Below are 240,276 nucleotides of genomic sequence, written 5' to 3'. Positions count from 1 at the left end.
CTGCGGAAGCTTTGTTTTTTTATTGGTTGATATGCTTTGTTTGTTAAATTTGTTGCCGTCCAATAAAATGCTACTGATGCACACGTCACAAATGTGGCATTTTTTCTCCCTCAACGTTTCTAATCGTTACCATAGTCGTCAATTTTCGTTGCCAACAGTTTATTCTTCCATTTCTCCACCAACGTTTCTAATCGTTATCGTAGTCGTCAATTTGTCGTGACCAACAGTTTATTCTTCCATTATTTACGATTAGGTTAAGTTCACTAGTGACAAACATGCCAAACAAGTATTTCTATATAGTAATAGAATGTAAGTTCTGGTATCGATACGATTTTTCTCGATTCCTTTTGATGGTTTCCTTCTTTTAATACTACCATACCTACTCTCCTTCTTAAATAGGATGATAAAAAAACATTCAACTACTTTTACATACAATTTTTCAAACATTATATGACTTTTTAAAAATAAGTTGTGTAAAAAACCTATGACAACTTTCCATCAAAGATCAAAGAACAAGGATGTGAACAACTACAGTTCTTCAACAATGACCAAATCTCATACAGTGTTAAAACATAAATAGATATAAAAAAAATAGCTAAATGAGCATAACGCCGGTATTTCGCAACGAATCTGTATTGGATTCATACGCTTCATGAAATTCCGTACAAGCAACCTTACATATAAGGTTCTAAAAAAACTGTAGAGAACTTCTGGATTAATTCAAATCTCTATCGTTCTCTGAAATTAATTTCATCAAAACTTTTTATTTCTCAACCCTGTGTACCACCATGTATGTGTATGATGGAGTTTCTTATTGACAACATTTTTATTGAATTTGGTAGTAGGCTTTTTCAACAAGAAGTCGGCATTCTTATAGAAAAGAGCTGGAGTCTCTTCTTATCGACCTCTTCTTCTTTCCATATGAACCGGAGTTGTATCAGACACTTGTCAAGAACAAAATGATCAAAGAAGCCAGATTATTTGATTTTACATTCAGATATATATTGATAATGTTTTGTCCATTTACAATCGAAACTTTTCTGACAAGGTTCCATTAATATATCCTCCATAACTAGAAATTAAAGAAACAACAGACACGACTTCCTCTGCCTCATATTTAGACCTGTACCTAGAATTAGAAATACAAGTTCGTCCCAGTAGCAAGCAACAGAGAACATATCAATTTTGAAATTATTAATGTTTTCCTTCTTGGTAGCAATATACCATATCGTTATATGTGTATGAACGTTTGCTTTTGTAATGTGATGACAGACTTTCCGATTTTGATTTGGAGTTCGGCATTTTCGTTATTTTACTTTTCATCATCTGAATGGCTGTATATACATACTTTACCAACATATTTGGTATACATTTCGGTATTAAAGAGCTTGTAGCTGCTACTCAAACGTTATAAAACGTCACCAATGTCGGAGCAGAAAGTTGACAAACCAGGGTTATGTTAAAGTACGTCCTTATTTCAAACAAATGTTCATCGGAAGATATCAAGACCTTCTTAATAAATACTTCGTATCAACTTCCCAAATAATACACGATGGTCTTGAAATTTAAATTCAGTACTACTTACGTTGTTTATCATCTTAATTACGTGTTATGATGTTCCTTTATTTGTCTTTATAAATCATTAACCTTTACTGCTTATTTCATTTTTCGTAATATTCTTTTGGTGTGGCTGTGTACTTACGCATTCCGCCAATGTGCTGATGTGCTGTGGTCATATATTTTTCTTTTGTATTCTTGTCTTTCGTTTTTGCTTATGTGTTTTGTCTATATGTCTTTTTGTAGACGAAACGCGCGTCTGGCGTATATACAAAATTTAGTCCTGGTATCTATGGTGAGTTTATTTGTTTTTCTTTGCTGACATATTCATTTGCCTTATAGTGATTAATATTATAACATAATGTTGACTGCTGTATTACATTATTTTTGACATTTTTATCTGACTGTTATGTCTGTTTGTTTTGTTCATACATCGTTGTCAATATATTGTAATTTTAAGCGTCTGTCATACAAGTGAAAGGTTTAGCTAGCTATACCAATTTCCTCATAAAGTAAATCATTTATGAAGTCAGGAATATGACAGTTGTTGTCCATTCGTTATATGTGTATGAACGTTTGCTTTTGTAATGTGATGACGGACTTCCCGATTTTAATTTGGAGTTCGGCATTTTCGTTATTTTACTTTTCATCATCTGAATGGCTCTATAAACAATAATTTGGTGTCTTTCTTTCTTTTTCACTCGTTTTTTCGTTTACAAAGACACTCATGGTCATCAGTATCTCGAAAAATCCAAGAATATTGTATTATTTTATAACATCAGTATTATTTTGTATTTGTAATAACAAAACAGTTTTAGTTTCTTGTACCAAGTCAGGAAAATGGCAGTTGTTGTCTTATTTTTCGTTTCTGTGTGTGTGTCGCATTATTATTGTTTTTTTTTTTTTTTTTTTTTTTTTGTACCTCAGTGTTTCTGTATTTTCCTCGGTTTTAGTTTGTTATTCGGATCTGTTTTCTCTCAATCGATTTAGGACTTTCGAACAGTGGTATACTACTGTTGCCTTTATTTATCGAGTCCACTTTAGGGGTCTTAGAACTGTAATCGAAAATTATATGCAGATTGAAGGCATATTTTAATGATTTTCCATATTTAAAGAATTTTCATTTTTGGCAGATCTTCGATTTTTTTTATAATTCCTGTCGATTAAGAGCTCATAATATAATATAGGCACATCTCTCTTGTTGTCTCTATATGTCATTTGGTTATTTTTGTCTTGCGATTGCTCTCTTTTTGAAGTATATCCCACGACTCCTTGTATTCACATTCTATAAATAAGCTTTATTCGGCAAATGTTTGAAGTTGTCGCAACTTCAACTCATCCTCTTCGTACTTTATTTTGCCTTTTTTACTTTTTTATTCGAGCGTCACTAAAGAGCCTTTTGTAGACCAAACGCGCGTTTGGCGTACACAATTTTAATCCTGGTATCTACGATGAGTTTTGTTAGGGTACATTTCTTTTTCGTTGAGTTTATTTAGGGTACATTTCTTTTTCGCTCAATTATTCCTTTCCTTCCAAATGAGCAGAATCAATACCCTTTCCTCACGAATTTCACACATTGCAATAAGCGTTTCTTTGTTTTAGATTTTTTAAAGTACTGTGCCATATCCAAAATTCTAATGTATTATGTTGAAATGTAATACAAAAAAACATATAGCAGATTTTTGTGTAAATCGCGTCAGCTCCAGTAAAACCTATTTCTAACGATATTGTGAAGTTATTAGGCAGATATTTATTTAATCGTTATATTAGGCTTCAATAACGCCTCTTAACTTTTATTAACCATATAAAGTAATGATCCTAAAGAAGGTAATATAACCCACAACCGAATTTTATGTTATCTGATAAATGTGTTTATGGCTACTATCTTATACTTATATTGTTATTTATTTCAGTAAATGTGACTTTCACCATACGCTTTTTTTTTTGTTCATAATAATTTTTCATATTTCGTTTCTTTCTATGTTAGGAAATGGAAACAAGATAGTTGCTAAACGACGCTATATGTCCAATGACACATATTATATGCTTATTCATGTACTGTCGTAACAAGATACACATGTACCCTGCTTTGTTCTAGTCTAACGGACTTCTGTAAATATAGACAACCCAAATATCGCCTGTACCGACCTAGACATTAGTTTGTGTTATTGTCAACTGAAATTATAGAGCTATCGAGATGTTTCTCCGCTATATATTCCTTTATTATGATCTCTTTTTCTCATCAAATGATGCGTGGTACTGCAGAAAATGCTCAATTATTTTGTTGTAAAACGAAACTTATATCTTACTAGGTATGGTTGCCGACCTATCTAACAATATATAAATACTGATACTTGTTTCATCCGCCTGCAGTAGACGGTCTCATATTTTGTCATATAGTAATATTTGAATAATCCAGCGAAATATGCTGAAAGATTTTGTCACACATTGCTATTGGATTCATCTTGCAACAGACGGTAACATAACATGCCGTATAATAAGATTGGATTCATCCAGCGAAAAATGCTTTAAGACTTTGTCGTAAATTTTCATTTGATTCATTCTACTGAAGATGCTGACATTATTTGCTATACACTTTTACTGATACTTCCGGTGGTAGTTAGCGGTATCTTTTGTCATTTTATGATATTGGATTCATCTTGCAGACGTTGCTGACATCATTTGCCACACCATGATATAGGCTACATACGTATATTGAAGTAGATGATGACATTATTTGCCGAAGAGAGATACTGGATGCATCATGCAGTAGATGCTGACATCTTTAGTACTATAGTGATATTGGATACACTTACCATACAGTAGATTGTTACATCGTTGGTCATACACTTTTACTGAAATAATCCAACAGTAGTAAAGGATTTCCTTTGTCATATAATGATACTGGTATCACCACAGCAGATGGGAATATAATTTGCCTAGCAGTGCTACTGAATTTATCCTGCTGTAGATGACGACATGTTATTACCACAAAGTGAGTAGATGGTGATTTCATTTGCAATAAAATTATATTGGAATCATACTTTAGTAGATGATGACAAATATAAACAATAGTAGTTTACCGCTGTTCAATAGTAGTCAATAGATTTAACTGGAAAAAAAACCCGTTCACAAACCACCAAAACCGTGGTAAACACATGAACTATAAGAGGAAACAACGACAAAACTGAAACACTGATCTGCTACAATCCAAACACCAACATACATAGAAACGGACTATTCAGGAACAACTGCCATGTTCCTTACTTGTTACAGGATATTTTTAAAAAATGTTGGGCTGAACCTGCTTTAATAACTAGCAAAACCTCTTGCTTACGTCACAATGTTACAAATACCGCTAAAATGACAACATTACGTGATAGGAACACAGTACAGAAAATTCCAAGAACACTCAGGACAGGGAAATTCGTAAATGAATAATATAATAGAACATTTTAAAATGTAAATCACAGAATGATAACGAACATCTAAGAGTAATTTACGACAGTACACAAGTACAGCACAATATTGGCAATGTAATAATATATGATTTATCCTGCAGAAGACGAAGACATGTATACCATATAGTGATATTGGATTCACATTTACATAAAAAAGTGATATATTTTGTCATATACTAGTAACTGATTCGTCTTGCGGTAAATGAAGCTACATTTGTCAATTTATTGGATTCATCATGCAGTAGATGTTGACACATTTATTGGATTCATCATGCAGTAGATGTTGACACATTTATTGGATTCATCATGCAGTAGATGTTGACACATTTATTGGATTCATCATGCAGTAGATGATGAAATATTTGGTCATAAAGTGATATTGGATTCATTCTGCAGTAGATTGTGACATCATTTGTCCTATAATAATATTGGATTCATCGTGCAGTGTACGATGACATATTTTGTCATAAAGTGATATTGGATTTATCCTGCAGTAGATTGTGACATCATTTGTCATTATACAATTTTTTACTTTTGATGAGGTGGATACAATGATCATGATTTGTCAACCCCAGTAATAAGATATTCACCGAGGCCACCGGTCGAGGGTTAATCTCATGTCTCTCGATTGGATAGATCATTGTATCAACGGAAATCAAAAGTCAACAATTGTTTTATGATACGACTTTTTATCCTTCACTAATTTTCAGTATTTGCTGAAGATACTTTTAAACTGCTCCCTGTTTTTGGACTAAATTTATCATTTGTTTTTTCAGTTACTAATTTTCATAAGTTGAACTATTTCATATGGTTTTAGCCAATGAGAACACATAAATTTTATAGTGATATAATAATAATTGGATTCATCCTGCAGTAGATTGTGACACCATTTGTCCTATACTAAAAGAGGGACGAAAGATACCAGAGGAACAGTCAAACTCACACATCGAAAACTAACCGACAACGCAATGGCTAAAAATGAAAAAGACAGACAGACAAACAATAGTACACTTGACACAACATAGAAAACAAAAGAATAAGCAACACGAACCCCATCAAAAACTATGGGTGATCTCAGTGCTCCGGAAGGGTAAGCATGCCAAACATGTGGCACCCGTCGTGTTGCTTATGTGATAACAAATCCGGTAAATAGTCTAATTCGGTAGGTCACATGCATGAAAGGGAAGGGGATTGTCGTTACGACGTATAGAACATGTCCGATATCAATTGTGAAACGGTTATTCCATAACGGTCAACCAACTCGTGATGGCGTCCGTAAAATTTAAGAAGGGATGATTTCAACTTCACCATTTGGAACTCTTGGTTTAATAGCTTCCTTATGAGCAGCAACCCTCTATCAAATAAATCATGATAGGAAATGCAAGTACGAGAATTTCATATCAATTGGGAGATATATATACCCCGTATGAAGGTGCTGCTTGAATATTGCTACTTAAAAATCGAAAGTTCCCAATTGGAAAGCTGAAATCATCTCTTTTGTCGTAAAGTTTTGTTTCCAACTGACCCTCATTGTCAATTTCTAGATGTAAGTCAAGATATGAGGCCGACTTAACTGTATCTGTAGTATCCTTTATACTTTGGATTATATATATAAATATTATAATATTGGATTCATATTACAGTATATGGTATATGGTATAAATATTATAATATTGGATTCATATTACAGTATATGGTGGCATATTTTGTCATAAAGTGATTATTGATTCATCCTATTGTAGATGGTGACATCATTTGTTATATAATATAATACTGGATTGATTCGTCCTGCAGTAGATGGTGACATCATTTGTTATATAATATAATACTGGATTCGTCCTGCACTGAGTAGATGGTGACATCATTTGTTATATAATATAAAACTGGATTCGTTCTGCAGTAGATGGTGACATCATTTGTTATATAATATGATTCTGTGTTATATAATATAATACTGGATTTGTCCTGCAGTAGATGGTGACATATTTCGTCATGTAAAGGTTTTTAATTAATCCTGTAGTAGATGGTGACATGTATTTATCCTATATTAATATTGGATTCAATAGATGGTGACACTTTTTGTTTACGAATAATTGATATTGGAAATTGCAGTAGATAGTGACAAATATAGCTACTAGAAGTATGCCGCTTTTCAGGAGTCATAAATCGAATTAACTGAAAAAAATCCGGGTCACAAACCAAAGCAGAGGCAAACACATCAACTATGATAGAATAAAAGGAACAACAGAAACACTAACTGGCTTCAAAAACAAACGTTAACATACATAGAAACGGACTAATAAATGATTACTGCTATATACCTTACCTGGTACTTAAAATTTTAGGAAAACAAACGGCGAGTTGAACCTGTTTTTATATCTAGCAAAACCTCCCGCTTATATAAAAATGTTAAAAATACCGCTAGAATGACAATATTACGTGATAGGAATACAGAGTATAACATTCAGGACAGAGAAATACATAAATGACTAATATATAATACATTTCAACATGTAAATCACAAAATAACAACGGACAACTAAAGGTAATTTGTCACCGTACACATGTATTGCACAACATTGGCTAAATAAAAATAAATGAGTTATACTGCAGAAGAAGGAGACATGTTTGCCATATAGTAATGTTGGATTCACCATTCACATAAATAGTGACATATTTTGTCATATAACTAAATTTGATTCGTTTTGCAGTAAGATATATTTGTCATAAAATTATTGGATTCATCATGCAGTAGATGTTGACATATTTTATCATAAAGTGATACTGGATTCATCCTGCAGTTTTTTCTAACTCAATCATTAATTCTATCACGATTCAACACTATTGTAATACTTAATTTGAAACGCATCCTATACTGAGATTAAGCCATATTCTTTGTACTTAAGAAGCTTTGATTTCAGCTTTAAAGCGTTAATAGTGTTGTAAGAAGAAACTACTTTACAAAAAAAAATTGAATAACATTTTTTAGTCTTGCGAAAAGATTTCTGCTGTCTGTGTGATAAAAAAAAAAGATCAAAAAGGATCAAAGATAGACAAAAAACAGTATTTCTATCGGATTTTGAAATAAAATGTTGGTTTGAATTTCTTGTTGTCACATTCAGTTAAAAAGAATTATTTTTTTTTTAAACTTGGAAGTAATAATTGATCTATTTTTCAGAACTACTCTCACATTGCAAATGTATCATCTATGGACTTAAAAGAACGTTTCCACAAACGTCTCTATAAGGTCTTTCACGGAAGACTCTCGTCATTTACACAGTTTATCCGTGGGGAATATTCTAAATGAATTACAGCTTTGAAGGAACCCATACACTCAACAATTCTCCTACAATATAGGTTTTTGAGTTCCGTATTAAAAATGTATCAAAAGTTAATGTTATCAACAAAACAAATGTTAAAAAATGACTTACTACAATCACTCACAGAGTTCTTGAGTATGCATGTGTCGCGTCCGTCAAACTTTCGAAGAGATGAAATCCACTTTACCTTTGTTAAAGTCATTTACACTGACTAAGGCTATTTGTTAATTCAAAATATTTGTCACCACAATGTTATATCATCATCTTCATGTATTATCATGTTATAGTAATATCGTTGTGCTAATATTTATACTTATATGAGTTATTCTTTACGCTAAATGTTTAGCTAATCTCCAATCAATTCCATCGTCATATAAAAAAGAAGATGTGGCATGATTCCCAATGAGAAAACTCTTCACAAGAGACCAAATGCCACAGACGTTAAAAGCTATAGGTCATCGTACGGCCTTCAACAATATCGCATAGTTATGCAGCTATAAAAGACCCCGAAATCACAAATGTGAAACATTTCAAACGGCCTAACTAATGAACAAAAAAATGTACAAAAAAGTAAACAAATATGAAACACAGCAACAAACGACAACACTAAATTAAAGACTCCTGACTTGGAACAGGCACATACATACAGAATGTAGCGGGGTCAAACATGTTAGCGGGACCCCCCTTCTTTTAACCAGAGACAATCGTGTAATAGTATAACGTAAAAACGAACTATACAAATCTGTTGAAAAAGGCTTATCTCATTAGATGGATACAAATAGAAATACATCTAACAAAATCACAGAGTGGACGTGGGTGGGTACTTATAAATCACAACAATAAAAAGACATTAAGTACAGATCTGAGAGTACTTGCAGTAACTGACAGCTATAGTTCAAAGCAAATAACAGCTACTTAAGCCTGCATCTAAGACTAAACCATGCCTTATATATAATTATCATATACTGAGTTACAACTCTAGATTCTACTGACGAGGAAAGGTAACATTAGGCCACCAAGAGCTGATAATTTAGTTCAGTCGAGGTGGTCGAGTGGTCTAGAGCGATGGGCAGAGTGAAGGCGGTGTTATCTCGATATCCCAATAGCATGAGTACGAATCCCGGCAGAGTTAACATTATTGTGCTGGTATTAAGAGTAGTGATTTGATGACATTTTTGCGATTTCTATTTCTATCTATCTATTGTAGTTTTTAATTTTATATGCAAAACGTAAAATAAAAAGGGTAAAAATTGTCATTAAGGAGCAATAACTTTTATCAAGAGTCGACCAAACTAATTTGTTGATTTTGTATTGTGGATCACTTTTGCCATTTTTACTATTTAAAGTTTCTCTTCATCAAGTGTAATTTTGCAAACACACACACACACAAAAAAATAAAAATTGTCATTAATGGACAATAACTTATATACAAGGAGTCACCTGAAGATTGCGGCAATGTCAAACTATTTGTAGATCATGTCTTGTTGATTTTTATTTGCTAACATTTCTCTGTACCTATAATTTTCAAGATATAAGGCAAAAATATAAAAAAGAATGGTAAAATTTGTCATTTAAAGGCATTAACTACTAAAAGACGATGTCTAACAGTTTTGAAAATAGGGCAATAACTCCTATAAGCCCTGACGGGTTTTATAAAAAGAAAAAGATAGTAGATGGTCTCATCATTCTGAATATTTCTGATTTTGCCAGATTTTCTATATCCATAGCGGTTTCATGATAAAAGATAAAACTTGCATTTTTGCCAAATGTTTTTTTTTTTTAGCAATGTCGGCCATGTTGGTTGGAAAGCAGAGTCATAATACACATATATAGTGATAAATGTAGCCAAGTTTTATTATCAGGTTGGATAAATATTACAAAATTGTAGGTTTACAAATCAAGCACGAATGGGAAATAACTGCATCAATATCATTTCTATTCCAATAAGATAAAGTAAACGATATCAACTAAACTCTGAAATAATCATGAAGTGCACGGGCATTGTTTATATTTTTGGAACGGGAAATTATAGGATAAGATACCTTCTTTTTAATTCTTATTACAAAGGTTTTTGAGATGAAAGCCAAAAGTTTCACTTGACACCTGTGTTTTATTTTTAGAAACTTTCGCCATGTTTTTGAAGTAATCAAATCCCCGAATACAATCTACAAGCTAGAAACCCTAAGGAACATCCGATTAAAGTTTTTAAGTATTTGGCCAAGTAGTTTCAGATTTAAAAAAAAATATTTAGACTGTCATAAACAAGTTAAAAAAAACGTTACAAGGGCAATAACTCCTTAAGGGGTCATGTTGACTGTTTTGGTCATGTTGACTTATTTGTAGATCTTACTTAGCTAACTTTCTCTCTATCTACTGTAGTATTAAAAATATAACCACAGTAAAATTTTATAAAATTGAAATTGAGAATGGAAATGGGGAATGTGTCAAAGAGACAACAACCCGACCAAATAAAAAACAACAGCAGAGGGTCACCAACAGGTCTTCAATGTAGCGAGAAATTCCCGCACCCGGAGGCGTCCTTCAGCTGGCCCCTAAACAAATATATACTAGTCCAGTGATAATGAACGCCATACTAATTTCCAAATTGTACACAAGAAACTAAAATTAAAATAATACAAGACTAACAAAGGCCAGAGGCTCCTGACTTGGGACAGGCGCAAAAATGCGGCGGGGTTAAACATGTTTGTGAGATCTCAACCCTCCCCCTATACCTTATAACCAATGTAGAAAAGTAAACGCATAACAATACGAACTATTTCCAACAGTAACCAAACAATGGGTTGTCGAAATTGTCTAAAAATTTCATAAATTTCATAACAGGTAGAATATTATGGCCCATTTATGACTTTAACTCTCTTGCACTCTTGTTCTAAATGCTGTTTTTGAGATATAAACAAAAAAATGTGTTTGTCATTGACTTATTTGTAGATCCTACGTAGCTTCAAACATTTTAGACTTTTACACTTTCTCTATATGTACTGCAATATTAAAGATAATTACAAAAATCAGCTGGATTTGACAACTCTAGCGCTTGACTTTAGATCTCCAGCGCTTAATCTACATCGCTAGATGCTCCAAGTTCAGCTATAACTTTATATATGACTGCAGCTGTTTGAAACTTTCATTTGTTATTTGTATGGCAAATGTTGCTTCATTTGTTCGACGTTGTTGCAACTTGTTTCCGATGAAACTTCTTTCTTATGTCTAAATAAAACAAAACATTAGAGGAATGGTACTCTACCAGTATTGCATGTGAAATCTACAGTAATTAGGGGTATTATTGCAAAGTGTGAGATTCAGGCTCTATGGAGTATCCGGAGACATGCATCTTATTTATGTTAGTGATAAAGAAAAAAATATGAAATCCATTTATTTCTATGCTAGGCACCGAGAAGCTTCGCCGCACAATAATTGTCCTTCGTGATGACATTAAAACATCTCAACCTCTGGCAAGACTGCATGTTCACGTTTTCGAATGTTTATTAGCATATGGCAATAATGATTATAGGCAACACTCTTTTCCACGAACACTCACCCCTTCCGCAAAATGCATAGCCAAACATGCCGGTGTACAGACGGTATTAGATCAGCATGGAACCTGAAAATACGTAATTAGATTAATCAAATGATAGTTACCGGTATCACAGGCGCTTGGGTACAGGATTTGGATATTTTCCCCTTGTTTGCACAGAAAATGAAGTTTTCTTTTTTACTTACCCACGTTGAAAACATCCGTAGTTTAATACGTTACGTTGATTTTTTATGTACGCATGGTTAGTAAAATCATGAAGGGACGTTTTCAGAGTGGCACTGCAAATTCATCAAAAACAAGACAAGCCAAGCTCAGTTGTGTTTAGTATGTGGTATAAAACAGAAAATTTAATATTCAGTCTGAGACTATGCAGTCTCAGATTCAGTGCAAACAATGAAATTGTGTTTATCCAAATCTTGTACCCAAGCGCCTGTAGTACTTATTACTTCGTAGTTGAACTAGTATATCCCAACGAAATACTACAGAGTCTATGGCTGATCCAGAATTTTTCATACTGAAGGGGGTTCACTGGCTGCAAAAGAGGGGACCGGGTACCTTGGTTCCCTTTTTATCCGCATCTGTTAGGGAACGACCATTTAACTTCAAAAGGGGTGGGTATGGTTTGTCCTTAAACAAATATTTTGATCCTCTATCTTAATAAAAAAAAAATGTTGTAGAGCAGATGACAACAAAAATATTCTGAATCCGGATTTCCCCAATAAAATTGAGAATGGAAATGGGGAATGTGTCAAAGAGACAACAACCCGACCAAATAAAAAACATTAACAGCAGAGGGCCACCAATACCTTTCAATGTTAAATTAAAAAAAGAAATTAGATTAAATTAAAAGTGAAAAAAAATATATATGACACACATAACCCGGCCCTCCCTGTAGTTAAATAGTTGCACCCTTAGTTGCCTTGACAACTATAGGGGCTTATCTCGGATTTTGAAAACCCCGGACCCAACGTCAAATTTTGAAACACGACTGTTCCGACATAAGTGGGTCCAAACCACCTCAGAACTTTGTCCTAGCTCGCCTGTTTAAACTTTATCAAAATCGTGTCAGATGCATGCAACATAAATACACCACTGATTAAGGATCAAGACTATTCTCGTGTGTGCCTCATATTTTTACTAACGTACTGTGTTTATATTTATTTATTCTTTAAACTTTGATTGACAGCGAAATATTTTTAAAACGCCTTGTGTAGATCAACTCCAGCAAACTTTACTTTTGTAAACAACATTTTTATATGCCAATAGCAACCACAAATATTTTTTTCAATATTATCTTTCTCATGTCCAATAAATCCACTAATTAAGACTCAATTTATCAGCGATAGAAAATTTTAATATTATATAGCGACCTGTGCTATTGATTTTTGTGCTATTTTTACGTTTGACCTTTGACGCGGGAGTTGAACAGAACAGCCCATTGTTGTAGATTTTAACGTCGTCGGTAAATGCACACAACGTGCAAGTGGATTTAAGATATTTTCAGTTTAATCATGAATTACGTTGGGGAAAGATGTTCGGATTTACCAACATGATTTTGTTTTGTGTTTTTATATTTTTAGTCGTTCACAATTCACAGTCTCTTGGTAAGTAGTGTTAAATATCTTATGGTATGAATACAATACTGAATACACATAATTCTGTTGGCTCTAGTGTATTTAATCGAACTTGTATGTTTATAAATACGTTTTGAATGGACCTTTTGTCGTCTGTTTGTCGTTTAGGTATTAATAATTCAGTCTTTTGATTAAATAATCTAATATATAAACTGCAAACTGATTAAACTAGATTAATAGATGAATTACACACTTTCTTCTTTGAAGTTGACATTTTCACGTGCAATACACTTTCATCTCACGCGGTGTAAGTTACAGTAGCAGAGCCGTCTGGCAAAGCTTACAAAGATAATTCAATAAAAGAATATATAAATTATTTCAACTTTATCTTTGTTTTCAGCATTTTCCTGCTGTGATACAGTGAAAGAGGAGGGATGCAAACGCGCATGCAAGCAGGTAAATGTTTTGATGCATTCAATATATCAAGAGGAACTTTTGTTTTCATAGTAACAGCTTCATGTACAAAACTTCAAGCTTGTTTTTTATTCGATAAACATATAAAATGAAGATTTTATAAATTTATATATTTATATGTGTGTGTGTTATTGCACTATGAATGGAGAAACCTTTAAAATTTTGTCACATATTTGGTGATGTTATCAGTTGTGTCAGAATTTAAGAAAGACTGAATTTAAACATGATTTCTACACTTTTATGCATTTTTTATTGCTGTTCATATGCATATGCTAGACCATTTAAAAATTAATTTAAATGGAGCATTTAACATTTATTGTTGTTTTAAGATTTGTCAAATATAAAGTGCCCTAATAAATCAATTAAAAATTTACATAAATCTTAAAAACAATGTAAAAAAATCAAAATATATTGTTTAAACAATGTAAAAAAATCAGAATAAATTGTTTAAACAATGTAAAAGAAATCAAGAATAAATTGTATATCTAATGATGTATGCATTGTTTCTTGGTTGAAGATTAGATATAGATTTTTATAAATATAATTTTCAATTTGAATTTATCCTTTTTTTTAAATTTTAAATTGAAAGTTACAACTACCACAATAAGTATTTTTTTTTTATCCTATCTCTGTTTTAATGTCAATAGACTGCACTTCTAACAATATATTGATATAAATAAAAGTAGAGGTCATTGTTCTCAGAATTAAAATGATTATTTTATTCAAGTAATCATACATTGTACTATGAAAGGTGTATGCATTAAAGACTCCAGGTTGGGTCCATACACAATTTTTGGTTTAGATAATTAATAAAGGAAATTTGAGATATGAGATGAGAAGGTTTGACCACTTTCTGTATTTTCTACTGTAAATTGCATACATCATGTGAATTATGCATTAAAAAAATTTCAAAAAGAATTTTCTTTCTTACAACATTTTTTTGTACAAGTTGATAAAAACTAAAGATTATGCCTGACACTAGTAAGGCAATAAGATAATAGCTTGGCATTTTCATAATCTTTTGCATATGCACCTAAGGCATAATGCATTTTGTAATAGACTTGATCAAATCTTTAATGTACAACAGCTTATCGAAGACAGTAAAATTGTATGTCATAATTCGCCGAAAGCTTAACATAATAAAAGTAAAAAATGGGAGATATAAAAGACCATTTGAGATTGTGAAATTGATTCATTGCCAAAAATTCTTATTGTTTTATTAAATATGAATATAGCTTTTTCCATTAGCATGAGTTTTGATTTAATAAGTTGTTTCCTTATCTGTTGATATGACAGAAAGATGAATTACAATTGGTTTTCATCCATGTGTTAATCAGTTCTACAATCTCATTCAAAAATATTTCTATTTTCTTCATGTTTATAGTAGCAATTTGAAGATCAAATGTGCATCTAATTTTGTTTTATGCTTGCATTTTGGATTGACTTCTGGTTAATATATAAAATAATAAATGAGTTATAATGACAAAACAATATATATTTATATATTAAGACAGCTCACAAACATAAACATGGGGTGGAGATAAACCTGTCTAAAATGATGAAATTTGTAGAAACAAAGAAACACATTCATACTCATTAGCCTGTTTTTTTAGAGTTTGTAGCCAGAGAAAATGCCATATAAAGAGTACATGTACCCTCATTTTTTAGAAAAAGTACCCTCATTGTTAGATAGACTCTTGAATTTTAAAAGTCTATAGGATGAACGGATCATATAAACTGGAGGGAAAATATGATACAAGCCCAAATAAAAAAATATATACGAGTCTAAATTGAAAACTAGGTTCAAACCTATGATTGCGTTGGATAAAAACAGTAATTTTTATACGTGTGCATGTAAAACAAATTTCGTTGTAGAAGGGTCTAAAAACAGCACAAACAACATTTTTCAAAAGACCAAAAAAGTGAAAAAGTATATTTAAACAAAACGCATTTGACAAATAGGTCGAACAACTGATGTTTTTTAATCCTGCTGACTGCCATTGGCGATTGCCAAATAAAATTGATCACAAGATGTAACAAAATGGATCTTAATATAAATTTAATACTAAACAGAAAAAAATTAAATTGTGGCCACGATTTTATGCCACAAACATACGATGTCAATATTTTTTTAGTACACCAGATCCGGATTTCGACAATAAATGTCTCTTAAATAATGGTAGGGATAGAAACTGTATTTGGAAGGCCATATAAAGAGTACCCTCATTTTTTAGAAAAAGTGCCCTCATTTTTAGATAGGCCCTTGAATTTTAAGAGTCAATAAACATGTAGGATGAACAGATCATTTAAACTGGAGGGAAAATATGATACAAGCCCAAACGAAAAAATATAAACGAGTCTAATTTGAAAACTACGTTCAAACCTATGATTGCGTTGGATAAATACCTCAATTGCATGTAAAACAAATTTCGTTGTAGAAGGGTCTAAAAATAGCACAAACAACATTTTCCAAAAGACCAAAAAAGTGAAAAAGTATATTTAAACAAAACGCATTTGACAAACAGGTCGAACAACTGATGTTCTTTAACCCTACTGACTGCCATTGGCGATTGCCAAATAAAATTGATCACAATATGTAACAAAATGGATCTTAATATAATTTTAAATAATAAACAGAAAAAAATTCAAATTGTGGCCACGATGTTATGCCACAAGCATACAGTGTCAATATTTTTTTAGTACACCAGATCCGGATTTCGACAATAAATGTCTCTTCAGTGATGTTAGGGATCGAAACGGTATTTGGAAGGCCATATGAAGAGTACCCTCATTTTTTAGAAAAAAGTAACCTCATTATATATATATATATATACATTAAGAAAAAGGAATTTTTTGGGCCAATAAAGCTATTGTGTAAATCAGAAGATTTGCAGATTGCAAGTGGTATTGTTCAGTGAAAATCTGATCTAAATATTTATTAGATAAATTGTTATGTCGAACTCTCTAAAAGAAAATGAAAATAAATCTCAATTTTCTCTACATTAAAAACACCCAAGTATCAAATTCAACTATTACATATTCAGATACCATAAAATTTCAATAAATTTTAAAATCTCATAAATAATTTGATTCAGTACAGATATGGTTTAAAGCAGTTCCTATCATTTACCTTTTCAGTGATTTAATTTAAATTTCTATTTTGTAAAATTGTTTTAAGCCATTTATTCGTACACTGCCTTTTTCAGCTTCGATGAATACTTAAGGCTATCTAAGTCAGCCCATCTTTACCTTTAGAGTCGAAAAGCCATCAAAAACTGATTTGTTGGGTTGAAAGTTGTGTTACTATTCTGTAATGAACACGCCCCTGAAATACCTCGATGATTGCTCGCTGTAAGTCATTTGCTTCATTTCCATATCTTTAGTTGTAGTAAGAGAACAACAATGGAAAAATCTTTCAACTGAGTTTTTCTTTGTGAGATTAAATTATTGTGTACAAACTAGGAGCATTTGTTACAGTGTTAGTTGTAAAAGTCTCTCAAGCTGTCAGATCATAGGAGCAAAGAATAGAAAAATCTGTAGTTAATCTTAATGCACTTAATTGTACAAATGAAGAACATTTTCTAATCAATATGAATTCATTTATTTCTTGCCCAAAACCTGTTTTTCAGTTTTAAATTTTGTAAAGAAACTTGACAAGTTACTCTGAACTAATTTAGTAAGATAATTGCATATGTCAGGCGCTTTGAATGCTATCACATATATATATATATACGTTGTAAAATCCCATAAAATTTTGCAATGTTAACTGTACCACTGTAATTATCTGAGGATGGTCAATTGTTTAGTTATGGTGAACTTCATGCAGCCAGAATTGTCTATATTCAGAGTTAAAAATCTGTTGTTTCTCATTTGCAAGGTTGCTTTATATTAAAATGTATATATTAGCTTTACAAATGTAATCTCAGTTCGGAAATTTTAAACATGGCAATATATAGAATTACTTGTCCTTATATGTACATGTGAAGTTTGTTATTTGTTTTCCATGGTTTTAAGATTGCCATGCCATTGAAATTAAAGGTCCTGAAATATTTTCTGCTGCATAACATGTACATGAAGTTACATACTGGAATAAAAGACTGATCTTTTCTTTGGTGATCTGTTTAGTAGGTAGATTATTTCTTTGAAATGTGTTTATCATACCTTTTTGGTCTTCACCTAAACAAGGACAATCTGATGCAGTTATAGATTGAATTTTGCTCTTATTCTAAAATTGAATAATGAGTCCTCTAAAAGTAAGATGAAAGTTCTTTTATAATTGGGACTTATATAACCTGAACATTTTAGTTTTGTTATTAACTGTTTTGTAGTTATTTTAGTTGGGCGTCTTTAAAAGATTAAATCTTGAATTAATTTTAGCCTGAGGAAATTTGCAAGTTCATTTCCATGTAAATTTATCAAGTACATAAATAGGAAAAGTTTTTTAAGGTAGCACAGTAAATATTATGTATGACATTTTGATGTAGGCATTTGACATTATTAATGAGGAACTTGACATCATAATGTTGAAAACATATAAATATTAACTTTTATCTGAATCTGATTTATTAATTGTACTTCTTGCGGACATATTTATTACTAAGAAATTATAGCAGAAAAATAAAATTCCTGATTGGTTTATCATCACACTATAGAAGACAACAGAACTTTTGGAAGCAGAATACAGTATGGATACATTTAAACATGATCAGGGAGTTTCTCAACTAGTCCATCACTAAAGCAGGGATGAGATCTTTGGATAACTTTTGAACTCAGCAGAAAAATCTTGGGGTTTACATCTGCACAAGCCTTTGAGATGGACTAGTGGAGAAACTCTACAGCAAAAAATGTCAATCTTTTCCTTACAGCCGATTCTACCTTTCCCTACACACTCAATGCAATCGGCTGTAAAATTTACCTAATTTTTCTTCCAGATAGTATTTTGCCAAACTTTCGGTATCATAAGGGTTACAGAATAAAATTGTGTGTGAGTTCTGAAAACAATTCATTTCGTTTAGATTAGTAAACCAAAGTATTAGTCAAGCCAAGCCACTGTTGTTCTACCACATGTTGATACCAGGTTCATGTAAATCTTTTTTTTTTTAATCTCCAGTCTTTGTATTGGTTCAAATTAAATGATTCAAGCTGAAAATACACATACACACTCTTGTACAGATGGTATTATAAGAATAATTATTGGTTTTCCCAGGAAAATATATTTCATTTCAGGATATCATTAATCATTTTTTCCCAATAGTTATTAAAAAATCCAATTGGGCTGAGAATGTTTTGACTTCTCATGACATTTCACTATTGACAGACCTAAAATAAAGCCTAGGATTAAATTGTCATAGTATTATAGAAAAATATGGCAAATTTATCATCCTATAATTGGTATTTTGTATTGATATAATGATGGGGGTACATAATCTTATTGCTGACAGGAATTTAGTCCATAGAATATATTGCATAAGTCAAAATCAATTCTGGGCAATTTATTGTGTTATCTGTTTGTTTGCAGAGCACTGTTTGAAATGACACTGGAAATTTCAAAATTTTTGCAATGTTTTTATAATTGTGAAAATCTTAAATTGTTGTCAATTCTTCAGAAATCTAAATGATTTTTATAATGCTCCTAAATCTAAATTCTTGTAATTTTGGCACTTTTTTTGTCTTTTTGTATTGATAGGAAATGGAATTTCTCAATTTTTTTTATTAATCTTCATAGAATTTATTTGTAAGACCTCTTTAGATGTTTATCAAATCATATGGGTTTTCCACTTTCAGTATCATGTGGAATCCTGCATAGTTTGAAATTGATTTTGACAAAATACTCTAGTGTTCTTTGTAAAGCAGTGTTAAATTCCATATGATGTATACATTTTCAAATTCCCTGCTCTTAATACTGTTGACAATTGTTGTGTTACACAGTCATAATTTCTGAAGTGATAAAATTTTCATGACTAAAGTGGCTCAGTTTTCATGAAGGTTTGCCTTTTAAAACTGTTGCTGAATTTGTCAGTTAAATGTTCATCAGTGTTTCCCTGTTAATACTGTCACCGAAAGGGACTTTTATTAAATTTTCATGATGAGGTTAACAGCTTTCCTGTTCATACTGATAACTTATAAGTGGTTAAATCTTCACGAGGGTTCCAATTTTGTAAACTTATACTGGTTAATTAAATTTTCATGAGGGATTTCCCTGTTAATACTGTCACTTAATAGGTCAATGCAACCTTCATAGGGGTTTCCCTGATATTAACTATCCCCTGAAATATAAGGGTTTCCAATGTTAATACTGTCACCTGATTGGTCGGTTAAATTTTCATGAGGATTTTTTCTGTTATTTATTGCCAATTGATAGATTGATTTCTCTCCAGTACTTAATACACAGAAGAAAATTATAGGTGGCAATGAAACAGCAATCCAACAATGAAGACCAGTGAAGAGCTTATGGATTTGAGTTTGTTTATTGTTATTTGTTAAGGGTGATGTTGAGTGTTCAATTATTTCATTGAAAATTTCCCCATTTTCCTCTTCTTTCAGACAATAGACATATTGTTTTGAATTTTATTATTACAGTTTTATTTATGGTGATCATACCACATCTTCTTTTTTATATCAACTCAGCTTACACAAAATGTAATTTGACCACAGTAGATTATTAGGAGTATATACTGTGTAGATTTACATTCTGATAGGTCACAGATGGTTGGGAGAATATAGACTTGATAGCACCTGGATTATACTTACTACATAACCCAGGTGTTGCTTTAATACTGTAAAAATGAGTTGTGTCAGTTTGAGTGTGTGCCATATGGCCTGCCAGAAATCTGATGTTTATGTTGAAATGAATGATTGTCAGTTCAGTTATTTAATACTTTATATACAGTGAAATGTAGTAGTTTGTGAGTGGAGTGACAAATACAGCAGTGTATCAGTGAAAGAGAGAAGTTGGAAAGGAATTTAGATAGAGAGAGTCAAATATGTTGTATTCATTATTAACAATGAATAACCTTATAATGCAACATATGTTAAAGAAGATTAGGAAATATTTCAAACAATACATTTTTGATGATAAGCAATTTTGTTGAGAAAAATAAGTCCCTACCACCTCATAAATAATGAGTATGGTATCAGGTGTGACTTTTGTGAAGTTAGTATTTCAATAAACTGACAGTGTGTTCTGATATTACATCCCCTGAGTATTCAATAATCTTAGACAGGACATCAAATTTCAACATTATTGCCATAATCATTTTAGATAATATCGTAAATTTCATAAGTTATACTTTCTATTTTTAATATGAGAAAAAAAACAGTAATGCAGAATTATTAGCATACAAAATTTATGTTAAATGATTATGGATTAAATTACGTTATTAATAAAATTTGCATTGAACCTAAATTTTGTGAGGTATGACTCCAGCTTCTTGAGATTGTTTTGTCGAGTTATCACATTACTTGATTTATGTTTTGAATTGGTTTATGGGGATCATGTGATCTTGCGTTTATGTCCCAGGTGTGAAAAATAGGTGTTTAGTAACAAAGGGGACTCACATGATATAACTTACTAATCTGGTCTCATATGGGAAAGAACTTAGAGGGACAGGATCTATGTAGCTCTTTTTATACTGTCTTCCTGAATCTGACTGTATACACATGGCCAAAAAATTGCTAAACTTTGTTTTATGTAATGCACATAAATCTGGAGTTGGGCTCTTAAATTATATCTGATACAATTTCAAGATGCACTCTTACCAAATTTATAGTTTTGCGGATACACTGCAATGCTCAGAGCTTCTATGAAATGTTGATACCAATTGTCTTTTCATAATGTAGCAACCAGTCTTTTTGTACCATTTTCATCATTTACTGGTTCTGTACCTTAATCTTAAAAATTTACAAAAATGCCTTTAGGATATATAAGATTTCTTAATATAAAATATCTAATTAATCTGTAGCATCAATCAATTGGCTTTTGGCTGATCGATCAACCTATGAAGATGGCTTTTTACTAAGAAAATAGAATTTCAGTCCCCTGCAGACTCTATAGAAATTAATAAGTTGGAGATAATGTGATCTTTTGATTACAATTTACCAATACAATTATTATCCTAGAAATAACTTTCATGATTTATATAATTGTTAAAAAAAACAGCAGCTGAATAGCAAACTAAAAGATTGCAGTGCAGTCATATTGTTTTTGTTAGATAATCTTAAATTTGGGAGATAGAATACATATCAAAATGTACTTCTACATGTGGTTCATTAGTTTGTATCATAATAAATCACAAAACACCACTTTTTGAAAGAATTTGACTTGAATATAATTTTCCATGTTTCCCCCCTCATTCTATAATTTAAAAAATTTCCATTAAATTATCTGGAGGCACTTGTGTTTTAAAATGCACAACAGATGTACATTTTATTTCTGTCTGCAGGGTCTTGAATAATCTTTAGCATTTTGAATTAATAGACTGCAGTTCAGTCATGTACTTTATAATTTTAAATGTGACTCTGCTTACTTTTTTTTTTACAGGAACTGTTAAGTAATAATAATTTTCTATGACTCAGTATTGTCAAAATGTGTATGCATATTATATGACCTGTGCAAGGGATTTGACATGTAGGGGTCATACTGTCTGTTTAATATTTTGTGTCATGTATGAACTTTCTCTCTGACTGTTCTTAAAATAAATATGTCAATAGAAACAAACCAAATCCATTGTACTAATATGTATCAAACAGATAGTGTTTTATTTGTGGACATCACAACTTAGACACTTAGAGATTTCAAGTCAGTTTTTCATAGCCAAATATAGATTCCATGATTTGTTTCAATGTATGAGTCTGCATAATTTTTTTTTCTTTCTAAGACTTACTAAAAAAATAGTGGAAGTTCCAAGGGGACATTCAGAACTAAGAGTTGAAGAAAAACTGACTTTATCATTTCTAAGGCACAATTCCAAAAATCACCACATACAAAACTTAGCAACATGAACCCCACCAAAACATAACAATTATTAACCAGGACAGCTCATATTATTGTATGTTTCTCATTACCACTTTGTGGATTTTGAATGGGGTAACATACCTTATCCCTAACCCGAATCTATAATTTCCACAAACTATGAGGATAACGGAGTAGAAAAAGTTGCAATTTCTAATTTAGTTTTGTTATCAAGTGTATCTGGGCTTGCCTGAATCATGGAGTTTGTAAAGACTAGCACAGGGGTGTTCCATTTAAGTAATTCACTGTGGCAGGGGGAAATGTCATTTTGTTAGACATTTATTTCTTACGGAAGTGTTATGAATAAAAGGTACCAAAGTGTTTGTATGGAGGATTTAACACTTGAATCCTCTTTTGATTTACATATTTGGACATATTAAAATAACATTTGCCCATGTCACCCTATGACATCCAAATTTTGGGATGTGTTTTATGTTGCTAGCTTGCAATTTTCATCCATTACTGGTATTTGTTTAATGAATAAATTATGCTTTGACAGTAATCTGATTTATGTTGAATTGACAATATCCCAAACAATGCCTATGAATGCCATGATTAAACTTACAAAAATGGCATGTAATCGCGCAAAACATTACAAATGATCATGGTAGTTATGTATTAGATATTTTCACTCAGATTAATTCAAAATGTCAGTATGAAGTCAGTTTTGCAAAGTAGGTTTAATACATGGAAGATCAAATGTGGTGTGATATGACAGGGGTGTTCAGGGGTTATAAAAACATGCTGACCTAAACTATTATTCATGAATTATCACCTCCTTTGATCTTTGGGAAAATGATTCACCTTCTTTCAGTTATTGTTTCTTTATCTTATGTTTTTCTTTGATTTTCCTGTCAGACCATTTGTCTGTTAAAATTTGTCTAAACCTCTCTTCAAAATATTGTAGTTAACAGAATAAAAATTTGATTTTTAGAGTATTTTGAAGATGTATTAAAATAAATTATACAAAATGACATGAAATATGAAATCTTTTTTGATTTTCTCATGGTTTGCATCCTGTGGAGTGAATACAGAAACTTTTATTTTTTCCCTGAGAAAAATTTCGAACCTTTTTTTTGATAAATACAGATGTGCTGTTCAGATATTAACAGAATGAATGAAATGTTTGAAATTGACAAAAATAAATATGAATGTATATACTATATATTGATTCAAGAAAAAAACCCATTCTGGTTAGGGAAAAGAAAGCTATATACACGGTTTACCATTACAGGTCATCTGAAGAAAAGTTCATTAACTCAATTTTTTTTCAAATATACCACATGTTCCACTTTGTCCAGAGTAATATGTGGGCTACAAGATAGTCTGATTCAGTGTGACTGTCCACATGAGCTCAATATATTAAAGTCTTTACACAATATACATAGAGACAATATTATTGACCATTTGTTATATTTTCTATTTCAGATGGTAATAACAGGCAATCAGATTGAACAGATAGAGCAGATTATTAAGACATCTAAACAGTGTAGATCAGATCAGGTATGGTACAGTATACATGAAGTACAAGTCTAAGCCTATATATACAGGCATGTTTTATCTACATTATTGAAACTTTATCAATTTGGCTATAACATTTTCAGTCTAAAAAAAAACCGCACACACTGAAAAATGAAAGATTCAAACTCTGGAATAGGTTTCCTGATGATGTCAAAAAACCAAAAGCTTATAGTTGACTGAAGAATAATGATTTGTTATGTTGATAAGAGTTATTCCCCTTTTATGAGGAACTATGGTATGATTTGTTGTAGTCCATCAGAAAGGCTAATCACTGTCCTCCATGACATAATTCAGACACTGAGCCAACTAGTCTTGTCTCATTGGCACTCATACCACATCTTCTTATATCTATTGGCTCTTCATACTAGTAAAGCAGATTAATTGGCTGAATAAAAATGTATAAAAAAATAACTTAGAATTTAGACTTGCAGAAATCAACACTAAATCAACGTCTTTTAAATCTGACTTTTTGTGATACAAAGTCAGTCAGATAAATCAAATACAGCTAGTTGTACAAAAAAGAAGTCCTTAAATTATGAACTGATAAGATATAGGTTTGAAGAAACTGTACATCTTACATGTTTAGGTTGACAGTTGTTTATCATTGAAGAGAAAGATTCTTTGCTATGTCAGAATAGCCACATATGGTGAAAGAATTTATAGAAGATTAAATCTGTAGTGGTTGTTTGAATATGATAATAAACAATACATGCACTTATTTCATATAGTTACCTCTAAGCTTGTAAAAAAAAAATCAGTAATTATTAAATCAATGATATTAGCATAAAATGTCAGAGAAAAATACAGGTCATATTTGTAATAACAATGTAAAGTTTCATTATGATTTAAACCAACTCTATTTCAAATTCATTCCTATTGACAAAGCCAAATGAGGCATTCTGCACTTAAAGGTACAACAAATTGAATTCAAGTGATTTGCAACCAAACTACCACAGCCTGGCTAATCAACAGATTATGTAAATGCACTGAGGTATTTGAAAGGGAGTTTCTTTTGTATGGGGTTCACTACCAGGGACTTAGAAGTAAAACAAGGTATTTGGTACTAACTTGGAGATGAATTGATAAAATAGTAAACATTTATGTAAATTTAAACTTACGGTGAAATCAATTTACATTTCCGTAAATGCTACAATTTCATTCATGATTGTATTTGAAAGTGATATAAATAAAAATATCCTCAGTGCTATAAAAATTTTGAGTCTTCATCATGTAGAACCACCTTCAATTATTTTAAGCTAGTTTTTGTAATTCCAAAAAATGAACTTCTGCAGCTGCTTATGAAGAAATGGCTTTTAATTTTCTAATATATATTATATACATGTATATATATATATATATATGAGCTGCTTTACCATTATTTTCATATAAGTAAAACACATTTGAAGATGTACCAAAAATCATTCATATGTTTACTGATTTCCTTCGAAATCGTCTTCTACTTTGATTTCATGAAGAACTGTTTATTATTGGTGGAAGAAGACTTAAAGTCTTCTGAAGGCCAATGGTGCCGACTTTACTATCATTGAAACCTCCTTATGCTGCATTCGTTTCTGTGTGTTACAATTTCATAACAACTTCTGATTCCTGACACCGATTTTTACACATGATAAAGCATCTGAATCATTTAATTTGTAAATTAGGATTGAAAAACAATCACTATCGTAAATATGTACCCTTTTATTTATGTAAATTATTAGATTTCATCTCATGTTATATGTTTACTTGTAACCAGATGTTTCTACTGTAGATATTTGTAGTACGCAAGCGTGAATTTGGTATCGGGACACCTCGCCCTGTTTACATGTTCGCCCTTAGTCTGTTCGTCCTGAGTTCTTTCGTTTTATAATACGTCCTTGCATTTATTAAAACATATTAATATTAAGGGTATCGTTAAAAAAATCTAAAACACGATTTAGTGAAAATCATCTGTTCTTTATTTTCTTCCCAAGGTAAGGTAATTGTGTTCAGCCAATCAAATTCTGTGTTTCTCATGATCAATTAATAAGCCAATCAAAAACGTTTTCTCTGAAGATTATTCTAACATGCTAGATTTTGAACTTGTGCTGTTTTCATCGTGAACATGGCATGCAAATTTTCATCTGCAAGCAGGTTCTTACACTGCAGCTTCAGGATAAAAGCATGGCTGATTGACAAAATTCAATGATGCAGCACTACCATAAAAATAATAAATAGTAACATATTTTATTTTTGTATTCAATTAAATCATTTAAAGGACAATGCACTATTCTTTTTTCACAAAGACCAACAAACAGGTTGGGACCCCCCCCCCCTTTTCCCCCCATTATCAGTGGTGTCCCTTAAATGAGGGCCTGTCCCTAAAACAAGAGATCATTTTACTGTTGAAAAAAAAAGAAACATTTTTTAAGGTTTTTAACTCAAAAGTGGGAAAATTTATTATATTTGGAACAACTTTTCTAAATAAAGGGGTCAAATTAATAAGGAAGATACAAGTTTAGAAATATCACAAAATTCTTTTGACATGTTTTGACCATTTAATACTTGATAGATGCATAGTTCTTGGGGAAAAGTTTCATCAAATAATATGAATATAAAGTTGCTCATTTTTTACAGTGGGTTGTAATGTTCTTCCAATGAGGGTTACCCCTCATTTGAAGTGTTGTTCCCAACCTGTTAAAGGTCCATCTTTGTGCATAATTCAAAATTGGAAATTCCAACAAGCATCTAATATTCTTACACAAGAAAATAAACCCTGGTCTGCTAGCTACATGTTCATCTTTTCTACTGATTTAATAACTACATTCATGCAAACAGACTTAAGAAAAAGGCATGTAAGTTCATCATACAAATGATGACACTTTTTCTAGACAATCCAGAAAAATTGTAACCTTTTAAATTGTTGTCTCGCACTAAAAACCCCCATGGGAACTTTGTCCTTTTTTCAAAAGTAGTATGTAACAAGTCTTACTATTTTTATGCCCAATTTATTGGTCTGTCCGTCCGTCCTGCTTCAGGTTAAAGTTTATGGTTGAGGTAGTTTTTGATGAAGTTGAAATTCAATCAACTTGAAACTTAGTACACATGTGTTCCTTATGATATGATCTTTCTGATTTTACTGCCAAATTAAAGATTTTACAGTCCACTAAACATAGAAAATGATTGTACGGATGGGAAATCCATGTACTTATGACACATTCTTGTTTGAAAAAAATACGTCATAACGATAATGGAACAAAGCAGGCTGGGTTAGTGGGGCTGCTTTTATGGTAATTCAAGTTGCCTTTTATTCACCTTCTTCCACCTCAGAGCTATCAGCTCTTTGATTAATATTTATGATCAAAACTATGGGTATCATGAGTGGAGCAGGAATTTCTTACTCTGCTGTTACTTTTAAAAATGCCTGTATTTCATAGGAGATTATGTCATGCAATGTCAAGTTTTCTTTGTTATGTTAGATGTTGATTATTGTTGTCTTCCCTATTTTTTTCTTACTTAAGACCCTCAAAATTAATATTTTTAGTGAACACATTACATTGTATTGTAATGGATCGTAATTCTATAGTCTTAATGCACATTTAGTGTGACAAAAATGCAATTTCATGACAGTCTGTCACTGTTCAAGTGTGTTCTAGGTATTATTTCCTCCTAAAAGTTATATGAAATTGTATACAGATGTAAGTTACATTACGAAATGAAGTAGTAATAACATAAAGTTATAATGAATACAATAAAACTATTATAATGTTATCTCATGTCAATTAAATGTTCAGCTGTTTCATGAGAGGATTTTGGCAAACTTATACATTTTAAAAATTGATAATTTTTTCCTGGATTTCTGATGCATTCACCATTTTTCATGTTATTTTTTCCCTTTTATCGAGTCAATCTGAGCTAAAACATGTTATCTATCCATGATAAGAAAAAGGACATGTCCGTCATTGTTAACTTGGTTCCCCGGTGAGTTGGTACACGAATGTATTCAGTACTCCAGTGACATGCATATATACTAGATATATAGCATTTAGATTCTTATAAAAAATGAAAAACACTCAAACAGGGCCTTTTATAGCTGATTATGCTAAATGGATTTTGCTCTTAGTTTGAAGCCTTACCTTTGCAATGAATATTGTGGCAAGGATTATTTATTTCTGTGTCCATTAAAGATCAGTTTATAAATACCTTGAGTTTCCATACTCCTGACTTTGACAAATTTTCCTTAGTATAAATTACTGCTGTCAGAACTAGATTCCATCAGGTTTATTAAGAGTAATCATTTTATTGTCTGTTAATATCCTGTCACGTAAATATTTTCATCAATTTCCATGGAAACAAAAAGCCTTACAAAATGATGGAACCATATTTACAGAGAAAAAAACCCCTGAATGAACGATTTTCTGTTTAAGTCGTCTTTAAATTTACATTAAAATATTGTTTCTAAAAATAGAATGAAGAAACATAATAATAATTTCCAGGGCCTAGGTAGATCAGAACTAGATAGATATCTGGAAGTCATTCTAAAGAAGTTTGATTTTTAGAATGGGGTACCTTGCAATATTTCATATAAAATTCAACAATTTGAGCCCTGTTAATATTCAAAGTTTTATGATAGTCAGGTATTGTACATGTAGGTAATTTGAACAGACTCATGTCTAACACATAAAAAAATTTAACTAAATGAGTCGATTATACAGATTATTTCTAGACTCTAATAAAATTGTCTCCCCTTGTGTTAACAAACATTTTGTGTAGGTAATTAATGTTACTTCAATTAATTAATTAATGCATTACAAATGAATTTCTTCCTAAAGTATTTTTGAATTGAATGCAGAATAACACTAATTGTTAATATTAAGCCTATACATGTAATTTATCAAATTTAGTTTTGTCAGGTACTACCTGCTGAAAGACATAGTATTTAATTAACCTTTGCGACTGTACCTCTGGCGAAGATTTATTCTGATATCTATGAGTCTTTTTAACAGTAAGATTATTTCATGACATAAGATTTCCGGCATGTCTTTTTAATTGGAATAGAATAATATTGATTTATAAACGAACTCACAATTGATAGCAAATTGATAAGACTTGTAAACTAACACGCCTTTAAAAAAACAGGGTAAGAGCTTTTGGGCTCCTGATGTTCATTTTAATCAAAACACACTACCCTAGGTTTTTCAAATATTTTATTGGGAATTAGGATCAAAACTGACAGACTTTTTGATCTTTGAATGACAAATTATATTTCTAAGTAGGTTGAAAATTTGATTTGACAAAATCTTAAGTAAAGACGAAATATTTTTGAAGATATTGAGGGTTCTTTTAAATGACAAAAGAGATTAAGGAAAGATTGATACTAAATTAATGATATTTTGGTATGAGATTTTAAGGAAATAAAGAGGTTTTTTGTATGTATTTATACATGTCTAAGCATTTTCATTATTTTGTAAATTCTTCAAGTTGGTCCATTACATATTGATTAAAAGTCCAGTTTCGATATTGAATAAATGTCAGTCAGACAGCAACCCAACAATTAAAGACCTCAAAAATAAGCATGTCAGAGGTCATCATAACATTGCCCTCAATCAAGGTGTAGCCATATTGTTGTTTATGTGCAAATAATAGTACAAGCTAAATAAGTAAATCATGGGATAAAAAAGGGGAAAAAATGACATTTCTTGTAACCTGAATGATTCCGTTGTAAACACTGTAGTTTTCAGGGTCTCAAGTAGTAAAAATATCAATTTATCATAATTTTAAACAAAATTTTTAAAATTAGTTTTTAGGTTATAGAAATTTACTGCCAACAAAACTTTTGTTGATAAATGAGTTTTTATCTTTTCACCTGATTTAAGCAAGAGAAAAGAAAAAGTGAGATTGATTCCGATAATACAGTAATAGAAAATAGAACATTAAAAAATAACATTCTTCAAGGAGATACACATTTTTTTGTTAATTTTCTTTTACAAATTAAAATAAGAAAACTAGAATATTTTTGACATGTGAAATAATCAAGGCTTAGATTGCATTTAACCCTGAAAACCTAGAGCACTATCAAGACTTCCTGTTCTGGGATAGATTACGAGGGGAGATACAAGCCTTGTTAGAGGGGAGTTTTTTGTGCCTATCTTGATAAATGAAGAAGTACATACATTTTCTTTGTTTTGATTAGATTTACATGTTATTTGTAGAAATTCTATGAGGGAATCAAAGGAGAGGTCTTTAAATGAACATTTTAAAAGATCAAAATCAGGTTTAAGCTAAATTTGCATGTTTAAAAAAGTACATTTCAAGTTATAAAACCTCATTTAGCTGTCCATAAAAATTCAGGATATTTTTTTATAACCACAGTATACACATATATATACTGTGGATTTATTATTATTCATTAAATATAAATTTTAGTGGATTTCCATGGATACGAAAAATTATACCCACTTAAAGAAATGAATCCCCAGTATATTGTTTATTTCAGTTCTTATATATTATATAATACAATTTGTATGCTTTATTTTCCAATGAGTGTTTCAATGATGGCTTTAAATAAGTTCCCAGTTATTGTTGCCCCAGATGATGAGAAATCAGACTTGTAGCTGAACAATTGAATTACTAGTATATATTAGTCATCTGCAATTTGACCAAAGCTTCAAATAATGGAAACATGTCTTCCTAAATCATGTACAGTTGATACCGATAGCATCTAATATGGCACCAAAGGCAGAAAATACAAGGCAAATTGTTATTGTTTAAAGGATACTTATAAATGAGGTTCCAGAAGGGTAAATGCAAGAAAATACAATTGATTATGCTGAGGTCTTGTATTGGGAAATTCCAAATCTCTGGTATTTAACTGGGGCATTGAAAGAACCATAACTAGAATAAGCCAGTTTAATAATGGTGATTGTAACATTAGATAATCTGAAAATAAACTTTTGATTAATGAAGTCACAATGTGTTAATGAATTTTAACAATAAAACTTGTCTGCCTTTTAATTTTTTACAATTTTCAAAATTGCATAAAGTTATTGGATTTGAATCATTTACACCTCATTTACAATATTTTGATATTTGCAGATTTGTTATTCTTGAGTTATAGGAAGTGCATTGTTTAGATAAGGCAGACTTTTTAATGGGGTCATGCATTCACATATGATAAAGTAGATGTTTGTCGTTACTTCTTATATTCATATTATGCAGTTATCAACTTTCCTTTGAATAATCTCACATAAACAACATACACACACAAATATATACACACTAACTAGATAAATCACACCTGTCAGTTTGGTATTCTCAAAGTACTTCAAAACATAACAAAAATTATTTTTAATTAAATCTGTATGTTAGTTGACAGGAAGATGAATTAGCTTAAGATATATGTACAGAGTGATTGTTTTGATGGCTTTTGTTTGAGGATCTGCTAGAAGAGTAATTCCTAGCTGATCTGTTAATGATTTCTTATTCAGTATAGGCTGTTGTGAGACATAGTAAAAAAATGTACTATAATTATTGTACATGTATCTTCATACTTTGTTCACATTTTTGTTCAACTTTACACAATCAAACTAAGTTCTGTCTTCATTATGCATGTTCATACACTAAAGCAAAAATTTCACCAAATTGTACAGCCAGTCATTGCAGTCGTTTGTCGTGACACAACATAAACAAAGACATGTAAACAAATAAATTGTCATTATAGCCATTAATCACTCAATGATTACAATTTGAAATGTTCAATTCCTTTTTTGCAAAAAAATTAAGTTTTTAAATTAAAAAAAATTCACGAAGTACTATAATTTTTACATAACTCATACTTTAACACTCAAGTTATCTGTTGGTGGCCAATCAATAAAGTATCATAAAGAATTCTTTAAAATTGCAAGTAAAAGGGAAAAGTTAACTTTTAATAAGTAATCCCGGACCCTTAATAAATTCATTATAACCTAGTGTAAAGGCCTTTTTATCTAATTTGTAAGAAGCTTATCACCCCACACAGTCAACCTAGGTTGAAACTATTCATTGAGACTTTATGCAATTTGACAACATGTCAGGTTTAATTTTTGAAATTGATTGTGGAAATGATCAAATATAGGCCATAGTTAAAAAATTGTTGCTACAAGGCCATATTAAAATAAATTAGAAAATAACAAAACAAAGCATCACTAATATCATCTAGTAGGATACAGCAATGTTATTTGCCTCCCCCATACCTTGTGATTATATTCACTTGTTATGAACATTTGAATATAATTAAATCTTCAGTACATGTACAGCAATGCAGCGGGTAAAATGGTGTACCTTTCTTGTCCTTAAATTTGTCTATTTTTCTTTTTCAGATTGAGTTTTGGCGTTGTGTGAATACATCTATTCCAGGTAAGTTCGACCAGCTTTTTAATAGTTTCCTACCACGAATTTGACCAAAATTTCAGGTTTGCTCTCTGTTCATCTGTCTGTCAGTTCATCAGTCAGTCGGGCAATTCAGTAGGGGTGTATGTATTGCATGCAATACTCTTAGAATGCTGTTATTAATTGAATTTAATGATGTTCAAAAAGAGACATCTTTGTTTTTGAAACAGATATCTGTAGAAAAACATAGAGCTCAGTTTAAATTATGACCTTGTCATCTTACTAATACTAATATTTCCGACATTGGTAATTAGTAATATTACTTAAAAGAATCAACAACAAAAAAAACACTATTACTTGAATTTAGTAATTGAAAAATTATACATCAGGAACTATGCACGTTCACCTTTCAGTGCTTGTAGTATTAGAGAAAACATGACAGTTTATGGGAATAGAAAGGATGTATCTTTTAAGTGTCAAACAAATTAATCATCTAAAAAAAATAAAAAATACACGTTTACTGAATTTCAGGACTGGTTGGATATTCCCTGAAGGATATTAGAGAGTGTTTAATATTTACAAGGAAATTACTAAATCACATTAACTTAATTTAATTAGCCCTCAAATGTCTTATATTTTAATAAATTAACCATAAAAAGTGATTTAATTAAACTAAAGAATGCATGAGTCATGTTCCTGATTAACTGTCCATAACTAAACAACAAAAATGACCTTTGTTGGTGTCTGTAGTTTTGACATGAGAGTGTCTGAAGGAAAGTCGGTTGCACTGTTTTGAAAGTCATCTTCCATATATGGAGTAATGATTAATAACTATTCAAATTATAATCTTTATGATATATGATGATTATAATTAGTCTACCTTCTCACTACCAGTTGTATTGAACACCAATTTGCGATTTACAATTTGTAAAGTCTGATAGACTGACGCTTTTGTCTTGAAGGATTTTTTACATGTTTATGTACATACAAATAGAGTTTTTGCACAAAAAATCAGAATAATGACTGTGTTTGGACAGACATGGCCGTCAGGAAAATGTCATTTTGATGTAAATGTTCAGTCATGTAAATATTAAACATGCCCTATCTTTTCATCTGAAAAACTGAATTTAACATTTATATTTTTTATTCACATTATATAAACAATTTGACAATAACAGGAGCCTAATCTTCTGATTGACTGGCAATGTTTTATCAGATTAACAACAAAAGTTTACAAAATAGAAATCTTTTATTTAATTTGAAACATTCTAGTCCCAATGTATGGAAACCATCAATTGGGACTAGAATGAAACACATAATTGACTGATATTGCAGGTTATTTTACCAAGTAGAGTGTTTATGTATATAGCCTCATATTTGACATCATTGACTTGAATACAATATTATGTTGCACACTTTTGGTATCTTTTGTTAACATTGTCTTGGCCAGAGAGTGTTTCTATCACACTCCTGTATCTACATATATGTGAGCTGTCTGTAATAGGCCTCTTGGTATTTCTAAGTGTTCCGGATCAGTTTGCCCAGGAGTTTTTGGCAACATTATTAAGCTACCAGATCATATATACATCATTAAGATATTTCCAATTCATTTCAGTAATTATTTCATATTATAAATAATAAACGCATTTATATGATAAATTAAAAGCAACTTTATCTGTCTTCTGAATCGTGTATGTTATTCCTAGTTTGAAATTATGGAACTCTTGAGAATATGATCTGTTTATGCTTACCCTTCAGAAGCACATATTAGATCCCCACTCAGTTTTTGGTGTGGATTGGGTTGCTTACCCTTCAGAAGCACATATTAGATCCCCACTCAGTTTTTGGTGTGGATTGGGTTGCCTACCCTTCAGAAGCACATATTAGATCCCCACTCAGTTTTTGGTGTGGATTGGGTTGCCTACCCTTCAGAAGCACATATTAGATCCCCACTCAGTTTTTGGTGTGGATTGGGTTGCCTACCCTTCAGAAGCACATATTAGATCCCCACTCAGTTTTTGGTGTGGATTGGGTTGCCTACCCTTCAGAAGCACATATTAGATCCCCACTCAGTTTTTGGTGTGGATTGGGTTGCCTACCCTTCAGAAGCACATATTAGATCCCCACTCAGTTTTTGGTGTGGATTGGGTTGCTTACCCTTCAGAAGCACATATTAGATCCCCACTCAGTTTTTGGTGTGGATTGGGTTGCCTACCCTTCAGAAGCACATATTAGATCCCCACTCAGTTTTTGGTGTGGATTGGGTTGCCTACCCTTCAGAAGCACATATTAGATCCCCACTCAGTTTTTGGTGTGGATTGGGTTGCCTACCCTTCAGAAGCACATATTAGATCCCCACTCAGTTTTTGGTGTGGATTGGGTTGCCTACCCTTCAGAAGCACATATTAGATCCCCACTCAGTTTTTGGTGTGGATTGGGTTGCCTACCCTTCAGAAGCACATATTAGATCCCCACTCAGTTTTTGGTGTGGATTGGGTTGCCTACCCTTCAGAAGCACATATTAGATCCCCACTCAGTTTTTGGTGTGGATTGGGTTGCCTACCCTTCAGAAGCACATATTAGATCCCCACTCAGTTTTTGGTGTGGATTGGGTTGCCTACCCTCCAGAAGCACATATTAGATCCCCACTCAGTTTTTGATGTGGATTGGGTTGCCTACCCTTCAGAAGCACATATTAGATCCCCACTCAGTTTTTGGTGTGGATTGGGTTGCCTACCCTTCAGAAGCACATATTAGATCCCCACTCAGTTTTTGGTGTGGATTGGGTTGCCTACCCTTTAGAAGCACATATAAGATCCCCACTCAGTTTTTGGTGTGGATTGGGTTGCTTACCCTTCAGAAGCACATATTAGATCCCCACTCAGTTTTTGGTGTGGATTGGGTTGCTTACCCTTCAGAAGCACATATTAGATCCCCACTCAGTTTTTGGTGTGGATTGGGTTGTTTACCCTTCAGAAGCACATATTAGATCCCCACTCAGTTTTTGGTGTGGATTGGGTTGCTTTGTCTATAGTTTCAGATATGTTGTACTTTGTGTAATGTTGTTTTGCCATAGCATTGTCAGTTTGAATTTTCCTCTTGTATCTTACGCCAGCTCTCTTTTATTTTTTTCTTCTAAATAATGCCAAGAATAGTGGATTTCTATGATCTGTCACGTCCATCATCATCAATCTGACATCACCAGTTTTGTTATTTTCATCGGTCATAGCTCTTTCTCCTGGATAGGAATCTCAGTCAAGACTTGTAAGAATGCACAGCAGAGGACGGTGACCCTATAAATGCATCAAGTTTTTTCTGTTCAGTGTTTCAGGGAGCCTACTTTTATCACTTCCATGCTAAATGTCAGTTTATATTTAAATTTTGGTATACATAAGGTACATATTTCTTTCTAGACCATTATGAAACTATTTGTACGGCCAGTCTTCCAGTAAATATTACATAGTCGAAATATTAAAGGATTAATTTTCTGTGAATGAGTGAGGTTTATTATTAAGTGATAAGGATACAGCATCAATTATTTACACTCATTTTTCTGTATCTTGACATTGTATGGCATATATGCATTAAGTCAGGAGTTATGACTCTCAATATAGCCTCTTATGACATGAATTATAGAAATATTGCCATTAATTTTCCATCACTAAGTATGTGTCTTAGTTGAGGACATGATGTATACTTCCTGCAGTTAGGGAAGAATTATGGTTTTAATATTTTTTGCAATGTCTTCCGTAGCATAAGTAATTTACAAATTAACAATTTAATTTTTGGGTAAGATGGAACAATAGACTAAAATGCACACAAAAAAGAGACATTGGTTTTAGAAATGCAAGGTAATTGTTGACCGTCTAAAAACTTCACTACAGTGTAGCTAGGATGAAATTATTGGAATTTATTTACATTTTTCTTTATTTGCATTATTAATTTAGGCCTTATTGTACTTTGAAATATCATATATAATTTGAAAACTTAAAAGTAATTTCATACAATGAGAATGGCTTGTACATGTTTTAAGAAACTTAGTCAAATTATGTTTCTGCAAAATTTTTCAAGGAGGCATAATTAGCAATGTGAATAATTCAACAATTAACTACTTGAAACTGACAAGTGACGCCTTTTGTAATACATATTTTTGTCAGTCTCTGTGACAAACCAATAATGAAAGGCCTAATTGTGTTCAATTTAATTCCCTAAAAGCTCAAGAAGTATGTTGACTTTTCAGCAAATGAGAAGTGAAAGTTTGTCAATGGGCTAGAACAAACAGCCCAAGGAAGAGGCATTGTACCAAACAAATGTTTAATACAGTAGCAGATAGCTGTTTTAAATGGACAATTATTGTAACTTTAAAAAGATGGCAGTGAAAAGCAAATAGTGTGTCCACTAGTGTCAACATTGGGTACCTGGTCAGCTTTATTAAGCTACTTTAATTTAGCTGTCGATTGTATTTATTCAGTTTGTCAATACAGTTTAGATTCACATTTGTTTTGCAACTTTTGATGTTTAACTGGTTTATTTTTTCATGTGATTAGAGGGGGAATCTTTTTCTAAAAGATCTTTTGTTCATTTATACAATCTTTTTTATTGAAAGTTTTCATCTGAGATTTAAAGAGTTAATTGTAGTCTTTAATCTGAGAGGTCAAGGTGTTTGTGTGTTGTTAACAAACAAATTATGTTTGAATGGAAGTGGTCAGTTAAAGAAACTCTCAATTACTTATAAATTCTTTACAAGGACATTTGTGGTTTTCCTCAATATTTTGTTAAGCATTTAAGTGATGTACAGGCAAATTGACTTCAACCAATTCAAGTGGGAACTTTTAACAAAGGTTCTAAAGTTGCCAAAAGTTTGAAAAAAATTTCAGTATGTTCTCAACCATGATATAAAAATGTATAAATAAACTTGATAGTATTTTTTTTTTTTCTTGTGTCTTTTATTATGTAACAAATAGTTTGTTGACGCCAGCGTGTTCATCCTATGGTGGTGGTCATAAGAGCAACAGGTGACATTTTATAAATGTCAAATGTCAGTTTTCATATGCTTTAATTGGTACCAAGGGCAGGTGTTTCTTCTTGAACTTTGCATGACTTTCAAATACAAAGTCAGATAAAAGCTACAAACATAATAGTTGTATTGAACTGGGAAATGATATCTGAGATTCTTCCTGTTCAGAATATGAACTTCGGATACATGTTATTTTTCACTGTTGAGCCAAATTTACTTCAATGGGTCTTCAATCAGAGTTCTAACATAATGGTTTACTTTTTTAAATTGTTATTCGGATGGAGAGTTGTCTCATTGGCACTCACACCACATCTTCCTTTATCTATTCTAACAGTTTCTATATAGGAGTGACTTGTACACATTTACATCATGAGGTTCTTAAAATGCAATTTAAGGTTCCTAACTGTAGTTTATCCTAAGGTAACATGAAAGAAAGAGCAAAGTCCTTTTTAATGCCCATGCCATGGTGGAGGGGGCTTAAAGTGTTATCCTTCTGTCACAGTCCTGTCCATCTGTTGGTCTTGTCTGTATGTCCCTAAATTTGTTTCTGTTCTCTAACTTTAGTTTGCCTTTCCAAATGTTATTAAACTTATACACAATTACCACCAAGTACAGATCAAGTTTGAAATTGGGTTGTGTCATTTTTACAGTTCACAGTTATTAGAATTGCTGTTTTTTTTTGTTTCCATTCTCTCACTTAGTTTGCCTCTTGAAACCTTATATACAATGCTTATTACCTACACATCTAGTTTGAAATTAGTTTGTGATACTTTTGCCATTCTTGAGTTATGCCCCTTTATAAATTGAAAAGTGACTGAATCTGTCATCTTTGTACCTAGCTTTCAAGTCTGCCTCAATGGCCGAGTGGTCCAAGTAGTTACTACTGTAATCACTAGCCAGTCAACACTGAGGTTGTGAGTCCAAACCCCTGCTCAAGCGGGTGCGATCGACTCCAATTCTAATTGACTAAGATTGTCAGTTTTCCCATCGAAGGTCAGTGGTTTTCTCTGGGCACTCTAGCTTCCTCCACCATTAAAAACTGGCCGCCACAAAATAGCCTAAATGCGGCCCAAGAGAAAACGAAAACGGGATCCATCGGGATCCCAATGCAATCCCGGTGAAATTGTCGGGATAAACCGGAATAAGCATCTGGAGGCGGGATCCCGTTCGGGATAAATATCGGAAACTGGGATCCCATTCGGGATAACTGTCTGAAGCCGGGATTCCAGTCAAGATGAAACGGGATAAATATCGGACACTGGGATCCCAATCGGAACTGTTTAAAGCCGGGATCCCAATCGGGATGACTGTCTGAAGCTGGGATCCCAGTCTAGTTAAAACGGGAAATTGTATGAACCATATATTATGTTGTTGAAAATATGTAAGTGTTTCTGTGGTCGGGTTGTTGTCTCTTTGACACATTCCCCACTTCCATTTTCAATTTTATTTTTATTGGTGTTAATTAACAATGCGTATGACACCAAAGCTGTCAGTTGAAGCCAATCACATTTAAGTGTCACTTAATATTCAGTTTGACAGATATTAATAAGTCAGAAAAATGCCGAGATTTTCGCGATAAAAATGGCAGGGCGTCCGAGAAATGTCAACGAGTGTTTTGCCAGAAAAGCTTGGGCGTTTCTGTTGTTCCCCAAGTTCCCATAAGTGCGTTTCTATTAGTTGTCGTCCGGCATCAAAGATAAGATAATGATCGACATCGTAAAACTTTGATTTCCCAACTTATGTAAACTGTAAAAAAATCATAACCACGTGCTTTGTTTTCAACTGTACTGCCGCGGGACAGTTCGACCCTAGAAAATACTGACTACTGTCCTAAATAATGCGGCCACTATCTTATCCGCATGCACCATGTGCCGATTAATAAAGTATAATTTTCTTATATTTAGTAAAAACTGGCCAGTAATTAATACTTTTATGCGATACCCTTAATTTATTTATAATACCGTTACGGAGACAGATCAACTTGGCCGATATATTGGGGCGAGATTGTCACGTCGACGTTTGTGTACTGGTAAAAACGTCATCAAAATTTGTTTACGCTGAATTATGGACAGGACGAAGATGAAGATGTTTTCAGATAAGTGCATTAATAATTTAATTTAACATGTGTACATGTGCATATAATGATTATAAAAATAATTTATTGAGGAACTATGATTTGTATGGTTTTTATCTGAGCAAATCAGCATCAGAAAGTCTGAAAGCATAAACTGAAAATATATTTATTTTTAACATTTACAATGAATAAACTTGTTAACTTGTCACATAACAGGCATAAATAGTAGGTATGTCAAAATTTAATTCAGTTGTGTGTATGTTTATTTGGTGAAAATAATAAGTCGCTATAGTTATTTATCGTCAGGGGATAATAAAGGGGGAAGGCAATTAATTTGCCAAAAAATTAAAATAACCTTCCAAGACTTCATAATTATTTGGACTAGCTTCCAATCTACTGTATTCTATAAACATTAAACATGCAATAATATTTCTATTGAATTTGTTGCTTCAAAACGTATTGAACAAATGATTCTTTGTGGATTTTTTTGATACTTTTAGGGGATATACTGATCTTTTTAAATGGAGCTTCCAACGAAACAGATTGCATGCAGATATTTCAGTTACCATAATTTACTCAGCAATTCTAGTTGGAAGTACAGAGACAGCAAATTGATTAACAGAAAGGAAAACATGACATGTATCCTTTTGCATAAATAACCCAGGATTCCCAGTGGCAGTGCAATTTAAATTGGTGCATGTATATCCTGCTGGTATTTATTTTTGGGATCCCGCTTTTTTTTCCGGGAATCCCAGTATATTTCCACTGGGATTTACATCGGGATCCCGCTTCTTTTACGGGAATCCCGAAATTTATCCCAATACATTTACATCGGGATCCCGCTTATTAAGCGGGAATCCCGAAATTTTATCCCAGTGGGATCCCAATCAAAATCCCACAATATCCCAGTTGGATCCCACCTAATTCCACCGGGATAAAATTTCGGGAATCCCGGACTTTTGGCGGGATTCCCGAAATTTTATCCCGGTGGAATTAGGTGGGATCCCACTTGGAATCCCATCAAAATTCCAGCCGGGATTCCAGTGGAATTCCAGATTTATTTTCTCTTGGGGGTGCTTTAAAACACCAAAAATCTAAAATCAAGTTAGCCTCAACCCAGTTAAATCCTGCATCTATATGTGGAAATTGACTCGTGCACAATCACAAGCAAGGGTATATTCCCTCAATTTATTTCTCTTTTAAAATCATTATTTTGTGTTAACCATTATATTGTCAAAGTGTTAATTATATTTAGATGTGCTCTAATGGTCTTACTGACTTAGAGTTAATTCTAGAAGGAGTATATATATATTTTATACTAAATTTTTACTTTTTTAAAAAAAGTTTATAAAGTCATTTCTCAAGTTTTAGTTTAATTAAATTCTTGGAATCAGAACTATTTATACATAACAAAAAAAGATTTTATATAGCATATTTTCTTAGTGCAGCATATTTTTTACTATGACTAACTGAATGCAATTTATTGTAATAAATATTTACAATTTGACACTGAGTTATTTTTTTACATGACACTTTTTCAATTTTATAAATTTTCCTAGGTTTTGTATGAACATGCCCATTGTGACACTATTGTTCTTTAAATTAAATGTCCTGACAGAAATGATTCAATATTTAAGCAGGGGATCACATTTTTCTCATTACTGCAACAAATATTGAAGTTCTGTTTTAGCAACACCAATCTATTGAAAAAGCTGGTAGATTTAATAAGATAAACAGGCTAAAAATATTAGAAAATAGATTATTTAATTGGCAGGAAAGATAAATAACTCTAAAACTTGTATATTTACTGTTGAAATTAACCATATGGTTGAAATTAATAAAAAAATATTTCATAGAGGGTTTAAATGAGAGTGTTTTCTATTTTATCTGAAAAGGTAATATGGTACAAAGAGTTAGCCACAGAGTACTCAAGGATTGTTTTAATATTAAAGAAAATTAGGAACCATACATTTGTACTTTTAACTTTTTCTGGTTTGAACAAACTTGATGATGGTATCAATCTAGAAAAGTGCTTTAGACTCACAATTTTCTCTTACACTATTTTTCTTTTTTCTTTTGATACATGGAAATACTTTAGATATCTATTTGTATTCTGAAGAGAACACTTAGTGTATAGTGTATAATACCCTGTTTTGTCTTATACTGACTGGCATCTAGGACATAGATTTGCGAACTAGAGAGTGTCTGCAGCTTAACCATCTGTAGAAAAGGAATCTTGGTATGGTTTGAAAGTAATGCTTTAGTCAGATACCCCTGACCAGAGCACTTAGTTTAACAATGAAAGACACTCATTTTCAGAAAAGCAGCTGTAGAAAACAAACTAAACACAAACTCCAAGCAGGTTAATGGAATTTGCATGCTTACAATTAATTGTTTTCTTTTCCTTCCCTGTGCATACCTTTTTATTTTCGTCAGATCTACTCCACATCTGGCCTTGTGTTTTCCTGAGTAAAACATGGTCTAATTAGCTGTAATTAATTAACAAGATAAGATTATATGTTTATGACATCAATAAACAGTATAAAGAGACATACTGAGCCTATAGCTGATCTCTTTGAACCTTGAAGTCTTGAAGATGTAGCTATCAACATGTTCAATGAATGTTCTATCAATGGTATCCCTCCCACCACTTAATATCCTTTGCTACAGAGGTATTGAAAGGGATTGAGTCTATGTAGTCTGCAGGTGATTGATTTAGTAGGTACATATGATAGAAGGGCAAGTACTTGGCTTTTTCTTAAACAGTCCCACCCTAATACAAAGGAGACATAGATATTTTGATATATCGGGGAAGATATTTTAAGGTTCTGACGTGTCATAACCTTAGGATAAAGTGCTTTATTAAAAATAGGCAATTGCTCTTATGAAATTATTAAGCCCATGTGTTCAAATTTGCACAAATTTGCTTAATAATAATGGACATTTCATACAAAAAGCCTCCTTGTGATTTCTAGAAACAAACCTCTATAACAATTTTATTTAAAATGAAAAACATGGAAAATATCTGGAATGGCGCAATGAATACTTGGATTTGAAAAAAGTTAGTAAACATTTTGTATATTACCGTTTTTTTATATTTAACTAACTATACATGTAAATGTACATGTGCAGGCTTTATTGATATTATATATATACATTCCATCCAACTAGTTGGGATTTCTTCCCAGACTTGAAGTACCCATATTCACCTTAATGATAATAGGAGTAATGAAGTCTACTAATATTGTTATGATATGTTGTACTAGTGAAATAAATTTGAGAAATACTCCAAAAACAATTTAAAGTTGATGGTTGACATGATTTAATAGTGTTTTCCAGAATTACTTTTCCAGGTGTTCTTCATAAGCTGTGGTACAAAATGTTTCTTGTAAATATTAATACCTCTTTTCCAGTTACAGTTACTGTAGGTAAATAATAGCACTATCAATATGGGGTTGCCACTTAAAATTGTTGTAAAATTTGATACCCTTTGAAAATTTGGAATGAGTTATCTCAGATTTACCTATATTATATAAGTTATGGTAAGGCCAATTAAAATTAATTGATAGATTTTCATCCCCGCCCGCCCCTCTGAAATCTTCCCGCCCCGATTTTTTTTATTTTTGAAAAAATTACGATTTCCGGATTTTGTTCATTTCTGTCACCGGTAACCGTCGATAATTTCATTACATTTAAAACTTCCTGTTTAAAATGCAAAATTTCGGTTTTCGTATTGACTATTCTTTTTAAATTATTAAGTCAATATATACTGCTGATCTATGATGACAACATCATTTACTGAGAATAGAGATTGATTACGAGAAGGGCGTGAAATATTCGGGTTACGATTACGCTGTGTCCAAGAACGCAAATCGCCGTATGTCACAAACGTTTGTGAGTAAAACACCTTGCCCAGCTGGTCATTGTATAAATTAAATCCAACTTGGATTTATTATATTTATACAATGACCAGCTGATGACTTTGTTTCAAGAAATTATGACTGTGAATGAAACCAAAAAGCGTAAGAATCGTGGAACACATTGGTACAAAAATCATGACTGGAATAAAGAAATTGAAACAAACATGAACTTATTAGATTGGTGACCCTATATTGAGTTCAGAAAGTCGAAAAACATACGCATTTTTAATTTATTAATTTATAGCAAGCCCTTAAATTTAGATTTAGCCATGCCTTTCGTTTTTTGTAGACGAACAGAAAATATTCTCTGTCCCAATACCCACGATAGAGTCATTAAACAACCATATTTTCAGCATTGTAATTATATTTGCATCTTGCATATTAAGGACCAACCCTGTTGTTTCAACACTGTTTGAGTTTTTATTTTATTCTGTACTTATCATACTTGTGTTTCATACCAATGCATTTGCTTCATTTTACTAGGACAACAAAACATTGCTTAAATAAATTTGGTGTAGGTAGTCCAACTGAAGAGAGCATTTCTCCACGTTTCTGCTGTTTACTATGAAATATGTTTCTAAAGCGGCAATTACATGTAGAACAGTGGTTGCCAATCAGAGATATATATTTACGAATTTGAAAAGCGTCACCAGCATATGGAGTATATTTTTATTTCCCAAATTAGGTGTCTCAATAAATACGTTATTCTAGAGCTATAGCTCAAAGTACGTTGATTTTGTTGAATACTGCTTTCTCAAAAGTTGCTAAGACAGGGCTATAAATCAATCAAATTAAGGTCAACACTCAAGAAATTTTATGGTCGCCATCATGAGCTGATTTGCCATTATGAGCTGATTTGCCATTATGACAAAAGTGTGTCAGAAATCATATCTGATATTCTTCCTCAATCATAATAACCTTCCATCATTACCGCACTGAACAAAGAAATAACATGACAGGTACCATATAAGTTGCAGGAAATGCGTACCCTTTAGGTGAACCTGATTTCATTCCTGGTTTTTAGTGGAGTTCGTGTTGTTTCTTATTTCTTATTTTGTATCTGATGATTTAAATGTCTTTTGGTTTTATGGTTTTAGGTTACTCCTTGGTTTTGATTGTTATTGTCTTATACACAATACCTTATGCATGTGTATAAATGATATAAGCTTATTATTAAAATTGCATATATGAATAACACGTGACAAGAAGGTTTGATATATGAAATAAAATTTAAAAAATAAAATCCTCCCACCCGCCCCATTTTTTTCAAAAATTTGGATGAAAATCTACTAATTAATTTTAGTTGGCCTAAACCAAGTTTGATACTTGACAAGTTTCAATTTTAGCTCAAAATTTGCTTACTTTTAGAAATAGCCTTGTCTAAGTATACCCAAGACTAAAAAATCTTTACTAATTCTGGGCAAATGTAAAAAAAAAAAGGTATATGTCAAAGATACAGTGCTTTTAAATGTTGTACACAGTGGTTAACTACTCCAAAAAAGAAAAAAATTAACCTAAAGTTGTCTTGACTCACTGATGTAAGACTTTAAACATTTTAACGATGCTATATGCTATTGATGCTACCATTTAATCTTAGAAAATTGAAAATTTAACTTTGAAAATAATGTTTCTCCATTGGAAATTCTTTGGACATTAAGCTTTAAAACCCTTTTCTTTTCATATTAGTGATAATATACTAAATTTAAATATTGATAAAAATATATATCATGATACATGTAGTCCAAAACATATTGTCTCGGTAGATAAATATGGCAAAACAGTCAGAGTTACCAAGTTGACAGTCAAAGTATATCAGTTACTTAACCGTTCCTGTGGTGTATGGGTGGTATTGTATTCAGCTCTGCCCTGAGTCTACTAATACATCTTTGTCATATCACCAGAAGAAAACAATCATTTAGGAGAAATATATTTCAACTATCATATGTTAGTACATGTATGACAGCAATACTTAAACATGCTGATGAAGAAATGAAAGTAATTTTCTCCTAAAATATAAAAACTCTGAGAATTAAGCATTATATCGACCAGTAATACAAGTACCCGGTAAACGGAGAGAGGCTTAACATCCTTTATATTGTCAGCTCTACCAGAGAATATCAAACACTTTAATCTGCAAATCTTTTATTTAACAAAGAAAACCATGCAATAAATTTAGGATTTTCACAACAGTTTTGTAAAATTTGTTTAGGGGGAGTGGAGACCACCTTTATAAGCTTATACACAAGCTTATACAGAATTCAGCCTTTACAATTTACCTGCATTGCAAGGGAAATAATAGAATAATTTATAAAGATTTACAACTATGGTATTGAAATTTTTGTCAAATTTTCATGGCTCAGTGGAGGACCATCAAAAACTAATATTGTATTTTCCTTCATGACACCTGTCAGTAACAACAAAGGTGGGTTTTGTTTAACTATTGAGGTCACCAAGGGGAAATAAGTCTTCAAAATCGAAACATTCTGAAGTGTTTTCTAGTCAGAAATCATTTTTGTCACATAAATTAGGATAATGTATTTGATTAAACACTCACGCTAAACAGATTAAAGAAGAAAAATTGTTTTTATTGTATAAACTTTCCATTTTCCTTGAGGGCCATTCTACATCAGAGAAAGTTGATTGTCTTTTGGGTTAAAGGTGAATTTGTGTCATATAAACTTAGAAGTTATAGTATTGTTAAAACTTGTGAATTGGGAAAGATTTATGTTAAAATAATTGAAATATTGCATGAAAAATTAAATCTAAACTATTCGGAATTCACATCATGTGGTTTGACAATATTTGTTAAGTTAGGGGTCTATACTACAACAGACAATATATATGTCTCTGATACTAAAGACTAAATTAAGATTTTATAGTAAGATTTTATAATTAATGAAGCTTACCTTTCCTGTCTTTGGCCCAGGACATCTATTGAAACAAATATTAAAACTAAGAGATGGTTTATGATTTCCTGGGTGAATGCGCGGAACAACTAATCAATCAGAGTTCATTGATAACTGGATGTAAAGAATTAATACTGTATAGCCGGGTATTTTAGAGAGTGTAAAATTTCTCGATTTTCATCACGAAATATTTTGGCGGTTATTATTTTGTTGGATTTAAAACTTTTATGATTACTTTTGCATGTATACCTTTAATTTGGGGGAATTTATTTTGGCAGTTTTGTACTATCTGCAAAAATAAGTGCAAATTTACACCCATCGAAAATTAGTGAACCCACTTTACGGTATATTATATATCAGCAATAAAAGGCACCAACATGAACAAATGTGTAACAATTCCAATGAGAAAACTAACAGCCAAATTTATAACCATAAAGTTTACGAAAAACAGACATGATCGACTTGAAGCAGCAACAAGACTGGTTTAATCTTTGCACATTTTAAACATTATAATGCTTATGTGTATTTGCATTTTACCTGAGGTTTCCTACTACTTTCGAATGTAGATATGAAAACATCTATTGATGACATCATATGAAAAAGCCAATGCTTCTAAATCAAGGAAAAGGTTTCAGAATCTGGTGTTACCAGACTTAGATACTGCTACTAGAATGTCCAGGAAAGTCAATTTTCAATACTAAATAAACCAATTTTTAGCAGGTTTAGAAAAAGACAACGCGTATTTTAACAATATAAAATCATGAATTTCTCCAATCCAATAACTCCGGTTATGTGTGTTTCTCCTTGTTAAGTATATCTCAGGTCACATGATTCCTGATAGTCTTTATATTTTCAACTTGTTTAGATTTTTAACAGAAATTTGCAGTCTATATACATTTTGATAACATATTTATTGGTTAACTCTATATTTCCTTTGAGAAACCTTTTCTATATATAGTTGACTTTAACAAGTATTTTACTAATTTTCTCGTGAATGCATGTATTGATTGGTACATTAGACGTAAATCATTATCACTTCAGTAAAAACTATTTAGTATTAATACAAGTATTAAAGAATTTACATTTAACACATAATAAATACTCTATAAAATCATTATTGAGGTACTGACATCCCAGTTTAATTTACACCTAAAGATTTGAGTCTAAAGAATATAAAATCAATGAGCCTCGAAAAAGTTAAAAATTTACTGTTAAATAATTTGTTTGCTTACTGCCACTATTAAATTTAAATTTTTTTTTTGCTTTGACATTCCATTTAAATTTTTGATTGACACGTTTTATTGTCTAACTTTTTATTTTGTAAATTTAGATTTTTGATAAATATGGTTGGTACATTGTTCAATGTAATTACGTTTTGACAATTTCACGCATGGATGCAGTGAAGTAAAATTCAACAGTGTGGTTTAAAATGATTATGTGGTTTAAGCTGATAAACGATTTGGGGAGGAGTAGCTGAACAGTCTTCTATTATTCTGCTACAACAAATGGGTAATAACAGCAATTCACTTTTGCTTCAATGTGGTTTGGATAAGCATCAAAACTCTACAACACTAATACAATATTCTTTGTGAGATTTTCAATGACTTACTCTTTTTAAACCGTTATCGTAAAATCTTGTCCTCCAGCTAAATATAGATTATGTCTAATATTTGATTGGCAGCGGGAATAAAAAGTTTATTGTAAGTCTATCTCAACATATCTAAGGAATACACAAACAAAAACAAGTTAGACAGCATACAAATTTCAAATTGACGAAAAAAAAATTAATTTTTATTTGTTCAAAGGATTTTAAAGCTCTGTAAGAGCTATTGACATGCTTTCAAAATCAATTTTCATGTATCATTTAAAAGAGTTAAAAATCAAACTTTTTAAGTGCATTTTATGAAATGCAAATGTATATTTTTATTGAATGTGAAAGGTTTGGTGTAAATGCCAAGTACAAATGATGTGTTTTTTTGTAGTAATAACCCTTGTGAATTGTTTAAAGACTTTAATCAAGATGGGTTGTGATAAGAGGTATGCAATGAACAGGACCCTTTACTTTTTCTTGGGGTTGGTAGACAATAGTTGAAACTTGAAAGAGCTTCTAGGAACTGTTTCAAGTGTAATAAAAATTGATGATATGTTGTTGATACTTGACAGTATTTATTGAGATTATGGCATATAACTTCCACCCCATATATTGAATCACAAGGTCACTTAGGTCAGATGATATCATTCACATTGTAGTCATACAGTTACATAGCTTGAGCAAAAAGTCTAGCTTACTGCAGAACTTTAGTTTTAAAGGCCACCCCAAGTATGTCAGTGTCATATAGCTGATTTTAATCAAGGTTTGGTTTCTCTCAAGAAATAAGCTGGTTTAACTACTAGTTATGTTCCATTTATCTTGAAACAATTGAAATAAAATGCATTTTCTTTAGATATCATCTGTACAAACGGTTTGTTTATCTGTTTGAAGATGAGATAGCAAGGCATTTCCTATTAAGGTTTTAATGAGCAGTTGATCATTCAACTATTGTTGTTAAAAATTACAGCTCTTAACATTTTTTAAATGGATCCGACATGTCATAAATATTAAGTTTAATGATCTGTTGACGAAATTAACATATAGAAGGAGGAGAAATGGATATTTTTGTAAGGCCACCCGACACGACCTTTGTTTTAAATGGTAGAAATGATAAGATACACCAGATTTAAACTTATGATATGCGACAATGGTGGTATCAGTTTAAAACACTGGGTATCAGTTGTCTTATTGTTGTGTAATTGTTATGAGACAGACGGTTAAATCATTGACAGTAGCAGGTTACTAGTCAACTTTTATAAAAACAACATTTTTTTGTGACAAAATAAGAAAGTTATCTGTCTCATTAGCCATGATAGCTACATGATTTAAGACTGCAGTCTTCTGTTGTCAATGTTTTAAACCCTATATATAACAGACACCAAGTAGTCCAAATCATTTTAAGATGAAAGAAAGGTTTAGGTACTGTTAATTGTCAAATGTTTCCTTCTATTTATTGTTGCAATTTTTAAACAATGAAAAAAAACTCAATCAATAATTTTAATTTCAAGAAAGAAATGCTACATTCAAATAATTCAACCCACCATTAAAATGTGAGTTTCAGAGTTTTCAAAACGTCACACAAATTTCTGAATTTACAGTATCTACAAGCCATTTTTTTAAGTCAGCATTGTACTTATAAAATAACTAATGGAAGAATTCAAATAGACAAAAATATTCAACGAGTGACCGAACAACACATTAATTCACGAATGGGCGTAGCGCATGAGTTAATTATCAGTGTTGTTTGGTTACGAGTTGAATATTTTTCGATATTTGAATTCTTTAATTAGTTATTCTTTTTATTACATTGGCAAATGGCTTTTTTTAAAGAAATTAGTGTAAAACATGTAAGGAACTATATTTTTTTCTTCGCATTTACAATTTGTTTTGATCCGCCGTTATGGACGTCTTGACAACGCCTATTGTTGTAAGACGTCAGAGAGTGAAATAACCACGTTTATTTCACATGTGAAATTATCAGTTTTTACCTAACTGGGAAATCAATATAATTCATTGCAACCAATGTAATAGTTTAATTTATATAATTTACATATTATATAAGTTTTCTAAACCTAGTTCTGATTTTATCTTTACAGTTGCCCATAGTATTTCCCAGTGGAACGGCAGAGCTTGTTGTGATCTTGCTGTGAAAAGACAATGTAAAGAGTCATGCCAACAGGTAAATAATACTCAAATTTCTTCCTCTAAACAAAACTCTCAGAAAATGGGATTTTAATGAGTAGCCTTTTCTTTATTTTATTGTGAGATAGAAATCAGCATTTTTATCTAGAGAAAAACTTAAAATGCATTGCAACTTCAAACAGTTACAAAATGTAATGTTGAAGTATATCTAAGGTAGTATCTCAAATATGAATACAAGTAGAAATAAATTATTATCACCTTGGTACAGATTTGTTTGTCCTGAAATATGTGTCACTGAACATTCAGCAAAGAATATGCAATTAACCAATGAAATGAATAAACAATCAACCAATCACAGGTTTCTAGTTTCTGACCAGTAGTTGAATATCTATAATAAATAAACATGATAGCTAGGATAAATACTGAAAGTGAACACAACTTTTCAAACTAGCATTAACCATTATACGATATAAAATATAAGCATTGACCAATATATAATATAAAATGTAAGCATGAACAGTGAAAACTCACTGGCATGTAACAAAGAGCCACAGTGAAACACTATTTCTGTGCAGCTCTGATAAGACTATACATTTTTTAAAGTAATTTATCAAAGATGTTGAGACATTTAACAGTATTGACTGATATGATTAATCACCTAAACTAAGAATCCTTGTATTCATCTATCTTAATGTTTTTTTCAAGCAAAATGTTTCATAAACTTATATCAACAATCTAATGTAGGACTTGACAGTGATGCATGTAGCTATACAGACAGAGAGACTTGACCTTGTAGGACCTCTAACCTTTAGAAATCAGTCAAAAACAAAGGTGCCAGTGTTCATTTTATCAAGTATTCAAGTTTTTAAACATCAAGTCTTCTTGTTTGCAGCATTCCTGATTTAGGCGAATTCAGAAAATTATCAAAGTGTTATTTTCGTTAACACAAATTGATTTTATTTGTAGTCTCTTTTGCTGACCATAAGACACTGCTGTTAGTGTTGCATGAAGCTTTTAACCTTAAAAGTAAGGTTTATTTCGTTTCCAAATTCAGTATCACTTGATGAAAGTTATCAGTATTTTTTTCTGACCTTTTGACAGAGGGAGGCTTATTGAGACTGAAAATTTTTGATCTTGCATGCATCCCTAAAAGGTTGATAGTTATATTTGTCATGCGACGTTCATCACCATGTGGCCAAAATGTAGAAATCATCAGGTGCAACGCATGTTGAGGTAATGGGTGATAAAGTTTGATGACTTACTGTACAAAATATTTGAGAAATGAATATCTAAGTCGAAAACCCTCCCTTTTACAGTTGTTAAGAAATTGAGATTTTGTACCTGCAATGCCTAAATTTTCTAAGACCTATACTCTGCAGAATGACAATCCTGAAAATTATGGACACTTGAAAAGTGCTTTGAATAGTCCTAATACTGGCACGCCTTCTATCTGTTAAATGACTTCATAAGGGCGTATGTCATTGACGATCTTTTCCGGTGAAAGACATAATTCAGGAAGTAGCCTTTTGTGATCCTCTTCATTGATAAAATAGATGATTTACAGATTAAGTATGATGTCAAAACCAAATTTTAGTAGCTCTTTATACCACTGTAAAAGTATATATTAAAAAAAAAAACTTATTCAAGACAGATTTGAGAAGATAGTATTTTTTTTTACTCATGATGATATACATATATATGATATGACGAAAAGTCTGACTTAGAAATTCCTCCCTAATCTGTCATTGGATTCTAGCAAAAAAAGTGAGGAATCAAATATTTAATTTTTGTTAATCTTAATAATTCTCAAGGCAAATTAGAAAGTGCTATCAGGAAAGTAAACATGTCATTTTTGACATGTGTTCTAAACAAATTAATCATGGAGAAGCATTTGGCAGATCAGACTCATCTGGATCAGTTAAATGTTTTGATAAAACAGTGCTGGAATGGGTGGTCTGTTGTGGTCTGGTTGGACAAAAGTTTATACTTTTTCACTGTTTCTCATTTACAGAACAACTTATTTTAACAAGTAAATTATTTCATGTGTAAATATTTAAGGCTCTGGTTACTCTGTTTTTTGCTTTCGTGGTAATGGTTGTATTCAAGTGAAATGCAATGTTCAAATTGAGGCCAAACATCAACCCTCAATTTGATTTAGGTTTAATTTGAAGTTATGTATCAAAATCAAAGGAGATTAAACTTGGAACTGGATGGTAATATTGCTGACAGGGATTTGTAACTTTAGCTTGGTTGTTAATGTCAAAGTTTTTTTAAAATTTTTTGATGGATTTTTATACAACCCCAAAAAAATTTTGGGATCGTATAATGGTATGATGTTATCATCTTCGTCGTCGTCCGAAGACATATTGGTTTCCAGATAATAACTTTAGTTTAAGTGAATAGATCTTTATGAAATTTTTCAGAAGTTTCAATACCACAAAATGAAGGTTGGGATTAATTTCGGGGATGATGGTCCCAAATGTTTAGGAATTAAGGGCCCAAAAGGGGCCCAAAACAAGCATTTTTCTAGTTTCAGGATAATAACTTGTGTACAAGTATTTCAATTGCTCTGAAATTATATCGCAATGTTTAGAACCACAAGTAGAAGGTTTGGATTCATTTTCAGGGATTTGGGGCCAAAGTTTAGGAATTAAGGGCCAAAAAGGGGCCAAAACAAACAATTTTCTAGTTTCCAGACAATAGCTTGTGTGTAATTGTATGGATCTTTCTGAAATTGTACCACAACGTACCATATATCAAAGGGGAGGCTGAGATTAAGTTTTGGGTTAATTGCCCGAAATATGTAGGATTTAGGGGCCTAAAAAGGGCCAAAAAGAAGCATGTTTCTAGTTTCTAATCCTAAACAATCATGATGATAACTTGTGTTTAAGTGTATGGATCTCTCTGAAATTGTACTACAAGGTACAATACTACAAAAGAAAGCATGGGATTGAGTTTAAGGGTTATTGCTCCAATGGGGGTTTCAAAAAGTGGGGGGGGGGATTTTTTGTTTACCATTTTTTAAGGGATTCCTTTTTTTCAAAATTTTTCAAATCTCAAATTTTGAAAAGTTTCAAGAAGAAATATTTAATTGCACAGTATTGTGCAATAGATTTGTAAGATCTTTGACCACATTATTTTGTGACAAAAACTCATGTTATGTAAAAAATTTGATCACAATCCAAATTCAGACAGTATCAAGCTTGAATATTGTGACCATATTTGCCCCAGCTGTTCAGGATTTGACTGCTGGGGTCGTATATAGCTGCGCCCTGCGGAGCACCTGGTTTTTATAGTGACAAACTTCAAAGGAAACTTTGATAAAAAAATTATTGATTTGGATGGAATTGAATCTCCTCTTATTTTCTTGAAACTTGCTTACACTTGGACCAGAATCACAATGCAGTTTTTTTTTCAGTCCAAGTTTTTGATTTAAAACTTTGAGAGGACAACAGATGACTTTGAACAAGTTTACCTGGTCAAAGTTTTTCTTGTCAAAGAAATTTTATTTGACCAAGTGAACTTTGATAGCACAACTATAAGATATCTAAACTAAATCATTCTGTACGATGTTAGGGATTTTCAAAGTTATTTTCAGCGTTTCTGTAGTACTGGTAAATTGGTGTGAAGTTATTGTTATTTTCAATCTGTTTTAAGATTTACAAATTGCATTGTTCATTTGTTATAGGTCCTGAAATACATGTACACTTAAATGTTTCAAGGCATAAAACATTCTATGGCATTTTTATGTGTTGTTTATTCAACATTAATTTTTCCTATATTGTGAATATGAATACTTGATATATATTGTGTTCAACATCCATTAAGGAAAACAACTATTCTCCATTTCCAAGCTAGTAAATAATTAAAATCATTTCTGTGTTTTAACCCAATCTTAATTTGTATTACATAACTTTATGATAATAATGAAAACCCGTTAATAAACTGTTTACTAGTTTAAAAGCGATACTTAAAATTATACCAGAAATGATTTATTTTAATGGTTTCTGTGTTATAAAACAGAGAACCTTGGGTAATTAGTTAAAATAGTATGGGAGGGTCTTGCACCAATTTTATACAATAGAATGACTCATATTGAAGTAGAAAATTATTTCAGTATTATGAAAAGTAACTGTTGTTTTGGAAGATAAAATTGAAATCTAAAAGATTGATATAAGAAATGTTCATGTACATTTCCTTTATCATGTAAATTATATTTTAAACCAGTTTTAATATAACTGTCTATCATGTATATATTTGCCTGTGAGAGAGCGTTCACATGTTGTTATAATATAGATTAGACTGATTGGTTTTCCCATTTAAATGGTTTTACACTAGTCAATTTTGGGGCCCTTTATAGTTTGCTGTTCTGTCTGAGCCAAGGCTCGGTGTTGAAATTGTGCTTTGACCTATAATGGTTTACTTAGCGTATGTTACTCTGAGTACAGCAATACAATTACAATATCAGATATAAACCCGGAAGTACAATGTATATGGCCCGGTATGCATTCTGACAGAACACAGTATTCAATCGTGCGAAACATGCCAAATGTTTGAGAATAAACAGCAGAAAGAGACTTTAATTCGACATGAGTTTACAAAATTCTCAATGGGAATTTGACCATAAAACGTCTTCTCCAACCTACCCGCAAAGAAACGGAAAAACAGAACAAGCAGTGAAATCGGCATTAATCCTTTATTCACATCAAAGGAAATCGAACAAAACAAAGATCAACAGTGTAAATATTATGACTGAAACGCGAGAGACTTACAAGAGTTAGAAAGTGAACAACGTGTATGGATATCTCCGAAACCGAATGATCGTAATAAGACTTGGACAAAAGGTATTATTAGGAGAAAAGTGGACAATTGATCTTATGAAGTGAACACCTATCAAGGACAGAAATTGCGTTGAAACAGGAGATACATACGTATAAGTAGTGGTACAAACAGACAATCTATCTTAGACTTCAGTGTTTCATAGTTATTCTTATTTCTTGCACCTGCACCAATGACTTGGTGACTCAACTGAATGCACCTATGCTGGAGTACTTTCTATCTCTTTAGTATGCTCCTTTGAAAGCTCTGTAGCTCTACAGGTGTCTAAACAGCCCTTCAGTGTCAATTTACTATCGCGTAGTAATCGTTCACGTACCTGAGTGTCTTTTATTTCACACACTATCTGATCTCTTATAAGCGACTCCTCAATCGCTCCATAGCCCTAATATGCTGCTATCAATTTCAGTTCTGTATAATATTTAGATACAGACTCACCCCTCTGTTGTGTCCTAGAATTAAATTTATATCGCTCTTCTGTCTCGATTTTCAACGGATTGCAATAAGTTTCGAATTTCTGAAGCACAATATCAACTGTTCTATCGTTTTCAGTCTCAGCAAAGGTCAACGTATCGTTCACTTCTCGGCCTCTACTTCTAATCAAGTATTTAAACAGTTTAACTTTGAATTTATCATCTTTACCGTCTAATGCTAGCTCGGCATACAGTGAGAATTCTTCTTTTCATGTGTGTGCAAGATCGGTAACTTCAAAGTTCAGTTTGTCCCACGTTTTCAGCTGATTTTCCATAATTATCACTTCAAATCACTTCAAATATTCTCTAAAAGTCATTCAATCGAAAGCATGGGTTCGTTTACATTTGCGCTGCCACGATGTTACGTTGTGTGTTTGGCTGTTCAGGCCGTATGAGTGGTAATGCATATAAACATGTGACTACATGGAGAGTGCTGTTTTTAATAATGAATAATGCAAAACGGAAGTGATGAACACAAATTACAGATTTATATAAACAAAACGAATATAATAAAGTATAATCTTTACACATACCACATCTTCTTATTTCTATAGATGATATAGAAGAAGCACAGAAAAGGAAAAATACTGTTTTGATTTTATATTTACTCCCTCTTCATCTCAGAGGCCATGCATTAACAATTGAATGGAACAATTACAATAGGCATATTCTGATTCATTATAAGATTTTATCTAACGTTCTGTCGTGAAAACACTTATTTAACATGCAGTGGTGCAATAATGTGGTTTTCATGTCTAATATAAAAAAAGGAATCAACTGCATGTGGAAGATTGTAATGAAATGTAGAAATCTATCAGCTGATCCTAAATCTTTTAACATATGCTGACTTGATGCCTGTTTAATTATGGTAATAGGTGGGTTACCAAATGATATTAATCGTCCTGTTGACAATTTGGCATCATCTTACATATGTAGGAATAAGATTAAATATCAGAATTTTTAGAATAGTTTAGAAAATTGAATTTATAAATTATTGAATTTAGAATACACATAACGATGCATTTCCAACCATTAAGTGTTACCCTTGACCTTCCTTCAGTCTTTTTGTCCTTCTGTCTGGCCTTCCTTCGATTCAATCTTCGTTCCCACACTTCAACTTAATTTTGATTCATCCAAATTTTATGCAACTCATACACAATGCTCAAAACCACATCTCCCACTGTTTGGACAGTGAGTCATTTACTGTTCTAGAGTTATGCCCCTTTAACTTAGAAATTTGCATTGATTTAAGTGAAAGTGGCATTAACAACAAAAAGACAGCTAACCAACAACATAACCACATAACTACAAAAAGTTATCACACAATCATTGTTGAAACAGAGTTCTATATATACAAATATGAGAAGAACACTTTTAATTTATGAGGTGTCATTGTCAATATGTCTTCATGTTGTGGTACTACTGTTAGTGTTGTTTTTATACGACCCCAAAAAAATTTTGGGATCGTATAATGGTATGATGTCGTCGTCTGCGTCGTCGTCCGAAGACACATTGGTTTCCGGATAATAACTTGAGTTTATGAAAATAGATCTTCATGAAATTTTTTCAGAAGGTTCAATACCACAAAAGGAAGGTTGGGATTGATTTTGGGGATGATGGTCCCAACCGATTAGGAATTAGGGGCCCAAAAGGGGCCAAAACAAGCATTTTCCTAGTTTCAGGATAATTACTTGTGTAGAAGTATTTCAATTGCTCTGAAATCATACCGCAATGTTTAAAACCACAAGTAGAAGGTTTGGATTCATTTTAGGGGTTATTGGGCCAAAGTTTAGGTATTAAGGGCCAAAAAGGGGTCAAAACAAGCATTTTTCTAGTTTCAAGACTAACTTATGTGTAATTGTATGGATCTCTCTGAAATTGTACCACAATGTACCATATAACAAAGGGGAGGCTGGGATAAAGTTTTGGGTTAATTGCCCAAAATATGTAGAAATTAGGGGCCAAACAAGGGCCAAAAAGATGCATGTTTCTAGTTTCCAAACAATCATGACAATAACTTGTGTTTAAGTGTATGGATCTCTCTGAAATTGTACTACAAGGTTCAATACTGCTATGGAAAGCATGGGATTGAGTTTAAGGGTTATTGCTTCAAGGGGGTTTCAAAAAGTTGGGGGGGGGGGTGAATTTTTGTTTACCATTTTTTGTAGGGCTTCCTTTTTTTCAAAATTTTTCAAATTTCGAATTTTGAAAAGTTTCGAGAAGAAATCTTCAATTGCACAGTATTGTGCAATAGATCTTTGACCACATTAATTTTGTGACAAAAACTTATATTATGTTCAAAATTTGATCACAATCCAAATTCAGACAGAATCAAGCTTGAATATTGTGACCAAATTTGCCCCAACTGTTCAGGGTTCAACCACTGGGGTTGTATAATCTGTGCCCTGCAGAGCACCTGGTTGTATTACATTTAAGCATAAAAGATCAGTATACCACAATGCTTAAAGTCAATACATTAGAAATGAAGTAGTTACATTGGTAGAGGACACTTTTTACCCAAAGTCTTGAGTAATTCATGTTTTATTTTTATAACAATATGAAAATCTTCCCAAGTTTCTGTATTGAAGAATCACTTTTTGCCATCTTATCATCATTAGTTTGTAAAAACCTTTAATTCTGGTAGACTACATTAAATAAATTTGTAAAAAAACAAGTTATGGCGTCCATGTAACAGTTGGATTTCTTTCTCAGATGTTCTTTAAATTGTTTAAACTATATTGTGTTAAGCAGCTAATTAGAACTAATATGTACCATGCTTTTTCTTTTACATATATTGAGAGGATTCCAAGGGTGCATTTAAAAAGTATGTAAAATTTAAAGTTTTAAATTGCATAACTGACTTGTTTTTGTTTTTCAGTCAACATCGATAGAAGAAGTGGAAGAAAAATGTAGTAAAAGTACAGAGCATAGATTATTTAGCTGTCTGGACAAAGAGGAGGGTGAGATTTTAAACAAAAATGTTTTTCTCAGACTAAGTAATTGAGTCAATTAAAGATATAAGAATGAAAAACTTAAAACTTTATATCAAATCCACAACATTATTTTTCTTAATAACTTAAGGTTGAAATTTTTGAGAAAAGTAAAGTATACTTTCTTTTGAACCTTTTAGTCTAAAAATAAAAACTATAGAAACATTTTAATAAACTTATCCAAACAAAATTAGTTTTAAAACCAGTCTGGAAAAAACCTAACATTTTGAAAATTCCTGTATTATTACTTGTAGATGGAGCTAGATGTTGTAGATCGTCCAGCGATTACAGTTGTCAGCTGGTCTGTCAAGGAATGTTCGCCATGGAGAGTATGACACGACAGGAACAAAGACAAACATTACGTGGACAGTGTCATAGTACAAGCAGGACTATCATGCAGTGTTTACAAAATAAAGTCAAATCACCTAGAGATAGTAATCCTATAGATAGTAAGTCTTCGTCAGTCATTCGCCTAAATAATGAATAATAACCTTTGACAATGTCTCTGAAGTAAAAATAAAGTATAGAGCCAGGTAGAATAAGGCAAGATCACAATGAAGAAATCTCTTAACCTCATAAACAAACAGAAGTGTCTTTTTGGTATTATGATGATTTCTATTTGAATAATGCCTACTTCTTGAAATTGAATTGACATATTCAGAAAGCCCAATAAACAGTTATTTGTTTCTACCTTCATTTCTCCTACTTCTCTGTTTATCTATTTAAAGTGTCATTTCTTTATACTCACAGAAATTGATGAGTTTATAGTATGTTCTGTTTCAAAAACTAAACAAAAACTTGCTTTGGCATATGTAATCTTCATCTACAGTTACTTCTCATGCACAATGTGGAGATCAGGTTTCTGCTTTTTGTCCTGTTAAAAAAAGATTTGGCTCCGATACTGGCAGAAAGAAACATATACCTGCATTGAATAAAGCTTAATCAGTAAAGTTTTTGTAATTTTACCCTATAACATTTATTTAAAAAACTTTCATGGCAAACTGCATCAATTCAGCACCTCTGCATCATCTACATGTGAGCGTTGTTGGAGAATTTGCCATAACAATATCAAAACAGTTCCGCTATTTACTTTTTTAGACATTCATTAGCTGCTAGTTACATTGTAACCTGTCGGTGTCAGTCAGAGCTAATTAGTACAGCAACTGCTGGAAATTTCCTCAAGCATGACCAATCATGGGTTGTTTAGTTCAACATATGGAAAATACTGTTAGTTTTTAATTTCAAAATGATATTTAAGTGCAGTTTTGTCAGATTTTTGATATTTTTATGAAATGATTAAAGAGATTAATGAGGATTTTCAATTTAAGGGGGGTAAAGGGACGATTTAGATAGTATTGAATTTGATTTCATGGAAAAGATGACATATTATCAGCTTAAGAAGGACAAACAAAATTGTACATTAAATAGAAAGACTTGATACAATGCCACAGCTATATAAAATGGACAAATTGAATAAAAAGATATAAAGAATAAAAGAATTTGATTTTTAATATGTAACAGAATTTGAGTAGTTCCTCTATTTCTGAAGTTATATCAAAATCTCAAAAAATCTAACTGTTACATGTTGCACTTTAAAGTTGAATTGTTAAAAAAAGAAAAATTCATGGGGGTTGGATGTTGGAGGACTTAAAGATTTATTTTAATGTACAAGTTATATATGTCGGTATATAGAAAAGAGAGATCAGATTGTTTTTGTGACTGGCAATGGCGAGCCCTAAATCTGTAATATAGAGGTTATCAATTCAGTGATTTAAAGTTGATGACTAGCCACTGAGAATTTAACTTTGCCCTTACATCCATAATCATATTGACTATTATTTTTTTCTCAGGTTTACCATGTTGTTCAGTGGCTTCTAATGAAGAATGTAGAAAAACGTGTGTAAAAACTCTAATGACAATGAAGAATAACGAACAGATTGTAGCAGAACTTATCAAAACATGTGGACCAGCTTTACCATATGTAAGTTTTAATGTAGAAACATATTTTCTTCAACATTTAGAGAATTAACTAATATACAACTCCCTTCGTGACATCCTTAACCATTCTGTAGATTCATCATTATTTGTTGGGTGCTAATTTAAAAAACAGAAAAAAAATACAACAAAAAAAAATACAAATTTCCTTAGGGCTTAAATACAGAACTTATAAAATTGATAAATAGCAAGTATTAGTCGAAGTATTCATGAAAATACATGTTTTTTTACCAATCAATGAAAATATGATACCCAAGAATATAAATCCACAGCACTACAAGCATTGGTATAAACGAATTGGAAGTTTTATTAAATGTTCTAACATGATTTGTGTAAGGAAGTGCTAATTACACATAATTTTTAGCAAAAACATTTTTTAATTAACAAATGTGTGTAATTATTATGATATTATCTTTATGATAGAGTGTTTTTAGGGTTAAGATTTTTAATGCACAAAAAGATTGTTTTACATGATCAATACAATAAATATAAGATCACAAAGTCCTAACATAAATAAGATTGAGAGATGAGTGGAGACAAAATATTAAAATAACATGGTTTGTTACAGGTGCCTATTTGGGGATGTTTTCTATCCAACAACAGTCCTGACCCACCAGTGGAACCTAAGATAATGGATGGGTCCAGATTACATTGTTGTTCCAAAGCAGCTACAGAGCGATGTATGAACCTATGCTCTAAGGTAACTATACCATCATTTATTGGGATTTTATTAGGGAAATATGACTGGTTGTGTTAATTAGAAATCATAAGAAGTGAATTGCATCACAACAATGTGCTAAAAATTGCAAGACGTCTGGAACCTTGGTGACAAGGGAACATTTCAAAAATGTGTCAGAAAAAATAGCATTTTGGCATCTTTCACAACAGCATATTTTCTGAAAAAGTCATAGCAGAAATGAATTATAGTATTGTATTAGACAACAAAGCTATATATGCTTCCAGTGAATAGATAAAACAACAAAGATATGGGGCTACAGGCCTTAATAAATTAATGGCTGAAGTAGATTCTCAAAAAGAACTTAATCATTTAAGATTAGGGTACAAATAAATAAGACAGCAACCCAACAACACACTTATAAGAATAAAGAGAGCCATCTTTTATAAACTGTATGGTAATAATGGCAATGAAATACCATCCACCTTGTGAACTCGGTCACATAAAGACTGATCACATTTACCTTGTCAAATAAAGTCAGACTTATTGATATTATATCTCCAGCTTCAAAGATTCCTATACGTATTATACTCCCATAAATAAACATACATAAATATTTTTCAGTAGTGAATTGTTTCTATGTATGGAATTATCTGATTACATAATACATACTTATTTTACTAGTATGGATACAATGAAACCTCTGTTGAGGGTTAATGTTTAATAAAACTTGCCCGCTATTGTAATAAACGTAGAGATTTTGTAAAATTAAATGTTTTATTACATCATCTGGGTGATAAGTTTAAAATTGAATTCATATTTTAATGTTTACACATACAAGCTAAGTTTGAGGGTCTTCATGGAATTTAATTATTCATAGTTTTAAAAACTTCTATTTAAAACCAATGGGAAATGTTTTCTTGCAAAGCATGAATAAGTGTAAGGGGATTGGGATTGCAAACCAACTTAGCATGAAAAATGTTGAATGAAAATGTGTATTACTTGTTTTTTTTTCTACAAAATTAAAAAAAAAGAACTGCAAAGCAATTTTCCCCCTTGCCCAATTTACCAAACTAATTGAAAGAGTTCTGCCCCTCTATCTTGGAAAGTTTAATAAAAATATCAATCAAGGAAAACATCACCAGCAAAAAGAAATTATAGAATAGAATGAAATCAATATGGAGTTGAAAAATATCATAAACGTCATTACCAAAAAAAGTCAAATTGATTCAATAATGATAGAGAAGCTTTCTGATAAAATCTGTAATCACAGACAATATAGACAAAAATAGCCTGTATCACGGTAATGATGTAATATTTCATTGAATGTCAACTTGATTAGGTCATCGCAACCTAATGAAACATGATAGTATAAGATAGATGGAAGTAATAGATAGTCATTATAGATATAAACAAAATAGTTACTGGTTTAATGAGGAGATACATACTGATGTACTTACTGCAAGATGTTCAAGTATGAGAGATTTATATTTTTGTGAAGGAGAAATGGGGTAGATGAGATATAGTCCAATAATTGTCATAGTTATCCTGACACATGCAGTATAACAATGTTAATTAGTTATATAACCAGTTGAAAGGGAATGCACAGTATGTGGACAGTTGTGGGAAATAGTAAAACTACTTTTACTTGTGTCAGGTTCAGTGTCTGCATGTTGTCTAATTGGATGTCTCAGTCTCTCTTCATTTATAATCTGTCCAAAGTTATTTTAGTTTTGTCAATACCATGTCAGTCTGCATTTAGAGGAAGATGTACTAACAAATTCCAGTAAATGCATGTAAACCAGAACCTAAGTATGATCAAATGTATCATATGCAAAGTATGTATGATTATACAAAAGATGGTAGGGGAGATAAGCAATTGTAGAATGGGTGATAGACTTTTTATTTATTTTTATGTGACCAAATATTTTTACAATTCTTATAAAGATAAGAATTTAAACTTAGTCCTGGTACAAAAAAATAATAGTCTATTTCTGTCTTTTAAACTTAAACTAATATAAATGTTAACTCTATGTAAATTATAATGACCATATTAGGTATATAAGGCCTATAACTAGTGAGAATAGAGAAAAGTTTTATTGTTTATTTTGTAAGTTTTTATACTAGTTTATAATTCTTTACTTTACCTTACAGACTTTTAACACAGAGTGGTACAGTACCTGGAGAGATTTTAACTCTAGATGTCAAGACTTGTCTCTACCAGTGTCTATGACAGAAGCAGCCATGTTAAACTGTCTAGATGAAGGTAAGTCATAAGCTATTTTTTTCACAGAATGAAAGCCATTGCAAATTTAATCAAATGTTTATTGTCCTCTTTTTTTGGTGGTGTATTGAAATTGAAATAGATGGACATTGGATAATTACATGTGGAGATTGTATATTATTTTGGTAGATCTAACAGTTTTATATTTCTTTCACTATAACGTCTCAGTAGAATTCTTTAATAAATAATATAAAACAGAAGACTTGACTAAATTGTTTACAATTTTCTCATATTATTTGCTTATTATGAACTCTCATTATTTTTCAGTGGAAGAACCATGTAAGCTTGGTTGTAGTGGCCTTAAGTTTTGTAAAAGTTTCAACTTCCGTCCAACTCAACCTTTTAGAAGTTGTAATGCCCAGGCTGACTCTGCAGCTGAGAAAGAAATCATAGAATGGGAGAAAGGCAATTTAAGACTGCCACAAATGATCATTCCAGTAAAAGGTACAATGATTTATAATGTGATTCTGGTATAGTAGTTTTAAATGAGCTTTGTATTTAGTTTTAGGATTGTCATTTGAAGATACTAAATTCAAATTTGGGAAATAAACAGTAGCCCTTTTCACAAAAAATCTTAAGTATAAAATTAATCTTATGATAAAATATTTAATTGAATATTTAAGGAATATTTTAGACTTACAATAAATTTTACACATAAGATTTTTTATAAGATTTTTTGTGAAAAGGGCTACAGGAGAATTTTCATATACTTACGAAAACCACACTACATTTAAAGAGATTTAATATTCTTGAAGTTAGAGTTGGTAATGACAAATACCTCAACAATAGAACCCAATAATGAGTTGAGAAGTTCAATAATTTTATGGTCTCTGTTATGAATTATCATCTGCACATTTATGGACACTTCAACAGACCTCAATGTTTTCAGTGGTTTCTTTCTTCTTCTTTTTTTATATAACTTTTTTCTAGTCAGGCTGAAATCATAATCTTTTGGGCAAGGTTTTATCTCTCAGTACCATGATATTTAAAGAAAATATAAAGATGTAGTATGATTTTCTATTCCTTTATTACCGCTTGCTTTCTTGAAACTTTTCTCTGAAGATGTGTTCAATTTGTAACAGTAAAGTTGAATTAGATTTCTCTCAGAAAATGTACCAATATCATTGTTTTAATAAAACTAAGTTGACTGTAATAATAGGGTTTAATACCTTCTGCATTTGGTGATATGTATTAGTAGACTGGTACCATGAAATACTGAGATTATAGATATCTATTAGAATGGTCAAAAGTCTTCATCTTAAGCTTCTTTAAATATATCATTTCCTAAAGTTATACACATTAACACATGTTTTAAATTAATCATAATATGGCTTTTGTGACTGTTAAGTAAATTCAATTTATTTTTCAGATATAAGAGAATGTGAGCCTGAGATATGGAAAGCTATAGCCTGTGCCCTCCATACTAAACCATGTCACAAAAAGCCTTCACACCTTCCTCTATGCAGGTTTGTTCATGACAATGTTTGCTTCAAGTCCAAGTCAATTGGCAAAATAAAAGGGCAAATTGTCTTACTTCAGAAATTTGTCAATTTAGCTATTTTCTTTAACACTCAAATTTTTAAACTTTGACATATGAAATGTAACCAGATTTTTAATAGTATTCAACTTAATAATTTCTATTTAAATGTACCACCAGAATCATCTTAAGTTAACTTTTGTTCATGAGAAACAAAGAACAATAACTTGAATATAAATTGTCTTGAACAAAGTCAAACTCTTACATGAATACACGAACAAAGTTACAATATTACAAAAAAATAAATTATGGCAAAGTCACCTAGATAGGGATTAACGTGCGGAAAAAATGTATACCTAGTAGTAAGTTCTAGAGCAGCGTAAGGATATTTTAATGTAAAATATACATCCCAGCTAACATCTATCAATGGAATCACAATATGTACAGCAACTGCAAATAAAAACTAGTATTATTTTTGTTTTACTTTACCAAATAGCTATATATTAATATTAGGTAATGTTGATTTATTTATTTTGGAACTTTTCACACAGTTTCCAATTGTAAACATGGAATGACTCATTTAAAAAATGCAATTTGTTTTGTAACATTCAGATAAATGTCATAAAATTCTATAGAATTGGTTGAACATCAACTTTATTTATATGCATGTTTAAACCCTGGAGGGTTGGTTGGTGGTAAATTATACTTCGAAAAACAATAATACTAAACAAATTAAATGAGCAATATTTATCAAAACTATGTGGAGTACATAAAGGTGTTTTAACCTTGAAAGTTATTTAGTATGCATAAAATAGTTATTGTCTACCTAAGACCGATATTCTAGGGTAGAATGTGGGTTATTTCCCTTGCATCATGTTTTATGGGTAACACTATAGTGGTTACCCTCAAAGCATTTTAAAGAATAAGGAAAGTCAATTTACCTAAGAAATCATTATAAAAAATATATATTATATTTGTAGAAATGAATGTATGTATATATTGAATAAATGTGTAGACCATAGCAGATTACAGAAAGGTCAGACTGTCCAACATCTGTGTAACAAACTATCAGCTGATGAAACACCAGGATCGTGTATATCACTCATGCCATATATAAGTAAGTTTAAGTTAGTTAGATTCATAATCATTTTATACAAAGTTGTGCAGTCCTTTATTAATAGGTTGCTATTTTTAGACATGAATAAGTATTTTTAGAACTTTTACAAAGCTGTTGAAGATGACAACTTGCCTCTTTGACACAAAAAAAATAGATGAAAACTAGTTTTAAAAGTTTAGATTCTCATCTTGTGTTTTTATTTAATGGACAGATTTGAGCCACTGTACTATACAGGAATATATCTGGTCCAGCTTGATTTGATTCAGTGCTAAACAGACATTAATTTGTTCAGTTCTTTGTGGTTGGTGTTGTCTTGCATTCATTTGTTTTATTATTTAAGTTATATAAACTACTCGAAGAAGTTCATACATTTTTGTTTGGCATATAATTTTACTGTGAGTTAGTTATGGCAGGTTACTGTAATATACAAAAATAAATCAAGATATTTTGACACACAAAGAGAGCTATCAAAAACAATAAGTTGAAGAAAATTAGACAACACCATAACAAAAACAGTCCACACATTGCTATAAAAATGAAGTAAGAGTGACAGTGACCCAACAAATAACTAGCTAAGTTGCTTTAGAGAAGAATTAAGCTTAGGTAAAAAGATCTATCTTTGCTTGTTTCAAATGCATATTTTCTTGTTAAAATTATTTGTTTTTACCATGTCCTAGTCCTTGCCCTTTATTTAAAACACACACACTTTAATTAAATGCATTCTATTTATATTATTCATTATGTTTTCATGTAGTAATTGTAGTTTCATGGATAATTTTCAAGTTAATTACAAAATTACAAAATGGCTAGATACCCTTGATAGATTTTATATAACAAAACCATTCTGAAATAAAAATAATAATTGGAAAAGCCTTTTTGTAATGTGAAATCCAGTGAAACGCTGATAACAATCATTAAATTAAATGAAATTTATTTTGCTATAAAATATTGTGATAGGCTGATCATTGTGTATTATTAATATCTAATCAATTCAATATATTTTGTAAAATTATGGTGATGATGAATTTAATAGCTGGTATTAAAATTTATGTCTTTCATAGCAATGAATATTCACTGTTTTAATCAGAATGAATGTAAAACAGTTCCATTGTACTAACTGCAATATGGATATTTCCAGAGTACAACTAATGTCTATTAAGTGAAAAAAATGTTGTTTTTTTTGTAATTGTAGCAGATCCTGCTCCAAAGATTAATTTACAAGAAGTAACAACTCCATGTAACCCTAACCCTTGTCCTGAGGAAGAGACTTGTTGGGTGAACAGGAGGAAATGTCGACATCCAGAAATTTGTTCACCTTTTGTCTGTCATAAAGGTATACATCAAAATTGTCTAACTAGTGACTACCAAATAATATAATTAGGTCGAAGAATTTCTTTTTGGTTTGAAATGAATTGAATTCTTTTATGTATTTTAATTTTCTGTGTTTTTTTTTACAATTTAGTAAAAAAGTAGTCAGCATGTTTTTTTAAATATCACAACTTTAGAAAAGAATAATATAAAAAACGACCTTTTAAATCTGAACATCTAATGAATAAATTGTGACAATAAAAGTGAGAAATGTATGAATGACTAAATTTACAATTATAACAAAATTTCAGATTTTTATGCTCCACCTACGATAGTAGAGGGGCATTATGTTTTCTGGTCTGTGCCTCTGTTCGTTCGTCTGTTCGTTCGTCCGTTCCTTCGTCTGTGCGTCCATTCATCCCACTTCAGGTTAAAGTTTTTGGTCAAGGTAGTTTTTGATGAAGTTGAAGTCCAATCAACTTGAAACTTAGTACACATGTTCCCTATGATATGATCTTTCTAATTTTAATGCCAAATTAAAGTATTGACCCCAATTTCAAGGTCCACTGAACAAAGAAAAAGACAGTGTGAAGCTTAGGTTAAAGTTTTGGTTACAGTTTTTGGTCAAGGTAGTTTTTGATGAAGTTGAAGTCCAATCAACTTGAAACTTAGTACACATGTTCCCTATGATATGATCTTTCTAATTTTAATGCCAAATTAAAGTATTGACCCCAATTTCATGGTCCACTGAACATGTAAAATGATAGTGCAAGTGGGGGGCATCCATGTACTATGGACACATTCTTGTTTTTAAAAACTTTGTTGCTGTTATATTTTTCTAAAAGAAAACAAACATAGCCCTGTTCAAAAGAACCTTGAGAAATGTTCTAGGGAAAATATGTATTTAAAAAAATAATTAAAACTTTAATATAAGAACTACACCTTTTTCAATTCTTTATAACTTTGAACAATACAATTCATCAGTAAATACATATGACTATACTATAGATGAATACTTGATTGCTATTTCAGCTTGTAGAATGGGAGATATATCCAGTGTACTGGTACCTCGCCATTCCTATGTTAGGATACCATTGTATGCTGAGGGACAGGCTAATGTTAGATGTTTTGAACATCAAGTTTGTGTTTGTGGTCAACAGAACTTCCTACATAGGTGTAAAACTATACCATGCTTCAGAAGAGAGAGTTGTGTCCTTGGTCAGACTTCTGTTATAAAAGGTATGTGCGAGTGATTCATTGAAAAACCCAGGATCTACTTTGTTTTGTCATCTACACAGATATTACTACATATTATTAAAAAAAAAAAAATTAAAATACAGATTTTATTCATTATAAGCAAACTATAGCTTCTTCAGTACACATGACACATGTTTCTGAAAACATTTAAGACCAGCAGTTGTAAAGCTGAATAAATAAATCAGAAGATCATAACAATATAATTAAAAACACTCAATTCTGAACAGCCAAAACTAAAACTTTTGTACACAATACTCTGGATTAATTATTATTTGTGTGATACAAAATTATGTGGATTTTGTTGGTACAGGTGAACCACAAAATTAAATGTCCAATGAATGACAAATTTTACATAGGCCTGTATGCAGACTTTGCAAAACCACGAATCATATATCCATGAATATGCATGTTTTCCTCAAACTGGTACCCATGAAAATAAATGAATCCACAGAAAAAAGGCATTTCATACATATTTTTTACATAATTTTTTTTTTTTTCCAGAGCATGGTTCCCAATTTAAGCTGGATTGTAACCATTGTATTTGTAATGAAGGGGAGGTAATATGTACCAAGCATAAATGTCCATCATCAGAAACAAATGTTCGATGGAGGGATCTGCCTTGTGAATGTTCCAGAGATTATCAGCCTAGATGTGGACATAATGGAAAGACCTATCCTAATCCTTGTCTGGCTGAAAGGTATTTTAAATGATAAAACAAAATCAGTTTAACAGAAAACACCATAGATATCTATTTATATAGCACAAATATTACAAGGTGCCTTTTTCCAGAAAAACTTGAATGTCACACAACAAATATTATTACATCACAATGCCATATGATGCATTTTCCCTGAATGACCACAGGTTAACTGAGGTAGTTCATTCATAAAATAGAGATTGGAAATTATTTTTTTTGTAGTCTGCTTAATAATGTTTTTATAGTCTTTAAACTTATTCACAAATACATTGTTTATCTAAAAACTGCTGCATCAATAACACTTTCAAAAAATTTTATACTGTATTCTTGCTGTACAATCTATAATACTAAAATTACGAGGTCCAATTTGTCAGCCGTCATCACGTAAAAACGACGAATCACAGATTTCAACTTTATATATAACTAATATAGTACAAAGGTGTAGATTAAAAATTACACCACTCCATGCCCTTTTGTTTTCCACGTAATTAATATTGCCAATAATTAAGAAGTTCCGGGTCGAGTCCGCTACCGATACCAATAGTATATTCACCTGTTACCTATTACCTTATCTGTACGTTCCGCATCTGACAGGCGCACCACCAAACGTTGTATTCAGGACTAATGTGCTATATAAACGGGTTGTAATCACAGGGTTGACACTACTAAATTGTCAAATTGTTGCCTATTGTAGTATTTTAATCCGTAAGACTTTCTAAGATAACAATACGAATACTAAAAATCTGGACTAAAAAAAGTTTCAATTTGTTAGCGGGCATGACATAGAACAGCGAATCAAAGAATTCAACTTTATTTATAACTAATATAGGACAATGCTGTTGATTAAAAAATACTCCATTTCAGGACCTTTTGTTTTCCAAATATTTAATATTACCAATAATTGATAAGTTCCAGTTCGACGGGTTCAAACAGAAAGATTTGAAAGCAGAGAAAATTGTGTATCTTATAATCGGCATGACTTTATCAGATGACAGTACTAATACTAAGATAAGGCTTGAGCATAATTATATACTTTAAATCAGTCACGGACCCGTGATATCACGGGTGTGTTCTAGTAATGATAAAGGATATAAATTATAAAAAAACATTTGTTAATTGAATGGACTTGAAAATAAGAAAAAAATATATAAATTAAAGCATCTTAATATTAGGTAATGAAAACTTGCTGTTTCTATTTATTAATTGTTCTAATTATTTACTAGGTGTGGCAGATTGAAAAAGAATGAGTTAAGAGAAGGGTCTTGTTATTCCTTTGATGATTGTCAAGATAATCCTTGTGGAGACAGTTACAGGTAAGAGAAAAACAAATATATTCTACGCAGGTAAGAGTGACCCCAAATGATTTCATGGTTCTCCAGTCTGTTATTAAAAAAAAGGAACATAATGACTAAAACAAAATAATTAGATATGTTTAAAAATCTGTAAATTTATAAAGATTATCAACATTGGTATATTTGCTCTAGACTAAAAATGTATTTTGTATATTGTATAAGCATTATTGTTCTGTTTTATGGAAAATATTGTACATAAATGTTGTCTCTATACCATTTACAAGGGTCCTAAAAATTGAACACAATTTTGTTAATATTTGGGGGCGGGGGCAAAAAAAAACCCCTGAATATTTATATTTCAAATCGTTAGGTTCTTACTAGACATCACAACATACCTGAACTTCAAACAACAGTTTTGCTGTATGTGTCAACGTATATTTGTTCCACCTAATAGAAGTTCCAATGGAAAATTTGTTATAAACAATGTCATAATATCTGTTCCTGTTGGAACAAATATTCTATACCATTTATTCCGTTGGGAACATTTAGTGTAATATTTATTTCAGTGGAAATAATATTCCAGAATATTGTTTCCATTTGGAACTTATATTATGAAAGAACTTCTATTCCGTGACATATGAACTGCATGAAATTTTGCACCTACTTTTGTTATTGTGTTCAAGAATAATATATGGTATGCAAGTTTGATAATGCAATGATTTTAAAAAACTAAAAGCTGCAAATTTCATAGGACTTAATCATGCTACTTTCATTTTTGAAAAATCAGAAGTTTGCAGCTGAAGTATAAACGAAATTGAATGTATATTATAGGTTTGTATGATTTAACACTAGTTTTACTGCTTTTATAGGTGCTTACCCAAGAGACAAGTTTGTCTGAGTATTAATTATGAGAACTGCCCACAGTATGAATGTGGTAAGTATATTTTAAAAAGTACAAATTATACTGAGCATCATCAGATAGACACACTATTTCTTCAAAGTTTAAATTTAATATGCCAGAAATTTTATAGTTGTGAATCAATTAATAATTTTAACAGTGTTTTGACATCAAGAGCACCAAATTCTGTCTCATTGAAGAACAGTGCTGCTTACAAGAATAGATGGAAACAAGTTTTATACTCTCAAATTAGAATGAAAACAAATTGAAACAATAGAAAGTTTTGGTAAGCAGTAGAAGAGAAATTGTTTTCCCCATTTCTACAGATCACACATTGTAATATTTCTAATAATTTATAAAAATGTTTTCATTACAGTTCCATTACATGAGAAGTGTGACCACCATTTCCATGACCCAGTATGTGATATTACAGGACAAGAATATAGCAACCCTTGTCTACTGTTACACCATAAACGAACCCTTGATTACAGGGGACATTGTCAGGTAATTATAACACCAAAGTATTGTAGTCATAGTAAGTTTTCAGTATACGTGTATAAAATCGTTAAGAAATCTTACCTCTAGTACAGGTATTTGCTGATAAATATCAAGGAATACCATCTGAAAGTTAACCTAGTGATCTATGACAATGAATAAAAACACCAAGGGAAATGATTAAATAGGGAGGAATTGAATAATTACAATTGTATCAGTATGTTCAAGCTAGTTTATTTTTACATACCTGAACTAAACATTTATGGATTTGTAAGGATACTTGTAAATTTTATGAAATGTCTGATCTAAGCATGTTTAAAATAAACTATGCTAAGTATGTCAGAACAATATTGAGAATGGAAATAGGGAATATTTCAAAGAGACAACAACCCGACCAAAAGCAGACAACAGCCAAAGTTCACCAATGGGTCTTCAATGAATGAGAAAATTGTGCACCCTCAGCTGGCTCCTAAAAAAATAATGTGTACTAGTTCAGTGAAAATAGATGTCACACTAAAAATGAACTAAAATTAAAAACCATACAAGACAAACAAAGGCCAGGCAAAAATGTGGCGGGGTGAAACATGTTTTGTGAGATCTCAACCCTCCACCTATACCTGTAGCTAATGTAGAATAAAGAAACGCATAGAACAATGTTTACTTCAGTGATAGATGTAGCTATTATGGTTTTAATATACCTGATATTATAATCTAATTACCATTGTCTTCTTTTGTAGAGTGACTGTTCTACCTCAGAACCAGTATGTGGACACAATGGAGAAACTTACCCACATGAATGTGCTGCATTAGCTGCCAGAACTACTGTGGATTATTATGGTGAATGTAGAGTCATTGGTCAATATATGGGTAAGTTCTAGTGCATTAAAAACAAATTTAAAATCATTTTTACAGATTTAAAAATGAAATTATTTTTACTCCACAAAGAAAAAAGTATATTATATTACTGATGTCCATTCCTGTTTCTGTCTGTGTGTCAATTCCATATTTGATACTAAAACTAGTATCATGAAAAACATTTTGAACATATGAGACATTATTCTTCCCAACTACAACACAACCTTCCTGATACATACCTGGGCATAATATAGAAGAAATAGATCACAGTTCATCACGGTTAACTGACATTGAATGTTTTATATAGATATTAGTCAAGGCTTCTACCAGTTTCAAGAATGTTTAAGGGATAATCTATTTTTTATGCTGTCAGTTCGTCCGTCTGTCCAACTTATGGATTTATGGTCTAGGTAGCTTTTGATGAAGTTCAATGCCAATTATATTTTAATGAATTCTTGGCTTAGGTCTAATTTTCTTAAAAGCAATGATTAAATTCTACAATTTAGGTCAAATGTGACTTATTTATGACATCAGAAATGACTTTCTGCAATTCCTTTAAATATAGCTTTGAAAGGCTTAAAAAGATAAGCAGTGTAATTTTTGAATTAAATAATGATTCCTAGCATACCTCCTACTTTTATGATCAATATACAATTGCAGTGTAAAGAAGAACAATGATAAGAGCATTGTTTTTAATTATAGGTAATATTTCCAAGACAGCAGATTGTTCAAATGTTAGGTGTGTACCTGTAAAACCAGCTAATTGTCGACCAATAATCCCACCAGGGGGCTGTTGTCCAGTATGTGGTAAGTGTTATATAACGAATTTTATGGTTTTGCACAAGCAAAAAAAACATATATCCTTGCACAAATATACATATAAAACTTCAAACTGTTTGGTAATTTGCTCAATGGACTGTTGTATTTTATTTATTTTTTTAGAAAAAAGGTTAACAGAACTTGCAATCCCAGCTGGCAGCTAGTACCTCTGAGCATTATGATATTATTGCAGTTATCTTTTATAAAGATACAAAAGTTGGTTGATATTTAGTTAAATTTTACATTTTAAAATAAAAGCAGATAGTGAAGAAAGATAATAAATGTTAAATACTTTGTTTGTAGCTGCTGAATTACGCATGTTGTATAGTGTTAATATGGTTGATGTGATGACAACATCAAGGCCGTCTGGTCCCATCACTGTCAGCAGCATTTTAGATGTTCTCTCTCAGCAGTTAATGGTGAGGGAATGTGATGTCTTTGGCTACCTCAATGTAGAAACAGACCTAGTGGTCTTAGTTAAACCTGTTACTGCCTCACCTACTCTATTACAGGTATGTTATTATATTCTTAAAGATATTAAGTTTTGATGATTGTTGTTAGCTCATTGTCTACGGTCAAATAAGGAGAAAGACACTATTTAGAATATTCATGTATGAAATTCAGATTTTGAAAATACAGTTGGTTATAAGCATCAGGATATTGATACACAAAGGATGACCTTTATTAATTTATGAGTGTTATTTTCATTTTTAATACACATCCATCTGTCCTAGAATTATAGTGAACAGGTTGATAGCATATTTGTTATTTGTTTGTAATACTGTAGTTATCAGTATTGTGTTGAAGTTAAAAAAAGTACATTTTTTATTATTATATACGTTTGAGATTTTCTGTGGGTCCATTTTTTTTCGTAGAGTACGTATGTTCATGGATTTCATTGGAGTGTATGTGTAAAACAAAATGTAAATTCCCTCAAGTCTTGTATGCAGAATTTACAAGAAGGAAGTACTTACACTTATGATAAGAAGAAAAAAAAACCCCAAAAATCAACCTCCTAGGGAAAATCAAATGGCAAAATCAAAAACTCAAACACATCAAACCAATGGATAGCAACTGTCATACTCCTGAATTGTTACAAGCATTTTCTCATGTAGAAAATTGTGGATTAAACCTGGTTTTAGAACCTCTCACATTTATCACAGTCACATTTAATTCTATTATATTGACTATTATGTGTGACCAAAACAGACATAATAGGAAAAATGTCATAAATTGTGGTACAGTTGCAACATTGTGTTATAATGTAAATCACTATAAAAAATAAACTTATTTGCAACAAAGAAACATGAGAAGGAATATAGTCAAATGTTTCTTCATTTTCAGTTATCCGAGATATTTTACCAACAAAAAATCAAAAAATCAACAGTATTCATTTATTTTAGTATTTTAAATCTTTGTTGTTTGATATAGTGTTATTAATTATCTCAAATTATTTTCAGCTTGAAGCTTGCATTAAAGAGACAGAAAGAATAGAATACCTCATTCAAAATGACAGTCCATTGTTAAAATCACATGTAACAATGACACCGTTGCTATTAGCAACACTACGAACTCCTGGAACAGCCCTTTCTAGGGCCGGTGCTCTGTCAGGAGGAGCTGGTGCTCCGTATCAATCTGTTTTACTAACAGCATTACTTGTGATAGCATTAGTCAGACTGACGTTTTCCTGATAACTACTTATTATAAGCATTAGAATTATAAAGAATCTCATATGAGGCTTGTGGTAGCCATAATGAAGTAACTAAAGATATAAAAAGCTGTGACTTGTTTCAGAGATTGGATAAACCTACCATGTTTGAAGTTCTGAATGGCTAAATCATTTACTTCAAGTACTATTAGCCATAAGTTTCAAATTAGTACTAAAATTAAAATCAACTGGTCAGCATTGCTTCATACCAACTGAAAATCCTGCCACCATGTGGGTATTTGTTTTGGATCCAGTTTGAAATTACTGTTTAAATCACTGCTTAATGGCTGAATTTTAGTTATTTTATGTTCATTATTGTTTTGTTAAAGCTGGTATTTCTATTTAAGATTTTTTCACATCTTGTTGTCACATAAAAATTTCGTGTTTTTTGTTTTGTTCTTATTTTGTTGAATATTGTTATTATTGAAACATATATACTTAAAGTCAGGTGCTACAATGATAACAGTTACAATTCTATAAACTTTGTCTAATACATTAATATACAATATAAATATATTATGTAATAATGATATGCGTCGACTTTGCAAGTTAGTCTGTTGAAATTAAATGAAAGCAATAAAAAATAGATATAAATATGAAGATGATGAAAGTACCTTGATACTGACAAGCATTCTAACAGTATTTTTATTGAAAGTCATAGATTTCAGGGAAATTATTAAAATAAAAGTTAACACTGTTTTGATTGGGGAAATATTCTGGTTCTGGTTCAAATACTGACACTAAAAATTTAATATGAATATTTGGTCAATTTGAGACAACCTGCATACACTGTAAACTATATTTCTCTATCATTTATTTGATGTATCCTACATTGACATTGTCATCATAAACATGTGTTGATAGCATCTTCTTTTAAATAGATATATTGGAATTTATAATGCTATTAGATCTGATATGATGTTTCATATTAGTCTGACAAAATGAAATAAAATCCTTTGTATTAAAGTAAAGTTTTGAATCCTTATTACAAATGGAACGATTTAACGGCACAAGTTTTCCTCCATATAGAGATCTCTTGTGTTTAATATAACTAGACTTTATTGCTAATAAGCTTCTGTCCTATTTTTTCAAAAATGTATTTTCTACTGGTGCTTATCTATAACTTGGAAAATGTAACTTGTGTTATATATATGAAAACTAATGTACCAGCTCCTAGATTGTCAACATTTAAGATTAAGGATGAATCAATATGTTTGTTATTATTTTAGAGCCATCAGTATATGTGAATTAAAATGTCACCTCACCTTTATTTTTTTCGTCAACAAATTGAATATGGAAAACAAATCTAGATCATAATTGTTAACTTATACATGTGATTTTGTAATACTCTTTATAATATGTCAAACTGTATTTAACTATATTAATTATCTACAAAACAGGTAATTATTTGAAGAGAGATTTACATATGCCATTGCAAAATTGACAAGGAAATGTGTTCTGAAATTTATTTGACTTTCTAATTAACTTAATTTGAGTGCTACTAAAAATCTTCAATTTGCATCTGGTATACTTATAAAGGTATTATGTTGGCATCTGGTATACTTATAAAGGTATTATGTTGGCATCTGGTATACTTATAAAGGTATTATGTTGGTATCTTTGGGATGCATCTGGTATACTTATAAAGGTATTATGTTGGTATCTTTGGCATTTTTTGCATTGGATTTTTAATGGTATTAATTTTAAATTGCTTTTTATCTCTGGTAAAATTTACCACAGATGGAAGCAATTAATAAATCCTATGAGAAGACAAACAGATCTATGACAAAAAATTATATTGAATATAACTAGCAATCTTGTTAAAACTTGAAAGTTAATTTCAACCCTAGATATATTGTTTTCATTTCTCTAAATGCTCTTTGAGAATTTTGTCTAATTTCCTCCTCTTAAACATATCAATGTTTCACTTGCTACACTATTCATTTGCTGTAAGAAAACAATATGATAGAAAACTGCCTTATACCCTTTCCCACCAGAATCAACTTATGTACTACCATTTAATAACTTTAGCATGTCAATTTTGTGTATCTTGTTATGTTTATTTATTATGTTTTATTGTCATTTATCTGAAATAAACAGCATTTTAAAAGATGATTACCAAATATTTATATGTAAATATATTTGATATGATTTATGCATTATAAATGCAAATAAAGTATATTTGTGTTTATATAATGAATTGTAAAATGGCATTTTTTTTTTTTTGTGTATATGTCCTACTTAGTAAATAACTTTTCTTTTAATATCAATACAAAACCGTTGTTCAGTTGCATTTCAACATCTCCATCATCAAGCTAACATTTTTGTCTCTTAAATTTTTTTGTGCAAATTAAGGTTAACTTAGAATTATTGTCAAAGCTGTATTTGTACTGTTCTGTGACTATTAAATCTTCAAAGGGTTATTTCATCTCACCATCTGAATTTCTGATTTGAAAACATAGAATTAAGACATTGTCATTCCATTTCTGTAATAAGTAAACTGTCCATAGTATCAATATTATCAAAAGGTTACAAATATGTAAGAATTATGAGTAATGAGTATACAATATTTTGCAGCTTACAAAAATACAAAGGTTATGTTTTTTTTCCAAGAATATATGTGAAATCTATGTTTGTGCATGATTGTACATTTGTAGAAACTGTTTGTGCCATAGTGTTAATTGTTATTGCTGTGATATTTAAATGTTTATAATTTTATTCTACTTAATGTAGGAAGTGCTAAAACATTCAGCGTCAATACTTTTATTAGTGCTGGATATATTCTACAAATTTTATAATTGTTTTCAAGTTTATTTTTAATAACACTTAATTGTAAGACACAAAACATAATATAATACACATCTGATGTCTATATTGACTGCTTTTCAGAATTACATCTCATATATTTAAATTTGGCTCTTGGAGATGAGCATCTTTGAAAGTTCCTCTCCTGGAAAATCTTGATTTGATCAGATGAAAAAGTATAAAGTAATTTATACTCTTCCACTCACTAAGTTCAAAACTATTTCATCCCTTTTTATTAACGTATTTTATAAATTAAGTTCAGGATTTCAAGCAATGTTTTTCTTGAATTATGGCGTTAACATTATGACAATGCAAGTGTTGAATTATCCATATAAACTTTGTTATTTTCTTGGACTTGTAAGATAGGTGAAATCTTTTTGTACATAGACACAATTTTTATATTATTTTATTTATAACTGTGTACATTTTTTAATCTGTATAAGGTTATATAAACGAACCAAAGAACTTGTAAGCATTGTATGATTATTTGCACAATATTTGAAAGGTGTGTGGCTGACTGTGGGAATTTTTGTGTGCTTGCAATGATCATAAGATGAATGTTGGGTTAAGTGTTTTAAAAGAAAAAATACTGTGATGATGATAGAAAATTGAAATAACAAAATATTTTAAAAAACTAAATCCTGTTAAGAACCTTTGCAATCTGATTGGTTCAGAAAAGTGACAATTTCAAACGAATTTATTTCAAATACAAAACTTTGAGACCATTGAATAGCCATGACCATTTGCAAAGGTGTAAACAAAGTTATTTATTATTTGGTTGAAACTAAAATGGAAGTGTTAACTTTTTTTCATTAAATTTCTGTATATATGGAAAAGACAAGGTGTTTGTTTTCAAGTATGAATGAATAAGTGCTGTATTTTTGTACATCAGTATGAATGTTGTGCACATTCTACGTTGCATCTAGTCATAAAATATCATAGTGGACTATGCAATGTGTCATTGCTTTGTATATATATCATTCTGTTATCATCTCTATTGTTACAATGAAGGAGAAAAAATAAAGTTATTTTGTTGTGTAAATGTGTAGTTTTTTGTGATTTCATTGAATCGACATTGGACTATTTTGCTGTATAAAAGCCGACACAGATGATATTAATGTGCCTGAAATAACATTTACAAAATAAGTTCATGAAAATCACAGAATTCTTTATATCATTTGACTCTTACATGAAAATACAGACATTGTTTGATTGAAATCGACTGGTTGAAATTTGTAAATTATTTTCAATTAAGGAATAAATTGACCTCAATCGAAGTTCTGAAGAAATGCAAATGGTGCTCTATAGGCATTGAGAGTGAAGAAAACACAGTTAACACATTAAAACACAACTCTCAACATAGAAGAATAAATTTTCCCTCCTCATTATAAAATGCAGTGTTAATGATAGTTAAACACCTTTACAAGCCCTAAACACCTCTGAAGAGAGAAATAGGAGAAGCTTCCTGGACATACATTGATACATTATAATTGGTTTTCAGATACAAGAATTATTTTCAATAAATACCAAAAGTGCTCTTTCATACATCAAAAGTTAAAAAAAAAAATAACTGGTACATGTATTGCACCTGCACCTTGTATATTGATATTTATTGAGTATGGTTCTATCTAAAAACCAATTACTACGTATCAAGGTATTTCTAGTGAGCACCTTCAATTTCTTTCTATAGAAATGTTTTTTGATAGTTGGAAGGTGTTTACAAAAATTTACAAAGGATCTAATAATGAACAGGAAAGAATAGTATCTGCTGTGTTGATTGTTGTGTTTTCAATGTGTGAACTGTGTTTGATGCATTCCCATTGCCTATAATGTACTATTTGCATTGCACACAGTTTACACACTTTAAACACAACAAATACATTGAAAAACAATCAACACAGAAGCATACAATTTATTATATTATCCTTCCTCATTATAATTAATGATAGTAAACACCTTTCAACAATCAAAATACGTTTACAGAAATAAACGGGAGATGCTTAATTAAATACATTCATACATCATAATTATTCCCCTACGGACGAAGTACTTGGAACACATTCTTGTTTTCTTCATGCTTTAAGATATTGATTTGATATGTGGTGTATTGTTTTATAATGACATGTTGCAGACCAAGTTCGAATCTTCAGCAGAGTTATGGTCCTTTGATCAGAAAATTTTCTCAAAATAATCAGTATTTCTTTGTCCCCTACCGACAAAGTCGAAGGGGACTTTAAGTTTGAACACCATCCGTCACAGACCAAATTTTATTTTTGTCCGGTCTAGTGATTTTGTACAGAGTTATGGTCCTTGGACTTTTCTCAAATAATTAGTTTTACACACTTTTTATACGACCGCAAATTTTGAAAAAATTTTCGTCGTATATTGCTATCACGTTGGCGTCGGCGTCGTCGTCGTCGTCGTCGTCGTCGTCGTCGTCGTCGTCGTCGTCCGGCGTCCGAATACTTTTAGTTTTCGCACTCTAACTTTAGTAAAAGTGAATGGAAATCTATGAAATTTTAACACAAGGTTTATGACCACAAAAGGAAGGTTGGTATTGATTTTGGGAGTTTTGGTCCCAACATTTTAGGAATTAGGGGCCAAAAAGGGCCCAAATAAGCATTTTCTTGGTTTTCGCACTATAACTTTAGTTTAAGTTAATAGAAATCTATGAAATTTTGACACAAGGTTTATGACCACAAAAGAACGGTTGGGATTGATTTTGGGAGTTTTGGTCTCAACAGTTTAGGAATTAGGGGCCAAAAAAGGGCCCAAATAAGCATTATTCTTGGTTTTCGCACAATAACATTAGTTTAAGTAAATAGAAATCAATGAAATTTAAACACAATGTTAATGACTACAAAAGGAAGGTTGGTATTGATTTTGGGAGTTTAGGTCTCAACAGTTTAGGAATTAGGGGCCAAAAAGGGACCCAAATAAGCATTTTTCTTGGTTTTCGCACCATAACGTTAGTATAAGTAAATAGAAATCTATGAAATTTAAACACAAGGTTTATGACCATAAAAGAAAGGTTGGGTTTGATTTTGGGAGTTTTGGTCCCAACATAATAAGGGGCCCAAAGGGTCCAAAATTAAACTTTTGTTTGATTTCATCAAAATTAAATAATTGGGGTTCTTTGATATGCTGAATCTAACTGTCATGACTGTGTATGTAGATTCTTAACTTTTGGTCCCGTTTTCAAATTGGTCTACATTAAGGTCCAAAGGGTCCAAAATTAAACTTAGTTTGATTTTGACAAAAAATGAATCAGTTAGGTTCTTTGATATGCTGAATCTAAAAATGTACTTAGATTCTTGATTATTGGCCCAGTTTTCAAGTTGGTCCAAATCGGGGTCCAAAATTAAACTTTGTTTGATTTCATCAAAAATTCTTTGATATACCAAATCTAACTGTGTATGTAGATTCTTCATTTTTGGTCCTGTTTTCAAATTGGTCTACACTAAAGTCCAAAGGGTCCAAAATTAAACTTAGTCTGATTTTAACAAAAATTGAAATCTTGAAGTTCTTTGATATGCTGAATCCAAAAATGTACTTAGATTTTTTATTATGGGCCCAGTTTTCAAGTTGGTCCAAATCAGGATCTAAAATTATTATATTAAGTATTGTGCAATAGCAAGTCTTTTCAATTGCACAGTATTGCGCAATGGCAAGAAATATCTAATTGCACAATATTGTGAAATATCAAATTTTTTTTTAATTAGAGTTATCTTTCTTTGTCCAGAATAGTAAGCAAGAAATATCTAATTGCAAAATATTGTGCAATAGCAAGATTTTTTTTTAATTGGAGTTATCTTTCTTTGTCCAGAATCAACTTAAATCTTTGTTATATACAATATACAATGTATATTCACTTTTTACTACCAACTGATAAATTAAAATAATCTTTACCATTCAGTGATAACAAGCAGTTTTTTTACATCTTAATATTTTATGATGTATTTAAATGAGTAGTTATTGTTGCAAACTCCATTAGAAATTTTAATTGAGATTAGTTTTGGAATAAGGGAAAGGGGGATGTGATTAAAAAAATTGGGTTCAATTTTTCTCATTTGAAATTTCATAAATAAAAAAGAAAATTTCTTCAAACATTTTTTTGAGAGGATTAATATTCAACAGCATAGTGAATTGCTCTAAGAGAAACAAAAATTTTAAGTTCATTAGAACACATTCATTCTGTGTCAGAAACCTATGCTGTGTCAACTATTTAATCACAATCCAAATTTAGAGCTGAATCCAGCTTGAATGTTGTGTCCATACTTGCCCTAACCGTTCAGGGTTCAACCTCTGCGGTCGTATAAAGCTACGCCCTGCGGAGCATCTGGTTTCATTATGCTTGAAGATATTAATAACTGGTATACAGTTTAACCATGACAAGTTACAGACCAAGTCTGAATTCTGTTTTGGTCTAATGATTTTGTGCTGAGTCATAGTCCTTGGACTTGAAAATTCACTTAATTAATCAGTTTTAAACAGTTTTCCCGTGTTGCTTGTAGATATTGGCTTGATATTTGTTATTTTGTTAACCATGACAAGTTGATCAAGTATAAAGTATTTTGTTCCAATACAATGAAATTTTAATCGGTAAGGGATTATGTATTGCCATGCAATACTCTCAGAATTTTTGTTAGATTTGAGATACGTGAACCAGATTCAATCAATATCAAAAGTGCTCTTTTCATACATAAAAAGTCAAAAGAATGAAACACTGGCAAATGTATTGCACTTCGCAGATGACGTGAATCATTAGAAAAAGCTTACCATAGGTGAATGCTTGAGATATGTATCTACATCAGATATGTATACAGTGAACCCCGACGAAGGTCGATTAGCACATCCAAGAATGGACATTACCATAGGCAATGAGGGCATTTTGATATCAATAAAAACTATAAATTCATAAAAAGCCATATACCCTCATAAGATAACTAGCTTAGTGCTAAAGGAGTAGATGACACATGTACACACATAATGATCACATTTGCACAAAATGAATACTCTAAGCAAGAGAAGTAGGTTAACATGAGTGGAACTAAGCAGGCGTCACACCTATGGAAGCTAGATTTCTCTCTAAAATATATTTCCTGAATAATATCTGACAACTTCAATCAAATAGCATATCAAACGACGTACAGTATGGATTCATTATATATCGATAAGTTAATAAATGATCATTTTCCCAGTATACAAGCTGTCGCACATCAATGACAAAATGTACAAAACTACTTAATCATGGACTTTGCAAAAGCTATTGATAAACTTCTACACAGAAGATTCCTATACGAACTCGTATTCATATATGAACTACAACTACAAATTGAACAGATAATGTTTTGCAAGTGACTAAATATGAACAGTCTAATTAAAACCAGAAACTTTTGATAAAATACCAGTACAATCAGTTGTTATTTATTTATTAGGTCCGATACAATTCTTTATATTAAAGAGTTACCAGAAATCAATTTCACAAATAATACACGATGGTCTTGAAGTATAGATTCTAGGTGTTGACGTTGTTTATTGTTTTAATAACATAACATGTTATGGTTCATTTTTATAAGTCTTTGTAAATTATTACTTTTACTGTTTAGTCTATTTTTGGTAATATACAGTCGACGTGGCTCGATACTTATACATCCCGACATTGTATTATTGTGCTGTGTTAAATTTTTGTATTCTTGTCGTTCTATTTTGCTAAAATTCTTTTTCTATATGCCTTTTTGTTTTGCTTTGTTGAAAAAGTTCGTTTATTTTTATAGTGATTAAAATTATAGCATAATGTTGACTGATGTACCCCTTTTTTTGACATTTTTACCCATTGTGTCTGACAGTAGTGTTTGTTTTGTTCACACATCGACCCCAATATAATGAAATTTTATGGTTTATCTTGGTTTAAACCGGGTTATCCATTCGTTTGATGTATTTGAGCTTTTTTATTTTATTATTTGATTTGGGACTTTTTCAATTTTCCTTGGAGTTCGTTTTTTTTATATATATATATGTATTAACCATGCAACGACACAGTAAAACAAAAATATACATTTGAGGTCACCACGTATCAGTGTTCAATCATTGAAGCTCAAGATCGCCCGAGTCTATACAATAAAGAAGATCTGCGATCAGCAAATAGTACTTTAAAGGATAAAAATATTTGAACAAGATAATTCATAGAGAAGGTTACCATTAAACAAATTCTCATGCTGCAAAGTCAGGCCAAAGTTAGCATGTTTTATTACGCACCAAGAAAACAGTATAATTATCGATGCTTCACATACAGAAATTGGAAATCAACAGCTTTGATCAATTTGTGTAAATGAGAACAATAAATGCTACCAATTTACACATGCTCAATGTCGAATTGAAAAGAAACAGGTTTAATTAACTACATTTAGAACGAAGCAAAGACATAAACGTCACTGCTCATTCCTTAAATTCTTCTTTTGGTCAATTAATGTCGTAAAAGACGTTGACATATATGAAAAATGCATTAGAGCGACACTTTGGCTTGAAGACTAGCAATAAATCTGCAATTATCAAGAACAAGCTATCTTTAACCTTCAATATTTCTACATCATATGTCAGAACATTGGAATATAGATTGCATCATCAGAAAACGTATGTTTTTTTTCAGACTGGTGTTTGAAATTTACATTTGTTGTAAAGTAACTCATCATAGACACTTCAAGGAACTATTGTGCTGGTGGACGTTTCGTCCCCGAGGGTATTACCAGCCCAGTAGTCAACACTTCGGTGTTGACATGAATATCAATAATGTGGTCATTTTTATAAATTTCCTGTTTACAAAACTTTTAATTTTTCGAAAAACTAAGGATTTTCTTATTCCAGGCATAGATAACCTTAGCCGTATTTGGCACAAAGGAGTAGGTCCGGTAAGGGCCGATTTTGGCCCCAAATTTCAGTTTCATCTAACGAGATATTTAGGACACTTTTTAAACACTTAAGTGTCTATTTCAATTGATTCGATTAGTTTATGGTAAAGATTTTAACTGATTCAGTCATTAAAAACGATCCGATTGAAGCTTAAATATGAAAAATCTATCAAATATGCCAAGAAACGTCACTTTTCAGATGGTTTTCGTCAAAAATGAAAGTGGCCGCATCCGTGTTCATCCTCAACCTTTATATATGTTATGTATTATCATCAAATACAACTTACATTTCAATATTATAAATGAACACGAATGCGGCCACTTTCATTTAAGACGGAAACCGTCTAAAATTTAACTAAAATGCTATAATTGTGAAGATTTCAGTAATTTAGCATGACTTTATGATGCTAGTACACGATATATGTGCATTGTATTGTCAAAAACAGCACATATTTATGTAGCAGAAGCATTCTACTTTCCAAAAAATAGCTAAAAGATTACATTTTCACAATTTTGCAAAACTGCTTAATTTTGGGGCCAAAAAGGGGTCTTACTGAACCTACTCCTTTTTGGAATTTTGGATTCTCAATGCTCTTCAACTTTGTACTTGTTTGACTTTATAATATTTTGATATGAGCGTCACTGATGAGTCTTATGTAGACGAAACACGCGTCTGGCGTACTAAATTATAATCCTGGTACCTTTGATAACTATGTATGCTAATATATTTTTTTAAATTTTTTTTTATATAGATAAACGTATTTTGATAGTCCGGCTTGCAATCCATAAATTATTGAAATAAAAATAAAGAAATGAAATACTTAAAAGAACTACTTGAAATAAAATGCTCTTTTGTGTGATATTTTCTGCTATTCACAAAAATAGAATTTGGGATTAGATACATGTAAAGCAAAATCACTTAGCATATATTATGCATGAATACACAGAGACGTTCGGCGTCACTGATCTGTTCGTAGGTAATACATTTTTTCTGTTGAGCCATTTATATTTTCATTATATGTTTCATTGCTTGAGTATTCAGCAAAAATTGAATTCAATTCAACATTTGTGGTCAACCTTTCAAGGTTAAACATGACAGGTTTTTGCACATATATGTCCAATCTTGTCGATTTGCCGGAATTGCATTTTTAAGTTCTGAATTAGCCTTTGTCGCATAAATTAAAAAGTGTTAATTCTTGCTGCATTTGAATCGATATCGTTGATATATTTTTACGTGAATAATGATTATTAAGTTTATCTGATTTTAACGATATTTTTATTACACAAAACTGGAGCCTGCTGTTCTTCTCGTTTGTTATAATAATAATTACGTACGATAAGTCAGATTTTCCTGCGATTCAAAACCATTCGAAATTGCTTTATAATTGTTTGTCATTAATTTTCTCATTGCATTTTGTTTTAACCATTTTTGTAGCTGATACAACCTAGACAAACGATATTTGTGAACATAATAACGATATCGGTTGTATAAACATGAAAAGCGATATGGTGTATACGTCACAGATTTTGGTTTCCTGGTGTTAGCTTTTAAACCTTATGTCCACTGCTAACTAAGCTTTGTTTGATAATACCGCATTGAACAAGAAAAGATGCTATCTAATTTTGGACCGATAGTTCAAATGTCAAAGTTTTAAATTTTGATATACCAAATATTCTTATTAAACATATGTCCATTTTTACCGATTTGGTAATGACTCATAAGGAGACAAGCACACTGATAAAACTCCTTTTTAATTTCGAGGGCCGTAGGTTTATATTATACAGTTGAATTCATTTATATGAAAGTGAAACAGGTGCCATCATGATTTATAGCATCTGTCCATCGCCATCGTCATCTAATCTACCAAAATTGGAGGTTAATGTAACTTGATATAAATCATCAGTCAATTGCCATCATCATTTCATCTACCAGAGTTTGAGATTAATGTAACTTGATATTACTCATCAGTCCATCACCATTATCATGTAATCTACCAAAGATGGTGGTCAATGTTACTTGTCATTAAGCATCAGTCCATTACCATCCCCATCTAATCTACCAAAGATGGTGGTCAATGTTACTTGGCGTTAAGCATCAGTCCATAACCATCCCCTTCTAATCTACCAAAGTTGGTGGTCAATGTTACATGACGTTAAGCATCAGTCCATTTTCATCTAATCTACAAAAGTTGGTGGTCAATGTTACTTGACGTTAAGCATCAGTCCATTACCATCCCCATCTAATCTACCAAAGTTGGTGGTCAATGTTACTTGTCATTAAGCATCAGTCCATTTTCATCTAATCTACCAAAGTTGGTGGTCAATGTTACTTGACATTAAGCATCAGTCCATTTTCATCTAATCTACCAAAGATGGTGGTCAATGTTACTTGACGTTAAGCATCAGTCCATTTTCATCTAATCTACAAATGATGGTGGTCAATGTTACTTGTCATTAAGCATCAGGCCATTACCATCCCCATCTAATATACCAAAGATGGTGGTCAATGTTACTTGTCATTAAGCATCAGTCCATTTTCATCCCCATCTAATCTACCAAAGATGGTGGTCAATGTTACTTGGCGTTAAGCATCAGTCAATTTTCATCTAATCTACCAAAGATGGTGGTCAATGTTACATGACGTTAAGCATCAGTCCATTTTCATCTAATCTACCAAAGTTGGTGGTCAATGTTACTTGACGTTAAGCATTAGTCCATTTTCATCTAATATACAAAAGATGGTGGTCAATGTTACTTGTCATTAAGCATCAGTCCATTACCATCCCCATCTAATCTACCAAAGATGGTGGTCAATGTTACTTGACATTAAGCATCAGTTCATTACCATCCCCATCTAATCTACCAAAGATGGTGGTCAATGTTACTTGGCGTTAATCATCAGTCCATTACCATCCCCATCTAGTCTACCAAAGATGGTGGTCAATGTTACTTGACATTAAGCATCAGTCCATTACCATCCCCATCTAATATACCAAAGATGGTGGTCAATTTTACTTGGCGTTAAGCATCAGTCCATTACCATCCCCATCTAATCTACCAAAGTTGGTGGTCAATGTTACTTGACGTTAAGCATCAGTCCATTTTCATCTAATCTACCAAAGTTGGTGGTCAATGTTACTTGACGTTAAGCATCAGTCCATTACCATCCCCATCTAATCTACCAAAGATGGTGGTCAATGTTACTTGTCATTAAGCATCAGTCCATTACCATCCCCATCTAATATACCAAAGATGGTGGTCAATGTTACTTGGCGTTAAGCATCAGTCCATTACCATCCCCATCTAATCTACCAAAGATGGTGGTCAATGTTACTTGTCATTAAGCATCAGTCCATTACCATCCCCATCTAATCTACCAAAGATGGTGGTCAATGTTACTTGTCATTAAGCATCAGTCCATTACCATCCCAATCTAATCTACCAAAGTTGGTGGTCAATGTTACTTGTAGTTAAGCATCAGTCCATTACCATCCCCATCTAATCTACCAAAGTTGGTGGTCAATGTTACTTGACATTAAGCATCAGTCCATTACCATCCCCATCTAATCTACAAAAGATGGTGGTCAATGTTACTTGACGTTAAGCATTAGTCCATTTTCATCTAATCTACAAAAGATGGTGGTCAATGTTACTTGTCATTAAGCATCAGTCCATTACCATCCGCATCTAATATACCAAAGTTGGTGGTCAATGTTACTTGGCGTTAAGCATCAGTCAATTTTCATCTAATCTACCAAAGATGGTGGTCAATGTTACTTGTCATTAACCATCTGTCCATCACCATCATCATCCAATCTACCAAAGTTGGTGATCAATGTTACTTGACGTTAAGCATCAGTCCATTTTCATCTAATCTACAAAAGATGGTGGTCAATGTTACTTGTCATTAAGCATCAGTCCATTACCATCCGCATCTAATATACCAAAGTTGGTGGTCAATGTTACTTGGCGTTAAGCATCAGTCAATTTTCATCTAATCTACCAAAGATGGTGGTCAATGTTACTTGTCGTTAACCATCAGTCCATTACCATCCCCATCTAATCTACCAAAGTTGGTGGTCAATGTTACTTGTCATTAAGCATCAGTCCATTACCATCCCAATCTAGTCTACCAAAGTTGGTGGTCAATGTTACTTGTCATTAAGCATCAGTCCATTACCATCCGCATCTAATATACCAAAGTTGGTGGTCAATGTTACTTGTAGTTAAGCATCAGTCCATTACCATCCCCATCTAATCTACCAAAGTTGGTGGTCAATGTTACTTGTCATTAAGCATCAGTCCATTACCATCCGCATCTAATATACCAAAGTTGGTGGTCAATGTTACTTGGCGTTAAGCATCAGTCAATTTTCATCTAATCTACCAAAGATGGTGGTCAATGTTACTTGTCATTAAGCATCAGTCCATTACCATCCCCATCTAATATACCAAAGTTGGTGGTCAATGTTACTTGACGTTAAGCATCAGTCCATTTTCATCTAATCTACCAAAGATGGTGGTCAATGTAACTTGACGATAACCATCTGTCCATCACCATCATCATCTAATCTACCAAAGATGGTGGCCAATGTAACTTGACGTTAAGCATCAGTCCATTTTCATCTAATCTACCAAAGATGGTGGTCAATGTAACTTGACGTTAACCATCTGTCCATCACCATCATCATCTAATCTACCAAAGATGGTGGCCAATGTAACTTGACGTTAAGCATCAGTCCATTTTCATCTAATCTACAAAAGATGGTGGTCAATGTTACTTGACGTTAACCATCTGTCCATCACCATCATCATCTAATCTACCAAAGATGGTGGCCAATGTAACTTGACGTTAAGCATCAGTCCATTTTCATCTAATCTACAAAAGATGGTGGTCAATGTAACTTGACGTTAAGCATCAGTCCATTTTCATCTAATCTACCAAAGATGGTGGTCAATGTTACTTGTCATTAAGCATCAGTCCATCACCATCTTTATCCAATCTACCAAAGTTGGTGGTCAATGTTACTTGTCATTAAGCATCAGTCCATCACCATCTTTATCCAATCTACCAAAGTTGGTGGTCAATGTTACTTGTCATTAAGCATCAGTCCATCACCATCTTTATCCAATCTACCAAAGTTGGTGGTCAATGTTACTTGTCATTAAGCATCAGTCCATCACCATCTTTATCCAATCTACCAAAGTTGGTGGTCAATGTTACTTGTCATTAAGCATCAGTCCATCACCATCTTTATCCAATCTACCAAAGTTGGTGGTCAATGTTACTTGACGTTAACCATCAGTCCATTACCATCTTTATCCAATCTACCAAAGATGGTGGTCAATGTAACTTGACGTTAAGCATCAGTCCATTTTCATCTAATCTACAAAAGTTGGTGGTCAATGTTACTTGACGTTAACCATCAGTCCATCATCATCATCATCCAATCTACCAAAGATGGTGGTCAATGTAACTTGACGTTAACCATCAGTCCATTTTCATCTAATCTACCAAAGATGGTGGTCAATGTTACTTGACGTTAAGCATCAGTCCATTTTCATCTAATCTACCAAAGATGGTGGTCAATGTTACTTGGCGTTAAGCATCAGTCAATTTTCATCTAATCTACCAAAGATGGTGGTCAATGTTACATGACGTTAAGCATCAGTCCATTTTCATCTAATCTACCAAAGTTGGTGGTCAATGTTACTTGACGTTAAGAATTAGTCCATTTTCATCTAATATACAAAAGATGGTGGTCAATGTTACTTGTCATTAAGCATCAGTCCATTACCATCCCCATCTAATCTACCAAAGATGGTGGTCAATGTTACTTGACATTAAGCATCAGTCCATTACCATCCCCATCTAATCTACCAAAGATGGTGGTCAATGTTACTTGGCGTTAATCATCAGTCCATTACCATCCCCATCTAGTCTACCAAAGATGGTGGTCAATGTTACTTGACATTAAGCATCAGTCCATTACCATCCCCATCTAATATACCAAAGATGGTGGTCAATTTTACTTGGCGTTAAGCATCAGTCCATTACCATCCCCATCTAATCTACCAAAGTTGGTGGTCAATGTTACTTGACGTTAAGCATCAGTCCATTTTCATCTAATCTACCAAAGTTGGTGGTCAATGTTACTTGACGTTAAGCATCAGTCCATTACCATCCCCATCTAATCTACCAAAGATGGTGGTCAATGTTACTTGTCATTAAGCATCAGTCCATTACCATCCCCATCTAATATACCAAAGATGGTGGTCAATGTTACTTGGCGTTAAGCATCAGTCCATTACCATCCCCATCTAATCTACCAAAGATGGTGGTCAATGTTACTTGTCATTAAGCATCAGTCCATTACCATCCCCATCTAATCTACCAAAGATGGTGCTCAATGTTACTTGTCATTAAGCATCAGTCCATTACCATCCCAATCTAATCTACCAAAGTTGGTGGTCAATGTTACTTGTAGTTAAGCATCAGTCCATTACCATCCCCATCTAATCTACCAAAGTTGGTGGTCAATGTTACTTGACATTAAGCATCAGTCCATTACCATCCCCATCTAATCTACAAAAGATGGTGGTCAATGTTACTTGACGTTAAGCATCAGTCCATTTTCATCTAATCTACAAAAGATGGTGGTCAATGTTACTTGTCATTAAGCATCAGTCCATTACCATCCGCATCTAATATACCAAAGTTGGTGGTCAATGTTACTTGGCGTTAAGCATCAGTCAATTTTCATCTAATCTACCAAAGATGGTGGTCAATGTTACTTGACGTTAAGCATCAGTCCATTTTCATCTAATCTACCAAAGATGGTGGTCAATGTTACTTGGCGTTAAGCATCAGTCAATTTTCATCTAATCTACCAAAGATGGTGGTCAATGTTACATGACGTTAAGCATCAGTCCATTTTCATCTAATCTACCAAAGTTGGTGGTCAATGTTACTTGACGTTAAGCATTAGTCCATTTTCATCTAATATACAAAAGATGGTGGTCAATGTTACTTGTCATTAAGCATCAGTCCATTACCATCCCCATCTAATCTACCAAAGATGGTGGTCAATGTTACTTGACATTAAGCATCAGTCCATTACCATCCCCATCTAATCTACAAAAGATGGTGGTCAATGTTACTTGGCGTTAATCATCAGTCCATTACCATCCCCATCTAGTCTACCAAAGATGGTGGTCAATGTTACTTGACATTAAGCATCAGTCCATTACCATCCCCATCTAATATACCAAAGATGGTGGTCAATTTTACTTGGCGTTAAGCATCAGTCCATTACCATCCCCATCTAATCTACCAAAGTTGGTGGTCAATGTTACTTGTCATTAAGCATCAGTCCATTACCATCCCCATCTAATATACCAAAGATGGTGGTCAATTTTACTTGACGTTAAGCATCAGTCCATTTTCATCTAATCTACCAAAGTTGGTGGTCAATGTTACTTGACGTTAAGCATCAGTCCATTACCATCCCCATCTAATCTACCAAAGATGGTGGTCAATGTTACTTGTCATTAAGCATCAGTCCATTACCATCCCCATCTAATCTACCAAAGATGATGGTCAATGTTACTTGACGTTAAGCATCAGTCAATTTTCATCTAATCTACCAAAGATGGTGGTCAATGTTACTTGTCATTAAGCATCAGTCCATTTTCATCTAATCTACAAAAGATGGTGGTCAATGTTACTTGTCATTAAGCATCAGTCCATTACCATCCCCATCTAATCTACCAAAGATGGTGGTCAATGTAACTTGACGTTAAGCATCAGTCCATTTTCATCTAATCTACAAAAGATGGTGGTCAATGTTACTTGACGTTAAGCATCAGTCCATCCCCATCTAATCTACCAAAGTTGGTGGTCAATGTTACTTGTCATTAACCATCAGTCCATCACCATCATCATCCAATCTACCAAAGTTGGTGGCCAATGTTACTTGACGTTAAGCATCAGTCCATTTTCATCTAATCTACCAAAGATGGTGGTCAATGTTACTTGTCATTAACCATCAGTCCATCACCATCATCATCCAATCTACAAAAGATGGTGGTCAATGTAACTTGACGTTAAGCATCAGTCCATTTTCATCTAATCTACCAAAGATGGTGGTCAATGTTACTTGTCGTTAACCATCAGTCCATCACCATCATCATCTAATCTACAAAAGATGGTGGTCAATGTTACTTGTCATTAAGCATCAGTCCATTTTCATCTAATCTACAAAAGATGGTGGTCAATGTTACTTGTCATTAAGCATCAGTCCATTACCATCCCCATCTAATCTACCAAAGATGGTGGTCAATGTTACTTGTCATTAAGCATCAGTCCATTACCATCCCCATCTAATCTACCAAAGTTGGTGGTCAATGTTTCTTGACGTTAAGCATCAGTCCATTTTCATGTAATCTACAAAAGATGGTGGTCAATGTTACTTGTCATTAAGCATCAGTCCATTACCATCCCCATATAATCTACCAAAGTTGGTGGTCAATGTTACTTGTCATTAAGCATCAGTCCATTTTCATCTAATCTACCAAAGTTGGTGGTCAATGTTACTTGTCATTAAGCATCAGTCCACTTTCATCTAATCTACAAAAGATGGTGGTCAATGTTACTTGTCATTAAGCATCAGTCCATTACCATCCCCATCTAATCTACCAAAGTTGGTGGTCAATGTTACTTGACATTAAGCATTAGTCCATTTTCATCTAATCTACCAAAGATGGTGGTCAATGTTACTTGACGTTAAGCATCAGTCCATTTTCATCTAATCTACCAAAGATGGTGGTCAATGTTACTTGTCATTAAGCATCAGTCCATTACCATCCCCATCTAATCTACCAAAGATGGTGGTCAATGTTACTTGACGTTAAGCATCAGTCCATTTTCATCTAATCTACCAAAGTTGGTGGTCAATGTTACTTGTCAATAAGTATCAGTCCATTACCATGCCCATCTAATATACCAAAGATGGTGGTCAATGTTACTTGACATTAAGCATCAGTCCATTTTCATCCCCATCTAATCTACCAAAGTTGGTGGTCAATGTTACTTGACATTAAGCATCAGTCCATTTTCATCCCCATCTAATCTACCAAAGTTGGTGGTCAATGTTACATGACGTTAAGCATCAGTCCATTTTCATCTAATCTACCAAAGATGGTGGTCAATGTTACTTGACGTTAAGCATCAGTCCATTTTCATCCCCATCTAATCTACCAAAGATGGTGGTCAATGTTACTTGTCATTAAGCATCAGTCCATTACCATCCCCATCTAATCTACAAAAGATGGTGGTCAATGTTACTTGTCATTCAGCATCAGTCCATTACCATCCCCATCTAATATACCAAAGTTGGTGGTCAATGTTACTTGGCGTTAAGCATCAGTCAATTTTCATCTAATCTACCAAAGTTGGTGGGCAATGTTACTTGACGTTAAGCATCAGTCCATTTTCATCTAATCTACAAAAGATGGTGGTCAATGTTACTTGTCATTAAGCATCAGCCCATTACCATCCCCATCTAATCTACCAAAGTTGGTGGTCAATGTTACTTGACATTAAGCATTAGTCCATTTTCATCTAATCTACCAAAGATGGTGGTCAATGTTACTTGACGTTAAGCATCAGTCCATTTTCATCTAATCTACCAAAGACGGTGGTCCATGTTACTTGTCATTAAGCATCAGTCCATTACCATCCCCATCTAATCTACCAAAGATGGTGGTCAATGTTACTTGACGTTAAGCATCAGTCCATTTTCATCTAATCTACCAAAGTTGGTGGTCAATGTTACTTGTCAATAAGCATCAGTCCATTACCATCCCCATCTAATATACCAAAGATGGTGGTCAATGTTACTTGACATTAAGCATCAGTCCATTTTCCTCCCCATCTAATCTACCAAAGATGGTGGTCAATGTTACTTGACATTAAGCATCAGTCCATTACCATCCCCATCTAATATACCAAAGTTGGTGGTCAATGTTACTTGGCGTTAAGCATCAGTCAATTTTCATCTAATCTACCAAAGATGGTGGTCAATGTTACTTGACGTTAAGCATCAGTCCATCCCCATCTAATCTACAAAAGATGGTGGTCCATAATTACTTGTCATTAAGCATCAGTCCATTACCATCCCCATCTAATATACCAAAGTTGGTGGTCAATGTTACTTGACGTTAAGCATCAGTCCATTTTCATCCAATCTACCAAAGTTGGTGGGCAATGTTACTTGACGTTAAGCATCAGTCCATTTTCATCTAATCTACCAATGTTGGTGGGCAATGTTACTTGACGTTAAGCATCAGTCCATCCCCATCTAATCTACAAAAGATGGTGGTCAATGTTACATGACGTTAAGCATCAGTCCATTACCATCCCCATCTAATATACCAAAGTTGGTGGTCAATGTTACTTGGCGTTAAGCATCAGTCCATTTTCATCTAGTCTACCAAAGATGGTGATCAATGTTACTTGACATTAAGCATCAGTCCATTACCATCTAATCTACAAAAGATGGTGGTCAATGTTACTTGTCATTAAGCATCAGTCCATTACCATCCCCAACTAATCTATCAAAGTTGGTTGCCAATGTAACTTGACATTAACCATCAGTCCATTTTCATCTAATCTACCAAAGATGGTGGTCAATGTTACTTGACGTTAACCATCAGTCCATTTTCATCTAATCTACCAAAGATGGTGGTCAATGTTACTTGACGTTAACCATCAGTCCATTTTCATCTAATCTACCAAAGATGGTGGTCAATGTTACTTGACGTTAAGCATCAGTCCATTTTCATCTAATCTACAAAAGTTGGTGGTCAATGTTACTTGTCATTAAGCATCAGTCCATTACCATCCCCATCTAATATACCAAAGTTGGTGGTCAATGTTACTTGTCATTAAGCATCAGTCCATCACCATCATCATCTAATCTACAAAAGTTGGTGGTCAATGTTACTTGTCATTAAGCATCAGTCCATCACCATCATCATCCAATCTACCAAAGACGGTGGTCAATGTAACTTGACGTTAATCATCAGTCCATTTTCATCTAATCTACAAAAGATGGTGGTCAATGTTACTTGACGTTAAGCATCAGTCCATCCCCATCTAATCTACCAAAGTTGGTGGTCAATGTTACTTGACGTTAACCATCAGTCCATTTACATCTAATCTACCAAAGATGGTGGTCAATGTTACTTGACGTTAAGCATCAGTCCATTTTTATCTAATCTACCAAAGATGGTGGTCAATGTTACTTGACGTTAAGCATCAGTCCATTTTCATCTAATCTACCAAAGATGGTGGTCAATATTACTTGACGTTAACCATCAGTCCATTTTCATCTAATCTACCAAAGATGGTGGTCAATGTTACTTGACGTTAAGCATCAGTCCATTTTCATGTAATCTACAAAAGATGGTGGTCAATGTTACTTGACGTTAAGCATCAGTCCATTTTCATCTAATCTACAAAAGATGGTGGTCAATGTTACTTGTCATTAAGCATCAGTCCATTACCATCCCCATCTAATCTACCAAAGATGGTGGTCAATGTAACTTGACGTTAACCATCAGTCCATCACCATCATCATCCAATCTACCAAAGTTGGTGGTCAATGTTACTTGACGTTAAGCATCAGTCCATTTTCATCTAATCTACAAAAGTCATTAAGCATCAGTCCATTACTATCCCCATCTTATATACCAAAGTTGGTGGTCAATGTTACTTGGCGTTAAGCATCAGTCCATTTTCATCTAATCTACAAAAGTCATTAAGCATCAGTCCATTACCATCCCCATCTAATATACCAAAGTTGGTGGTCAATGTTACTTGGCGTTAAGCATCAGTCCATTTTCATCTAATCTACAAAAGTCATTAAGCATCAGTCCATTACCATCCCCATCTAATATACCAAAGTTGGTGGTCAATGTTACTTGGCGTTAAGCATCAGTCCATTTTCATCTAATCTACCAAAGATGGTGGTCAATGTTACTTGACGTTAACCATCAGTCCATCACCATCATCATCCAATCTATCAAAGTTGGTGGTCAATGTAAGTTGACGTTAATCATCTGTCCATCACCATCTTTATCCAATCTACCAAAGTTGGTGGTCAATGTAACTTGACATTAAGCATCAGTCCATCACCATCATCATCCAATCTACCAAAGTTGGTGGTCAATGTAACTTGACGTTAATCATCTGTCCATTTTCATCTAATCTACCAAAGATGGTGGTCAATGTAACTTGACATTAAGCATCAGTCCATCACAATCATCATCCAATCTACCAAAGATGGTGGTCAATGTAACTTGACGTTAAGCATCAGTCCATTTTCATCTAATCTACCAAAGATGGTGGTCAATGTTACTTGTCATTAAGCATCAGTCCATCACAATCATCATCTAATCTACCAAAGATGGTGGTCAATGTTACTTGACGTTAACCATCTGTCCATCACCATCATCATCCAATCTACCAAAGTTGGTGGTCAATGTTACTTGTCGTTAATCATCAGTCCATCACCATCCCCATCTAATCTACCAAAGTTGGTGGTCAATGTTACTTGTCATTAAGCATCAGTCCATCACCATCATCATCCAATCTACCAAAGTTGGTGGTCAATGTAACTTGACGTTAATCATCTGTCCATTTTCATCTAATCTACCAAAGATGGTGGTCAATGTTACTTGTCATTAAGCATCAGTCCATCACAATCATCATCTAATCTACCAAAGATGGTGGTCAATGTTACTTGACGTTAACCATCTGTCCATCACCATCATCATCCAATCTACCAAAGTTGGTGGTCAATGTTACTTGTCATTAAGCATCAGTCCATTACCATCCCCATATAATCTACAAAAGATGGTGGTCAATGTTACTTGTCGTTAATCATCAGTCCATCACCATCCCCATCTAATCTACCAAAGTTGGTGGTCAATGTTACTTGTCATTAAGCATCAGTCCATCACCATCTTTATCCAATCTACCAAAGTTGGTGGCCAATGTAACTTGACGTTAATCATCTGTCCATCACCATCTCCATCTAATCTACCAAAGATGGTGGTCAATGTTACTTGTCGTTAATCATCAGTCCATCACCATCCCCATCTAATCTACCAAAGTTGGTGGTCAATGTTACTTGACGTTAATCATCTGTCCATCACCATCATCATCCAATCTACCAAAGTTGGTGGTCAATGTAACTTGTCATTAAGCATCAGTCCATCACCATCTTTATCCAATCTACCAAAGTTGGTGGTCAATGTTACTTGTCATTAAGCATCAGTCCATCACCATCTTTATCCAATCTACCAAAGTTGGTGGCCAATGTAACTTGACGTTTATCATCTGTCCATCACCATCTTTATCCAATCTACCAAAGTTGGTGGTCAATGTTACTTGTTATTAAGCATCAGTCCATCACCATCATCATCCAATCTACCAAAGTTGGTGGTCAATGTTACTTGACGTTAACCATCTGTCCATCCCCATCTAATCTACAAAAGATGGTGGTCAATGTTACTTGTCATTAAGCATCAGTCCATCACCATCATCATCCAATCTACCAAAGTTGGAGGTTAATGTAACTTGACATTAATCATCAGTCCATCATCATCATCATCATCATCATCATCATCATCATCATCATCATCATCATCATCATCATCATCATCATCATCATCATCATCATCATCATCATCATCATCATCATCATCATCATCATCATCATCATCATCATCATCATCATCATCATCATCATCATCATCATCATCATCATCATCATCATCATCATCATCATCATCATCATCATCATCATCATCATCATCATCATCATCATCATCATCATCATCATCATCATCATCATCATCATCATCATCATCATCATCATCATCATCATCATCATCATCATCATCATCATCATTATTTACCAAAGTTGGTGGACAATGTGCCTTGACGTTAAGAATCAGGCCATCACGATCATCATATAATCTACCAAAATTGGTGGTCAATGTAACTTGACCATAATTATCAGTCTATTACCATCATCATCTAATCTACCACAGTTGGTGGACAAAGTAACTTGATGTTAAGAATCAGTTCATCATCATCTGATCTACCAAAGTTGGTAGTTAATGTAACTTGACGTTAAGAATCAGTCCATCGTCATCTAATCTACCAGAAATGGTGGTCAATGTAACTTGACATAAGGCATAAGTCTATCACCATTATTATATAATCTACCAAAGATGGTTTCCAATTTAACTTGACGTTAAACATCAGTCTATCACCATCATCATATTATCTACCAAAGATGGTTGCCAATGTAACTTGACGTTAAGCATCAGTCTATCACCATCATCATATAATCTACCAAAGATTGTTGCCAATGTATCTTGACGTTAAACATCAGTCTATCACCATCATCATATAATCTACCAAAGTTGATAGACAATGTAACTTGATGTTAAGCATCAGTCTATCACCATCATCATATAATCTACCAAAGTTGGTAGACAATGTAACTTGACATTAAGCATCAGTCTATCACCATCATTAACTAATCTACCAAAGATGGTGGCCAATGTAACTTGACATTAAACATCAGTCTATCATCATCATCATATAATCTACCAAAGTTGGTAGACATTGTAACTTGACATTAAGCATCAGTCTATCACCATCATCAACTAATCTACCAAAGTTGGTGGGCAATATTACTTGACGTTAAGCATCATTCCAACACCATCATCATCTAATCTACCACAGTTGTTGTGAAGACCTTATACCTTCTATATACATGTTCGTTTGATGTGGAATTCATTTTCCTGAATTGGTATGCCTTATCGTTTAGGGACCAGCTGAAGCCCGCTTCCAGATGCAGGATTTTCTCGCTGCGTTAAAAACCCATTCGTAGTTATATTCTGTTTTCCGCGTTTTGTTCAGGTTGTTGTCTTTTTGACACGTTCTTAATTTCCATTTTCTATTCTATTATTTAACTTGACAATGAATGGAGTGGGAATGAGCACATTTAAATTAGGAACAGCTTGTCATTCGGCTGAAAATTCTATGAAATTGCCAATATTTCAAACGTAATTATCTTCGTTGTTTTCATACTCTATCCTACTAATTGCTTCAAAATCAATAGAGTTTAGATAATTACCTAAAACAATGCCTCAGCCATTTCCTATGTTTTCTGATTTATCTTCACAGTTTGACAAACATCATTGTTTTATATTTGTATAGCTGTCGGCAAAGAAGTTCAGATTAAAGGTGCAATATTAAACATACTGGCAATTTATGATTTGAGATCAAATATTTACGTCAAACATGTTATTTTCTACTTCGTTTTTAACAGAAAACAAACGGGGCTCCCTACTCATCTTGCTCTAAATGCTATTATAGGATACATAAAGAGCTATTAGTTATACCCTAAAATAAAAATTGTGTAACCGTTTCTTTATAAGATTTGTCAGTTTAGATAATAAAGTCTTAACATTCTAGTGTCGAAATATCATCTGTGATACATAAATTGTCAAAATAGAAAGAACCAAAACTACATTGATTGTTCGTATAAAACTTCTTGCAGCAGATTTATTTCCACTAAGCCAAGCATTAAAATCAGCTCGAATTTACAAATACAAAATGTACGTCACATAATTATACCCCCGTTTTGAAAAAAAAGGCGGGTATACTGTTTTACCTCTGTCTGTCCGTCCATCCATCCATCCATCAGTCCGTCAGTCCATCAGTCCGTCTGTCCCATAAATATTTTTCGTCATATTTTTCTCAGGAACTACAATACGAGGATTTCTGCAATTTGGTTTCAGGGTTTATATAAGTCTGCTATACCGTGTGATGCGTTTTCAGATTCATCACTTGACAAATTCCTGAAACATATTACTACAGTTTCCTACTACGGAATTCTTTTTGTTCGTGAGATGCTCATGTTCGGGAATTGCGTTGTGAAGGCGAACCATGAATTTCAGTGTTTTAACAAAATCATAGATTCCTTCCGATTTGAAAGTAACATCAGTGAAACCATTCTTTTTTCCCCACAAAACTTGGTATCCAAGAAAAAGAATCAATCAATAATACTTTAAGTTCCGAGGTTTATAATGAAAACAACACTCCTTGTTCAATTTGGGGATACAAATATAAAGTTGTATAACAGAGGGGCGAAAGATACCAGAGGTACATTAAAACTCATAGATCGAAATCAAATTGACAACGCCATGTTTAATAAAGAAAAACACAGACAAACAATAGTACAAAAAACACAGACAAACAATAGTACAAAAAACACAGACAAACAATAGTACAAAAAACACAGACAAACAATAGTACAAAAACACAGACAAACAATAGTACAAAAAACACAGACAAACAATAGTACAAAAAACACAGACAAACAATAGTACAAAAAACACAGACAAACAATAGTACAAAAAACACAAAATAGGAAACGAAAGACAAACAACATGAACCCCACCATAAACTGGGGGAGCTCTTAATTGTATAAATTGCTTGAAGAAAAGCACTTTTTGGACAATTTTTGTTTCTCTTTGAAAGAAGTTGAATAACTGTCTGATAAATAGATCTGCTGTACATTAAAGTAAAGCATATTATCAATATAATACTTCCACGATTCAACTTATCTTTAAAAACAATCCGTTTTCAAGGAAATAACATTGAATTTAAGAGTTTTAAATGTGTCATTAAAACAACTTGTTGTAAATGCGTTATGTAATTTCACGGATAAGATGAATATCCTGCAGTGAGTTCATTCACCAAAGTATCTCAATCAAATAAAGAGGAAAGCAGGGGACATTCTATTATGCTCTTGATTATTCCAAATAACATCATAAGATATATAAATTGATAATATTTTATGAAATTGAGACAGGATCGATATTTCCGTTACTGCGTTAAATACCCCTGAGAGATGAACACCAATCTAAATTTGTCTGTTATCGTTTTATTTGTAGTACTGCTCCTGATGGTTTCGCAAATCATAAAAATCTTTATATCTATAATCGGCAGCAGTGATAAACAGACAATAGTTCCTTCATTTAATCACTACGATACTTTAGATGTTTTGTATTCTGAAGATTCAACAAGTGTTACTATCTGATGATTAAAAAGTGTTTCAAATAAAAACAATACTGAGTATTGACTTTATTGTGTTGGTAAACTTACAACATTGGAATAAACTAATATATAATGTTCTACATACTTACATTATGGATAGGATTTACCAATTGTGTTTTATCATATAATCTTAACAATAGACCAGGAAGAGATTTTAGTTGCGTTGACAAGTTACTAAAAACTAACAAAAGCTATGAATTCGTTGATATATCTAATACTTCTTCGTTTGGCTCTGTCGCATGTCCGAGGCGACCGAACAAATTAAAGATTATAGAAGTAGTGCCTCCCAACAAAACTAGATTTATTTTCAGAGGTAAGTCCATGAATTGTTTTTGTCTTTTGCTAAACAACAATGGAAAAATTTGAGTCGTCTGCAATGGTCAAATGAATATTTCTTTTGTTTATATTGTTGTTAACAATTGAACAATTATGATATAATTTCTTTCTTTATTCCAAACTGCGAAATAAAGCGTTGAATCTTTGAAACAAAAAAATGATTAAAACATATTTACTATGATTGTTTATACAAAATGATAGAAACATTTCAAAACTTTAAAACAAAACAACTGAAACATAACAACAAGAAAAAAGAAAAAAAAACAACAAAGGAGATCGGTTTGAATGCAAAAGTACTGTATTACATAAGGTTGTCACAACTTTAAATTTGGAAAATAACCACCGCGAAAACATGGATAACACTAATGAAAAGAAGTTATGATACTAGTTTTTTGGGGGGTTGCAGCCTCGACAGCGTTTTGCTTAGACAAATCATATAGTAAAGTCAAGCCTAAAAGTCAACACCTCGGTGTTGCGGTGTTGACATGAAAATCAATTATATGATAATTTTTATAAATTTCTTGTACACAAAACTATGATTTTTTTTCGAAAACTAAGGATTTACTTATCCCATGCATATATTACCTTAGCCGTATTTGACACAACTATTTGGAATTTTGAATCTACAATGCTTTTTAACTTTGTACCTGTTTGGCTTCATAACTATTTTTATTTGAGCGTCACTGATGAGTCTTATTTAAACGAAACGCGCCTCTGGTGTATTAGATTAAAATACTAGTACCTTTGATAACTATCAGGGAAAAGTAGTAACATGTTTAAAGGGGCACTAACTGTCACATTCTTGTTCACCTATTTGACTCAAATTCTCATATTTAATTATGACATACTGAAACGTATACTCAAGTTACAAAAAGTCTGAAAGAAACAGTTAGCACTGCATGTACTCGATAACATAAATAAGAATTGTGAGTGTAATTTAGTCTAGGCGTCATCTAATTAACTTTCGAGATGACCACCTGAGACTGCCGATGGTTATATATCTCCATATAAACATAAACAAAGATATAAATACTTAATGACCTCGTGCAATTCACTTTTTCTAAGTCTGTTCGATTTAATGTTATAGACTAAATAAAAAAAAGTTATTTGTCGTTTTTACCTGTATAAGATGTTTTGTGGATCGAATCAGTTAACTTTTATTTCACTTTCAACGTTGGCATTCTGTTCCTTAAAATATCTGACCACGATTTATACATGTGTAACCAACCTTTAGCTATTCGGTTAAATCTAAGGTCATATAAATACGGATTCAATTAAGTCGAATTATTCACTTGCAATTAAATAATTGATCAGCAATATTTCTTTGCTTATTTTGACAAAATTGAGCCGAGTTGGCTGCTAAAACGAATTATTATTAAATTTTCCTCATTTCACTTATATTAATGATTGAACCGAACTAAATCATATTCTATTTTTTTGCATACCTCGTAGCTAGTACCTATTTAATTAAATATATAACATTATCTATTTTTTTTTTTAATTACAACAAGAAAGGTAAACACACATAATCGGTACGGGATCCTTTATTACTGAAACACATGGTTGGTTATGACCCTTTAGTTCTGAGTTCGTTGTCTATATCCTGTTTTCATTATAGAACTGGCTTCGTACATATTGGACTAAAAATATAGCTTATCTTGTGTTTAATATAATAAAACACAGAGTGTTGTTTGTAAACGTATCGGAGAATAAAAGTAACCTATCGCAATTGAGACTCTGAATATATATTCTCAGTGCTGTATGTATTAAAGTAACACTGTTACAGAGTTCACTACATAGATACTTTCACCTATCTTAACATGTCGGGTATACTAATTGACTTATGTAAATAACATATCTTTATTGGTATCGGAGAACATTTTTACTGAGGTAATTATTTCGGAAAACTTTATTACTAAGAAATACATATCTTTGAACATTATAACTGAGGTATGCATATCGGAGAACATTATTACTGAATAATGTATATCGGAAAACATTATTATGTATATCGGAATACATTATAACTGCGGTATGTATATCGTAGAACATTATAACAGTGGAATGTATACCGGAGAACATAATAACTAAGGAATGTACACCGTAGAACATTATAACTGAGGTATGTATATCGTAGAACATTATTACTGAGGTATGTATATCGGAGAACATTATTACTAAAAATGTACATCGGAGAACATAATTACCGAGGAATGTATATCGGAGATTATTATGACTGGGGTATGTATATCGGAGAACATTATGACAGTGCAATGTATATTAGAGAACATTATGACAGTGGAATGTATGTCGGAGATTATTATAACATTGGAATGTATATCGGAGATTATTATTACTGAGGAATGCAAATCGGAGAACATTATAACTGAGGAATGTATATCGGAGAGCATTATTTCTGAGGTATGCATATCGGAGAACATAATTGCTGAGAAATATATATATGAGATTATTATGACTGAGGTAAGTATATCGGAGAACATTATAACAGTGGAATGTATATCGGAGAACACAATAACTGAGAAATATATATATATATATATATGAGATTATCAAATCAGTATCGTCAAACCTGTCGCACAAATCTTACAAAAATCATTGGAATCGAGAACTGGCTTCGTACATATTGGACCATAAATATAGCTTATCTTGTGTTTAATATAATAAAACACAGAGTGTTGTTTGTAAACGTATCGGAGAATAAAAGTAACCTATCGCAATTGCGACTCTGAATATATATTCTCAGCGCTGTATGTATTAAAGTAACACTGTTACAGAGTTCACTACATAGATACTTTCACCTATCTTAACATGTCGGGTATACTAATTGACTTATGTAAATAACATATCTTTATTGGTATCGGAGAACATTTTTACTGAGGTAATTATTTCGGAAAACTTTATTACTAAGAAATACATATCTTTGAACATTATAACTGAGGTATGCATATCGGAGAACATTATTACTGAATAATGTATATCGGAAAACATTATTATGTATATCGGAATACATTATAACTCCGGTATGTATATCGTAGAACATTATAACAGTGGAATGTATACCGGAGAACATAATAACTAAGGAATGTACACCGTAGAACATTATAACTGAGGTATGTATATCGTAGAACATTATTACTGAGGTATGTATATCGGAGAACATTATTACTAAAAATGTACATCGGAGAACATAATTACCGAGGAATGTATATCGGAGATTATTATGACTGGGGTATGTATATCGGAGAACATTATGACAGTGCAATGTATATTGGAGAACATTATGACAGTGGAATGTATGTCGGAGATTATTATAACATTGGAATGTATATCGGAGATTATTATTACTGAGGAATGCAAATCGGAGAACATTATAACTGAGGAATGTATATCGGAGAGCATTATTTCTGAGGTATGCATATCGGAGAACATAATTGCTGAAAAATATATATATGAGATTATTATGACTGAGGTATGTATATCGGAGAACATTATAACAGTGAAATGTATATCGGAGAACACAATGACTGAGAAATGTATATATATATATGAGATTATCAAATCAGTATCGTCAAACCTGTCACACAAATCTTACAAAAAGCATTGGAATCGACAATTCTACGCATTGAAATGTAATCTGATTCATTAAATATTTCACAAATTTATTTAAAATAACAAGGGTCATTGATTACTGGATGACAAAACCGATGTCTTCTTATAGAAACCTGTAGATTTAAACTGGATCCTTGTTTATGAAGAGTATTTAATGCAGGACACTTTATTGAGAACTGTTGGTTTGAAGAATTTTCGTGACGCATGCATTATATATTTACCAAGGTTTAGTACGAGAGATTTCATAAATGAAATTTTGAAACTGAGATATTGTGTTGATTGAATCAAATCAATTGTTTATAATTTATAAAACTACTATAATCGTACTATGAAGTTACATTTTTGTCAAAGCTGAAGTTATGTTTACTGAATACAAAAACACCTCATTGTAAAAACTAATGGGTATATATCATAATGAAGATTCGTCGCGTTCGGTCTTATAGACACACATTTAGGAGTGACTTAGACTTTAAACAAACTGTTTTGACAGGTTTATATACGATTTATATAACTTTTATTGAGACTCGCTGTCTTGTATCAATTGACTCAAGTAATGCCTTGGTTTTACAATAAAAAAGGTCTGAATGTAGAAATAAATGTGGGCGAAATCGATAAACAAAATAAAAGCAATCCAGAATAACTAACAGAATGATGAAATTATATTTGTCTTCTTAAGGGTTAATTTATATACAAATGCGAGTGATAATAAGATATAAACAATTCTCTGCAGACGACATGAGAATAAAAAAAAATATGGGTTAACTTTAACGAGACAGCAGAAAAAACGAAGCACTCGTACCAAAAGACATATATATATATATATAACTTGGATCGGTTAGGACATTTTTTGATTTTTTTGTTTGAGGACTGCCCTCAATGCAGTTATAACATCTAAACTGTCTCAACCTTTCGAAATTTAGAGTTGTGCCAGTTCACATCGAAAATAACTATTTTCATTTGGCATATCTTTGTAATCTTTGCGCCGTGTTTGGAAATTTAAAAATTGTATCAGCGTCTGTGGTGTTCGCTTAAATTGTATAAATTTCAAGATTTAGAAAAAGTTTCTCAGCTTGAATATATTTACATGATTCATTTGACATCGTGCTATTATTGAAGAAGGATATCTGTTATCCGAAATATCTAATATTTGTTCATTTTATAGTTATTTAATGGTGATGTTGTACCCTTTTTGACTTGTTATATATTATATGTTGTAGTGTACAGAATCATATTACATGATCCATCGCCCTGTACGATTGATCGTTCACTATCTATTCATTTATTTTATATGTGTATATATATGGCTTTTAATGATAAATAAGACATATTTAACTTGCTAAATTTTTCAAAAGTCCCGTATGCCATCTATAAATATACATAAACAAATAAAGATATATTCTATCCAAACTATGTCACAGGAAATGAAAACGACACAACACAGATACATCCTATTCAAGCTGTGTCACAGGAGGTACAAATGACAGAATACAAAAGCATCCTATCCAAAATATGATAAGCACATGTCACAGGAAGTCATAATTATGAATTACAGATACATTGAATCTATAGGTGTGTTACAAAAATTGAAAACGACAGAATACAGATACATCAGATCCAACTTTTGATACAGAAAGGGTAAACAACAGAATACAGATACATCTTGTCTAAGCTATGACACAAAGTAAAAACGACAGAATATAAACATCCTGTCGAAACAATGTCAAAGAAAGAATAAACGACAAAATACAGATTTTACGTGACTCTGTACCCGTCATACATTGAACGACAAAAGTATTTTATTTCTACCTGTGTGACGTGGAAAGCGCGATACTACGTCAAAGTAAATGTCAATTTAACCATGTGTCTGTCTAGGTATTTTTTCGGTCCCAGTATTTAAAATCCTTCAATCCTTTAGGGGTGGATTTTACCAGGGATGGGGTAATCGTAATCTGTAATCGTAATTGATTGTAATTGATTACTTTTTTTCCAGTAATCGACTGTTATCTGTAATCGAAGACATTTTCGATTACATGTAATCGTAATTTAATCGGTTACAGCAAAAATCATGATGTAATCATGATTACTTTTCGATAAAATTTGGATTACTTTAGTAAAATAGTTTGATGAAATATAACCTCCTATGTTAAATGAAAATATGTATGTATTCATCACTTCATAGTACAGATAAGATAGAATGTACAAATGTATTGATATGACTTAAGAGTTTATAAACTGCCATATTTCTATCTATTGTCTCAAGCTGCATTATATATATATATGATTATGATCAACCAGATCCGCAACCAAAATTAACTTTATATCCAGCTTTTTAAACAATTTTTTTTATGTGCTTGTCAATAATTCAACTTAAGACCTTTTATATTGAAATATAAGAACTAGATTTGAAATAAGAAAATATTCAAATTAAGAATTGTGTCTTAAGTTTAGTTCTGTACTACATTAAAGAAGTAAACTTATTTGTAATAAAATTCCTTAAAGCATAATTTCCAACAAGAGTTCTTTACTTCATTAAAGGATTAGAAATTACGGATTTTTTTGTGTTATTAAAATTTTGCTGTTACAAAAATTAAAATGATAGAAATTATTATAAATTATGGAATGTATCTCCCTCATCTGATTCCTTTCACGGATTTGGCTATACTTTTTGGACCTTTTGGATTATAGCTCTTCATCTTTTATATAAGCTTTGCATTTCAAATATTTTGGCCATGAGCATCACTGAAGAGACATGTATTGTCGAAATGCGCATCTGGTGCACGAAAATTGGTACCGTTAATTTTATTAACTGTATTAATATTTCCTAAATCATAATTTTCCATAAGAATAAGAATTTAAGCTTAGCATAGATAAACAGTTGATTTCTTATATTGTTATGATATACATGTATATAAAAATTTAGAAAATACACGAAATCCTTTTAACAATAAACCAATGGCTATATATAAAAAAATCTTTTCAAAAATAGATACATAAATCCTTTTGACACTATAACTATATATTGTTTATAATTTGATTAGAGAATAAATATTCTTAACAAACTTCTTGTCTTTACTAATCAGATAATCAAGTCTTCTAATCAATTAAATACATACTTTGTTTTTATTTCATTTACTGTATGTTTTATTAAGAAGGAGATTTAAATTAATTTGCCCCAGGTTACAAATTGTACTCTATTGACAGTTTTTAAAATAACTTGTAATTAGGGTAGTTATCCAAACAAAAGGATAAATTCTTGCATGTCATTATAATTATAAATTTTTATCTTTAGAATTAGCTGAACTAATTAGTGGTTTTACTTTTTTTATTTTTTTTTCAGAGAAATCTTTCAACATTGTAAATAACTATCCTAAAAAACCTGTTTTAAATAATTAAAAACAAAACAAGCTAACTAAAGTCGGTACGAAAGCAAAATTGTTGAAAAAAACTTTAATATAAATAAGTGGTTGATGCAATGCAATGTCATCTCTCAGTCATGTTAAAAGTCAAAATCTCAAGATTTGTTTAATATTTCTGATCCTCAGAAGAGATTTCATCTAGAAAAAAACTGTTAACTTTTAATTTGGAAACAACGCTAAAATGCTGTTTTTGATAAAGTTCTAAATATCCACTATACAAACATAAAAAAAACATTGAGCAACATATTTGTGCTTGACTTTCTTAATTTTTTGGGGAAATCTTTAAACATGTTATTGACAGTAATCGAAAAGGAAAGTAATTACTTTTGATAATGTAATCGATTACATACAAAACTTTGGGTAATCGATTATAAGTCGATTGCACAAAAATCCTTCATGTAATCGATTATTAATCGATTAGATTTGTCAGTAATCGTGCCCATGCCTGGATTTTACATATATATATAAAATCGTCTAATAAAAAAGAAAAATGAGGTTTTTAAATTTGATGTATGCCTTTTTGTGCTTCTATCTTACATTTGTTAGATTTTATAGTGGTTAGGACGATAACACAATGTTGACTGCTGTACCCCTATTTTTGACATTTTTAACTATTGTCTCTGTTTGTTTTTTTCACACATCGTTGTCAATATAATGGAATTTGATGTGACTGTCATATAAGTGATAACTGTATCTAGCTATAAAACCAGGGTCAATCCACCATTTTCTATATAAGCAAATGCATGTACCAATTTGGTAAAATGACAGTTGTTATCAATTCGTTTGATGTGTTTGAGATTTTGTTTTTGCCATTTGATTAGGAACTTTCCTTTATGAATTTTTCTCAGAGTTCAGTATTTTTGTGATTTTACTTTAAACATCTTATTCAAGCTGTGTGACAAAAAGTGAAAACGACCGAATACAAATGCATCCCATCCAAACTATATCCGACAGAAAGGGTAAATGACAGAATACAGATATATCCTATCCAAACTATGTCACTGAAATTGAAAACGACAGATTACAGCTACATCTTGTCAAATATGTGTCACAGAAGGTAAAAACGATCGGATACAAAGTATCCTATATAAACCATGTCAAAGAAAGGGCTAAATAACAGAATACAGATTCATCCTATCCAAACTTTGTCACAGGAAGTGAAAACAACAGAATACAAATACATCCTATTCAAGCTGTGTCAAAGCAAGATGAAACTACAGAATACAGCCACATCCTATCCCACATTTGTTATGGAAAGTGAACGACCAAATACAAATACATCATATCCAACTATTGTCACTGGAAGTAAAAGCAGCTGAACACAGAAAAATTATATCCCAGTGTATCACAGGAACTTGAGGAATAGAAAACAGTATATGTTTTAATTTGCAAGAAAAAAAATAAACTTACTAGTTAAAATAAACAGTACTGTAGCTTGTGCCATAATATCAATATAAATTCAACATTTCACAGTTTGAATTAAATATTCTACATGTAATTACTCTTGGGCACCTTTGGCTTGTAAACCTAATAAATATAACAACACCAATGTATCAAAGAGTCGAAACAATTTCAAAGCAATTGTGAAATTGCGAACGATTAGAAAATACAAATGCTCAATCAGTCACGAACAAGGAGGGATGGGTAACAAGACCACGGACAAAAAAAATTAAAAAAATAGACAGGGTCAAAGACAATTTATAAAAGAGAGACCAGACGAAATGCTTAAATACAGTCAAAGGAACTTTAAAGGGAAACAGAATTGGATAGACATAGGACATACTACCAACAGATTAAATCCGTCAGCTTTTAATTCCAATTACTCAAATATATTGAAAGCCAATTGACTTTAATTACGGACGTATTTTCTTCATTGCAGACTTAATTTTCACTGTCGAGTTTCTACGTTTGAAACTGCATAGTGATTAAATGGTGCTTATGAAATGTTTCTCTACTTTAGAAATGTAATCAATGAAGACGGTCATGGAGAAAATTAGAAGTACGACGTGAAATACACTGAGGACTTTTCCTGTTGATGAAATAATGCTTTTTTAAACAGTAACAATCTAAATTGTTAAATAATATAAACATTGGCATATTGATATAAAATATGATTCTTATTATCATCCCCGACACATTTTACTAAAATAACTTTCAAGGGTATGTATTTTATATTTAGGAAACATAAATACTAAAATAAATTGGTATGAATTCTCTATTTTCTTAAACCGCCGATTTAAGCACAATATAACTCAATAATTCATAAACTGGAAAATTAAGATTAAGATGTAGCAATATAAATCACTGAAATGTCGACAATTTTTACCCTCGGGAATGTACAAACTACAAGCAGTAATTGCGACCTAGTGGTAACATAATACACATTTAATTCCGATTCCACGACGACCTTTTCTCAAATAATTCATACAGATAGGTTAAAACCGTATTCTTTGAGAATTCTGTTATATAAAATGTTTTGACAACATCAAAGTAAATCTAAATATAGTTATTTGGAAAATTTTATGCTTATTTCTATTAAATTTATTCGTTACTTATATATAGACTACAGACAATGAGAGCTAAATTTATTATGAAGACACCTATCTAATGCTGACAACATTTCCCATAGATAGACAGTGGTTGGTTATTATTGTCGTTGGGTTACTGTCTTGTTGACGTTTAACGCTACTCATTCATTATTATCGTCCTTCTTAAAAGTCAACAAATACCTTCTGACTTTCTTTTCAGGATTGCATATCTCATCATTCGAACCCAAAACTTTACAAGTTACTAATTGAAATGCTTTATCTTTGACAAATTATATTAATCTTGGTGTATCGGTTTTCTTGCCTACGCTTACGCTAGAATCAATTTCGAGCGCCTTTATCCTCTCGACTTTCTCACCGTAAGTGAAATCTCAGCGTTTGGATAAAAGACCCTTTCCCCTAGTGTTGAAGCGTGTTTCAGCTGGCACTAAACAAAAATTTGTACTCGTTCAGTGATATTGGACGTCATACTTAATTCCGAAATATATAAATGAACTAAAATTAAAAATCATACAAGACTAACAAAGGACAGAGGCTCATGACTATGATGGGACAGGCGCAAAAATGGTTTTAGGTTTAGTTGCTCGTAGTATCTTCTTTCTTTTCTAGCAAGCAATGTTTAATATAGAGAATAATACATGGCAAAATCCGTATCATATGTCGTATCATCCCGAGACATCAATATCAGCCCAAGGGCCTTTAGGCCCGAGGGATGATATTGGTCGAGGGTGATACGGCATGTGATACGGGTTTTGCCATGTATTATACGCTTTATCATATATTTCAACAGAAGAGTATTATATTATATGAACTGTTTTCTGATCCATAGCACTGGATTACCTTCAGTTCTACTTTTGTCTTGTTTCAAAGGCCTTAAAAGAACTGCTCCATTACTTATCCGAAGCACCTGGGTTACCTTACAATTTGCGTGCTGTTGTTTTAAAAGTATTTTGTTTATTATTGTATTTATTTATGTGCTTTGTATTTTTTATAGTGACATTTAGTGTGCCAAAAAATATGAAAGACGATCGTGATGTCACATACAATATGAAAACTTGACGTTCGTGACGTCACATACTTAACAATGACGTCATTAAAAAAATTGACCTATTTTGAGGAAAATTTTTCTTAGGCAAAAAAAACCAAAACTGACTTAAAAAAGTAGGGGTGTGATAAAGGGTATGCGATAAAGGGTGCGCATCAAAGTTGCGTGATATGGATTAAACAGCAGCCTATTTATCAAATATGCAAAACTACTGTATTTACTACCAAACATATGATAAAACATATTATAACAACATATTATAACAACAATATTCAAAGTACATACACATTTGTGCATTACATTTAAATGGACTGAAATCAAACTTGATATTATAATCATACATTATTATGTGACAATACACTGCAAAAGTACTGTCGTAGTTACTGTGAGCACTTTCAAAGAAATGACACCCACAAATTTTCTTTATATAAAATAACGGAACCCCACCTTTTAAACCGCCAAAGTATTTTACGCCTATATATTGATAACCAAAAAAACAAGGACCCGTTATACAACTACTCTCACTAATCATGTTTTGTGAGATCTCAACCCGCCTCTATCCCTCAAGCAAAGGTGGAATAAACAAACACAAAACAATACGCACAGTAATTCACAGTTCAAAAGAAGTCCGAGTTCGATGTCAGAATCGGTTACAAAAGAAACTAAGCAAAACGACAATGGTTTATAATTGAACAAAGGACAACTAGCAGTTACAGACGTATCTACATGTATTTAGATAAGGCCAATTTCTTATTACAAAAAAAGAAATTTTAGACATATGACGTCACGGTGACATCGTTGAAGCCGACATTAAGGATACAATGTATAAAGCCAATACTATATCATTCATATTATCAATAAAACTATTTATAGGCGCAGAGTGTAATGGTTATACACTGGACAGTATCGATATATTATAAGTGCTTGTTAACCAAACAGCAAATATATCGTATAAACTCTTACCCAAAATACTTTCTGTTTCTTCAAGTTTGTAATAAGCAATACTAATTATTGATCGATAAGATTGTCTGTTGTCTGTGAAGAGGAAAGTTGTCCACTGTGATATGTTAGAATGTGATTCTATATATCAATTGATGACAAAAAAGCATTGAATATGCTATAGCAACTTAAACAAATTACATTCTGACAAATGAAAATCAGCAGAGGAAAACTAGGTAGATTAAGCAATAACACGTGATCTGATTGGCTGATTGTATGTTTTACGTCATTATTTTATTCTTATGTTAACTTAGATGTAATTGAGATATTTTTTAGTTGATAAATGCTCAACCTGTTTACCTTCGTGTTTACAGCAATGCTGACTATGACTAGGTACTACATTATTTTTGCATTTGAATTTTATGTAAGTTAGTTTATCTTTTGTTTTATCTGTGTTGGTAAATGTACAATTTGTTCGATTGGTTTTGTTTTTATGTCAATGAACATGTTTAGTATAATGTCGTATTATTTGTTATTGTCTCATATTCTAAAGAAGGTGAGATGTTTTCAAATAACCATAACGAATGGTACTGAAGCTATCATGTTTATAATTAAAATACGGAACTAGTCTGATCCAATTCAGATACTTCGTAAGTGGTTGCCATTTTTATAATTCTTTAATTTGCCCTAAAGAATTGGATATTGGAAATCATTGGTTGCCTTGTTTTATTTGATAACCTGACGTTTGTCGGTTTGATCTAGCTTATTCATATACATACAACTCTAAATTGTTAACTCTGCCAACACACACACAACTGTCGCATTCTGCGCTATTTTAAGGGGGAATTGATAACGTTATATAATTATCTTTAATTTATTTCAATTCATTTTCATTTTTTTTAAATTTTTTATGATGGAATCTTAACAAAACTTCGTATGAATGAATAACAAAACAACAATACAGCTGTAAAATTGTGCAATTTTTAATTAAATAGGAATTGAATGTTTGAATGAATGTCAAAATACATTTTTTTAAATATCACAATGAAGATAATATATATCTCTAAATGAATGTTTAGTATTTTGATATTGAGTGATTATCCAGAAAACGTATTCACACTGGTTTTTTTTAACATAGAGCCTCGAAGATTTCTGGGAACTTTCATCTGATTTAATACAAATATGTAAGTCCTTATGCAAAGCGAAAAATACTTAATCAGGATGAGAGGGTATTTTTTTTCTAGTTGATAACCGTAGTCACTTGTTTAAAAGGGATTTATCAACAATAGTTTACAAAAGGGCATCTCATTTTTATTATTTACTGAAAGAGTGATAGCTATTTGATATGTCTTGACTAGATTGTACTTTTTTTATTGTCGATATTACCAATGTGTAATTTTTGCAATAGTGCAATGGCGACTATTTTGATCTGTGGACGGGGTAATAGAAGATATTTACTTCATAATTGACCCCAACCTTTCCACATGGATAATGCAGACTACCTTTGTTTCCTATTTGATATATTGGATTCAAAGAAGACACTTACATGCCCTTTGGGCTATGTGAGCTAAAAAGAAGAAATGGAAACAAAACCTTCTAGATGACAGTAATAAATGTGCCTTTGCAGTCTTCAGATTCTCACAGGAATCCTGATTTCTCGATAGCCTTTATATTAAATTAGCCTTCCCCCTCTAAGATCAACATGCTATAATGTATTTATTTTTTGGTTGCACTTTTGTGTTAATACATCTTATTAGGCTCTACTCAACACTATTTTTACTCGTCTCACGATGTTGAAATAGACATTATACAGGCATCTGTCATTGATCAAAAGCTATTTCAAGCTTAAGATTACCAGTAGCTTGAAGTGTTTAAAGTTCATGACGATTAATTGCAGAGTGCTATATTCAATGAGGTTTTTCAATTCTTAGTCATCAAGCTTAGTACATATTAAGATGAAAAGTTCTGCTAGCTGAAGTGGTTTCTAATGAAAAAGTATTGACATTTTAAGAACTGTCGAAGTAATTGAATGAGAAAAACTATTTTTAGAAAAAGGAAATTTTATTCATTAGATTTATCGATGGTGTTTAAGCTACTTGTATGCATCTGAACAGTTTTGTCTTTTCCAGTATGATACTCTGACTAGAAAATTCGCTTACCATAAACTATTTTATATTTTATACAATTCAAGTGATACATTTCAGATGTCATCGTTTTCACAATCAATTTAAACATTGGAATTAAACATATCAAATATGAGAGAAAAATTACAGAATACATCTCTATATTAGAGTATATGTGGGGTAAACTATAGTCAACCAAGAACCAAACATCACAATAAACCCTACAAGTTATTCACTATTTGTGACTTTCGAAAATATATCTCAATGTCCATATCCCCTTTCGGTGCGTTTAATACCTTATTACAAAACTTTTTGAATTTTTGAAATACTTAGGCTTTTCTACCTCAGGAATAGATTACCTTAGCTGTATTTGGCAAAACTTTTAGGAATTTTGCTCTTCAACTTCGTATTTTATTTGGCCTATGTAACTTTTTTGGATTCGAGCGTCACTGATGAGTCTTATGTAAACTAAACGCACGTCTGGCGTTATTAAAAAGAAATCCTGGTATCTATTGCAATCATACCACATCTTCTTTTTTATATCTATGGTGAGTTTATTTCTTGGTCAACTGACATAAGGAAATCTTGCCTACAGTTGTGGCAAGGGTTACATCGGAAATTCGTACAGCCAACAGCTTTGACCACAGAACTTACACCAGGGACTATTTACATATTACTATGGAACGTTACAATTAATAGTCCTGGCTGATATAACTAATACAAGGAACGCTTACAGCTAACATACATGGAAGACAAAACTTACAGCTTAAAATTGTGGCAGACAATACTTACATTAGAAAAGCCCATTCCTAACAGTTCTCACAGACAAGCCTTACATCTAGAACCTTAGAGATAACTAATATGACAGCCAAAAATAAAATCGTGAAAATTACAAATAGCAAGTGTGACAGCAACATTTGCAGCAACATTTACAGCAACATTTACATCAACATTTACAGCAGGATCATTACATATAACTAGTGTGACAGTCAAACTGTACCGCTTACGGCTAATAAATTAAGTCAACAAAACGTGTACTAGGAACACTTACAGCCGACATATTGTTTAATATGAACAGTTACAGCTAATAGTTGTGGAAGCCAAAACTAACACAAGGAACGCATAGCAAAAATAGTTTTAAGAGACAAACTTTCATCAGAAGAGTTTACAACTAACAGATTTGGTAGCCAAAACTTGAATCAGGAACGCTTACAAATTAATTTTTACAATTGTGGCAGCCAACATTTACACTCACAAGCTTCACTTAAATCTTACAGTTGTAGCAACAAGACTTTACATTAGGAGGGATTACAGCCAACCGTTGTGGCAGCCAAAAAATCTCATTAGGAAAGTTCAAAACATAATGTTATGACAGTCAACACTTACATCAGGAACACATACAGATAACACTTGATATACACAATTTTATATGGTAATACTTGTGGCTGTAAAACAGATTTGCACACTAGGTTTGTTGTCTAAACGATAGGGACATTAAAAGAAAAATAAAGTAACACTGTATAAAGCCAACGGTACATAAGAGGAGATATGCCCTTTTTGTAGGCATGTTATTATTCATTTATTTAGAAAAATCTAGGAAATGCCTTTCAAAAATTTTGCTTAGTTGTCCGATTTACTATTTATTGGGGATTCAGTTTGTTGATAAAACTTGGAATGTAAGACGTCTTCTATCCTTCCATTATGGCTTAATATGCGGTATGGGTTTTACTCGTTGTTGAAAACCAAACGGTGAAAAAGTTGCTAGAATCTGTTGTGTCCCTTGTGGTTAGGTGTTTCATTGGTTATCATACCACATCTTATTCTTTTTACATAAATGTACAATTTGTAGTTGACATCTCCGAAAGAATAAAAGAGGAACTGGTCGAATAATAACAAAACAATAATTCATTTAAAATTACGAGCAAAATTCTAATAAAATATTTGAATCCGTCATGTATAGATAATCTAATTCTCTTTCATTGTATTCTCAAAAATGTAGCTCTAAACTATTTTGAAATAATGAAGATTTTTTGTTAAAATAAATGTCAGTTCTTTCAACTGTAATCAATTCTAGTATTGCATAATGTAATGCTTTTAAATTTCTTCTAAAAGTAACGTGACCCATTTATGATTTCTTTATATATTTGTAATGTAACCACTTTTACACTCCATTTATACTTGTTGAAAGATAACGAGAGGTGGTATGATTTCTAAACAAACACCTATCCGCCAGACACCAAAAGAGTGGATGTATACAACTAAGGTCACCGAAGAGCCTTCAACAATTCACATAACCTATATACATTGTTAGCTATAAAGGATTGGCATGCAAAAATATCAAACAATTATAAAGAGAAAACCAACATCTTATATATATTTATCATACAAAACGACAAAAACTAATATTGCAGACAAGAACAAATAGCAAACACTGAATAACAAACTCCTGACTTGGGACCGTCAAATACAGAATATTAAGATGCCTTTAACCCTCACCTTACATGCGATAAATGAAGAAACACAACAACATAAGTGACAACATTAGAACAAACTGTAAAGAAAACAGTTGGAAAGGACTTTACTAATCAGAATGAAGTATACACGCATAAACTAACAATAAGACAAAATACACAAGGTATCAATCTTAGAAATCTTGAAGTTACTTGTACGTCCTGTCATTTTTGTTTGTGGTATTCTCGTATGAATATGGCTTGGCTCTTTGCTTATACATCCAGTTTTTGTGCTATTTTAAAACTTGTTTGTTGCTTGCCTTTCATTTTTTGCTTTATGCTTTTTTATGTTTCTTCGCTGGCTCTGTACTTATACATACATCAATTCATTGCGTTATTGTACTATGGCAAATTTATTAAAGCATTGTTGTTTTTTTAGTGGTCAATATTATAACACAATGTTGACTGCTGAATATTTGACATTTTTACCTATTATGTGTGTTTGTTTTGTTCACGCATCGTTGTCAATATAAATGGCATTTGATGCGATTTTCATAAAAGAGACAGGTTTAGCTAGCTATTAAACCAGGTTCAATCCACTATGTTCTACTAAAGAAAGTTCCTGAACAAAGTCAGGAAAATGAAAGTTGTTATCCATTTGTTTGATGTGTTTCAGCTTTTGATTTGCCATCGGATTAGGGTTTTTTTCGTTTTGAATTTTTCTCGGATTTCAGTATTTTTGTGATTTCACTTTTTTTACTAAAAGCTAGCTCAAACCCGATTTCAGTAATATATAAACCCCTACAAAATACTAATCAGTACACTTCCAATGGATTTAGTATATACGATATACATGTTATTTTTCAGAACAAAATTCATTTTTGGGGTTACAAATAAAGGCAACAGTAGTATACCGCTGTTGAAAACTCTTAAATCGATGGACAAAAAACGAAATCGGGGTAACAAACTAAAACTGAGGAAAACGCATTAATTATAAGAGGAGAACAACGACACAACATTAAAATGTAACACACACAGAAACGGACAAAGCATTAGACAAAATCCAATGAGAATAAAAAATATAACATCAAAACCAAATACATGAATTTGGGATAGAAAAGTACAAGTTACTCTTTAGATAAACCATACAAAATGTATAATCAAAAATACTAATTCAGGCCATGGTAACGCTATAAATTTCAAGTTCATAAAACATGACTTATTTAAACGCTCGACTTTCCAACTACTGTAAAACACATCCTTCAAAACCACCACATTTCTTATGAAGATTAAGAAATAATGGTTTGATTTATCTTCATATAAATCAATGTAAATGATGATCAGTGGAAGACTCCTTATAAAATGAATGCTGATATTCAAAGTATGTAGGTCGAAATAACTTGAGGTAGTATGTAGTGAGAGGCAATTGTTGATTTGTTTTATCCTTATATTGAATCATAACGGAAGAGTTAAGTACCAAACAAAACCCATGTTAACCTCAAAACATGTAGTTATGTATTTTCTTAATCCGTAATCTCGTCACTGTTTGTTGCGTCCCCTGGATTGTATGGACGTGTTGTTGGTCTGCCCGAGTATTTTGGGTTAATATGTTGACTTACAAGTGATGGAAATATGAGTATCACTTATGAACTTTTTAGTGTTTTGTTATTCTGAGTACAGATGGAACGAAAAAACTAGACCAACTAAACCACCACCAAAAAGGAAACGAGTGCAAAGTAAAAGTTCCAAAGGTGCGTTGGATTCGTCCGCCATTTTGAGTATGTCCCAAACAACAAGTTCAAGTTCTGGGTCGTGTAATTTTTCAGCAACATTACCTTCGCAAATCCCTAACCCATTCAGTGTGGTATCACAGCAACCTCACCATTATCAATTTCAGCAGTCTACATCACCTGGTATAAACATGTTCCCCCCTCCTCCGACGTCATATTCATATTCAAGCCCGCCACCGTGGATGGCCGAACTTATAAAAAAGGTAGACGACCTAGGCACAAAAATGAACTCGGTAGATGATATAAAATCTTAAATGAATAGCATTGACTCCAAATTGTCGCAAATGAAATCTGATGTCGACTGTCTCGTTCGGCGTGTGGGTGACATGGAGGGAAGTCAGCAATTTATTTCTCAGAGTTTTGAGAAAAATAAATCCGATGTTGAAAGTATTGCTACTGAAATGGTCGAGCTTAGATCCATAAACAAGGAAATTTCAGACCAACTTGAAACCCTTCGTTGTGAAAATTTAAGGGACAATTTACTGTTTTTTGGTGTTGAGGAGGGGGAAGGTGAAGAATGTGTTGATATTATTAAAAATATTTGTTCAACAAGTTTGTCTATTTCTGAACCAGTGAAAATTTCTGCTGCTTATAGGATGGGAAAAAAAGGTGTTGGTAAAACAAATTCTGATAACACTCAAACTACCAAGTCACGACCGATTGTTGCTAAATTTATGATACGTCAACAGAGGGACAAAGTGCGAAAAAATTCTCCTAAGCTAAAGGATACAAACATTTCAATCTCAGAACATTTTCCAAAGTCTGTGCATGAAAAACGTAAAACTTTGATTCCAATGTATAAAAAAGCAAAACTTGAAGGAAAATCAGCATTTCTTACAAGGGATAAATTGTATATAGAAGGGAATTTAATTATGAATACAGATGAACAAATAAACCAAACCATACGCATAAACAGTCATATAAAATCGAGTAGGTCTACAAAAAACACTCACAAGTCAGACAATTCAACAACAGGTGCTCAGTCAGCTGCAGGATATTCAGGGACCAAGAAGAAGGCAACCAAGTCCAGAATTCCTCCCAAGATTAGTAGTCCGAAAGCTAGTTCTAGTTCTCAAAATGGGTCCCGGTTTGAAATATTAGCCGAAATGCATACTGAATCTGATTTGGAAACATCGAGAAGTATTTCATCGTTGTCATTTTTGTATTGGAACATTAATGGGGGTCTACATGACAAACTGTCTGAGCCTAACTTTTTAAATTATATTTGTTCTTATGATGTAATTATTTTATCTGAGTGTTGGATTGATAATGCATATGATAATGTTATAGATGGTTATTCATGTAAAGCCGTTCCTTTATTAAAAAGTAAATATAAACAGAGAGGAGGTATTTTTCTCATGATTATAAACTGTTTTACTAACTTTATTAAAGTTGTTGAAGTTCTCCATGATACAATTATATGGTTACAAGTATCAAAAGATGTGACAATTTGTGGTCAAGATTATTATGTTGGTTGTGTCTATTTACCACCAGTTAGCTCAAATTATTATAAAATGTATGAATGTGATATATTTTATGAACTGATTAATTGTGTTGAAAAATATTCAACTGAGTCTTCTAAGGTATTTTTATTAGGTGATATGAATGCTAGAACTGCAATAGGTAATGATTTTATTAAACATGATAGTTTGTATGGATCAATTTTTGACGATTTCAATCACATTTTTAACTATATGAGTGACAATAATGTACCTGTCCGAAGGAACCCTGATCAAGGTACTAATGAGTACGGAACAAAACTGTTAAATTTGTGTAGAAGTACTGGACTTCGAATTGTGAATGGTCGACACAAAGATGGAACGGCAAACTATTTTACTTTTTGTGGTTCGCGTGGTATGAGTGTCGTTGATTACCTGATAGTACCGTTTGACTATTTTCACATTGTTGAACAGTTTATAGTTAGTAACTTTACTTCGTTCAGTGATCTTGCGCCTCTTCACATACGTCTACAATGCAAAACGCTGTCGTATACACATGAACAACAAAACCGTAATGTATCTTCAAGTACATTTGACAGTTTTCGGTGGAACGATGACTTAAAAGAACAGTGTTACGAATCCTTAATTTTGAATAGTGGGTTACTCAGCCAAATAGTTTTTTGTGATGCTAAAAAATCACAAGATGGTATTGACAATTATATTGAAACTTTTACTACTCAGTTAACGGATATTGTTGCTCCATTTTTTAGAATTTCCAGTAATAAATCATTTGACTCTCGAGCTCAACGTACTAGCCGAAAATTTGTATGTAAAACTACTGATAAGCCATGGTTCAATTGTGAGTGTAGAAGGCTTCGCCATGTTTATTTAAGTGCGTTAAATATGTTTAATAAGAACAAAATAGCAGAAAATCATCAGAGACTAATCTCTACGAAGAGACAATACAAAGTGTTCGAAAATAAGTTAAAACGACAGTATAAACGTCAAGAAGGTGACATGCTGGAGCATCTACGTAAAAGCGACCCTAAAAAGTTTTATAGAATGTTCCAAAAGAAGCGCGCTAATAATACAGAAGTCCCCCTTTCGTCATTTTTTTTAACATTTTAAAGAGTTATCAAGTACCACTCCAATAGTCAATGACACACAGAGTATACAAGACACTACATACGAAGAACTTGACCGTGTTATCACGCAGGACGAAATTTTGAAATGCATTTCCAAATTGAAACGTGGGAAAAGTCATGGAATTGACGGGATTCTGAACGAAATGTTAATTGAATATAAGGATGTGCTGATTCCGTTCTTAGAGGAAATGTTCAACAGGGTATTGTCTTCTGGTTACTTTCCGACAACATGGACAGTTGCGATACTTGTTCCAGTTTTTAAAAAGGGCGATCCGTCTGATCCTGTAAACTATCGCGGCATAAGTTTGGTTAGTAATTTGGCCAAATTGTTCACGTCCATTATTAATATGAGATTATTACTTTGGTCCGATACCTATGACATTATAACTGATGCACAGTTTGGATTTCGGCCGGGCAGCAGTACAGTTGATGAGATGTTTAGTTTATTAACTGTCATTCAAAAAACACTCTCCAGTAAGAATCGTTTGTATTGCTGTTTTGTAGACTACAAACAGGCGTTTGACACAATATGTAGACTGAATTTATGGTTGAAATTGTCAAAAGTTGGTATAACAGGGAAACTTTTATCAATACTAAAATCAATGTATTCAAATGTGAAATCATGTGTACGAATTGATGGTTTTTATTCAGAGCAGTTCACGAGTACAGTTGGCTCAATGCAAGGGGAAGTACTCTCTCCAATCCTTTTTTCATTGTACGTAAACGATTTTGAAATGGAATTTTTAAATAACGGTAATGTAACGTATGAAGTACAGGAATTGTCTCTATTTTTGCTTATGTACGCCGATGATATGATACTATTTTCTGATTCTGTAAAAGGTTTACAAGATATGTTAGACACACTTGTATTGTATACTCAAAAATGGGGTTTAACTGTGAACAATGCTAAAACAAAAATAATGGTATTTAGAAATGGTGGTAATGTGAAGGTTGAAGAAAAGTGGTATTTTGATGGTAGTGTTATTGACATTGTTGATGAATTTTGTTATTTAGGTATTCTGTTGAATTATAACGGAAAATTTTTAAAAACTCAAAAACAATTAGCTGAGCAAGGCAGGAAAGCTGTATTTGCCTTGAAATCAAAAGTGTCATCCTTATATTTGAATGTTTTCACATACCTTAATTTGTTTGATACATATATAAGTAGTATTTTATGCTATGGCAGTGAGATATGGGGCTTTCATAAAGCTTCTAATATTGAAAAAGTTCAGTTAGATTTTTGCAAAAATATTTTAGGTGTCAAACAATGTACAACAAATGTAATGGTGTATTATGAGCTTGGAAGATATCCTTTGATATATTCTAGATTGTATAATATTATAAGATACTGGTTTAAACTTTTATCAACGAATAATTGTATTCTAGAAAATTGTTACAAAGAGCAGGTACGGAATCAATGTAATAACAGAAATAGTTGGATTTATCAACTGAAGTATTTATTGTTTAATTTGGGTCTGAATGACTTCTGGTATAACCAAGATAATTTAGTTGTAAATGACACTCTTCTTATAAGTATTTTGTCAAAACTAGAATATTTGATCAAGCTAATCAACATTTGAATCAATTATTGGATGGCTCGCCAAAGTGTTTTTTATATAAATACTGTATAAATAATGTTCGTTTACAATTTTACCTTACTAAACATGTGGATTTTAGAGTGTATCTAACGAGAATAAGATTGTCTTCACATAACTTATTTGTTGAAACAGGACGATATCACGGTGTTAATAGATCTGAAAGAAAATGCACTCTCTGTACTTTAAATACAATAGAAGACGAGTTTCATTTCATTTTACAGTGCGATTGTTATAATGCAATTAGAAGACAGTATATTAAGCCATATTATTATAAGCGTCCATCGTCATTTAAGCTTTTACAGTTGTTGAGCACAGAAAATGTAAAAGACATATGTAACCTTTGTAAATTTCTTTTCCATGCATTTAAACGTAGAACAGACATGTTATAACCAATACTTAATATAGATTATTATTCTTCTCGGATGTATTCATTTATCAGTTATGTATGTTTTATGTATTTATTTATGATATATTGTATTTGCATATATATTATATTTGTACTGATGAGCATCATTTGCTCAAAGTAATAAAGAATTGAATTGAATTGTTTATATCAAAGTGACAGTTTGTTCTTTATTACAAAAATGGCGCTGTTGTAAAATTTTAAATATTTTTGAGTAATTCTTATATAACATATCTAGACTTGGTTGATTTACGGGTTTATGTATAGTAAATGGATGTGTGTAACATTGTAGATTGTATAATACTGAACATAGACTTCGCTTTAAGTTTATGTGTCATTGTATTGATAGTAAGCTGTTTAATTCAGTAACGCATAAATTTTACGTCAAATGCGCATTTCTACACCAGAGTTGATGTTTATCTAGCCATTTGATCACAGGACTTCAATTATTTCTATGCTTTATGGGTTGATTTAACATACTTAAATAAAATATAAAAATAAGTAAGCAATGAACGTGGTTGTTAAATTTGATATATGCTTTTTGTGCTTCTTTGTTAAATATCTGTTTGTTTTTGTTCTTAATGAGATTGTGACACGGTGATGACTGCTGTATCCCTATTTTGCCATTTTTACCTATTATGTCTGTTTTGTTCACGCATCGTTGTCGATATAGTAGAATTTGATGCGACTGTCATATAAGTGAGAGATTTAGCGCAAGTAACCATGTTCAATCCACTATTATCTACATAAGAAAATGCCTGTACCAAGTCAGGAATATGGCAGTTGTTGTCAATTCGTTTGATGTGTTTTATCTTTTGATTTTGCCATTTTAATTTAGATAATTTAGGGACTTTCCGATTGAATTTTCCTTGGCGTTCAGTATTTTTGTGATTTAACTTTTCACATATTCTTTCATTCATATCACAAGTTGTTGCCATGATACGGGTTATGTTCTTCTCATATACTTCATAGTGGTATGATACTAAACCCCTAACGGGAGGGATTGTACTTGATTTTCATATGATGGCGTCATAATCTTTCAATCAGTTTAATTGAGGTCTGGAGCTGGCATGTCAGTAACTGCTAGTAGTCCTTTGTTAATGTATGTATCATTGTCATTTTGCTAAGTTTCTTTTGTTACCTATTCTGACATCGGACTTAAAATTTATTTGAACTGAGTTTTACTGTGCGTATTGCTGTGTGGGGGGGGGGGGGGGGGGTTGAGATCTCACAAAACATTTTTAACCCCGCCGCATTTTTGCGCCTGTCCCTCTGGCCTTTTTAAGTATTGTATGTTCTATTTAAATTAAAGTTCATTTATATATTTTGGAGTTTAGAATGACGTCCATTTTCTCTAAACTAGTAAACATTTTTATTTAGGGGCCAGCTGAGAACAACCTTTGGAATTTCTCGCTGCGTTGAAGACTCATTGGTGGCCTTCCGCTGTTATCTGCTCTTTGATAGGGGTGTCTTCTCTTTGATATATCACGTTTATATATATGTATATAAATATTTCGGAAAACAGATATCCTTCATCACTTTGATTATAATGAAATATCGATAATTAAATTTAATGTTTCTTTTTTTCTTTTTTGTTAATTATTGGTGTTGTTGTGTAGAATTTTTTGGCATTTATAAAATTATGTTTTGTGTACTTGTATTGTTATTCGTAACGATATAGTGCCTTCGTTGAAAAGATTTTTAACAATAACCAGCCGTTATATATATATATGTTGTGAACATTATTTCTAAACAACGTTGTACAGTTTCCCGGATTTTGCAAGCTGATGACGTTGATGAGTACTTTTGTTTTGGAGACGTTAGACACGGGGTGTAGTGAAGTAAGGACACGAAAAGAAAGGATTTTATAGTATGCTGTATTGAAGTGGTTTATAGAATATAGAGCTCCAGTGATTTAATACATCGGTCTGGCTTGTTATTATTCGTATATATTCAAATGAGCAATCCTTGGACATACTCTTAACTTTTCCGTCAGAAGAACTGTTCCATAGCATAGCATATATTTACGGACTTTATTCAGATTACCATTAAGTTTTCAGGAACTGTGACATTTTATACCGATTTGTGATCATAATTTTATATGTGTTAATTAAATCATCATTTTCTACAACTTTCTCCGTTATCTCAAATATTTGTAGCTGAACATTATAATTCTATTTTCGATATTTGTTTATGAAAAGAATCCACCGCTCGGACATTCCTCTTTTCATAACACTGGTGGCAGCGAACTTACCTACGTTTTGTGACAAGTAAATTGTGTTTTTAAATAAGATAAGAATAACGTTGGATTGAAGTATTTGAATACTGTATAGAAAGTTACCGTGTGCAGTATGAAGTGTGGATTTTACTGAAGCAAAAGACAACCGATTTTTTCAAAAAGAGGAGGAAATTCATATAAAAACAATGACAGATTCATATTCTCTTCAATTTGATGGAACAGGTTCATTTGAGGGATTTTGGATGCAGTTTTCAATTTATGCAGAACGTAATTGCTGGGACAATTATGACAAGGTTTGTTATTTTTTAATTGCATTGAGGAACCAAGCGTTAGAATACTCAGCACACTTGCCTATTGATATTCGTACTAATATTGAGAAACTGTATTCTTCTATGAAATGGCGATTTGGGGATAATGAAACACCCGGGATGTGCCGACTTAGACTGAGAAATGTGTCAAAATCGGAAGATGAATCTATTCAGGAATATGTTTGTAGAGTTGAGATTATGGTAAGGAAATCGTTTCCTGGAATAGACAATAATTTGTTGGTAAAGCTCACTACAGAATATGCTTTATCGGGATATACTGATTCCAGCGTAGCGTTGAATGTAATGATTAAGCAACCTGTCAACATTGGCGAGATTATAGAGGAAATGTATTGGCAGGAACTTTGTAAAGAGACTTTTCGTAAAGATACAGGGAATTCAAAACAACATGAAAATTTAAATAGTGACTTTTGTAAAAGAACGTGTGAAACCACGGATTTGCATTGTGTTTCGTCCATTAAGAAAGTGAGGACTTCTGTGAAGAAAATAAAGTGTTCAAAATGCAAAGAGAGAGGACATGTTAGACGGACATGCCCTAAAATAAAATTAATAGACCTGGTGACTGTTGGAAATCGTTTGAGGAAATGTATAAACAAACCAGAGATGAGAGACAAAGAACTGACATCTGGCAATATATTTAGTAAGGAATTGTGTTGTGCTAATGTAAAACGTTTGAAAGCATGTACTAAGAAATTCAAAATTCTTGATTCTAAACAGTCAGCCAATAGAATTAGGAGACATGGAGTTTGTTGTTTGTAGTATTACGATTATTATACATACGTGGTCTGATGAACTGTTATTTATTTCGAGGACGAAATTGTTTTAAAAAGGAGGGCAGTGTTGTGAACATTATTTCTAAACAACGTTGTACAGTTTCCCGGATTTTGCAAGCTGATGACGTTGATGAGTACTTTTGTTTTGGAGACGTTAGACACGGGGTGTAGTGAAGTAAGGACACGAAAAGAAAGGATTTTATAGTATGCTGTATTGAAGTGGTTTATAGAATATAGAGCTCCAGTGATTTAATACATCGGTCTGGCTTGTTATTATTCGTATATATTCAAATGAGCAATCCTTGGACATACTCTTAACTTTTCCGTCAGAAGAACTGTTCCATAGCATAGCATATATTTACGGACTTTATTCAGATTACCATTAAGTTTTCAGGAACTGTGACATTTTATACCGATTTGTGATCATAATTTTATATGTGTTAATTAAATCATCATTTTCTACAACTTTCTCCGTTATCTCAAATATTTGTAGCTGAACATTATAATTCTATTTTCGATATTTGTTTATGAAAAGAATCCACCGCTCGGACATTCCTCTTTTCATAACAATATATATGCCAGTAAATGAACCGAAGTACATCTAGTTGTCGCATGAGAGTATGTACGTATTTTACTTGACTTGTAAACGTTAAAAATTGTCGACAGGAAGTTTATTATTATACACATTATCATTACCATCTTTCGTACATGAGTTCTTTAGCATAGGCATATATCAAATTAAATGGTCATGCGCACAAAACTAGTTAAAATATGTCTGCCAGTTATCAGAACCGTTTATGCTTGTCTGGTCCAGAAATAGCTCTATGATTATGATAAACGATTCGATAATTCTATTGAACCATTTGTAGTAAGACGTCAAAGAATTTGGTCATTCTATCATTCCCCTGTGCCGACGTCACAAATCATTGGATACTGAAGGACATTTTCTCTAGAGTATCACAAATTAATTTAAGAGAGAATAAATTGCTTTTCATATAATGTATTGAAGCGGATTACTGCCATACTTCATAGCATGGTATTCTATTCCAGTTTCATAATTTTGATTATCTTTGGACAGTCTTTCTTTCAATTTAGTAATACATTTGTCTTTCGTATTTATGACATATATATACAAATAACACATAGTTGAGAGGGTTGGGAGAGTAGATTTGTACCCCGAGAAAAACATTGTCAACCGCGCCGAAGCCAAGGTTGACAATACTTTTTTGAGGGGTAACAATTTACTCTATCACCCTCTCAGCTTCGTGTTATTTAATTTATTATACTGAATGTCCTATCATTATTGTCGTTTACAGATACATTTTATTAAAAAGTATTCTATGGACGTCACGTACATAACGTTACGGGTATTAGATCAATCAACAGAAGTGAAGCAAGATGTCCATTATTTTTAATTTTGACGGTTAAATAATAGAATCTAAGCTAAAATGTAGAACTCAAGCATTGTATTTAATAACTCGATGTAAATTCAATTCATTGTCCTTTAATTATCGATTTTTTATTGGTCAGGACGAGAGGGTGACATTCAAAAAAATTATAACCATCTCAGTCATGTCATGGAGTAAGTTAACAACCTCGTATTAGCCGATCAAAATATGGCATTTTAACGTGAAGTATTATTAGCTTCGCTCTCAACCCATATGGAATTTACTGACCCCATATATCTCGTATAAGGTCACTAGTACATTGTGTAACGAGTTTATCTTACCGACTATCTACACATGTGGTATTTTTACTATCGGCCTATCAAAGTGATCAAGTCTTCAATATTTAGTATTAAGATCCTAATATACTTCCATTTGTCTATACGAAAAAAATGTCAACTATAACAACTTTTTAGTTTTATTATATGAATTTATTTCAATCGTGTATTACATGTATTTATTTCTTCGTCTGTTTTATTTTTTTGTTTTTAAAGGGGAGTAACTTCGTTATGCCAACAGTAACAACTTATTAGCTTTAATTAAGTTTTATGAACTTATTTCAACCTTTCATCGTCATTTCGTCGTCTGTTGAATCCTTTCAGAAACTTCCTCAACACCGTGTTGTTTTTATAAAGGGTTGTGACATCTTTTTTGTTTAGAAAGGGAAGTAACTCCCCATTAACCCTATATGGTTGCTAACCCTTTATGGTAACTAGCCATGTGACACCATATATCAAATAAACATAGTCACCACGTGTAGTCCATTAACCAATCATATCCCATAAATCTATTGGTAAGATAAAATAATTTATATTGTCTTTATGTAACGTTAACAATGACAATGACTACACATTTCTTGTAACTATATTTTTTCTCGTTGTCAGTTTGAATCCCATACCTGCGTGTATAGGATAAGTACTAAGCTTTGAATCCCATACCTCCGTGTATATGATAAGTACTAAGCTTTGAATCCCATACCTCCGTGTATAGAATAAGTACTAAGCTTTGAATCCCATACCTCCGTGTATAGGATAAGTACTAAGCTTTGAATCCATACCTCCGTGTATAGATTAAGTACTAAGCTTTGAATCCCATACCTCCGTGTATAGGATAAGTACTAAGCTTTGAATCCCATACCTCCGTGTATAGAATAAGTACTAAGCTTTGAATCCCATACATCCGTGTATAGAATAAGTACTAAGCTTTGAATCCCATACCTCCGTGTATAGAATAAGTACTAAGCTTTGAATCCCATACCTCCGTGTATAGAATAAGTACTAAGCTTTGAATGCCTTACCTCCGTGTATAGGAAAAGTACTAAGCTTTGAATCCCATACCTCCGTGTATAGAATAAGTACTAAGCTTTGAATCCCATACCTCCGTGTATAGAATAAGTACTAAGCTTTGAATCCCATACCTCCGTGTATAGAATAAGTACTAAGCTTTGAATCCCATACCTCCGTGCATAGAATAAGTACTAAGCTTTAAATCACATACCTCCGTGTATAGAATAAGTACTAAGCTTTGAATCCCATACCTCCGTGTATAGAATAAGTACTAAGCTTTTAATCCCATACCTCCGTGTATAGAATAAGTACTAAGCTTTCTGAAGATGGCCTGTGTTGAGGTCAAATGTCTGCACTTAGTCCAAAATACTGATTCAGACATTCGTTCCAGGGAAAGTTTAAATTTCCAGTTTTTTTTTTCCATAATGTTAAATGTAGAACTAACATATTTGGTTCATTTTAAAATTTCTCACTTCCTGAAAATATCTGAAACATTTGTCCTTGGCGTTAAGCAAATACAAATAAATAAATCAACCAATCAATCAATCCTGATACATGCATATGTTCCCCCTACAGACAAAGGTATCAGTATTTGAAATATTAATCTTTCCCTTTGAAACATATACTTTTGATATAGTGATGGAATACTAATTTGTCAATATTACAAAAATGGGATAGTTCAGTTGGAGTTATATTTTCAAAGGATGTTATTATTAAAAATAAATATGTTGCATATTTGGTCCTTTTAGCTTGTGGGAAGACTACGAAATGTAAAAGCTCTCGAGAAATCCAAACGCATATCATCCTTCACATGTGGTAGCAATGTAAAAAGGTGATGGAAATAAGTTAATGGGTGATGTCACATATATTTGTAAATTAACATGCTGAACTATATTTGTTAATTTCTGTGTCCTTTGGTCTAATGTGGAGAGTTGTCTCATTATCAATCATACCACATCTTCTTTTTTATATGAACATTTACTGAATGAATAAAAATCCTAAATCTACCTATCTCATTAAAATGATAAATGAAAAATCCTTAAATAGATTGAACACAATAAAATGCATGTAAACTTGATAAAAATGTTCTCGAAATTAACTCTCAATCATATTTCTCAATCTTAGTCCAGTGATTTATATAAATGTTGTCAGATAAATTTCAGCTATAATGACATATTATAATCAAAAGAGGATCGAATTTGTATTTTTCGCGTTTTTCATCATTAAAAGTGGAGAAAAAATACGCTTTTCAAAATGAAAATGTTTATAGAATGGGAAATAGATTTTTTAAAACATTAAAAGAACTTTCAACGGTCTTGATTAAATGAATTCTTCAGTAGCGGATTCAGAGTTTCAAGTCGATAAGGAAGATTTGTTGTTTTCCAAATAGGCCTGTTGTTAGTGAAATTTCTCCGTTCACACTTGTGTTCCTTTTTATATACTTTCCCTTTATTTTATATTAAGTCAAATGAAACTTCAAATTAAAAAAAATGAACATGTTCTAAATAAATAAATAAGTTACTCTCTAAAATAAGTGGACGTAATTGCTTTTTTTAAAAAGAAAATCCTTTATGTTATCAAAATCATTATAAATGTAACGATATTGAATTATTGACTTCCCATGTACACTTATTCGCCGATATTAGACCTTAACAGCGAGACCTCACTTTATAACTTCGGCCAACACACAGAGCAAGTATCAGGGGTCCGTATAGTTTGATGATAAACCAGAGTAGCGCATCAATGACGTATGTAGACGCAAAACGCTGAGGCAAAGGGCGTGTAACTGATGAAAATGGGACACTGACAATTGACAGGTGAAATCACACGTTTGTCACATAATCTGGTTTAGTCTCCCACCTGTGTGAACAAGCTTTCATTTATTGCGTGTGCTCTTAGATCAATAATTTTGGTAATTAGTGTTTATGTTAATTGTGTTTGAGCGCTCATAAACATGTTTAATCCAGCAACATTCTTTATGTGCATATTCCAAGTTAGGAGTCTGTCATATAGTTGTTACAGTTACTTGCTGTCTGTCATTTGTTTTTTGTATTTGATTTATTATGAAGCAGGTCGTTGGTTTTTTTTTATAATTAAATGAACGCCTTTTGAACTTAGGTGGATAGTTGTCTCATTGGCAATCATACCACATCTAAAAAATTGCAAGTTGCAAGTATTTTTACGTAGTTTTAAATCAAGCTGAATAAATGTAGTAACATAAACAAATAAAAAAATATATAACAAACAAGTAATGCCGTCAACTTACACTGATTCATTAAGTAAATGAATTCTTACAAATGTAGCATAGACCATTAAGTAGTCAGATCAATATAGTGTATACAACATTTTATTGTGCTTTAGATGAGGATAATAAAATCTAATAGAATTGCCGCTAACTGTTCGTATTTACTCTAAGCGTAATAATATGATCATAAAAAAAATTGATGCACGCTATAATATGCAATTTGAGGAAGAGATAAAAGAATTGTTTTTGATTTGCATATTGTTTGTATGAGTGCATTTTTTTTTTATTATACTATATACGAATATATATATGGATAATCTGTCATAGAACTTTGAGTGTTCTAAGGTAGAACTGTCAGAATAATCTTTCATCAGTAGAACTAGTCTAGCGTTCTTTGAGAGAACAGCCAGGATCAGCTCTAAGGTAATATCAGAACTGTCAAAATGATTAGCCATAAAACTGTCCTAATGTGTTCTAAGGTAGAACTGTCAGAATAATCTGCCATAAAACTGCCCTTAAATGTTCTATGGTAAAACGGTCAGAATAATCTGTCATAGCACTGTCCTTTAATGTTTTAAGGTAGAACAGTCAGAATAATCTGTCATAGCACTGTCCTTAAATGTTCTAAGTTAGAACAGTCAGAATAATCTGTCATAGCACTGTCCTTAAATGTTTTAAGGTAGAACGGTCAAAATAATCTGTCATAGCACTGTCCTTAAATGTTTTAAGGTAGAACAGTCAGAATAATCTGTCATAGCACTGTCCTTAAATGTTTTAAGGTAGAACAGTCAGAATAATCTGTCATAGCACTGTCCTTAAATGTTTTAAGGTAGAACGGTCAGAATAATCTGTCATAGCACTGTCTTATAATGTTTTAAGGTAGAACGGTCAGAATAATCTGTCATAGCACTGTCCTTAAATGTTTTAAGGTAGAACAGTCAGAATAATCTGTCATAGCACTGTCCTTAAATGTTTCAAAGTAGAACAGTCAGAATAATCTGTCATAGCACTGTCCTTAAATGTTTTAAGGTAGAACAGTCAGAATAATCTGTCATAGCACTGTCCTTAAATGTTTTAATGTAGAATGGTCAGAATAATCTGCCATAGCACCGTCCTTAAATGTTTTAAGGTAGAACGATCAGAAAAATATGTCATAGTCATATAACATTCTTGTATGTTTAAGTTAGAACAGTCAGAATAGTGTAGAATAAACAGTTCTTACGTGTTGTAGGCTACGTTGTTCAGTCTTCAATTTTCTAGTTTGTGGTTTTTTTTACTACTTTTTTTTGTCATTTATCATTTTTTGCAATGACATTGTAAGTTCGTTTACGACATACGAATTTTACTATCCTTTTGGTATATTATGCCTCTCTTCTAGTAAAGGGAACTATTTTACATTCGGTTTGTAGCTTCGCAATATTGAGTTTTATCGTGTAAGCAATGTTGACATCTTCCGTGCAGCCTCTCACTTTTTGGCACTAGTTATGACGGATGATTCTTTAGTCAGTTTTAGATTTAAAGCCTCAAAAGTAAGAGTTGTCAGTGCCGATACTTTTTCCGCTGAAGGCGCGAAAGCGTTATGTGATCTTATGTAATACATGGTATAATTGATAATTTAAACAAAACAAAAGGCGTGTGAGAACATTTTCTTAATATATCGAAACTTTGAAGTGTACATATTTGATGACATTGTAAGAAGTACATGTTTTTTTTTATTGGCAATATATTTGGCATTAACGGTTATCAAGAAAAGTATCCCTTATAAAACTATAACTTCTTACCAATGCAAATAGTTTATTTGTTTACAATTCAGCCTGAACTTTTGGTAACCTTTCGATATAAGTTAGCCACTTACAAAATTTATGAAATGCATTATTGCTATATTATGGGTTTTTTTTCTTCTTCATAAAATCTCTGTATCCCTAAAGCTAAGTTAGTGTAAGACAATCTCTACAATGATAATGAAAGTCATTGAAACAATAACGAAGAAAGACAACACTATCAGATTTAATTTTCTTCTCAGTTTACTCGAGATATATGATTGAAAAACTAAAGTACTTCTATTGTATATATGTAAAGTTAACACTGCTTCATATATCATGTATATATAGCGAACTATGTTCCACAACAACGAATAAGACTTATTAGTCTCAACTTGCAGCTAGTAGTAATAATCAAAATTCCGATAAATTCAAAGAGGGAAGTCATGATATCCCGACATCCAATTTTACCTCTAAATAGGCACAATAGAATCATCAAAATAATAAAAAAAAACACACAATAAAACTAAAACCAACGTCCCCTGAAATAACAAAAAGAAACAAACAAAAGATAATATCAACCTTATTAAGTAATTTCTATTTCCATCCATGTCCTTTAAGTATATCATGGTTAACATTTATCTATCCCTTTATGAATTACTCTACTTTTGATAAAGATTAATTTAGAAGTTTGCATGTAATTAATAATAAAAAAAAAACATACACTTATCACAAATACTATTCACTTTAACTTCTTAAATACCTTAAAAATATTCATATAACAAAATTTATTTCATATATTTTGTTTTTTAGATATATTTATTTGCTGGCCTGAGAATATCCACCTTGGAACACTGATCTTCAATGGTGGAATATTGAAAACAAGACCAAATATTACAACCACTTCAGTGTGTTCACCTCGTGATAGCATAGTCGTTTATAAAAACTTCCACAGAAAAACATATGTATTGCTTAGGATGCATGGCGAGGTACAACTTATAGGAAGGTTAGTACACACACTTCTTACAGGAAGGTTTATGCGCACAATTTAATGTCTGAGATTCTATTTTTTTATTTTAAAGCTTCATGTTTTTATAGAAAATCTTTCAATTGACCACTGTTGACGGAATAAGTAAAGACATACATATAGGGGAAAGAGGTTCAAGAGGAGGTATTTCCATCCATTGCAAATTAATAAGAAATATGATAAGGATATCTATACTATAACAGTTGATGTTTTTCAACTTACATGATATGCTGCTTTGTATATTGTCATGCACATTTGGTCAATTTCAACCTATGCTGAATAGATTTCTCTATATGCATTATATTATTCATACTTACAATAACTGTAATTTAAAAAATTGCCGGACACATTGAGGATTTTTAAATAGCAAATTAGCTTTTTTCTTCATAGGGTATTATCTACGATGGAAACTAGAATAAAACCAGCAAAGGCACCAGAAATTATAGGCACAGGTATAACTGATTACTTATATATGTATCCTGCAGAAAAGAGTCTCCTGCCAAACCCTATTTCCAACTTAATAAACAATTAACAAGCAATATGTTGTTTGTCTTATACAAATTGACATTAATACCCTTTTCCCAAAATTCCAATTTCAATTTTAGAAAGAGAATATATACATGATTTTTAAAATTATTCCCTCATAAATTTAAACTTTCAATTCCACGTGTATTTTGTTAGAGATTAAAAACAGTTTATTTCATGTTTGATTCTACATATGTTAACAATTTAATCTGTTTGAATTTGATTCCACATGAATCCCATGTCGGGGTCATTGCTAGCTGTATTTACCTTATGTGTTCTCAGTCTGGTTTTTGCTCATTGTGTTTATACTCTTTACGGTGATTTATAATTGCTCAAATCCAGGACAGCTGGAATTATGCTTACCACATGTATTATTTCTATATAGTTTAAGTTTAACCTTTTTTCCCCTAATTATTGACGACTGTACGGTGACCTCTAACTGCCTACCATGTACCACTTCATTTTGAACCCTGGTGATAATTTTCTCATTAGCATTCATGCAACACATACTCGTTTTGACATTATTTAAAAAAAATGAATTTATTTCCTTGATGAAATGTAAACTGGTAAATTTTCTTATTTGACTAACCGATTCCAAGCAAGCGTGATATAAACATCTTACCTTGTCGAAGGGGTGAATTATACAAGGCTTTAAAATAAAATTGTACAGGTTTGTTATGTTAAACTGTCCTAGATCCATGCACAAGAAAGTGAAAATTTCATATCTTCTCTCAATTATAAAATGGTTAAGTAGTGCTATAAATCTGTCATTTCATACTGATAAGGCGACCGATAATATTTCTTCACTTACAGACGTTTTAAACACAAAATTGTAAAAATTTAAAAGTTTTAGGAAAATGCACAGGCACATTTGGGGTTGACCCTCCCCCTTTTTTAAAAATTTATAAAAAAAAAAAATTTGGAAATAATCTTTGATGTATCCTGCCTTTCAAGGTTTATTTGAAAACTAATTATTTTTATATATGGTTTTTAAATTATTTTAATCTTGCAATTTATTGAAAAAAATAAATTTTTGGAAAAAAATCTGAATCACATATTTAATGCAAGTGGTGCAGGACATAAGCTCACTTTTTATTCAACATCATTTTGATGCAAATTCTTGGACTTAGATCATAGACTGTAAAGTTAATTTAGAAGATACTTTTCTTGATTGGTATTGTGTATTTCATTTTTATCCCTTCTTGCAACAATTGTCACCTATAAATTGAGAGAGAAACCATGTGGTGTCTGTGAACTAACATAATAAAATTGATGTGACATAAAAAAGAAGATGTGGTATGATTGCCAATGAGACAACTATCCACAAGAAACCAAAATGACACAGACATAAACAACTATAGGTCACAGTTTAGTTTGAAAATATGGTGTTTTCTAAGTGGTGCAGGAGATAAGTTCACTTTTTATTCAACATCATTTTGATGCAAATTCTTGGACTTAGATCATAGACTGTAAAGTTAATTTAGGAGATCCCAATTTTCAATGAACCTAAATTGTTTAATTATTATTTCGACAACTTTTTATGCATAATGTCTAATTACAAAATAAGTGAAAGACACAACATTTGCAAGTTTTAAATTAAGTTATGTGAAACTTCAAATTAAAACATATTATGCTTAATAATTTATGTTTTTTATAACAGAAGTGCTAGTTTTTATTATAAAACTTTCATATTTATATATACTTTTTTTCTAAATCAAGTTCCATAATTTGTTCAAATTAAGACGAAATCTAATCTTTTTTTAATTGTTTGCTTCCAGTAAACAATTCACCAATGTGTATTCCCTATGCAGTGAACTCTGCGTGACCTTTCTCGAAAACATCCGGCGATCGCAATACCATGAATACGCAAGGATCTGTAATTGAACTAAAATATTATCTTATTGTACATGTTATACACGTGCTCAATATCCATGCTTCTTTGTTGATTGTTTACTAACTAGGGTGACAATCGGTAAACTACGGTTTCAAAACACGACAATTAATTAGCTGACATACTTTAACAACATCACTGACTGAGAGATTATTTTTGACGTTTATACGAAATGGATGCGTAAAAATTGATAAAATCGTACACAGAAGACTTGGTTGATGATATATACATTAAATTTTATTGGTTCAAGAATTGGATAAACATTATTTTTCACCAGTCAAACGTTTCATATGACTTAAATGGGTTTTTTACGCTCATTAAGTTAATGATTATGTATTTGTAGACGTTTTATTTTCCAGAACATGATCAGTATATTTGAACATTTATTCGTCATTCTTATTTGAACAGGAAATAATGTGACGAAAACCCGACAGAAACGGCAATCAATAGAACACCCCAGTTATACAGAAAAATCTTCCATCACAGGTAAGTCAAAAGAACAATTCAATTACACTTGAGTGTAAGCCAAACTTATTTATTTTTTAAAACATGTAAGATGCAGCTATAAATTATCTGATGAGACTATCAGATTTACTTAATGAAAATAGCCTCAAAAGGGGAATTCGTTCGGTTGATAAGAGGCTGTAACGTCCTTTTGGTGTAAAGTACACAGTCGCGTCCGTATGATGTATTATGTATACGCAGCACGCTTGTTTGGTGTATTATACGCAGCACGTGTTATGTATGATACGCAGTCACGTTAGTTTAATGTATAAATACATAGTCACGTCCGGTTCAAATGAGTACGTTAATACTATAGGAAAAGCATCAAATCCTTTGGCCTGATGTGTATAAAAGTTCTATGTGACTATGTAATTTAATATATAGTAAAGACGTCGTTATAGATACGCTTCTTTATACATGCGAAGTTATAGCATAGTCTAACATTCTGGTGTTGTAAGAATTGTATACTCATAGCACTTTCAAAGAAATATATTAACATAGAAAGGTTCTGTGAAAATAACGCTTTTATTTAAACACTAACCGGTTTTATTTATAAAGATCCTTGGACAATAAATGTCAAATACTGAATAAGTTAAAGTTGTTTATTCTTTAGTTTTCTATGTTGTGTCATGTGTACTATTCTTTTTCTGTTTGTCTTTTTCATTTTTAGCAATGGCGTTGTCAGTTTGTTTTAGATTTATGAGTTTGACTGTCCCTTTGGTATCTTTCGTCCCTCTTTTAAACATTTTTGTTCATTTCCCTACTTTTCTTAAAATATCCATTACATGTAACTATTTTGTTTGGTTCTTAAACCAAAGCTGCTACCGAAGATAAAAGATGAAATGAGAATTTCGAGTGCATACATTTAAGATGAAGGAAGGATGCATGCTAGCGAAAACAAGAATATCTACGATACCTGATTTAAATTCAAAACAGTTCAGCTTATTGTTATTTGTCTGGTTTAATTTGGACAAAGAGCTAAATATCAGAGAGCACTTGTAATTAAAAACGTGATGCATTTCTATAAAATGTCATTATTTAACGAACATAAGTCTCGTAACAATTACAATGATGGTCGTTATTTTATCAAATTACATTTGGATACAATAGATAGTTTAAATCAGATTTACATTATTATATAGTTTGTCTCAGATTAAAACACAGGGAAATTGAAATAAACCATAAACAGCCATTAAAGACTTCAAAAACTCACGTTATTTGTATTTATATATTGTACTCTAGGGATTCTGTTAATGTATATCGAAATTGGTTTGCTTCATTGTAATTCAGTTTTTAGCATGCACAATGATTAATGTGTATATGGTCTTGATCTGTATTTAAAATGCATATATGAATGTACAATAAGTAATGGTAATGACATGTATTTTGATTACATACATGTATGTACAATGTACAATGAGTAATGGAATGACATGTATTTAATCACACATGTACAATGCATAATGGTAATGCTATGAACTGTGGTAGTTGTTTTAACCATACATACACAATAAAGATTTAAGACCATTAAAATTAGGAAAAACAAAAATTATAAACTGAATTCGTCAGTGTAACTATTTATTTCTGGGGACATTCAATATGGATACAGTTATGTACAGTGGTATATAGAATCATTTTCATAACAGAGTGCACGTGGACAACCGCAATACTTTTGTCGTTAATAATAATAAATCATTTACCTTTAACTTGTTTGTCATTGGCTATCAAATACAGTGATTTTTCGCTCACCAAGTCTGTCAGAGGCCCTTCCAGGGGGATTTCAATAGAATAAAAGAGTAAATTTTATGCAGGTGCACATGAAGAAAAAAGTCTAAGAAAGTTTAAGAATTCAACATTTAAATCAACAAACAAGTTTTAGTTCTCTGCTAGTTATTCGATCGTTAGTTAGACGAGCGTTCACTTAATTCTGACCCTGATAACCTGAGCGCGCAAAGGAATAGTCTTGTCCACGCTTTTATGAAAATGATTCTACTTGGTCTTTTATAGTCTTTTTATTGACAGTATCGTCTAAATACCCAGGCAAAATTTCACACAGTTGGTAGATTAACTTCCTAAATTATGCTTCCAGATCTAAAACAGATGGTATGATATACAACAGACATATATTATAGCATATTAACACAAACAGATGGTATGATATACAACAGACATATATTATAGCATATTAACACAAACAGATGGTATGATATACAACAGACATATATTATAGCATAACACAAACAAATGGTATGATATACAACAGACATATATCATAGCATATTAACACAAACAGATGGTATGATATACAACAGACATATATTATAGCATAACACAAACAAATGGTATGATATACAACAGACATATATTCACCCCGTATAACCCCGATACAAATGAAACCGGACGTTGACGCGTTCGAAGCGATAATTAGGACAACATTTGGAATGACAACAACTTCTAGGGCCTTTCTCGAATTTATGTGAGTATATATCAATACGTACATAAGCATGTTAGTTTATATAATCAATTATAAAATGGTTGTAAATTCCAGATTTTGTAAAAAGCGTTTGATAAAACTGCAATATGTAAAACGCACAGTCATGGTGTGATATTCTACGTTTTTTGGGGTAAACAGTGGTCAATATCTCATCTTATATAAACTTTTGCGAAGCGATACTTTGATCAATGATAAACAATTACTAGTTAATTCGTCTCGTCAGCTTCAAATGTTCTCTAGAAATGTAATTAAACACGAAATCGTACAAAATTAGGTTATCTGGTACTGTATCGTTCGTTCCACCAAATGTGTCAAGTTCGTTCCTCAATGACAAATAAACACTGTACAGTTCGTTGACAAAAACCGTCACAAATAAATTTCTTTTTAAGGTACTCGTGATGGCAGCAGCAACCTTTTTTTTCTGTGTTTCTATTGTAAACTGTCATCTGCCAACTTTGGCGAAATAGTAGACCATGAAATTATCAGTCATCCAAAGCAAGAATTGAATTGTATAATCAAGCGCACATCTGAAGGCAAAAGTGTACTAAAAACTCGCAATTTCCACGTTATTCCAGATGAAATCAAGTCAAAAAATAAATATATCACAGCCAATACAAATTCGATATCTCTAAATATTCACGATTTCGAGCCTCGTCAAAACGCAGTTGTTGGTCCAAGTTTGCCGAAACGACAACGACCAGACGAGCTCGTTGACCATTGCTCACCAGATGTATTAAATAACCAATCTTTTATAGAATCTGATGACGATAGAATATTTGAAAAAGACGTCCTTGAACGTTTATCGTCTAGCTTGCCAAAGGTGATATCAAATTTGAGAGATGTCGGCGAATTGAATTCTTTTGTACAGTTTAATGAACTTTTGGCTTCTGGTTCCTTTCCGTTTGAAAACATTGCGTATCGTTTATTCTGTGACTTGTACAGTGGTATATATTATCTAACACTTCATCAATGCGTTACTCAGAACTTGTCAAACGATTTTGAAGAACAGGATACAAATTATTCAAAGGGAAATTTCTTCGTTTCATGTCAGGTCTAAAAAACACGGGAAATATAGACGAAGAAATGTCTGAAAGAGGAAAATACGAGCCAATGAATTCAGAGTTAAATTTTTCTATCCCCTCCTGGAGTGTTCTTTACAAAATGACGTTACATAAAAGATCCATATTATGTCAATGTATACTGTGAAATTTCATAGTTTTATCTATCACAACCGTTACCAAATTTTAACGTTGTATGTTATTGAAACTGTCGTCATATGGGGGTGTTTTAATAATGTAACTAAGGACAGCATTAAATGTCGGCATTTTACAATAATCATAAACGATACAAAGTGTATTGCAGGAAATATCAATTCCGACAACTTATGCCTCTGAAGTAACATGACAGACCAACAAAACATAACTCAAATGTTGATATGCTGACTAACAAAAACCATTCATAAAATAATACCTAAACCCGAACAAGAAAAAAGCGGTTTTGCAGTTATTGTTTCTTTAGCTAAAAATGATTTAAAAAAATAAATTGTGCGTTTGTATGTTTTTTATGGCTAGTGTGTTATGTGTTTATGCTTGTTTTTGCAACAAAAAAAATCTTATTTTGAAGAAATCACCCATTTGATAAACCTGAGAGGTCAAAGTTAACGGGGACAAGACGACGAGTGAAATCTTGCATCAGTGATCCATCGATGCCAGCCAGATGAATACGACCTATTCGCCTCTTCCATCGGTTAGATGAATCAAAAATACTTCCTCATGTTCGCAAAGGACTTGAATTCAATGACGAATCAGAAGATATTTAATTTTAGATCCCTCTTCTGTTATGATTTTTACGTTTTGTATTGAATGAAGTGGTTCGATTTTTTTTTTATAGTAATCATGAAATCCAACACAACAGGAAAATGAGGTCAAGCTGTAACCATCATTATGCCATTGATTTTTTTGTCATTCGTCAGGCGAAACTAAATTAGATAACTAGCATATTAAATAAGAAAAAAAAACATTTGTAGTGAAATTTTTTATTATTATGTGTTTCTCTGTACAAGTTAACAAACAGATAAATGATACTTTTGACTTGATCGCCATTTGAATTGTTTTCCACATATGCAGGACAAAAGGCGACCTTCATGAACCACTTTCCTGTGTTCCCTGAACGTGTCCAAGGACAACCACAAGTGCTACACAGGTACGACGGAGCTTCTTTTTCTTTTGAGTGGTGAGCCTTAAAGTGGACGTTCAGGGAATTCTTGTACGTGAATTGTTTACTACACAGGGGACACTTCTCTGTTCTCATGTTATAAAATTGTGTAGATTGAGGTGTCCTCTAAAGTCCAAAAAGCCGGTTAAACCCATCACCACAAGTGCTACATTTGTATCTGAATATTAATGTGTGTTTGTCCTTAATGTGGATTGATAGTCCAGATCTTGACTGGAACATAAGGCCACAAACATGACGAAGGTAGTGATAAGTTTTACTATCATCGGGAACACTTTCCTGTTTTTGGTTTTCATGAACTCTATTTTTGTGACGTTTAAGGTCAAACTTTCTTTTGGTTTCATAAACACATAGGTTACATCTGTGATATTCCACTTCTTCTTTTTCTGAGTCATCGGACCCCTCGACTGTTTCCTCCTCCATAAGATATATACTGAAATTTAAAAAGTACATGTATTACATTCAACTCAAATTAAAAAAGATGTAGTTGAAAAATTGACATTGCACTAGCTCCCAGTAACTACAACTACTCTAAAGTTAGATCGGTATTTCATGTCTTTTTGTCATATGTGTTCGTGTTTTATACTAGCATAAAGTCAAGAGCATAGTAGCATAGCCACTCGAAAACATTTTTTAGAAGGGACCAGTGGTCAGAAGGCCCCCGTAAGCTTTAAGATTATCTATTTGTTATTAAAACAAATGCTGAATATTTTTGTAAGCACAAACCTATAAAACCTACTGTATGTCTTTTGTTGCTACCTTGCTGCCATGCTTTATTTGCTTTTGTAGTATAAATTTGATCTTATTTTTTTTTTATTTTTTTTGTATATCACATAACATAACTGGACATAAGGAGAAGACTTTTTGATATCAGGAGGGGGCATAAGAATATATTTTTTATTTTCTTTACGTGGCATAATCGTGTGAAAATTTTATTTTTCATTGTTGAACAATAATCGTTTTCCGGCATTTTACACTTCAGAATATAATTTTAATTCTGTTTCTTGTAAGGTTGCTAATTTTCAGCGTTTACCAGGCCTTTAAATTGTTCCTCAGGACTCTAATCCACCCCTCCCCCTTCCCGAGAAAAAAATAAAATTACTGTTGCCCAATACTAGAAAAGATTTCTAATGACAGATTGACAGGTAGCCGTCCGCTCAATCTATAACATCTGAAATTTGTCGAACGATTGAATTTCAAAATAATAGACATGTTCGCATGGTTAATGAAACTTCTTATATGCACAAATGAATTGAAATACATGAAATTGGAATTTGTCTGTACAATGAGAATAATATATTGGCTTATGATGGTAAATTTGAAACGTGTATATTAAGATTTACTTACAAAAATATGTTTTAAAACATGATAATTTTTTTTTAACGCAATATCGTCACAACGACTCGTACAGTATACAACAGTGTAAAGACAACGAAGCGTACAGAGGTAAAAATTAAAGATGCACAAAGAGATGCACTTTTCGTTGTCTATATATCATGTATATCTACAACTTTAAGTGTTTTGTTTAGGTAAAACAATACGATTTTTAGAAATGTATGTTTGCAAAAGTAAAAGATGCGAGAAACTTAGAATTTATAACGATTAAAAATAGAAAACATGCTTTTACTATTGCCAAGGTCGTGCGTTTCGTTAATTTTAGCCTTTAGAAATAAAGTATTTTAAAAAAAATAGCAATACAATATAAGTGACATATCATAGTATATACTGAAGCAAAATATCATGAGAAATATTAAAGGACTTACCTTAAAATTGTAATTGTTAGTCTGTCTAACCTCGGTTGTTCAAGGTGTGCACGACTCGAACGCGTCAACGTCCGGTTTCATTTGTATCGGGGTTATACGGGGTGATATTATAGCATATTAACACAAACAGATGGTATGATATACAACAGACATATATTATAGCATATTAACACAAACAGATGGTATGATATACAACAGACATATATTATAGCATATTAACACAAACAGATGGTATGATATACAACAGACATATATTATAGCATATTAACACAAACAAATACATTAACCATAAAACAACGGCCATCCAGTTTATAAAATTCAATCCATTCAGTGCAGTCAAGCACTCAGATATATTATGCAATATTACCAACCAAACACATAGAAATCGATTTAAGAAAGTTGAAGAATAGAGGTTAAGAGTTTCGAGAATTTGTTTGTACGGTTTGTCCAAACTGAGTTTTGTGTCGGGAAAGGGCATTAATTTGGTGTTGACAAACACTGTAAATGATGCTGACTGATTTATCATTCAACAACATGCAACAACAATTAAACCTAGAACTACAAAGTATTTTGTAATGTAACCTGCAAAAGTTTGATTTTATTTAATGTTACAATGCTCCGTCTGTGGTCTCCAATTTGACAGCCGTCATCCCCTAACGCCTCAATAGGCACGGGAGCAATGTTACACCATAATGGGCACGGAAGCAATGTAACGGCATAATGGGCAAGTAAGCAATGGAACACCTCGATCGGCACAGGAGAGAGTCAACTATTCATACACTAGCCGCCATAATGTCGATGACTGCAACCAGATGGCAGTTATTGTGTTTGGACAGAACAATTACTAAAGTCATGATACTCAGCACGGAAATGTCTTTTTCTTTTCCTTTCTTTTTTTTTGAGGGGGGAGGAGTTTATATAGTATGTATATATCTATTCATAAGAGTGAAAATTCAGTGGTTGTAAGCAATTATAGACCACAGTGCGACCTTCACCAATGAGAGAAATCCATTTCAAGTGTTGGGCAATAGAAGGCCCGACATAACAAATAAGAAACAATATAAATATCTGTTCGGCTAAAATTTGGTATCTCAATCATTTTAGTGGAAAAATCAAATAGGACGGCTTGATCGTGCCCAATGAGTGGATACATTATACATAAAATATATTTTTGGTTTCTAAGATTTATTGTTTTTACTGTTTGTCGTTTGTAACAAGACCTAAATCAAATATGAAAAAAAAAAATTATTTATACCATTTTGTAATATTCAAAGCTGAAAAAAGTCTGTTAACATCGGTCAGTATTGTATCTAGAGATAAAAGAACCACAAACAGATAATAAATAAGTATTTCTCAAGTGTTGGCACATTTATTTCAGATGGATTAGAATGTGGAAAGACCAGAAGCTGCTTCAGGTATAGTACAAACTTTACATGGAAAGAGTCTATATGTCGCGTGCTTAGTGGATAAGCAGCTTATATTAAATTTCAAGTTTTTAATTTGGACTAGGCCTGGAATTGAGCCAAAAATCTCCCGTACTCGATGCTAGCACGCTAGCACTAGACTACCGGTAAGCGTATCATTTATCTAATATTTAGTTTTAATGTTTAAGACTGCCATGATGAAGACACTAATTGCATGGGTTAACAAATGATTCTGATAAAATATGTGAAAGTGTCTACTTCAAGATCTGGTCGAAGTTAAAAAAAAATAAGTGTGAAATGGGACACAGATGATACCCCGCGTGCATGTAATGTTATAAAGGAACATACATAAAGAAACGTAAAAGTGACGCCACCCAAATTCGTACTTGATCCGCGTTTTGTGGTAATAAGCATTTTGTATAAGTTTCATAACATTTAGTATTTTTTTTCCATTTGTAAAGGGGCAAAAGTGACGCCCCGCAATTCCAAACTTGATCTGAGTTTGTCTTAATTTGGAACAAATGTAATGAAAGATTCGTCCTTCTTTTACCAATTTCAGAAATGGAGTGAAGAATTGTCAACACTTTGAGTGCGACTATTTTCTTAGCTACTGGATGGATAAACAAAAGGCAGCGGTAGATTTTGAGCTCAGTGGAAAATCAGATGGTTGGTTGGCAGTTGGATTCTCGTCGGACAGAAAAATGGTGAGTTAATATTTCGAAAAAAAGATTTTTAAATTTTGATGAAAGATTGAAAATTCAATGTTATCACTGACTATTAGCATTGGAACACAAAAGCACTAGTGAATTATTTGTAATACAATAACGAAATACAATAATTATTTTCGTATCATTGGTTGTCATCATATGTAGGTTGATTTATATAAAGATATTAATATTAATACTATCAAAATGTAAAACGACAAAAATACCGACCTCCGAGGAAAATTCAAACATAAATTTCCCAATCAAATGGCAAAATCAAAAGCTCAAACACATCAAACGAATGGAAAAAAGCTGTCACATTCCTTTCTTGGTAGAGTCTTTTTTATGTAGACAATCGTGAATTATATCTAGTTTTATAGCTAGCTAAACCTCTCACTTGAATGACTGTGGCATAAAATTCCATTATATTGTCAACGATGTATGAAAAAAACAAACAGACATAATTGGTAAAAATGTAAAAAAAAAATTAGAGGTACATTAGTCAACATTGTGTTATTATCTTAATCATTATAAATGCAAACAAATATGTCAGCAAAGAAAAACAAAAAGGCATATTAGATAAAGCACATTAGCAAAAAGAAAGACAAGAATCCATTTATTTTACCATAGCGAGCCACGTTAAATGTATATTACCAAAAATATACTAATCATTAAAGTAATAATTATATACAAAGACAAATTAAAGAACACTATAACACGGCTTCCTCCGCCTCATTTTTAGAACTTATACCTAGAATTTGACATTCACGGCGACAAACTGCCCGGACACTGGTGGCGTTTTACAAAGTCTGAGTAGCAGCTGTTAGCTCTTAAAATTGGGAAATGTTTATTCAGATGCTGATCACGTTGAAATAGTGTTACTAAGGTAGATTGAATTAATAACTTCAAACTTAAAATCATCTCGTTGTGCATATATTCTGGTACTGAGATGACCGTATATGTCAAATTCAAGATACAAGTATAATTCGAAAAATTAGGTAGAAGAGGCCGTGTCTGTTGTTTCTTTGAATTCTTGTTCTGGAGGATATATTAATGGAATCCAATCAGAAAAGTTTGAATTGTTAATGGAAAATACACCTTTCTTACGAGTTATTGCTTTTCACAACTTTTTGGAATTTTGGATCCTCAATACTCTTCAATTTTGTACTTTTTTTGCTTTATAAATATTTTGATATGAGCGTCACTGATGAGTCTTATGTACTAAATTATAATCCTGGTACCTTTGACAACTAATTTCAAGGCGTACTGTAAAAGTCCCAGCTTTCCGTTATGTACACAAGAACTTGCTTCCAATAGAAGATCAGTGATGTTTTTCGTTTACGCACCATAACTTTTATTTCAGTTAGTTGTTCATGCTGCATTTGTTTTTCGTTCATTATTGTTTTAGTTTCAGTTTTGTTTTATTCTATAGGTAGTAGGTCCAGTAAGACCCTTTTTGGCCCCAAAATATAGCAGTTTTACAAAATTGTTAAAATGTAAACTTTTAGTTATTTATTGTACAGTAGAATGCTTCTGCTACATAAATATGGGCTGTTTTTGACAATACAATGCACATATATCGGGTACTAGCACCATTAAGTCATGCTAAATTACTAAAATCATCACAATTCTAGCATTTTAGTTAAATTTCAGACGGTTTTCGTGTTCATCCTTAATATTAAAATGTAAGTTGTATTTTATGATAATACATTACATATATAAAGATTGAGGATGAACACGGATGCGGCCACTTTCATTTTTGACAAAAACCATTTGAAAAGTGACATTTTTTGGCATACTTGGTAGATTTTTTCATATTTGAGCTTGAATCGGGTCGTTTTAAATGACTAAATCAGTTAAAATCTTTCACATAAACTAACTGATTCAAATGAAATAGACACTTAAGTGTTTAAAAAGTGGTCAAAATCTTTCGTCAGATGAACCTGAAATTTGAGGCCAAAATCGGTCCTTACTCCTTTGTGTTCCTCCTTTTTTACTTACTTAAACACAATTTGGCTATTTTGTTGTTAATCAAAAGAAAAATTAACTACTAAAAACACACATACACAATATTTACTTTGTTATTGTTATGAAACAATTTTTATTTAAACTTGTAACACTTCTTTTCATACTAAAATACATTATAGGGTGGTGATGCTATTTTTGGATGTATCTACCAGTACACAAGAACCATGCCTATACGAGCTACTTCATTTGAAGATCCTCATCCACATGTTCGACCCCAGGAGAAACAAAACTTTGCACTGAAACATTCCGAAAGTAAAAATGGATATATATATTGTCGCTTTATTGTTCCTGTTAAGAGAAGAGACAGTGGTGTTGATCTTACGAACGAATGGGTACAGTTTTATGCACGTGGAAATGTTTCCGGTAAGTGTTTTCGAGAAAATTCGAACATAGTTATCAAATCTAAGGAAATAAACTCGTTACAAATACCAGGATTGAAGTTTTGTGCGCCACAAGCGCCTTTGTGTACAAAAGACTCATCAGTGACGATCGAATATAACAACAGTATGAAGTTGAAGAGCACTAAGGATTCAAATTCCTAAAAGTTTTGCCAAATAAAACGTACGTAATAAGTTTCTGACGTGGAAAAGTTTTATTATTTTGAAAATTTAATTTTTTTAAACAATTAATTTACGATTATGACAATATCAATGATAATGCATGTCAACACAGTAGTGCTGACTACTGGGCTGATGATACACTCGATGTATGCCAATGATTTTGTTCTAAAAAGGACCGAACACACATGTATCGTAGCCATAATTTCGATCGATTTTAAAAGTTTTCTTAGTGCGAGACTTATATACGAATGTATAACTTAAAAGCAATCTATTCTATTAGCATAAACACAAATGCCTCACAGCAATCTATTTGATGAGCAGTCACATAAATGTCTCAGTGCAATTCTTTGTACGAACAGTCACACAAGTGTTTAACAGCAATCCATTCTAAGAGCAGTCACAATTATGTCTCAGCAATTCTTTCAATGAATAGTCACATAAATGTATCAGTGCAATCCATTATATGAGCAGTTACACAAATGTCTCAGAATAATATTTTCTATGAGCAGTCACACATTTGTCTCTGAGCAATCCTTTCTATGAGCAGTCACACAAATGTCTTTGAGCAATCCTTTCTATGAGCAGTCACACAAATGTCTCTGAGCAATCCTTTCTATGAGCAGTCACACTAATGTCTCAGAGCAATCCTTTCTATGAGCAGTCACACAAATGTCTCTGAGCAATCCTTTCTATGAGCAGTCCCACTAATGTCTCACAGCAATTCTTTAACGAAAAGTCTCATCAGTATTTAACAGCAATCCATTCTATTAGCAGTCACAAAAGTATCTCAGAGCAATCCTTTCTATGAACAGTCCCACGCATGTCTCAGTGCAATCCTTTATATGAGCAGTCACACTAAAGTCTCAGAGCATTCCTTTCTATGAGCAATCCCACTAATGTCTCACAGCAATTCTTTGAACGAACAGTCTCACAAGTATTTAACAGCAATCCATTCTATTAGCAGTCCCAAAAGTATCTCAGAGCAATCCTTTCTATGAACAGTCACACGCATGTCTCAGTACAATCCTTTTTATGAGCAGTCACACAAATATCACACAGAGATCGATTCTTTGAGCAGTCATACAAATGTCTGGTAGAAATCTAGTCGGTGAGAAATCACACAAATGTCTGAAAGCAATCCATTTTAAAAGTAGTTACACAAATGTCTAACAGTAATTCATTCTAAAAGTAGTCACACATATGTCTGACAGCAAATTCATCCTGAAGTAGTCACACAAATGTTGTACAGTAATTCATTCTAAAAGTAGTCACACAAATGTCTGACAGCAAATCCATTCTAAAAGTAGTCACATAAATGTCTAACAGTAATTCGTTCTAAAAGTAGTCACACATATGTCTGACAGCAAATTCATCCCAAAGTAGTCACACAAATTTTGTACAGTAATTCATTCTAAAAGTAGTTACACAAATTTCTGACAGCAATCTATTCTAAAAGGAGTCACACAAATGTCTGACAGCAATCCATTCTAAAAGTAGTCGCACAAATGTCGTACAGTAATTCATTCTAAAAGTAATTACACAAATTTCTGACAGAAATCTATTCTAAAAGGAGTCACACAAATGTCTGACAGCAATCCATTCTAAAAGTAGTCGCACAAATGTCGTACAGTAATTCATTCTAAAAGTAGTCACACAAATTTTTGACAGCAATCTATTCTAAAAGTAGTCACACAAATGTCTGACAGCAGTCCATTCTAAAAGTAGTCCAACAAATGTCTAACAGTAATTCATTCTAAAATTAGTTACACAAATGTCTGACAGCAAATCCATTCTAACAGTAGTCACACAAATGTCATACAGTAATTCATTCTAAAGTAGTCATTCAAATTTCTGACAGCAAATACATTCCAAAAGTAGCTACACACATGTCTAACAGCAATTCATTCTTAAAGTAGTCACACAAATTTCTGACAACAATTCATTCTAAAAGTAGTCACACAAATTTCTAATAGCAATCCATTCTAAATGTAGTCACACAAATGTCTGACAGCAATCCATTCTAAAAGTAGTCACACAAATGTCGTACAGTAATTCATTCTTAAAGTAATCATTCAAATGTCTGACGGCAAATCCATTCTAAAAGTAGCTACACAAATGTCTAACAGCAATTCATTCTTAAAGTAGTCAAACAAATTTCTAATAGTAATTCATTCTAAAAGTAGTCACACACATTTCTGACAGCAATCCATTCTAAAAGCAGTCACACAAATGTCTGACAGCAATCCATTCTAAAGGAGTCACACAAATGTCTGACAACAATCCATTCTAAAAGTAGTCACACAAAAGTCTCATATCAGTATATTCGTTAAGCAATCAACAAATGTCCCACATCATCAACATTGTTGCTATATGTATACAGACATTTCCTTTACGTTATTTACAATAAAAAATATCGCAATTATTTCCTATCTACAGATTTTATTAAGAACATCGACTTCAAAGACCAGCACACTGATTAATGTCTTTTCGTCACACTATGTAATCGCTATTATTATGACATAGTTATTCAAAATGATTTATATATATTTTTTTTTAGCCGGTCTAATGGAAAAGCATCACGATAGACCTCTTATGTCGGAGAGACTAATAAGCATTGTAGAAACTGTTAATGTTATCACTGTTGTGAATGCTGGCTCCATACTACTTCCGCTTCCATTATTGTATGCAGTTCTATTATGTATCTAACTGTTTGAGTATTGTCTACGATTGGCTTTTCGTTTGTGCAAGTTTCTAGATGGACAATGTTGTGTAAAATATTTCATCGTAATGAGAAACTGGAATTGCAAATGTTTCTTTCCAGTAAACTGCTGAATGGGTAATTTGAGACTGTACAAAACAACCATTTTGCTCAAGAGATTACTATGATTGCTCAAGAAGGGATTGTTATAGATCTAATTGTAATATTAGGTCACGGAATATCGAAAGAATGACAATCATAATGTATCATAATACTGGGATGTAGAATGTCTTTAACACGATTGTTATACGTAATATGACTAAAAATTTCAATAACGAGAGTGGGAAGAGTTTTTCATTCAATAACAATTTCTGATTGAAATACTTTAGCCGAATTTCGATTTTCAGTTAACAGAAAATAAAATAGTGAAAAAGATACTGAAAAGAGACGTTTATATGTAAATTGTATTTGACTTTTTTTTTTATTATTAAAGATCTTTTAAATGATTAAAATGATTAAAATGATTACCTAAGATCTCAACTCGATAAAATCAGTCAAGCAAATAATGACCAAGCACCAGCATGCACACCCTTTTCCAAAATCGTCATTGTTTAAGACAATAAACAAGCATCAACACACATACCATTTCCAATATCGTCACTATTCTAAACAATAAACAAGCACAAATACACATACAATGTTTTAAATCGTCACGAATCTGGACAATAAACAAATACAAATATGCATACCCAATCTCAAATCGTTACGAGTCTAAATAATAAACAATCATTAATATAAATACCATGTTCTTAATTGACAAGAGTTTAGACAATAAACAAACATCCACACTCATATATGTACTCAATTGAAACATGTCTAGACAAAAACTACATTAAGAAAAACGAGAAATAATACACAAACCATGTTTTAAATCATCCCAATATTAGACAATACACAAGCAACCATCATCCACACCATGGTTAAAATCTATACAATTCTATACAATAAACTATTACAAACACACATCCCATAAAATAAAACGTTACGAGTATAGACACCAATACACACCCCATGTTCGAAGAAAATAAATACCCATCAACACATGTACTATTTTATTAATCTAGACCAAAAACAAACACAAATACTCACACTGGTTCTTGATAGTGAAGAGTTTTGATAATAAAATTCATCAACTCTCATACTCTGTTCTTTATAGACAAGAGTCCTGATAATAACTGATCAACACTCATGCAATGTTCTTACTAGACATTTGCGGAAACTAGGTCTATACCTAAGATTACACTTAGAATTACGATTACAGTTGACGAAAAACAAGGGATGATTTTAAAAATGCCAATTTCAGAAAGGTTATAGGGGAAAAGCAATGAGGGTATTACTCATAAAACGATTCTAGACAGAAAACAAGCATCAACATATAATCGTCAATAGTGTAAAAAACATTGATATGTGTGTTGTTCTTGTTTTATATAGTCAAAGTTTTCAACTACGAGTTTCACTTTTCAGGCATTTATAGTCAGAAATTATTGATATAATGATAAATGTAATCTGGACAGATATATGTAATATACACGATGGTATATAAAAGAGAGGCGAAAGATACAAGTGGGATATTCAAAACCATAAGTCAAAAATAAACTGACAACGACATTTCTAAAATATAAACAGACCAAAACAAGAAGCTGTTTTTTTCTATGTTTCTTTTCTAATTATGGCGTTGTCATTTTATTTTTCGAATTATATGCTTGAATGTCCCTCTGGTATATTTAGTTACTCCTTTAAAGCATGGTGTTGACCTCATGGAAAAGAGGAAAAGGAATAAAACATAAATTTGATTGAGAGTGATAAACCCTTTGATATGTTTTCAATACATCTTGCAAAAACTAGTAAACGAAGGGTTACTTAATCTGGACTTATATGAACATTAAGATTCTTTACTAAGATTAAGTAAAAACAAATCGAAAAAATTTAAACAAGTTAACGGGAAAAAAACGTGTCACAAACTTAAGTGACACGTAGTTTTAGGTAATTTTTATTATAGTTGTTGAGTATGTGTATGGTTAGATAAACTATTTAAATTCTCACTTTTGTTATAAATTTATACATAAATATAGACCTTAGTCGTGTAAAAATAAATTCATGCTATAGACAAATTTCGAGTTCGATGCATTTCCGTCATAAAACTTTGGTTTTAGTGAACATCATTCGTGCGTTAAGGGGAGTCGTCACTTCTGTTCAAATGTTGAGCAAGTGGTTGGAAATCTAGGATGTTATATTGCACGAATTATTCGGCAAATTGAATTATCATAATTGACAATCAGCACTGCTGTCATTAAGGAATTGTGAATATGTACCTACAGAACAAACATTATTTCTAGTTTATCCTGGATAATTACGATAACTAAGACGCTTGGTGAACGGTAATAGTACAGGCGATCCCCTCTTTCTGGTAAATGACATCATAAAGGCGCGCATAATTGACGATTTTTCCCCGCTGACAGACAAACTCGAAAGTGGTCTATTGCTTTTGATTTATATTTTATGACACTTTTTTTGTTTTGTTTTAATCAGTCAACTCATCATTAAAGAGATTGTTTATAATACTACGAATGGACCTAAAGACGATTAAACAAACCCTATGAATACTTACATTCTGTATTTGAAAGGCTTATGGGAATTGAAAGTGATATAGTTTTTCCAAATTGGGATAAGTGTATCAGTTGGGTGAGGTACGATCTTAGTCATATTTTTTAAATAGCAATTAACTAGAAATAATTTAAAAAAGAAATAATCTTGGTTAACCAAATACAGGAGTGACCGTTCTGGTTTTAATGCCACGATAAAAGTTTTCAAATGGTGTCAACTCCAATAGTTAGGACAAATGTGATTAATTTCAGACTGTTTTCCTCTGCATCATTGATCAAGAACAACGTCAACTAAAGACCAATACAGCGAATGAATTGAGAAACAGGTGCCCAGGGATAGGTACATCAAAAAAAAAATAGTAGTAGGACTATATTGTTAAACCATCAAAATATTGCTGATAGAGCTTACCATCAGATGAACAACCTTGTAAATAATAAAGTAACAAACATACTGAACTCCGAGGAAAATGAAAAACGGAAAGTCCATTATCAAATGGCACAATCAAAAGTTCAAACACATCAAACGAATGGAGACAACTATCATACCGGCATTGGCACTTTCCTTTGTAAAAAACGGTGGATTAAACCTTGTTTCACAGCTAGTTTAACTTCCCACGTGTGAGGTAGTCGCATAATATTCCTTTATATTGACAACGATGTGTGAACAAAACAAACAGACGCAACAGGCAAAAAAGAATATAGGGATGCAGCAGTAAACATTATGTTTTAATCGCAATCACTATAAAAACAAACAATTATGTCAACCAAAAAAAAAAAAAAAAAGGATTATAGACAAAGTAAGATAGGAAAAAATAAATACAAACATATCAATGTTTTTACCATAGCACAATAACATACGTAATGATGGAATGTATAAGTACCGGGCCACTTCAAATGCATATCACCAAACATAGACTAAACAGTTAAAGTAAATGAACTGTATTTATATTGAATTGGTCTGAACGTTTTTAAATTTATGGCCTATGTTATTATGGTACTGGATGATTATTAACAGCAAACTACAGAGTACTTATAATCATATAAATAAAGCAAAATGAACCGTTATGAACAGAAACTACTGAGTGTCTGTAATCGTATACATGGACGAAAATGAAATAAGGATGAACAATAAATAGGAGAACATTATATCATTACACACAAGACAAATGTGTAATTAAAAAATTATACCTGTGGTTTATTTTGACATTCGTAATATATAACGTTTGTTCGATGTGTTGTATGGTGAATAAAACAATTACAGAAGTGAACTTTGATAAACTTAAGTCAATATCAGTCCTGTGTAGATGACACATGTAATATGTCGGCAATAAAGAACCTTGTTCGAAACCTTTTCATTTGATTTAACCATTTGACTAAGTTCTTTCCGTTTTGAATTTTCCTTGGAGTTCAGTATTTTTGTTATTTTTTTACTATGCTAATTTTTTTTCAGAAACTATCTAATTTTTGTTTATTTGCAAAAATATGCAAGTTACATGCACATGAGCTGTACCCTGCTGCGGATACATATTGATTTCGTTAAAGCTAATATAGGGGGTATCGAGGCGGGAGTGGTTAGGGTATGGAATTTACCCCAAAGGTGCAAAAAGCGTCGATTTTGACGATTTGTTTGTTCTATTTTTTGACCTGGAAGACCGAGGGATGCTGCTAGGTGTATCCGTTTGTAGTCTGTATGTAGAGTGGACCCCATTGAACACATAAACAACGACAGTTCTTATGTCAGAGTGAAACAAAAGTTGGTAGAGCAGTGTAAAGAATATCATATAGACCAAAAACAAGAAATTTCCCGATTTTTGACTTCAACTGTGCCTGCAACCGAAAGTAGTTGTTTCCTATGCGTTCTGCAATAATAAGAATTATTAATAGTTATATGCTTGACGGTAAACAATAGTTGTTGAATTTTTATGGCTTTGTACTTCTAGTGTCTAGTTTTTAACAAATGATTTAATACAGAATTCTTTTGTTTTTTGTTATTATATTAAATCAAAAAAATGTATAAGCAAAGTGTCAACATGGTTGTAATACATAACAAGAGTGAATTAATGATATGCTGTAACCACAAGTCTATTTTCGTGTCTAATACTTCCTTTACCTTACGGTAGATCAACTGACACTATGTGTTAGTTTATATTCAACCAGAGTTATCTCTCTTCTTTCTTGTATTTGCATGTTACACACACAGGAAGTAAGGTAAGTTTTAATAAATCGTCTTATGTACCCTTATGCGGATTTTAATGTGTAATTTTAATGTAAAACGTATACGATTATTTGATTTTTTGTATAGATATAAACATTTGTTGTACTACAAAGCTCGGATTAAACCAATATTAATCATTTTGCAGTTTCATATTTTTTTGTTACTGTGATTAAATTTACATTATCTAATATGTCACAATTTAGAACATATGAATATTTTAACTAAATAGCTCTATCCTATAGAAGAAGAAAAAACAAAGTTTTTATTTGCATTACATGGGCTCACAAGTACCATATCCCTTTATTACATATTATTGAAGATTTGGCCTATATAGCTGAACGACACACGCTCGGACAAGACACTAGGGAATATTTATTAGCAGAAACTCATTTATGATTAATTATAACAAACGATAAAAGCTCAAAATAAAGTGCATTGTATAAATTAAATGATTCATTTCTATAATACATGTATCAAAAGGTTATATACAAAGGTATTTGTATTTAATATGTTTGTTATACAGCATTATAAAGGTAGACATTACAGGCATATAAGAATATATCTTTGGTATTTTTAACGATGATAATTGTTGATAATATTAACAATTAATTTCATTAAGATTTGTTTCTCTTTCAAAAAAAAGTGAATGTCGTGGATATACTGGTTCTCTTCAATTTTGTTTTGCATACATATTTTACCCCCCAAAAAACATTTCTGGCGATCTTATATAAGTTAATTTTTATATACATATCTCGATTGTGAACGGTTATGAGCGCTTAATCTCTAGATATATCATATTTCCAAGTAAGTTGACCGTCATTCGTTTTACGTTTTCCTATCATCGAAATGATACCAAAAACATTAAAATTTGAAAAATTTGGTCTTGTAGGTTTGATATATATAGTGCGCTGATGTAATTGATTAAACAGATTAAGAATTAAATTTGAATTTACACAAATTATGCCTTTGTTTGCTTATAATGTTACGCAGTAGCTAAAAAAAAGATTTTGATGATTACTATTATCAGGAACGCTGAAAAGTCTCAGATCTATAAATAAATAAATCAAATACTAATTTTTATCTAAAGAGGATGACCTCATCAGTCATGACTTATCTTCCTACGGATTTAAAAGTAAAATGTAGTCAGTAATATATAGTACAATAAGACGATAAAATAGCATACCCATACAATAATAAAATTAAAAAAAATAACACATTAAGCTGCTTTTTTCCAAGAAAAATAGATATTTTTTAACAAAGATACAAGAGTAATGTGATTGTGCTTGTTGTTATATTTATCATTAGTATTCATTCGGATGCATTTTCTTGATAATATTATGGAAGTAATATACTGTTTTTTTTTTAGTTATCTGACACTTGCAAGATTATTGTTAACATAGATTTTAAGTTAGTGTATACTAATTTTAAATCAAATCATTTTCTTTGCTTATGCGTTCATGTTGAAATTATCAAGTTTACACTATTTTCTTTAGCCCATTTTCTGTGTTAATGAATTTTTTTTGGGGTTTAAGATAATGTCTTATAATCATGATCTGTCGCAAATAATTCTTAATTTTTGTCTAGAATAACATGTTATAAAATGATATATTGTCCATACTCTATGTAAATGACTTTTTGTTGTTGTCTAACACAATGCTTATAATATGTTTTAAAATAATGACTAACAATTATTATCTATCCCCTATAGTCTGCAGTATCAGCAAAACTTTTCCGATAATTCAGTATGATGTAAATCGGTATAGGTATAATAACAACTACTGAACAGTCTGAAAATAGATTGAACGTATTTGAATTGACTGCAAGCAAAAAGTCTTAACTGTACGGTATTTACCACATTCTGCATATATCTAAAAATTGACTAAAAACTCAAAAATACTCAATAATCTATTGTAGAGACTATTATGAATTGTTCGGATAGAAATGATCGTTTCAGACTTTATTCCGTTCACAAGTGTAGAAAAAACTATAAAAATCAGTACAGAATCAACAAATCGACTGAATTTATACTTCTGTTCACATTTAGGTGGTAACATAGCGATTTTTACTCAATCAAAACGCTTTCAAATGCAAAATAATATAAGCTTTATTGATAGTGTGTGCTGTAACTTCAATGTCGTACCGTGTTACGGATGGAGTTAATCTCTAACAACTCATTTAATCTATGTTATTTACTTATTGTTTTTCTGCATTAATCAGGCTGTTTTAATAAATTTCACATTTTTTATGTTAGGGTATTGTATGGTTTCTAAATGGTATCAGGTTTACTCATTTTAACAGACCATGCGATGTCCTAACAGCACAGTAACAAACATGACTTAGAAGACTAAATAGTGCCCATGCGAACTCCATAAAAACCGCATTAAGCTCAGGTTCAGCACTCAAAGGACTCCTATTGCGAACTATTGTTAAACTATATAAAGAAAGCATGTCAACTGTAAAATATCCTTGTTTAGTGGAATAATAAATGTCTCTTCTCTAACATCATCAAACCGACTGATATCAAGTAGAACATAAACGTTTTGTGCATCTTATATTCGTTTGTATAGTTAAAAGTAAAAACACAAAAATACTGAACTCCGAGGAAAATTCAAAAAGGAAAATCAAAAATCAAAAGGCAAAATCAAAAGTCCAAACACATCAAACGAATGGATAACAACTGTCATATTCCTGACTTGGTACAGGCATTTTCTAATGTAAAAAATGGTGGATTGAACCTGGTTTTATAGCTAGCTGAACCTCTCACTTGTATGACAGTCGCATCAAATTCCATTACATTGTCAACGATGCATGAACAAAACAAACATACTCAAAGAGTAAAAATGTCAAAAATAGGGGTACAACATTCAATATTGTGTTATCAGTTCAGTTCAGTTTCTTGTATATTCCTCCATTAAATGTGGAACACTACCCAAAGGGTATAGTTTGAGCAACTATTTACACCTTAAAACATAGGGAAACAATTTATTATATTATATACTGAATTTGGTTATAATGATCACTAAATAATAGATATCATAATTAATTCATAGGATTGTCATCATAAAGTTTTTAAAAAATATATAATGATTTATCATCTTAATATCACTACATAAACAACAAATGTAACAAAGTAGCACAAAAAGGCATACATCAAATTTAACATTCTCATTTTGCTTTTCTTATACGGCTGAATTTATCTATGTAAAGTCTACCCATAAATGAAAGAAGGTTTTCATTACTGGTGTAAAATTGCGCGTTTGAAATTCGCACAGGTAGACATAAAAATAATTTTGTCGTATGACGGCATACATAAATGCAGACTCACGTAAAGTAGATATAACAAAAAACAGACTTACAGTAAAAATAATAAATAAAATAATGGTGTGGTTCAAAGTATGACGGGACACATAAGTACAGTTTCACGTCAAATACGGCTGAATTTATCTATGTAAAGTCTACCCATAAATGATAGAAGGTTTTCATTACTGGTGGAAAATTGCGCGTTTGAAATTCGCACAGGTAGACATAAAAATAATTTTGTCGTATGACGGCATACATAAATGCAGACTCACGTAAAGTAGATATAACAAAAACCAGATTTAACAGTAAAAGTAATAATAATAAATAAAATAATGGTGTGGTTCAAAGTATGACGGGATACATAAGTACAGTTTCACGTCAAATGTATATCATAAAAAACAGACTAAACAGAAAAAGTAGTCTTATTGAATAAAATAGTTTAGTCATTCATAGTATGTCAAGATCCTTAAGTAAAAGTAATATCAATAAATGAAATAATTTTGCCGTTCAAAGTATGTGGTTTTACGAAACCACAGAGTCACTTCTAATGAATATATAAAAAAGACATATAAAAGAATACTATAATACGTAATTAAGATGATAACAAACGTCAGTACTCAAAATCAATATACTTCAAGACCATCTTGTATTATTTGTGAAGTTGATACGGAATATTTATCAACAAGTTCTGGGTATCTTCCGATGAACTTTTTTAGAAAAAGGACGAGACGTTCTTTGACATACCCGTGGTTCATCAATTTTCTGCTCAGACACTGGTGACGTTTTACAAAGTCTGAATAGGAGCTGCAAGCTCTTGAATACCTAATAAGTTGGGAAATGTATATTCCATATGCAGGTGAAGTTGGTATATTACTACTAAGGTGGGGGAAATTGATAATTTCAAAATTAAAATCGTCTCGTTTGTCATAGATTCTGGTACTGAGATGACTGTGTATGTCAAATTCGAGGTAAAAGTCTAAAAATGAGGCAGAGGAAGCCGTGTCTGTGGTCTCTTTAATTTCTAGTTCTGGTGGGTATATTAATGGAATCCAATCAGAAAAGTTCGGATTGTTAATGGAGAAAGAACATCATCAATATATCTGAAAGTGAAATTAAATAACCTGGCTTCCTTGATCTTCCTGATTTTGACAAGTGTCTGAAGGAACTCCGATTCATATGAAAATAAGAAGAGGTCGGCAAGGAGAGGCGCACAGTTCGTTCCCATAGGAATGCCGACAATTTGTTGAAAAAGTCTACCTCCAAATTCAACAAATATGTTGTCAATAAGAAACTCCAGCATACTGATCACTTGTTCCTCTGTGTAGTATGTTTTACCCTTTTGTTCCTTTTTGACAAAATATGCCTTATGGTATCCCAAAGTGATAAATTTATAGCGTATGCTACCATTTTTATGATGAAAAGCATTGTGAATTATTTCTTTTAGACGGGTTTTCAATTTCACATAGGGAATGGTTGTATACAAGGTTGAAAATCAAAAGTTTTAATAGAACTAATTTCAGAAAAAGACCGAGATTTAAAATTATCCAGAAGTTCTTTAGAGTTTTTCAGAATCCACATATGGTTAATACCACTACGTGAGTAAACAGTTTCACAGTATATCTGAAGACCCTCTTTAACTGCGGACAGAATTTTAGTCAATCTAATGGACAATTCTTTAGTAGAACAAGCAGATGAGCCGGCAATGTACCGTTGTTTGTACGGAATTTTGTGAAGTTTAGGTATCCAATACAAACAAGGTAAGTCCTCCGATTTGTTGTTCAATGCAATGTTCATAGAAGCCATGAAGGACTTATGATTCGCCAAAATCTCATCCTTGTCAAATGATATGTTTTTGTATGTGGGATTACCTGATTAAATTATACTAGTAGTATGGAGTTTCGAGATATTTATCAACTCTTAAAGTAAAGAAAATTAATTTAAAAAAACAGCCGATTATGGTAAATTCAAATATATGTGGATCTTTTGGTGCATAAGCATAAATTCCGACGGATAATATACCGGACATCCTTTTTTTGAGAAAGAAATCATAAAAAACTAACAAATATTTCATAAAAAAGAGAAAGGCGGGTACACCTTTTTAGGTTCGTGCGTTTTTGACTGCATTGTCTTACAAACGAACAAATAAAAGCAACAGTAGTTTACCGCTTTTCAATATTCATAGTTTGATTAAGCAAAACATAATTCCGGGTAACAAACTCAAAATCGAGAAATCACATCAACTGTAAGAGGAGAACAACGGAACTACAGATACACTGAACTACAACAAAACCAAACGACAATATACATAGAAACATACTATAGATAACAGATAACTAGGTACTCATTTTCGGCAAAATTTTGTTGATTGAACCTGATTTTGCGGCTAGCCAAATGCTCCCCTTCCCGCTTTAATAGCAATGTTAAAAAAAATACCCCTTAAATGACAATACTACGTGACAGGAATACAGTATATTTGATACTTCATCGCGCTTCAGATTTCATTTTTTTTAAATATTTAGCCTATGTGTTAATATATCGGTACTATGATATAAAGTAGAAGAGGCCTAAAATTACTTTTCTGGGGAGTTATAACAACACAGGAAGGGTGTTTGAATAACAATTAAAAACGTTTTGTGCTTCTACAAATGTTAAAAACAAAGGTGTATTTCTTACTTCATTTTCTTATTTTTTTTTATTTTCTTTCACTCAATTTTCTATAAAAAGACAGTCAATTTAATTATTTTATCAATGAAATGCACAAAACAAGTCGAACACACAGTGCTCTAACGCCCCTTTAAATGCAAACTGACAAAGCCTTGGCGAAAGATTTTACAAGTTGATCTTAAAAATATTTAACGAACTCTGAAAATTTTCTAATCTGCTATCTAATGAAAATTTGATTCGAATTTTCTTAACAATTAAAGGACCATGTACCTGTTCGTTGTTTCAATGATAGAGTTATGGTATTTTATTTTAAAAATACCCACAGCCTTTCCCTGTGTTCTCTTTAATTGACAACCATGTATTTAAAAAATGAAATGCATCAGCTAAATATTATTTCACTGCATGTAGAATGACGGAAGAGGCAGGACAGACTGAAGAATGGGAGTTATTTTACCATCATTTCCTCATCGGAAGATCTGCATACATTCGACTAATATTTGAAGAACTTGGTATACCGTACAAAGATATGATAAAAAGTAAAGAAGATATAATGAAATACTTCTACTCCAAAGATAAACTGGCAGGATTTCCTGTACTATTCCCTCCTGTCATCCGAAAAGGTAAAACATACGTTAACGAACGACACAAAAGCATTTAGAGTAAGACCATAAATCATGAAGATAATATGTTGCCGCAAAAAATAACCAAAAACAATTCATGACAAATTTGATCAAAGAAGTTTTATGATGTTTACAAATCAATGCAATTTAGAGAGGAAACAAATTGAATCTTGAAACATATCTTATGACATAAATGTTAAATATTAATTGGTATCATCGCGGATTACTATAAAGGTGAATTGCTTGCCAAACTGCGATTAAGTACTTGCCAAACTGCTATCAAGTATTTGCCAAACTGCTATTAAATACTTGCCAAACTGCTATTAAGTATTTGCCAAACTGCCATTAAGTACTTGCCAAACAGCTTTTAAGTATTTGCCAAACTGCTATTAAGTACTTGCCAAACTGCTATTAAGTATTTGCCAAACTGCTATTAAGTTTTTGCCAAACTGCTATTAAGTTCTTGCCAAACTGCTATTAAGTTCTTGCTAAACTGCTATTAAGTTCTTGCTAAACTGCTATTAAGTACTTACCAAACTGCTATTAAGTACAGTACGTAATGAAACAAATATCAAAATAATAGCATAGTCTTTAAAAATTAAATGATAAAACGTTTGGCAGTATTCCATTGAATATTCTTCTAGGCGATTTTCAGTTAGGACAGACATCAGTAATATGCAAGTACCTTGGTGAAAAATATGGACTGGTTCCGGATAATGAGCAAGATAAATGGCGTGCTGACATGATTAACACAGAACTTCATGACTATTTGGCTCAGGGTAAGAATTAGAAATGTAATCAGATTAATTTAGGTGGAGATTATAGTTACTGGTTTGAAATTGTTAGATCTCAAAGTATGTGAACTTATGACCGAGTATACAGTACGGTGAAAAAACTGACTGAAAAAAATGTGAAACACGCAGAACTGTCTCGCATAATATTGTTTTTTTTTGTTAACTTCTTTGATATTTTATTATCTAATATGACTTTTTGTATTTGCTCCCAATATAAAAACTTGATTTGCCAATTTTCCTAAGGGGTTTATGGAGATGATATGTGTGACAATCTTAGTGGAAACTTGTTATTCACCAACATTATAAGTCATTGCGCGTTGTAATTTATTTTTATAAATTGAATAATTAGGCCTCCTCTTTTAAAGCAATACTTCTTAATATTTATTATATATTTGGTATCTAATTCAGGTCGTTTGGCTTTTCACGGAATTAATCCAACCGTGTCTTACTTCACACAAGTAGAGGAAACTAAACCATACATAGAAAGATTTGCTGCTGAAAGGATTCCAAAATATCTGTCTTACTTTGAATCTGTACTCAAGTACAACAATGGTGGTAAAGGGTAGGTATTATTTAAAAATTTAAAATTTAATCTTACTGACTGCATGATAATTTCTTTTCTCAGCATAGTAAAGTGATATGAAAAAATATCGTTTGGAACTAAAGATGCACGTGCCGTTGTCAAAAAAATTAACATCACTGACACAGGTAAAATAGCGATACACAGATTATCATTGGTCATCTCGTTGAAATGACCAATGACAATCTGTAATTAATTGGGGCACTAGATGACATAACCCATTTATGCTTGTAGACAAAATGGTTAAGGATATGTAACAGTTAGATGTTTCCATTCAATCAAAGTTTTTCACTTATAATCAAAAATTAAAGGTGAACTATTTTACAAATCTTTGTTTTTCATTATCTATTTCAATTAATCATGTGTGTTGCATACATCTTTCTTATAGGAATATACCTGGATACATTTATCCCGTATTCTTTATTATTTTAGATTTCTATTTGGTGACAAATTAACCTATGTCGATTTGACACTATTCTGGGTTTTAAAGGCCACGGAAGCAAGTTACCCCGACGCTTGGAAGAGTGCAGATTGTTGTCCTTTATTAAAGTTATTTCGGGATCGGATTGACAGAAGACCAAATATTGCTGCATATCTCAACTCTGATAGATTTGTACCGCTTGAAAATAATAGCATGATGTGATTTAAACACCGTACGAGGATCACTAGTTGATAATGTTTACGTCAATTTGAATCCGCTTGATATCTGTGTCACTGGCAATCATACATTATCTTTTTATATGTGTATCAATGATTCAATTCACAACAAAAGAATGCATATCACCCTTGCTTACGCGTTTACACCTGGTATCACACAGTGTGTATAACTCTGAAATATCTTATTCTCAGTAATGTCTAACTAATATGGAGATGATTGATGAAATAATTGCCATCATTCGCTCGTTTTTCATATCTTCTTTTGCTTTTTCAACCATATCGTAATTGTGTACAATTATTTCGACTGATTCGTATAGGGTATGATCAGATATTCGGTAAATAATCTTAATATGTTATTTTATTACTGATTGTACATGCCACATCAAAATAAAGCTTTCTCTGTACTTGAACATTTTAATTGCCTACTTACAGAGAAGACTACTACTACCCTGTTAAATATCGTTGAGGTATAGGTCTCAAAGCTGAAGGGACTATTCAATACCTTATTCACTTATCTCGGAGTTTATATAAATTGACAATGAGGGTCGGTTGAATACTAAAATTTACGACAAAAGGACGATTTCAGCTTTCCAATTGTCAACTTTCCATTATTAAGTAGTATCACTCCAGCAGCGCCTGCATACGGAGTATATATCTCCAAATTGATACGATATTCCCGTACTTGTATTTCCTATCATGATTTCCTCAATAGATGGTTGCTGCTCACAAGGAAGCTATCAAACCAAGAGTTCCAAATGGTGAAGTTTAAATCATCCCTTCGTTAATTTGACGGACGCCATCACGAGTTGGTTGACCGTTATGGAATAACCGTTTCACAGATGATATCGGATATGTTCCTTACGTCCTAACGACAATCCCCTTCCCTTTTCATGAATGTGACCTACCGAATTAGACTATTTACCAGATTTTTAATAACATGAGCAACACGACGTGTGCCACATGCATGTGGAGCAAGATCTGCTTACCTTTCCGGAGCGCCTGAGATCTCCCCAAGTTTTTGGTTGGGTTTGTATTGCTTAGTCTTTAGTCTTTTTATGTTGTGTCATGTATACTGTTAATTGTCTGTCATTTTTTTTTCATTTTTAGCCATGGCGTTGTTAGTTTGTTTTCGATCTATGAGTTTGACTATCCCTCTGGTATCTTTCGGCCCTCTTTTATGTAAAGTAATTTTAAAAAAAGACGTGGACTTTATTTGCAGCGACAACACTATATTTGTCATGTAGGTAGAACAGATGCGAAGTATAATTTGAGTCTTTGACAATCGATGTTGCATATATATTCATAGAGCCATTCAGTTTGTTTCATTCTAATTTGAATCAAAGACCTCATAGCCTAAACGAATTCTGAACGCGAATACATGTTAATGTCTCCATTGTCGCTTTTAGCCTATTGATTAGCATAATCATCGATGGAACCCATTAGTATTTTTGGGATAATATATTTTGCAGAGAAGTGTAATCGATAATGTTTGGATCATCAGCAAACAATAACGGAACCAGTCGTATTGTATATGAATGATTATGAGGAGCTAGCATGTTGTATCAAGATGTTAATAGATATAGGAATATGTGGTATGACTGCCAATGAGACAACTCTCCATCCAAGTAACAATTTATTAAAGTAAACCATTATAGGTCAATGTACGGCCTTCAACACGGAGCATTGGCTCACACCGAACAACAAGATATAAAAGGCTCCATAATTACTAGTGTAAAACCATTCAAACGGGAAAACAGACGGTCTAATTTATATATAAAAACGAGAAACGAGAAACACGTATCAATTACACAAACAAATGACAACTACTGTACATCAGATTCCTGACTTAGGACAGTCACAGGTGCAAACATTTGCAGCGGGATCAAACGTGTTAATGGTACCATACATTCTCCTTTTACTGAAACAATAGTATAACATCACAACATAGAAAAACAGACGATAAAATATCAATTGGAAGGCTTAATTCAATCAAAAAACGTTAATTAACACACTATGAACGAATACATTTGATCTGCGATACCTGAATGCTAATACATAGTTAATAAAATTAAGGACAAACATTTCAGGCCAAAAAAGCAAACAAACAAGTCCAAACAAAGCCATGGCAAGACACCACCGCGAAATATTTAACAACCCTTAGAAAATAATAAAAAAAAACGGTTTCATAATATATACAGGTAAATGAAAAATAACTTTGTCGTTTTAAGTATATTACTTCTGTGTATATAAATCTTCCAATAAGGAATACCAAGAAAGTTCTGTAATATAAATACCAAATTTAACACTTGATACATATGGGGTAAATATCAACTAATAAATAAATTTGGTGTTTTTACTGTCTTCTGATTGGTTAAAATTATTAGTTTTATTTTCAATGTTGTCAATTTTGATGGTGACACGCCCACTCTGACATTGTGTATTCATACGCCAACATGTGTGAACGTTGTTATTGTTAATATAAAGAGTTCTTTGAGCCTAATTTTTGATAGAAATTTATTTATAATGAATGGCAATAATTTATTTTGATTTTATTGAACCATAAAAATAATTTTTGACTCTTCACATTTTACATAATCCGTTTCGCTGATTATTCAATGTGAAGAGTCAAAAATTAGTTTTATGGTTCCATAAATTCAAAATAGATAATAGTCAAACCATACAATTAGAGCTAGTAGTACAGATTTAAGGAGAATAATTTTGATGTTCATAGTACGAAGAAGTGAAAATTAGTAGATATTCCAAACAATCAAAGCTGGTATATAGACAAGATCCATATTAATATAAAATAACAAAATAGCATTACAAATAGTATCAACAGGCCAAATTAACAAGAGAGTACGATTTGAGAGTACTCGCAGTTACTGACAGCTAGTTAGAAGCCAAAACAATTAATAATAAAAAATCATGACAAAATCGGTATTAGTGCCAATGTAAACTATATTCCAAGATCTAATTACAATATTAGAACGATAACCGTTACTTATAAGTTTGTTTAAAGGTTCGATGAGTTTACACGGATCACAAATTGATTTCTGCGCTATAAATACAATATTACCGTAAAATTTAGGATTTTTTTAAAAGTTAAGACTTGAAATCGCCAATATTGAACATAAAACATGTCTGAAATTGAAAATAATGATTAGTGCCTATAGGTTACTTATCGATATAGGTATATTTACACTACAATTTATGAGTTGTAAACGATTTACAATGCAGGGGCGTGGAAAATTGTCGTTAATAACATACAGCTTATAAACAGTACTGTAAACTTTTTGTGAGGTATTCATTTTCATGACGTTTTACCTGCAGTCCGTGTTTTTCAAAATTATCTGTATATTGTATTTATAGCGCAGAAATCAATTTGTGATCCGTGTAAACTCATCGAACCTTTAAACAAACTTATAAGTAACGGTTATCGTTCTAACATTGTAATTAGATCTTGGAATATAGTTTACATTGTCACTAATACCGATTTTGTCATGATTTTTTATTATTAATTGTTTTGGCTTCTAACTAGCTGTCAGTAACTGCGAGTACTCTCAAATCGTACTCTCTTGTTAATTTGGCCTGTTGATACTATTTGTAATGCTATTTTGTTATTTTATATTAATATGGATCTTGTCTATATACCAGCTTTGATTGTTTGGAATATCTACTAATTTTCACTTCTTCGTACTATGAACATCAAAATTATTCTCCTTAAATCTGTACTACTAGCTCTAATTGTATGGTTTGACTATTATCTTTTTGTTTCAATAAATCGTTGTCAAAGCCTATCCTAGCACCCCAACTCCATAGATCATAAGGTGTTTCGAACATCTATTTAGACCAATTAGAATTAATTAATTGATCATGGCCATGTCCATCGTCAGGAGCCCAAGCCATTGCATAGTGACACTTATTATAAAAATACTGTAATTTTTACTAGGGGCTCGACACCTCATGATCTGTCTGACTAATATTTTTCTATACTCTTTATCTACTTAACGAACAAAGTATAGAATCTATTTTCATAGTCTGCAACATATTAATTATTCAGAGTTGCTGATGTTACTATGTCTTTCAAGTTTTTATGCCTACGGAAAGCAAACAGAGGTCTTTTATCAAATAACAGTTTTGCCTCTTCGTCATCCTTTAATTTATCCCAGTGTTTTAAGATATTGTTCCTAATGTGTGATTTCTGTCTTGAAAACACTGTGGGGAATACCAAGGGAGGCGACTGTAATACAGATTTGGGCTTTACCATTAATGTGTCTATTCTTTGTTTTGCAGTCACTTCCTGCATAACAGTTTTAATTTCATTTTTTGGATATCCCCTTTTGATAAGGCGCTCAGAAAATAACGCATATTGTGTTTGCAAATCTACTGGGTCGTTCGTACATCTCTTAAAGCGAAGCATTTCTCCTTTAATTATGCCTCTGAAAGTAGAGGATGGGTGGCCTGAAGATCTCTCTAAATACTGATAATTTTCAGTCTTTTTTCGGAATGTCGTGAGGTCTAAGATTCCTGTTTCTCTAAATCTTAGACCTTTGAATACCAGCACATCTAAAAACTGCATTTTAGTTTGTGATTTCTCGTGTGTAAATTTTAGAAGTGCATGTTGTCTGTTAGCATGTTCAAAGAATTTTGATATTTCATCATCTGTACCTTCATTGTAAATAAAAAAGCCATCGTCCCTAAACCTGTAGAGACTTGATATTTTCTGTTTATGTTGAAAAGTCCTTAAAATACTATTTAAGACTTCATAAACTCTCAGATCCGTAATTTCAGGTGATAAACTATTTCCCATTGGAACTCCAGTTGAAGTTTTATAAAATTTACCATTGAACATAAATTCATTATTTTCAAGAACTATCTTAAGAAGTTCCAATATATATCGCAACGGAGGCAAAAGTATCGTATGTTTACATTTAATTATCGTAGGCCAAGCATGTTTGACTGCGTCAATCATTTCTACATGGGACATATTGTTCTACATTTCTTTTATGTCAAAACTGACTAAGTAGGCGTCAGGTTTTACCTGCAATTTCTCAATAATATTTATAAATTCTAATGAGTCCCTTAAATGTGTTTCTTGTTTTAATACTGCTGGAAGCATGAATTTATCCAAATACTGCCCTATTCTCTCTAAAACAGTACCCGATAATGAAACAATAGGCCTTCCTTGAATTCTGACATTTTTATACAGCGTAGGATTCTGTTGAACGCTTTCTATTAGTTCAGGATCAAGTTTGTGCAATTTAGGCAGAAGATACAACCTTCCTGGTTTGAGATCTCTCTTAGCAGAAAGATATTTAAAGGTGATTTCATCCATGACCCCTTTTCTATGCATTTCAAAGATAATAGTATTGATTTTCTGGTTAGTCTCTATTATGTTTAATTTTGCAATTTCCATGAAGTGAGTAGCACTACTTAATTGCCTCAGACCTTCATTTATATATTCTGTTTTATCCCAGATCACTGTGGTTTTATTTTTATCTGCTTTTCGAATAACTATTTTTTCGTTTCGTTTGAGGGAAGAAATTGCCTTTCTTTCCAGCGTAGTGAGATTATCGTGTGCTTTATTAATTGTTATATTATCTATCTCAACCTTAGTTTTGAATATATATGTCTCAATGGCATTGTTTGCAAGTTCCGGTTTATATCCGGATTTTGTTAAAAAGGGATGACGTTTAAAAATATCACCCTTGTCAAAATGATATTTACATCTTAGTTTTCTTGCAAATTCATTGAAATCTGATGCAATACTAGATTTTGCAAATTTCGTCGAGGGAGACGGTATATATTTTAATCCTTTACTGAGTAACAAAATCTCATCGTCTTTTATTTTTTCAGTGGTGAATATTTTAACATATTCACGAGCTTTTTCAATTGATTTTTTCCTCTTGAGAGAGCGAATCTTAATCTTTCTATTTTTCTGATAGAAGGCCTTTTTCATGATAGCCTTTTTTGTTTTTTCGCTCTCTTAAAGTGTCTGTTAGCCATGCTTACAGATCGGAGGAAATCGCCAGAAGGCAGTGTGCAATTCATTTCTTGATGTAATATTGATTCTTTATTAAGCCTGTATGAACTCACCAACCAATCAGATATCAGTTACTCATTAGGAAACTCAATAAGGGGAAGAGGAGAACATCCCTCTAGTCATTGCAACCAATCACCATTCATTGCTATATAAACTGACACGTAAACCAGATGTATTTTGACAATTTGACTTTTTAATTTATCAGACACTCAAAAACCATGCATTTTTGTTTTGCAAATCTCAGCACTTTATTATCAACTTATTCCACTCACTAAACTCTGACGTATTGGGTTTTACATTTAATTTCCCTGTATTATATAGGTATTATAACTTTAATATTTCAATAAATAATTAATCAACCTTTTTAGCTTTCTGTAAAGATATTTTTCACATTTAATATCTATTTTGACAGAAATAAGAAACATATTGGCAATGAACTATTACTTTTGCCGATAATAACCGTTGCATTTAATTATAATGTATTAATTCTGACCACTTAACGTGAACAAAATATCAAAAATTATCTTTGATTGCTTTATTTCTCAACTTTAAATAAAGATATATTTGTAAACATTTGTTTATCATCATAATTGCATTGTGTTCATTGATAAACTAACCTTCTGTGTTCTGCTATATCAATTATCTATAAAATAAACGTAACTCAAGAACTGATAAGATATTACACTTTTATTCACACACTTTACAGCTGTTTGTCAAAAAACATCACTAACTAAGTGTATAGGCACACGTTAAATGTTTTATCATCTTCCAAAGACTTATCTGATGTTACACAGTTAAGTTAAATCATATATTTTCCGATAAAAGTTATGAGTTATGTACATAGTCATTTCAATATTGTTCGATACTGTTTAATTCTTAAATGGAGGGAAATCTTCTTCCTCCCCTCCCCCTTCCACGATTAAATCGACGTCCGCCTCGTCCTCGATGGGATGGTTCAAGGAAGCCTCTCAGTTCTCGTAACTCATCCTGGAGTTTAGATATAGTATTTGCTTCAGTTTCCGGTTTCTCGGTACTAGATGTCGACATGTTTCTAATAGCCCTCAGATATCGTTCATTCCATATCTCTTTCGTTTCCTTTACTAGGAATGTCAACCTTTTTAGACAAGCGCCTTCTTCTGCACTTCCACGACCTATCATTCGCTCTGTGTCCTCAAGCAAGTTGGATATGCTGGTTAACATGCTCTTGTGGTGCTCCTCGCACATTTCAATAAGTCTATTTAGAAATTGTTCACAGAGTTCACTTTTAATTGTATCCAGATTTTCGTTAAAAAACGAATTAGAACCTTGGTCCAATGATGGTGTGAAATTAACTGTTAGTCTGATATAACTTGGAAGTTGTGTCGAATCGACCTTACCAAGACTGTATTTTAAGGTAGCTACCTGGTGTTTCTTTCTGAGTTTGTTTTCCAACTCCTCCAAACACTGCGTGACTATTCCTTCCTTTTCAGGATTTACATTTGAAATATCCGCACAATCCATTTTAAAGTCAAAAGATATTTCTCCCAATGATGGAGTTTCTTCTGTCTTAATCACAGTTCCACTGCAAGAAATAAATTCCTGCATGCTAGCATCTTCTTTTTCAAAATTTGGTCCTTCAGAGGGATTTTTCTGTTTGTTAAGACTTAGCATGTTTAGTCTTTCCATTGCTAGTTGCATTTATGTACTTCAAGTTTATTAATAAAACTGTATAAAATATAAAGTCATATCAGATCACTGGTGTGACTGCCCTTGAAGTGTCAGATTGTAATTTGAGCCGACGTGGGTAAAACCCAATTGTTTTTAGCATTGCTGATGATAGATATTTCCTCCGGTGAATATGCAAATGCAGGAAATTTCAGCACTGTTCAAATTGCACCAAATTACCACTTTATTGTGGTACGAGGAGATCATAAAAGTCGACAAGATGTCAACTAAACAATTCTCAGGCTGACAACGTGATAATAGCTCTAATATTGCAATAAATCGTTGTCAAAGCCTATCCCAGCACCCCAACTCCATAGATCATAAGGTGTTTCGAACATCTATTTAGACCAATTAGAATTAATTAATTGATCATGGCCATAATATTTCAATAAATCGTTGTCAAAGCCTATCCCAGCACCCCAACTCCATAGATCATAAGGTGTTTCGAACATCTATTTAGACCAATTAGAATTAATTAATTGATCATGGCCATGTCCATCGTCAGGAGCCCAAGCCATTGCATAGTGACACTTATTATAAAAATACTGTAATTTTTATTAGGGGCTCTAATATTTCAATAAATCGTTGTCAAAGCCTATCCCAGCACCCCAACTCCATAGATCATAAGGTGTTTCGAACATCTATTTAGACCAATTAGAATTAATTAATTGATCATGGCCATGTCCATCATCAGGAGCCCAAGCCATTGCATAGTGACACTTATTATAAAAATACTGTAATTTTTATTAGGGGCTCGACACCTCATGATCTGTCTGACTAATATTTTTCTATACTCTTTATCTACTTAACGAACAAAGTATAGAATCTATTTTCATAGTCTGCAACATATTAATTATTCAGAGTTGCTGATGTTACTATGTCTTTCAAGTTTTTATGCCTATGGAAAGCAAACAGAGGTCTTTTATCAAATAACAGTTTTGCCTCTTCGTCATCCTTTAATTTATCCCAGTGTTTTAAGATATTGTTCCTAATGTGTGATTTCTGTCTTGAAAACACTGTGGAGAATACCAAGGGAGGCGACTGTAATACAGATTTGGGCTTTACCATTAATGTGTCTATTCTTTGTTTTGCAGTCACTTCCTGCATAACAGTTTTAATTTCATTTTTTGGATATCCCCTTTTAATAAGGCGCTCAGAAAATAACGCATATTGTGTTTGCAAATCTACTGGGTCGTTCGTACATCTCTTAAAGCGAAGCATTTCTCCTTTAATTATGCCTCTGAAAGTAGAGGATGGGTGGCATGAGGATCTCTCTAAATACTGCTATTTCAATAAATCGTTGTCAAAGCCTATCCCAGCACCCCAACTCCATAGATCATAAGGTGTTTCGAACATCTATTTAGACCAATTAGAATTAATTAATTGATCATGGCCATGTCCATCGTCAGGAGCCCAAACCATTGCATAGTGACACTTATTATAAAAATACTGTAATTTTTATTAGGGGCTCTAATATTTCAATAAATCGTTGTCAAAGCCTATCCCAGCACCCCAACTCCATAGATCATAAGGTGTTTCGAACATCTATTTAGACCAATTAGAATTAATTAATTGATCATGGCCATGTCCATCGTCAGGAGCCCAAGCCATTGTATAGTGACACTTATTATAAAAATACTGTAATTTTTATTAGGGGCTCGACACCTCATGATCTGTCTGACTAATATTTTTCTATACTCTTTATCTACTTAACGAACAAAGTATAGAATCTATTTTCATAGTCTGCAACATATTAATTATTCAGAGTTGCTGATGTTACTATGTCTTTCAAGTTTTTATGCCTACGGAAAGCAAACAGAGGTCTTTTATCAAATAACAGTTTTGCCTCTTCGTCATCCTTTAATTTATCCCAGTGTTTTAAGATATTGTTCCTAATGTGTGATTTCTGTCTTGAAAACACTGTGGAGAATACCAAGGGAGGCGACTGTAATACAGATTTGGGCTTTACCATTAATGTGTCTATTCTTTGTTTTGCAGTCACTTCCTGCATAACAGTTTTAATTTCATTTTTTGGATATCCCCTTTTAATAAGGCGCTCAGAAAATAACGCATATTGTGTTTGCAAATCTACTGGGTCGTTCGTACATCTCTTAAAGCGAAGCATTTCTCCTTTAATTATGCCTCTGAAAGTAGAGGATGGGTGGCATGAGGATCACTCTAAATACTGATAATTTTCAGTCTTTTTTCGGAATGTCGTGAGGTCTAAGATTCCTGTTTCTCTAAATCTTAGACCTTTGAATACCAGCACATCTAAAAACTGCATTTTAGTTTGTGATTTCTCGTGTGTAAATTTTAGAAGTGCATGTTGTCTGTTAGCATGTTCAAAGAATTTTGATATTTCATCATCTGTACCTTCATTGTAAATAAAAAAGCCATCGTCCCTAAACCTGTAGAGACTTGATATTTTCTGTTTATGTTGAAAAGTCCTTAAAATACTATTTAAGACTTCATAAACTCTCAGATCCGTAATTTCAGGTGATAAACTATTTCCCATTGGAACTCCAGTTGAAGTTTTATAAAATTTACCATTGAACATAAATTCATTATTTTCAAGAACTATCTTAAGAAGTTCCAATATATATCGCAACGGAGGCAAAAGTATCGTATGTTTACATTTAATTATCGTAGGCCAAGCATGTTTGACTGCGTCAATCATTTCTACATGGGACATATTGTTGTACATTTCTTTTATGTCAAAACTGACTAAGTAGGCGTCAGGTTTTACCTGCAATTTCTCAATAATATTTATAAATTCTAATGAGTCCCTTAAATGTGTTTCTTGTTTTAATACTGCTGGAAGCATGAATTTATCCAAATACTGCCCTATTCTCTCTAAAATAGTACCCGATAATGAAACAATAGGCCTTCCTTGAATTCTGACATTTTTATACAGCGTAGGATTCTGTTGAACGCTTTCTATTAGTTCAGGATCAAGTTTGTGCAATTTAGGCAGAAGATACAACCTTCCTGGTTTGAGATCTCTCTTAGCAGAAAGATATTTAAAGGTGATTTCATCCATGACCCCTTTTCTATGCATTTCAAAGATAGTAGTATTGATTTTCTGGTTAGTCTCTATTATGTTTAATTTTGCAATTTCCATGAAGTGAGTAGCACTACTTAATTGCCTCAGACCTTCATTTATATATTCTGTTTTATCCCAGATCACTGTGGTGTTATTTTTATCTGCTTTTCGAATAACTATTTTTTCGTTTCGTTTGATGGAAGAAATTGCCTTTCTTTCCAGCGTAGTGAGATTATCGTGTGCTTTATTAATTGTTATATTATCTATCTCAACCTTAGTTTTGAATATATATGTCTCAATGGCATTGTTTGCAAGTTCCGGTTTATATCCGGATTTTGTTTAAAAGGGATGACGTTTAAAAATATCACCCTTGTCAAAATGATATTTACATCTTAGTTTTCTTGCAAATTCATTGAAATCTGATGCAATACTAGATTTTGCAAATTTCGTCGAGGGAGACGGTATATATTTTAATCCTTTACTGAGTAACAAAATCTCATCGTCTTTTATTTTTTCAGTGGTGAATATTTTAACATATTCACGAGCTTTTTCAATTGATTTTTTCCTCTTGAGAGAGCGAATCTTTATCTTTCTATTTTTCTGATAGAAGGCCTTTTTCATGATAGCCTTTTTTGTTTTTTTCGCTCTCTTAAAGTGTCTGTTAGCCATGCTTACAGATCGGAGGAAATCGCCAGAAGGCAGTGTGCAATTCATTTCTTGATGTAATATTGATTCTTTATCAAGCCTGTATGAACTCACCAACCAATCAGATATCAGTTACTCATTAGGAAACTAAATAAGGGGAAGAGGAGAACATCCCTCTAGACATTGCAACCAATCACCATTCATTGCTATATAAACTGACACGTAAACCAGATGTATTTTGACAATTTGACTTTTTAATTTATCAGACACTCAAAAACCATGCATTTTTGTTTTGCAAATCTCAGCACTTTATTATCAACTTATTCCACTCACTAAACTCTGACGTATTGGTTTTTACATTTAATTTCCCTGTATTATATAGGTATTATAACTTTAATATTTCCATAAATAATTAATCAACCTTTTTAGCTTTCTGTAAAGATATTTTTCACATTTAATATCTATTTTGACAGAAATAAGAAACATATTGGCAATGAACTATTGCTTTTGCCGATAATAACCGTTGCATTTAATTATAATGTATTAATTCTGACCACTTAACGTGAACAAAATATCAAAAATTATCTTTGATTCCTTTATTTCTCAACTTTAAATAAAGAATTATTTGTAAACAAAATCCTAAATTTTACGGTAATATTGTATTTATAGCGCAGAAATCAATTTATGATCCGTGTAAACTCATCGAACCTTTAAACAAACTTATAAGTAACGGTTATCGTTCTAATATTGTAATTAGATCTTGGAATATAGTTTACATTGGCACTAATACCGATTTTGTCATGATTTTTTATTATTAATTGTTTTGGCTTCTAACTAGCTGTCAGTAACTGCGAGTACTCTCAAATCGTACTCTCTTGTTAATTTGGCCTGTTGATACTATTTGTAATGCTATTTTGTTATTTTATATTAATATGGATCTTGTCTATATACCAGCTTTGATTGTTTGGAATATCTACTAATTTTCACTTCTTCGTACTATGAACATCAAAATTATTCTCCTTAAATCTGTACTACTAGCTCTAATTGTATGGTTTGACTATTATCTATTTTGAATTTATGGAACCATAAAACTAATTATTGACTCTTCACATTGAATAATCAGCGAAACGGATTATGTAAAATGTGAAGAGTCAAAAATTATTTTTATGGTTCAATAAAATCAAAATAAATTATTGCCATTCATTATAAATAAATTTCTATCAAAAATTAGGCTCAAAGAACTCTTTATATTAACAATAACAACGTTCACACATGTTGGCGTATGAATACACAATGTCAGAGTGGGCGTGTTACCATCAAAATTGACAACATTGAAAATAAAACTAATAATTTTAACCAATCAGAAGACAGTAAAAACACCAAATGTATTTATTAGTTGATATTTACCCCATATGTATCAAGTGTTAAATTAGGTATTTATATTACAGAACTTTCTTGGTATTCCTTATTGGAAGATTTTATATACACAGAAGTAATATACTTAAAACGACAAAGTTATTTTTCATTTACCTGTATATATTATGAAACCGTTTTTTTTTTTTATTATTTTCTAAGGGTTGTTAAATATTTCGCGGTGGTGTCTTGCCATGGCTTTGTTTGGACTTGTTTGTTTGCTTTTTTGGCCTGAAATGTTTGTCCTTAATTTTATTAACTATGTATTTGCATTCAGGTATCGCAGATCAAATGTATTCGTTCATAGTGTGTTAATTAACGTTTTTTGATTGAATTAAGCCTTCCAATTGATATTTTATCGTCTGTTTTTCTATGTTGTGATGTTATACTATTGTTTCAGTAAAAGGAGAATGTATGGTACCATTAACACGTTTGATCCCGCTGCAAATGTTTGCACCTGTCCTAAGTCAGGAATATGATGTACAGTAGTTGTCATTTGTTTGTGTAATTGATACGTGTTTCTCGTTTCTCGTTTTTATATATAAATTAGACCGTCTGTTTTCCCGTTTGAATGGTTTTACACTAGTAATTATGGAGCCTTTTATATCTTGTTGTTCGGTGTGAGCCAATGCTCCGTGTTGAAGGCCGTACATTGACCTATAATGGTTTACTTTTATAAATTGTTACTTGGATGGAGAGTTGTCTCATTGGCAGTCATACCACATATTCCTATATCTATTAACATCTTGATACAACATGCTAGCTCCTCATGATCATTCATATACAATACGACTGGTTCCGTTATTGTTTGCTGATGATCCAAACATTATCGATTACACTTCTCTGCAAAATATATTATCCCAAAAATACTAATGGGTTCCATCGATGATTATGCTAATCAATAGGCTAAAAGCAACAATGGAGACATTAACATGTATTCGCGTTCAGAATTCGTTTAGGCTATGAGGTCTTTGATTCAAATTAGAATGAAACAAACTGAATGGCTCTACGAATATATATGCAACATCGATCGTCAAAGACTCAAATTATACTTCGCATCTGTTCTACCTCCATGACAAATATAGTGTTGTCGCTGCAAATAAAGTCCACGTCTTTTTTTAAAATTACTTTACATAAAAGAGGGCCGAAAGATACCAGAGGGATAGTCAAACTCATAGATCGAAAACAAACTAACAACGCCATGGCTAAAAATGAAAAAAAATTGACAGACAATTAACAGTATACATGACACAACATAAAAAGACTAAAGACTAAGCAATACAAACCCAACCAAAAACCTGGGGAGATCTCAGGCGCTCCGGAAAGGTAAGCAGATCTTGCTCCACATGCATGTGGCACACGTCGTGTTGCTCATGTTATTAAAAATCTGGTAAATAGTCTAATTCGGTAGGTCACATTCATGAAAAGGGAAGGGGATTGTCGTTAGGACGTAAGGAACATATCCGATATCATCTGTGAAACGGTTATTCCATAACGGTCAACCAACTCGTGATGGCGTCCGTCAAATTAACGAAGGGATGATTTAAACTTCACCATTTGGAACTCTTGGTTTGATAGCTTCCTTGTGAGCAGCAACCATCTATTGAGGAAATCATGATAGGAAATACAAGTACGGGAATATCGTATCAATTTGGAGATATATACTCCGTATGCAGGCGCTGCTGGAGTGATACTACTTAATAATGGAAAGTTCACAATTGGAAAGCTGAAATCGTCCTTTTGTCGTAAATTTTAGTATTCAACCGACCCTCATTGTCAATTTATATAAACTCCGAGATAAGTGAATAAGGTATTGACTAGTCCCTTCAGCTTTGAGACCTATACCTCAACGATATTTAACAGGGTAGTAGTAGTCTTCTCTGTAAGTAGGCAATTAAAATGTTCAAGTACAGAGAAAGCTTTATTTTGATGTGGCATGTACAATCAGTAATAAAATAACATATTAAGATTATTTACCGAATATCTGATCATACCCTATACGAATCAGTCGAAATAATTGTACACAATTACGATATGGTTGAAAAAGCAAAAGAAGATATGAAAAACGAGCGAATGATGGCAACTATTTCATCAATCACCTCCATATTAGTTAGACATTACTGAGAATAAGATATTTCAGAGTTATACACACTGTGTGATACCAGGTGTAAACGCGTAAGCAAGGGTGATATGCATTCTTTTGTTGTGAATTGAATCATTGATACACATATAAAAAGATAATGTATGATTGCCAGTGACACAGATATCAAGCGGATTCAAATTGACGTAAACATTATCAACTAGTGATCCTCGTACGGTGTTTAAATCACATCATGCTATTATTTTCAAGCGGTACAAATCTATCAGAGTTGAGATATGCAGCAATATTTGGTCTTCTTTCAATCCGATCCCGAAATAACTTTAATAAAGGACAACAATCTGCACTCTTCCAAGCGTCGGGGTAACTTGCTTCCGTGGCCTTTAAAACCCAGAATAGTGTCAAATCGACATAGGTTAATTTGTCACCAAATAGAAATCTAAAATAATAAAGAATACGGGATAAATGTATCCAGGTATATTCCTATAAGAAAGATGTATGCAACACACATGATTAATTGAAATAGATAATGAAAAACAAAGATTTGTAAAATAGTTCACCTTTAATTTTTGATTATAAGTGAAAACCTTTGATTGAATGGAAACATCTAACTGTTACATATCCTTAACCATTTTGTCTACAAGCATAAATGGGTTATGTCATCTAGTGCCCCAATTAATTACAGATTGTCATTGGTCATTTCAACGAGATGACCAATGATAATCTGTGTATCGCTATTTTACCTGTGTCAGTGATGTTAATATTTTGGACAACGGCACGTGCATCTTTAGTTCCAAACGATATTTTTTCATATCACTTTACTATGCTGAGAAAAGAAATTATCATGCAGTCAGTAAGATTAAATTTTAAATTTTTAAATAATACCTACCCTTTACCACCATTGTTGTACTTGAGTACAGATTCAAAGTAAGACAGATATTTTGGAATCCTTTCAGCAGCAAATCTTTCTATGTATGGTTTAGTTTCCTCTACTTGTGTGAAGTAAGACGCGGTTGGATTAATTCCGTGAAAAGCCAAACGACCTGAATTAGATACCAAATATATAATAAATATTAAGAAGTATTGCTTTAAAAGAGGAGGCCTAATTATTCAATTTATAAAAATAAATTACAACGCGCAATGACTTATAATGTTGGTGAATAACAAGTTTCCACTAAGATTGTCACACATATCATCTCCATAAACCCCTTAGGAAAATTGGCAAATCAAGTTTTTATATTGGGAGCAAATACAAAAAGTCATATTAGATAATAAAATATCAAAGAAGTTAACAAAAAAACAATATTATGCGAGACAGTTCTGCGTGTTTCACATTTTTTCCAGTCAGTTTTTTCACCGTACTGTATACTCGGTCATAAGTTCACATACTTTGAGATTCTAACAATTTCAAACCAGTAACTATAATCTCCACCTAAATTAATCTGATTACATTTCTAATTCTTACCCTGAGCCAAATAGTCATGAAGTTCTGTGTTAATCATGTCAGCACGCCATTTATCTTGCTCATTATCCGGAACCAGTCCATATTTTTCACCAAGGTACTTGCATATTACTGATGTCTGTCCTAACTGAAAATCGCCTAGAAGAATATTCAATGGAATACTGCCAAACGTTTTATCATTTAATTTTTAAAGACTATGCTATTATTTTGATATTTGTTTCATTACGTACTGTACTTAATAGCAGTTTGGTAAGTACTTAATAGCAGTTTAGCAAGAACTTAATAGCAGTTTAGCAAGAACTTAATAGCAGTTTGGCAAGAACTTAATAGCAGTTTGGCAAAAACTTAATAGCAGTTTGGCAAATACTTAATAGCAGTTTGGCAAGTACTTAATAGCAGTTTGGCAAATACTTAAAAGCTGTTTGGCAAGTACTTAATGGCAGTTTGGGAAATACTTAATAGCAGTTTGGCAAGTATTTAATAGCAGTTTGGCAAATACTTGATAGCAGTTTGGCAAGTACTTAATCGCAGTTTGGCAAGCAATTCACCTTTATAGTAATCCGCGATGATACCAATTAATATTTAACATTTATGTCATAAGATATGTTTCAAGATTCAATTTGTTTCCTCTCTAAATTGCATTGATTTGTAAACATCATAAAACTTCTTTGATCATTTGTCATGAATTGTTTTTGGTTATTTTTTGCGTCAACATATTATCTTCATGATTTATGGTATTACTCTAAATGCTTTTGTGTCGTTCGTTAACGTATGTTTTACCTTTTCGGATGACAGGAGGGAATAGTACAGGAAATCCTGCCAGTTTATCTTTGGAGTAGAAGTATTTCATTATATCTTCTTTACTTTTTATCATATCTTTGTACGGTATACCAAGTTCTTCAAATATTAGTCGAATGTATGCAGATCTTCCGATGAGGAAATGATGGTAAAATAACTCCCATTCTTCAGTCTGTCCTGCCTCTTCCGTCATTCTACATGCAGTGAAATAATATTTAGCTGATGCATTTCATTTTTTAAATACATGGTTGTCAATTAAAGAGAACACAGGGAAAGGCTGTGGGTATTTTTAAAATAAAATACCATAACTCTATCATTGAAACAACGAACAGGTACATGGTCCTTTAATTATTAAGAAAATTCGAATCAAATTTTCATTAGATAGCAGATTAGAAAATTTTCAGAGTTCGTTAAATATTTTTAAGATCAACTTGTAAAATCTTTCGCCAAGGCTTTGTCAGTTTACATTTAAAGGGGCGTTAGAGCACTGTGTGTTCGACTTGTTTTGTGCATTTCATTGATAAAATAATTAAATTGACTGTCTTTTTATAGAAAATTGAGTGAAAGAAAATAAAAAAAAATAAGATAATGAAGTAAGAAATACACCTTTGTTTTTAACATTTGTAGAAGCACAAAACGTTTTTAATTGTTATTCAAACACCCTTCCTGTGTTGTTATAACTCCCCAGAAAAGTAATTTTAGGCCTCTTCTACTTTATATCATAGTACCGATATATTAACACATAGGCTAAATATATAAAAAAATGAAATCTGAAGCGCGATGAAGTATCAAATATACTGTATTCCTGTCACGTAATATTGTCATTTAAGGGGTATTTTTTTTAACATTGCTATTAAAGCGGGAAGGGGAGCATTTGGCTAGCCGTAAAATCAGGTTCAATCAACAAAATTTTGCCGGAAATGAGTACCTAGTTATCTGTTATCTATAGTATGTTTCTATGTATATTGTCGTTTGGTTTTGTTGTAGTTCAGTGTATCTGTAGTTCCGTTGTTCTCCTCTTACAGTTGATGTGATTTCTCGATTTTGAGTTTGTTACCCGGAATTATGTTTTGCTTAATCGAACTATGAATATTGAAAAGCGGTAAACTACTGTTGCTTTTATTTGTTCGTTTGTAAGACAATGCAGTCAAAAACGCACGAACCTAAAAAGGTGTACCCGCCTTTCTCTTTTTTATGAAATATTTGTTAGTTTTTTATGATTTCTTTCTCAAAAAAAGGATGTCCGGTATATTATCCGTCGGAATTTATGCTTATGCACCAAAAGATCCTCATATATTTGAATTTACCATAATCGGCTGTTTTTTTAAATTAATTTTCTTTACTTTAAGAGTTGATAAATATCTCGAAACTCCATACTACTAGTATAATTTAATCAGGTAATCCCACATACAAAAACATATCATTTGACAAGGATGAGATTTTGGCGAATCATAAGTCCTTCATGGCTTCTATGAACATTGCATTGAACAACAAATCGGAGGACTTACCTTGTTTGTATTGGATACCTAAACTTCACAAAATTCCGTACAAACAACGGTACATTGCCGGCTCATCTGCTTGTTCTACTAAAGAATTGTCCATTAGATTGACTAAAATTCTGTCCGCAGTTAAAGAGGGTCTTCAGATATACTGTGAAACTGTTTACTCACGTAGTGGTATTAACCATATGTGGATTCTGAAAAACTCTAAAGAACTTCTGGATAATTTTAAATCTCGGTCTTTTTCTGAAATTAGTTCTATTAAAACTTTTGATTTTCAACCTTGTATACAACCATTCCCCATGTGAAATTGAAAACCCGTCTAAAAGAAATAATTCACAATGCTTTTCATCATAAAAATGGTAGCATACGCTATAAATTTATCACTTTGGGATACCATAAGGCATATTTTGTCAAAAAGGAACAAAAGGGTAAAACATACTACACAGAGGAACAAGTGATCAGTATGCTGGAGTTTCTTATTGACAACATATTTGTTGAATTTGGAGGTAGACTTTTTCAACAAATTGTCGGCATTCCTATGGGAACGAACTGTGCGCCTCTCCTTGCCGACCTCTTCTTATTTTCATATGAATCGGAGTTCCTTCAGACACTTGTCAAAATCAGGAAGATCAAGGAAGCCAGGTTATTTAATTTCACTTTCAGATATATTGATGATGTTCTTTCTCCATTAACAATCCGAACTTTTCTGATTGGATTCCATTAATATACCCACCAGAACTAGAAATTAAAGAGACCACAGACACGGCTTCCTCTGCCTCATTTTTAGACTTTTACCTCGAATTTGACATACACAGTCATCTCAGTACCAGAATCTATGACAAACGAGACGATTTTAATTTTGAAATTATCAATTTCCCCCACCTTAGTAGTAATATACCAACTTCACCTGCATATGGAATATACATTTCCCAACTTATTAGGTATTCAAGAGCTTGCAGCTCCTATTCAGACTTTGTAAAACGTCACCAGTGTCTGAGCAGAAAATTGATGAACCACGGGTATGTCAAAGAACGTCTCGTCCTTTTTCTAAAAAAGTTCATCGGAAGATACCCAGAACTTGTTGATAAATATTCCGTATCAACTTCACAAATAATACAAGATGGTCTTGAAGTATATTGATTTTTAGTACTGACGTTTGTTATCATCTTAATTACGTATTATAGTATTCTTTTATATGTCTTTTTTATATATTCATTAGAAGTGACTCTATGGTTACGTAAAACCACATACTTTGAACGGCAAAATTATTTCATTTATTGATATTACTTTTACTTAAGGATCTTGACATACTATGAATGACTAAACTATTTTATTCAATAAGACTACTTTTTCTGTTTAGTCTGTTTTTTTATGATATACATTTGACGTGAAACTGTACTTATGTATCCCGTCATACTTTGAACCACACCATTATTTTATTTATTATTATTACTTTTACTGTTAAATCTGGTTTTTGTTATATCTACTTTACGTGAGTCTGCATTTATGTATGCCGTCATACGACAAAATTATTTTTATGTCTACCTGTGCGAATTTCAAACGCGCAATTTTCCACCAGTAATGAAAACCTTCTATCATTTATGGGTAGACTTTACATAGATAAATTCAGCCGTATTTGACGTGAAACTGTACTTATGTGTCCCGTCATACTTTGAACCACACCATTATTTTATTTATTATTTTTACTGTAAGTCTGTTTTTTGTTATATCTACTTTACGTGAGTCTGCATTTATGTATGCCGTCATACGACAAAATTATTTTTATGTCTACCTGTGCGAATTTCAAACGCGCAATTTTACACCAGTAATGAAAACCTTCTTTCATTTATGGGTAGACTTTACATAGATAAATTCAGCCGTATAAGAAAAGCAAAATGAGAATGTTAAATTTGATGTATGCCTTTTTGTGCTACTTTGTTACATTTGTTGTTTATGTAGTGATATTAAGATGATAACACAATATTGAATGTTGTACCCCTATTTTTGACATTTTTACTCTTTGAGTATGTTTGTTTTGTTCATGCATCGTTGACAATGTAATGGAATTTGATGCGACTGTCATACAAGTGAGAGGTTCAGCTAGCTATAAAACCAGGTTCAATCCACCATTTTTTACATTAGAAAATGCCTGTACCAAGTCAGGAATATGACAGTTGTTATCCATTCGTTTGATGTGTTTGGACTTTTGATTTTGCCTTTTGATTTTTGATTTTCCTTTTTGAATTTTCCTCGGAGTTCAGTATTTTTGTGTTTTTACTTTTAACTATACAAACGAATATAAGATGCACAAAACGTTTATGTTCTACTTGATATCAGTCTGTTTGATGATGTTAGAGAAGAGACATTTATTATTCCACTAAACAAGGATATTTTACAGTTGACATGCTTTCTTTATATAGTTTAACAATAGTTCGCAATAGGAGTCCTTTGAGTGCTGAACCTGAGCTTAATGCGGTTTTTATGGAGTTCGCATGGGCACTATTTAGTCTTCTAAGTCATGTTTGTTACTGTGCTGTTAGGACATCGCATGGTCTGTTAAAATGAGTAAACCTGATACCATTTAGAAACCATACAATACCCTTACATAAAAAATGTGAAATTTATTAAAACAGCCTGATTAATGCAGAAAAACAATAAGTAAATAACATAGATTAAATGAGTTGTTAGAGATTAACTCCATCCGTAACACGGTACGACATTGAAGTTACAGCACAAACTATCAATAAAGCTTATATTATTTTGCATTTGAAAGCGTTTTGATTGAGTAAAAATCGCTATGTTACCACCTAAATGTGAACAGAAGTATAAATTCAGTCGATTTGTTGATTCTGTACTGATTTTTATAGTTTTTTCTACACTTGTGAACGGAATAAAGTCTGAAACGATCATTTCTATCCGAACAATTCATAATAGTCTCTACAATAGATTATTGAGTATTTTTGAGTTTTTAGTCAATTTTTAGATATATGCAGAATGTGGTAAATACCGTACAGTTAAGACTTTTTGCTTGCAGTCAATTCAAATACGTTCAATCTATTTTCAGACTGTTCAGTAGTTGTTATTATACATATACCGATTTACATCATACTGAATTATCGGAAAAGTTTTGCTGATACTGCAGACTATAGGCGATAGATAATAATTGTTAGTCATTATTTTAAAACATATTATAAGCATTGTGTTAGACAACAACAAAAAGTCATTTACATAGAGTATGGACAATATATCATTTTATAACATGTTATTCTAGACAAAAATTAAGAATTATTTGCGACAGATCATGATTATAAGACATTATCTTAAACCCCAAAAAAAATTCATTAACACAGAAAATGGGCTAAAGAAAATAGTGTAAACTTGATAATTTCAACATGAACGCATAAGCAAAGAAAATGATTTGATTTAAAATTAGTATACACTAACTTAAAATCTATGTTAACAATAATCTTGCAAGTGTCAGATAACTAAAAAAAAAACCAGTATATTACTTCCATAATATTATCAAGAAAATGCATCCGAATGAATACTAATGATAAATATAACAACAAGCACAATCACATTACTCTTGTATCTTTGTTAAAAAATATCTATTTTTCTTGGAAAAAAGCAACTTAATGTGTTATTTTTTTTTAATTTTATTATTGTATGGGTATGCTATTTTATCGTCTTATTGTACTATATATTACTGACTACATTTTACTTTTAAATCCGTAGGAAGATAAGTCATGACTGATGAGGTCATCCTCTTTAGATAAAAATTAGTATTTGATTTATTTATTTATAGATCTGAGACTTTTCAGCGTTCCTGATAATATTAATCATCAAAATCTTATTTTTAGCTACTGCGTAACATTATAAGCAAACAAAGGCATAATTTGTGTAAATACAAATTTAATTCTTAATCTGTTTAATCAATTACATCAGCGCACTATATATATCAAACCTACAAGACCAAATTTTTCAAATTTTAATGTTTTTGGTATCATTTCGATGATAGGAAAACGTAAAACGAATGACGGTCAACTTACTTGGAAATATTATATATCTAGAGATTAAGCGCTCATAACCGTTCACAATCGAGATATGTATATAAAAATTAACTTATATAAGATCGCCAGAAATGTTTTTTGGGGGGTAAAATATGTATGCAAAACAAAATTGAAGAGAACCAGTATATCCACGACATTCACTTTTTTTGATAAAAGGAAAGAGAAACAAATCTTAATGAAATTAATTGTTAATATTATCAACAATTATCATCGTTAAAAATACCAAAGATATATTCTTATATGCCTGTTATGTCTACCTTTATAATGCTGTATAACAAACATATTAAATACAAATACCTTTGTATATAACCTTTTGATACATGTATTATAGAAATGAATCATTTAATTTATACAATGCACTTTATTTTGAGCTTTTATCGTTTGTTATAATTAATCATAAATGAGTTTCTGCTAATAAATATTCCCTAGTGTCTTGTCCGAGCGTGTGTCGTTCAGCTATATAGGCCAAATCTTCAATAATATGTAATAAAGGGATATGGTACTTGTGAGCCCATGTAATGCAAATAAAAACTTTGTTTTTTCTTCTTCTATAGGATAGAGCTATTTAGTTAAAATATTCATATGTTCTAAATTGTGACATATTAGATAATGTAAATTTAATCACAGTAACAAAAAAATATGAAACTGCAAAATGATTAATATTGGTTTAATCCGAGCTTTGTAGTACAACAAATGTTTATATCTATACAAATAATCAAATAATCGTATACGTTTTACATTAAAATTACACATTAAAATCCGCAAAAGGGTACATAAGACGATTTATTAAAACTTACCTTACTTCCTGTGTGTGTAACATGCAAATACAAGAAAGAAGAGAGATAACTCTGGTTGAATATAAACTAACACAAAAAAAGTCATAGTGTCAGTTGATCTACCGTAAGGTAAAGGAAGTATTAGACACGAAAATAGACTTGTGGTTACAGCATATCACTAATTCACTCTTGTTATGTATTACAACCATGTTGACACTTTGCTTATACATTTTTTTGATTTAATATAATAACAAAAAACAAAAGAATTCTGTATTTAATCATTTGTTAAAAACTAGACACTAGAAGTACAAAGCCATAAAAATTCAACAACTATTGTTTACCGTCAAGCATATAACTATTAATAATTCTTAATATTGCAGAACGCATAGGAAACAACTACTTTCGGTTGCAGGCACAGTTGAAGTCAAAAATCGGGAAATTTCTTGTTTTTGGTCTATATGATATTCTTTACACTGCTCTACCAACTTTTGTTTCACTCTGACATAAGAACTGTTGTTGTTTATGTGTTCAATGGGGTCCACTCTACATACAGACTACAAACGGATACACCTAGCAGCATCCCTCGGTCTTCCAGGTCAAAAAATAGAACAAACAAATCGTCAAAATCGACGCTTTTTGCACCTTTGGGGTAAATTCCATACCCTAACCACTCCCGCCTCGATACCCCCTATATTAGCTTTAACGAAATCAATATGTATCCGCAGCAGGGTACAGCTCATGTGCATGTAACTTGCATATTTTTGCAAATAAACAAAAATTAGATAGTTTCTGAAAAAAAATTAGCAAAGTAAAAAAATAACAAAAATACTGAACTCCAAGGAAAATTCAAAACGGAAAGAACTTAGTCAAATGGTTAAATCAAATGAAAAGGTTTCGAACAAGGTTCTTTATTGCCGACATATTACATGTGTCATCTACACAGGACTGATATTGACTTAAGTTTATCAAAGTTCACTTCTGTAATTGTTTTATTCACCATACAACACATCGAACAAACGTTATATATTACGAATGTCAAAATAAACCACAGGTATAATTTTTTAATTACACATTTGTCTTGTGTGTAATGATATAATGTTCTCCTATTTATTGTTCATCCTTATTTCATTTTCGTCCATGTATACGATTACAGACACTCAGTAGTTTCTGTTCATAACGGTTCATTTTGCTTTATTTATATGATTATAAGTACTCTGTAGTTTGCTGTTAATAATCATCCAGTACCATAATAACATAGGCCATAAATTTAAAAACGTTCAGACCAATTCAATATAAATACAGTTCATTTACTTTAACTGTTTAGTCTATGTTTGGTGATATGCATTTGAAGTGGCCCGGTACTTATACATTCCATCATTACGTATGTTATTGTGCTATGGTAAAAACATTGATATGTTTGTATTTATTTTTTCCTATCTTACTTTGTCTATAAGTCTTTTTTGGTTTTTTTTTGGTTGACATATTTGTTTGTTTTTATAGTGATTGCGATTAAAACATAATGTTTACTGCTGCATCCCTATATTCTTTTTTGCCTGTTGCGTCTGTTTGTTTTGTTCACACATCGTTGTCAATATAAAGGAATATTATGCGACTACCTTACACGTGGGAAGTTAAACTAGCTGTGAAACAAGGTTTAATCCACCGTTTTTTTACAAAGGAAAGTGCCAATGCCGGTATGGTAGTTGTCTCCATTCGTTTGATGTGTTTGAACTTTTGATTTTGCTATTTGATAATGGACTTTCCGTTTTTCATTTTCCTCGGAGTTCAGTATGTTTGTTACTTTATTATTTACAAGGTTGTTCATCTGATGGTAAGCTCTATCAGCAATATTTTGATGGTTTAACAATATAGTCTTACTACTATTTTTTTTTGATGTACCTATCCCTGGGCACCTGTTTCTCAATTCATTCGCTGTATTGGTCTTTAGTTGACGTTGTTCTTGATCAATGATGCAGAGGAAAACAGTCTGAAATTAATCACATTTGTCCTAACCATTGGAGTTGACACCATTTGAAAACTTATTATCGTGGCATTAAAACCAGAACGGTCACTCCTGTATTTGGTTAACCAAGATTATTTCTTTTTTAAATTATTTCTAGTTAATTGCTATTAAAAAAAATATGACTAAGATCGTACCTCACCCAACTGATACACTTATCCCAATTTGGAAAAACTATATCACTTTCAATTCCCATAAGCCTTTCAAATACAGAATGTAAGTATTCATAGGGTTTGTTTAATCGTCTTTAGGTCCATTCGTAGTATTATAAACAATCTCTTTAATGATGAGTTGACTGATTAAAACAAAACAAAAAAAGTGTCATAAAATATAAATCAAAAGCAATAGACCACTTTCGAGTTTGTCTGTCAGCGGAAAAAAAAATCGTCAATTATGCGCGCCTTTATGATGTCATTTACCAGAAAGAGGGGATCGCCTGTACTGTTACCGTTCACCAAGCGTCTTAGTTATCGTAATTATTCAGGATAAACTAGAAATAATGTTTGTTCTGTAGGTACATATTCACAATTCCTTAATGACAGCAGTGCTGATTGTCAAGTATGATAATTCAATTTGCCGAATAATTCGTGCAATATAACATCCTAGATTTCCAACCACTTGCTCAACATTTGAACAGAAGTGACGACTCCCCTTAACGCACGAATGATGTTCACTAAAACCAAAGTTTTATGACGGAAATGCATCGAACTCGAAATTTGTCTATAGCATGAATTTATTTTTACACGACTAAGGTCTATATTTATGTATAAATTTATAACAAAAGTGAGAATTTAAATAGTTTATCTAACCATACACATACTCAACAACTATAATAAAAATTACCTAAAACTAATGGTCACTTAAGTTTGTGACACGTTTTTTTTCCGTTAACTTGTTTAAATTTTTTCGATTTGTTTTTACTTAATCTTAGTAAAGAATCTTAATGTTCATATAAGTCCAGATTAAGTAACCCTTCGTTTACTAGTTTTTGCAAGATGTATTGAAAACATATCAAAGGGTTTATCACTCTCAATCAAATTTATGTTTTATTCCTTTCCCTCTTTTACATGAGGTCAACACCATGCTTTAAAGGAGTAACTAAATATACCAGAGGGACATTCAAGCATATAATTCGAAAAATAAAATGACAACGCCATAATTAGAAAAGAAACATAGAAAAAAAAACTTCTTGTTTTGGTCTGTTTATATTTTAGAAATGTCGTTGTCAGTTTATTTTTGACTTATGGTTTTGAATATCCCACTTGTATCTTTCGCCTCTCTTTTATATACCATCGTGTATATTACATATATCTGTCCAGATTACATTTATCATTATATCAATAATTTCTGACTATAAATGCCTGAAAAGTGAAACTCGTAGTTGAAAACTATATAAAACAAGAACAACACACATATCAATGTTTTCTACACTATTGACGATTATATGTTGATGCTTGTTTTCTGTTTAGAATCATCGTTTTATGAGTAATACCCTCATTGCTTTTCCCCTATAACCTTTCTGAAATTGGCATTTTTAAAATCATCCCTTGTTTTTCCTCAACTGTAATCGTAATTCTAAGTGTAATCTTAGGTATAGACCTAGTTTCCGCAAATGTCTAGTAAGAACATTGCATGAGTGTTGATCAGTTATTATCAGGACTCTTGTCTATAAAGAACAGAGTATGAGAGTTGATGATTTTTATTATCAAAACTCTTCACTATCAAGAACCAGTGTGAGTATTTGTGTTTGTTTTTGGTCTAGATTAATAAAATAGTACATGTGTTGATGGGTATTTATTTTCTTCGAACATGGGGTGTGTATTGGTGTCTATACTCGTAACGTTTTATTTTATGGGATGTGTGTTTGTAATAGTTTATTGTATAGAATTGTATAGATTTTAACCATGGTGTGGATGATGATTGCTTGTGTATTGTCTAATATTGGGATGATTTAAAACATGGTTTGTGTATTATTTCTCGTTTTTCTTAATGTAGTTTTTGTCTAGACATGTTTCAATTGAGTACATATATGAGTGTGGATGTTTGTTTATTGTCTAAACTCTTGTCAATTAAGAACATGGTATTTATATTAATGATTGTTTATTATTTAGACTCGTAACGATTTGGGATTGGGTATGCATATTTGTATTTGTTTTAGTCATATTACGTATAACAATCGTGTTAAAGACATTCTACATCCCAGTATTATGATACATTATGATTGTCATTCTTTCGATATTCCGTGACCTAATATTACAATTAGATATATTACAATCCCTTCTTGAGCAATCATAGTAATCTCTTGAGCAAAATGGTTGTTTTGTACAGTCTCAAATTACCCATTCAGCAGTTTACTGGAAAGAAACATTTGCAATTCCAGTTTCTCATTACGATGAAATATTTTACACAACATTGTCCATCTAGAAACTTGCACAAACGAAAAGCCAATCGTAGACAATACTCAAACAGTTAGATCCATAATAGAACTGCATACAATAATGAAAGCGGAAGTAGTATGGAGCCAGCATTCACAACAGTGATAACATTAACAGTTTCTACAATGCTTATTAGTCTCTCCGACATAAGAGGTCTATCGTGATGCTTTTCCATTAGACCGGCTAAAAAAAAATATATAAATCATTTTGAATAACTATGTCATAATAATAGTGATTACATAGTGTGACGAAAAGACATTAATCAGTGTGCTGGTCTTTGAAGTCGATGTTCTTAATAAAAACTGTAGATAGGAAATAATTGCGATATTTTTTATTGTAAATAACGTAAAGGAAATGTCTGTATACATATAGCAATAATGTTGATTATGTGATATATTTGTTGATTGCTTAACGAATATACTGATATGAGACTTTTGTGTGACTACTTTTAGAATGGATTGTTGTCAGACATTTGTGTGACTCCTTTAGAATGGATTGCTGTCAGACATTTGTGTGACTGCTTTTAGAATGGATTGCTGTCAGAAATTTGTGTGACTACTTTTAGAATGAATTACTATTAGAAATTTGTTTGACTACTTTAAGAATGAATTGCTGTTAGACATTTGTGTAGCTACTTTTAGAATGGATTTGCTGTCAGACATTTGAATGATTACTTTAAGAATGAATTACTGTACGACATTTGTGTGACTACTTTTAGAATGGATTGCTGTCAGACATTTGTGTGACTACATTTAGAATGGATTGGTGTTAGAAATTTGTGTGACTACTTTTAGAATGAATTGTTGTCAGAAATTTGTGTGACTACTTTAAGAATGAATTGCTGTTAGACATGTGTGTAGCTACTTTTAGAATGGATTTGCTATCAGACATTTGAATGACTACTTTAGAATGAATTACTGTATGACATTTGTGTGACTACTTTTAGAATGGATTTGCTGTCAGACATTTGTGTGACTACTTTTAGAATGAATTACTGTTAGACATTTGTTGGACTACTTTTAGAATGGATTGCTGTCAGACATTTGTGTGACTACTTTTAAAATGAATTACTATTAGAAATTTGTGTGACTTCTTTAAGAATGAATTGCTGTTAGACATTTGTGTAGCTACTTTTAGAATGAAATTGCTGTCAGACATTTGAATGGCTACTTTTAGAATGAATTACTGTACGACATTTGTGTGACTACTTTTAGAATGGACTGCTGTCAGACATTTGTGTGACTACTTTTAGAATAGATTGCTGTCAAAAATTTGTGTGACGACTTTTAGAATGAATTACTGTACGACATTTGTGCGACTACTTTTAGAATGGATTGCTGTCAGACATTTGTGTGACTCCTTTTAGAATAGATTGCTGTCAGAAATTTGTGTAACTACTTTTAGAATGAATTACTGTACAAAATTTGTGTGACTACTTTGGGATGAATTTGCTGTCAGACATATGTGTGACTACTTTTAGAACGAATTACTGTTAGACATTTATGTGACTACTTTTAGAATGGATTTGCTGTCAGACATTTGTGTGACTACTTTTAGAATGGATTTGCTGTCAGACATTTGTGTGACTACTTTTAGAATGAATTACTGTACAACATTTGTGTGACTACTTCAGGATGAATTTGCTGTCAGACATATGTGTGACTACTTTTAGAATGAATTACTGTTAGACATTTGTGTAACTACTTTTAAAATGGATTGCTTTCAGACATTTGTGTGATTTCTCACCGACTAGATTTCTACCAGACATTTGTATGACTGCTCAAAGAATCGATCTCTGTGTGATATTTGTGTGACTGCTCATAAAAAGGATTGTACTGAGACATGCGTGTGACTGTTCATAGAAAGGATTGCTCTGAGATACTTTTGTGACTGCTAATAGAATGGATTGCTGTTAAATACTTGTGAGACTGTTCGTTCAAAGAATTGCTGTGAGACATTAGTGGGATTGCTCATAGAAAGGAATGCTCTGAGACTTTAGTGTGACTGCTCATATAAAGGATTGCACTGAGACATGCGTGGGACTGTTCATAGAAAGGATTGCTCTGAGATACTTTTGTGACTGCTAATAGAATGGATTGCTGTTAAATACTGATGAGACTTTTCGTTAAAGAATTGCTGTGAGACATTGAGACCTAGAGGATAAGTTATTTGAAATTGTGTTTTCCAAAATAGTTCTGGAACTTCATGGATTTTTTGAATTGCTTGTGTGTTTGTTCTGGTTTGTTTCTGAACAGTTTCAAGTGGTTTGAATTTTATAAATTAAAGATTGTGTTTAGGCTTAGCTTAATGTTGGTATATTATGAACGCATGACTCATTCCCTTCGTCAGAAATGTGTATGCCACAAATATCTCATGACATTTATTGATTGTAACCCAGTTAATTACCCGGTATTCAAAATATCAATATCTTTAATTTCCATATGAAAATTCAAAGAGAATAGATGTATGTTTAATATAATGGTGTAACCAATAAACAAAAAACATATTAATCAGTTTGGAATAATTAATCATTTGTTTACCTTTCTTCCGTTATGGGACAGCATCCAGGTAACAAACTTTCTTGCCTTTTGTTTCTCCGATATTGGCATCTGTCATTTGGAAATGAAAAGAAAAAAGAAACTTGAATTTCTTTGTCTTTTTGTCCTTTTGATCAATATTTTAATATATAATTCAACTTGTGCTTCAGTCTCAAAACTACACTTCATTCTTTTTCATTATCATTTACAAAGCTAACATAATTTTCAAAAGTTTGAAATTTCTTCCTTTAATAACAATTTTGATGGCTAGTTAACGCAACGTAATATACTTTCATTCAATCAACTGTAATTTTTAAACCAAATGTGTCTTTAACTTTTCTTACCCGTGAAAGGTTCGCAATGGTAATAGTTCCCAGATAGTGTTGATTTCATGGTACATTCTTCTAACTTTGACGTGTTGCATTCCTTTAAGATAGACTGTCCATTTTTAAATTTGCACAGAAGTGCTGTTATGACATTACACATGGACCCACCATATCCGTCCTTGCATGTAATATCAACCAAAGGTTGATTGAGACCAAGGCAATTTGCATTGCCTTGGTCTTTAAATTGTTTGTTGAAAATTGTTTTACACCAACTACCTACAAAGATTAAACAAATGTTAAAAACCTTGAAAAAAAAGAAAAAAAAGTAACTTAAATTCATGGCAAAAACAATAAATTCTTACCATATCTGACAGAAACAACAAACGACTTCCACTGAATAATATTGACTTATGTTATAGAGTTTAACAAAATTGTGAGCGCACAACCCTCAGCTAACAGGTGAGTTGTGTTCTGCAGCAACATTAAAACAAAAAGTAACAATCAGTTTGTTAAGTATAAAATATGTACAATTCTAGTAATCTTGTTGTTGTAATTTCAAAATAGTTAAGTATATTAAAGTATACAATTATAACATATGAAATTGAGAATGGAATGGGTAATATATCAAAGACACAACAACCCAACCAAGAGCAGGTAACAGGTTGTTACTTGTGTGTAATGTTTGTATATATATGAATACAACTATAACAGTATAACTATATATGGTTAGTATTTGTGTAAAATGATTAAAGTCCAATAACACAGAATTCTAAACTATAAGATACTATATTGACGAGAATTGTAATGGTATTTTGTTTATGAATGCATAAAATCATTACTATATGTTTAATTAAAAAAACGATACAATAGTATAATAACTTACAAGTTTTTTTAGAGTGATCAGCTGCTCGACTTCCAAACAATTTAGCATCGTTGACACAGTTAACTTTCTCATCACAGAAGCAAATTGACGGAAGGATGCTTCCATCTGTACATTTCTCGCAAGCATGACTACCTTAACGAAATACACAATGTTTGATTATAAATAACTTAAAGATATTCCAAAACGTAGTTCATATTTCATTTGGTCTTGTAAGTATGTGGGTTTACATCACATTATGGATAGTGATATAAATTGTATATTAATTAAACTTATACTCTTGCATATATGACGAAAAAGAACATATGTAATTATTAATCAAAGAGCTGAAGAGCTCTGAGGGAAAAGACGGCCATTGTTTCAATTTTTAGGGGGGTATCTTTTGATAGTCTACATACAAAGAATGAGCAAAAGAACAGCTAGAATATATAGAAAGGCTGACAATAATAAAACTAATTATTGTTTATTGTTATTTCATTTCCTTAGTCAAGAATTCATCATAGAGACAATTTGGACCAATGAGATCTACACCTTCTAAATCAAAAGATTTCATTAAAGTTGGGAGTTAATTATCTAAAATTCAATTGAATTTAACAGCTACTACAATATATTTTAGAATTTTAATTATGTACAACTGAACGGCAGGCTAAGACCATTCTCAATTTTTTGTGACAGTATTCTCAAGAAAGTGAGGACTGAAAAATCTATTCTGTTTTAATTTTTTTTTTTTTTTTTTTTCAACTTCAGATACTTTATTTCACTATAATAGTTGTTAACAAATCCCCTTAATGTTACAACAATGGCACTAAGGTTCTGCCCTGTATGGTTAATTACCAATAAAACCAGGGGATTTCATTGGCAAACTTTTTATAATTCTACATAGTATTGCGTGTTAGTTACAATTTACAGAGTAATAGCTGTCTACAACATGTGTGCATTACTTTACTTAACAATGAAAAAGAAAACGGAACTTTGACCGTTTTTTGTTTAGCTTTTAGTTTCTGATTAATCCACAGTGAGAGAGCATGGTTTCGATCAGATCGACCAAGAGGTCAGTATAATCGAATTATGATTGTTTTTTAGATAGTATCTTAGCATTCAAATACACTCAACATTGAATAATATAATATATCTGATATTCAAACAAAAAATTAAAGAGCAATTTTGTTTAGAAATTTTTCTTCTTTTTATTTCTATGAAATTTTTGTGATTCTCAAAAATCTAGATCAATCAAATGTAAACAATACAGACAGAGAATCAAATTTCTAAAATATTTCTTTGAAGTTTTCTCAAAAAGGAATTTTCCGGATGATATAAAATTTGTGTATCAATTTCGTTTTTTAGGACTGACATCATATTTGGTTCTCTTTTCTGATAAATAAAAGCATTTATAAATCACAAAGCAAACAATTGTTATAATATGATTAAGTACATAATATTCCACATCTTCAATTTTGTACCCTGTTACAAGATTTTTCAGACAAAAAACATGTTGACCAATATTAAGATCCATAAATATTTGGTGTAATAATTTCCAATAATTTTTTACCCATGTGCATTCAAAGAAAAAATGATTATAGCTATCAGATTTGAAACATAGCTCACAGTTTTCACTATTAATTACCTTCCAGCGATACAGATTATGGTTAATAGCTAAAATATTATGCAGTAGTTTCCATCTAAACATTTTTAATCTATTATCTTTTAAAAAAAGAAAGGTAAAAGATAGATTTTTCTTAATGAAATATATGACATTTTCGCCTGAAAGTTGTTTTTTCCATGAGCAAAAACCTACTGGGAGCTCTTTATTTGACCTGATTATAATATTATAAATTTCTTTAAACTTAATTTTATCTAAATTGTAATACAATCCATTACAAAACATTTTAATGTCTTGTGTTATGTTGATTTTATTATGTTTTGATATATTGCTCTTTTATTTTTGGATCCAAATTTTGGGTAAAGCTTTTCGAAGAGAAATTAATTCAGCGATCCAATTTTGTTTCTTTTTAAGTTTATCTAGTATTTTATGAGAAATTTCTCCTTTATCATCAATTACATCATTAACAAAAATTAGGTTTTCCTTTACCCAATGACTATAATATAAACTTTTGCCACATGTTTTTATATATTGGTTTCCCCAAATAACTTGCTTTCTTATTTCCCTATAATTATCAGGTACTTTTGTCTTCCCTCCTCCATTTTTAATCCAGCATTTCAAAATTTCATAGTAAAATGTAGGTAAGTTTTTAAGGTTTTCTAGTGACTTATGAGAATTAAGATTCATTTTAAATATTAAATTATTTTCCCCAAACTCTCTAAGATAAAAAGAAGGTATGATTTTCCAGTTAGCGCAAGTTTTATCAGTTAATCTTTTAACCCAATTTATTTTAATAGCTTCAATGTATGCATCAATATCTGTCATTTTTAATCCCCCTTCAATATAATCTTTTCTTAACACTGAGCGTTTAACTTTCTCGCTACCACCCTCCCATAAAAAATTAAATAAGATTTTTTTAAATTGACTTATAATTTCACTGCTTAGATTTATCAATGAAGCAACATATGTTATATTGGGAATAACTAGTGTTTTAATTATAGTTATTTTTCCTATCATACTCAGTTTTCTTTTCTTCCAATCATTTAGTATCCTTTCTGATTTTTCAAACTGTCCATCTTCACATTCTTTTTTGTTAAGGCCAAAATAAATGCCAAGACTTTTCACCTTATCTTTCCAATTTATACTTTCAAATTTGAGTTTGCAGTGTTTTAGTTTGCCTAACCATATACCTTCTGTTTTGTTTCTATTGAGTTTAAGTCCTGAAAAAGATCCAAAAGTTTCTATTAAATTAAGTGCATGTTTTATTTCATTTTTAGATCTTAAAAAGAGAGTTGTATCATCTGCTAGCTGTGAGATTTTTAGCCTATGAGTTTTTTTATCAATTTTTATTTGTATCCCTTTCAGATCATTATTATCTCTTATTCTACAAGCCAGTATTTCAACAGATAAAACAAACAGTAACGCGCTTAAAGGGCATCCTTGTCGAATTCTCCGTTGAATCCCGAAGGTTTCAGAAATCCACCCGTTATTTAAAATACATCCTTTTATATCACAATAAAGTGTTTTGACCCACTTTTGAAAAGACTTGTTAAATTCAATTTTTTTTAATATTTCCAACATGAAGTCCCATTCAAGTGAATCGAATGCTTTAGAAAAATCAATAAATAGTATAGCTCCATCAATATTAAAGTTTTCAGCATAATCTATAATATCTTGAATTTGGCGTACGTTGAATCCTATATATCGATTTTTAACGTAACCATTTTGATCTCTATGTATAATTAGGGGTAAGATTTTTTTTAGTCTTTGTGCTAAGGTATATGTAATAAGTTTTACATCAGTATTCAACAAAGTAATTGGACGGTAATTATCTAAGGACAAAGGGTCATTTTTTTTGAAAATCAATGATATTATCCCAATCTTTTGGGTCTCAGATAAAGTTTCATTAACATAACATGTGTTAGAAACATTCAATACAATATGCTTTAAATTTGGCCAAAATTGTTGATAAAACTCAACTGTTAAGCCATCTTTGCCTGGAGTCTTATTTATTTTCATATTATAAATAGAAGATGTTAGCTCTTCTAAGGTTAATTTACCATCCACTTGTTTGCTTTCATAAGGATTTAAAGAATGATCAATGGGTGTCTTTTCTATGTATGTCTTTAGAATTTCAGTTTCGGGACATGTACTTTTGTACAGAGATTTATAATACTCTTTACTTACATCTAATATTTCACTTTGATCAACAGTAACCTCACTGGTTTTGGTCATTAATTTATTAATAGATTTTTTAGCCTGTTTATTCTTTTCTAGGGATAAAAAGTACTTAGTATTTTTTTCCCCTTCCTCTACCCATTTTATTCTTGATCTAACTTGGGCTCCTTTGGCTTTAAAAGAGTAAATCTCTTCTAAATCTTTTTCTAAATTTTTTATTTGATTAAAAAGTTCATTATTTTTCCTTTCAGGTAATTTGTCTACTCTTTCATTTAAAAGATTTAGTTTGTTTTCCATTATTAAAATATTATTTTTCCTTTCTTTGGCTTTTGATTTACAGTATTGGATAGTAGACTCTCTTATGTCAGTTTTTAGCAGGTCCCACTGATTTAGGACATTTGTAAGATTAAAATTTTCCTCATACTTTTCAATTAACTTATTTATTAGTTTATTATACTGAGTATCAGTCAATATACTATTATTCATTTTAAAATATCCTTTACCCCGATTGTTTGCATAAATGTCTAATTTAATTGAAATAGCCAGGCGATCTGTGAATGAAATTTGTACAGGCCTGATATCAGCAGATACAGTGTTTATGCGTGCTTGTGTGCATATTATAAAAAAGTCTATTCTACTAGCCTCATTTGTAGAATTTTTCCTTTTCCATGTGTATTGTTTTTTATCTTTATTTAATTGTCTCCAAATGTCTATCAATTTATGTGTTTTAATTAATTGTTTTAAACCATTGACTGGCTTTTTAAATTTTTTATGTAGTTTATTATTCTTTGTATCTATAGTTGAGAGTAGATCATTCATATCTCCCCCTACTATTAGAGCACCAAGAGTGTGTTCTTCAATTAATTTACTTACTTTTTATAAAATTGTTTTCTTGCACGAACTTCATTAGGTGCATACAAGTTTACTAAGGTGAAAATCTTATCTTGAATTTCTATATTGATTATAATAATTCTCCCTTCTCTATCACAAAATTCATTAATTAATTTAAAGTCAAGTGATTTATTAATGAAGTAAGACACTCCCCTTGAATTTGTTGTGCCTAGGCTATGAAGATGTTTGCCGTGGAATTCATCGTTAATTTGCTTTATCATATCTTTTGACAAGTGAGTTTCTTGTGCCATTAAAATGTCGCATTTTTGTTGTTGAAACCAAGATTTTAATTTTCAATTGATAAAGTTCCCAGTTACAACTCTCATCACAGGGATACATGTTCTTATAAAATCAAATATGATTGATATAAGCTGTGTGAAGTTTTGTTTCCAGATCCCACATTTTGATATATCTGTAAAATTCATGAAACTACAAAAAGCAAAATTTAAAATTAAAAAAAAAAAAAAAAACTGACCACTACAATAATTATGTTGGTACGCAAAATTATGTTTTAATTGATGACTAATTATCATATATATACTTAATGTGACATTTTTAGTGTTCATATACATTAACTTTCATTTTAGTGGGTAATTACTCATCAATTGAGGTGCTCCTTAATTGGAGAAAGATTCTAAAAACATAACTTTACAGAAAGAATGAAAACTGCAGTTGCTCTCCCCAATCTCAATAGGTATAAACTACAAAAAGCAACATTTTTTTTTCTTTTTCTTTTAACCATTTCAATAATTATGTTGGTACACATTTTTTTTTTATATGTATATATAGAAGACTACTTATCATATACTAAATGTCACATTTTAAATGTTCAGAAACATTTACTTTGATTTTAGTGTAAAATTACTCATCAATTGAGGTGCTCCTAAATTAGAGGAAGATTCTAAAAACAGAACTTTACAAAAACAACGAAAACTGCCGTTTCTCTCCCCAATCTCATGTATCCCCATTGACATTGTTTACCGCGAAAGTTGACCTACATATTATCTGATTATAGCCTCAGATTAAAGCATTGCATGTTGGTGTGTGAATCATCTACACTACAGCAAACATCATAAGGTTTATATTTAACAAATACGGATTTTAAATTAGTATACAAATACTGTGAATGATTTTTATAATAAATAAAGGATATCCCTGTGTAGTGTGGCATTCCAACAATGACGTCACTAGGTTAGATATATTTAGAATATTTCGTAATACTGATTTTTCCGGACTGTAAAAGAAACGTATATAGTGTAAGGGAAAGCTCAATATACGATAATTTCAAGAGAAACAGAAGGGAAATGTGTAAAAAATGTATTTAAAGTCAATCTGTTCTCCTTGTCATCAATTTCAGTATGACATTTTGAGGGGGTTTCCAAACTATCAAAACAAAATGATTGACGTGAGGGAATGATACTCTGGCCAACCCCATTAGGGAATTGACGGCTTGAAGCCGTCTTTCCCCAAAAAGATATTGTAATCACATGTTTGATCAACAAATACTAAGATCAAAATATTCAAAGATTAGAACTGAAAACTTATGGCATTAAACAGGTTAACTGTTTATTTTAAACATATTTATTTGATAGTGGATTGAGAAACAAGTTTTGCAACTTATGTTAACCCCTTTCCACTTTGCGGGTGCGAGTGCTGCCTTGTAGCGGCATTATTCTGCTCTTTTTCGAAATCTACAAGGGTGTCTTTAACGTGCAAGAGTTATGGCTCTCTCTTAAAACTGGTCAGCCATTTATCGTCCCCTTCCGACGGACTATCATCGTTTCCTCTAGACCATACTCGCAAATGGTGCAAAGGAAGAGCCGAAAATTCAGGCCCTGAAATTTTCATCCCGGAACGGGAATCGAACCAGGAACCTTTGTGTTAGTAGTCCGGTTAATTGTTGACGAACATAGTATGGTGTTTCCCCTCTTTTCTCTGAACCCCGCCAACCTGTTATGGTTAATTATATTTCCATATAAATTCCATTCTAGGACATGCAGTTTAACGACAATTAATAACTTTTTTTCATAAAAATTAAGTAAAGGAACACAACTCAAATGACTGAGCTTTCATGACAATAGAAATGTAAAAAAAAGTAATATTCATGATATCAAATTGATTAAAGTCATGATATTATTGTTTTACTTTTCTAAGCAAAAATAAATAAAAAATATAATAATTCTTGGTGTATTTATTACGGAAGCCCTGGAGCCATGCAAAAAAAAATTTCAACTTGTGCGCACAAGTTACTAACTTGCGCGCACAAGTTACTATCTTGTGCGCACAAGTTACACAACTTGTGCGCACGAGTTATACAACTTGTGCGCACGAGTTATTAACTTGTGCGCACGAGTTGTACAACTTGTGCGTACAAGTTACACGTGATCTTATAGATATGCGCTGTTTTGCTAAAGAGACTTCTTTATGGAACGCCATAGCTGCCGAATACAAACATATGTTTATATAAATGAATGCACATACTTTCAATATCTGCACATGTTTTTTTCTGTGTATACACATACTTTTCATATATATGAACATAGTTTACTTTATATGCACTTACTTTTTATAAATATATGCACATACTTTTCCTACATATGCACATCGTTTACCTTATATGCACATACTTTTCCTACATATGCACATAGTTATCCTCATATGCATATACTTTTTTTTCTATGTATGCACAGACTTATTCTACATATGAATGACCGTTGGTTTTCCCGTTTGAATGGTTTTATACTAGTAATTTTGGGGCCCTTTATAGCTTGTTGTTCGGTGTGAGCCAAGGCTCCGTGTTGAAGGCCGTACTTTAACCTATAATGGTTTACTTTTTTAAATTGTTATTTGGATGGAGAGTTGTCTCATTGGCACTCACACCACATCTGCCTTTATCTATATATGAATGTACAAATGTAGTTCTGCATGTGAATACTTTTCTCAGTATATATGAACATAGTTTTTCAACGTGAGAATTACAATTCATATTATGCTTTTCTGTTGTTTTTTTCAAACTGAACTAAGGGTTCCAATATCATAAAAAGAATGTTTATTAAGAATTTCTAAATGATGTATGTTGTTCAATTAAGCAACTTTTGAAATCATTTTCATATGAATGCAATACTATTTTGGTATGTATTATGGTATGGCGCTGTTGTCTTCATCTATAGTCACTTGCTTTAATGCCATAACTTTGTATTTTGTATGAGTCGTTTGTATTACATTTTAACACAAGGATTATTATCACTAATGGCGTGTTGAATTCAGTGGTGTTTGTCCCAACAATTCAGTGAAAACGGATCACAAGTTATATTAATGCATTTAGTTTGGTTTCCGCACTCTGTCGTTAATTTGCCTTATCCAAAATTATTGAAATCCACACACAATGTTAATAATCACACAAAGTTAAGCCGAGTTAGAATTTGGGCAGTAATTTTTTGGACAATTATGCCCCTTTATAACTTGGAAAATTGAAAATTTTAAGCGGGGGTATTCGTGTTTTCAGACTTTTTTTTTTATACAGGTTTTATGTTTTATTAGAAAAACATTAGTAAGAGCCGAACGCACTTTGTCGGTGTGGGAATAATCTATAAACAGTGAATGTAAAATGTCATAGAGTAAGACAAAGGTATTACTGTCCAGCAATGGCGAAAACTATTTCTATAGAGCTTTATATTCGGTATTAAGATAGAATATCTGGATGCTTCATACTTTGTTTGTAATAGCCTTATGTTTCGAAGTTTCCGTCTGTCATATGTTCTTTGGTCTTGACTTATTATAAATGGTATGTGGCGACTGGTTGAACAAAATTATAGTTTTTTTGTCCTGTGAATTTCTCCCTTTTTATGAGTGATCAATGTTAAAATTAAGTTATTATGTACGTTTCTCAGATGTAATAACGCAGTAGGTCAACTATATGTGGCACATTTTCATGATTCATAATTCTTTGGTCAATGTTAAATTTTTTTCTATAAAGAGGGTATAAGAATGGCCCACTGAATTTCTTGATGTCTTTAACAAGATGCCTATTATCAAAATGTTAATCACAATCCAAATGTAGATATGTCAACGTATTTAAAGGGGCCATACTTGCTCGAACTATCCAGAGTTTTACATTTGCAGTAATATCAAGCTGGGCCCTTGGGCCTTTTTATCAATTTGATAAGTAGTTTTATATTATATCTTAAAGAGACATTAATATTGATAGAATCATGTATTCATTGTCAAGTTGTAAGCTTTTGAAAATTGGGGGTCGGGTTGGAGTAATGTATCTCTCTTGATTTTTTCTCTTTGTATACGAAAGTAATTATATATATATAACTTCGTTAAAATATTAAAAAAATAAACTGTTTTCACAGAAATGGTGATGTAACGCCTTTTTGTAATTTTGAAAATGCAAATGTTGAAACCAAAATAGCAATACTTTAACATTTAAGTTATGGAAATATTCAAAGTTGATGAACCACGACTGAAAGTACATGGCTGAACAATATCCATGGAAATGTGCCAATATACAACTACATACAAAATACCATGAACTTATCATAAGTCATTCCCTTTAAACAAACATAAACTTGTAAACTATGTAAAAGTTTCAATGTCAATGAACCATGATGAGGGGGTGGGCTTTATAACCTCCATAGAAATATGACTTGCAAATGCCAATAAATTTTCAAAGTCAATAGACAATTACTGAGGGGACAAGGCCAAATATTATCTATGAAAATGAGATGTTCCAATACTTATACAACTGCATAAAACATACTAGACCTAATCACAAACTAATACATTGCGAAGCCAACGCCGACGCCGTAAAAATAAAATGTATACGTATTGAAAAGCTTTAAAAAGGTGTGAATATCAAATATGAAATGACGTGCTGCAGTTCTAAATTATGATTTGTCTGATTTACTCTGCATTTCTTGTTTTGCGTATATATTTTCAGTATTTGGGGATTAAGGTGAGAGTGCAAAAACAAACAAAAAGAAATGAAATGTTCCTATTTATAAAGGAGCAGAACTGTAGTACAGCAGGTGACTTTTTGCGTTTTATAGTTTTTTACCTTTGTGTATGAGCTTTATCAAATTAAGAAGAGGCAAAGTTAAATTAGAGTGCAGCAAAATAAAGTGGAAAGATGGAAGGACAGACGGTAAAACGGAAGATCAAGGGTAATACATGTATAATGCCCCCATACGCCTATCGGCATGGCATAAACAATTTAACCCGTCTTTGGTCCTTTCTATAACATCATAATAATAGAAAACAATTCACACTTTGAGATCTTAGACTATACTGAATACTATGAAAACACATTAAAATTGGTAAAGAAAATGGCAATTTAAATTAAGTTTTATAAGAATGCATTTTTACAACTTTTGACCCGTTAGTGGTAATAATCCTTGTGTTAAAATTTAATACAAACAAATCGACTCCTTCAACGTTTTGACATGAAAACCAAGTGACTATAGATGAAGACAACAGCGCCATACCATCATACATACCAAAATAGTATTGCATTCATCTAAAAATGATTCCAACAGTTGCTTAATTGAACAACATACATCATTTAGAAATTCTTAATAAACATTCTTTTTATGATTTTGGAACCATTAGTTCAGTTTGAAAAAAACAACAGAAAAGCATAATATGAATTGTAATTCTCACGTTGAAAAACTATGTTCATATATACTGAGAAATGTATTCACATGCAGAACTACATTTGTACATTCATATGTAGAATAAGTCTGTGCATATATAGAAAAAAAAAGTATATGCATATGAGGATAACTATGTGCATATGTAGGAAAAGTATGTGCATATAAGATAAACGATGTGCATATGTAGGAAAAGTATGTGCATATATATATAAAAAGTAACTGCATATAAAGTAAACTATGTTCATATATATGAAAAGTATGTGTATACATAGAAAAAAACATATGCAGATATTGAAAAGTATGTGCATTCATTTATATAAACATATGTTTGTATTCGGCAGCTACGGCGTTCCATAAAGTAGTCTCTTTAACAAAACAGCGCATGTCTATAAGATCACGTGTAACTTGTGCGCACAAGTTGTACAACTCGTGCGCACAAGTTGTATAACTCGTGCGCACAAGTTGTATAACTCGTGCGCACAAGTTGTATAACTCGTGCGCACAAGTTGTGTAACTTGTGCGCACAAGATAGTAACTTGTGCGCGCAAGTTAGTAACTTGTGCGCGCAAGTTGGTAACTTGTGCGCACAAGTTGAATTTTTTTTTTTGCATGGCACTCCAGGGCTTCCGTAATTTATTATCAGCTACCCAAACAGAAAAATAAATGAAAAAATTGCTTTCAAATCGAGTTCAATCTCTTTCAAATCGTGTTTCTGCATTTTGTTTGTACCATTTGCTCATGTTACTTGCAATTTATCAAAGAAATTATAAATAAATCAGAATTCGCCAAACTCCCTAAAACTGATTTCTATGTGATTTCTTTCAATTGTATGATTTGTTAGCAATTATTATTATTATTATTATTATTATTATTATTATTATTATTATTATTATTATTATTATTATTATTATTATTATTATTATTATTGATTCCGTTTTTATGTGATTTCAATACGAAGCCTAGGCTCACACTGACCAGTAAGCTTTAAAAGGCCCCAAAAATACATAGTGTAAAACCATTCAAACGGGGAAACCAACGGTCTAATCTTAAAACCAGATGCTCCGCAGGGCGTAGCTTTATACGACCGCAGAGGTTGAACCCTGAACGGTTAGGGCAAGTATGGACACAACATTCAAGCTGGATTCAGCTCTAAATTTGGATTGTGATTAAATAGTTGACACAGCATAGGTTTCTGACACAGAATGAATGTGTTCTAATGAACTTAAAATTTTTGTTTCTCTTAGAGCAATTCACTATGCTGTTGAATATTAATCCTCTCAAAAAAATGTTTGAAGAAATTTTCTTTTTTATTTATGAAATTTCAAATGAGAAAAATTGAACCCAATTTTTTTAATCACATCCCCCTTTCCCTTATTCCAAAACTAATCTCAATTAAAATTTCTAATGGAGTTTGCAACAATAACTACTCATTTAAATACATCATAAAATATTAAGATGTAAAAAAACTGCTTGTTATCACTGAATGGTAAAGATTATTTTAATTTATCAGTTGGTAGTAAAAAGTGAATATACATTGTATATTGTATATAACAAAGATTTAAGTTGATTCTGGACAAAGAAAGATAACTCCAATTAAAAAAAAATCTTGCTATTGCACAATATTTTGCAATTAGATATTTCTTGCTTACTATTCTGGACAAAGAAAGATAACTCTAATTAATTTTTTTTTTGATATTTCACAATATTGTGCAATTAGATATTTCTTGCCATTTCGCAATACTTTGCAATTGAAAAGACTTGCTATTGCACAATACTTAATATAATAATTTTAGATCCTGATTTGGACCAACTTGAAAACTGGGCCCATAATAAAAAATCTAAGTACATTTTTGAATTCAGCATATCAAAGAACTTCAATATGATTTCAATTTTTGTTAAAATCAGACTAAGTTTAATTTTGGACCCTTTGAACTTTAGTGTAGACCAATTTGAAAACAGGACCAAAAATGAAGAACTACATACACAGTTAGATTTGGTATATCAAAGAACCCCATTTATTCAATTTTTGATGAAATCAAACAAAGTTTAATTTTGGACCCCGATTTGGACCAACTTGAAAACTGGGCCAATAATCAAGAATCTAAGTACATTTTTAGATTCAGCATATCAAAGAACCTAACTGATTCATTTTTTGTCAAAATCAAACTAAGTTTAATTTTGGACCCTTTGGACCTTAATGTAGACCAATTTGAAAACGGGACCAAAAGTTAAGAATCTACATACACAGTCATGACAGTTAGATTCAGCATATCAAAGAACCCCAATTATTCAATTTTGATGAAATCAAACAAAAGTTTAATTTTGGACCCTTTGGGCCCCTTATTATGTTGGGACCAAAACTCCCAAAATCAAACCCAACCTTTCTTTTATGGTCATAAACCTTGTGTTTAAATTTCATAGATTTCTATTTACTTATACTAACGTTATGGTGCGAAAACCAAGAAAAATGCTTATTTGGGTCCCTTTTTGGCCCCTAATTCCTAAACTGTTGGGACCTAAACTCCCAAAATCAATACCAACCTTCCTTTTGTAGTCATTAACATTGTGTTTAAATTTCATTGATTTCTATTTACTTAAACTAATGTTATTGTGCGAAAACCAAGAATAATGCTTATTTGGGCCCTTTTTTGGCCCCTAATTCCTAAACTGTTGAGACCAAAACTCCCAAAATCAATCCCAACCGTTCTTTTGTGGTCATAAACCTTGTGTCAAAATTTCATAGATTTCTATTAACTTAAACTAAAGTTATAGTGCGAAAACCAAGAAAATGCTTATTTGGGCCCTTTTTGGCCCCTAATTCCTAAAATGTTGGGACCAAAACTCCCAAAATCAATACCAACCTTCCTTTTGTGGTCATAAACCTTGTGTTAAAATTTCATAGATTTCCATTCACTTTTACTAAAGTTAGAGTGCGAAAACTAAAAGTATTCGGACGCCGGACGACGACGACGACGACGACGCCGACGCCAACGTGATAGCAATATACGACGAAAATTTTTTCAAAATTTGCGGTCGTATAAAAACAATACGACAAACACTAATGAACCACATCAACAAACGACAACTACTGAACATCAGATTCCTGACAGGTGCAAACAAATGCAGCGGGTGTAAACGTGTTAATGTTACCAAATCTTCATCCTTATTTGAAACAATAGTGTAACATCACAACATAGAAAGACACACTATAACATATTGATCAATTGAATTGGATAAACTTAATTAAAAGACATATTAACATAAGTCACGACACTGAACGAATAAATTTGATCTATGATACAATGTAAATACAAAATAAAAAAATAAAATAAGGGATGAATAATTAAAGTAACAGTATTATACCGCTGACAAATATTAAACAAATTCAGAAAATCAACAAAACCTTATACAAAATTTCGCCATTTACAATAATTTTATACACAGGTAAATGAATATAATTTTGCTGTTAGGTAAGACATGACTTGTGCAATGCCAAAATAAAAGTATCGACAAGCAGTAGGACAGGTAGGAAGGAGTTAACCTCTTCTTAGATACAAATGAACGTGGGTGTGTCTTTATACATCCTGTTTGAAAAGAAGACTAATCTAGTTATGTTTTAAGGTGTAATACCAACAAAAATGGTACGTCACATCCGGTTGTATACGAAAGTAGGTAGAAAAAATATTCCCTTGAATTTGACAGTTGTAGGTAATTAATCCTACATTATATGGCAGTAAAACATTTCTGTTTCATAAACATATGTCTTGGGTATTTCAAAACACCATTATTTTCTATTTTGGAATTTTTATAGAATATTTTGTAATCTTGAGGTTACATGGTGACTAAACCTTGTACACAGATAAAATAAGGGGAGAAATTTGATTGGTAAACTTCCAATGATGGTTATTTTCTTATATGCAATGAAATGTTGTATGAAATTTTTTTCTATAGTACTGGACAGGATAAAACTTTACTCATACCATGAATTTCTTTATTTGAAAAAAAGATAAATTCTGCACATTTTTTTGAAAAGTGCAAATTAAACAAAGAATAATAAGGGAAAATCAATGGTGGTATTACACCTAATATGGGAAGCTGTATATGCACCTTTAACCTTGTGAGTAATTTAATGTGTTAAAGTTTGTTGCTATTTAAGTGAAATATTACATAAAATGAAATTATCTGAGTGGATTTAGTTCCAAAACACATTTATGAAAGAATTTTCTTGAAATAGGACTCTACCATGAATATTCAGTTGACAGAACAAGCCATACTAAGTGTATTTTTTTTTAATTGGGAGGAAAGGGGGGGGGGGCTTTTTCTCCTTATGTTTTATATTATGCTATGATAGAACATTTTCCTATAAAACACTTAAGTAAATATATAGTTATAAGTAGATGAAATTATTTTTAATGCTGTAACGACAAATTATTCACTAAAAGAAAAGCCTTTTATGTCCCTCTCTGGAACGCGGCGTTTATTTAGTTTTTACGTAAGGACTTATTGAAACCTCCTTGGAGACAGTAAACTTTTATATGGATTGTTCATTCTAATAAAATCATAAATGAGTGAAAGTTACCCCATTATTTTTATTTATTGGCCTGAAAAGTTGAAATTTTGAGGAAATGATGTCATAGATATATGTCTTGGGTATTTCAAAACACCATTATTTTTTATTTTGGATTTCTTTAGAATATTTTGTAATCTTGAGGTGACATGGTGACTAAACCTTGTACACAGATAAAATAAGGGGAGAAATTTGATTGGTTAACTTCCAATGATGGTTATTTTCTTATATGCAATAAAAAGTTATGTGAATTTTTTTCTATAGAACTGAACAGGATAAAACTTTACTCAAGCCAAGTATGTCTTTATTTGAAAAAAAGATAAATTCGGCACATTCTTTTGAAAAGTGCAAATTTAACAAAGACTAACAGGGGAAAATCAATGGTGGTATTACACCTTAATATGTCAAAGACAAAATCGACATTAGTGTCAATGTAAACTGTAATATTTCCAAGATCTAAATACAACTTTGGTAAGATAACCTTTACTAATAAGTTTGTTAAAAGGTTCGATGATTTTACACGGTACACATACTAATTTCTGCGCTTTTAGTACAATATTACCGTAAAACTTGGAGACAGTAAACTTTTATATGGATTGTTCATTCTAATAAATCATAACTGAGTGAAAGTTACCCCTTTTTTTTTATTTATTGGCCTGAAAAGTTGAAACTTTGAGGAAATGAGAGGTATACATTAACCAAAATAGACCTTTAAAAGAAGACAAGAGGTCCATTAGTGGTATTTATCTTCATAAAATCATCTTGTGAATCATTTTCAACTGTTTGTAGGCAGATAAGATAAATATTTGATCATTTATTGGTCCACACTCTTTTCTATCTTGATGCGGCTTGGTTTGGATGACAAAATCGACATTAGGGTCAATGTAAACTGTAATATTCCAAGATCTAAATACAACTTTGGTAAGATAACCTTTACTAATAAGTTTGTTAAAAGGTTCGATGATTTTACACGGTACACATACTAATTTCTGCGCTTTTAGTACAATATTACAGTAAAGTTAAGGATGTGAAATACCGTTTTTAGCTCATCTGGCCCACAGGGCCAAGTGAGCTTTTCTCATCACTTGGCATCCGTCGTCCATTGTCGTCAGTCGTTGTTAATTTTTACTAAAAATATTCTCCGCTGAAACAACTGGGCCAATTTAACCAAACTTAGCCACAATCATTATTGGGATATTTAGTTTAAAAAAAATGTGTCCGGTGACCCTGCCAACCAACCAAGATCCCCGCCATGGCTAAAAATAGAACATAGGGGTGAAATGTAGATATTGGCATATATCTCTGAAGCCAAAGCATTTAGAGCAAATCTTTCAGTAGAAAAATTGTTCATCAGGTCAACATCTATATGCCCTAAAATTTTCAGATGAATCAGAAAACCCATTGTTGGGTTGCTGCCCCTGAATTATTATGTTAAAGGAAATTATGCCGTTTTTGGTTATTATCTTGAATATTATTATAGATAGAGATAAACTATAAAAAGCAATAATGTTCAGCAAAGTGTGACCTTCAAATAGGTCAACATGACCAAAATGGTCAGTTGACCTCTTAAGGAGTTATTGCCCTTTATAGTCAATTTTTAACAACTTTTCGTAAAGTTTTGTAATCTTTTACAAAAATCTTCTCCTTTGAAACTACTTAAACAAATTTAACCGAACTTGTCCACAATCATAATTATGGTATCTTGTTTAAAAATGTGTCCAATGACCCCGCCGGCGAACCAAGATGGCCGACATGGCTATGAATAGAACATAGGGTAAAATGCAGTTTTTGGCAAATATCTCTGAAACCACACCATTTAGAGATTATGGAAGGGAATACAATTGTTCATCAGGTCAAGATCTATCAACCCTGAAATTTGTGATATTAAGAAAATTTTGCAGCTTTTGGTGATTATCTTGAATATTATTATAGATAGAGATAAACTGTAAACAGCAATAATGTACAGCCAAGTAAGACCTACAAATAAGTCAGCATGATCAAAATGGTCAACTGATTCCTTAGGGAGTAAATGCCCTTTATAGTTAAGTTCTAAGTATTTTTTATGGTTAGTTTATTGGGAACCACTTGTGGTAGGTCAATGATATTTGGTATGCAGTTGTATATGCATTAGCACATGCATTTCATTTCCAAGGGGAATATTTGGCCCCTCAGCCATGGTCTATTGACCTTGAAACATTTGCTCAGTTTATATGTATTAGTTTGTGATAAGATAAGTTTAAGATAAAGGCTTATGTAAAGTCAATAATATTTGGTATGCAAATTTATTGGCATTTGCCAGTCTTATTTCAATGGAGATTTCAAAGCCCTACCCTCTCATCATGGTTCTTTGAATTTGAAACTTTTACATAGTTAACAAGTTAAGGTTTTTTGTTAAGATATGTTTAAAGGGAACGACTTTTGATAAGTCAGTGGTATTTGGTAAGCAGTTGTATTAACATTGGAACATCTCATTTCATTGAAGATTGTTCAACCAGGTACCTTAAAATCATGGTTCATAGACTTTGAATATTTGCCTAACTTACATGTTATAGTTTTGATATTTAAATTTTAACATTTGTATAATCAAAACTACAAAAAGCCGAGTCATATCTTTGGATAACAGTTTATTTTAATGCTGGTACAAAGTTATGTTTATTGTGAAGTGAACTTTCTAAAGTTATAACAAAATAATTTTAATCCTGATTCAAATTTCACTAAAAATGCACGGTGTCCTATGGGGATCTGAATAGAGATACAGAATATTAGGTAGCAGTTCAACATAAAAGGCAAAATATAGATTGGAGAAAAAATCCAACAAAAAACCCCACAAAGTTTGAGAGTAATAGGGTTCTGAAACATAAAGAATAAAGAATGAAAAAAATATGAGAAAATGATCTAATGAGCTAGAGAATAAAGAAATGAAATACCATTCATCTCTAATGAACACATGTTCTAGTTTTCATCTATGTTTGTCCTGAAGTGACGTAGATTACAACAATTACTCATGGCAGTCACTGTATATGTTAATAACTTACTTCCCGATTTCTCTTTACCAGTCCAACATATTGTTTTTACAAGTTGTGATCCTACAAAATATGGAATAACTGTTTGATATAAATTTTCATGAACAAAGTTGAACCTTGTTATTCTTTTTTTTCTCATAATTATAAAAAGGCGAGTAACTGAGTCCAATATAATTAATTCACAAAGTAGATAACTACTTCTTCAGATAAACACAATCAATGACCTATTCTTGTTTTTAACTTGTTCAGGCAGACATCATTACATTCATTAATGTGAAATGCTACCATAGTTTATTTGTTATTATACAGGAATTTCTAATTATTCAATTATTTTGTAGACCAATCTCAATTATAACACTTACCTATTGTACAATAGTCTTCATTTGCAAATGTGTTATTCAACATTTTCATCAGAAAATCTGAAATTTTAAACAAATTTGATAAGTAATCATATTCTGTCTTAACTACATGTCAGTGATACTTTGAATCCAAGTATGCACAGTTTCGTAGTTGTGTCAATATGTCTTTTAATGTTTTTTCTGTTTCCTTCTATACCGGGTCATGATTCACCTACAAATGTTTGTTATTTTTTTCGTGGAAAAAAAAACATCATTGTTTTTTCATGGTTTTTTCTTTTTACTGTATGGTCAATGATAGAATTATTGTTTTTTCTTCGGTTATGTTTTCCCCCTTCATAATCAACTTCATATTCAAATATTCTGTCTCTTTTTATGTTTTCTCGTTAATGAAACTTCTGCAATGGGTGTTCAATATAACAATGAGGAGATGTGACATGATTGCCAATGATTCAACTATCTTCCAGAGACCAAATGGTAATGCTCTTCAATTTTGTACCTTATTTGGCTTTTTAACTTTTTTTGGATTCGAGCGTCACTGATGAGTCTTTTGTAGACGAAACGCGCGTCTGGCGTATATATAAGGTTTGATCCTGGTATCTATGATGAGTTTATTTAGTAAGCAATTACAGGTTACGGTCACCAATGAGAAAATTTCAATACATATGGCCTTTAAAAAGCCACCACAAGAAAAATGTGTAACAATTTAAACAAGAAAAGTAATGGCTTTATTTTTAACAAATTTACGAAAATCAAAATTATAACAGGCATTAATCAACAACAACCACTAAACTAGATTAAGTTCTTGAAAGGGACACACACATAAAGAATCATCAAACATGTGTGTTAGCGCTCTTCCGTCTCCTTAATCTGAAACACGGTTGTAACCGCTCAGCAATGAAAATTTTTCCTATTACCGTCTTTTGACTCCGGATAATTTTTTTCAACAGGCTACCTTCTCTTTGGTTTAACATTCTTGTACTTGGTCAGGTTAAAACAATGGAAAGAAGTAAAATCAGGAGTTCAATCGGTGCAATTTTTTCGGGTCTTTTTCTCGACCAAATAATCGGATAACAGTAAACTTTTCACCCCAAATGGCACCGATTATATGTTTGGTTTTACTTTTTTTCGGTTGCGTTAACCTTACCAAGTATCAGGTTGTCATACAATATATAAGTTAATCTGTCGAACATTATCTAATTCGGAATCAGACGTTTGTAATATCGGCTGAACTCAAAACGTCATTAGGAACAAAAAAAAAAACACTAACATAAAAACAAGACACACAACGCACCGACATAAGAGTACCCGCAGCAACAAAAGCTAGTTCGGAGTCAACTGCAACTAATAAATAAATGTTGTTCGTTTTTTATTCTATCTTGAATCTTAATATATTTTCATAGAAACAGTACTCACCTTCAGATGTTTCGTAGTAGCACTTCTCCAAACCTAGAAATAAAAAAGAAAGATGAAAATGAACACTTCTGTGGATCTGTTAACAAATTTCTTCCTTGCTACATTGTACATTCATTTCTTTTTAAAATGTTATCAAGCGAAAACTTTAATTGGGTTGGTGTCCCCACCGTGTGCGCGTTTAGTTACCGTTGTCGTTACACTTGTTATAAAATGAAAATATGCACACAATTATACATGATGTACATTTAGGGACGACATCAAAAGTTCAATATAGGATAAAACAAAACTTAATTCATATAGTTTTTTCACTGACCCTCCTACCCCCTATTAACTTAATTTTGGAAAAATTGATTGACCAATAAGAATATTTCTAAAATCGATCAATTAAACAAAACTTGCAGCAATTTTGACCCCCCCCCCCCCCCCCCAAACTATTTGAATTAAGTTGTCTATCCTTCATTTCTTGTTTGATGTCGTCCCTTATATATTGATCCTAGAATGTTCTAATTATTTAGACGAGAAAATCTGTCACTGTGCTAATTTTGTGGGGATTATGAACACAAAGAAACTTACTGATGTAACTCGTATTAGGAGATGGTGTTTCATCAATGATTTTGTCCTGTGCATTCTGTTGATTTGTTTGATTACTGAATGCGTTACTTGAACCTTCCTCGTTTGTGCGATTACATATTGTTGTATTGCCGTTGTCCTCTGCCTCCTGTTGATGTGTTAGGTTACATACTAGTAGACCAATTAGTACTCCAACTATTATAACACATATCACCGCTATAAACTTCTGAAAAGGTTGGAAAAGAAACAAAAAATGTAGAAAAATTAGTTTTATAAATTGTATAATGTTAATATCTCGAGTAGAAAGGTTTCCATCTAGGTGAACTAGATTCATACTTGATGGTTTTCTTTTTAGTTTGATACAATTCCTCATGTTTTAACAGAGTATTAATTGTTTTTGGTTAAAATTTGCATAATTAAATAAAGAAGCAATTGAAATTTACCAATACGAGCACCTGTTAAAAAAGATAAAGCAAACGTTATAAAAATAACAACGCTTGTGTTACTAATGAGTTTGTTGATTATTTCATGAATAAAAATATGCAATAAAAGTTAATACATAATAAAGAAATCGTAATGATTACCGTAATGTATTGAGAACATGATGATATAAAAGAAAATAGTCCAATGAAGCGTACAGCATAGGTCAGATTGCCCTACCTACATTTTAATGGGTTGGTTAATAAAGAATTGAAATTGTTAGAAATACTTAGAAATAACAGCTACGGTTTTGTTTCATTTTTCTTCATGCGATAGTACTACGTCAGATTTTTCCGTACATTTTTTAATGTAAATATTTCTGGTGGTCTATTTGTTCATGCACTTACACTAGTCTAAGAGTCAAATAGAAGCGTAAAATATATAGTTTTTTGTCTATTTCGTAGGTACTCCAATTGTTCTGGTAAACTTTAAGCAAGTAACAATTAATTAATCGTTCAAGAGGGAAAAAAACATTATCAATCATAGTGTTTCATTCTTACATCACTTTGATTGATCTGTAACATACAGAATATTTTTTTGAGCGTGAACAATACAATTTAACTCCATTGGAAATGAAGACCTGGAACTTGCTCTTAATTGAACAACGACATTTGTATCTAATAGCATACTTATCACTAATTTGTGTCTGCAAAATAAATCTACCACTTTCTTTCTCTTACTCAACTTGCTTGGACTTGTATCATCAGATGTGTCAGGCAGAGACCCTTGTAGTTCGATAACAACTTTGTTCTCCGTGGCCATACTTTGAAAACCTATATCCATATTTTTGAATATTTATACACATTGTATGATTGTTTTACGTCAATTTTTAATTGATACAGTGTCAAGAGAGTCTATTATTTTGTACACGTGTCAGATGTGATCTTTGTGACCTCGTATATCTACATGTAAGTTATAGTAAGTTATATGTAAAATAAAGTTATGAGATAAATAGATGAGAAATGCTAGAATAAAATCTTGGAACCTATGATGTGCATTATTCCACACCAACTATATGCACAATGTGATTGGCAAAAAATAAAAACAAGAACTTAACATATTCCTATTATGTTATGGACAGGATCAGTGTCTCACACATGCCGTGTTTCATTTAACTATTACAAAATATTCCATAATAATGAAATATCCTTTATATATTTTGTTTCCACCTGGATCTCGTATCAACAGACTGAATATTATCATTTCCTAGGCACTTACAAAGTTGGTAAATGCTCATTTGTGAACAGCCAGACATATATTATGTTTTTTTCATTGGGTAATTCTTTAAAATTAGTACACAAACTGTTTTCTATATCCAATAATGATGTTCTCTGTTCGCTATATAAAGGACAACTTATTGTAAAATGGTTCTCATCTTCAATAGATTTTAATCTATGTGATAATCATGATAGTATATAAAATCGGAGATCAACTTACTTGTTCGTAATAAATAACCAGGAGGAATTCTTTACATTCTATGATAAAATTTAGTATTGTAGGTTTATTTTAGTTGTTCAAATTCATTATCTATAATACAATTCTTATATTTTTCTGAAATTTGGCAAACATCGTCAATCACGTTTCACGAAATTTTACTACCGTTAAAAGTACGAATAAAGGATCAAATAATAGATATAGTGATCAGTCCCAAGACAGAAGCCTTTTTTAGTCTTGTATGTTTTTTTTAAATTTTAGTTCATTTATATGTTTTGGAGTATATAAAGTATGACATCCATTTTCACTGAACTAGTACATATTTTTGTTCGGGGAGCCAGCTGAGGTCCACCCCGGGTGCGGGATTTTCTCATTGCATTGACGACCCATTGGTGACCTTCGGCTGCTATCTGCTCTTTGGTCGAGTTGTTGTCTGTTTGACATATTCCTAATTTCCATTTTCTATGGTTCTAATAAAATATTCATTTTTAATTGATACAGTGTCAAGAGAGTCTATTATTTTGTACACGTGTCAGATGTGATCTTTGTGACCTCGTATATCTACATGTAAGTTTCAAACGGTGTTTTCCAATAAATGGAAGACCTTTTTTCTATTGATACATATATGTATTCAGTGTATAGATATACAATGGATAAGTGTTGATTCTTGAAAAAGAAACAATGAGCCCGGAGCTACTATAAATGTACCGTTATACAAAAATTTATTTTTAGATAGTGGGGAAACTATAGCTTATCCAGCAAAAAAAGAGACTTTTTAATAAGAATCTCTATACATCAAAGAAAACGTTTATAAATGATATTCACAGGACTAACTTTTTTCTTTCTGATAGACAAAACATTGATTTAGAGGGGAAACTAAAAAGCTCAGATATCATGTATTTAAAAAATAAAAGAAAGGAAAATCTCCTGGTTTGGATGATTTGACCACAAAGTTTTTTTTGTAAAAGAATAATTATAAAAGGCTTATATATTGGTAAGTGTACACGACTTATATGTGACCTTTTACAAAAAGTAGACGAGGAAGATATTCCTGGCTTGCTTGTCTTGTTACATTTTTGAAAAGCTTTCGATTCTCTGGATCGAAACTTTATATCCGAAGCTTTGATATTTCTAGGTTTTTGTGACACAAACGTCGTTCACACCACTATAATTCAAAATGGTTGTATTCAAAATAATGGCGATCTATCTGATTTGTTCTAGATGGTGGGGGTACTACAAGAGGATACGTTATCACCTAACCTTTTTATTTTATGTTTTGAATTGCTTAGTTCATCAATAAAATATGAAAGCCCAATTTAATGGAATGAAGATTAAAATCTTTGAATTTTTACTCAGCCAGTTTGCTGATTATTCGACTTTGATCCTGCAGGATAGTGAAGACTCTCTGAACAGTTCACTGTCTAAGAAATGCTCGTTTTATTCATGCTCTGGTTTGACGGCTAAATTTGTTAAAAAAAGATGTGTCCATATGTCAATGTGTCGATTGAGATATGTAGATGTGTAAGTGTTTTTATTTATAAATCTAATAATGCCCGATTTACTCATTGATAATGCTCAACTGGGAACTATTTGTTCCGTATACTCCAGTTGATCCTTGTATGGATTGGGAAAAATGGGCTGTGGTGAGGAGCTACACACAGCTAAAACAATGCTATGGAAAATCGAACCATTAAGGAAATTTCAAACTCCTAGAAATTCAACAGTGTTTGTCTAAAGTTGATGTATGTGTTCATAAATATTTAGAAAAATGTAAAAAAGTAAACAATCTTACTATATATGGAAAAAGTTTATTTGTGTAAAAGAGGGGCGAAAATACCAGAGGGAAATTCAAACTCATAGATCAAAAATAAAAAGTGACAACGCCATGGTAAAAAAAAAGTAATTATAAACCCGTCAAATAGTACAATTCGGAAAGTCAAATCCTTGGAAAGTGAACGGGATTGTAGTTACGACATTAGGGACATATCCGATATCAACTGTGAAACGGATATTCCGTAACAGTCAACATACTCGTGATGGCGTCCGTAAAACTTACGAAGGGTTGATTTCAACTTCACCATTTTGAACTCTTGGTTTTCTAGCTTCCTTGTGAGCAGCAATCCTCTACCAAGGAAATCTTGATGGAAAATACAAGTCCAGGAATATCGCATCAATTAGGAGATACATACTCTGTATGCAGGTGCTACTAGAATGTTGCTACATACAAATGGAAAGTTAACAGTTGTGAATCTGAAATCATCTCTTTTGTCTGAAAGCTTTGTTTTCAACCGACCCTCATTGTCATTTCCTATGTTAGTCAAGATATGAAGCAAACTTTACTGTATCTGTTGTATTCTTTATCTCTAGTTTGATAAGATAGATGAGTTCAACATAGTCACCAAATTTTAGAAATATTTAGTTAGAGAAAATCATCTGTATAGCGGAAAGGTAAGTTAAAATTAAAATGATATTGCTAACTTTTTTTTGTTCCTACTAGAGGTTTCCCGATTTGCTACGGTACCAACCGTAGTACGAACTGGAAGCCGTCATTGAACTTTTGAAATTAATTCATTTTTCTTCATGCGATAGTACTACGTCAGATTTTTCCGTACATTTTTTAATGTAAATATTTCTGGTGGTCTATTTGTTCATGCACTTACACTAGTCTAAGAGTCAAATAGAAGCGTAAAATATATAGTTTTTTGTCTATTTCGTAGGTACTCCAATTGTTCTGGTAAACTTTAAGCAAGTAACAATTAATTAATCGTTCAAGAGGGAAAAAAACATTATCAATCATAGTGTTTCATTCTTACATCACTTTGATTGATCTGTAACATACAGAATATTTTTTTGAGCGTGAACAATACAATTTAACTCCATTGGAAATGAAGACCTGGAACTTGCTCTTAATTGAACAACGACATTTGTATCTAATAGCATACTTACCACTAATTTGTGTCTGCAAAATAAATCTACCACTTTCTTTCTCTTACTCAACTTGCTTGGACTTGTATCATCAGATGTGTCAGGCAGAGACCCTTGTAGTTCGATAACAACTTTGTTCTCCGTGGCCATACTTTGAAAACCTATATCCATATTTTTGAATATTTATACACATTGTATGATTGTTTTACGTCAATTTTTAATTGATACAGTGTCAAGAGAGTCTATTATTTTGTACACGTGTCAGATGTGATCTTTGTGACCTCGTATATCTACATGTAAGTTATAGTAAGTTATATGTAAAATAAAGTTATGAGATAAATAGATGAGAAATGCTAGAATAAAATCTTGGAACCTATGATGTGCATTATTCCACACCAACTATATGCACAATGTGATTGGCAAAAAATAAAAACAAGAACTTAACATATTCCTATTATGTTATGGACAGGATCAGTGTCTCACACATGCCGTGTTTCATTTAACTATTACAAAATATTCCATAATAATGAAATATCCTTTATATATTTTGTTTCCACCTGGATCTCGTATCAACAGACTGAATATTATCATTTCCTAGGCACTTACAAAGTTGGTAAATGCTCATTTGTGAACAGCCAGACATATATTATGTTTTTTTCATTGGGTAATTCTTTAAAATTAGTACACAAACTGTTTTCTATATCCAATAATGATGTTCTCTGTTCGCTATATAAAGGACAACTTATTGTAAAATGGTTCTCATCTTCAATAGATTTTAATCTATGTGATAATCATGATAGTATATAAAATCGGAGATCAACTTACTTGTTCGTAATAAATAACCAGGAGGAATTCTTTACATTCTATGATAAAATTTAGTATTGTAGGTTTATTTTAGTTGTTCAAATTCATTATCTATAATACAATTCTTATATTTTTCTGAAATTTGGCAAACATCGTCAATCACACGTTTCACGAAATTTTACTACCGTTAAAAGTACGAATAAAGGATCAAATAATAGATATAGTGATCAGTCCCAAGACAGAAGCCTTTTTTAGTCTTGTATGTTTTTTTTAAATTTTAGTTCATTTATATGTTTTGGAGTATATAAAGTATGACATCCATTTTCACTGAACTAGTACATATTTTTGTTCGGGGAGCCAGCTGAGGTCCACCCCGGGTGCGGGATTTTCTCATTGCATTGACGACCCATTGGTGACCTTCGGCTGCTATCTGCTCTTTGGTCGAGTTGTTGTCTGTTTGACATATTCCTAATTTCCATTTTCTATGGTTCTAATAAAATATTCATTGGACACAAGTGTCAGTACAATTATATTTTAGTATAATTATATGAAAATTGTTCTAGTAAATTACATTCAATGATTTAAGAAATGATTGTTTATCTTTAGCAACCGTATAGTGAATACTGATTGATCAATATTTTTTTCAATTTTACTTTCTAAAATGTATTTCTAGAAAAGCATATATTGGAGAATTTCATTTTATCACTTAATATGAAATCTCAGCTCCAATATTCTATCAAAAAAGAATTCTGCTGCATTGATCGAAATAGATTACTTGAATAATAAAAACTAATTTCAAAATCATGCAAGAACTAATTATAATACGAAAACTACGCAAATTTTACACGTTAACAAATATAACCATCACCAGTATCATGTGTTTTAGAAAGAAGTCTATAGTTATTATTTTAGTGATTCCAAAGTCTCACTCTGTAAGAAAATAATCTTTACTTTTCTGACATTACCACTAACAAACAGAAACGCAAATCTATATTTAGAATCTGTAAAGGCCGTGTTAACCCAGTTCGTTAAAAGGTCTGTTTGATTCATGCACTGGTGTATAGCTAAGTCATCCCATAAATAATCATAAAGAAAGAGTTCTTGAAACGCTGAAATCGTTATCAAATAAATCGTTAAGCTAGTTTTTTGGTGATACGCATTTCAATTCTTTTGATTTTATCATGATGAATAAAATTATTTCATGCTTAAAATGATACCTCCAAAACAGCACTAACGGTTGCTTTACGTACCAACCGTACCAGATACGTAGCAAATCGAGAAACCTCTACTAAGACGTATGAAGTCAGCCGCATAAGAATGAAGGAACAAGTCAGAAGGAATAGTGGCACAGTTGGTTCTTATGGGAATGTTGAAAAGCATGTCCCCCAACCGTAACAATTATGTTGTCAATCAAGGAATCAAATATTTTGATAATGTCAGTTTCGGTGAATTTTTTGGTCGAATCAAAGTGATTTATTCCTCACAAAGACAAGATACAAGATACGTGTATCTACGTTGGACATTCATTTTTATTAAGCAAATCAATACCAATACCAACTCTTTCAGTTTTTCTTTTAGTTTGAGGAATATTTGCGTAGAGTGTAGAAAAGTCAAATGTTTTAATACTATTACAAGATGAAAGAGTCTTAGAATGTATATAGTTACGATACTGTTGCCAGGTCATTAAAAATTGCATATTTTGGTTTTAATATTGATTCATTTATAGGGTCATTGCATCACTTTGATTCGATCAAAAAATTCCCTGGAACTAAACACATTTATTTAAAAAACAGTTGTTGGCATGACACGGGTTATGTTTTTCTCATACATTTTATGATAGTATGACACTAAACCCCTTATCATTTTGATTCGACCAAAAAAGTCACTGGAACACAACACATTTATTTAAAAAAAAACAGTTGTTGGCATGCCACGGGTTTTGTTCTTCTCTTTAATTTTATGATAGTATGATACTAAAACCCTAAAGGAAGGGATTGTTCCTGATATTCATATGATGAAGACATAATCTTTCAATCAGTTTAATTGAGGTCTGGAGCTGGCATGTCAGTTAACTGCTAGTAGTCTTGTTATTTATGTTCTTTTGTCATTTTATTCATTTTCTTTTGTTTCATCTTCTGACATCGAACTCGGACTTCTCTTGAACTGAATTTTAATGTGCGTATTGTTATGCGTTTACTTTTCTACATTGGCTAGAATTATAGGGGGAGGGTTGATATTTCCTAAACATGTTTAACCCCGACGCAATTTTGCGCCTGTCCCAAGTCGGGAGCCTCTAGCCTTTGATAGTCTTGTATGATTTTTAATTTTAGTTTCTTGTGTATAATTCGGAGTTAAGTATGACGTCCATTATCACTGTCCTAGTATACATATTTTTTAAGGGGCCAGCTGAAGGACACCTTCGGGTACGGGAGTTTCTCGCTACATTGAAGACTCTTTGGTGGCCTTCGGCTGTTGTCTGCTCTATGGTCGGGTTGTTGTCGCTTTGACACACTCCCCATTTCCTTTCTCAATTTTATTACAAAAAAAACCCAATGTATACACAGTTACTTTTTCATGGGACTTTTTCCGTACCAAAAATATATAGTACTGGAAATCTACTTTTAATATTCAGTACTATTTTGTTACTCTAAAATTATTGTAATATTTGAGTCCCTTTATTTTACAGTATTTTCTACTTGAAATTTAAATACTATAGATTTTTTGTCACATCGTTCCTTTTTTAGCATTTTGAAAGTTTGTCTTTTTCAAATCTCTTATAGTCATGATGTTCAAATGTGATACACTGTGATCATTGTTAGTACTATTTCTGTACCAATATTCAAAGTACAAATCACTTACTATAAAATACAGGTACCTGAATATAACAATAATTTTAAAGTAAAGAAAAAGTTCTAATTATTAAAAGTAAATTTCCAGTACTACAGAAATAGTACCTATGCACAAGTAGCAGTGTACGGTCACTTTATGTTCAACAAATACCAAAGGTTGGAAGTAATTTCAAATCCTGTGGGTTTTTTAAGTTTGGACATTTAAGATATAATAAAGGCAACTGTAGTATACCACTGTTCGAAAGTCATCAATCGATTACGAGAAAACATATCCGGGTTACAAACAAAAAGTGAAGGAAACACACCAACTTTAAGATGAAAACAGCAAAACAACATAAACACTGACCGTGCAACAAAAAACCAAACGACAAGGCAACACACACAGAAACGAACTATAAGATAACAACTGTCATTTTCCGGACTTGGTACAGGACATTTTAAAGAAACTATATTGGGTTTAACCAGGTTTTGTGTCTAGCCAAACCTCGCGCTTTTATTGCAATGTTAAATATATCACTATAATGAAAACATTACACGACAGGTCTGAAGTACAAATAAACGGAAGAACATTCAGAACAGAGAAAAACTGAGATAAACAATACAATAGAACATTTCGACATGCCAATAGTTATCAAAGGTACAAGGCGTATAATTTAATAAGCAAGATACGTATTTCGTCTACAAAAAAACTCATCAGTGACGCTCCGGTCAGAACAGTAAAGAAAGACAAACAAACAAAGACGAAGAGCAATGATGACCCAAAATTCCAAAAAGTTGTGCCAAACACGGCTACGGTTATCTGCCTGGGATAAAAAAAACCAAAACAAAAACCTTCGTATTTAGAATAATTCATACTTTTGAAAACAGTAAATTTATAAAAAAAACAAAAGACCATATTATTGATATATATATATCAACACCGAAGTGGTGACTAACCACAGAATAAAAACGAACACGTAAAATAATGTAAGTCAGCACATAAAAACAGCTGTTTCTCCTAATATCTGACTATTAATAGTTTTACGAATTATCTGTATGTTGTGCCTTATTACATTTATTTAAGCTGTACCTCTGGTGTTTACAAAATATCAGAGTTCATAATTGAAGTCGCGTTACCTGATGCCACATTTTAGAGAGGTTGCCGTTCACACAGTGTGTTTTACTTTAAGCAACACTTGTCACAATACAGCTACCTACAGAATTTTATCATGTAACAAGAATCAGGATAACCAAGACGTTACAGCAGTTTGTTACATTATTCAAAATCGAAAGTAACAAATAAAAAATAGATTATTACAATTCTTTAATCTTATGTGTAAAATGGTCTTGGTACAATAAAGTTACCTACAAAATGTTATCATGTAAAAGAATCAGGATAACAAATACACTAAAACAGTTTGTTACATTATTCATGTTATTCGAAATCAAAAGTAAAAAAAATAGATTATTACAATTCTTTAATCTTATGTGTAAAATTGCCTTACCTTTTTTTCAACTTTAAGCAAATCAAAATAACATGAGTGACTTTCACAAAATATTTGCCAACATTACTTTTGAGTGATATTTGGGAATTCCAAAATATTTATGTTGAGTTCAACCTAGCAATCCTTGATATGATGAACTCTACTCTAAATATAGACTTCTTACTAAAGTCTAAGTATAGGACACTTCATAAACATCTAAACTGTGCCTGTATTTTTCAACATATGATGAATGAAGTCCTAAACTATGGAAACGAACATAGTTTATGTTCATTTAAACGTACTTAACATGCCCTTTTCTCGATCTTGATATCTATATCACTAATGGAAAGCTGAATACTAAAATTTATGATAAAAGGGATGATTTTTCATTTCCTATCGTTAATTATCCGTTTTTAGATGGTGATTTTCCCTTGTCACCATCTTACGGTGTTTATATATCTCAACTTGTACGATTCGCTCGTGTATGTAACAATGTTTTAGATTTTAACGAAAGAAATTTATGTATTACTGAAAAATTATTACACCAGGGTTTTCGATATCACAAACTAGTCAAAACATTTACTAAATTTTATCATCGGTATAAAGACATCATTCGTAAATATAGCTCAATATGCAGACTTCTAATACGTTCAGGTATTTCACATCCAATTTTTTATGGAAATATTCTTTATAAAGCACAAAGGTGTCAGTATTCACCTCAGAAACTTACAAAACCTTTGAATAGACTTATTAAGAAGGGATATAATTACGATACTGTTGTCAAGTCATTAAAGATTGCATATTTTGGCGTTAATATTGAGTCACTGATAAGGTCTTTGCATCGGAACTAAACACATGTATTCTAAAAACAGTTGTTGGCATGACACGGGTTATGTTCTTCTCATATATGTTATGATGGTATGATACTAAACCCCTAACGGGAAGGATTGTGCCTGATGTTCATATGATGAAATCATAATCTTTCAGTCAGTTTAATTGAAGTCTGGAGCTGGCATGTCAGTTAACTGCTAGTAGTCTGTTGTTATTTATGTATTATTGTCATTTTGTTTATTTTCTTTGGTTACATCTTCTGACATCAGACTCGGACTTCTCTTGAACTGAATTTTAATGTGCGTATTGTTATGCGTTTACTTTTCTACATTGGTTAGAGGTATAGGGGGAGGGTTGAGATCTCACAAACATGTTAAACCCCGCCGCATTTTTGCGCATGTCCCAAGTCAGGAGCCTCTGGCCTTTGTTAGTCTTGTATTATTTTAATTTTAGTTTCTTGTGTACAATTTGGAAATTAGTATGGCGTTCATTATCACTGGACTAGTATATATTTGTTTAGGGGCCAGCTGAAGGACGTCTCCGGGTGCGAGAATTTCTCGCTACATTGAAGACCTGTTGGTGACCCTCTGCTGTTGTTTTTAATTTGGTCGGGTTGTTGTCTCTTTGACACATTCCCCCATTTCCATTCTCAATTTTATTAACATATACACACTGTGTAAATTGTAAATAAACTTGAAATTGTTATATGGTTGCAATGTACTTCTTTGACAAATTTTCGAGCACAAAATTCAGATAACATGTTCTTGTACAAAAAAATTCATTGCAGTTTAAAAACCTATTTCAGTTAAAATACAAAAAAAATAAGTTAAAAAAAGCTGTTCCAGTTTCTCCAGGTTTGTAATGTTTCGAGTAAGTCTTCCTGGTTAATTACCATTCTCCGCCACTACTGTTTACTTAATAATTTTGTTTATCGTCTCATCTTGTCATGTGTGTTTATGTTATGTTATAACTTTTGATGAACTTCTTTGTATCATTGTAACACTATGGTGTTTGATTAAATTAAGAAATTTGAATCTTTAATCTATTTTGGGTTATTAGAACAAACGAGGGGAAAACATAAGAAACCTCATGAACAAAATATTTAATATACAGAACAAAAATGCAAATCAATCTTGTATTAAACTTTAAAAGAAAATTTGTGTATTAAGAATATAATATTTTATTATTGTATCATATACTATGATTATTTGAATGTGCAGATTTTGGCAATAAACACAGAAAAACACAAAAAACAAACAATAAAAACAATATAATCGAGGTGACCTCCAAAGACTGTTTACGGTGAAATAACCCGATATTAACATAAACATATGTATAAAAAATATATCGAACTCGTGCAATAAGAATTTTTCTAGGTCTGTTTGATTTTGTAATAAAGGTTAAAAATGTGCTTTTACGGATCGAATTAGTCAAACAAATGGTTTACCCTTATTTCACTTTCAATGTTAACGTTCTTTCCCTTTAATAATATAACAGTCGTAATTCATTTGAATCCATCTCCAGCTATGAGTTAAATTGAATGTCGAATTATTCACTTGCAAAGGAAATATTCATCAACGATGTTTTTTTTACTTTATTTTGATAAAATTTAACTAAACTGCATGCGAATAATTATATCACTTTTAAACTTTCAGTATTAATTAAAAAAAAATGAAATTTTTATTTTCTTTATATCTCGTAGCTTATAGGAGAACAAAAATATCATTAAAAAACAAAGTTATCAACTAAATTAAGAAGAACTGGTAATTATCAAAATAATGTATAAAATACGAACTCATTTTAAACATGGAACTCAACAGATTTTCCTAACATTGTTTGATTAAATCCACTCTGACAATACGTTAAGTAGACATCTTATTTCAATCTGAGTGTATCTTATACAAGTTGAGTTCAAGTTAATATGTGATCAAATAAATTATTTTTTATCTTATAATAGTCATGTCAATAGTTTACATAAGCCGATTTCAACATTATTTTGTTTTACAGTTTCTATGTTTTGAACTATTCTTTTGTTTTCTTAACTGAGGACTTGTCATGAAGAATGTAGCGAATGTGCATATTTTACATGAATGAATTGTGTTAACCCTGTTAGAAAATTTACAAAAATTTTTTGATGAGCATATATATTTATATGCATTAAAAAAATGTTTTACCTTTTTAGTCGTCTCTGAATTATCGATAATTAATCTAATGGTAATTTAGTTTAGCAACTAATATTTCATACTCAGCAAAATCCTACTAGTTTTTACGAATGACAATTATCCGTTAATAATTGATCTTAATGAAAAAATATGAAATAACAAACATGCCGGGTACTTTATTGTTTGTAATTTCCTAGTTGAGTACAAATGAGGTTTTGCTTCCTAAATAGGCCATAAGTTTCAATTTTTAAACATACTGGTTTTTTTTTTAAAGATTTTTGTTGTTTTATTTACGTTTAGTAGCAAACTTCTGTATTTTTTTACTTTGTGCATGAATTCATTGATGTAATATCTGTGTCTAACTTGAACTATTATCATTTTATTACATCTTAAATCGTTTATCACCACTTGAAATACGTTTCTGCTATATCAATAAATTTCTCTGACTGTATTTTTATCATCGTAAAATGACTAAGCACATGCTAATCATTGGCTAATTTAAACTGTTATGCAACATTGTATTTTTCAGAAATACTTCGGAATCTTCAATATCTAAAAATAATGTTAAAAAGTTAATGGACCTGTAAGTTGTTTAACGAGCAGACACAAATAATGTCCATGTTTACGGGTTTCCTAAGAAGAAGAGATAAAAGGGAAAAGAATTTCCTTCAAAGTTCCTTATTTTAAAGACTTCAAAGACAATCATTTATCTATCTAACTTTATGGTATTTCGATTTAAACATTGATTCTAACGGGAGGAATGACAGGGCGATAAAACAATTTTAGTGGAAAGCAAAGTCGATTTGGGCATGGACCTCCATTTTACCTTTTCCTTTTTTGGGGCATATTTAAACTGCTATTATTTTAATATATATTATGGATGCAGGCAAGAATACGTTTAAAAAGTGAAATTAATTCAAAAAGTTAAAGAATTTAAACTTCTAAAAATTGTGCACAAAAGAGATGTTGTCGACGGAAGACTGCAAACGAAAGGAAAAAATACAATAGACAATAGACATAAAAAAACTGAATATTGCATTGAAATCTTAATTACTATTAATGTGATCAAGAACTGATTCATTTATAATTGACATCAATCGTATTTCCTCTGTCAAAGTTCTAACGTTATTTACAATTGCGACAAGTGTTAAAGCAAGGGGAAAATATTTTGTAGATGTCTCTTGTCAAACAAGTTCAACTTTGTAATTGTTTGGCTTTATAAATATTTTGATATGAGCGTCACTGATGAGTCTTATGTAGACGAAACGCGCGTCTGGCGTACTAAATTATAATCCTGGTACCTTTGATAACTATATTATGTATACTCTAAAGTCTCCAGTCAATCATGCCCCAGAATATATAAAGAACAGGAATCATCGAAATATTTGAAAATAGCCACCTAAAACCACCGACTTCTTATAAAAAAAAACAACAGAAGACGTGTAAAAAATGACGAACAGCAATAACCTAGCCAGCCCAATCACTTGATCTCGTTAAAATGAAACACAAAATATAAAAATCTGCAAAGTCTAAATGTCAAAAGAGTAACTACTGGTATAAGCAAAATATGGATACGATTCTCACGGGAAAGGTTATAGTTTGTGGAAATTCGATCCCGGTTTATTGTCCCACTGTTACAATCTTTAAATTAATTGACCCTCGTATTTTCAACTTGGAAACACGTGCTATTGGTACATATTTGTATTCATTGTTATTTGTTGACTTATTTTATTCATGTCGTTTTCGCTTATCACAGAATCCACACAGATGCATCTAAATTACCACACAAAAGGGGATACTCAGCCATATATATACAGATTTACCAGTCTAAGGATTTTCAAAATAGTATTATGAATATCTATTGCAGTACAGTAATGGTGATCGATGGTAGACATTATTTTAAATAAATGAAAATATGTCCTTTTTGATGTTTTTCACTGAATAAAACTTATAAGTTTGATAAATACGGATAAGGATGTCTGTCTTACATTACATGTTCATCCTCAAAATTTTCGGATACATCCAATTTATAACGTGTTGCCTTAATCTTTTAAATCACATAGTCGATACCTCTGCTGGTGAACTACATGTACCCGAGTGTATCACCAGCTCAGTAATCAGTACTCCGGTAATGAAATGTCTTATAACAAAATAAAAACAATTGTCCGTTTATAAAATTTGAAATTTTAAAAGCTATGGTTTCAAACCACTTCTGAATCAGTCAAAGTTGACCTGAGATAAATATAGGCGGTTTTTTTCAAAGATTAATCAAGATGGCAATTCAATGACACTAACAAAAGCTGTGGTAATCGCATGACATCAAAATAAGGCGATACTGGATACGTCGGCAGTATAACCCTTTGCATTCATCTTCCACCCTGAAAATCAAAATTCAGTCAAATTGGTACAAATAGGGTCAAATTACAGATTAAACGACTAATTTGGTATCCAAATATATAAGACCAAAAAACATGTCGCAAGTGGGTTGATATAAAGGCATATCGTATCGGTCAATCAATTCGAAAAGTTTTAAATCTACTGCTATATGTGTTTCTTAATCATTTGTTACGTCATTTAACCATTCAAAAAATTATTATAGTTGGTATTCAAATAAATTATAATGAACTGCGATTACAGAAAAAAAAATTATAACAGTTCACACCCGAAAAGTGTTTTCAAAGGATTTATCAAGGGTGAAGTATTGAGATACATAAGAAACACCAGTAGCAGAACTGAACTTAAAAAACTGTTGGAAGCTTTTAAAACATGTCTCCTCAAACGAGGATATAAAATATCTGAAATCAACGAATTTTTGTATCAAACACAAAATATAGAAAGGGAAAACTTGCTTATACAACGCCCAACGAAACGGGAACAACCACTAGTTATGTTAACAAAATTCAACCCATCTATACAGAAACTAAAAAATATAATTACAAAACACTGTAACCTTATTTCATTAAACCCTGAATGTGTGAACATATTTAATCATCAGCCTATTATAGCTTATAAAAGACATACAAATTTACAAGAACTATTATCAAAGCACTAGCGGGTATAGTCTGCGAGCGAAGAGCATCGGATTTAATGTCCCAATTCTGAACGGACGTGGCTGCAATCTTGATACATCCCGTACAGCTGAACGGACGCCCCACTTTGACGGTCGGGAGAAGACTAAGTGACCATATTTCGTTTCTTCAGTCACTATTGGGGGAAAAATGTAACTATAAGATAGACAACAACTTCCATATTTCTTACTTAGTACAGGACATTTTAAGAAAAATGGTGGATTGAACCCTGTTATGTGGCTTGCTAAAAGGTAAAATCACAAAAATACTGAACTCCGAAACAAATTCAATACGGAAATTCCATAATGAAATAATAAAGTCAGAAGCACAAACACATCAAACCGAATGGTTAACAACTGTCATATTTCTTACTTGGTACATGCATTTTCTTATTTAGAAAAAATGGTGGATTGAACCTGGTTTAATAGCTAGCTAAACCTCTCACTTGTATGACGGTTGCAAAAAACTCCAATATATTGACAGCGATGCGCGAACAAGGCAAACAGATATAATAGGTAAAAATGTCAAAATTAGGGGTACAGCAGTAAACATTGTGTTAAACCTCCGCACTATATGGCTAAAATTTAATACAAATAATAAAATTGAATACAAAACCATGTTGATATAACAGAAACAGATTTCAATTGATGAACTATGTGAGATGATATAAAATTTCAGCGTTATAAACAATGTCTTTTGTGTGATAGGTTTGCGTGGAGTCTGTATATAACTCGCTATAATTGATTTGCGGTATATATTTAAATGAAGAATATTTGTTATTTTTTTTAAGAAAAAAATCTTTGATTTCGTTGTAAGCATTTTTGGGAATGGAATCAATTATCAAACGCTCCAAATGAACATTGTTATGTTCTTAAATAGACAAATATAATCATTGACTGTCACACCAATACTATATTTACTTTATTATATATCACATTGTAATACACCGTATATAGAAACTGAGTATTCACCAATGAACAAGAGAATTTGTCAAATTTATTTATCTCTGCATGAAATAACGTAAGCATAATAGATATAGACATAATTCTGGACAAATATACCATAGGATTTGTATTTTTCAATTATATGCATGCGTGCATATTTGTACTATAAACACGAAATACTAGCATAGGTATTGACAAATGGAAAAGGCCAAATTTCAACTGCATTTACATGTGCTAGCCCTGTTCTGAGTTCTGAGTAATTTTTCGTATTACTTCTATGCACATGCACTTGTCTCAGAAAAAAATTTCTAAGCACATTAGCAACAATGAAAACCAAGGATACAAAATTTACCATCTTTTACATTTTTTTTTCGAGCGTCACTGATGAGTGTTTTGTAGACAAAACGCGCGTCTACCGCAAATATAAATATTTCAACTCTGGTATCTACACTGAGTTAAATTATATATATATCAAATAAGAATCTGCCAAGTGAAATATATCATCTTTTACATATTCTAACATTGAATAGTCAGCATTGGCGGATCCTTGGACAGGCGGATTGAGGGGTCACAGTATGAAAATTGTTCAATATTTGTACGGTGATTATATATATTTTGCACAGTGTTATCTACTCCACCATGTAATGTACTTTATTTTTTTTTTATATATTTCCAAGAACAACCCTTGTACACTGTTGCGTCAAAGGAAAATAAAGTATGTGTTGTCGCCAGATATTTATTTATCATCCAAAAACATTACACTCGTATTTTTCTTTTTATGCCAAAATATCTCGATTTTTTTAAGTGTCATTTTAATCATCCCTCTTTGTGTGAATTTATAACCTTATATGTAGTATGAAATATAAAGATGAATTAAGACAGGGGCACACCCAACATCCCCCTATAAAATATTGATTTTTTTTTATCTTATTGCTCTATTCGCAACACTTGTTGAGGTCCCACTACAACTTACCTCAAATACATCTTTTGAATGTTGACCTGAAGTTAATTTTACATTATAACACAATGTTGACTGCTGTATATTTGACATTTTTACTTAGTAAGACTGGGTTTATTTTGTTCACACATCGTTGTCAATATAATAGAATTTGATGCTACTGTCATACAAATGAGAGGTTTGGCTAGCTTTAAAACCAGGCGCGATCCACCATTTTTATCTTAAGCAAATGTCTGTACCAATTCAAGAATATGACAGTTGTTATCAATTCGTTTGATGTGTTTGAGCTTTTGATTTGTCAATTTGATTAGGGACTTTCCTTGTTCAATTTTCCTTGAACTCCGAGGAAAATTCAATCGGAAAGTCCCTTATCACATGGCAAAATCAAATGAGAGTCCTGCATGCGTGCATATTTGTACTATAAACACGAACTACTAGCGTAGACCGTATTGAGAAATGGTGAAGACCAAATTTGTACTGCATATACATTTGCTAGCGCTGCCCTGTTCTCAGTTCTGAGTAATTTTTCGTATTATTTCTATGCACTTGCACTTGTCTCAGAAAAAAAATTCCAAAATACGTTAATATAACACTCTCTTTGAACGTGTCGGTTTCCGATTGGTCAAATTTTATGGGAAGGTCAATCTAAATGTTTCTCGGAGTTATCTGATCTTATTTCATTTCATATGTAAAGTCAAGAGAGAGTCTGAATGACAATGATGTAATGGGAAAATTTTAGTCTAAAAAAAGAAACTCATAACTTATTATAGAAGGAGGCAAGAACACCTTGATTTTGGCAAAAATAGTTAACAAGTTATTTCTTCGATTCAAACCACAATAGTTCATACTGTTGCAGAACTAGTTATACTAGTTCCCATCTATAAATAATTACCACTATAGTGTGTGATAACATTTTGTGAGGGAATTCGATGTTTGCTATACCACTGTTCATTTCAACGCACTTTATTACGATACCACTTTATCAATATGAATGAAATTTTTTGCAGTGTTTTAAGAAATAATTTTACTTTAAAATCACGTACCAATTGTGAACTATTAAATGTTTTACAGGGACGAATTTTCTGTATAAAGTCAATAATTGTGTGAACTTTTGAAGCTCAAACTTTTTATAGCTTTGAATACGCCAATGAAATGTCCAAAAACTATACCAATACAGTCAGATCGATATATTTTTGAAATTGTAGCAAAACTTTTGGTCGACAAATTTTAATTCGTTATTGCATAAATATCAACTTGAAATATCTGTCATTTTCTCCCTACCCAGTTTACCCCTATTGTATACGACAGAACGATAAAAGCATGTGACTGAATTCAGTCATAGACTTAGATTTAAAATGTGTTTGTATATATTGTATAGATATTTCTACTGTACAAACCGATGTACTTGATAATGTCAATGACTAATGGTGCCAGTGACTGAATTCAGTCAAGATTTTCGTTATTGTTAACATTAATATGTATATTTAGAATCAACTTGGAAATTTTTTTCTATAATACTATAATCTAGTTTTGAAAAAAGGAAGATGATTCTTGATGTTTGTAAATTGACTGAATTCAGTCAACAGTTTTCTTATGCACTTTTGTAAAAACTGTATATACCCCTCAGAGCATTTACTTGTTGTGTAGGATATTGCACACACCCAACTGCTACCAATCTCTCATTTTTAATGTATTATCAATTGAATATTCAAATAAATTAAGATGAAAGTTGTAGTGCAAGATGACTGAATTCAGTCATGACTATGGTGTCACATATGCTGTTTTTATCCATACAGATAACTGGGACAAACAGATTTTCATTAAAAAAATAGTCACAATTTAACAGTTTGAATAAAACGTATATTCTCATTTATTTTGTTTTTGAACATGCTAAATAAAAGCTTCAGATTACACAAATGGAAGCAAGTACCCATTGTGCCTAATATATTTTTTCCAAACAGAGACCGAAATCCTCAGACTAACAAAATAGTATATGCACATTTGCAATCGTGTACTTCTAAGAAAATAGCTGAAAATACGTAAGGACACGATTTGCATCAACATGTGTCAATTTTTTCTAAGATATGGGGAGAAACCTCAGTTATCTAAATTTTAAGGAGGTGTTATTAAGCAGATTCTTGCATACTCTCCATATTTGACAAATCAGAATATTGACAAGTTGAAACAGAATGTGTTTATTACTTATAATAATTTGGACTGGACATTGTTATTGAATCTTATGCAATTTGATTGGATTAAGTTTTTTTGATTACCTTCAAACTGTTCATGCTTTTCGTACCAGTACATGTATATTGATTAAATCAGACCGTGCGTGAATGTGTAAAGTAAATTAAATGACCCGCATACTGGACACTGGACCAGTCCATATTACGTTTTATCAAAGAAACTTAAGGTGTGAAAGGTAACAATTGCCACTTTTTTTATATTTTCACATAATTTTCCGAATTCACATTAGATAAAATATTTTTGATAGCCTATTACGGAGAAAAAAGGGAAAGTTTACTGTTTCTACGTTCTATTCCATTAAAAACGCCATTTTTCGAAGATAAATACAGAAAAACATTTTACGCCCGGCTACGCCAGGTAAAATTATTGTTTATCTTAACAAAAAAATACATTTTTCAGTTTCATTCGAATATTATAATAATAATAAATCCCAAATTTATGTAGTCATTAGATAAAGTCTTTATATGTACGATCTACCTATTTTTGGACATCAAAAGACAATACGATCGTTTTAAGGTCAATTTCGTCAAACTCACACAATCTTGTTAGGCACTTTTTTTATAATAGCAAACGGGAAAACACCAATTTCAAACGAAATGAAATATATTTATATTAAGGTATGTAGGTATATGTGGTAGTTAGAAAATGTATATTTAAACATCAAACTAATAAATGTATTCATTTGCTTACCTTGTTGTTTTTTATCTGAAATTTCTATTAAATTAAACAGGAAACCTACTCAAATTGTTTTATATTTGTAATCGCGATTGCAGTGGAAATTTTTAGATCTATTTATAACAGGAAAATTCCATGTGTATTTATATAAATCGAGTCATGCTCATTCTGTTATTCCTAGCCAGACGTCAAACCGAGAGAATAAACGTGTACTAAATTTTAGATTATCAGTACAGTTATAATCGACTAGCAATGAGGGGGGGGGGGGAGGGGGTCCCTATAACAGCAAAACAGTGATTGATTTGGTATAAAACAGATAACAAGGAATTGAAAAGGGATAATAACAGATAACAGTTAATGAAATATTAAAATAAGTTCGGTACAGGAACAATCCAGTAGATGACTCGTAGATCTTAGTATATAACTGGTGGTATGGACCTAGAAAATTATAATTTATGTTTCGACCATTGAGGCAGTTAATTTGCCCTTGGTTGGTTTTTTCCCTGTTACTTGTACAATAAGTTATAGTATGGATGTCTATTTTTTCTGAACAAAATTACTAGTTTCGGTTTTTTTCATAGGAATATTTT

The 240,276-nt window shown here is 31.9% G+C and overlaps 6 protein-coding genes across 10 annotated transcripts; 3 read left to right on the top strand and 3 right to left on the bottom strand.

Moving 5' to 3' along the window:
* The first annotated feature begins 13,295 nt into the window (after positions 1–13,295).
* LOC139513021 (reversion-inducing cysteine-rich protein with Kazal motifs-like) lies at positions 13,296–79,487 on the top strand. Of its 2 annotated transcripts, none has more exons than XM_071301085.1 (24): positions 13,296–13,495; positions 13,866–13,921; positions 24,378–24,452; positions 32,804–32,840; positions 50,418–50,500; positions 58,651–58,732; positions 59,017–59,211; positions 60,613–60,743; positions 61,326–61,457; positions 63,588–63,699; positions 63,985–64,161; positions 65,087–65,183; positions 66,175–66,311; positions 67,504–67,644; positions 68,652–68,858; positions 69,378–69,573; positions 70,797–70,886; positions 71,735–71,799; positions 72,140–72,267; positions 72,996–73,125; positions 73,816–73,920; positions 74,236–74,444; positions 75,393–77,179; positions 77,244–79,487. In XM_071301085.1, the coding sequence occupies exons 1-23, from the start codon at positions 13,423–13,425 to the stop codon at positions 75,621–75,623; spliced, it is 2,889 nt and encodes a 962-aa protein (XP_071157186.1). In that variant the 5' UTR covers positions 13,296–13,422; the 3' UTR covers positions 75,624–77,179; positions 77,244–79,487. The 2 variants fall into 2 exon arrangements, with proteins under 2 accessions (XP_071157186.1, XP_071157187.1); XM_071301086.1 differs by having other exon boundaries at positions 13,303–13,495; positions 77,289–79,487.
* Positions 79,488–102,394: 22,907 nt separating this feature from the next.
* LOC139513046 (ferric-chelate reductase 1-like) lies at positions 102,395–153,776 on the top strand. The gene is made up of 8 exons (XM_071301155.1): positions 102,395–102,872; positions 136,307–136,499; positions 136,911–136,972; positions 139,345–139,422; positions 147,308–147,344; positions 147,913–148,057; positions 150,205–150,448; positions 153,203–153,776. Exons 1-8 carry the CDS (start codon positions 102,632–102,634, stop codon positions 153,349–153,351), a joined length of 1,149 nt encoding a protein of 382 aa, XP_071157256.1. The 5' UTR covers positions 102,395–102,631; the 3' UTR covers positions 153,352–153,776.
* Positions 153,777–158,116: 4,340 nt separating this feature from the next.
* On the top strand, positions 158,117–167,240 carry LOC139513020 (glutathione S-transferase-like). 2 transcript variants are annotated; one of them, XM_071301083.1, is made up of 5 exons: positions 158,117–158,214; positions 164,594–164,805; positions 165,450–165,584; positions 166,008–166,161; positions 166,612–167,240. In XM_071301083.1, exons 1-5 carry the CDS (start codon positions 158,192–158,194, stop codon positions 166,820–166,822), a joined length of 735 nt encoding a protein of 244 aa, XP_071157184.1. In that variant the 5' UTR covers positions 158,117–158,191; the 3' UTR covers positions 166,823–167,240. The 2 variants fall into 2 exon arrangements, with proteins under 2 accessions (XP_071157184.1, XP_071157185.1); XM_071301084.1 differs by lacking the exon at positions 158,117–158,214 and adding an exon at positions 163,084–163,278.
* A 9,516-nt stretch (positions 167,241–176,756) lies between these two features.
* On the bottom strand, positions 176,757–177,623 carry LOC139511028 (uncharacterized). The gene has a single exon (XM_071297595.1). It carries the CDS (start codon positions 177,621–177,623, stop codon positions 176,757–176,759), a length of 867 nt encoding a protein of 288 aa, XP_071153696.1.
* Positions 177,624–181,592: 3,969 nt separating this feature from the next.
* Positions 181,593–190,498, bottom strand: LOC139513049 (glutathione S-transferase-like). Of its 2 annotated transcripts, XM_071301161.1 has the most exons (6): positions 190,412–190,452; positions 185,551–185,748; positions 184,025–184,236; positions 183,248–183,382; positions 182,672–182,825; positions 181,593–182,221 (listed from the first exon to the last, which is right to left on the bottom strand). In XM_071301161.1, the coding sequence occupies exons 3-6, from the start codon at positions 184,233–184,235 to the stop codon at positions 182,011–182,013; spliced, it is 711 nt and encodes a 236-aa protein (XP_071157262.1). In that variant the 5' UTR covers position 184,236; positions 185,551–185,748; positions 190,412–190,452; the 3' UTR covers positions 181,593–182,010. The 2 variants fall into 2 exon arrangements, with proteins under 2 accessions (XP_071157262.1, XP_071157261.1); XM_071301160.1 differs by lacking the exon at positions 185,551–185,748 and having other exon boundaries at positions 190,412–190,498.
* Positions 190,499–194,493: 3,995 nt separating this feature from the next.
* On the bottom strand, positions 194,494–239,771 carry LOC139513047 (uncharacterized). Of its 2 annotated transcripts, XM_071301158.1 has the most exons (10): positions 239,702–239,771; positions 223,707–223,846; positions 218,850–219,069; positions 218,277–218,309; positions 216,867–216,923; positions 216,517–216,567; positions 198,592–198,723; positions 197,727–197,984; positions 197,386–197,454; positions 194,494–195,028 (listed from the first exon to the last, which is right to left on the bottom strand). In XM_071301158.1, the coding sequence occupies exons 2-9, from the start codon at positions 223,833–223,835 to the stop codon at positions 197,396–197,398; spliced, it is 939 nt and encodes a 312-aa protein (XP_071157259.1). In that variant the 5' UTR covers positions 223,836–223,846; positions 239,702–239,771; the 3' UTR covers positions 194,494–195,028; positions 197,386–197,395. The 2 variants fall into 2 exon arrangements, with proteins under 2 accessions (XP_071157259.1, XP_071157258.1); XM_071301157.1 differs by lacking the exons at positions 223,707–223,846; positions 239,702–239,771 and having other exon boundaries at positions 218,850–220,094.
* Positions 239,772–240,276: the final 505 nt, after the last annotated feature.

This window comes from Mytilus edulis, chromosome 2, assembly GCF_963676685.1.
Source record: "Mytilus edulis chromosome 2, xbMytEdul2.2, whole genome shotgun sequence".
NCBI lineage: Eukaryota > Metazoa > Mollusca > Bivalvia > Mytilida > Mytilidae > Mytilus > Mytilus edulis.
The sequence above is the reverse complement of the archived record's forward strand: the minus strand, read 5'-3'. Positions and strand labels throughout refer to the sequence as shown.

Excerpts from the sequence above, each read along its gene's own strand:
- LOC139513021 (XM_071301085.1), top strand. The coding sequence starts at position 13,423 with ATGTTCGGATTTACCAACATGATTTTGTTTTGTGTTTTTATATTTTTA. Across the intron at positions 70,887-71,734 it reads CCTTGTGGAGACAGTTACAG|GTGCTTACCCAAGAGACAAG; the intron begins GTAAGAGAAAAA and ends CTGCTTTTATAG. Across the intron at positions 73,921-74,235 it reads GGGCTGTTGTCCAGTATGTG|CTGCTGAATTACGCATGTTG; the intron begins GTAAGTGTTATA and ends CTTTGTTTGTAG.
- LOC139513046 (XM_071301155.1), top strand. The coding sequence starts at position 102,632 with ATGTTCTACATACTTACATTATGGATAGGATTTACCAATTGTGTTTTA. Across the intron at positions 136,973-139,344 it reads ACCAGAAATTATAGGCACAG|GAAATAATGTGACGAAAACC; the intron begins GTATAACTGATT and ends TTATTTGAACAG. Across the intron at positions 150,449-153,202 it reads TGCACGTGGAAATGTTTCCG|CCGGTCTAATGGAAAAGCAT; the intron begins GTAAGTGTTTTC and ends ATTTTTTTTTAG.
- LOC139513020 (XM_071301083.1), top strand. The coding sequence starts at position 158,192 with ATGTTACACACACAGGAAGTAAG. Across the intron at positions 158,215-164,593 it reads TTACACACACAGGAAGTAAG|AATGACGGAAGAGGCAGGAC; the intron begins GTAAGTTTTAAT and ends CACTGCATGTAG. Across the intron at positions 164,806-165,449 it reads CCCTCCTGTCATCCGAAAAG|GCGATTTTCAGTTAGGACAG; the intron begins GTAAAACATACG and ends ATATTCTTCTAG.
- LOC139511028 (XM_071297595.1), bottom strand. The coding sequence starts at position 177,623 with ATGGATGAAATCACCTTTAAATATCTTTCTGCTAAGAGAGATCTCAAA.
- LOC139513049 (XM_071301160.1), bottom strand. The coding sequence starts at position 190,434 with ATGTTACACACACAGGAAGTAAG. Across the intron at positions 183,383-184,024 it reads CCCTCCTGTCATCCGAAAAG|GCGATTTTCAGTTAGGACAG; the intron begins GTAAAACATACG and ends ATATTCTTCTAG. Across the intron at positions 182,826-183,247 it reads TCATGACTATTTGGCTCAGG|GTCGTTTGGCTTTTCACGGA; the intron begins GTAAGAATTAGA and ends TATCTAATTCAG.
- LOC139513047 (XM_071301157.1), bottom strand. The coding sequence starts at position 219,219 with ATGAGGAATTGTATCAAACTAAAAAGAAAACCATCAAGTATGAATCTA. Across the intron at positions 197,985-198,591 it reads TGATCACTCTAAAAAAACTT|GTAGTTGGTGTAAAACAATT; the intron begins GTAAGTTATTAT and ends TAATCTTTGTAG. Across the intron at positions 197,455-197,726 it reads CCATTGCGAACCTTTCACGG|ATGCCAATATCGGAGAAACA; the intron begins GTAAGAAAAGTT and ends TCCAAATGACAG.